This window comes from Motacilla alba, chromosome 6 (assembly GCF_015832195.1).
Source record: "Motacilla alba alba isolate MOTALB_02 chromosome 6, Motacilla_alba_V1.0_pri, whole genome shotgun sequence".
NCBI classification, from domain to species: Eukaryota; Metazoa; Chordata; class Aves; order Passeriformes; family Motacillidae; genus Motacilla; species Motacilla alba.
This window is the reverse complement of record NC_052021.1, coordinates 30416939-30703452: the sequence shown is the minus strand read 5'-3', so window position 1 is coordinate 30703452 and position 286514 is coordinate 30416939. Positions and strand designations below refer to the sequence as shown.

Genomic DNA, 286514 nt, shown 5'->3' with positions numbered 1-286514 from the left:
AAACAGCACCATGTGACACTGAGAGAATTTCACCCTCTTGGTGGAGCAGCTTGGATGGTATAAAATGTGAATAAATGATGAAGATAAATGCTTTAAGCCTCTCTGTAAAAATCTGAGGATGGATATTTAATTTTAATTAAACCAAGAAAGCATAACTTACTGTAAAGAAATAAATTTTATCAGATTTATCAAAGTACAATGCACACTCACAAATAATAAAGATGTGTCTCAATTCTACAATCCTTGCTTGATAAAAACCAAAAATTCAAGTGAGTGAGTAAAATTTGCAAACTTTTTCTGGGTGAGCACTGATGCAGGGCCTGGTTTGGCAGCTGGCAGATTCATTCTTTCCAGAAAAAAAGAAGAAAAGCCAGGCCCATCACACCAAGGCTGACCTGCTCGCTAATCTCAAAAGCAGGTGTCACTGAGAGCAAGGTATTTGAAAGCACACCTTCCCCCAGTGCTTCTTCCACTTCAATTTACCATCCTTTCCCTCAGGTAGGTTGTGTTCAGTTTCAAGCCCGCAGGAAATGAAGAGCTGCTGCTTGCATTCACTGCAGAAGAGCTGCTGGGAAAATTCTGCCTTTGTTCTTTCTGAATCTGCAGGTTTGTATTTCTTTTGAGATTGATGGATTAGGACTGTGGGTGGTTTTGAGATTTGGAATGTGGATTAGAGTTGTGGTTATGGAATAAAGAGGTGCAGAAATGAGCCAATGGCTTTTTTTAGGGGGTTTATAAACTGAAACAAACTCTAATGCCTGTGCTGGAGTAATTATGTTCATGTAGATCCCAGACTTGAAATATTGATTGGTTTTATGTGAAGATCGAGGGTGTCATGTGCAAGCAGTGTTCTACAACACCCAGCTTGGAAGCCAAATCTGAAAGCATGCCCTGTTAAAATGCTGGATATGTCAATGTTGTTTGTTAAAACTGGAACTGCAGGACCCCAAGGCCTCCAATGCACACCTGACACCTTTTATAAGCTTTGAAAAGAAACCCCAGGAATGCAGGCATCCCCCAGAGCCTGCCCACACCTCTCTGCTGGGGAGCACCCTGCCAGCACGGTGGGCACATGCACGGTGAGAAAGTTCTCCTCACTGTTACAGGAAACCATGTTCCACCACAGTCCTTCTGCTTTTCCAGCAGAATTCTGGTGCCTGGGAGGGGCAGTGGTGCTGCAGGGAGTAGCAGTGCCACGCTGGGACCCTTGTGGTGACACTCAGCTGGGTGAGGTGACATCAGCAGCATCCCTGGAGGCGAGACTGATGCCTTGGGAAGGCTGACCTAGAACAGAGGCCAAACAGAGCTAAAGAATAAAGCAGGGATTTATTAGGAGGCCTCAGTGGATCCACCTTGGGCAGCACAAGAGCCCAGCCAGGGCTGCACCCAAGATGAACCAAAATGGTCCCAAAATGCGCAACTGCTCACCAGGTCTTTCCCTTGGATCAGTTCTGCTCCATTTGCACCTTGCAGTTCATTGTCCCATTCCAGTTTTAGCCCAGGCACTCCCATCCTGCTTGTTTTTCTCTCTCCAGCCCACGCTGTTTGTGCTCCTGGGCTGAGATTTGGATCATTTATCCTTGGTGCCCAGCTGGAGCAGGAATTGTTTTGTCTCCCTGCTCTGTGCAGAGAGCTCAGCATCCCCTCATATGCAGCCCAGATCCACACACCAAAGCAGCACAGAACCTGAAAAATAGAAAAGCCAAATCCTGAGGCATCAAGACCTGCCCTGGTTCTCTCATCAGATGACATCCTGTGAGGTGCCTCAGGTTCCTGTGCCACAGCTGGATATATTGGATTCTGACTGCAATCCCAAACCAGGGCTGTGCACGCAGAGGGGCTGCTGGGCTCTCACCATGAATCCGAGGCACGGGAGGAACCAGAGCTCAGCCCTGCAGTTTCTCAGCTCTGTCAAATCCACATCCTCTAATTTCACAACCCCGTCTCTTTCTTAGCATAGTCAAGCACAAACTATTCAAGGCAGGGATTCCCTACGCAGGTAATTGTGTCATAGAACAAGAGTTACGTGTCTAATTGTTACTGAGGGGGAAAAAAGGTATAACAATAACAATTGCTGTGATTCCTGCCTTCTCCAGCAGTGTCTATTTTCCTTGAAGTAATCAGGAATTTGTTGCTAGGTAGTTAATATTAAAGGTACCTTAAATATTTTAATGTGTCTATGCCTGCTGTTTCTAGGCAGCAATATTTGTTTATGATATTGTTATCCAACCCTACCTTATATCCTTTATTCAGTGTAATCTAATCCATCCATACAGCTAAACTTCAGCCCTGATACTTTTATTTGTCACGGAGCAGCATATTAAATAACTACTCTTTAGAATGAAGACACCTCTGATGTACAAGATTTAATATTTGTCAGGGCGCTAGTTAACAATCTTAGGAACTAAATGAAACAAATAAGGCCATTTGAAATTTGGTAGTGCTTCAGTGCACTTTCAGCACCAGCAGATGCTTCCATCTGCCACAGTGCAAATTTCCAAAGTTTTAAAGCAAATTGGATGATTTCATTCTTAGGTGGAAAGAAGCCCAATTTGGATTGATTTACAGTTACCTTGATCCTTGTTTTCATGCTTCCAGGCATGTTCCATCTTAAGAGCTGGCTTTATACTGGGAATGCAGTCATGCAGAAACTGTGATAAATGTTTGAGATTATTGGCTCAAGGTCAAGATCACCTTTAATTGATGAGAGAGGTTAGAGTTGAACTCCCAGCACTTTTTTTTGACCAAACTCTCTAAATTTTTAAGAGAAATCTTCACATGCTCTATCTTGCTCTTTTTTCTAAGTGCTAATAGGTCAAGGGAAAGAAACATTTCATGGAAAGGCAGCTGGGGAGAGCAGGAATGGAGATGAGACAGGAGCTCATCATCAATTGTGACATGAGGGAAGGTCCTGGGGACCAAGTACTCACCAACACCTACTGAAATGCCCAGCTGGGAATGTGTGTTATCATTTCATCAGTCCTTTGGAAGGAAAAATCGCTGCATGTGTGGCTGCTGGGCAAAACTGCTTTAGGTTTTCCTTGCTTTCATCCCATCCTGATTTGAATAAAATAGGAAAGCTCACAGTGGGTTAAACATTATGGCTCTCACTAACAGATTTTACAATCCGAGCTGTGCACTTGGAGTGGCAAGACAGAGTGCTGACAACTCCTATTCTTTGCCACAGATCAGTATGGGCTGCAGGAAAAAGCACATTATCTGCCTGCCAGCCCTGTGGGAAACGCGCAAGGGAATTATTCCAGACACTGCTCATTTCTGCAAATGGAAGGAGCAGAGCTTTCCTGACAAGACAGAAATGGATGAGAACTCAGAGTTCACAAAATGATGAAAAGCAATAAATCAGGGCTTCAAGTAACCCATGTGGATGATTTTGCAAATCTCATCTGTTCACTGTCAGGGGCTGCAGAAATGCAGTAAAAAACAGGCTAAGTTCCATAACCCCTTTGTTGCTAAATTCAGGGTATTTCTTTTACTGTTTTAAAACTCAGGTAACCCCCCATTTTTAAAAACTATTTTTTTATTTGTGAGGTCAGATGAATCATCTACCCACTGAATAGATATTAGTAATATTTCAAAGTTTTTTACATTTTCTTGCCTGCTCACCTCATTCCTAACATAGGCACCATATTTCATTAGAAATGAAATAATTAACTAGAAATAGTTAATTATTTTCATCTCTGTTCTATCTGTAGCCTTTTTCCCAAGACTTCCAACAACATTATCTTTAGTGCAAACCCTGTCAGTGATTTCTGTGTTGTGGCACACATCAGAGAACATTGCACAGTCCTTGAATAGATGTCAAATGTAAAGAACCAGGGATGAAGAACTCCAGATTACATTTTTAATTCTGAAACAATTTTGTGTTCTTACAGATCAATGCACTTTGGAATTATTTTCTGAAATATGTGTGGCAAATGTGCTTTTCTTCTTACAGTCTGAAATTTAATGTAAGGTCTTCCACTTCTGCTTGCTCTGCAATTTGCTGATGCAGGGACATAAGGAAGCTAAAGCTTGGCTGGACCTGTTCCTTCCTTTCATGCAGATTTCCAGCTTCTGGAGTGGAAATTCCAGCAGGAACAACTGAACTAGGCTCTTTATTCTTATTAAGTTACTTATTTATAGATCCTAGAAAGGTGTTTGAGAATTGGTGTGTTCCCCTGCTTTGTAAGCAGCCTCTTGCCCATCCTAAAATAACTCTTGCTCTGGATTAGAGGGGCTGGCATTCAGTTACACGGGTCTCTAGTGTTACAGACTATCCACGGTCCCTTCGTGGTTCACGGGCACAGGGACTGATCCCCTGCACAATCCTATGGATGTGTTCTTTGGGCAGAGCTCAGGAACCCAAATTACTCAGTCTTAAAGGCCAATGGATCTCAGTGTCACCCATTTATCTTTAAGCAAAAGATTTCTCTCAAGAAAGAATAGTTTAAACACACTCGTTCATTTGGCTCTCCTGCACCATTGCACATAAATAGGTGAAAGTGCCAATAAAACCACTGCTTGCTAAATGCCAAAATGATTGTGTTCGTATTTCATTAGTGGCAGTACTATATCTACCCAGAGAAGTTTGGCTTTGGAGGTTTAATATTTACAGTAAGGCTCCAGGAAATGGTATTTCATATGGTTAACTTCTGGCTTCAATCTGTATTCCACAGCGAGTGCTGAGCTCAGACTGGTTTTTTCCTGAGGGCCTCCTTTACCCAAGTGGCCCAGAAGGGCTGGATTTGTTTCTGTCAGAAAAACTGTTTTACTGCTGGCTTTTGTAACAAACCCAAAATTTTACGATATTCAACTTTTACAGCACTAAGATTTGTTTCTAGGACATCTGCATTTTATTTTTTGGACACAACAGGATCAAAAGCACAGAAATTATTGCCCATTACTAGACCTTCAGTCTAAGCCAATTTTTCCCCATGTTTGTGTATGTTTTATTTGAGTTCATTATATAGTGCCTTCTATTTGATTGCCTGAGTATTTAAAATGATTAAGACATGCACATTGAAGGAGGGAAGCTGAAAACGTTTCAAATTAAAACCTTCTCATAAGCATACCTTGACTGACATTTGTCCTCTTCAGCAGCTGTGTGCCAGCCAGCAGAAGCTATTTTTTTTTTTAATAATTATTTTTAAGAGATACCCTCACTGAGGACACTGGATCAGGGCTTTCCTTGACTTACCTTGACCTGAGGTGCAGGGCCAGAATTTGCCTCTGCAAACTGCTGTGCTGCTTTCCTGCCTCCTGGGTGGGGTGTGATTTGTACCCCTTTCCTTCCCCACCTTGCCTGCAAACACAGCTGAGCCAACATCAAGCTGAAAGCAAAACATATCCCAGATAAAGGGTTTGTCCCTCCCTCTGGAGAGGAATTAGACACCGATTCCTGTCTCACCCTGCTCCTGGGGGCAGTGTAACTGCTGCCCCTTCCTCGGGGCATGGCATGGTTTGGCAGCCTGTAAATAAATAGTCAAAGTGCTATATTTACAGGAAACACAATGCCTTGCTGCTGTGAGGGTATAAATATAGAGAACAGGCCACTACTGGCATTTAAAATAGCACTAGCTGGACAAGATAGCGCAATCAGAAAATAGCCTAAGGTTTTACTGTGGTTCCATGTACAGGCTTTTCATATCCCTCCTGCTACTTTCACATGAGCTGAAGCAGTGCCTTTCACTGACAGGGGATCGTTTGCTTTTGAATAAATTGCATTGCTTGACATTTGTTCAATTTTTTGAAATGGCTACTGCAAATGCACCGCGTGCCTTTGAAAGCCTTGCATTCAACAGCACAGCTGCTGTTCATTGTGCACAGCTGTATTTGAGAATTAATGTAACAATTCTTACAGCTTTAAACTCCTAAGCACTTTCTACCTGAGTTTCAAAGCCAAGATTGCAGCTGTCAGCCAAGGTCAAAGCACAGAGCAGGTACCAGCATCCTGCAGAAAGGCAAGAGAAGGAGGAATCCCCTTCCTCCCCTCTGCCAGCTCCACACATCGTTGGTACCGAGTCAAGGCAGCAAAGAGGCTCTGCACAGAGTAGGTCAGGAGCTCACAGGGAACGGGTGGGAATCTTCAGCTGCTTCCTCCTTGGCCACTCCCTCCTCCCAGCCCAGGATTTGCAGCTATGCTGATGTGTCCAGACATATAAGCTGGACTGGGCGCAGTTTAGTCTTGAGCAACAGAGGAAACAAAGAGAGCCTATGACTCAGAGCACCAGTCTCCAGCTAGGCAGCTCCAGGGCAGCCAAATGTACTTTCCCTTATTAGGCCACATCATGAAACCTCACTTTGTTTTGAGTTGTACCTAACTCTGCAGTAGTAGCACCAACTTTAAGAATCAACTTCTAAAGCAGCACTTGGCAGAGTGCAGCTCTACCTCCAGCTTTGCTTCTTAAAAGAACCCCATCAGTTGGAATTCAGTTTGACTCCACCTCCTCTGCCAACACAGAATAATGTAACGTGAATCAGGCCCCAGTAGCAGCAGATGACATGGATTAGAAATATAGCACCTGTTCAGCTCCCTGTAAATACTACATTTTTAAGAATATAATCCTAATTTCCACTGTGCCACCTCAGTTAATGAGGTGGTTTGGATCTGGATTATTTCAGTGGTCTACTCAGAGAAACCATTAAAAGATAGGGCCTCATACCTCCCACAGACTTTGCTTAAGAGAGCTCAGTTCTAAAAACCCACAGCTGATTTTCCTCAATTTAAGTATTTTTGTTACATGATGTCAGATTTGTGTCCTCAGCTGAAATGTAACCCTGCATGAGCAATGTGCCACTGAAGTGAGTTCATGCAGGAATTATGCAGGCAGCTGAACTTTCACACCTCTTCTTCTAGAATGCCTCAAATGCTGCTCCCAAAGCTGGAGCAGCCAAAAGGTTACAAGACATTGTGTATTCTCACACAGCGCTGTCAACTATGAAAATGAAACAAAAAGAAGCATCAACCTTCCACCTACAACTAAGCAGATAGTTCACAGCCCAAATGCTACACATATTGCAGTATAATTCACATGCTATTATTTTACTTTAGGAACACTGACAGTTCTCAATGACCACTCTCAACCTGCCTCTTAAAAAAAGAGATTTTCAGATGGGCTTAAACCTTATTTCAAATGCACTCTCACGATTCTAAGTGTAGGTCAGTCAATGATCAATTGCCTTGAGCAGATTTGTTTTGGCATTCATAAATTTGGGGCTCTATGCTGCAAACATGCTATCAGGTGAAAGAAAATTTGCATTTATAAAATTAACAAGTGTAACTTCTGGATTTTAGTTAGGACCCCTTCCTCCCTTGCGCTGACTCTGTTGCTTTCATTTCACATGGGTGTAGCTGAAAAATGGTTTCTTGCTTTAAGTACAAATTGTTAATCTCTTTGAACAAACATTGCTTAAAACTGTTCACAAAGTGGGAGGAATCCTACTAACTCTATGATTACAAAATGTATTTCTAAATACAAAAAAGTTACTTCTGCATACAAAATTTCATAACTGTTGATAAAACAATAGTGACTTTGCAGAAGAAGTTAAGATCTGGAAATTTCTGTAAGACAGCCACAGATCTCAAGGTTATAAACATTTCTGTTAAATGGTGATTTCCAGGGCAAGAGGGCAGAAATGCTCAGCCAAATTCCTTTCTCAATCCATAGATGTGACGCAGCAACAACATCAGAAGGGAGGACACAAATAGAGAAAGGCATGCTTTTGCCTTCATGAGAAAACAGCTGTCAGACCTCAACTATAATGCTGCACTAACAAGTCTGTGTTCAGAACAGTGTATTTAAAACCAATTACTGCTTTTACAGTTCCAGCTTATAAAATCACAAGACTAAATTAGGCTTCCATATTATTTTATTTCCCTCTTAAAATATAGCATTGAAGTCCTGCACACATATAAATATCCCTACAGTTTCTTGCACACTTTCTATCCATCATTACTTAAAGTGCCCAACTGTGAACATTAAAAGTAAAAACATTACTGTTAAGAGTGGCTATACTTGTAGGAGGACTGGTATTCTGACAATGCAGGCCACTGATTTTACAAAAATCACCTGCAAAAGAATACACCTTAAACAACACGCATCAATATTAACCCTGAAGTCATTTCTCTTTTCCATTCAGCTTATCTAAAAGCAATTAATGTACAGGGTTTATTTTTGAAACATGTCTTTTACATAGTGTAAGAATAAAGGATAAATGCATCACTTTCTTTCTAGCTCCCTCCTTTCCCCACAAAGTGTTTACTGTGTCCCAAGCTGCTATGTTGATTAAAACCAGTTGAAAAGAGCTCCGGAAATGCATGCAACTTAAAATTCACTTAAACACACTTTAAGTTATAAAGTCTGAGAGATTTTGTTTTCAGCACGTGGCTATGGTTCAGTTGGGTTATTGGATGTGTTTGTCGTGGTGGCAAGATTGGTAAACACTTCTTCCTTGGTTTCAGGCTGATGTCTTTCCATTTTGGTTTCCTCTTGAGCATTTTTATTACTGGTATCTCCCTTGCTCTTGACTTCCACAGGTTCAATCTCCATGATTTCCTGTGGTGGCTTAGGCTCTGGCAAATTTGGCTGAAGTCCATCAACTTGAACAGGTTCTGGGACATCTTCTGCTTTCTGTTCAAGTTTTTCCAAAATGGTCTGGACCTTCCTTACACCATCTCTCCTGGCCTGGCGCACATCTGCACGACCCTCAGGGTCCACTGAGTCTAGGGCTAGCAACTCTTTGGTCAAATACTCTTCAATCATCAAGTACTTTTTGTCAGTTTTCTTGCCTTCAAAGGAGTTGACTGCCTGCTCAAGCATTTGTACTTTCTCCAGAATTGCTTCCACTTTCAAAACACCAGGATGCTTTTGAGGTTCTCCTGTTTCCATCGTCTTCGGCGGCGCTGCTTCTTCAGGAGGAGGCCTTTCCTGGGGGGGAGCAGCCTTAGCAGGGGGAGGAACCTTTTTATCAGCTTTCTCTGCCATGGCTGGAGGCTTCTGGGGCTGTGGTTTAGGATCTGGCTCTTGGTGGGTGACCTGGATTGGGATATATGTGGAGGGTGCCTCTGTTTCGGGTGGTGGGGCTGCCTTGTTGTCAGGCTTGACTTCAGGAGGAGGGGCTGGTCTTGGTGGCTCCTGAGCTGGGACTTGTTGCTGAGAAACCTGGTGAGCAAGGCAAGTTTTGTGTTGAGACAACGCTCCTTATTTCCCTCTAAAGAACAAGTAATCTAACTTCTAATTCTCTGTACTCCCAGCAGTGCAATTTCACACACACGAGATGCTTAATCTTCCCTGAGCGTTGTTGAATTTTACTGTTTTAAACTGAAAAATAGCACTGTGCTGAACAGTTATTATAGTCACCAATCAACTCTCTCAAACATTAAATTCCAACCCACCAAATCCTGCCCATGCCAAATAAAATCAGCCCCATAAGCAGGTTTAAAAGACAGGACCTTTGAGCAAAGCCTTCACCTAGCTTAAGTCAGTGAGACTTCTTGCTGAAGAAAGATTTCATCCCATTTCACTAATTAAGGGCTCATCTTTCTTGAAAAGCCAACTACTTTGCTGAGTTTTAACCACACTTTGGGCTATTCTCATCCTATTCCTGTTTTCAGGACATTCCTTTTTTAGTTAGTGCTTATTTTTAATCTTTAACCTATTTACATGCAGAGGTCACTGTGTCAATCTTATTACACTATAGCAATTAGAGACTATCCTTGGGATTACTCCACTTTTAAATCATCAAATCAGAAATCTCTTGAAATTGAGATTAATTTTGAAATCTTGGCAGAAAACTGAAGTTTGGGAGATCTGCATTTTCCTCCCCCTGACATCCCCTTTAGTTACCTGGGCACATAAACAGTGATTTTGAAAGATACTAAATCCAACTCTCATGGATTTAAATAGTGAAATATCTGTATTTTATTCAAATCAAGTATGTAAATAGCCTACACTACAAATCTGTTACTGCTTTACCTGTTAAACATAAAATTTGATTAGGGAGAGCAAACTTTCACCCACAAAGATAAATAAATTAGCACTGACCTAGAATATGCCATTAAATCTTGAGTCTTCCTTGTTTTGTCAGGGTTTTCAAAACCATTAACCTAATTCTGCTTCTGTCACTTTTAATGTGAAAAATCTCCAGAGAGGAAATCAAGGCTTGTTTCTGTACATAGCCCCTTCCACACACTCACAGCTGTCTAATTCCCAGTAGCCTTTTAATTGTAGTTTTAGTAAGAATTCTAACATGTTCAATGAGAAGCAGGTTCTAGGACCAAGACCGTGCTTCAAGTCACAAGAATAAAAAGCTCTGTATTTTGCTTATCCTCTTTCTTCATAGCAAAAATTACTTTGTGCATCTGATGCTATCCCCTAAATGGTTCTGAGACATCAGTGAAGTATATTTACATAGATGTCACAAATCCCACAGACCTGGTTTTCGTCTCGTAAACATAATGCAACATCAGTGACCTCAGTGTAATTACACCAAATTATACTCCGACAAGGGAAGATTAAATCGTGTGTTAAATCATATTTCAGTGATCCACCACAGTCCTGACAGGTGGAAAGGCAACTTGCTGCTTATCTCAGGATCTCCCAGTCTGTTTAAATCCAGCAGTGGAGACTGCTTTAGGTGCTTTCATGTATGTGTTAGTACAAGCTCATTTTTCAGCTCTAGCCACACTCAGGGCCCTGGCAGGTGAATCACCTCCCCATTCTACATACCTGGGGTCTGTCTACTACTGTCTGCACTCGGATGGGAGCTGGGGGCTGCACCTGGGTGCTCACTCTGGCCGGGGAACTCTCCCGACTGGAGGAACCTCTCTGAGCCACTCGGAACGGAGACTGCGCTCGCGCCGCCTTGGGCTCCCGCTCCTCCGGCTGGATCTTGTGGAACACCGGCTGGTGGGCTTGGAACTCGCTCTGCTGGGCAGGGTAGTGGGTCTTCTGTGCCTGGTGGTAAGCTTGTGCTGGCTGGCGTGGCATATTTTCATGGATCACGGGGATTGGGATATAACCGCGAGGAAGAGGATGGCTCCCCGCGTTGGGTCTGCCAGAGGTCGGAGGGGAGGCTGTTGGAGGGTCAGATGCTCCAGGAGGTTGAGGCTGCCACGAAAACAAAAATCCATTATTAAATGTTAACCACCGTGTGTTCACAATACTTTTCATTTCTAAAGAGAAAAGGGGGCAATCATCATAGAAACTGAACTCGTGTTTCCGGCATGCAAGGACTCCATTTCCCTGGTTTTTTGGCCAAGCGCCTCACTAGACAAACCACATAAGTTGTGAGAGCATCATTATAGCAAGCAGGAACCTGAGCTACAGCATTCCCAGCCCTGAAATGAGCAGGGAGTGGATGCTCAGTCACAATGTTTGCTGCTTTTGCATGGCTGTTCCTGTCTAAACCTGTTAAATTTGAGGTAAACTGAAGCTAAGCAAACAAATTATGCACTGGAGACAAACCCAAACCCCTAAGAGCACACAGCACTGACTTCTGATCCTGGCCACACAACCAGATTTTATACGTTTTGTTGGGGTTTTTTAGAGCATGTCATTAATTTGGTGATGCAGATATGGCTAACTGCCCTTTGCCCCTTCTCCTGTGAAAGGCCAGACTGAGCTGCAAGAGGAGAGAACAGGCATTGCAGGAGAGAAAGGGAACAAAACCCCTCTTCTGGTGCTGATAAACTGCTCAGCTGCCCATGGAACAGCAGGAACCTTGGATAAATACACATTCGCATTACAGCACCATCAGTGGCACTACTGGTGGCACTGCTGATGTGCAGTGCAGGGTCCCCAGCACAGGCTCTGGTCACTTGGCACCCACACGGCACTGCCTGAGCATGTAACAGCAAGTTCTGAGCCCCCCCTCCCTGCTAATCTCCATTAAGTGGCAAGGAAGACACATTCCTAAAGGCACTGCAGGGCAAAGCTGTACACAGCTGGGAGAAGGAAAAGCTGAGCTCGTTGTCTTAGACAAGCATGGTTAGTCAAAATAGCTGAGAAACCTGCCAACAGGATTTTAATTACATTCTTCAAACTCCAAATGGGTTTCAGAGAAGATGCCACCACTGTTGAATTACAGACCTGATATGTTTTCAGCTTGGTGAAGGCTGAATTTCCTGCTCATCTTACTTTGAATAAAAATGAGGCTTATATTTCCATATATTACAAGAATACCAATTTGCTAATTCTCTACAGAGAGCACGTCAAAAATCCCACCTTCTGAAACACAAAACAACCAGGGTGACATTTTTTCAAAGAAGTCCATAGTCTGAAATTTTTTTCACATGCCACCGAAGGACACAAATACTTTAAAACTCACTTCTACATCTCTATTTATGTAAATGCATTTCATACAACTGAAATTTGCAATTAGGAAGCAAAGATCTTCTGAAGTGGCCTGGGTTGTTAGCTGAATGGACACTTGTCTCTCCCACTTTGACTCACAGTGCAGAACACAAGAGGCTTGTCTGCATTCTCCACTTGTAGGGGAACCTGTACAAACCCTAAAAAAACCCCTCCCCTGCCACAGGGCCTGCTCAGCTCTGCATTTATCTCTGCAGAATCATTCCAGAACAGAAGCGGGTGACGCCAGAAAAATCCCATCCATATTCATGCTGCCATGACTGCGCACTTCCAGTACTCTGCGAGCATTGGGGAAAAAACACAATCCCTGTGGCGAGCTGGGCTTTCTAAGCTCCCCCTGTGTGACATTCAGGCCATAAACTCTGCAAAGACCACTGCAAGCAGAGCCCAGCAGCGCTGACGCTCACCTCGGGTCCGTGCGCGGCCGGCGCCGCCGCAGCTGCCGGTGTCTGTCCACATTGTTTATCGGCCGCCGCGGCCTCCGCCGGGCCCCTCGCCGGCGACTCGGGGCCACCATAGCCCCCCCTGAGGGGAGCCTGAGCCTGCCCCGGCGCTGGCACGGCCTCTGTCTTGTACCTCTGCGGGGAGGAGAAGCAGGGGTGCTGCTGCCGGCCGTCGATGCCCTCGTGGATGACGGGGATGGGGATGTAGCCCGCCCGCAGCTTGGGGTAGCCCACGTGTCCTTCTCGGGCCGCCGGCTGCTTGGGGCTGTCTCGAGATGGGCCATTTGCTGAGGACTGGCTTTCCTGCAAGGGAAAACAGCACAGAGAGCTTGTTGGTAGCTCAATAAACGTGGTAAGAGGTATATTTTCATGGATCACGGGGACTGGGATATAACCGCGAGGAAGAGGATGGCTCCCCGCGTTGGGTCTGCCAGATGTCTGAGGGGAAACTGATGGAGGGTCAGATGCTCCAGGAGGTTGAGGCTGCCATGAAAACAAAGAGTGGCATGTTTTGTTGCCACGGCCCTAAAGGTCTGCCCTAAAAGCAGCATCAGATGCGTGTGAGGGGCTCAGAGCCTCTCAGGCCTGTGCAGGTCAGCAACAGCAGGTGCCAATACTGCAGGCAAGGGGAGGAAGGTAAAAAATCTGCTTATGTGTGGGGCTTCTCATAAGCATTCACTTGTTCTTTGAAATGCCTGCCTAATTCCACCTGGATTTCTTATTTATCATGCATCACTAGCACTTAGCCACCAGCCCAGCCTCTTCAGAGAGAGCTCATCCAACTCAAACAAGTACCAATGGGACCAAATACATATCAGCACCTCTCAGAACACATCTGTGCTACATTTGAAAAGCCACTTGCAAAGAAGACTAATCCCAACAGAAGCACAGATTTGTTGGTATCGTTCTTCCCACTGGCTATTTGAAGAGATACTGACACTGCACACTGAAAGTGTATTCACTTCCAGCCAAGGAGGATCTGGTTCAGTAAATATTGACAGAGAGGGAAAGGGAAGACAGAATAGCTTAACAAAGAGGAAAACACTGAAAAGCAAGATCCAAAAATCTGTGTGTTGTCTGAGTAAACTCACTGGACAATGTCAAAGCTCTGGCAAGGGTGGAAGTGGTTTGTGCTAAGAGCCCTCACAAGTCCTCTAGTAAGTTCTTCCTGCACCGGTCATTCTATTTTGAGACCCCGCGAGGGCTAAGTTCCAGATGTATCTCTAAGTCAGATCATGTAACAAGCACCTCTGTCATTCAGAGGGTAATGTCATTATTCAGTAAGAGGAGAATTTAATAAGGGGACATATGGTGCAAGTGTTGGAAACCCTATTTTTAAAGGGGTGTTTAAGCTGCAAAAATATTTCATGTTGCTCCTGTACACACTGACATACTAATTCATCAGGAATTCACTATTTTACCAAACAGATTATCAGTGTTCTTACTACATGATAGCATAATCTTAAAAAGTGATTTCTGAGAATTCCTCTGAGCAATAAAACCACAGAGAATTGAGGCTGTTATTTGTGTAAACCAATGAAGACAAAAAACACTGAAGGGAAAAAGTTCAAAGTCTGAGCCCCACTGTTCCATTTCCTTTTACTCATTAAAAAAAAAAAAAAAATCCTCCACAAAGGAAGAATTCTAGAAGAGGCACAGAGGAGAGCCAGGCCTAGAAAGTTCGCCGAGAGAAGCAATCTGAAGTTGGCTTTCCCAGCTGCAGAACGAGGATGATCTCATGCCAACGTCTGCACCGGGATCCACGGATGAGTCATTTTAACTTCACCCTAGCAGGAAACCACATTCCTCTGCTCACACAGGCTCTCAGGGGCTTTCAGAACCCCCCACACCAACACACGCTCCCTCTTCCACCTTCCACCAGCGCAGCCCTGGCCCCGCAGCTCTGCCGGGACGCGCCTTTACGTCAGCAAAGCGCATCTGCCGGAAAATAAAAAGCAATAAACCTGAGGTGTGCTCAGCTGACAACAATGCGAGGCCGTGCTGGAGCCAAGCGTGTGTCAGAGCCCGGGCTGGGAGGGAAGCAGCACCTTGGTGCTGCGCTGACTGCGGGCATTCTGCGAGCTCCAGCTGCTCCGGTGTCCCCGCTGCGGAAACCCGAGCGGCCACCCCACCTACAGCCACCGCTATAAAAAGGAGATTCCCTCACTTCCAGCGGCTCTGCGGGAAGGGGTTAGGAGCTGGGTGGGACAGCAGCAGCTACAGGTGCTCCGGCATGAGAAGGTGGTGTCAGCCAAAGCTGCTCTGCCCCACCTGGGGGGGAGAACAGAACTGCAACGGAACTGCCCAAAGGGAGCAGCTGTTCTGGGGTCTGCGTTGTCTTTGATGGCTCCATTTGGAGACATCCAGTTTTCTGGAGTGCCCCACAATGATAAATCATTCCACATGGACAGTGACACTCCCCCCACCCTCCATGAACCCCCCCAAAGAGCCCGGCCATGGCCTTCCCCTCCCTTGTCTTCACGCTCAGACCCGTGGGGCTGCCCTTGTTTTGAACCTTCTCAGCAATCTGAGAAATCTGCCACTGCAACTTAAGCCCTGCCAGGAAATACAAAAGAGGCAGCCCAAAACCAAAGCAAAAATCAGGTTGGACTGCTTTTTCAAAGCATCCAGTATATAAATTAAGTAAAGCTTCTGTCAATACTTAAGGTGGTTTTGTTTTGTTGTTCTCTATTTATTTTTAATAGACTATACTCCCATGATTTCTCACATATTCTTACAGCTTCAGACAACCTGTGCTGCTCCTGTGGAAAGTTAGTATTTCAAGCTGGTCCTTTGTTGAAAGCTTTTTTCCCCTGAAGTCAGGTCTAACCACAGAGGCCTCAACTGTGCAGTCATACTGGAACAGCCCTTGGTAAAAGAGCAAATGCAGCGTCCTTGTTTTTCCCAGCATCAGTGGCTCCGAGGCACAGATCAGGTTTAGGAAAGGTGCTCTCATCACAACGCACTTCCTGATCTACACTGTGCCCTTCAACACTTAATTAACACTTAACTCTGCAAACACTTGCCTACATTAGCCAGTTTGTATCACCACATCTTTAACATTCTTTCTTCCCTGTTTCTTGTGGTAGAATCACAAACACGGACAATTCAGGTGTTCTGAAACTCCCATCTCTGGGCAATGACTCCACTGAGGAAGCCCTGGGGTCTGCTCTGTATTTAGGGAGACTCTGACACAGCAGTGAGTGCGTGCAGATCCCAATGTCCCTGTCTCCAAACTTCTGGCCAAAGCAGTTCTGTTCTGTGCAGGAGAGCCTGTGCTTCCAGCCTGGGCAAACAGGTTCTGGAAGGCTTCAGGAAAAGCTCAGGTGTGCCTGGGGACACTGTGACAATGGGGAGGAATGGAATCAAGCTATGGAAAACTCATCTTCACGCTACATTAAAGAAATTCACAGATTCCCTCCTAATGCTTTAATTCCACAGAACAGCCAGCACAACAAGAAGTAGCCATTTTTTGGTTTTATTTGCCTTCTATCACATACAGTTCTTGCTTGTTACATTAACAAACCTGTTACCTAGAAAAAGTCCAGAGCTCACATTTAATTCAAATCTGCACAAAGAGAAATGACCAACAAATGAATGGCAAGTCTTAGACCATCATCTTTCCTGGTTTAAGTACTAAAAAAACAGGAACCCAACTCAGGTTTCTGCATTAAAACCAATTGAAGCAAATTTCTCCTGCCCTCATCTAAGGAAACAAGAAGTTCCTTAAAATTGAGAGTATCAACTAATTTTTAGTAAGTACAAGGACTGACTATCAGCAATCCCAGCTGTGATCACACACTTAATTTATCTTGAAGAGAGAGAATCCCTCAAAAGGAGGGAGCACAAAAATGCAAGAACTGCTTTGAGCAGCTCAGAAATGTTCCCAACAGTTTTAGCTGACATTTCAGGTAGCCTGAAATACCCACGGGAACTCAAACCTGATCCAGCACTTCAGGAGGTGCTGAGGTAAGCCATCACATCCAGGCAAATGAGAGGTTTGGCCCAGGAGGCTGCAGGAGGGACAGTGGAGCTGTGCCTGAAGAGCTGCTCAGGAGCAGGGACAGCGCTCACAGCTCTCAGGACGAGCGTTTCTGTTGTGAGGCCATCACCAGGATAAATAAAGGTGCAGCCAGCACGAGTTGAGCAACTGGAAAAAACACTTCATACCCCCACATCCTACTGCTGGCTTCCCGTGGGAAGGGCACTGTCAGGACTGACACTAAAATCCTCTAACTTGCCCCCATTTTTAAGTGACTTTAAGCCATGAGCCGCTGGAATAAAAAAAGTGAGAGCAAGAGCAAAAGCACAGCCTTGCACCAGGGTTCCCAGTACAGCTGGACTATCTGGAGTGGATAATGGATAACTCCTAGTGTGCCCCAAGTCTGCTCAAGTGTTATTCCAGACCCAAACACAGAAACCTGCAAATTCAGTCACTGCTGATGCCAGCAAATTGCCACTGGAGTTTTCCAAGACAGCTCTACTGTTTGAAATAAATTTGTCAAAATATTCTGTATTCATGTTAAATTACTTGAATAGCTGTGTCAAATTCAGAATCTCCCTTTTGAGACTCCTTACATAATACATTTGTCATTCCTCCAATACTGAAATGGTCTACAGAATAAAGTCTAAAACCTCCTTTGCTGCCACTGCACTCCTGCATTTTTCTTAACCTGTATGGATGTTATTTGCAGTACAGTCAATTCAGTCTCTAAAGCAGATGTTATTCACACATGTAGCACCCCTGCAGCTCTTGCAGAGCAGCAGTGCAAGTATTTAAATTGTACCTGCTTTGTAAATGTTATCTAGCAAGGGGAAAACAAAATTTACCAACACTGCCAAGATATTAAACAACTTCTCTGTATGCAAACAGATGGACCATGACTCGTGTCATTCTGAACTTGCAAGCTGCTGCTATAGAGTACCACACAAACAATTATTCTAGTTGCTCAATTGACTGAGAAAATACAAGTACTTGACAAAATCTTACTTGACAACACACCTTTCCTAACTTTAAGCCCAAATGCTATCTATTTAGGAAGAAGGGAATGGCATGATTTTATTCTTTCACAATCAAATGCAGCAATATAACCAAAATGAGCGACATAACAACCAACTTTCGTTCACACACCTGCTCAAACCTGTATTTTATCAGAAATTGCCATGAATAACAAAAAATGCCAGTGGTACCCATTATTCAAATTAAGAATGAAGTAACTATTTATTAAAGAAAACACAATTTTTGTCATAGAAAGGCAAAATTTTAACAATTGGAATTAGATTCCATACCCACTTTACTTCTGGCCAGACCTTCCTTCCTTCTCTGTTCCATGAACTACAGAAGTACTAACTACCTTTGCTACCAATAGAAATCAACATCTCCGGAGTATTTCTGAGAAGTTCCTCGTGTCTGCTGAGTGTTTGAACATATAAATAGCACAACATCAGCATGAGCTGGGTTTTACCAACACTTCCCAGAGAGCTACACGGGTTCCAAGGTACCCAGTGATTTACTCTCAGTGCTGACTCCAAACTTCTTACAGCCCTGCCTCAGCTGCTGCAGACATTTGCATTCTCACCCTTTTACTCACAATTTGTGCTTAAATATATAGAGTGAGCACACAGGCATTTGAGCAAGATATCATTAGCTAATGACTGAAGGAAACCATGAATAAGCTTAGCTGCATGAGCTGTCTCAGTGGGACTTCGTGTCAGTCGCATCATGTAACCCAATTACAGGCCAAGCTGCTTTTGATGTTCTACTTGCTGAATGCTGAGTTTTATTTCCCAACATACACATGTGTAGGCAAACAGGCCTTTTGTTCTCTCTTGTAATTATCAAGTTGTATTATACAAGCATTACATTAGCATTCACTCCAACCGATGCCATTAGAAATAAATAAACAACATTAAAAACTGAAGGAGAAAACTAATCCTAAGCTTTTCAGAACACAGAGCCTTACTGGAGCAAATGTGTTGGCTATCTCACAGATCAACCTTGTACCAGGAACAAAACCTGTCCTGTTTTAATCACTAGGAGGATTCTTTCTTCAGCTAAAATGCCTTGGCACGGACATGACAACACCTGCCCTGCGTGCCCATGAGTGGAAGCTGGCACTGAAAGCACCCCATGGGCCAAACTGAACATGCCTGAGACAGAAACAAGGACTGCTTGCAGGAGCAGAGTGCTCTTGGAGAGCTGGGATCACCACCCACCCCGCCAGCTTTAGTGGATGGAGTTAGAGAAAAGCCCTTCAGAGTGCTAACAAATATCCCTGCCAAGGGGGATGAGAATGACACTTTATTCAGTTATCTCTGTTCACTGCCTCATTACCTAAGCAGCAGGTGGTCAAACTGTTGCTTTCCTATTAGTTATGACCCAGGAATCTGAAATACATCAGAAAGCACAAGCCTCAAAAATTAGCAGAAAAAACGAGAATAAGCAGATAATGGTTGAGGAGCAGGCCATGAACTTCGGTTTATAGCCAGGCTTCAAATTCTCATCTAAAATTTCATTTTGTACACAGCAGTTTTATGACTTCACTTCTTTAAAGAGCAATTTTCCAACACTATAAAAGCACTTGCTACATTGCACCCCTTTTATTAATTATAAGGCTTTGCCATCAGCCATAAAAAACACACTTTAGCGCTAACCAGTCTACTGGGCAATGTCAGACAAGTCTCTTCCCCATCCCATGCCTGATTTTCCTGTCTGTAAAATCAAAAAGGAAAAATAAAAATAATCAAACCAACAGCTTCTCCAACATATTTAAGACACAGCATTTTTCTTTTTCCTGTAATTAAGTAATGTGATCTGTGTGAACAAGCCATTTATTCTAATTTACATTTACCTTTACCTGGCATGAAGAGCGACCACAGCTCACCTACAGAGTGATACTGTCAGCACTCCCCAAAGTATAGTGGATTGTTACCTGCCTTATCATGGCTCAAGTGGGAACAATTCTATTTTTGCCACGTAGTCATGGAAAAGTTCTGCCTGCGCATACAAGTGTTAAAAATACAGTTCCTAGGTAAGAATGCTGCCACCTGGCACAAGTATTCCTCCTTTGTCCTTTAGATAAGGGGCACACGGTGCCAGGAGTTACACAGAACCCTGCAACACCTTCTCTGCTTTTCCTCTTGCATTATCTCCAGTATCATTTCCTCTTATTCCTGTCTCTTATTTCCGATTAGCCCCACCCCTTGTTTTCAGGTTAACTGATACACCCATGAGTTAACTCCCTGCTCACCATGTTCTGTCAGGGGGGCTTTAAATAACTACACCAAGCAGCTGCAGGGAATCTGGGCAAAGCCAGGACACAACCCTCCAAAAAAATCCCCTACTGATAATTTTACCACTCCTACCTACTGAGCCTTTTCTGTGCAGTACCTTTTTAATCCAGTAACTAACTTATTAGCCTGACAGAATTACATCAGCATTAGGAATGTAAAAACACTGCAGGTGGAAGAGACCTAAGCTGACCTCACATTCCCTTCCCCTGAGGAGAACCACTGTGAGAGGTACAGCTTCAGAGAGGCTGTTCTGACCTCTCCATGCAATTTCTAATTTGGTCTACCAAGGATTTTTCAGTCAACTTGACCACGAGAAGTCAGTGCTCAAAAATAAGCCCACTGCTAAAGAGATGCGAATTGAGTGACTTCAGACTTATTTGGGGAAGCAGAGAGAAAAGAGATGCAACAGCCATGAAGGGAGAGGATGGAAACTTAGGTGTAGTCAGTTGTTCCCCAGTGAAGCATCAGCAGCAGGGTGAGATGGCTCCTTCTTCCTTTGTTTAGGAAGTGCAGTCATTGCTGCAGCCTGTGCAGTCATTGCTGCAGCCAATACTTATCATAGATCACTTTTATGGCTGCTCCCTGACTCGTGCCTGGCTGCTGCTGCAGCTTTTATCTCAAACTCAAGGCACCACTGAGCTATTGATCACTCCAACATCCATTAGTGAAGCTCAGCACAGTCAATTCCTTTGGTTTATTTTTAGCTCCATTATTTCCCAGGGGGTTTACTGCATGTGGAAACAACACAGAGCAGGGGTATTGATAAATACCTACACAAACCTTTGTTTTCTTCTTTAAGTGCAATCTATTTTTATCCACACTTCGGGGAACACCAAGTTGACAATTTAATGTCGCAAGACAATCCTGCAGGAAGTATGCAGAGCTGTGATACCCTAAGTTAGCACAGAAAGTAACTACAACAAATAAGCATAGGAAATGAGTAATTCTATCAAATAAAAAAAAAAGGAAGAGTGGCATCGCTAGTAAACACATTTTTTACTAGATGTATATACATCTTCACAGTATTAATTGAACCTTACTCCTTAAATGTCTTACTGTTAGCTAATCAGATCCTTGAAAGAAAATCATCAGTCTACCAAGAAGCTTCATTAATAAATATTTTTCTGTCATTTGCAAGTCATTCCTTATTTTTCACTGAAACAACATGAGATTTTTCCCTCTTTCTCATTAAGGGCTCCCTAATCCATCCTTATGCTGCAGTGATTTCTTACACATAACAGAAACAAACATGCAGAAGAAGAACACTCATCCTTCATATCAGTAAAAGAATAAAAAAAGGCCAGAATGAATGAGGAAATAACAGAGCCTGAATTCACACATGCACCTAAAATACAGAGCTAAATGCAAAAACAAGGTCCGGTTTTGTTGCTTTAAAATGCTTTTGTCATGGGTTAAAATTTCAGAAGAGCCACTTCAACTTTTACCCGGTTATGTATCTGGCAGAGATTACTGCAGTCAGCATGGCTACACTGATGTTAAGCCTAGGGTAAGTGAGAAGACCAAGATCAAGCACTTGGGAACAACAGGACTTTGTTACGACACTGCCTCAGCTATATTCTTACCCAGCCAGAAAAGCTCAGCTAGCCCTAGCTCTGTGCTCCAGTCATTGTCCACTTAGAGTGTAATACCTCATTTCATTGCCTAACCTCTTCAGAAAGGGAACATTCAGACAGGATATTGGTGGATACAGTGCAACACCACCTCAAAGGTGGTAAAAAAATTGCAAATTTCACTGTCAGATTTCAGTGAAAGCAATGCAGCAATGGAGTCAGAACAAGTTTGAGCTTTAATCAATTAGTTAATGAAAAGGCACATGAAGTCTGACACAAGCAGTCAGCTTTTGTGATTCTCGGATCACCTCTAACAGCCCCAAGTTCTCATTTGAGCTAGGCTGAGAATGAAGGAAATCAGAAAGCTCTCCCCATCACATCTGGTTTTTCGCTTTCATCTGTGGTTATGTCTTTCCCACTTGTTTAGGTATTAACAGAAGTCTGGTGTCTTCAAAAATCCTTGCTGGATTTGAAATTCAATGTCAGTGGGTAATTTGCCTTCCTTGGCATTATCCAGCTAAGAGAATATTTAGAAAAAGACATTTTCCTTGGGCCTGACTCTGAGATTCTTTTGCTAACTAGTCCCTGTCCTTGTGAAATACACTGGTACTCAACAAACTGATGATTTCAGCAGCTGCCCACGAATTCCTGCAGACACATTTAACTCGAATCTGATAAATGGCTGTGTGAGAGCAGTTACACACAACTTCGACCACCATAAACTGGAGGACTTTTATTAGCTAGGAGCTCCCAAAAATCAACAGCTCATCTCTAGAAACATTTCTCTGTCTCCCAGTGAACAAACCCAAAGCACACGTTCCTGCTTACAGCCAGGACTAACAGATTTTCCTGTTTGGAAAAGGGTGTCCCACAAAAGCTGCTGAAAAGCAGGTACAGCTTTTTGTACCTGTGACTGCCCTCGCAATTGGCAGAAGAGACACAGAGGCACTTCTCATCACCACAGATTTCACACGAGATAGGGGTGAAAATTTGGTTTGTTCCAGGCACCCACTCAAGCTGAGGGCTGATCCATCAGACAGCTTCCAACTCTCTTCACACAATTATTGAAAGCAGCTTGAGTCTGACTATTCTGTTAAATGGGTTAGGCTCAAGTGGTATTCCTGGAACAAAACCCTTTCAGTAAACAGCACACTTTTCTTCTCAAGTACATTCTATGGTTATAAAAACCACATTACTTTTATTTTTACTACCATAACAGTGAATGTTAGCAGGTGCCTCCAAAATGGAGAGAAAACACTTTCTCCTATGCTAGTCTCAATAGTCTTATTTTCAAATTACATTTTTCCAAGACCTCTGTGTATTATTACTAGAATTTATTTATAGATCAAACGAACTAGCACCTAGAGAGCTGCAAAGGGGGGGTTAATTTGCGATAGAGAAGTACGTCCCTTCCTTTCCAAGGCCAGCTGCTCTCACACCGAGCTTTCAGTCACGGTCTGCTCTCGCAAACCGGGCAATTACTATTTTAAGAAACGGTAAGTTCATAAAATAATTAACACTTCTCGAGCGCGTCGCTCCTCAAGTTGAACGGAAGGCAAGGGGGGAAAAACTTTCAACAGAGCTCCGGTGCAGCCGCATCCCCTTCCCCGCTGCTGCGCGGCCCCGGACCCCGCTGTCCCCCGGGGCTCCCGCGGCCCCGGACCCCGCTGTCCCCCGGGGCTCCCGCGGCAGCCCCCGCTCCCCGGCGCGGCCCCTCCCCGGCGGCCGCCGGCCCCGGGCTCCCGTCCAGCCCCGCGGATCTCCGTGCCCGGGACGTTCCCGAGACCCAGACCCCGAGAGCCCGGCGCGCCCGGGGTTACGCGATGCTCCGCGCAGAGAAGCGCGCCGAGACCCCCGGGAATCGCTTTCCCACCAGGCAAATCCTACTTGGCTCAAGTTTCCAGCACTTTCTGCCCACAGCCGCCGCGCTGCTGGGTCAGAGGGCTGCACTCCCCCAAGGAACGGGCTGTATTCCCCAAAAGCCGCGGAGCCCGACCCGAAAGGGTCACTCGGCAGGGCCCCGGCCGCTCTCCCCTCCGCGCCGCTCCTTCCATGGACATATTTGGGCTGAGATGCGGCTTTTCCCCGAGCGCGCTTCCAACAAAACCGGAGCGGCAGCTGCCGGCACAGTTTGGGACCAGCAAAAAAGAAAACGGGGAAAGAAAAAACAAGTTGGACTCCGAGCCGGATCGCTCCGCTTTTAAAGGCATCCAGCGTTCGGGCAGTTCACAGCTGAAAAATAAATCAGGTTCGCCTCTCCCCTGGCAGGCCGGGCGGACTTAACCAACTTTAAATAAACACTACAGGGCCGAAGTATCAAATGATGGAATGCACAAAAAAGGGACCGCAGTGCGTCAGCGACAAAAGGCAGCTCCTGCCCTCACCGCATCGCCACGCACGGGGGGAGCGCGGCCCCCGACCCCCCTGGCCCCGCCGGGACGCCCGGCCCGGGCCCCGCCGCCCGCCCTACCTGCGGCGCTGCCCGCAGGCGCGGGTCGCTCCAGGTCGTGGTGCGGCTGTTGTGATCCACGAAGAAGGGCCAGCCGGTCTGCGGGTCGATCTTGATCTCCCAGCCGGGGGGCAGCGGCTCGGCGCTGCCCTCCATCTGCGGCGGCGGCGGGCTCTGCGCGGCGGCGCTCATGGCGGGGCAGTGCCCGGGGGCCGCGCCGGCCGCTTTATCCGCCGCGGGCCGGGGGGCGGGGGGCGCGGGGCTGGAACTGTCTGGAAACGGCGGCGCGGGAGGCGGCGGCGGGGGAGGGCCGAGGGGCGGGACGCGGAGGAGGAGGGCGGGGGACGGCGGAGGAGTCGCCGGCTGGAAACTTCTGGCTGTGTCCAGCGCGGCTCGGCGGACCCCCGGGGTACCGGGAAGGGCTGGCGGGGAACGCCCCGGGAGCCGCGGGCGGCTCGGTGCGCGGCGAGGGCAGCGCTGCTCGCCGCCGGCACCGCGGGGGAATGCACCAGCCGCGGCCGCCCGCGCCCCCGAGCCCGTCCTTGGGCAGCCCGCAGCCCCCCGGCACTCTCGCAAGGCAGCTCCGAGCTACTGCCCCGTGCCCCGAGCGAAAGATCAAAGCTCCTCCCCAAAACGCCCTGCCCCGTGACTGATAATTCGAGGTTATGGCAGATAAGCAACAAAAATAATGCTTCTCAAGTGAGGGTGTGGGCAGGCGTTGTTCTTCGGATCCAGCCGGCTTGAACTTTCTCAGCGCTTTGCAAATGCGTGTCTCAATTCTCGGTTTCACTTAGAAATACACCTGAAGGCAAAGAGTGTGTCTGTGAGGTTTAGAACAGTGGCTTTCTCAGGCGCTCAGTGGGTTTGGTTGGAGGTAACTGTGCTTCTCAACTACAGCACTTGCAGTCATCTGACAGTCACAGGAGCAGCCACAGATGCCTGTCGATAGTCACTCTAAGTAGAGGAGTGAATGCACGGTGTCCCTCAAACGCAGAAGTTACCCTCTGCAAAGCTATTTGCTTAGAGGAATTCCAAGTATGAATCCCTCGGAGGCAGATGCTTATTACTGAAATATCTCTTATTTCAAAAAGACCCCTGCCTCTTCACAGCCCTGAGCACAGCCAGGATCTCCTCCTGCTCGAGGCAGGATCAAAGATCTCCTGATACTGCTTCCCACTGATGGTCATTCATCTTTTGAGAGGAGGCTTTGTTTATCACACGGACAAACCAAATAATTGCTGACACTTGCTCCTTTACTCCTGCAGCCCTTCCGTCCTGCATGTCCCTTGCTGTCAGAACCACACTGCTCCATCACAGACCCATTTTTCTGTCCCCACTCTTGTGTGCCTTTGACTCCCAAGTATTATAAATGGATCATTTTTTCCTGGAGCATTTACTTGCAGATGTCTGTATTGCCATCACCTTTTCTGACTCACCTATTTTCTAAGCAGCAAATCCCAAACTTTGCTCATCTCACAGCTCATCTGAACTGTGGTGCCTGTCCCTGGCCATGTTTCCTACCTCTGCTGCCTCTCATGATCTCTGGTATAAAACCTCTGCTCAGCCTCACCAATGTCAGCAGTAGCCTCAAAAGGAGTAATATCAGTGATTTATTCTGCTTCCAATCTGCAGAGGAATTTCACTCTCAGTTTTGCAACAGAAAGGCACACTTAGACCATATGTTCCCTGTAGCATATGCCAGAGTCTCTTCCAAATCAACAAAAGCAGCTGATTCAGACACAGGGGACACAGATGTTTAAAAAGTCCTGCAGGAAAATTACTTTTGTAAGTTGAGGAAGTGATACAGATGGGGTTTGTAGCTGAGGGAATGTAAACAAAGGCACGAAGAATGGGGGGGGGGTCTTTTATTTTGCTGCAGCTGGCAGCCAACCATAAACTCAGCAGAGCTAATGAATAAGGTCACAAGTAGGTGAAAAATTAATGAAAGGAAATTTCAGAGGGATATCTAACTTAAGTTAGACATTTTTGTGGGGGCATACCCTGCTAAGAAATAGAGGGGGCTGCATTTCACAGAAATTATGGGCTGGTGATTCAAGATTCATTTGAGCTGCTGCAGGGTCGACAAGCATTCAGCTGGAAAGAGAACAGTCTGGGCTGACAGGGAAAAGCCTTTCAGTGATTGAATTTAGTTGGCAAGACATCGTGCTTTTTCTGTTAATGAAATTGTCTTTCCTGACAGGTAGGATTTAGCCTGGTTTCCTGTGCAGGTGAAAGCACTGCCAGTGAGGCAGGTTACACAGGATATCTGTACAGGGACACACTGTTTGCTCTCTGGTGCTGGGGTGTTGCTGGGCCATAGCTGTGACCCTGAGGCAATGTGGTTTCTAGTTCCTATTGTCATTAGCCATCCTTCAGATCAGAATGATTTATGAAAATGTCCATGTAGGGAATACTGCCAAGCAAAAATCTTGGCTTCAGGAAAATCTGTTATTAAGATAAGTGAGTCTATGTAGTGTCTGGCTAATCTCAGATGAGACTCCAGGCTCAAGGTCTATATGCTCTGTTTCAGAAGGGAAAACACTCAAGAAGCATTTTCTACTTTTTGTGTTCTTTGTGTAAGTGCAAACACAGCACTCCTGACTTGTCCAGGTTCCTGTCTGCACAGTGCTTCACACACCCGGGAGTACCAAACTAAACATTTGCTCCGGAGTGTTCCACTACAACTGGAAACCATGTAATTGTAGTTACCCAGAGTTGATTTACTCTACAGGGTCTTCCATGTTTGTTTGACTTGAACATGGGCTGCAGAGAGCTCCCTCCCAGCTGCACAGCAGCTCTAGCCCAGGCTGCACAGCACAGCACTGCTGTAATAGAATTGTTATTCACTGCAGCATGTATCTATTATCAACCAGATATCTCTGGTGTGTCAGGAAACAACACATCTTGCAGTGAGATCTAAATCAGCTTTCTACCTCCCGAGTACCTGCAGCACTTTCCCAGGTCACCTGAGCAGGAAAGGCTCTGCTAACCAGAACTGGGAGTTCAGAGGTTTGTTCTGGATGAGCATTGCAGAGAGCTGTCACTGATGAACCCGGGTGAGTGACGTGCCTGGCACGTGTCGAGTGCTGTGCTCCAAAGCAGGCTCCAGTCCAACTCCTCATTTGAGTCATATAAACACTCCTAATAAATGCAAAAAACACAGACTTTCTCAATCATCAGACTCAAGAGACATGATGAATTTGACCTGCATGATTTCTGTCACTTGGTGTTTCATCCAGAGTATCACTGAATAGCCCAGGTCTTCATTGATTGTACTTTGAATATCCTGCTCCAGGTGTATGAACCATTTCAGCTAAAAGAAAAAAGGTCCCACCTACGAATTACTGTGAGCAGAGCTGTACAGATGTTTGCCTTCATGGTTTGTTCAGAATCATGGAGCTGTTTTTTGGGCCCACTGTTAAAATTGGGGCTTGCCTTTAATAAAATTTAAGATGCAAAGTGATTGCTAGTCTTGTACTAATCTGCCACGTCTGCTACAGACCACTTCAGACTTGATTTCCAGTGTTTGGTACACAACTCAGTGTAACTGGTGGTGGAGTGGAGAGCAGAGGTAGGTGGATGAAGCCATCCACAAATGTCTGATCTCACTCTGGCTGCTGCATGCTGCAGACATTGCTTGGCTCTTAGAGCTTGATCATGCCATCTGCTTGTTGGAGTCACAGCAACTGGCAAGCCATTTGATAGATAAATATATTTCCTATGAACTTTAATAGAAAATTCAAAATATTAATAAGAAATTAGAGTGCTAATTGTACTGTTTAAATGGAGAAAGGCTTTTTAAATGTACATGTTGCAATCACACTGCAACTGCACTAAAGCTGGGCATTCACAAAGCACCTACTCCAATTTCAAAATTTCAGATTTTTCGATAAAGGTTGAGGGGCTAATTCCATCACAATTTTTATTTTATTTTCCCTTTTTATTTCCACCTGAAATGAAATTTGTCCTAAATCAGGGAGCAAATCTGGCTGTGAATGCTGCAAAAACAGCTTTCATTTCTGTGACCTGTATGCAGCAAAAGCCAAATTCAATTCCAAGCATAGGCAGCAGAAGACAACTTGAATTTAGAGCTACTCGCTCTCTTAATATGTCATGATGTTGCACATGTAAGGTAAATTAATGTTTCTGGAATAGGCATTATTGGCTGCTCATTCCCTGTTCTGCCAGTGTCAGTCAGACAGAAGCCTGAGGAGGCAGCTCTTTGGTTTAGGAGTGTCTGGGTCTAACCAGGGAGCAGAACTTCGTCTCCCTTAGACATCAGGAGGCTGAAGGAGAGTCGGTCTGAGCCGTGCTTTAATTGCCACAGTGGCCAGCACCCATTAGAATTGAGAGGCTCCCACCTAGTGGATAATCTGCCCTGCTGTACTCCGGGCTGCCACGCTCCAAATGTGCTTGGGAACATCTGAGTCATTTTTCCAGTTTACCGGCAAATCTTGCTCCAAACCAGAATCATTTCCAGACCTGAGGGTGCCCAATAGCACACACAGTACGGAGTCTGGAAAAAACAACTGAAAAGGGAGTTTTAAAAGCCTCTTCCATGAGCAAATCGATCCTTTTATGAGCACAATGTTGCACATGTAAAGGCAGAAGTATTTCTCCAGTTTCTGTGGGTAGTGCAGCTGATTTAATTATATTTGTGCTCTGTCCCTAATCTTCCCTTCCAAATATTTTTATTCCCTTGAATTGAAGAAGCAGATGCAGAGCTGATAGCATCTCTTGCTCTCTCGCTGGCACAGCGGAGTCTCAAAGGAGGCAACAGACTGAAAAGAAAGAAACAAATGCATGTCCTTTAGTCTCTGCTCCTTCTGGCTCTCCGTGGATCAGCCTCTGCCTGGGTATTCAGCTTTGGAAGTGTTAGCGTTTCCTAGCCATACAAAGAGCTCTTTGGTCCATGCCAGGAATGCAACCCCTCCACTTCTTAGGAGTGTGGCTGGCTGCTCAAGGCTGGCTGGCTGATAAGAGCAGTGACAAGGGCTGGAGGGGGCATTAGTGCCTCCCCTCCTTTCTCCTGGAGCTGTTTCCTGCTGAGCTCTCACCCCAGGCCCCCTCCAAAGATATCCCACAGCTGCAGTGCCATAATTGCTGTTTGCCTGCCTAGGAAATCCATCACACAGGACAGCTGGATCAGCAGGATGGACAGAGGTGAGGGGAGGGTTTCTGGACACTGTTATTCTTCACTGGATCAGCTGTCTTATCCATGGAGGCATTTACACATCCACTCAATGCTGCAAGCCAGTCAGAAAAACTAAAAAAAAAAAACCTGAAAACTTAAACCCTTTGGTGGCACAGAACCCACACATTCCTTTAATGGGGAATATCACTGTGCCTCTGCTGAAATTTGAACCAGCCAAGAAGTCAGCACAAATTTTCATTGGCACAATAACCTTCAAGAGATGGAGTTATAAACAAAACCATGCTTGCAGGTATCCTCATGCAAAAGTGAGTTTTGCCATGGTGAATTTTAATACAGTCTTCAGCAGTAAAGAAATCCAAGTGGAAAATCCTAGTCTGCATACTCCTGATAAAAACAAAACAACAGCCAGAGGAGGCATTTATAAAAGACTCCTTATTATAATAATTTTCCTCTAATTTCCTTGCTAGGAGAGTTGAGTAAAAATCCCATCTCTAGCAGTGGCTCTGTCTGGTGTTCAGGGCATGGTTGATGTTGGATTGGATGGCCCAGGGGTCCTGCAGCAGGGCCACAGAGGGAAAACCTGCAGGTCAAATTGAGCTGCCACTAAGTCCCTTCTTAAATTGGAACTGAAAACTGTCATCTGCAGCTCCTGATCACATTTTATTTTCTGCCATCCTTGCTGCAGGGTCACCTGATAGGGCAGAGGGGCAGGAAACTGGGGGCTCCACTTCTGCTCCAGGGGCTGAGTCACAACTGCATCTCCACAGATTCAGAGAAAGACAAACCTGGCTAATGCATAAAACCTGGAGTTCAGAGCAGCTGCAGGGAAATACTTTCCAAATTTAATCAATTTTCTGAAACAGAAGATTAGGTGATGCTTATCTGCATTTACAGAACTGCACTTTTGGTCAGCAGTACCTAAAAGGATTTTTTTCACTCTTTGGCTGATTTTCCCCAGAACAAAGCTGTTTTCCTTTCCCATTGTTTATGTCCAGGGCACTGGAAAACTAGATTTTTGTTTCTAAGGGCATATTGCAAATTTTCTCCTATCTTTCTAAAGTCTCATTTTTTTTTTCTGTTATTTTTTTGGGGTTTTACTTTTTTGGTTTTTGTTTTGGTTTGGTTTGGTTTGGGGTGGTTTTTTTGGTGGTTTTTTTTTTTTTTTGGCTGAACATCATCTATGCTGTGGTTTAAATATCAACTCTATTAAAAAAAAATACAGATGGTGCAAAACACCAAAACAGTGGATCTGATTTCTAGAGGTTTATACTGGCATGGAAAGATCCTTGCTAAGCTTTGGGACAGCACAGCCCTCCTTGTGTTCCCTGGTGCTGGGAATGTGGCCTGGCAGTTAAATGGAGCAGATCACTTCCACTCTTCAGCACATCCTGAGTTGCCAGAATAGTCTGCCTTGGCAAGGTGAGAGAGCCAGAGCAGTTTGAGAAGCAGCAGAGTGCTGCCCTGGTTTCTTCTTCCCTCCAAAGAAAATCTTTGGAGATTTCTTAATTGTCGGTGATCAGGACTGAGAAGGAAAAATCTTTACTTTTTTTTGCCATTGTGTAGAAAAATTTAAATATCATCCCAGAATAATCCCATGCTTAGGGCAGGCACTGGACTGTGGTTCAAGTCTTGTGGCTCTTACCCAGATCAGAGCCTTTAACCTTTATTTCTTGCAGCCCAGTTCAGCTCTATACCACAAGATCACTGCCTGTGGGTTTTTTGTCATTTGTCTGAGAATTTTACTGGCTCCATGTCTGTGTTTCCTGAAGCCCATCCTGCATTAGGTGCAAATTTTTGCCTTGAGAATTCTGTTTTAAGCCTTTACCCTCTGCTGCTTTAATCAACAGGAACAGAACCCAGTTCTGGGATGGAAGTTCTCTGTGTTTCACCATGGGTTTTTAGCTCCACATCTTCACTGGGAGCAATGCCAAGCCTGAACATCCAGGAAGAACTTGCAAGAGAGGGAGCTGAGCAGTCTGCAGCAATATCAAGCAGGCAGCAAGACCCAGCAGAGCAATAAACAGATTAAAAGAAAGAATCTTGCATGACTGAGCCCTTGTACTGAGCACACAGTGTGGGATGCTGTGATCTAATAATGTCTAGACATAAATATCCCACATAACTTTATTTCCTCTCTAACATGAATACAGCCAGGAGTTTCCCAAAAGAAAATACATGAAGAGAATTTCAGGTTTACAACCTCACTAGTCAAAGAATTCCAGGTGCCTTTTGCACGGAATCCCCACCATGCTTTTACAACACAGATTTATCTGTGTGCATGGATCCCCCTTTTGCTTGTTCCAGGGCTAAGGTCTCAGAGACAAAATCTTTGTGAGAGGTGGTGCAAAGGTTGTGCATTGGTGATATGGTGCATTTATGTCTCAGTGAATTATGTTTAATGTACAATCAATGAGAATGTTCTTGTTCACCATTATTTAGCATAATTAAACACAATGCTGAGTGATTATGAAGTATGCATAATGCACAGAAACACATTTTAAAAACAAATAGGTTTGGGATAACATCTCTTTTGTTTCTGAGCAGTCAAATAAAGACATGTCTAATACAGCTCTGCTTCATGGTTTTGGTGTAACAAACTCTTGAGCTGCAAGAATTAAAGTTTGGGGTAATTGTGATAAGCAGATGTCTCCTGTTAACATGTCCAGGGAGTCATGTTCTCTTGGAATATTTTTCTTCAGTCTCACATAAAGACACTGTGAAGCTTCTGGCTTTTTGAAGCAGCTCCAGTTAAGACAGAGGTGGTTCAGCCTTCAAAGTTTCTTTTTGTGAACCTCAGGAAAGCAACACTGCATCAGTTTGTCTGTGTATTTAACTCCCTGATTTTGCCAGGCACATTTTCTGCTCTTGGCTCTCTGGGATCCCATCCAAAGCTCTTTCAGAGTTTAGACTCTGATCAAATAGGAGCAGTGTGACAAAACAGAAAGTTTTCTTGTATTTTAGAATACATGTGTCTTTTCTTGCTGCAAACAAGGAAGCTGACAGATGACAAATTCTGGATGGCATTTGAACTAAACTTCCAGTAGACTGGCAGCCTCTTTATGTTTATTTTTGGTGGAATGACCTTTGCATGTGTAAAGGCTCGAGATGCTTCCTGATTAAGTTATACTTCCACATGAGAAACTTTCAGCTCAGAGGAATTAGGTGAAATTTTAAGAGAAAGGGTGTTCCCTTGAAATATAAAGCCTTGAAACATAAAGTAATAAAATTTGCATTTTCTTGGGTTTTATATTTTGGATGCTTTCAGTTATTACCACCAAATTATTTGAAGAGTTGATGGGCTTCATGAACTATGAAAAAAGAGAAATGACTCTTCTGATTTTGACCTACAGGTAAGATTTCTTCCTCTTAGTAAAAAGTAACTGATATCAGAATAAAATAGTATTTTGATGCAGGAAACTGATCCTTATTCAGGTTTTCTCATTTTTAGAAGTTTTAGTTATTTGACAATTAATTTTCCGTTCACTCATGAATTATTATTTAATTAGTTTACTTTGCTCAGCTGCCATCCTGACCTAGGTCTGGTTTCCTACTTGTTTTCTGTGAGGGAAGAGCTTTGGCTGTGTCTGTATTGCAAAATTCAAACAGCTCAGACTATTAGCCCTGTCTCCTTGTATATGTCAACCTCCCAGCCAAGTCAGGTAAAACGAAGTACATTCCATTTAGATGAAGGATTAGGTTTTGGAGGGAGAATAAATTATAAAATAAATAAAAGAAATCAAGGTCAGGAGCAGACAGCATGTTTTCAGGACATGGTTTAAGTTCAGGCTCCTTTCCTGGTTGTATTCCATAATTCTGTGCTGCTTCCCAGTTAGCTCACAGGAATCTGACCAGTCTGACCAAGGGCTGGGGAGCAGTTGTGAAGAGACCTCCAGATTTTGCCCCAGGTATTTCTGTTACACATCTGAAATCATCCGTATTTGAAGAGTTATTTTAAGTCTCCCTGCACCTCCTGTTCTTCAGAAGGATAATTAGATCTGTAAAGAAAGAAAAAAAATCAAAGTAATTAGATTTAAAGAGGCTGGATATCAAGACTAACCCTCTTGCTATTGAAGTAAAGGTGATGAAGAGCAAGAAAAAGTATTTAAGTCTAGTTTCCTTCTGCCTGCTTCCCATCAGGGCTCTGACCTCACTGTCCCACATCCTGCGGTGTCTCTGCTGGGTGAGAACAGCTCCTCAAAGATTCTCTCAGATCCCAGATCCTTCCTCTCCTGCCCCATCCCCTCCTCCTCCCTTCTGGGGAAGCAGCAGTGCCAGAGCAGCACTGGTTTCTGCCTCCCAGGACATCCCTATTCCTAATTCCACATTGCTTGTGCTACCTCCCAGGAGGACCTACAGTATGCTGAGGTAATGATTAAGAACTCAAACCTTTCCTGGGTCTTGATTTTCTTCATAAATTTGTAAAATGTGGGTTCTGTAGGTAAAAAAATAAATTAAAAGTGCTTTGATTTTAGAGCTGAGGTGAACAGCAGTCAGCAAACCATCTCTGCAAGATTCCACAGCCACAGCAGAGCTGCCAGACTTGGAATTAAGAAAAAGCTATGCAGGCTAACAATTCCCAGTAGATTAGCTGCTCTGACAGAGATAAATCAAGAGGCAAGTCCCAAACAATTCCTTTGCTGGAGTCAATACTCAGTATAAACTGTGATGTTGTAGCATCTGGGCAACTCTCTGGGCTATGCAGACAGGTTTTTACCCATCAGAGCCCCTGGGCAAGCCATGGACAGCTGGTTTCTCCAGGAGGATGCTGTGGGAAATGGTGTTAAACCCTTTCCTAAAGTCCAGACAGACACATCCACAGCCTTTCCTCATCCACCACGAGGGTCTCCCTCTCACAGAAGGAGGAGCAGGCTTTGCCTTTTCCTAAACTCATGTTGGCTGGCTCTGATCCCCCCATTAACAAATCTCAAAAGAGCTACCTGTTAATGGAAAACACAGTTGCACAGTGGAGTTTTTTTCCTCAGAGGATTTCTCCTGACATCAGTGCTATCCAACACTCTGAATACTGCAAATCCTAAACCCAGTAGAAAAACTTTACTGTCAGTCCACACTTGGAGAAGATTCAGTTGGGTGTATAATTGCTTTATAAAGATGTTGCTGTAATTAAATTTATACCAAATTTTTGCAGCGACCTTGAGTATCTCTGAAACTGAGACAAACTTTAGTTTATTTATTTTTTTTTATTGTTGCATTAGACAAAAACACATTGCCAGGGAGTTGGCAGTTCAGGCAGTGCTGCACACCCTGATTCTGGTCAGAGTGCCACGACTCCATTGTCTCACACCAATCCTGCTGCATCATCTGGAACTGCAGGCACTGGAAAATGTCTCAACACTCCAAGAATTCCTGGCATTTTCTGCCTGTAGACCAATAAAAAAAGTTGCTGGTTGTTTCTGCCTGCTGGAGATTCTTACCTGCAGATCTCTGGCTATTCAAAATCCATGCTTAGAGTACTCCACTAATTCCTTACATATCCAAACTGCTTTGATTTTAATACATTTTTAAGAGTTATTTAAGCCACCTTCCTCTGCATCCATGTGCTAGAAAAACTTCTACCAGAAATGTGTGCCTGGCAACAGTCTTGCATGTTTAAACTAAAGAGGAAAACACTACTGTGAGAGCAGGAGGCACGAAAATATCAAGTTTGATAAATATATAAGCAGTTTTCTCTGCGATATTACTGCTTTGGAAGAGAGGGGGTATTTAGCAGTACCCGAATATTCAATATGTGTACAAATGGATTTTTTTCCAGAGTGAGAGGGCTGTGATTGCTCTGCAGGAGGTGCGTGTGAGGATGCTCATCCTCGGCCTGTGCAGAGCTATCCTGATCCATTTTCCACGGACAATTCCTAACTTGGCTCTCTCGGTGGGCCCCCTAAACAACACGCATCCCTTAATCTTCCCAGGGAACTGAGGCGGTGCTCATCTACACACACACACACGTATGCGGCAAATGAAATCGGGATTATTGGGAATGACGGGATCAGAGCGCTTTGGGCTGGAAGGGACCTTAAAAAACCACCTGGTCCCAAGCCCCTGCCACACGCGGGGCAGCTGGCTCCAAGCCCTCGCAGCCGGGCCATCCTCCTGCAGCGCTGTCGCTGTGACGCGCCCCGGTGCGGGCCCCGCGCCCGCCCGCCGCAGCCACGCGGAATGGCCGGGATGAGCCTCGGGGCACAGCGGGGCGCGGCGTTTGTCCCCCGCACACGGTGACACCGCGCTCCGGCGCAGCCTTGGCAGCCCCGTCCCGCTCGGTGGGGCCGGGGCTGGAGCTGGGATTAGGGCCGGGGCCGGGATCGGGATCGGGACGAAGCGAATCTTCCCGGGCTGCCGGCGGCCAATCGCGACGGCCCGGGCGCGCCCCCGCGGCGCCGCTGCCGCCGGGCATGCCGGGAGCTGTAGTTCTCTCCCGGTGCCGCGCCGTTCTATGCGCGGCCCGGCGAACTACAACTCCCAGTAGCCTGCGGGGCCCCGCCGCGCCGTGCCCGGCCGTGCCTACGATCCCCATCGAGCCCCGCGGGGCCTGGAAGGAGAAGCGGGTCCGGGAGCGCGCGGGGCGGCGCCTGCGCAGAGCGCGGCTTCCTGAGCGTCTGGTGGCGGCCGCCATTTTGTGGTGCCGCTTCCCTCTCCCGCTCGGGATCTGCGGCCGCGGGACCTGGCGCGGGGGCGACGCGGAGCGGGGGGAGCCGGGGCCGCCCGCACCCTCCTCACCTTCCCTTCGCCTCCGTGCGCCGCCGAGCCCCTCCGGCGCTGCCCCCGGGCGCGGCTGCGGAGAGCGGCGCTCGCCCACCATCATGGAAGACGACGGGCAGCCCAGGACCCTGTGAGTGGGGAGGGGGCGGCGGGGTGGGCAGCGGGCCCGGGGCGGAGCGGGGCGGGGGCAGGGATGCGCTCCCGGGGAGCGGGGCCGGGGCCTCGAGGGGCGCCGAGCGGGACGGAGCGTGTGCGGCAGGGCCGGGAGCGGGGTCCGGGCAGGGGGAGCGGGAGGGGAGCGCGGCCCGCACGGAGACGGCGCCGCACCGATCCGAGGAAAACGCGGGCGAGCCGCCGCTGGACCCGGCGTGTAACGGGGTCCATCCCCGGAGCCTCCGGGGCCCGTCCCCGGGGGTTTGGAGGTGCAGGCGGGGGTCCCACGCCTTCCCCGCGGGGCACAGGGCGCCCCCGGGCCCCCCCTGCTCGGCGGTCCCGGCGCTGGGAAAGTTCTTTGTGCGCTGCGGGCGGAGGGTGGGATGGGGAGCGCCGGGAAAGCGGGAGGGATCGCTTTTCCCTCCAGCGTGTCACGCTGTGGTTCAATAACAGGGTATCGGGCCCAGCAGAAAGAAATAACTGTGTGTTGGCCGCGTCTCTCCGCGCTGTTCAGTCACTTGGTGGCTGTCATCCGTTTTCTGTTTGAAAATCCAGATTCGAGCGTTTTGGGGTTGCGGCTGGGTTCTTTTCAGCCTTGCAGATGTGGTTTTGGTGAATTTTCTTTGTCCTGTCGAATTAAACGAGGGAGGCTCGCGCTTGTGGTCGGGCACTCGAGAGCAGGGATTTTGTGCTGCTGCTGATTTTAAGCAGTTCCCAGATTTGCAGAGCAGCTGCCAGAGGGTGTTTCGGGCTCTGTGTGCGGTGCGGCGCTCGGGCTGTCCCTGGGAGAAAGGCAGGCTCATGCTCGGGCTGCCCAGATGACAAACACAGCTCAGGACAGTGCAAATGAAATCTTTGTCTATTTAGCTTTCAGGACAGTAGCCTTCAGAAACACTCTCCAAGATAGTCTGGACTGAAAGCCACTCTAAGAAACTACTGAAACAGAGTGAAATGTCTCATGATTCTGTTCTCACTACCAAAATGATGACTTGGCATTTAAGGCTTCGCAAGGCAATTTGTTTTTTCTCCTTTCTAGGTCTGCAAAAGTTCTTTAAACTCGTTTATAGTGTAGTGTAAGTACTTAGTCCTTGCTCCCTGAGGTGTGTATTTTGAGTAAGCAGATCTGAGATGCCTTTGTGTTGATTGCACAAACGATCCGAGTTTGCTTGGCCCTCAGAACGGACCTAGGTTTGAGTGTTGTTTTAGAATAGGAGGAGAAAGAAGAGCAGAGTCACACAGTGTTTTACTCAGTTTTATTTTCAAGGCTTCTTTCTTCATGATTGGCTCTTTCTCTTTCTTTTTAAGAACTGCTATATTCCCAGTAGGTTTTAAGGTGTTCTTTTAGTGCTGACAAGTTTGGGTACCACATTGGCCATGGGTCCTTTCCAGGAACACATCCATCAAGGACCTGACTTAACCCACTCAGTTACTAACAAGAAAAAAAGAAATTTGTGCTAAGATGTCTGAACCAGCATCTCTGCAGCTGCCTCAAATGGTTTATTGCACACGTGTGACTGTTTCATTGTTAAACTAATAAACAGCATGCACATTAATTTCCTACTAGTTCTGTAGCAACCACAATCACAAAGGGTTACTTTCCTGTAATTATCTGTAGGCTTTTTGCTTGGAAGACAAAAATTTTGCTGTAGCATTTTTTTCATTTTACCTTCTTGTCCCTACTTTCTATCTGAAATATCTTTACATTTGGAATAGCAGGACGTGTTTTAAAGATGATTATGCTGAACACTGCTTTTCATATAGAGCAGTTGTGTTCTCGTAAATAAAACTCACTGGACCCCAAGAATAACAAATAAAAATATTGTTAGTTGAACTTCTAAGTTTTCATTGTTTGGTTTATTTGGGGAGGGGCAGGGGGGAGAAAGTGAAGAACAAATTGTTTCAGTAGTTATTTCACCATGAGCAAAAGCACTTGATTGATAGTAAGCAGAACTTTATCAATGTCTTAGTTTTTCACTCCTGAAGGAATAAATGGAATCCAGAATTTGTAAATTAGGGAAGAATTTTCTTTTTTTAACAGTTGCAAGCCATTTTTTTTTTTTTTTTACTTATAAAAAGCAAAACCTCCCTTACCACTGTTCACTCAGCATTTATGCCCATCTTACCCAGCTCAGAATAAGGATTGTTTCAATTTGCAGTACTTACAGGGCTGTTATGTTTATTCCAGTCATGATAGGTCAGTCATAAACCTCTAAGAATTCAGAATATTTTCTGAAGCCTAATATAGAATGCTGACTCTGTTTGCATTTTTATATCTTAATTTTATAGAAATGTGAAGAATAACCTTAGATACTTTCTGCCAAAAAACTTCCCAGGAGTGGGGGCCTTTCTGCATGATTTGCCACATGTAATTTTTTAGCTGGTCTTAAAATGAGCTGTGAGCTTCTGATTTTTTTGTTGTTGTTGTTGTTTTAATAGAACGCTTGAAAGCTCTGTTCTCTGTGAGTACTGTTAGATTTCACAGGCTGTATCAAAGTTCTGCTTCTACTTTAAAGTGAAAACTAAACTGTCAGAAAGCTGATGTGTCGCTAATGTTATCAGCTCTCGCAGGCAACCAGTAAAGTTGCAAAGTTGTATATTCTCGTGGAAGTTTTTAGGAATGTTTCGTGTGATTTGTAGGTGTTCAGGGACTGCTCTGAAGTCACTGCATGCCTACAGCTGTTATCTCATCAGCCTTGCCATGCTGTATTCCAAGTCTGGAATGTGGATAAGGAGTAAAGCTTCACCCGGATTCACTTCTCTTGAACTTCCTCTCAGTTCAGCTCTGTACAGGAATGTTGTCTCCTGGAGGAGGCTGCATAGTGGATTATTCTTGGTATCATTTTATTTCCAGTAGCCCACAAGCACTAGGCAGAGTTGCTAGAATTTCCATGGGCTCTTGAGCACATCAGTTACCTTATTGCTTATCAGAATTTCCTCTTTTAAATATGGAAACTGCCGTTTCTTGCATGCTGCCTGTTGAGAGAGAAAGCAGATTTACTATTCTTACTCAAAAAAGAGTGTAAAGGAGTTTTGTGGACCTAAAAGTAGTGGCTGTAAATGTCCCTTTCTTACTTCTCTGTCTAGCATGCAATACAAACCTGTTCACCTTCAAAAAGAGTTTTGCTGCTCAAGCCAAGGGGTTGAGTTCCAAAACTCATTGTGGACTGACACGTTCCTCTTGGGTTCCTTAGATAGTTCTACAACATCTCTGGATTTCAAGTGGTTTGTTATTCTTTGTGCTGTCAGCAGCATTCACAAGTGTAATAGATAAAAATGTGTGTCAGGACATCTACATGTCTGTGGGTGTTGGGGTTTTTTTGTAGCCGCTTATTAATTGGTATTTAAGTGCTTCAGGCAAACACTAAAAGTTGTGCAAAAAGGTACATTTGCTGCCCTGTCACATCATCCAAGACCACCTATAAGAGTTTTAGTAAATGCTTCTGCCTTGCTGGGTTTCGTAATTTTTAAAAAGTTTGCATAATACATCCTCTAGAATGTATCAGTCCAAAAAGATTGGAATACAGGACAATAGCGTGTTAGGAGTCTTCTGGTTTCTTGAGGTGTGGTTGTGATAGTTTTGATTTCATGGAGCAGAGTAGAAGCTGCTGTTGTGCTACATCACGTGTAAATGGAGCTAGGAAGGGGAAAGCTGGCCATGGGCTGGCCATGTGTAGTGGGTGATTAGCATCAACTGAGCCAAGTTTTGTGTTTCCAGAAAGGTCAAGTGTCTGCTCCTAATGTGGTGAATATATTGATTTCTTTAGTTCTGTAGCATTCAGGCATTGGCACTGAAGATGTTTGCTTGGATGTTTTTATTAAAGCTGTCTCTAACTGTACGGAAGGAGGTGATGCTGCTGCAGTCTGCCTAAAGACATGAAAGTAACCATCAAGTCTTACTTTTTAGCATATCGTTTCGAATTTGTAGAGATTTGTATTTCCATATTTTCCATTTAGTTTGAGAGATTTGGGTCTCTCTGAGTGCTGTCCTTGCTGCATGAACCTTTACTGTGCAGTATTCTCAGTGGGTGTGTTGCTGAAGTTTGAGTTTTAGCAACTTGGGAAGGGTGGGAATGCCTCTGACTAATGGAAATATTGTGCACCAAGGCAGTATTTATCAGATACATGTAGGGAGTTAATGGACCAGTAGGATTTCACATCCCATCTGAATCTAGCAGTCAGGGTGGTCCTGATTTTTATGAAAAGGCAGCTTGTTTCACAGCTAAGGTTTATGATGCAACATTCTCACAACTATCTTGCTGAAGACATGGTGGTATCAAAAAAGCACTTGGTATATCTTAAATATTCTAGCAGTTAGTGTAACTTTCCTTACTTTAGTTGACTAGATGGTTGAGGAATGGCTTTCCCTGGCCTTTTTTTCTTTTTTAAATTTTTGTCGACCAAGAGGAATTCTCCAGCTTGATTTTCAGACTTCTTGTGTTTTCCAAATACATGTTAATATTATGCAGAAGAGGATGATACTTGGTTTGTTCTTGTTAGTGTTAATTGTATTCCTTACTGTATCTGATTTGCAGTAGAAATAAAGTGTTAATTTCGTATCAGTGTTACTGTATCAGTGTGCTGCCAGGGCTCAGTATTAATGAATGCTGTTCTGCAGCATACAGAGGAAACCTGTACTAGCAATGAACTGACCCTTTATGTTGGAATTCCTACTGGAATACACACTTACCATCTGATTTTAGTAGTATCTTCAAAGGTTAATATTTCCACTAAAAGCTAGGAGTGATTTACAATTTATTCTTGGTGAATGATTAACAAAAATTTAGTTAATATTTCAAAAAGAAGGTATGGATAAATGTTTAACTACTAAGTTTTCAGGATAGAACTGAAAAGTCAGTGAGATGGACAGTTTGTCCTCTAAAGGGTCTTAGAGTTGTGCAGTTTTTACCTTCTCTACTGAAAAGCTTCATAACAATCCAGGCTTCTGTCAGTGACTTGTGTTAATCCATACGTATTTAATAAGAAACTAACGAGTACCTGAAGGATTTTAGTGGACGTTCTCTATTGAGGTGGTACTTCAGAAAGTCACTCTGGATCTTGTAGCATTGAAGTCCTGCTGAGAAAGTGCAGAATTGCCCCATAGTTGCTGAAAGAGGGACATAAACAAACATCTGTTGATAACGTTGTGTGGTGTTCTGATGGAAACAAATAGTGTCCATTTTAATTTTGCTGATCCAGATGAAAGTCCAGCTGTCAGACACAATTTGCTTTTGAAAAATTTTCAAGGGTTGCCTCTCAGAGCAATTTCAGAGCACACCTTTAGTTAATTCAAATACATCTCTCCGTGAGCACTAAGAAAGGATTGTTCACATTTATGTTTGCTGCATTAACAGGTCAGGCTGACTTGAGTTTGCAGGTTTATGATGTTCTGTAGCTGACCTGAGTAAAATGAATAAAATGTAGATTCTTTCAATTTCTAAATCACAGAAGGTTCTGCTCATCTTACTGGTTGCACTTGAATTCTTTATGCCTTGACAGGCTTGTCTGTAAAGGTGATGAATGTCCCTCTACTCATGGCTTGTGACATCTGTTACTGTGACAAGCCTTTCTCTTAACTGATCACTTTGTTTACAGTTAGATTATAAATTAGTCACATTGTTAAAAAGAATTGAGTTTTGCATTTGTGACTTTCTCAGCCATTATTGTGACCTGCTAAATCTAGGACTCAAGTATTACAAAACTTGGAATTATTTCTCCAGATTTACAAACTAACAAAAATCAAGAAGTCTGGGTGATATTAATATAACACTGCCAGAATTTTGGGGGATATTCCAGAGGTGGGAGCTGTTGAGATGGATGCTGTACAGTGCATTCCTATGGCAGAGTGCTGCATAAATTGCCTTGTCTGTTGGTGAGTGGGCTGGCTTTCCAAATGCTCAGGAAAACAGAAAAGTTGAGTTGGTTGTTTGCAAGGCAGCACAGTTTGTCCGAGAGCTGCTCCTGAGCTCATGGGAGTTAGATGTGTCTTTGTACCCAAATTCAGAAGTATTCTTGATGAGATACTCAGTGGGAAGTGAAACTTAAAATATCATTGCCCAGTTGGTTGCTTGTTCTGCACAACATTCTTGAGCAATGTTCTTTGTGCTTTTGACATCTCTGTGCCAAGGAAATGATTGGCACTAGGTCTTGGTGTCCAGCGTTGTGTGCATTGAGCTTCACCTCTCAGTTGTGTGGCCAATTCAGAAACCACATGAGTACTGCATTAAAACTATGAAATAATTAGTAAATGTTGCCTTTAAGATCCCTGAGATGTTTTAAAGGGAGATTCTTTATAGTCGTTTGAGTTTTTTAAACCATAATTATATTTTAAAAGATGACAATTTCTGGTTTAAAATCTTGGTTTTTTGTTTCCTTGTGTAGCTATGTAGGAAACCTGTCCAGAGATGTGACTGAGGTTCTCATACTTCAGTTATTCAGCCAGATTGGACCATGCAAAAGCTGTAAAATGATAACAGAGGTAAGGCCTTCCACATCTGGGGGGTAGCAAATGTAATGTAACTTTATCCTAAGTTGTCCAAAATAATGAAGTAGAGGGCTTCTTTTGACATTACTGGCAGTGGGTTTCTTTGGGCTGATTGTGTTTGGCTTTGGGGATAACTCTTTGCAGGAGAGACTTGTGTGTAATCCTGTGCTTTTGCCTGTAGCCCTGACATAGCTTTTGTCAGCTGGTGATGAGATTCCATTTTATTTAAAAGATTGTTACCCCCTCTTTGCAAATCACATTGTTCTGATGATCAGAAACCTTATTATTTCGAGTGTTATTCATGGGTATTTTGTACATTTTTCACTTTATTTGAACATGAGTCTCAGTAATTCTTGTCCCTCTTGAATAAATGGTTCTTTTCTATGGATGAAAAGTAAGAAATCCTTCAAAATGAGTTTGACTCTTCCTCAGCTTTTTCTGCACTAGTTCAAATACCTCTTGTCTGCACTAGTACAAATAGTTCTTGTCTGCACCTGTCTGTTCTTAATTTTTCCTTGAAACAAAGTGACAAAATTTCCATAGTATTCCAGATAAAGTCTTTTGCACAGAGTGTTGGTAAGTATTAATGTTTTCTTATCTCCATTGTAAATACTCTGGTACCTTTACAGTTGGCAGCCATTTCTCTGAGCTTTTTGACACATCCTACAAAACTTCTCTCTCCCTGGTATTTCTCCTTCCTTCTGCATTTGTAACTGGTAAACTTTGAGCAGGCAGGAACTAATCTGAGCTTCAGCCAGGTTCAAGCTTTGCTCCTTCATCTCTGGTTTCTGTATACTCTTGATACTTTTTACTACATCTTATGCTTCTTACTAACTTGTAATTACAGATTTCTTGAGGACAGTTGCATTAGTTTGTTGTCAGGCTTGTTAATGGAAGTATTAAAAGGCAAGTCTTGTGACCAGACTTCTTTAGGAATGCTACCAGAAACTCCCCTGTGGGCTTCTCCTTTCAGTGTGTCACACAGCTTGTTTGTTTCTTTGTTTTTAGCTTATCATCAACTTGCTGCTTGTTTAATCACTCTCATCTTTGTCTGGACTAATGATTTCTCATGTGACACTTTCCTCTGCTGGGTTTGCTTTAAGTTTACTGGAGAAAAATAACAGAAGGCTGACAGATCACAGTTGTTAGTTCTTCTCTGAAGAAACAGTTTTGATTGTCATGTGCTCTACAGACATAAGGTGCTGCTGCTCCCACCTTTGGCTGGGTGAGAGCTGTTAGCAGCAGTTTGGTTTCTTGAGGATCAGATGAGAAATTCCAGCATTTTTACCTTGGTTGAGGCTTTGTGGTTTTAAGATCTTTCCATAAGTGAGACATCTTCATGAAACAAGTAGATAAACAAAAACTGTATTCAGTGACACAGAGGTGACTGCACTGGGCTGACCCCAGCAGCTGCCAATAAGCAGTCACAGAAGTGCAGGTTGGATTCTAGACTGGCACAGGACCTGTCCATGGTGTCCATCCTTCTACAGTGTGTGGTAAACCTGTCCTAGGGACTGTGTCATGGTTAGGTGGCTCTTACCATTGTTAGTACCACCATCACCTTGTAAAAACCTGTGACGGATTTTTCCATTTTAGCCAGGTGTATCAAGTCATTCTTTTGTAGAGTATATGACATGAACACATCAAGTGCTGAAATGTTTCAGGTGTTTCTTTTGGGAGTATATAATACTCAGGCTGCTGGCACAGTAGTTGTAGATAGTTTGAACACCTAAAGATCTGAGTCTCTGCAAAAGAGATTCTTCTCATGTTCAGACAAGTTCTCAGTGCTAAAGACCTCCCTAGAATCTAAAAGTAAGGCTGCACTTCAGCTGAAGCATAAACGATACCAAATTTCCTAAAGAAGCCTTAAATGGGTTTCCCAAAGTAGTGTGGGAGGAGGGGTGAATTAAGGCTTTCTTTTTTGGGGCATCTGAGGTGAGTGTGCTTGTAGAGAACTTTGTGACTGAATCTTTTTTTTGATCTCAGGTGCATTCTCTCTCATCTGTCCATTGTGCATCAGTTAGAGGCCCCAGGTAGTGACAGTGTTCAGGAGGATGACTTCAGACTCCAAGACCATTTTAGGTGTATAAAGGCCTTGTGATCCATTCAACTGTTGCATCTTCACAGCTTCACAAGTAGACAGAACTATTTACTACAGTTTAAGCTGTACAATCCAGTTTTAGGGGGAAGGATTAGGATTGTTCATCAGTGTGTGTCAGAAATTAAATAGGAATCCTGGAAAAGGCTTCTCTTAGCTTGTGTTACAGCTGTGTTCTACCTGCACTGCGGGAGGTTGATAGTGAGAATACTGATGCCAGAACAGTTCTTCTCTGCTAGACCCTTCCCTTTCCACATGAGAAGTAACTTGTTTAGGGTAATATTAATGTTTCTCATCTTTTGATCTGTGCACGTGCTGAATAGTTAATGGAAATGTTTTGGTTAGAGTTTTTGTACTCATTACATCTTGGAGGTAGATCAAATCCAGTGTTCAAGTTGGCATTCTTGACATCCTTTCCACTTGACCAGCTTTTCAGAAAACTCTTCTGTTCTTTGCACTTTATACTCTGGCACAATTATTACTTCAGTGACCTCTGTCAGTGAGTATTTTTAAAGGTGATTTGTTAGGCCATCCTACAAAACCAGGTTTTACTCAAGGTTAACAGAGTTAACAGTCAATTGATTAATATCCTTTTCCCTCAGTCAAACTATTTTGAGTTCTTTTAAAAGGTTATTTCCCAGTCATTTGCTATGGCATTTTTCACTTGAGACTGACACTGTGCAGCTTCCAGGTTGCTGCCTGCTGGTGGTTCTTAGTCCAATAAAAGGAAAGACTTCTTAAGTAGGGCAAGAGAAAATTGGTGAAAATGTGTCTGGGGAATAAACTTTTCTAGCTTTGAGTATATGCATGAAGCAGTTTGTTCTTCTCTCCATTCTTCCCCTACTTCCCCCCCTTTCCATCCGGTTTGCAGATCACTTTTCTGATCGGTTATTTTTAGTTCAGTAAACTTCAGTCCTCATTCGAAGCAAGCTATCCTTCAGAAACTGCTAGACCTTTAGTAAAAAATCCATCTTAAGAATTCTTGCATTTAAGTGTAATGTCAAAGGCTATTTCATAAATCTGATGCAAATCATTCTGAAAGTTTCTAGCTGTAAGTAATATATTTTCCTGGATTTTCTTCTCAGCAACCCGATAGCAGAAGGGTCAACTCTTCTGTTGGATTTTCTGTTTTGCAGCATACAAGCAATGACCCTTATTGCTTTGTGGAATTTTATGAACACAGAGATGCAGCTGCTGCATTAGCTGCTATGAATGGGAGAAAAATTTTGGGAAAGGTAAGTTGCTCACATGGTAATCTTAGATTTAAAGAATATAGATTTGTGTGAAAATGTTAATAAAACCGTTGACGGTGTTTTACCAAGATTAAATATTGATAGAATAATCTTTTTAAAGTATTGATATAAAAAAGTAAGTCTTGTTTAGGAAATGTATTATTTGTGATGTGCTGTTTATTATGGTGTTTTATATTAAACGATGATTTGTAAACGTTGACAGTTGTAACCCACCCTTGAATGAACTTATAAAATGTAAGAATTTTGTGAATTTATACTAAATCTTATACTTGTTTTCAGGAGGTCAAAGTAAACTGGGCAACAACACCAAGTAGCCAGAAAAAAGATACATCCAGTAAGTAATGTACTGCCACAGTATCACTTCTGCACAAGTACTTCACAAAGTGGTAATAATTTGTCATAAATGCATTTAAACATAACTTCTCTCCTTCCCATCTAGTGTTTAATAGAATTTTGCAAACTAATTCTTCTGTTTCTTCTGGGGAAACCGGAGTGGACAGATTAAATTGCTGCTGCTCTTCACATGGAATCCTGAGCGTTCCTGGTTCCCAGAGCTGTGTGCAGAGCATCACTTTCTCAGGAGTTGAAACTTTAGATAGCAGTTAAATATTTGATTAGTAAATTATTTATTTGCAGATCACTTCCATGTGTTCGTTGGGGATTTAAGTCCAGAAATAACAACAGAAGACATCAAGTCAGCATTTGCTCCTTTTGGTAAAATATCGTAAGTATCATTATAAACATTTCCATTATCAGTCAGAAAATGTGATAGTGAAAATGTGTTTCTAAGTTGAAATGTTATTTCTTATCTATTGAGATAATTTTTCTGCTGTTCATTTCCTTGTGGTGGGTGGGTGGGTAGTAAAGAGGGGTTGTATCAGTGTGTTTCACAATGTAAATACAGTAATGTAATTGTGCTCTGGTTTGCTGAAAGCAATGTGCTTTTAACCTAATTTATATGCTAATGTCCTTCAACCTTTTATTAAAATTTAATTACTGCTCTATGTGTGATTTTTTGCTGTTGAGAATGTGTACAGAGTAGTGACTTGACAAGTGGTATATATTGTATCCTGGGTGTGTTTTATGTGCATTTTTGCTGCATTTCATAGGCAGTGTGGAAAACTGGGCAATTGAAATATAATTCTATAAAGCAGCTAGTGAATAACTTGGGAATGTTTTGAAAAAATCCTAATACTTATGAGAATGAAATCTGGTTTTTTTGGATAATAATGGGATGAATTACAATTATAGTATCTTAAATGAAAGAATGGTGGCTTTACAATATGTGCACATTTCTGCCAGTTAAGAGAATGTTTCTTTAAACATCTCTTGGACAATTCAGGTGATACTAAATCACCTGGTGTTCCAATTGAACATATTTAACATTATAAAATCCTTGAGAGTGCTTAAGTATATATGTCCTAAAGAGTACTGCTACAAAAAAAGTCTGTTATTCTTTTATCAGTTTATAAAAATCAAAGTTGCACATGAACGTTTTTGTACTACTTTACAGGAATATATTTCTAAGAACAAAATTCTTATTTTTCTCTTGTTCTGTACTCATATTTTTAAATGAATCATAAATCTTATTTCTTACCTCTGCTGTTTTGTTTACTTTGCTTTTTGTCTCTTAATGTGGTAAGTAGTACTGTTTTAAAAATCAATTTAAAAAGAATAATTCAGGTTTCTGTTTCTCAATCTATATTTATACCTGAGACCTGCAGTTTTTCTAAAGTCCAAGTCACAATTAAAAGTAATAGCATTCTGGTTATTTTGCAGAATTGCTCATAAGAATGGACAGGATCTTGAAGGCTAACTGCAAGGAACTGTGCACACTGGAACTCAGTTGTAGATTTTTTCTCATTTCTATTTATTCTTATTATACATTATTTATATATACATATTTTAGTATTTACATTTTAACATTCTATATTCAGTGCAGTTCTATATTTCCAATCATTTTAACTTACTCACTAAAATTTCTGTGTAAATTTGTTGTTTTCGTACTGGTGTGCTTAGCATTGTTGTTAGTTTTATTCTCCTTTCTTAAATTTCTGAAAATGTCAATTTTTCAAAATTTACAGCTACCCAAACTCCAAAATGATGGTAGAGAATTGACCAAGAAAAATAAAGAAATCTGTTAACAGGCCATGTATGCCTTTTAATTCCTATTTTTTCCTCTTTTTCGATTTTTTTAATATTTCATATATTTTGTATCACTAGGCAGAAGACATTTAACTATTTAGAAAATGCATGGTAAATTAGATAGAATTGTTACAGTAATTTATAGAACAGTAAACCTTAGAGGACCCTAGCCAATAGAATATTAGACAAGGAAACTTTGTTTCTCTTATACTTCAAATTTGAACATTCTAGTTATAGCCAGTATAGGTTATGTGCATAGGTTGCATGTTTATTACATGTTATTTTTTTTGTCCTACTGCTTTTTTCTAACAGGTAAAGAAGCAATAGGGAGAGTTCAGGAATGACTGTAGTTTTAGGGCTAACTGAATTTATAAGAAAAAATTATGCTCACAATACAGTGTGTGTGGTTCCTTTTAGTTTTTATTTTGCAGGTTATCAATACTACCCTCATATAGCTGTGCTTCTTTTCACAGGGATGCACGGGTAGTTAAAGATATGGCAACTGGAAAGTCAAAAGGCTATGGTTTTGTATCTTTTTATAACAAACTGGTGAGTAATCACAACGCAGGTTTAAAATAGTTCCTATTTTCCATTTTTAGTTTTGCCTGTTTATGTATTCGCTGTTTATTAGACTTCACCCAGGGAAACAAATATACATGTACAGGAGCTGGATGTTTAGGACAACGTGGGGAAACTGTGAATCATTTTTAGGAAAAACTCACAGTTTCAGGATTTTAGGCATATAAAGCGTGTTTGTGTGGTCAGAAGTCCTACAAGTCAGATTTCTTTTGATGTCCTGTAACAGTTACCTGGAGCCATCGTAATCAGAGAGAAAATTATAATTTCTTCAGATTTGCCAATGCCATAAGATGCTGCAATTGAATACCTTGATTTAGTGTGTTTTTCCAGTTGCACTTTCTTTGTTCTGTGTTACAGCTGAAAAAGAAGTAGCTGTTATTTCCTTGTACCCCTCTTCCCTTATCATACAGTTGTTTGGTTCCTGGTACCAAGGGGGAACTGTAACAGTCATGGAGTTAAAGTTACTGGGTTCTTTTTAGACTGAGCCATAAAAACTCCAATTTGAAATTAGTATGCATTCTACAAAATTAATGGATGGATTCTAAACACAGTACTAAAAAGTATTCCAAATTTCATGTTCTGATTGCTGTTCATTCCCACAGCAGCTGCACCTGTAGGGTTATGGTGTGACAGTCCTGAGCTGGTACTTTAAGGCCTGTTTTTCAGAATGTATCATTCTGCTGGATTTGTGAAGTGGGATATGCTCCCAGCCTTCAACTACGCCAGCCTGGGCTCTTAATGCATAACAGTTAAGAGAAAATGGAACTCCTGCATTGGACAGGATCAGTTATGGCCTGGGCTCTGTTCCATTTTTGTCTCAGCTGTGATCCTCAAGCAGGATAGCAGCAAGATTCATCAGAGAGTGTTTCCTTTCCTAGTCAGGGTGCTTGAATCGATTGCAGTGCTTCATTGTCTGGAGGTTTGGTTTTATCATTCAGATTTGAGTTTTTCTTTTCTTATGGGTCATCTTTTGTAATTTCTTTTTTGTATTTATGTGTTTTCAAAATGAGTACTCAATATAATTAAAACCTAGAAAGATCAAGGTCCTGAGTTTGAGAAGAGAATTCTAGCTGGGAGCAGCTCACCTTTAACTCGTCCCCATTTTCTTTGTCCCTTGTGCTTGGCAGTTTTTTCCTCAAGCTTTGTGCCCTTGGAAAAGCATTTCAAACGTGCACTAACTGCTCTACCTGTCTTCTTCCAAAGCAGTTGTTAGACAAATTGCTTCTTGCAGCTGTTAGCAAACTCACCCTTGCTTACCAGATGTTTCTGCTTACACTGTGAACTTAAAGATTGTCTTCAGTTTCATGTTCAAGATAAAAAGTGGGCCGTGGATTCTCGTGTGTGTTCATACAATGACTTTAACATGTAGGAACTTACAAAGCATCTGTTGCACACCTCCAGGAAGCAAAAGAAGCATTTAGTGATTACTTGTTTTAGTTCAGTGATTGGTTCTGGCATCTGTGTGACCTTCCCACTTTCCTGGGCAGCTTTTGAACAGTCTAATGCAGATGCTTGTGTAGTATATATGTGTATGGTATAAATGTGTGTGTGTGTGTACGTGTATGTATACAGGTAGTGTATATATACAGGTAGTGTATATATGATTGCAGTTGGCTTTTATCCTGTGTAGAAGATGGGTGGGAGAAAGTTGTTACCAAATGACTTCTGGGAGTCTTCTCTCTCTAACCAGTTGCCTTCATGTTATTTAATGTTTGTCTGCTTGCTATCATTCTTCAGAATTTTGTACTCTTCTTAGTACTGTTACTGGTTTTGTCAGTGGAATTAACTAATAACCGAGTCTTGGGAGTAGATTTGCACGTGGTTTTTGTTTGGAAGTGCTACAATCTCTGTTTCAATCTTTCAGGATGCAGAAAATGCTATTGTACACATGGGAGGCCAGTGGTTGGGAGGCCGCCAGATCAGAACTAACTGGGCAACAAGGAAACCACCAGCCCCTAAAAGTACACAAGAAAGTAAGAGCTTCATGTCATGCTGTGTTGTGTTTGCTGTCTTTTCACTGTTCAGTGGGGGGAATCAAACATAAGCCAAAATCGTGTCACTTAAGTCACATATTAGCTTGCCTTACAGATCTTGATTAGATTTTTTTTTTGTATGTCGTATCAGCATAGTCATAAAATATTTTAATGTTTGTTAATAATGTGTTTGTTAAAAGTGAAATTCATGCTTGTGTACGAGGTAAGTGTCTAGGTTACTGTCAGCCCACTGCTGAAAACCAGCCTTCTCTCTTTATAGATAATACAAAACAGTTGAGATTTGAAGATGTAGTAAATCAGTCAAGTCCAAAAAATTGTACTGTGTACTGTGGAGGAATTGCCTCGGGGCTAACAGGTATGAAATGTTCTCTTATTTTTTATTATTGAAACTTTTTGGACACCAGGATGGTTACTAATTCAAAAACATCTTATATTGTAGATCAGCTTATGAGACAGACTTTTTCACCGTTTGGACAGATTATGGAAATAAGGGTGTTTCCAGAGAAAGGTTACTCATTTGTCAGGTATGGGCAGGGAAAGCAAAATCTCTGGGTCTGTGCATGTGTTAACATTTAATTTCTCTGTAATTTCACTTGATTGAACTTGTCCTGATACACTAAAAGCTGTCACCATGTATTCATAGAATAATAGAACCTTTTAAAAGGGGCCACCAACATTTTTACCTGAGAAGATGAATGTTTGTGAAAGCAGATGTTTTTCTCTGGATTTCCTGTATGTATGGAGTCACTGCTTTTTAAGTAATCAGGTGGAAGTACTGTAAAACATAACATTGGTTTGTTTTTACTTTTTTTTAGGTTTTCAACCCATGAAAGTGCAGCACATGCTATTGTTTCAGTTAATGGAACCACAATTGAAGGACATGTTGTTAAATGTTATTGGGGTAAAGAGTCCCCTGATATGACAAAAAACTTCCAACAGGTAACTGTACCTAACCTTTTCTTTGTATTCCAAAAGCAATTGTGTTTATACCTGTAATGACTTCCCAGTTGTAATGGCTAAATTTTGTGGTGGAGTTCTTATGAAATTCCATGTTCTGTCTCAGTTATGTTCCAGTTCATCAAATTGGGCTAGTGATTTTGATGGAATATCTGTTACTGTCTTCTGGATATGATCCAAGATAGGGAGAAACTTTGAGGTAATTTTAATTCTTGATGTTTTGCTAACTGCAGATTAGGTGGCTGTCCAACCAAATAGTCTTTGGGGTTTCAAGCACACACAAATAAATTTTTCAGTACAAGGATCTAATTAAGTCATAGTGACATCTTATTTTTCAGATCTCATTATTGCTTGTTTTAGCTCTCTGAGTGATATAGCCAAAACTTTGCCTTCAGCAGCACAAATGCAATATAAACCATCTCTTGAACCTGAAGTACAGTGGATTATTCTTTCTGCAGGTGGATTACAGTCAGTGGGGACAATGGAGCCAAGTATATGGAAATCCACAACAGTATGGGCAATATATGGCTAATGGGTGGCAAGTACCATCATATGGAATGTATGGCCAAGCATGGAATCAACAGGGTTTTGGAGTAGAGTGAGTAATTATATTTAATTTTTTTAGAATATTCCAAGAATTCTGTAGCTTGAGTTTCAGGCTCATTTGGGTCAATGATTGCACAAGGTTTCAAACTTTAGGGGGACTCCTGTGTGCTTAAAGTTTATGTTCAGTGCTTGCCATGAGCAGATACTGGGGTGAGTCACTCAGACTTGGACCTGATGGCACATTTTGTGTGTGATAGAGGCACAAAGACCACCCAGTGTGGAAAAGTTTGGGGTGGTGGTCTTGTCTGGTATCTAAATCTATTCTGGGTTCTGACTTGAGGCAGTGAGTCTGAGCCAGGAGCCTGGGTATTTACCTACAGGGAGAGAAGGAACACAGACACTTCAACTTGTGCAGTTCAAAATTTGGGTGGGCTTTTAATAATGGATCTCTTGAAGATTGAAGTCTTCAAAAAGAACTCTTTGTTTTAACATAATTTTGAAATAACTTGTTTGCTTAGTTCTTCATTATCTGGTGCCAGTTAAGCATATTAAGCCCTGATAGACCTATCACTGGTGTTCATGCCCATGAGGTATTGGGTATTTCTTGCATTTCTGCATCACTGATGTTGAGTTCCAGCCACCTGTGTGTGTTCATGCCTTGGGAGGCAGGTGCCATATCCAACTGGTACCCAAGGTTTGTGAGGTTTTTTTCTCCTTTGTTCTTAAAAAGCTCATGATATTTTCAGGAGTCACATGTTGTAGAGCTTAACCTGAATTACTCATTAAAAAGAAGAATAAATTGTTCTATTTTGATGAGAGCAGTTGTGTAGGAAGTATGTTTTTATATATATATTTTTTAAGTTGCTTTTCCCCACTTTTTTAACCATGCTGTTTCTTTTTAAGCCAATCTCCATCTGCTGCCTGGATGGGTGGATTTGGTGCTCAACCTGCCCAGGGACAAGGTGCTCCTGTAATACCTAACCAAGCTGGATATGGTATGGCAAGCTACCAAACGCAGTGAGCTGGGACTCTGTTTAAAAGTGTGTATTTCATGATAGGCTGCAGTTTCCAGTGACATTCTGAAGACTGGAATGTAGACAATGAAAAAAAAGAAAATATTTATTTTAAAAATGGAAATGTTTGGAACCTTTAGCACAGCTTTGCTTTGGTGAAGGACACAAATGTCTTCTAGTTCTGCCTTTTTAAGTTTTTGTTCATGATGGATATGAACATGTTTTTCTTTGTGTACAAAAATTGAAAATAAAGTCAATAAAGACAATTCTGACTACAAATTTTGATATAGTAGGAGAAATGGCTAATGAATTTGATCTTGAGGTTACCATTCCTTTTTCTTTTTTTTTTGTTTTGTTTTGTCTTCAGTGTTTTATATCATTGTGCTTTTAAGAGAAATTACGTTGAAAAACAGGGAGTTGCTTTTAGTTGAACACACATCCTGAAATAAACTGTGGACCAATCACTACAACCTGCGAGACAGTATTGAGTTTTCAAGAAACCTATGGACATAGCTCAAAGTATATGTAGGTCTTGGAATAATTTTTTTAAAAGATCTTTAATTTTTCTACATGCTTACAGAAAACAGCTGATACAATGAACAGTTCAGTCTGAAATGAAAAACAGTACTGTCTGAGAAATTTCACATAACTTTTACTGTCCACATTCAGGCACACGTTGAAACTTTTCAGAGCTGGTTTGCTTGTTAAAACTCTAGTAGTTTACATTTAATTTTGAGAAGTAAAAGTGTTTTTACAAGTATGTTGTTTGTATTCAAATCAGACAGTCATACTTGGGCTTTTACATAAAGTTTGAAGGCTTCACATTGTAAATATTTCATAATTACAGTGTTTCAAAAGCATGCTCAAACATAGAAGTAGCAATGTAATTATTCAAAGTAATACTTAATATACCCTACTGCTTTAAATGCAGTAGATTGACAAGAATGTGCAAGACTGACATTTCCAAAGTTGGCTATTATGTAAAGTTACATAAAGAACTATAACAAAGAGCCTTAATTTTAATTTCATAAATCTTTAATGCATCACCTTTTTGTCATTAGAAATACAAATTTTTTGCTTTACATTATTTGGTATGTAAATACCTTGGTTAACAACCTTGTAAACCTATTTCAAGGTTATTATAAGTTGTATAGTATCTTGAGTGTTTTGAAAAATCTTGATGTTTTTTAAGTCTAGAAATATTTTGCCCAAGAATTTTTTAACAAGATTGTTAAAAACATCTTATTTTAGAGACTATTCAATGTGCCATTTGGTAAATGGAGATGCAGTTGAAACAGTACACTGAGTTGTGACTTATTTTTAATTAAAGTTTTTGTCTTTATGGATGGTTTGCATGTGATGAACTTGTACAGAGGCTGGGTTGTTTGTGTACTGAGTGTGTAAATGGATAAATCATGGAGATGTTTAAATGGTATACTTGGGTTATTTCTGAATTATTTTATGGATACATTGATATAAACTGCCTCAATAAATTTGAAGTTGAAAATGAATGTAAGTTAGATATAAGTAATGTGTCCTCCCTGTGACAGCTAGAGGGTGCAAATGCCTCAGCTGTCATCTGGAATGCTGAGGCAGGCACGCTTGGAAGGGAAAGAGTAGGATTTGCAGTGGTAGCTCAGCGAAGCAAACTTGCATTTTAAAAGAAACAGAAAATTTGGTTTTTAGAGATGGTAGTTCTAAGTGAGTGTCTGAGAAGCTGTGTATTTTCTCTTTTCTGTTTCTGGCCGTGCAGGTGTTGCGAGGTAGAGTAGTCTGTTTTGAAATGGAGATTTGCAGTTGTGTTAAACCCAGCCAGGTTGTGCAGATAACTACACTTGTTGCTGTAGCAAATCACATGAGGGTTTTCTTTCCTCCTCTTTTATTGATGTGTGAAGTAGTACCTTGGCTTTTAGATCAGGTTGAGAGTGAGATGTGCTGCAAGAGCAGTTTAGTCAGTTGGCTCAGCTGCACCAGAGGTACTTGTGACTCTGGGCATCTAATGCATGCAATAATGACTGAGGTTAGTGCGGAACCACGAGTGCTCGTGCTGGCAGAATTGGCCCTTTATCTCCTTTTCTCCTTTCTGGTGTATGTAGTGTCTTTCCACTCAAGATAGGAATCTTGCCTACAGGACTCTTGTTTTTCTATACGTTTTGTACATATGTGTATATCTACGCGAGGATCGGCCTATACATTGTAGTTTGGAAAAACCTCACAAGTAAGTCTGTGTTTTTGTTACACTCAGCCGGTTTAAAAAGTCACGAGTCAGTAGAGATACGAATTGTGAGTTCCTTTAGGATTTCTTAGGCTTCACTTGAAATCTGGGGTTTCTACATCCTTCTAGGTGTTTGCCATATGGCTGTTCTGGGTGCATGCTGGTGTGGAGGCAGTTTGTTCTTTAGGCGCTACTGAAGATTTAGATGATGCAAGTACATTGCCACATAAATGCCCATATAAATGGGTGTGAGATTAAGGCAGTGATCTTTCAGGTCTCAATGTGTAGATCACTTTAAATCTGATTATTTAATATTGCCTGCTGTAGAGCTGGGCCATACCTGACCTGTATTTCAGGATGAAAGATAGGATATACCTTCTGATTTAAGTCTTTTGTCATTGATTTTTATACAGCTTTTCTGTAATGGTGATATTTCTTCGCAGACTGCTCAAGGTGTGGGGGTCTCCAGTGTCCTTTAATGTTTCTCTAGCACTGCGAGGAGGAGTTGTAAATTAGATTGCTTTTTACTCAGTAGCATTCATAAATGCATCACTGACAATTTTTTGGCACCAAAGAGCCTCTTGCACCATACTGCTTTTATGAGTGACACTTACACTGTTGTAATTTCTCTAACTACAGAAATCGACCACTACCTAACCCTTACCACTAGAATTTGGGTTTCAGAAACACTGATTTATTATGGCTTAAGTTGATGCGTGCAACCTAAACCAAGGTTGTAATCTGCTTTTGCAGAAAAATGTTCAATAAAAGTGGAACATGATAAAGGGCTTATCCTGTATTTGTCATCTGTCAAAGCATTGTCCCTCTTTGCTGTTAAACTGACAACAGGCAGACAAGGCTGAACTTGTAAACTATGCACTTGCAACCATGTAAAAGATGTTTTATTTAAAAATTTTTCCTACAAAATCATTTTGTATTTTGCGGAGTTGCAGTAGTAAGGCTGTAAATCGAAGGTTACATGTAGCTTCTCATCAATCCTGCCTCCTTGTGTATATTTGCTAACAGTTTTTAGACATACTCTTCCTGCAGAACCTTCTTCTTACTAAGATAACTTCATGAGAAGCGATTCACTGTACCAGAACATTGCCTTCATTTCACTCAAAAAAGTCTCACAGTGAATAAGGCTTAGTTTTGCAGAAAAATAGTGATTTGTTTTTCTTGTGTTTGTACACAAGGAAGCAGACTTAAACTGTATGGACATGATTAGTGTCTGATACTTCTTAATTATCTGACTGTTTTTGAACAAGGGCACAAGTGTTTGTTTTAATCACGTGAAACTGTTTCCTGGTCAGCAATAAAAGATTTTGTTGCACTGTTCTTACATTGCAAGATACAGGCAATCTTTTGTTCAGTATACTTCCAAAAAATGGATGGGGTTTGTGAAGAACTGCCTTGTTCCAGCTTGAATTTTCATATGTAGATATAATCTGGGATCTGGATTGTGGCTGTAAGAGCAAAAGAAAGTTCTCTTGAAAGTTGAGTGAGAATTCATTTGTTCTGATCACATGTGGTGCCTATCCCACATTGATAAATTTAAGGGTTTCACTGTGTAATGAAATTTCTGTTCAGAAAAAGGCAACTGCAAGGCAGTAACTTCTGGGAAGATCTTTGTCGTGTTTCATTTCAGCTGACTTCTATGAATCCAGTTGATTGTTTAAAAAAAAAACCTTAAAAGTTGTTGTGTTTTTCAGTATCACATGGATAAAATCCCATCCTGCTGTACCATAATTTCAAATCAAAGAAAATGCTGAAGTGTTTACTGAATGTTTTACTTGAAAAAGAAACAGGACTTCATGTTGACAAGTGAACACTGATTGTGTTGTCCTTCTGAGGCTGTGTGCTGATGTAGATCATGGATGTGTGAATGACATGCTCTGCTCACTGACATTTCAAGGGTAATGACTCAGAACGTTAATTTGACATCAGTAATGATTATTTGAATACAAGTTATTCTTGCTTAAATACACAGCTCCCTATGCTTTGATTAAAGCTGATCTGAATCTTACTGGTTATTAAAGTATTCTTGATATGCTGTGGAAAGAAACATGGCTTTGCCTTCTATCTTAGTGTTGAAGCTGTCAATAAGACATCAGAGTTGCACAGACTGTTTTTTGTTTAGAAGAAAAACACTTAATGGATTTGTCAAGGAATTCATTGTAAACTGACTTTTCTGTACTGATGGGTGATGGTGTTTGCATGTTTCCCTTCTGAAAGAGTGGCTCAGTTACCATTCCTTGCATGAACCTGGCTCTCACAGATCCCAGACTCTCAGCAGCTGTCATTCCCAGCTGCTGGTGTGGAAGGGAGGAGGAGGAAGGGGAAAGATGGTGAGAGTCGGTGGTACAGCCCAGTGTGCCTGGTGCAGCAGTGCCAAGGCAGACTGTCAAACACATTTAAGATCTCAACAGGTTCACACAGACACTGGAGCAGTACCCCAAGGGTTGTGACCATTCAGACACAAACTTGCTTTATCTGCTTGCTTAAAATAATGTGGCTTTAAAATTACAAAAGTAGAAACCACATAACCTCTTTGGTTCCTCAGAAAATAGGTGCATATTAAACAGCCAGCCTACAACACTGAAGGTGACTAAACAAAGAAGGAAATTGTGTTAAGCATCTGAATTTGTAGACTTTTGCTTAATGTAGACCTCTTAGCTTGGCATTCTGTTGCGTGTCTATATTGACCTTTTTGTTTTTATAATTGAAGTAGTTTCAGATATCCACAGCTGCTTGTTGAACATCTTCCCATGCTTGACAGCTTCTGGAACGGGGATGGATAAGAACTGAATAAGAATTGTAGGTCTACCACATGAAACACTGGATAATGCTCCCATTTCCTGGATGGAAATTGACTTACTAGAGCCAACTCTGTAAAAGTGTAAATATCACAGGGGATGATGAAAAGCTGCTGTCCTCCATCTGAGTAGCTAGTTCTTTGACCTTAATAAATGGGGAATTATTACTGGGCTGCTGTTCCATGAAAAATGCTCTTTGTGGATTTTTTGTTCTTTCAATGGGGCAGATCTTTTACACTCCACAAATGATTTGTTTCCTTTCATGCTGGGTTGTCAAGTGTGATGGGAAAGACTAATTGATAATATTTATTGTTTATTCTAAATCTTCCAACTCAGGTACTGACTGAGGGGAAAATTACCCTCTTAGTTATTAACAGGACTGTTTAATTTAACAGGACTATTTACTTTTGCAATATACCTTTGTAGAACCATTTCTGCTTGAGTTTTCCTTGCACCAGAAAGCACAAGGAGTCTACACAAATAGACCTTGGACTCAACTGCTTCGAGCTGCACTTCCATCCTACAGCTGCTGCACCAGATCTCATTGCACAGTCAAAGGCTGGAAATATTTTTGCCTTGCTCCTTTCTTTGGTAAATTGCAAAGCTTGTGTTCTGTACAGAATAAATCTCTTCTGTATATTTGCAAATACTCAGAGAAAGCTGAGGTGCAATGTTTTCTGAACTCTTGCTATCTTGGTGTGAACTGGGGCTTCTTTCTTTTACAGGTACATGCTGTGGTTTTGCAGGAGGAATTTGTGTTTGTGACTTTAGCTAGAAACGTGACTCTTTTCAGACTTTCCGACATTAATAAAATGTGAATGATTCTAGGATTCTATTCCTAAGTGAATCTTGCCTCCTACTTGGATTTATGTATTCTGTGGAACAAGGCTATGAAGGTCCAGAAACATGTCTCAAATCACTTATAATGGATATTTTCATAAGGGAATAAATCTATATAAACTTGAAGCATGCACATAACAGGATCTTGTTCCAGAAGTGTAGCAGCTGTTCACATGTATTGCTGATACATTTTGAAGTGCTCAGTACCTCAGAGGACCAGCAGCTATTGCTGAATGTATGCTTCATTTTGAAGACTTAAGGCCATTACACAGAGTGATGCTGTGTTCACATTGCCTTCTGAAAGAGTTCCTTCCAGCACCTTTTTGTTTTGTGGGTTTTTGTGGAAGAGCACAGGAACTGTCCTACAAGATGTATGCATAGAAATGTGCCAAGGTATGTGACATTTTTCTTTGAATTCATGTTCCAAGGTCACAGTGTCTAGTGCCAAGTGTCTGACAACCTGCATGACTTAGAACTTGATGTTTCCTTGAAATGCTTTTGCAGCAAAACCTTACTGAAAGGTATTTCTGGGGTCTCTCCTGTCAGTGACTTCTGAGTAAAAGGAGGACAAGATGCAAGACACTTGCTGTAGGGATCCAGGTAGGTCTGAGTTTCCTGAGGCTGTAGAAACAGACATTCTTTGTAGTTATTTTCACTGTAGAAAATGGCTATGGATGCTGGAATTGTGAGTTCTGATTCAGTTACTGTCAGGGCCATGCTTCACTCATTTTCCACACCCCATTTTGCTGTGTTTCTCACTTTAATTATGTTTCTAGTCAACAGAGCTGTTCTTGCTTTTCATGCACCAGGAGACAAGTCTGTTGTATTTGCATCTGGTTCTTAGCAGAAACACACTGACCTCAGGTATCACTTTTAATATTCCCCTGTAATGCAAAAATCTTTGATTTCTATTGTCTATACATGTTGTAGTATTTATAGATGGTTGTTGAAAGCATGTGTTAAGTATCTTCTTTTTTTTTTTAATCTTCAGGTTCATACCAGACTGAACATTTTACAAAAGTTGGGTTTTCTTTACTGCACCCCCCAGTCGGTCCTACCTATGTGTAGTCTAGAAGGCCTTGGAATGCTTTTAAAATTTTGATAACGATTTCTTATTTAATTTCTAGTTGAATATGTAAATATTTTACCAAGTCAAGATTTTTATTGCTGTGAAATTGCTTATTGAAAATCATATTTCTTCATCTCAAGACTTAATGCATAGTGCTGCTTTATTTTCTGAAAGCTTGGTTTAAGTCCTGTAGGTAAAAAAAATGGCATTTGCCTTTGATATTTAAAGGCAATGTAAAAGGAAAATGCAATTCTTTCTTCTTTATAGAACAAAACAAGTAAGAGTGGTTTAGTAGTAAGGCTGTTATCAAACTTAAATACACATTTATTACTAATCTAATTAAACATTTTCTTCCCTGACAGATGCAAAGAGCATAAAACTGTAAAAAATCAGTCACACCTAAATTTCAAGGTTTGAAACGTGGTCTTGTTTTTTTTCTGAGTGCAATTTATGAAGAGACACAGGTGTAAGAAACGTGAGGTGGGAGCACTGCTGGAGTTACTCAGCCTGTAATTCAGTTTCTGCATGTTTGAATTCGCTGCCAGAGTTTTGCAGTCTCTGTTTTGGCACACACAAAGCTGCTGGATTGGAGGCACTGGGGAATGTTCCGCAAGATTAGGGATAAAAGTTGACCCTGTGAACCTCCTTCTACTAGAAAGTATTGCAAAGGAGTGAGTCAGAGCTTTCTGTGAGTTCAAAGTGAGGAGTGCTGGACGAATTCCTCTGATTTATTTAGGCAAGCCTGAAATAGAATATAATTCTCTACAAGAATTCTCTTCAAGGCTGCTTTATGCTGTGTACCTTGCAGGAAGGTTATGTTTAGATTTACTCTGTGTGTATCTTACTAAAAGATTAAAACCTTTTATTATCTGCTCTTTCACTCTTTTATCTGTGAATCTTCAGGCAGTAACTGCATTTAGATTAGACTTACAGATAAGACTTACAAACCTTGGCTTGAAACTAAAAATGGTTTATTGATTTAAGGTTAATAAAACTCAAAAGTGATTCTTGGCTTTGAACTGTGAAAAACCACCCCAGATCTTAGCATCCAGTCCTGTTGTTTCCTCTGAAAGGTTAACCACACTGCTGTGTTCTAGCAGGCGGTCACTCCGTGCTTTGTGGTGAAACTGAAAATGTCTGTGCTGAAGCATTTAGGTAAAACCCCATGAATGAGTCCCTGCAGGTTCATGATACCTTGTGCATTTCAGCATTGGCTGATGTGGAAGGAAAAGCTTTCAAGCTGTGTTTGCCAGCCCATCGTGAACATCAAGACGTTGAGATGAACATTGAAGAAGTTTGAAATGTGCTTTTATTGAACCTGTGATTCTCTGAACAGTGTGTGATTATTGTGCATGAATTCTTGATGAAAATGCCTCATTTCCTGGCCATTGTTTAGTTTGCAGTGCAGTATCTAGTCTTATTTTCTACTCTTAACCTTTTAAAGTCCTTTTAAAATCCAACTTTAAAGGGCTGGGTTTTTTGGGTTTTTTTTTGCAGAGAAAAGAGCGTTTCCTACTTTGAAGGCCTCCTCTCCTCATTGTTAACATTTCTAATTTTAAGTTCTTATAATCACATAAGTAAGTTCCACCTCTACTGAATTCAGTTGCATTATGTTGATGTAAATGAAATCAGGTTTAAATCTTGAGTTGGGGTTCTCATAGTCTATTGATTAATTTTGAGTCTTTCAACTGCAATTTGGTGTTGAAATGAGCTGTGCATTTTATGAATTTTCTGTGGTGTTATTCATAGCTCAGCATGTTCCAGAATAGATTTTTGCAATGGCAACAGCTAAGCACAACTCCTTTCATTTCTTTTCAAATCCAGCTATTTAAATTTAAGTAAAATTACTCTTCAGAATACAAGTCAAATTTTAAAATAGAATCTTTGTCTGAAATCACATTATCAAGCGTGTGTCTGCCTTTTTGGGTGTCTTGCACATTCTCTTTCCCCCTACACACACTCACACCTGTTCCTGACGGTGTCAGTGGGAAATTTGCTGAATTTTACCCAAATTCAAAAAGATGCCCTGCTTTGGGCTAATGAGCAGCCCAAGGCTTGCTCTCACACCGTGTGCTAACAAGTCATGCATGTGCAGAAGGGAGCAGGAGGAGGCTCACAAAAGCTTTCAGGGTCACTTTTAAGGGCACTTGACTATTTGAACAGATTTCAGTTTTAAAGGTACCCAGTTCATGAGGTGTGGTAAGTACTCGGAGCACACCATCCTCTGTATTGCCTGGCCTGCAGCCAGAGGTTATGAAACACATGTGTGGGTTCATTTGTAAGGGGAATTTCGCCTTGTGAAATTAAGGAAAAGATGGTAAAAAAAGTGATGCAAGGTCTAAAAATCAATGTAAAAATGTTGAGGTGGGGCATATGGACACTGACACAGTTTGAATTAAATCGTGATTTGCTATATATGGGTATTGCAGCTTATTTGTGGAAAAAGATGCAAAAAACACCAGCAAATGAACCATGCCTGAAAATCTCCACTGAATTCATCTGGAAGAAAATTTCCTGAAGTCATCTTGTCTGATGAAGCACTGGCTCTTGAACATGAGAGCAGAACACAGAGAGCAGCATCGGGAACACAGTGCTGAGGGCAGGCACTGGTGTGCCCACCTGGAATTCTGCCTCTACAGCAGTATTTTCAAGGAAAAGGGGCAGAAACAAATCTTGGAAACATTTGTATCAAGGTGGGGAAAGGAGGTTCTGGAGGTCAATTGGTGGCAGATCTGTAGGTCAGGTGTCCCATTATATGAATGGACAAAGAGCTGGGCTCTCTTGGTCTGTTGGAGACACCAGCACAGGCACGACGAGTACAATCTGACCTCCAAACATTCTCACAGTTCTTATGTACTCCCTCAGCCCCAAATCCTTGACGTTAAGTCTTAAAGCTAATCTGTAACTTGTCAGTACGCTGGCTCAAAGATGATGTAGTTGTCCTAGGAGTATGAGTTCCTAAGACTTAAAATAGAAACTTTGGGCTTTGTGACCTGATTCTGAAAGAAAAATAAAATCTGGCAATGTCTGTACTGCTTCAATGTAAACGTTCTGCCTGGAACACCTGGCACTAGTGGATATGACTAAAAAAAGCTTTGGGAAGTGCATGTCCAAGCTGTCTTCTCCCACCTTGCCCCCTGCTCCTTTCCCATGTGCCTCTCCACGTGCTTTCCCTCTCCCAGCTGTGCCACCCGGGCCCTGCTGCTGCCGGGGTGTTGCCCTGCTCTTCTGATGCTTGCACGGAATTTCCAGTTGTGTCCCAAATGATGTGCCTGTCTCACACGTCTGCCTGGAAACACCATGTGCAGCTGCTGAGCAGTTCCCTCAGCAGAACAGCAAACTTTCATATTTTTTTAATCCATCCCAAAAGCCAAGAAATCTTTACCAGCTAACACAGCTTTTGGCCCCGGTGCTGAAGGCAGAGGTCCAGGGGGTGCAGGCCAAATCCCTTCAGCTGGAAGGTATTGTGCTGTTGTTTATTTTGGAAGCGCAGATGCAATTGATTCTTGTGTTCTGTCTTCTGGTGTCACCAGTTCCCAGGAATGAGATCTTGGCCTTGTGCATATAAGTGGAAAATATCCATAATTTTCAGTGAGATGGGGAGCCCATCCAAGTTCCCTCTGTGAACGGAGCTTAGCAATGTGTTACTGTGCGTTCAGGATGGGATTTGGCTGAGGTGGAAATAAAACAACTGTTGACTTGTCTGCTAGCAGTGGTTTCTGTGATTTTTTTGTGTATTGGTGATATTTCCAGAGGGATTTAAGTGCTCCCATTGCCTCCCACTACTGTTTTGCTGAGGTAATTGTCTGTTTGATGGCTCGCAGCTTTGTCAGAATTACACAAACTTCTCGCATGCTGGATTTTTGATCAAATATGTTGGAAAAAACATTATTTCTGAAAGTGAAAGTACGTTTGTTAAAATTGTAATTGCGCTTTTCTATTCAGAAATAATTGTCCTTTGAAATGTTGGAAGGGCAAAGGAGTCACTCCAACACGAAAACTTTGGCGTGTCTGTTCTGGTAAGACGGGACACAATTTCATGAAGGTGCCCATCTTGGGGAAGTGTTTTTGCTTCTTGCACCTGCTCTAAGGTGGCTAAACAGGGACAGGAGGGTGGCTGGTGGCTAATGCCGGGCGGCACAGGGACACCGCTATCCCGTGTCCCCGAGCACGATGACAGGAGCGCTTTTGGCGAGGAGCAGGAGGCTCGAGCCGGGCAGAGTTGGAGGCGGGATGGATGAGCAGGGTGCGGCGATACCCGGGCTGCGGGAGCGGGGGCGGCGTGCCTCGGGCTGAGGAGGGGAAGCTGCGAGGGGGCGAAGCCCCGGCAGCGCCACGTCGCTCGGGAGCTGCCCGCGGCCCGGGCTCGGCGCTCGGCGGGGCCGGGCAGGTGCGGGGCTGGCGCTGCTGCGGGGCGGGGCGGGGCGGGGCGGGCAGCGCGGCCGCCCTCGGGCTCGGCAGCGGGGCCGAGCGGCGCCCGGGATGTTCAACCGGGCCGTGAGCCGGCTCAGCAGGAAGCGGCCGCCCTCAGGTAACGGGGACGGGGCGGCGACCCCCGGGCGAGCCCGCGGCCGCTCCCGCCGGGGAAGCGCCGGGCCGGGCTGCGCTGCCCAGGAAGCGCCGGGGGGAGCGCGGGGCTCACGGCGGTCCCTGGGCCCCGCCGGCGCTCGGGGCCGGGGCCGGGGCTGCTCGGCCGCCCCTCCGCGGGGCCGCGGGGCCGCGGGGGATGCGCGCCCGGGGCGCTTCCCGCTGAGCGCGGAAGAGGGAACTGAGCTCTGCTCGGGCTTGCGCCTCGCCGCCGAGTTCGAGTCGGAACTGCCGCTCTTACCGGGGCCGAGGCGACAGCCCAGGACGTCAGAGCGTGGTTGTTCGAGCTCCAAATTGACTTTGAGGAGTTCGCCTTTGGAGGTTTCAAGCTGGAATGGAATGGAGATTTCCGAGCAGGAATAACGTAGGACATCGCGGATCCCTCTGTAGACCGGCGCTGTAACGCGCTTGTGTGTTTTGTATCCGCGATGCTGTGAGACTGTCGGTTCCAAGGGGTGATGTCTGATATCTGTCACTGCTGGGACATTTGGGGCAACAATTGCAATCTCCAAATCCTAGAAAATAACACTGTGTTGTATGGTGTGCAGGAAGAAGTTGCAATCTTTCTAAGAAAAGCCAAATGAGATCTTTGTCTAGAGTTGTTTGGGTTTTCTGGGGTTTTTTTGGGTTGAATTGTTTTTTTTTTGGGGGGGGGGAGGCAGGGAGCGGGTATTTTAGAAGCTGTATGTCTGGTGAACACTTCCAGAGATGCTACAAAAGAGGAACGTCCCTTTAGTTTCCTTCCTTATAGTTAAAAGTGGAATCCAGTAGCCATCTGTTGCTAGAGACAGTCAAAAGAGGATGTTGAAGCTCGTGCTCTGAGCACCCCACGTGTGAGAGGACAGCTCTGCTGTAGCAGAAAGGTCTAAAATTCAGCTGCTGCTAGGAAAAAACTGTTGTGCGAGGATTCATCTGCTGATGCTTGGATACATGGAAAGTAAGGGAATTTTCCCTTTTCAGCTGCTTGCTAATGAAGTTTCCCACTGCTTCATACCTTGGATTTATTAATTCCAGACTGGTGGGTAGTTGATGGGTAGGCATTCTGGTGACTGTAGGACAAGACAAGGTACTCAGAGTGCTTTTAAAGTCATAATAAAGACTCATGGCTTGCAGATTTATGACCCAGGTGGATGAGGGGAGGACTGGTCAGAAGTTCTTCAAAAAGAGATGGAAGCTGCTTTTCCTGTTGTACATCCACGCTTAAATTTGGAGCGAGGGAAGTGCTGCTTGCATGGTGCTTTTGCCGTTGTGTTTGTGTGGCTGCTGTTTGTGGCTGCTGTTTGTTGGGGGGTGTGCAGAAGGGGTGTGCGGGAAGGAGATGGGCAGAACAGGCGGCCGGGAAGGGATGTGCTCAGCAGGATTCTGTGAAGGGCGTGAGTCTGTGCTGCTCGATATGGTGCCACAAAGGCCATGGTATCAACAGCTGGAGAGTGGCAGCAGCTTGGGAAGCGGCTGTAGTGTGCAGTGCTTTGGGTGATCAGCATGGCTAACTCAATTCGCCGTGTCTGAATCACTCCGTTTGATGGCTTCCCGCAGGTTTTTGCTCTTCGTGCTTGTCAGAAACAAGGGCCAGGACTGTGAGTTCTGACCTGCAAAGTTGTACTGATACCTCCTGGGATTTCAGTCCGAGTTCCTGTTTGGAGGATGCAAATATTTGGGATTTTTTGATAGCACTCTTCAGCTGATAATTACGGCGTTATTAGCGCTGCACTTACCGTTCTGCGCGCACAAAGAGCCTTTATCTGCAGCCTGCTGCTGCCGTGCCATTGTGTGATGGGAAGGCAGCTCCTGCAAGCTTTCCCTCTAAAATAACGCTCCAGATAATGCAACTGCCTGCTTGCTGGCTTAGCACGGAGTGCTCTGAAGAATGGTGCTGTTCAAAGAAGCACTTAATCATTTGGTAGGAGCAGCTGGCTGCTCCCCGCACGCCGTGCGAGCCCTTGTGTCTCTGAAGCAGATTTCCAACTCAGTGGAAAGTTTGCTTCAGCAGAAACTCTTACAACTGCGCTCTGCCGTGCGTGCCTTGCTGCCTTCCTCTGCCTCTTGCTCTCTAACCCATGCAAAAGGCAGCAGGCTCTGCTCTGAAATTTAATTAGCATGCGATAATGTAATAAATGAACTGTAATGTAAGAAACGTGGTTGGTTTATTTATCATCTGATGCGTATTCTGCGTGTTACTTTGGCAGAAATATTGGTGGGAGAACTGCCATTTTGTAATGCCCTTTGTGATGCACAAAATTATCTCCCAGCTTTTAGTAACAGCAAATGTCTGCCTTCCTCATTTAAATGATCATACAAATGTATGTACATTTGGGTTCTTGTTAATCAGTGGGATCAAGCTTGTTGTTCCCAAGGCTATATTACCTAACTTTGTCAGCAGATGATTTTAATAGAAAAAGTTGTCTTTTTATAAATATCAGAGATAAACAGGTGTCAGAAGGATCATTCATGTAGCTACACTGCTGTATTTCCTCCTCAAATGAATTGTTTCGGTCTCATTAATTTGCACTTCAGTGAAAGTATCATTTTTAAGGTGATTTAGTAATAGAGATGGATTTGGGGATCAGCTTCTGGAGTCATTTGTGGGGAAAACCTCTTTCCTGTCTTTTAAAAAAGTTCTGAAAATCACATATTAAATCTGCTGCATGAAAGCAGCATGTGGAGCTGGAAGTTATGATCCTGACTGAGGGGATGTCAGGTCACTTTTGTGTTAGAATAAATGCTGGTGATGGCATATTTAATGGGATATAATAAAAATACCCAGCAGTTTTAATAGCCTCATAAAATTTCAGGGTGTTTCCTACTATATTTGCAGCCTATTTATGTTTGTGCTGAAGGGGAATGTTGATGTTTTGTGGTGGTTGCAGATGAACACTGGACATGGGGATTAATGGGGCTCAGCCTGGTGTCCCCAGCCTTGGGTGGGCAGTGCTGGGATTGCACCTCTGGTGGCACCCAGAGCTGCCCAGCACCTGAGACATCCCTCAGCTTCTGCTCTGGGGACATAAATGAGGCAAGGGATGCATGGAATAAATGAGGCGAGGGGTAAATGGAAGGGTTGCAATGGACAGACAGCCCTTGTCTCTGTACCATGGTATTTTTTGGGTTTGGGGAGCTGGTCAAGTGAGGAAATAAACTGAGTGACAGTGTTCTGTACGAGGCTCAGCAGAATGGACACTAGGACACTCGTGTAGGTGTCACATTCTGGTTTTGAAGTTAAGGCTGTAGGAGAAGAATGCAGGGAAAAGGGGAGCAGAGGGGACAGGGTTTGGAGGCTGACAAGGAGGAGAGGGGGCAGAACATGAGTGGAGGGGCAGAGTTGGGCTGTGCTGGGTAGGCTGGAAGTGAGAGGAAAATGGGGAAAATATTGGTCAGGAAGGCTAGAGAATGGCCTGCAGTAAAATGGGAGATCAGTCGAAGCAGCAGAAGAGAAGCAGGTTGATGTATCCTGGGCTTCTGGAAGGATTTATTCTGGCCTTTGGCCTGGGAGTGCATTGGCTCATTGAAACACCTGCTTTTCAAAGTAATCATTAGTGTCCACTTCAGATTTGGCTGGAAAAGAAACACTGGAAATCAAATGTTCCCCCCTTCTGTTGTGTGCTAGACCGTGCTCAGTGGGGGAATGGCCTGGTTCTGCAGCCACCAGCAGCTGCACACCCAGAGCTGCCATCCCTCTCCAACAGCACACCCGAGCTCCTCAGAGGGTTTTGTGCTCTGCTGCAACACACTTGGCCATTCCCACTCAAATCTCACGGATTTTACTGATATTAGATGCCCAAATACTTTGAGTCAGGTTTCTAAAACAAATTTTTTCAAGTGCTAATCAAGAACCACATCCTTTTGCACGAAGGGGGGCAAACTGAGGCGGCGTTAGCTCGCTGTGCTCCTGTCACATGTGGAGGCTGCAGCTGTGGTTTGGAGACAATCCTTAGGCTCTGGCTCCTGACCTTTAAGCTAGCAGAGAGTTTCTAAAACAAAATCCCCTCCCTATCAAGGCAGAAGAGATGTTCATTCATTTAGAGCAGTGGGTTAAACAAACAGACTCCACAGGTCCCTACCAACCAAAGCTCAGGAGCCTCTGCTGTCATGCCAGTATTCTGCAGGGCTTTAACCTCAGCTTTATTTCCAGTCACCAGCTGGAAAGGGCATCTGCTAGTGTGTATTTAAATACAAATATATATATATATATATATATATATATATATATATATATATATAATGTATTTCTGCATCAAGAGTTTTTTGAGATACTTAGTGAGGATTAGTTTCATGGTGAAAGAAGGGTTTTTAAAAGCAGAGCTTAAGCAGAGCCAGATCCAGATTTCCAGTAAGTTGGTAGGGAGAAATGAAGCAGTTTATAAATAGAAGCTCTACTGGTTGCAGTAAGGGTTTTGTGCATCTCTCCAGTGCACAGTGACCTGAAGAGCAGCTCTTATCCTTCTGACTTCCCTCCTGTGTTCCCAGGGCATTTTGTGTGTCAGAGGAGAGGAGGCTGAGCACTTTATGTCTGTGTTTCAGATGAGCAATAGCATTCCTGGAGTTTTTCCAAGTAATAGGTTTTCTGAAGGGTTTTTTGCCATCCCCAGCCTTGAAGGAAATGCACTTGTTCCTGGGATAGAGAAAGTAGGAATTGTATTCCATCTTTCCTGTCTGTGAGAAGGCTGCCTGGCAGATCAGGTGTGGGACAGTACAGTACATCTTATAAAAGAAGAATTTCAGGGCTTGGAAACAATAAAATCACCCTCTTGTCCAAAACCAGGCTGACTCAGCTGGAGTGATGCTCTTCTGCTGGGTGTCTTTCCTCCCACTGGACTGGATTAATATCTTGGACTGGTTCTCCTGCTAAACAAACCATTATTTTTCTTTCTCTCTCAGCTTTTACTGAGCATCCAGCTTCCAGCGACGATTCCCTTCTTAAAAATAAATTTCACATGTGTGGCTGGCCAGAAGTTCCTTTAGAGAAGCCAACATTGTTGACAGTGCCAGAGCAAAACATGGACATTGGTGTGGTCATCGTGCTCCCCAGGCAGGAGGTGCTTGAACCCCTCTAAAGCAGTGACAGTGACTTCTTATATGCTCAGGAATTATGTGGCTGTAAGGAATTGTTGCCTCCTTACAGGCAAAGCAGAATTCAAGTGTCTGTGTGTGTGTGTGTGTTCATTTTCAGTTTTATGGTGCTTCCTTTCAAGAGAGCAGCTGGAATCAGGAGTGCAGGGGGAAATGGGGGAGACATCCACGTGGCTGATACTTGTCTTTTTCTAAAGAAGATGCTGTTTTTCTCATTTTATTTTTGTTTTCCAGAGATAAATGATGGTGAGGGCCACCCAAGCAGCAGCCACCAAACCCTGAAAGGAACCTCGAAATGGGCCACATCACTGGAGAACCTCCTCGAAGACCCAGAAGGAGTCAAACGGTTTAGGGTCAATACCTTAAATATGGATATTCACATAAAGCAAAATTCCGGGTTTAAGGCAGAATGAGCCTCAGCATGAAGGGTGCAGCTGTGCCAGCACTGTGAGCAGAGGCACACATCCCTCTAGATGTGTGTCCTGAGCAGAGCTGGAGCTGTGCCACTGGCAGGGCTTCTGAGGTGGCTCCTTTTGCCCCCTGCCACTGCAGCCTGTGCTCAAAAGGCACGGGCAAGGCGTTTGGCTGCACCTTCCTAACGGGATCCATCCTGTCTTGCGAGGATTAACAAGTTCCTGTTGGATAAACTGCAGTCCCTGAGCCACTGATCCCTCCTGCCAAGCATTATTTATCACCGGGATCCTGGGCTCTCACTTCTCCCTCGTTGTCCTTAAGCCATGAGTTACCAGCAGCAACCTGATGACTCTGTGGCTCTTGCTCTGTGTTTAGCAGCTCTACTGAAAATATTCCCTTTCAGTTTACTACAAAGTGTGGGCTGGAGCAGCTCAAAATGGCTTGAAGTTTAATTAGGTGAGGGTGGTGAGTTGGTGTTTCAAGGCCTTCTTGCCATGTTAGATGTAAGAATAGGAACTGCCTACTTCAAAGTGCTTTTGCCATACTGTACTGATAAAATGCACTGGGATAAAATGGTTTCCTGCCAGACTGGTTTGAAAAGTGAGGTAAACAAGAATAACAAAATGCTGATTTTAAACTCTCAAAAAACAAAAAAAGAAAAAAGTAATCTTGGTGCTGTTTAATTCCTGGCATTACTTAGTCTCTATTTTCTAACACTCGAAAGAGAAAACTGATGATCTCAGAGCTATAAAAGTTTCAGTCATTATATTTCATAAATAAATTTAATGTACATTTTTCCCCTTTGAAAGCATGCCTCACTTTTGGAGGAATGTGCTGTGTTTAAGCAGCATAGAGAGCGCAGCTACATCTTCTGCTTCAGTTTGTTTAAGTGAATTTATTGCCACTGACGATCCCATTTAGAAATACTTTTATTTGTAGAGATTTTACTCATTGCAAAAGTCAGAAATGTGCTGCACGAGAATCCCAAGTGACTTGTGACTCTCATTAAAATGGTTCATTTTACTCACCTGGGAAGGAATTAATCTCTTTTTGGATTTCCCTTTGAGCAGTGGCTGTAAAAGTGCTCGAGTTATTTAAGGGAGGCTGAAGAAGCTGTTCCTGTTAGTTACTGATATGGTCTGAGATTGGATGGAGCCCATCCTCCTCCTGGAATGTGCTTTCAAAGAGCAGAACATCAGAGTGTTCCATCCCAGCCCTGCAGATTCACAAGTGCAGTGCTTCTGTGACACTGGGCTGGGCAAACTCATGGTCAAGTTAACTGCAGGCACCTTCTGGTTCTAACAGCTGGACTGGGAAGAGGGAAAAACAGCTGAGAAACTGGATCCTAACCTTTGTGTGTTTGTTTTTCTCTTTCCTAGGAATTTTTAAAGAAAGAATTTAGTGAAGAAAACGTTTTGTTCTGGTTAGCATGTGAAGAATTTAAGAAAACACAGGGAAAAAAGCAGGTATGTTTCCTAAATAAATTCTACTTGTCAACAAAGTTTACTTAGCAGAGCTGGAGCTAAAACATCTCTGTTGCATAATGTGCTTTGTGAGAATGCAAATAAATATATTTGAAGAAATTGCACTAAAATCATCCTGGTGGAATTGTTAGGAAACAAAGCTGGGTTTATTTCAAATCAAAACAAAGTGCTGAAATTGTCAAGTTTCCCATGTTTTGAAAACTGAACTTTTTTGTAGTTTCTAGGGAGTAGCAAAAGTTTTATTAATTCAGTGATGTTGCATCATCTTGTTTGCAAATATAAAGATATTTCATTCAGAGCTTTTTTAGAGCATAGGAGCTATTAGCTGGAAATTTACACCACTGTGCTATCTTAGTGGAACATAAAAATAACACATGGCCCAAACAAAAATATTTTACAGCACCAAAATGAAACATTTTGCCTTATCAAATTACAAGTTACAAAACATAAGGGGTCTGTTTAAACTTTTTTGCTTAAATATTTATCCAAATTGGTGTATACCTGCAGAGCCTTTTCATTTTGATGACAACTCTATCTCTCTAGTAGGAAATATTCTACTGGAAAATTTTTCAAGCAGGCGCCTTCAGTAATTTTTTTCCACTGCATTTAGATCCACGAAGAACACAGGATCCACTCTCACATTTAGACTTTGAAGCCCACAGAGTCAGGCCTAAAATATGTACCATGTTTTGTTTGCTTGTTTCTCAAAATGTTTTTTGTGTCTGGTTTTTTGTTTGGTTTGTTGTTTTCTTGAGAAATTTCCAATTTATCTGCTCTGTAAGAGCTCGTTCTGTGAGTATGAAATTAAGCAGTATCAAAACTCCAAGAGAGTATCTCTGTCCTTGAGAGTCAGACTCCTAAAGCTCTTTTTTTTTTTGAAATCCCACTTTTATGCTTTTTACCTGAGTGTAGCTCTTGTTGCCAAAGGGCACATTTGGCACCATGAAGAGGTGAGAGTGGGAAAATGCCCCTTAAACCTCTTCCAGTAGAATCTCAGAATGCCCAGGTTGGAAAAGATCTTTGAGATCATCGAGTCCAGCCCAGCCCCAACACCTCAACTAAACCCTGGCACCCAGTGCCACATCCAGGCTTTGTTAAACACACCCAGGGATGGTGACTCCACCACCTCCCCGGGCAGCCATTCCAGAACTTGATCACCCTTTCTGTGAAAAACTTTTTCCTGATATCCAGCCTGTATTTCCCTTGAGGCTGTGTGCTCTGTTCTGTCAGTGCTGCCTGGAGCAAGAGCCCAGCCCCAGCTGAGCACAGGCACCTTTCAGGAGCTGTGAGAGTGATGGGGGCAGCCCTGAGTCTCCTTTTCTCCAGGCTGAGCATCCCCAGCTCCCTCAGAGGTTCCTCACAGGGTTTGTGTTCCCAGCCCCTCTCCAGCCTCGTTGTCCCCTCTGGATGTGCTCAGTGTCCCAAGGTCCTTCCCAAACTGAGGGGCCAGAGCTGGGCACAGCACTCCAGGTGTGCCCTCCCCAGTGCCCAGTACAGGGGCAGAGTGACCTCCCTGCTCCTGCTGCCACACCATTCCTGATCCAGGCCAGGAGCCACTGGCCTTGGCCCCCAGGGCACACTGCTGGCTCCTGTCCAGCCTGCTGCCCACCAGGTCCCTTTCTGCCTGGGCACTGCCAGCCACTCTGTCCCCAGCCCAGAGCACTGCAGGGGGTTATTGTGGCCAAAATGCAGGACTGGGCACTTGGACTTATTAAACTCCATCGTGTTAGACTCGGCCCATCCATCCAACTCTTCTGCAGAGCCATCCTACTTTCCAACAGATGGACACAGCTCCCGGCTTAGTGTCGTCCACAAATTTACTAATGAAATGTATTTATTTTATTTATTTATGAAATTTACTGATGAAAGCCTCAATCCCTTCATCCATGTCATCAGTAAAGATATTTAAGAGAGCTCTCCCCAGCTCAGAGCCCTGAGGGACACCCCTGGTGCCTGGCTGGATGCAGCACCCTCCCCAGCACCCTCTGGCCCGTCCAGCCAGGTGTGAGCCCAGCACAGAGTGCTCCTGTCCCAGCCCTGGGCTGCAGCTTTCCCAGGAGTGTGCTGTGGGGTTGTGTGTGCTTGGAGGAGCATCAGAAATGCCCAGGAAGAGGAATCGGGTGGGAGAGCTGGGCTAGGAGAGGTGGTATGAAGTGCAGGTGTAAGAGGGCTGTGTCCAGACTGCAGATTCCTCTCTTAAGGTCAGTCAAATATTGTCAGCTTAAACAGTTTCCCAGCAGATTTTCAACAACAAAAACTTACCCTGTCTTTCCAAACAATGTATTTTGGGTAGGGGAGTCTACTTTCTGTAAATATCCTGTGTTTTGCACTGAAAAAAATTCCCCTCAAAACAGTTTTGCTGGGTTCAGCTGTGAGTATTTTTTGGGTATTGATAAATCCATAAAAATACAACAATACTATTTTTTTTTTTGCAAGAGGAGGAAAATCTTCTGTTTGTCTGTGAACTTTGTAACATTTAGTAACTCCAGTTTTGTGTATTCAGCTGCTTCCCCCCCTCATTAAGGTCCAGGAATACAGAAAGTCTTGAGGAAAAGAACAACCAGTCAGTCGACTTCTCTGTAAAGTCCCACGCTTTCAGTGGGATAATAATCATATTTTCCCTTGCCAAATAATTTCCATATTTCCAGCTGATTTAGGATTGCTAATTTAGGATGTCAGTAGAGAAAATGTTAAAGTGATGTACAGGGATAGGAGCTTGGTGAATCCTTCAATGAATTGCCAAGTGAATGGACAGAGATTTAGCTCGGTTTTATTTAGGTTAATTATCCAGTACCAGCCATTCCAGGGTAGGGTCAGCCTGGAGTCTGGGCTTGCCCAAATTATTGTAACTGCCTGAATAAATGTGCTTTAGAATGACACAGTAAATGTGCTTTAGACTTACAGTAAATTTGTGTAGCTACTGCTTATGGGTGGCTTTGTTTAGATAATTTACAAAGCTAGGAAAAGCACTAAAAATAGAAATCTTTCCAGTGTTTATGGTAGCACGAAGCGTGGATTTTTCTTCTGAAAGTGACTCTTGCAGAAGTCCCTTTGCATCTCTCTATTGTGCACGCAGCATTCTAAAAACAGGCTTTTCCTTGTTTTGTAGTTCACTTCTCCTAAAACTGGTTTCCCACACAGATTAGCTCATAGGCACTGAGGCTCTTGGTCAGATGAAGCTGATACCAATTCAGCCCAGACTGGACGGAGTCCAGGAGATGCTCCAAGGGCTGAAGCAGCTCTGCTCTGGCTGGGATGGCTGGGGGTGTTCAGCCTGGGGAAGAGAAGGCTCCAGGGAGAGCTTCCAGTGCCTAAAGGGGCTCAAAGAGAGCTGGAAAGGGACTTTGGACACAGGAATGGAGGGACAGGACAGGGGAAAGCCTTCAAACTGACATAGGGCAAGTTTAGATTAGGTATAAGGAAGAAATTCTTTACTGTGAGGATGGTGACACACTGGAAGTAGTTTCCCAGAGAGGTGATGAATGCCCCATCCTAGGAAATTTTCAGGCTGGATGGGGCTCTGAGCAATCTGATCTAGCTGAAGATGTCCCTTGTCCCTGCAGGGGGTTGGAAGTAGCTGAGTAAGTAATTTCAAAAAGTAATTTCAAAACTTACTTTATTTCAAAATTACCTTAAAGTAATTTCAAACTCAAACCATTCCATGATTCTATGAATGGGAATTTTAAAGGATGAGGTAAACTTTTCATTACCTGAGCTGAGAGCTCTGGCATGGGGTTCTAAAGTCAGTCAGTCTAAACTTTTCCAAAGGTCAGCACATGAGCAGTGGGTTAAGCATCCCTTGTGCCAGGGATATTTATTGTTATCATTTCTCTGCCAGCCTGGGGCAGAGTTTGGGTTTGTACAGGCTGCTGTTCCATCACAGTGGATGCTTCAGGCAGCAGGCAGAGTGCATTGCAGGTCTAGGCAGGTTTTAGGTGGGTTCAGCCCACCTTCTTCTAGCAGAAAGGTACAAAGCTCCCCCTCAGCTCAAGACACATCTCTGTAGCTAAAAAAAAAACCCAACAAGAACAAAAAAAACCCCACAAAAAACCAAGAAAACAACCAAAAAACCAAAAAAAAAAAGACCCCCAAAAAGGATAGTCCTTTAAAATTGAAGTTAAAATACAGATTTAATGTTTAGTGAAGATTGAGAAAGCAATGGGGTCAAGTCTACTTATAGCAGTGAGTTCTGCTGCCACCCATATGGCACTTGTGTTAGGGCATGGATTTAATTCTGAAATGGAAGTGCTGGGGATATGGAAATAAAATTTAACTTTAAGTGTTTTGTTGGAGTTAGTCATATGTTGTTGCATTTGTGACTGTTAATGAAATAAACAACATGTCAGTCGTGCTGCTTCCCAGGGTTTAAATGTTTCTCCTCTTGCAGCCCAGCTTCAAAAATAAATTACAAATTGTAATAAATGCTTCCAACAACAGGGAATAATTCCAGCTATTGCTAAAACCCACCAAAATATGCATGCTGAAGTTTTGCAGTGAATGATTCCAGAACAAAGCCCTGTACATTCAGGGGTTTCTTCTGTTGCTTCCCATGTGGAATGTAGCAAGGGTTTAGCAGGGCTGGGTAATGCTGCACAGCTGCTGAGTGCTGCAGCCTGGTCTGGTGAGCATCTGGGGCTCCCTTTCACCTCATCTGGGAGCCACACATGCTTGGGAGCTGAGCTTGACCTCAGGAAAGGAAGTGGGGAAGAATATTGGATCCACTGGAAATAGTGAGGGGGTGCTCTAGGCAGAACTTCATACTCCAAATGGGAATCTGGCAGGGACACTGGGGAGAGCACAGATGGAACTGGGGACTGCCAGCAGTCCTTTAATAACCACCTGTGAACAAGATCCCAGTTTAAGAGCTATTTCAGTTCCAGAGTCCCCTGTGCTGAGGCTTTAGTTTCAGGTTGATGCAGAGCAGAGAGTGTCACCGAGTGAACAGGGACAATCTCTGCCTCCTCCACCTGAACCTGGCTCTGCCTGAGTGACATTTGGGGGGTGTATGAGCACACTGGCAGCTTTAACTGTTCTTTCTTTTTAAAGCAAATTATAAGCTGTAGTTAATCAGCTGCTGTGCTGCTGAAGCACAGACGTGGCAGAGCAGTTCTATTTGCAGCAGAACCTGTAACGCTCAGCTGTGCATTTCCAAATTTCCCCACTGCTATAAAGCCAGGTCCTCTGTGTCTCTGCGATGGCCTCCTCTCCCTACCACAGCTCTTTCACTTCCTTTCTGTGTTATTCTTCCTCACAAAATCCAAAGAGCCTCCCTGTTTCACCAGCCTCCCACACAGTCCTGTTGTTCCTCTCCATGCTCTTTAAACTTCCTCACGGTCACTTCTAGTTTTGTGTTCCCTCTCAAGCCTCCCTCTGCTTTTCTCTGCAGTGCCCATCTCGCTCCTGTGTCCTTGGGCAAGCAGCACCTTGTGCTGGGGCTGGTGAGGAGCTACAAATGCCTCGGTTAGCCAGCAGCAAAGAACATCCTGGCAGTTCAAGTAGAGCAGAGAACTGAGCACATACTGCAGCTTTTCCCTTGGTGTGTGTGCTGCTTTTCCTCTCCTTTTCTTCTCTCCTGCTGATTTTCCATTATCTCAGCAGGAGGGTAATTTTTTTCTCAGTCCCTTGCCCCTCTCTCAAGAGTGGTTGAAATTGGACAGCAGGTTCAAAAGTCATTCGGGTGGCACTGGCCATACAATGGCTCATGCAGTAATAGATGAAGTCCCCTTTACTGTGCCCTCATTAGGACATTAACTTTGCCACTTGTAGCAGTCACGCCTTTGATCCCTTGGATTAATTGGTCATTTAGAACAGAAGTGGCTGACCCAGTCCTCCCTGAGCTGTGAAACAAGTTGGAAATTGTTAAAAACAGTTCATTGTGACCTAATGCACTTGACACGTAATGTTCTACCCACCAGATGAATAATGAGTTTTAAAAAGGAATTCTAGAGCATGGGTGTCCCCTTCAGCAGTGGGAGAGCCCCAACTCTTTAGGCCTCCTGAATGCTCAAGCACATGCAGCTTTTCTTCTAATTACCCCCGAGAGTAAATGTAAATGACTTCCATGTAAAACATGGAAGTAATTCTGAGACTCCTTCATGGGCAGGATTTAAATGCTTCCTTCTTCAAGCCCCATTCCCATCAAAGCACAGCCCTTTAGCTGGTGTGGAGCTGTGGTTGCTCATTAGGGGCACTCTGGGGACACTGGTGAGTGCCCAGGGCTCGGGGTGGCCCAGAGCAGCTGCTGCTGGCTGCCTCTCAGCATGCAGAGTTCAGAGTGCAGCAGGGGGCTTGGCTCTCGCCTGGGTTGGTTCTCTTCTCCCTCTCTGGCTTCCTCTCATCCAGCCATCTGTTAAGGGGCCTTTCCTTGAACTTTAGGGGATTGTGGCCACTCACTGCTTTGAAGCTTGGAGATGCTGGTGGGGTCAAGATGTTATTGCTGTTACTGGTTTGACGAGGGAAGAGCTCTGAAATAGGGCAAATACCAACAAACAGCTTTATGCAGGTCAGGCTCTTATTTATCAACTCTCAGAGGCTATTGAGAGTCTCATCTTTGCCAATCAGCCAAGCTGCTGGTGTTTTTTTCACTTGATTTTCCCTCGTAGTAAGTTCCCAGTTTTTCTTCCTCTGGGTTTCTTGCCCATACTGAGGGTGTGTTAGGAAAAACATGTCTCAAAAGCAAAGACAAGGTGCATCTGATGATGCTGAGCAGTTTTACACTGGCTGCTGAGATTCAAGCACCCCAACCTGCTGAATTCTGGCAGCTTTCAGTGATACCAGCGTAGCTTTTGGCCTGCAGGGGTGTTCCTCTTCCACCACAAATGAACATACGCAAGTGAGATAAACCTGATGCAGAGAACATTCCCACAGCGAATAATTCTTTAAATAAATGTCCTTTTGCAGATGCAGGAAAAAGCTAAAGAGATTTACATGACTTTCCTGTCCAGTAAAGCTTCCTCCCAAGTCAATGTTGAAGGGCAGTCCCGTTTGAGTGAGACCATCCTGGAGACACCTCACCCTCTCATGTTCCAGAAGCTCCAGGACCAGGTAAAGTTATTTATTTCCATAACACAGTCTCATTCATTTTTGTCTGGTTTTAGTGAACTCTGCTTTCTGGCCATGATTGAACAGGTAAGCACAGAGCTGGGTTGTCCATGTTGGGGATATTAATGCAGCTGCTCTGAGATATTCCAGGTCCTTGGCCCCATCTCACTACAACCAATAATGAAGAGACTCGATACAATCACTCTAATTCCAGCTCAGGACTTTCCTGGAAAACTGGCTGGAGTTTTCTCCAGGGTTCCTGCGTGGGTAGCTTGAGAATCACCCTGACTAAGTCAGTGCCTTTGTTTTCCTGTGTATTCACTTCTTCTGAGTCATTGCTGATGTTTGTTTCTGTAGTTGCCCCTGGTTTCCTTGAGAGCTCAAATTTCTTCATTTCACTTTGCTTTGGTATTTATCTTGATATGATTATAGCAGAATTTTCTGAAAACCCTCCTCTTCTGCAACATGCAAGACTTAGAGGGGTTGGTCTCTGCTTTGCCTTTCCCTAAAGAACTTGGGAGGTCTGGTAGAAATTAGAAATTTCGCAGGCATGTCTTTAGGTGGTAAATTTTCTTGATATTCAGCTGATTTCAAAGCATAAGTTATGAAGTGAGTCATTCTTATCTGCAGCTTTCCAGCACTTGCAGTACTATTTTTAATTCCTGTACCATCCTCAGGACTACCTGTATTTTCCATTTGGCTCTTTCCTTTTGTGGAGAAACAGCACAGTGATTCAAACAGTGTTTTCAGCCCATTTCAATCAGGTATTGAATGCATTGGCTGGGGCACTTGGAGGGGTCTGAGGAGCAAAGGTTCTGCTGTTTTCCAGGCAGGTTCCAAGACATTAGCAGTGGAAATACCTGAAATCCGATTTCCATGGGAAGAAACAGAGTTTTTAATGGAGAAAGTTCTGACTTGGGGAAAGGGAAGGAACTGTTCTGGTAGATCTAAGCACTGCAGTTCAGGGTGAGTGCCTAGAAGAGTGAAACTGGAGAGAATACTGGAGTTAAAATATTTGCTGTTTTGTAAATGACATGCACAAGGAGAGCCAAGGATCAGTAATACCTGAACTGGAAACATACTGGACTGGTGGTAGAGGAATCCCTCTAGTGTGGGAAGAAAATCTGTGAGCTTTTAAAAACAAATCCAGAGCATTTATGGGTCATTGCAAGTTTCCAGGGCTTGAAGCTACTGTTTATTGCTGTTAGATAATGGCTCAGAAGAGTTATGGTCTTCTCCAGTTTTCAATCCTTATAAAGTTATGAAGAGTGGTGTAATTTGTTCTCTGAAGAGCAGTGTTAAGCACTGCTGGCACTGTGGGTCTGAAGGAGAAAAAGGCAGGGCTGGAAGGCCACAGCCTGGTGTACAGCAGTGCTGGTAACAGGAGCTTCAGCCCTCCAGAGAGCTCCTGATTTAACTGGGGACACTGGTGGGGAGTGGCTCCTGCTCATGGGGTGGCCCTGACTGCCCCCAGGCCATTTGTTTGTGCTGAAAGAAGTGGTGTGAGAGTGGTTCACAGAAATCCACGTGCTCCAGAATTCTTGTGGGGTGAATGTTCCTGCTCCACAAAGGCAGTGAGAGGAGGGAGGGAGGGAGATAAAAGAGGGTTCTGCTCTGGCACGTGATGGTGAACTCTGCTCTGTGTATTTGGCTGGCCAGACTGCAGAAGATCTTCATCTTCAATGCTCTTTCTCTCTGGGAGATGCTTTAAGTGATACCAGGAACAAGTTCTTAACACAGGCATGATGTTTTAATAGGAAATGTCTTGCATTTTTTTTTTCCCCTTGAGCTGGTTGGATAAATTTAATTATATTGTAGTTAGCCAGTGCCAGGAGGTGTAATTTGGCTTTGCTTAACTCAGGAAGAGTTCAGACCCTGAAGATCAGGCTCTACACAGAGTGGGTGTTTGGGAATTTTTTTCATATTCCAGTATGTATCTTAAACAATAATATTTCCACAGTTTTAGACAATAACTTAAATATTTAAATATTAATTAAATATTTACTGGTTAGGAAAATCCACCATGTAATTTATTTGTAAGGGAACTATTTCAGCAAATGCACAGACAAGAACAGTCAAATTTTAGGTGTTTGCCTGTATCTGTCCAGGTTCCTCGAGGATGTGAAATGAAAAAGCAGTTTGAGATTGTTCTTTTCCTCCTAGCAAAGAGCTGTGTTACTTGATTGTACTATCAGTTGTAAGTGAGGCCTGTAAAGGTAAAGCTGAGTTATCCACACATGGAGTAGCCACATCTACAGGTGAGAATCCAGGAATTTGTCTTGGAAATTCAGTTATTCTGAGTATCAAAAAAAACCCCAAAAAACTGTCCTGAAACATGACTCAGAGAGGCTCCAGCAGTGAAATAATGGGCTGAGGGTGAGGCTGGCTTTGGTTTAGCCTCAATTATAGTTTTGAAGTTTACTCTTTTTCCTTCCCCTCTGTTTCAACACCAAGCAAAATATAGTCCTGACCTTGACACCTGAACAGATTCCAGGCTCCTCTCCCAACCCTTTTGTTCTCAGAAAACTCCAAGAGTTGTAGGGTTTTTTTGTCTGCAGTGGGTATAAATAGAAGAGCAGAAGTTATGCTGAGGGATGAGCCTGAACTCAAGCCCTGGGAGAGGAAAGCTGTACTTGGGTTTGACTTCATGTTTCCATGCTGGCTGTGAGAAGCTCTTGGCCTGTGAAAAGTGTAATTACACCAATTTAATCCACCAGCAATTCAAACCCACATTTTAACTGGCAAAACACATCTGTACCAGGTCAGCTCTTTGTGGCAGGTTCCTGCAACATTTCTCATCTGGCCTGAGACCAGTCTTGGCATTTTGTCCAACAAGGGTGGGAAGATTAGTGTAGGTTTAAGGAATTTTGGCCAAACCAGTTGTGTCATTATTTGTGTAAATTACTCAGAGGCTTTCCTTAGTTATCCAGTGCTCTGCAGGAGTTACTCTGCAGCATTCAGGAGTCACTGCAGCCAGAAAGGTGCACAGAGGGCACCTCTCTTCCTTCAGAGCTCTGCTTTGTTCCTCTGAATGCCTTCAGACACCCTGCCAGGAGGGTCTGATCATCTCCTCCCTGACCCAGGCACGGCACCTCTCACCTTCAGTATCAGGAGTGCAAAGCTGGCTGTTGTGGAGACTGTAATTTGATTTTTAAACTAATGTGGATGTTACTGCCAGGCGGTGACCATGGAACCAACATTGTTTGCTACATGCTGCCCCTTGGAGAGTTGGAAGTGTATTTTTTAAAATGTAATGCTCTAGTACAGACAGAACGAAAGTACATTGGAATTAAAGCATCCTTCTCGTTGAAAACCTCATTTTGCTGGGCTCATTTGCTTTGTATTCTTTCCCCCCTCTCCCCAGATATTCAACCTCATGAAATATGACAGCTACAGCCGCTTCCTGAAGTCGGACATCTTCCTAAACCAGAAGAGTGAGGAGCAAGAGGAGAACTCACCAGAGGCTCAGACTGCAGCTAAAAGAGCATCAAGAATTTACAACACATGAGACACAAGGGATCTCTTCAGGAGAGGCCATACAATAAGGAAATTACACTCAGGAACAGTCTAGGTTTATAGCAGTTGCATTTAGGACTTGGAAAGCTCAGAACCTTTTTAGGAGATACTTACCTTCTTAATTGCTTGAATGACTAATTGTTTTTGCATGATAGCTATTAACCAAGCACCCATGGAAGGACTGTTCCCCAGCTAAAAGGCTGAGGTATTCCTCCCTAGCATGAATTGCCTTTCATACTTCACAAGTTAAAATGCTTTCAGTTCTTTTGTTTTCCTCTGTGAGGCATCTTGGTGATGAGAAATGGGAGATAGCGTGGTTGGGTTTTTATTTTTGCCTTGTAACTTTTGTTTGGGACTAGCTTTTACATCCTGAACTGCTGGGAGAAGCAGCTGAGGAGAACATTTCACATTAGTTTGTGGGTGAGTCATTCGCAGCAAATTTAATCATAAAGGGACAGCATCTTTCAGGGTTAAGCTCGGTAGAATCCAATCCCTTCCTGTGTGACTTTGTTCTTTCAGAGTGGTGTCTGTTTTGCTTTGCCTTTATTGCTGAATCAAAACACTTCCCTAGTCATGATTTTCATTTTTGTATCTCCTAAATTTCCCCCCTTTTTTTTTGCAGTAGACAATCACCTTCTTCAGAGGATGGGATAACCTCTGTTCCCTTGGGCACAAAGGCTCTCAAAGAGAGAGGATCTCTGAAGAACTCCTGACTGCCATTAGGAAATGTGACAGCAAATAAGTAAATATCCCTCTCAGGGCACACTGGTCTCAGCAAAGCTTTGCTTTGTCCCTCACACCAGTGTGACATCAGATGCTGCTATCAGGAAGCATCTGGTCTCTCCCAGTCTCCTGACCAACCCTGCTCTGTGCAGCAGCAGTGCTTTGGCAAAGGACCAACACACCAAATCTGGTTTTGTTTTACTCATTTTTTTTTCTGCTAAAATCACCCTGCAGAATGTTTTTTTTCCCCCACTCAAATATTTCAGGGTTTCCTAATTGTGATTTGGAGAGCTGCAGTGGAACAGGGAGCTGGGTTTGGGGTTCAGCCACTCTCCCATCAAGCCGAAGAGCAAGGGGAGTTTATTTCAGCCCTGTGCAATCAAAGCTTGGTTGAGAAAGACATTCCCAATGAGCATTCCATGTTGTCCTGGGAATGTCAGCACTGCAAAGCACATTTTGGCGTAGAGTTTTTCATGTGTTAATGTATTTTTTGATTAATTCACTGCAGTGTTACTAAATTGCAGTTTAAGCTGGGAAAGTGTATTAGCTACTTGCTCTATTGACAAGCTTCACAGCTGTAGTCTGGCTGTTTCCCACTCTCTCATTATTTACTCTTTCATTTTTTGCGCTGCTTGTCTTGAACTTTTGTTTATGTGATGGCTAATCTAAATGCACAGTTAGCTTTTGAACATTTTGTACTTTATTTTTTTGTCAGAAAGGCCAGATATGTTTCATACATTGCTGTCACTCTCAATGTTTAAAAAATCTAAGTCTAGTTTGTCATTTTTGAGAATGCAAATGCACTTGGTAGACTTGATTATTTCTTTTAACTCTGAGCCACTCTTGCAGGTATTGTGTAAAAAAAAATCGTTTCCATGGGCTTTTCCCTAGTTAAAAGTGGGGATGGAAGTTCTGATTCTTCCCCTAGAGGTCCATGCCCTGTTCATTTTTAGGAAATCAAAGAGAGAAGAGGTCAGTGCCTGCACTATATGCATGTTGTAAGGTGTAATTCTTATGCACTGAGTTAATGTTCTTTTTATGCTCTCAAAAGATTTAATGGTGAAGTCCTATTACTTCAGGCACTTTCAGTGGTATTTGACCTCATGCTTAAGCTGTATTTCAATGTTTTACTGAATAAGAACGAACTAAACATGTGCATGAATCCTTTTCTTTTTTTTTTTTTCCCCTCTCTGCTGGGGCCTAGGAAATGGGACCATCCACTTCTGGACTTGCCAACTATTTGTAATCTCAGGATTACCTCTTTTGAAAATCCACTATAAAAACAAAACTCTTAATGCCTGCCGCAGCAGAGGACAGAGCTTCTGATAGCATTGAAGCCCTTGGGAGGGGGCAGCTTAACCAGTTCAGGACTTGGGATTTGTATTTTCCCAGTGTTTGCTGCATTAGTCTTAGTGGTACTGAAAAATTCAGCATGGGGACATTCATGGGAGAGATGCAGAACAAGCTCTTACCACATTCATCACATGGATGCACAGTAGATTCATTTTTAATCATATTGATTTTAAAAATGCATGAGCAAGGGGGGAGAGTCTTTGGCTATCAATTTTAAAAAGGTAATAAGAGAAAACAAAACCAGGAGCCTTATGAACAAAGGTGGGGCGTTAAAGAGAGAAAATAAGTTTGTTGCTGCTCGTGAACAACCCTTTCCTTGGCAATATGTTCCCTTTCAGGTACTGTCTTTGCTTGCTCAGAGCAAATGCCCCCCATGAGTAGCACAAAGTGCTTTGCACTACCACAGGATGAAAGTTACTGAGATGGAAATGGATCTTTTAGCAGCATCTCTAATCCTATGATGTTTATTTCAATACCTGTTATGTTTCTAACCTAATGTACCTTAACCCACAAAACTCTTAATCTTTGAGTTGCTCTTTTACCTCAGAGGTAAAAAGTTGATGGCACCATTCTCTTTGTGGTGCCTGGGTTCTTTTTATTTCTCTACAACACCAACAAGTAGACTTGCAACGTGCAGAAAGCAAAGGTGTTTTTCCTGTTCATTAGATTATCTGTATTTTTCAGTAAAAGGCAATCAAATTAAACCCATGCAAGCAGATCTCTGTAATTGCAATTTGTGTATATGTGGGGAAAGTTGGTATTATCACAAACTGGCTCCTGGAAATAGGGTGACACTTGCTCCACGTGGCACAGAACAAATCACACAGACAGAAAAAGAACTGTTTCCCTAGGAGTAAATCCCTCATTCCAGGAACTGTAAACATTGCATCCAACCTCAGGCTGTAAGTGGGTGCTCAGAGTTGCTTTATGTAGAGATTAAAGATAGGATCTGCTCCCTTTCGTAGAACTTACACTGAAGGTATGAGCACACAAAACAAGCAAGAGAAGTTTCGTGCCTGATTGCATGCCTTAAACTCTACCCTATTTTGTGTTTCTCAGCTAAAAAATAAAAATATTTACAAATACACCAAATCTGTGTGCTGACAGGTGTTTTATGTTCTGAACAGAGTTTGGGTTGGGATGGCTTCATGTCCCATAATGATCCCATTTTCAGCTCCCACAGTTTACACTCTGCCCTAGTGTGTGGGGTTTTTTTCCTTGGAAGAAGGAATGGCACAGTGGGGCTCATTTCTGCCTGGGCTCTGAACAAATTGCAGTAAATCACTTGGACAGGGGAAGATGCTTCTTGTACCTGCTCCATCTCCCATTTCTATTGCTCCTGATGCATTTCTTTCATTGCACTGGTGTGGAGAAGGATGGTTTGAAAAATCAGAGGGAGAGAGAGAAAAAGATTTTAATGTTCCTGTCTGGATAACAGTTTGGAATGTGCTTGGTTTTTTACTGACAATTCAGACATTTTAAGTGGGTTGCATCTGCATCTGGGTTAAAAACTCATTAGGTCAGTGATGCAGAGAGGTCCTGTATAATTCTGTGACTGGTCCAAAGCTGAAAAGTGGTATAAACTCCCTTTTATAAATTGTTTATAACTCTTTTCATCCTAAAACAGGGCAGCAAGTCCTACAAAGTCATGCAATTTTTTTGGCCAAATGTCTCCCCTGACGAACCAGAAGCGCTGTTTACACGACAGTGATCATTCCCCCGTGCCAGAGGCAGTTCCTCTTGTTTGCATCCAGCACAGCTCATGTCCCAGGGCTTTTGGCAAAGCCACAGTGCAAAGTGAGCTGTGGGGCATCCTTTATCCCCTCCTTTATCCCGAGGATTCTGAGACTTTGCTGTGCTGCCACGCAAAGCTCAGCAGCTGCAGCCGCGATTCCGGTCGCTCCCGTTTGGCTGTAATTAAGGGAAAGCTGCTTCTCATCAGGGCTCTTCTATCCTGACTGATCCTGTGCAAATCCATGGCAGCCAGGAGTTTAAAAGTGCCCCATTCCCATTCCAAGGGGCTTGGGAAGAAGCAGGGAAAGCGGCTTGTGGCTCCTGGCAGGAGGAACGGGACCATTGCCAAAATTAGCAGCACCCTCTCCTGGCTCTCGGCTGAATAACTCGCAGGGATTTGGGGCTCGGAGTGAGAGTCCCAACAAGGAAAGGTCTCAAGCTGCTTGTTCCTCAAATGCAGCGCACTTGGTGACCTTTCTGTCAGCAGGAAACGCAGCTCAGAGACAGCAGAACTGTGCTGAAGTGGCTCTGTCTGTCAGCTGATGCTGTTCTGATCAAAACTCGGGGGGATCCCCCTGCACTAAGATTAAATTTGCTTTGAAAGTTGGCATTATAGAGCAGCTAGCGCTCTGATTACATGCTTTGTGACACAAACCTGCAGAGCAGGGCCAGCAGCTGTCCCTTCACCCCTGCTGCTCCTGCTGTGTGCCCATCTGAGGCCCCCAAAGTCAGGACATTTCCTGCAGGAAGCAGTGACCCGCATGCTGACAGCTCTTACCCTGCTCCTGCCACACTGAGGCCTTGAGAGGGCTGCCCTAGAACAGAGGCTGGGCAGAGCTAAAGAATAAAGCAGGGATTTATTCAAAGCATCTCCTCCATGGATCCACCTTGGGCAGCACAAGAGCCCAGCCAGGGCTGCACCCAAGATGAACCAAAATGGTCCCAAAATGCACGACCAGGCACGGAGTCTCTCCCTTGGCTCAGTTCTGCTCCATTTGCACCTTGCAGTTCATTGTCCCATTCCAGCTTTAGCCCAGGCACTCCCACCCTGCTTGTTTTTCTCTCTCCAGCCCACGCTGTTTGTGCTCCTGGGCCTGAGATTTGGATCATTTGTCCTTGGTGCCCAGCTGGAGCAGGAATTGTTTTGTATCCCTGCTCTGTGCAGAGCTCACCATCCCCTGATATGAAGCCCAGACCCACACACCAAAGCAGCACAGAACCTGAAAAATAGAAAAAGCCAAAACCTGAGGCATCACTCCAGCCTTTCCAGAGGTCATGTGCCCAAAATTCAACCCTTTGCCTGCCTGCACCCCCGTGTTACTGCCAGGCTCTTGTTTCAGCTGGCACGAAGCTCTGCACACCAGCAGGAAAGGCTGGCTGGGAAGAGCAGAGCTGTGGGGTCAGGGCTGGGGATGGGGATTTTGCTCTGCACTGTGTCTCAAGCAAGCACCACCACTGCTGTCAGGGGGATGTCCAGATACGGGGTTTCTGTTTTCTTTGCCATGCAAATTTCAAGCAGAATCTGTCAGTTTGTCCCCTCACTGGGGCGTGGCAGCCCCTCAGGGCACATTTTCCCCAAGGAATCCCAGGTGCTGCCTGGCCAGCCCCTCAGCCACAGGGGATCCTGGTGGTCAGTGTGTCCTGGACAGGGTGACATGTCCAAGGGTGACAAGTCCAAGGGTGACAAGTCCAAGTGCCAGGCTGCACTTCAGCTGGCAGGAGCTGAGCTCAAGCTGTATCAGCATTAGCAAATGTGGTTTTCATCAGGCCTATCTCAGCTGGTGAGCCATTTGATTAGAGAGATTTCAAGTGTTTTTCCATGTCATGACTAAGATGAGATAGGAACTTGAAATGTTTGACCAAGTCAGGCTAACAATCGCAGCACTGAAGCTCTCCCAGAGTTACCAAAAAACACACTGACCTGGCAATAAATTGAAACCTTTCAGGTTCTTTCTCAAGCTGTAGTTCAGAGGAACATCTGAACATAAATTTTTCTTACTTCCTGCTCTGTATTTACTGATTTCATCATTTTTCCATGGTTTGAATACTAGGTTTAGACATTTTTACACCTCTGCACTACACACAACATGAAGATATCCTTTGGCATAGCTGAGGTGCCACAGAGATGGATCTGACAACCAAGAGCACAGAGGGGAAGCTCATGTCCCTCTTAGTCTGTAAAGGGATACCAAACAATATGAAACCCCAAAACATGAAGGACAAAAGGCAACACTGCTACAGATATTACTGAGATATTGCAGATATTACAGACATTACTGAGACTGAGAACCTCAGCTTGTGGTGAGACCTCAGGGGCAGAGTTTTGGTGCAAGTCATGCCCTGGATGAATGGCAAACCCATCTCTGTTGCTTTTCTTGCACTGTTCAACCAGCCACTGTTAAAAGCTGTTTTCAACATCCTAACCAGGCTGCTTGGAAAACCCTCAAGCCCAGGGAAGACCTGTGGGATTAAAGTTACAATCTAACCCCATAATGAAGATAATTGGGCTCCCAGAACCCTGCCTCTGACTGCTGCTCACTCCACATCTTGGACATCATTTCTCCTTAAGGAAGTATGAAATTACCAGGGTTTTCTTTAAAGCAAATCTTTTGTCCTGGAGCCAAGAGGGTACGAGCTGTGTGTTTCATCCTTTCATTCCTTTTCCCCACCCACTTCCTTTTCTACTGTAGAGCAATAAGTGAACTCTTTGTGATCTCTGCTTTCAGGAGGTTTCATTGCCCAGGCTGCTCCGTGGATTATCAGCGACTTCCCAGCTAACAGATGGCTGGAAGTGACAGCAGTGCTGCAAGGAATTAAGGAAATTATTTCCATCTCGGGACTGGTCTCATTCCCTACGTTATGCAGCTTGCAAACATTTTCCATCCACTCAGATGAAAATTTGTGTATCATTTACGGAACACGAACAAAATCTCTCTGAAGCAAAATTTCCACCCTCGAGGCGAGTTGTTGTTTTTGGAGTCATCATTGGGCAAAGGCTTGAGGGAAATCCTATCCTCTGTAGCTGGGCCAACAGCACTGCAAACTTCAAGATGATCTGTCTTTTTCTGAGCTCAAGATTAGGCAAGGAACCAGCCTCTCACTGAGCCAGTAGCAGCAGTCAGAAAAACTACTGAGTGTGGCAATTTTTTTGGGTAATTGTTTGTGTTTTTTCATTTTGATTCTTTCTTCTGGTTGGCTAAAAATTCCCTTTTGTGTGCAGGCGTGGAATATTCTTCTGTGAGAGGAGAGCTGCCAAAACCTGAATCAGTCTTTTTTTTCTTCTTCTTTCATTTTTGAAAAAGAGAGGCTACAAGTTAGGGAAACAGAACTGGGAAGTGCTGAGCCTTTTCAGGGCTCAGCAATTTTCAAAGAGGGATGCCCAAGGATGCAACTGACCCCCAGAGGGGTGGGAGTGGATGGAAAGGGAAAGCTGCAGGGCTGGGAACTGCTAAAGGTAGATTCTGCTCAAGGTTTCAGTGCTAAGGGTCAGCTGTCCTTGTGTATGTAACTGATGTCCCAACAGGGCTCTCAAACTGCACAGAAAAAGGAGGGGGAAAATCAGCTTATATTTTTCTATTTATCAGTTTTAAAAGGTCTTCATGGTGTGCTAAATAAAATTGATAAAGGCATAGTAGTTACTAAAGTGACACAGACAAAGTCTGCATTCAGCCAAGTTCCAGTTTTGGTCCCAGGGGAGCTGTGGCTATAACCTGAAAACCATTACTTACCTCACTGTTGTTTCCTAATTTGCCTCTGGGTGGGTGCAGCTGGGAACTAAAATCTCCAGAATCATGATATGGGGATGTCCTGACAACTTTAATTTTATTTATGTGGCAGCAATCTTCTCCTGAGCAGCACTGTGCTTCAAGGCACGTCTTGCCTCCCCAGGGTGGGAGATTTATGAGCATCTGGACCACAGCAGAACGAAGCACCCACTTCCCAGAGGATGTGCAGACATCACCCCCACCCTCTCTTTGGTCTTTGTGGTCTCCACCCTGCTCCTTCACCCTTCCAGTTTGCACAGGCATAACCTACACCAGCATTATTACTTTCCCCCCCTTCATATTCTCCTTTAAAGCTTATAAATACAGCGGGCAGGAGTGGTTGTACCTCTGGACAAACTCCCCTAAATACCTTATAAAAACCACCAATTTTCAACATGGGGGAAAAAACACTGATAGGAAAGAGAAGTAATTGTTACTGAGATGAAAAAAGGAAAATCACAGCTCACAGTGTGGTGAGCATCACTGTTTTCCATGTAACCTGTTCCATGGCTTTTTTCCCAAACACTGGGCTGTACTACACGGTTCTGGTGCACCTCTGCTTTAAAAACAAAGAGAAGGGTTTTGCTTGGGGGCATTTTTTGGGTTTGTTTTTTTGCCAACGAGACTAGAAGCTAAGGTTTCAGTTTGCTGCAGCTGTGCTGGTGTAGATGGAGCTGTGGCAGAAGCACCTCTGGCTGTGCCTTGCAGCGAATCCTTTCTGGGAGCCTGGAGATGCCACAGGTTGGCACTGCCCTGGCTCCTTTGGCTCAGGAGGATTTCAAACAGATGCCCCACCAAGGCTGCAACCCCATCTTTTATTTCTACAGATAACAGCACTAATTTAAAAGTGATTTAATCAGGTGACAGCTTTTGCATCTGCTGCAGGTTCATGGAGTTAACACCATTTAACAGATTTGCTTTTTGGGGACCTGTCTCAGCTGCCTGTTTGGACTGACAGAAGCCAGAGATTCAACCTCCACCGTTACATTACTGCTGGCATTTCCCGAGGCTCAAACAGCACCTAAAACTGCAGCTGGAGCCAGAGGTGACATTTTGGTAAATGCTCTCCTTGCTGCAGGATGGAGCTCTGGTGGCCTCAGCACAGGGTGACAGGGACCTGTTGGGCCACAGGAGGCTTGAGGATGGTCGGGGCTGGCTCCCCTCTGCTGTGAGGAAAGGCTGGCAGGGTTGGGGTGTCAGTCCAGAACAGATGACGCCAGGGGGACCTCAGAGCCTCTTTGGGAACCTAAATGGGCTCCAGGAGAGCTGGAGAGGGGCTTTGGACAAGGAATAGAGGGACAGGACACAGGGAATTGCCTCCACTGCCAGAGGGCAGGGCTGGATGGGGTACAGGGAAGGATTCTTCCCTGTGAGGGTGGCAAAGCTCCATTCCCAGTGAGCTCTGTGCGAGGGGGACACGGCAGAGCCAGGACCCCAAACCCCCATGGCAGCCTCGAGACCCCCAAACCCCCATGGCAGCCTCGAGACCCCCAAACCCCCATGGCAGCCCCGGGACCCCAAACCCCCATGGCAGCCCCGGGACCCCCAAATCCCCCCGGCAGCCCCGGGACCCCCAAACCCCCATGGCAGCCCCGGGACCCCCAAACCCCCATGGCAGCCCCGGGACCCCCAAACCCCCACGGCAGTCCGGGACCCCAAACCCCCATGGCAGCCACGAGACACCCCAAACCCCCATGGTAGCCTCAGGACCCCCAAACCCCCATGGCAGCCCCGGGACCCCAAACCCCCCCGGCAGCCCCGGGACCCCCGGCCCCTGCAGAGCCCCGAAGCGCCGGCAGAGGGCGCGCTGGGGCCGCGCGGGGTGGCGGCGGAATTTGGGGGCGTTTTGGGGTCCCCGTGTGTTATTTGGGGACTTGGGGGGGTCCCTGTGTGCTATAAGGGTCTTAGGCAGTCTCAGTGTGTTATTTGGGGTTTATGGGATCTCAGTGTGTTCTTTGGGGTTTAGGGTCCCTGTGTGTTATTTGGGGTTTATGGGATCTCAGTGTTTTATCTGGGGTTTAGGGACACCTTCTTCCACTGTCCCAGGTTGCTCCAAACCCCGTCCAGCCTTGCCTTGGACACTTCCAGGGATGGGGCAGCCACAGCTTCTCTGGGCAACCTGTGCCAGAGCCTCATAACTCTCAGAGAAAGCAAACAAAACCCATTCCTTCCTTCCCCAGGAGGAGAGTTGTGATGGCCTAGACCCAGACATGACATTTTCTGTGGCCACCAAGGCAGCAGTCCCAGCAAAAATTACCTGGACTTTCTAAGTGTGCTCATCACCCTGATTCTCTGCCTGTGACATTTTTGGTAGCACTGAGAAGAGCTGATATCATGGAGGTGCAAACACTGCCCTGATTAGTGCAGATGGCCCTGTGCTAGCTCAGCCTCTTGCAGCTCAGCTGGTCCCCAGGAGGACCCCACGTACCCCAGGTACCTGGTGAGGGCAGGGGGACAGAAATGTGGGGCTCCTGAGCCTGCTGAGGTACCAGGAGAGCATAGAAAGCTCCCTTGCTGTCCCTGTGCTTCAGTGTGGCTCACCTGCCCTGAACACAGACAAAATGAACGTATCTGTGGAGTGAACCAGACCATTTCTGCACCTGACAAGCAGCCACCTTGTTGATGATATTTAATTCGACTTTTGCTGTATTTTTCCTGCACCCTGGATGCTGGGCTGTGCATTTGCTGATGCCTCCCTGTGCTTTGGAAGCTGCCATGGGATGAAGGTGGGTAGGTGAGGCACTTTGGAATAACCACACTGGTTTAATGTGTCCAGAACACGTGGCAGTGTCAGCACTGTGATTGTGTTCCCCTCTAGTTCCCAGAATGAAGAGGGAGGAGGCTGCTTTAGTACCTTACAGAGCACTTTTCTTGGAGATGGGTAATGTTGTTAAAGTGCCACAGAGCTGCCAAGCATGTCCAGGTGGATTCATTCCTGACAGGGAGCAGCTGTGAGCAGAGACAAGGACACCAGCACTGCCCTCCCAGAGGGACCAGCACGTTCCCTGTGCTTCCAGCCACCCTCCAGGAAGCTCAGAAACCTGGCCTCAAAAACAGGAAAAGAAACAAAGAAACAGGAGCCCTGAGAGCTGAGTTCTGAAGGATGCAGGAGGGAACTTCACAGCTTCCCAGCTGCTTGGTTCTGTGCCAGGACGGATCACACCTGCCTGCTCCACTGCTCACCTGGGAAAGTTTGCATGGAAGGAGGGCCGAGTGTAAATCAGAGCATTCATCACAAACAACCATGGCATTGCTCCCAAATCAGCTTCACATGTACTGAGAAGTGTGGGTCCTGTCCTGTAGCTCGACCCTTTCCCTACCATGAGCACAGCAGAGACATTTTTTATTCTTTTTCCATCTCTTCTTCAGCACCCACTTCCAATATCCTTCTTCCTGCACTCCAGGCATTTAATCCCTCTGCTGTGCTCCAATCTAAAAATCATTTTAAAAAGAATCAGAAGCAGTGAGAGATGTAACTGTGGTCAGACATGGTCAGGGAGAGTTTGCTTCATGTTTCAAGCTGGTGATTATGACTAAAATCTCACTATCTGGGTCACGAGCCTCTGGTGAAAATCCAATAGTAAACGTGCCACGTGAGGCAAGCGCTTGACATCTGCAAATGGGCGCCATCTGTCTCTCCTTGTAAGAGTATTAACTGTCTAAAAAAGGAAAAGAGATGCATGGAACTTGGCCCGAGGTCAAAAGAGTGTGAGTGAGATCAGGGGTTTCTGATTGCAAAGTAAAACGGGGGATAAATTCACCCCCACACAGACACACAGATCTTCTTGGGAACTGGGGGGAAATAGTTGCAGGTGGCATGAAGTCACACCTGCAGATTTGGGGGAACTCAGGATGCACAGGCAATCATACAGCCCAGCCTTCTTTTTAGGGCCAGACCAAGGCCTTTTCTAAGTGAGGAACTGAGTAACATCAGAACACTAATTTTTTGACTCAGCTTTTTGCAATTCTACTTCTGCTCCCACCCCCAACTCCTGGAACAGGGACCAGGGCCCTGTTCTGTGCCAGAAACAGCTCCTTGCTGCTCTTTTCATGACACACTTTGCTCCCGTGGTCAGCAGCAGTGGGGTTGGTGTGTTCACTTTCATCTTTCCTTCTTCTGGGCTGTTTCAGAGCCCTGGGCTGCCACAGGAACTTCAGCTCTGCTGGGCTCCCCTGCCTGGCTCTGGCTTATCAGGGATTTGGGACAGACTTCTCTGTCTCTGTTCTTAGGTGTTACAAGCCAGCACTTAGCCCAGTTTCACAAGAACTCCTTTTTTAAAAGGCTTTACATCACGCATAAAGGCTTTACATCACCCATAAAGTTTAAAGGCTTTACATCACCCTTGCTCCAGGATGGCTGGCTGGAGGGGAGCCTGCTCTGTAGGCACTGGGGCAGCTCAGAGAGGATTTGCTGGGCTCTGGGTGTTGTAGCAGGACTGCTGCTGGTGTCCTGGCAGGCTCTGGACTGCTTCTAGCACAGGACAGTGTGCTGGAGCAGTGGCATCCCTTGAACAGCACAGAGGAAGGGATTTGCTGTGCAATTCACTTTATTCTTGCTGTGAATGTTTGCTCTTGTTTGTTTATGCACTCAGTCTTGCAGGAGAGCATCCTTCTGGGTTTTGATGCAGGCTGTGCACATCCTGAGCGCCTCATCCGGCATCAGGGGTGTGACTGTCCCCCAGGCTATCCAAAAATTCTCTTTAAAAGAATCTACAGGTTGTTAGATGAGGTGGGTAACTAGTGGAGCCTACACAGTACTGAAAATCGTGTTTCCTTTCCCTGGAGGATCCCAGGATAACGCAAAGCCGTGCATTAAACAGGACGGAGAGTTTTGCTGAAGAGAGAACTCCGTGGCCCCACTGCATGCAGCAGTGACACGACACGGCAAGGAGCACGGGAAAGACCAAACCTGCAGTTTCAGGCTGCGGGAGTAGCCCCAGAAGCTGCCGTTAGAGCAGGACGGTGGGGCTGTGTCGGGCTCCGGGGATGTGGCCCGCAGCGTGCGGCGCTCGCTCATCCATCCCGCGCGGCGCGCAGTTACCGGCGGGAGGCTGCTGGTGGCTCACTCCAACCGGGGAAACGCTTTCGGGGCCAGCAGGGCTTGGATGATGAGAGGTTTTAGGCTGCAGGTTTCAATGGGAAGAGGGAACTCTTTCCTGTGGCAGCAGCTGTTTCGCACAGTCTCACTGGTCTGAGCCGGGTGGCAGAGTGCCTGACCTGCGGTGCAGAGCTCCCGTGGAGGCAGCCGGGCTCCTGCTCTGCTCTCGGCTCTCCCCCGGCAGGGCGAGGCAGCTCTGCAGGGCTCATCGGGCTCTGCACGCCCGAAGGCACTCACACCTGGGGACACTGACCCGCTCTGAGGACTCGCAGACAAAGCCCAGCTCCTGCTTGTCTGCAGGGACTTAGTGGTCCAGGTTTGCCTGGAACATATCCCCAAAACTGTGCCTCAAGGTGTAGCTGAAAAATTTTAGAAGGATGACTAGTAAAAAAATTATTTTTTTTCCCCCTGCCAACTGGGACAAGGAAAGCCTTTTAGGGAAAAATTCTTTTCCAGTAAATCTTTTTGATGCTTTTAAAATTTTTTCTCGGCTACTCTTAGCAGGGCCATGTTTCTGTACTGTATTATTTCATGTATTTCTGTATGAAGTACCATTCTGTACACAACAGCAACAGCGCTGCAAACCATCAGGGCTGCAGCAGGGATGACTCACGGTTCCATCACTTTGTGAGCACTGTGGCATCTCTACATGCAAGTTGTTACTGCCAGCCTCATATTTGAATTTGTGTGGCTCACGCAGAGCTGTGGACACAGACCCTGACCCATGAGGGCTGCTGGGGGTGCAGCTGCAATGGCCTCTCACACAGTTCTGTTCTGTGTCTGAGAATTGTTTTACCCTCAAATGAAAAAATGACAGAGCAGGTAAGAAAAGGAGTGTTGCAGCTTTGCAGCTGGGCAGTGAAGGGCTGGGTGGGAATGTTTCCTGTCCCACTCCTGACCTGCTGGTCCTGCAGCCAGGGGGGTGTTGAGGGTCCTGCCCTGCTGCCATCTGCCAGAGAGCCTGAAGCACCAACCTGAATCCAGCTGATGGTCTCATGGATCACATCCAAAGCTCTTTAGCTCCCAGCCAGGGCTCTGAATATGAGCATGCAAGTGTTGGTGGATGCCCTGGACTGATAAGGGCATCCAGGGCACCTGCAAATATTTGCATCAATGTGTTCAGAGTGGGCAAACATTTATGAGTACCTTGAATAAGTGAGAAGCCTCGGAGGGTGAGGGGATTGCAAACCCCCTGTGTATTCCTTCCACGAGCACCAGTGCGCACAGTAATTACTCCACAGTGTGTGATGGAGAAGACGCAATTCATCCCCCAGTGCCAAAGATCTGCATGGAAACTGCCCCCAGTGGGGCAGTGAATGGAGGTGTCCCCTGTCACTGGGGACAAAAAGGAGCCCTGAGCTGCCAGAGCTCATGCTGTGCCAGCTGTTGCAGCTACACACATTTATCTGCTTCCAGCAGATGATACACCAAGGTATCTCCAAACCCAGACTGTGGAGCTGCCTCCCTGGCTGCCCTTCCCCTGCCATGTGTGGGCTGTTCAGGGCAGCTATGGCTTCTTGCTGGGAACATTTGCTCAGCTTTGGCTGAAAGGAATCCTGCTGTTTCCGCGATCTCTTGCCAAACTTGCGCTGGTGCTGGGCTGTCTGGAGGCAGAGCATCCCTCTCCTGACACAGTGAGGCAGTTCAGGTCTCCTCAGATCTCCAGGGCCGCAGCCCATCTCCAACCACACTGAGGAAGCCAAGAGGCACAGGATTTCTTGGGAGGAATTTTTTATTGCAGCTTCCTACTGTCTTTCCTAAACTGTTTGTTCGTCGTGTTGACTTAATTCACCTTTTACCTCGCTGAGCTAAAGCCCTGAACGTTTTGGTGTCAGGAATCCCTGTCAGTCACAGGGGCAGTGATCTGCCTGCTCCAAATAGGCTGAGTGACGACTCCTGCGTGTGGCTGCTGATCTCCTCTAATTGCTGCCACGTCAGCAGCCACACCAGGCTGCCTGAGATGACGGTGGACACTCTGTAATCCCTGCAAATTCCCCTCTCACCTGAGCCCTTTGCGTTCTTGCTTCAGCTTTGCCGGCCTTCTGTGGAGAGTTTTCGGAGGATAAAAGCAGCATTAATGGTTTGAGGGTCTCAGCACAGGCATCCCCTGCTGGGAGCTGTTTGTGCTGTGTCTGCTGGCACTCAGCACCACAGGCTGTACCCTGGGACCAGGTTATGCAGTAGAGGGGAGCTGGGCAAGAGAGTCATTCTGGAATACACACTGCTTCCAACCTCTTCTGCATCCTGCTGAAATGGAGGGACCTGCCTCGACGCTGTGCCTGAGAACTTGCTACATTAAACACTGCAAAGTGCTTGGCATTGCTGAAAACCCACCTCAGCTGGGGAAAACCCCCTTCTCCAGGAGCTGCAGGTGCTCTCGTAGGATTGTGAGACAAGAGTGGTCAAACAGTGCCAGCAAGCGTGCCCTGCCCATCATCCCAGAATATCCAGGCTTCCAGGATGTCAAGGTTTGCATGCCAAAACTCTCTTTGCAATATATGGTGACTGCTACCTATTCTTCTGCTGGATGAATAGTTCCCTTATGTTCTGGGAAGCTGATGTTTGATATGATAATAAAGCCTGAGCTGTGGTTGGGTGTAGAAGAAACTTAACTTGAAAGGCTTTTATTCTGCTACATTTTGAAAGCTGATTATTATTTTTAGGTTGATTTTGTTTTTTAAACCATTTTTAAAAGTTTGAGTTAGGAAGACTGCTTTGGTCAGGTTTAAGTGTCCAATTACCCAACTTATTCCAAAAGTACAACCACTCTAGGCAGGGACATCAGATTTGCTGGGTCCCCTCCAGAATGAAGTGTGATGGAATAGTGGGAGATCAAAAACTTGATTGCTTTTCAGTTTACATGGCATGTCCAACCCTCTATTTCTCATTTGAGCTCAATGTTGCTCATTCATTACGAGCAGGCAGCATGCCAGGGGCTGATGATGGAGTGCCCCACTGAGACATTGCTGGGCTCTCAAACCAGATTTGTGGCTGGACCCTTAGTGAGGATCTAGACTTAATTAGAGATTGTCAAAAACTGCATGAGTGATGGCTTTTTTTATTTTTTTTAAATTTTTTTTATACCAAAGGCATTGTCAGGCGTAATAAACGATTGCAAAATGTTCCACGACCCTGCTGTGGCTGTCATCTACATACAGTATAGTCTTTCTTTTTATTGATTAGAAACAGTAATATAATATAAAACAGCTCTTCTCCCAAGCCAGACTGCTGAGGTTTTCAGAGAAAAAGGCCATGGTCTGGCCTGACTTGCTGTACAGAAACCAGCTGTTGCTCCTGGTAGCTTGAGACAGGCCAGGGTGTCTTGGAGTACCTGTGAGAAGGGTGGAAATGGCAGAGCAGGGACTTTGAAAACCCAGAGGACGTTAAACTGTGGAAAGGCAACCTTTTACATGGTGAGCTTCTGCCAAAATTTTATCCCCCAGTCAATAAAAGGACTTATCACATGGATGTTCCCCTGAAATCAACCTAAAGATCCCCGAGTGTATCAATGGAGGCTGGGCCACGTCTTTACTATTTAAATAATTTGAGTATGATTTGGCTGGTTGGAAAGGAGAGAGGTATCCTGCAATGGGAAAAAAGGAGAAAAAATTATGCATATTGAGGATGATGATGATGATAATAATAATAAACTTCACAGTTCTAAGATGTAGAAATATATTGAATGTGAAAATTGCAATTCTTGTGAAAATACACTGAGTTCAGCTGTTACCTGGGACTAAAGAAGGGGTGGGGGAGGAATGAATCTCTTAGAAGTAGGATCAAGTTTTGCCTTGGGAAACTGCAGCTACAAGCTAATGGGATTTGAAAAAGATAAGCCTAAAGTTCTGTTAATACAGACAAGTAAAAAATTAAAAAAGTTAGATTTTCACAGAGACAACACAAATTGTGTCACAGTCAGCTGGAGGTAAAAATGCTCAGCATTAATCTCAGCCCCCTGGACTTCTGTTCCAGAGAGGGATTGGTACCAAACTGCTTGGTCTTCAGGCAATTTGGATTAAGAATCTCAAACATTGCCCAGCAGCTGTTTATTGTATGGAACCTTATATCTTAGATCCTATTGCTATTTAAGCCAACATATTTTAATTCAGATTTCCTTCTTCCTTCTGCCCCCAACCCTGCCTCTCCCTCCCCCTCTATTTAAAATAGTTATCAAAAAGTTGTTTGGGAAATCCTGCCTTCAACCAAATTTTCCAGGACCTGGAAAGAGGGAAGAGCTCCTCACCGCAGCCCAGGAACTGCCCAAGGAGAGGCTCCTTCGCCCACTGCCTGGGGAGCCCCTCTGGAGGCTGCCACCAGCCCAGCAGCCCTGCCTTCCAGGACAAACCTTTGCAGGAGTATTTCAACGAGAGGCTGATGGAGCTGGGGAGCTACGAGAGCAAGAGGAGCAGCGGGAGAGCCGAGGGGCTTGCAGGGCAGAGCCGGGGCCCCGCGGTGGCTCTCGGGGGGTCGCGGCGCAGGGGCAGCTGCGGCGCCGTGCTGCTGCTGGGCCAGGAGGGAGAGCAGCCCTGCAGCTCAGCAAACCAGCACAGCAAGAGGGGCGTGGAGAGCCAGGCTCAAAAGGAAATCCAGAACGCCCTGAAGTTCTACACTGGTGACTTCTTGGAGCTTTTGACAATGCCCATCAGCGCTCCTCTAGAGGCGTTTGTGCAGGAGAAGTGACGCTGGAGCTGGCTGCAGATTGTCGTGCAGTCCTGCAAGAGTTGTTCCTGTTCTGCACCCCTCTGATTTCAGCTCGGTCCCCTCTGATGCTTGTTTTGGGGTTGTTCTTGATTAACATTGCATCTATTTGTTTTCAGTTATTTCCTGGAAAGAATCAGCATGACTGAGCCATAGGTGCAGTTATAGCAGTGTTCTAAACACATGCATTACTAGAATACTTAAAGTTGCCTTCAAAAAAGGTGATTAGTGTCAGAGGAGCAGCTTGTTTCCTGCTGTGCAGTTTGTGTTAATTAATCTGAGGAAAGGCTGTTGCACTCTGCCTCGTTATTTTGCTTGTTTTAAGCCCCTTGCTTTTATCATGTCACTGTGGCCCAACTGATTTGTGTTCTTACTGTGACTTATTTCTGACACAGATGCAAATAGTTGATGAGAAATGACATTTTCAGTCATTGCCACGTAATCACTGCTAGAGTCTGATGCATGAAGAAGCAAACACAGACATCAGATCTACTTTTAAATATGATCAGCCATTATGGCTTTGTTTGCAGACCCAAAACTCCTTGACTCAAAAAACACCACAGGGGCAAAGAGGGAAAAAATGCTGGATTTAAGTTAGAATGATGGAATTAAGTATGAAAGAAGGCTCCTTCCCTCTTTCCTTCTGTAAATACAAGAACCACATAGGGAATTCCTAATGTAATCTGAACTTCAAATTGTTTATTGTATTTTAATGTTTATCGTGGTCATGTAAGTATAAAATGTCAGCTGCAGCTGAATCCTTTTACCATGGGAAATGTCAATGTTTAATTCCACAGTGAGTATCAGACCCAAAATGAAGCAATGATTTCAAGCTTCCAGAAAGATCTATTACTGCCTGTGGTATCATCAGCAATAAATTCCTCATTTTAGTTGTGGTTTGAATTGATGGTTCTCTCTTTGCTTTCAGACTCGTTTTAATGTGATTTAACAAGTAAACCATGGCCCTGGCAATACCCAGCCCCTTCCAGTCTGACTCCTCCCCATCCCTTTTCCCTCCTTGTTCCTCTGTTTCTTCAGCCCTGGTGGAACTTGCCCCGAGGTGTGTCTTGTCCCTTCTGCAGGTCACAATTTCCTTCTTCCCAACACCTACCTGCAGAAATATTTCTTCTGCATTGCCTCCTCAGCTCTTGGCCTCATGTTTGTGTTTTTCAGACTTTGAAGATACCAGGAAAGGGGAGGGCAGATTAGGGAACTTCTCACATCCCTCTGCCACTTCCCTCAGGAAACAACCAAGAGTTTCCCCTCCCAAAAAAAGGGAAGGGAAACATGTAACACCCATTCCATTCCTTTTCCCCATTCTGGGATCAAGATAATCTAAGGGAAGCAAGATAGGATGCTGAGAGCTCTCAGTCCTTTGTGTGTGTGAGAGAAAACACTAAATATTTGGGCCAAATGAATTTTTCTGAATTCCCAATTGTCTTCCTGCTGCAAATGGAGGGAGCAGCCAATTAGGTGAGATTTTCCCTGCAGGAAAATATTTTTATTTTTAAAGATTTAAATGGAAGTCTGAAACTCATAATGTATTAGCAGATGCCATTGAAGGGATGCATCTGGTTTTCATTGTGAGTTTGCCAGAGGTTAGTTTCTCCTCTAGGAGTGGATGCACAATAATAACATGGTATTATGTGAGGGCATAATAATAACAGTGCATGAGGGGAAAGGAACAGTATTAATGGGCCACAGGCAACCTTAATTCTTTCATTTCTTAAACATGTGGCTTTGCACACTTGAACGTGTCCTTTTGAAGTTCGGTTTTGCAAGTCATTTCCCATCTACAAGCTTTTCAGAAAAGGGAAGCTGCCTGCCTTTTTGCTCCTGATATTTTAATGACTGGCACACTGCAATAACCCCAGATTAGCAGGTCTGGAGCATTCTGAGCCTCTCTGCAGATCTCTGCCATTTAAATTAGCAGAGGTACGTGGAGACTTGCACTGTTAGGGTGTGACTGACATTTGCTGGCAGCAAAGGAAAACAAAGCTTCCTTAAGAAAAAAAAAAAAAAAAATTAGCAGCAATAAGCTGTAATTAAAAAGAAACCAGAAAACCAGGTATTTTCTTCACTGAAAGAGTGGTGAGGCATTGGAATGGGTTGCCCAGGGAGGGTGGTGGAGTCCCTGGAAATGTTCCAGAAATGACTTAATGCTATGGTTTAGTGGACAAGGTGGTGTTTGGTCAAACGTTTGACCTGATGATCTTGGAAGTCTTTTCCAACCTTAATGATTCTATGGTTCTGTCATTTACCCAAGCATCTGTAAAGGGATTATTCATGCTGCTCAGCCTCTGGGCAGCTCCTTTTCTCCACTCATGACAATTCAGAGCATCAGTTTTTAACAGGCCATATTTAAATTTTATTTTTCACTTTTACCGAATACCAAATGTGAAAGAGAATTTCAAAACCCCCGAAAAAAGACTCTGACTTGGCAGAAACATGTAATGTTTCCTCCCTCAGAAGGACCCCATAGACCTGAAATTTCACAGTCAGGCCCATTTATGGTATTTTTCATCTGTAAAGCACCCAGAGGAATTAAAAAAAAGTTGACATGCCTTTTAAATTGGATTTCCTTTCAAAATAGTGTCATGACTTTCCTCTGAGAAGCTGCACATCCCATGTCAGAGATAGTGGAAAAGTCTAAGAAGACCAAATCTCCCTGGAGGGAACATATCTAGATGTTGCTGCACAGAAAAGACATGAAGTTACAGAGGGAAAAAAAAACCCAAAAAACAACAAAACACCAAGAGCTGTTAAGAGAAGAAATAAAATTTCATCTCACAGCCTCTCAGATTGTTAAAACCTTGTGAAAAAATGGCTTGGGTTTGTTTGGAAAGTGATAATATGCATGACCTGAATTTATATAGTCTATTACCTTGGGTTTTACTGAGTTTAGCTGTTGGATGTAGCTGCTTCTTTCATACAGATAATCTGTTTTCTCAATGTTCTCCCGTGCAACTCGATGCAGACACTGCTTGCCATTAGAAGTCTCATAAAAATATTCTTTATGCCTCTGAAAAGTTCCTCTTTCTCCTCTTAAAGGAAAAGCAGCGCACCATCCCTTTCCTGCTGGTGATTTTGCAGCCACCCTTGATCTCTGTTTTAGGTGTTCCTGTGTGGAACACTGCACAGCACCCTTGGCTGGCTGCTGTTTTCCTCCTGTAAATTTATTCTCTCTGTCTGGCTGGAGCTCGGGCAGAGTAGAGCCTCATGAATCAGGCAGTGCTCACTTCACCCAAAGCACAGCTCAAGCCTCCTGCAGCTCGTGTCCCTGCCGGGATTTTGTCACCCTCTCCCTGAACTTACCCAAAAACTGTAAAATTGTGTTGGCTGCTGGGGCAGAGGGAGGCTGGGGAGGGGAGGGAAGGGGGTCTCAGGGGAAACACAAGCTGACGAGAACAGAACCTGCACAAAGTGAGCTCCAGCCTCAGGCTGGGTCCCACAGCCTCTGCGGTGGGACAGAAAACTCAAACCACACAAAGCCACAAAGGCATCCAGGAAGAGATGGGCTGCACCCCACCCTCACCGCAACCATCTTCAGGATCCGAAGCACCTGAGGGATCTCTGCTTGATTAGGGTGCCTCATTAAAGCAAAACATATGGTCTCCATGTATTTAAATTAAGGAATTTATTAAAAAAAAAAAAGCCAAAAAACCCAATCAAAACAGTGGTTTGATCTAAATACAGCAGCACTGTGACATTACTAGGACATTATGTACGAAGAATCCAAGCAGCCATAGAACACAGAAGCCTTTATCTTCAGTAACAATCTCAAAATGAAACTAGCTTCATCAAACAATGTTAAAGATCTCCCTGGAAAGAGAAACAAAACCAAACAGACCCTCCCCACCCCTAACCCTTTGGATATTAGAATGACTTTTTTTTTTGTACAATATCAACAGCCACTAGCTCTTCTAATTGAGAACACTTGCTTTAATTTATTACAAAAATGATCTGTTGACTCAGTTATGAAAGACAACTTTTAACATTGCTTTAGAAGTGTCTGCTCCTCTTATAGACTACAGTATTAGAAGTGCTTAAAAACATTTACTCCTGGATATGCTCTTGAAATTCAATCAGAAGGATATTCTGTGTGTGTTTATATACCAAATATGATTTTTAATTTTTAAAGCAGGTGAAAAGACTAACCCTAATATGAAACTGCAATTTTACAATTTAATTATTAGTCAGATATGGGCAACCACATGATAGTTCATGAAATCTGTAGGTCTATCTACATTGCTCAGAAACACAAAATAAAGTTTTTACAGCTTTCAGCTTCAAAAGGCTAAAATGTTCAGTCTTTTAGAAGAGTGTCCAGTGTTTAAAAGAAATGCAATTAAGGGAGACCGCATTCAATACACATGAAACACCTCGTTTGAGCTTGCTAATTAACATATCTAACAGCTGCGTGTGGGGTGATAAGAAAGGAAAACACATTTGCCATCCAGCCACTACCTGAGATGTTTCTTCTCTGGGAGTGAATCTTCTCTGCAGGACCACTCCAGAAATCCTGGAGTTCCCCTCTGGAGCCCACTGACCCCAGGCACTTTTGCTCTTTTTGCCTCTTTTTGCCTCTTTTTGCTTCCAGACCCAGTCTGCCACAGATCCACGTTTGGGACTTCACACAGCACCTCACTCCCTGGGTGCCTAGGGAATCCTTTGCAGGCTTGCCAAAAAAGTTGAACCAATGAATGTTGTTTTGCTCCCTTCCTCATAACTATTTATCTCCATTTGAAAAACAGAGGAAGTGTTTCCATGTGAATGCCACAATTACTGGCCAGCTCTTCAGCAAGAAATGAATACTTAAAACATTTGCACTGTCACCTCTTTGTCTGCTGGAGATGTCTTAGAAGTGCAGTTTGTTCTGTTTCAGTATCTCTAAGGAGCTAAGACAAGCCAATAATAAAAAGAGTCCTAATTTAGGAGAGTGTCTCACTAGTCATGTAAATAAAGAGCAGCTATACTAAGCCTATTTCATTTAAATAATAATACAAGGACTTGATACTGATCTGGTTTATGCACAGACTCCGAAGTGCTTTCTATTGACAGACAGAGAGCATCCCTCCATGTTTGGGAATGGGAAAACAAAATTGCACCGAGGTTTGCCCAGGGCAGTGAAGAAAAACACAGTCAGAAGAGGAATACAAACCATCACTCCTGGCTCCAGTACATAAAGCAAGGAGAATACATATGTGCCAGCAGTAATATTCATGTTAATGAATAGGCAGCAATCTGTTTAAAATTGCTTCTTTCATAAAGCCCATTTGTCAGTACACCAGCTTAGCTGATCCAACTGCAGCAGATTGTATTTGTATTATCACAGAGACATTTGGGGGAGGTCAGCCCATAATACTGTAGCATATTGTTGGCTTTTACCTTCTTTGATGAATTTTTTTCTTTTCCCCAAAGGAAATAATTTAAAAATTCTCTGAACCAATTTCTTTATCTTTTCAGGGTTTTTTTTTTTTTTTTGCATTTAAGGAAAGACAATTATTACCAGCCAGCACTCCAATATTATTTGGTATAAAAGGAAGTGTGTCCTGCCCAGCATACAGAAGAGATGTCTTTAGCATGAGGGTGTTAGTAATTATTCTCCTTACTCTAAATCTTCAGCATTATTTCAAGGTCATATTTGTGAAAGGCTTGAGATAGACAGCTCTGGAACTTCCAGATTCCCATGGAGCCACTGAACAGACTGTTTCTTCCAGAATTCACTGCCAAATGAACCTCCCTGCAGCCTGAGACAGACTGGGACCATCCTTGGGCAGGAGAGCCTTGAAGTGTGGACTTCCAGAGCTCCTGCAGGCTTCCACATGATGGAAGATGCTCCACATGCCAAGAGACAGAAAGGATGTTCCTCCAAAGAAAAATCCAGTCTTTCCAAAGATTGTATGGGAAACGCCTGATGAATGATCTCCTCTGCAGTGAGTAACTTCAGTGAATATGACAAATATTAACAACAAAACAATGATCACAGCTAATTGTGGAGCAGGGGTGAAAACACCAACATCTTGTTCACCATGGAGCCAGTTCCTGTTCCATGGATGTTGGTGAGGAGCAGCAGCTGTGCTGCAGGGTCGTGCATTTATTGCTCTTCCACAAAAGCCTGTGCAGGGAGCTCCTGGCTGAGGCTGGGGTGCACAGACCTGGGTGATACTGTCCATGCAGGCTGGGGGGTTCCTGCTTGCCTCATCCCTCTGTCCCCTCTGACCCTCAGAGGGACAACGTTGTCTTTGAACCATGGGCCAGACCCTTGTGTGTGCAATGCCCAGGTCCCTGCAGAAACTCTGACCAACACACGATGACCCCAAGGAAGAAGGTGCAGCAGTGTGGTGCCACTGCATCCCTGCTGAAGATTCACACACCGTGGGACTTCACACCCTGTCCTCCAGAGCTCACAGCTTCTGTGTCTTCCTCACCAACCTGTGGTTTTACCACTAATGCAGGTTCATTTCATGCTGTTTTTTTTTAGTAGAGGCATGGCCACTGGAAAAGATCAACTGGATTTGAAATGTCAGCAAAGCATTCAAGCTGGATCCTGAGGTTTGGGTGAATGACCTTAAAAATCAGTGACTTCAAATCTGGTGCTTTACTGGGTCAGCCAAGTTTGATTCTTACTGCTGATAGCACTCTCAGCTGTAGTTTCTGGGGTGACTGCAAACTGAGGTGGAACCCAGCTGTGTTTATGGAGAGCTGGTTTGTCTCTGAGCTGGCAGGAACCAGGAGTGAACCAGCAGGGCCAGGTGAACGCTGAGATATTGAATTCTGCAGCTCCCTAACATTCACTTTGATCTGTACTACCTGCTTGGTTTGATTATCTTCACACTTTTCCCAGATTCACAAGCAGGTTTTTGTTAGAAACAACATCTGAGTCATGGCCATTCTTGTGAAAAATAGATAATTTTAGATACCTCTTTTTAGATAATCCAGGTCAAGAGTGCACATCTAGGAGTTTGTTATTTTTTTTTCCCTTCATTATTCATTTGTTTAAAAAAAGCCTCACATCCAACAGTGGGAAAAAATGCTACAAGACTCAAGTGAACCTTGAGACACTGTAGGAAATGAATAGCAAACACCTGACTCATGAAAATCTGTCAACTAATTAGTGTTCATCAGACTCCTCAACAAAGATTTAAAAATAAAAGGCGTGCTTGCATAATTCAGGATCAGATTGGAAACGATTTCTGATTCTTAAAAAGAGCTAAGTTTGCTCATCTGTCTATTTAAAACAAGCAACCAGATCTGAGCATATGCATTTTTTTGGAAAGAATGTGGATGGTAACTGAAGAGGAGATAAAGAAAATGCATCAGTCTGGAAAGCTATAACAGAACTACCCCTTTCTACTCCTTTGTTACGTGCAAACCCATCTCAAAATTCACCTGGAATCAAAACACTAAAAAATCTTATTGCAAATGCTCTCCAAGGTTATATGACAAAAGTAAGTTTATTTTCAAAGTTCCCAGTGGTTTTTAAATTTGGCTCCACGGAGCCAATGGCCAAATGCCTGTGGAAGCCTGGCTGTGCAGGGCACTGCCTTGACAGGGCTTCAGCCCTGAGTTCTGCGCCCGAATTGCACCTGGTCACACAATGGAAGTGCAAGGACTGTGCTCCTACTCCAGCTTTGAGTGCAAGGTAAGCTGAAAAAAAATTTAAAAAAAGAATCCCAACAAAAGTAAGAAGCGATAAATGAGAAATCCTGCAGGTGTTGTTGTTGTAGGCAAACCGTGACAAGAAGATCCCTAGGACTGGTCATCAGCACTTCTGATGGATTTTAAGCCTTCCAGGACTGGGTGCTGAAAAGTTCTGCTGCCCCAGCATGGTGATCCTGTTTGTAGTTTGTAGGACTGAGACACTGCAGGGATGAAATCTCTCTCTATTGGTGGGGTTTTGTGTCTCTCCTCTTCCTCTCTCTGCTCCAAGGAGGTGGGGTTCAGAGGGGCTCCATCCCAGGCTTGATGCCCGCACATCAGCATCCTTCTTCCATGCCATGAGAATTCAGGATACCCAGCCTTAGCCCAACACCCTGCAGGTATCCAGGGAGAATGAATGCTCTCACCCTTCCAGGACTCTGCATTCTCCCTGAGCCCCCACTGCCAGGGTCCTAGAGCTGCTGTGTGACGACTGCCCTGGCTGAAAGGAGAGCAGGACAAGGCACAAATGCTGTCCTTCACTGCTGTCCCTAAAATGTCATCCACCACAGGTTAAGGCTGGTAGCATCTAAAAGGTGTAATCAACATTTGCAATTTGTTCACCAGCTTTCAGTAAGGGATTGGCTGGCATTTCTCAATACTGGGAGATGGTGAAGAATGAAAATTTTAGTCTTCACATGCCAAATTAGCAACATCTCTAAAATCCTGCATCTTCTATAACATCTGCAATGCCACCATCTGACATGGGACAATGGCTGAAGCCTCATCTCCCCGTCTTGACTTTTCTCTGTCAGCTGCTCCTTGCAAGTCCCTGTTCTGTCTCTCTGTCTCACAACTTCAAGCTGCTTTACTATGCCATTTCTGTGTTTCTCACTCGGGGATTTGCCACCACTAACCTTCACCTTTTCCCCCTCAGCACTGGCCACACAGAACATGCACATGGCAGTCTAATGAATTTTGGCTATTAACACTGCCAGTGGAACATGGCTTCCTTGGACCCTGGGGTAGCTCCACTCCTGGCTAACAGGATTTTAGACACACCAGAGTGGCTTTCAGACGCTCCTGATGACCCAAAGGTTTAAAAAAATCAGTACAGTCTAGCCAACATTGTAAAGAGTATGGGGAACCAACACTCTACAGAACACTCTGAGCTGCAGTTGTGGGCACAAAGGTCTTCCAGTTCCTGTGGAAGGGAAGTAACCATTTTTTTTTATTGGTGTTCTTAACAAAAAGAGTGAAATACTTGAGAAGAGCCTGATTCTGATGCCTGAGGTACTGCTACTGATCCTGCCTGTTCATCCTAGTGGGAATGGAGTTTTTGTCAATGGTTAAAGGATCCTGGACAAAGAATGATGGAGCTGGAAGTGGGAGTTGTTATTTCATTCTGGCATTTCGTTCAGTTGAGGATCTAACTGAGAGGATGTGTCAGGGGGTGTTTGCATGACACACGGAAGTATTTTAAGTGCAGGCACAGCCTGTGGGTTCTGCTACTGCCCAAAAGCAGCTCAGATCCCACTCTGAACCTCCACAGCTCAGCTCCACAAATCTCATGGCTGGAACAAACCAGACTGCTGAACTTCCCTCCTGCTGCCTCTTTGAAATGGGCAACTCTGGAAAGACCTTGGGCTTTTGACTGCAGCATGGGGAACACTTTGAGTTTTGCTGTCATTTCAGCAGGTGCAGGTTTGAAGTCCTAGAAAAAGAAATGGACATTTGCTTTCCTGGTCACCTCTCCCTCAGCTTTGTTCTGCCTGTCGCTAGAAACAGCACAAACACTAGTGAAGGAAAAGAGCTTAAAACAAGGCTCCCTTTCTAACTAAAAAGCCTTTGATGGAACAACAACATAAGTGCAAATCTCAGCTGTGCTGGTCCCAAGACATCGCAAACCATCAGCATAGCAAGTAGCATTTTTGAATGCATCAAAATCTTGTCTTTTAGCATTTAATGTGAGACATTACAAACTAATGAAGAGGAGAAATGTATGCAGTGTTGCTGTAAACCAAATATACAGATGTAAAATAATTAAGAATAAACTGTTCCATAAAAATGCATGTCAATAAACCCCTGTCTGATAAAGTGATTTATGAAGAATTTTCTAGAATTGCTAAAAAGAATGATTTCTCGTTTGAGGCTCTGGAAGTCTTGAGTCACATTTTGTTTCTTTTAAAAAAATGTCTTAAAACACATGGCTTTACAGCTGCTGCTTGGAAAATATACACCTCCAAAGTCTGACTTTCATTTAAATACAAATGTACAAAATGTAAACTGAGACAATAGAGAAATTTACAAAACTTTCCTTTAAAAATAATAAAGACAAAATTCAGTTCTAGTATGATGCTATTTAAATACGTGCAAGTAGTCATGTTCATTGAATTTCTATTGCAATGTTCTAAAGAGACAAATTTGATTCACACAGTCTTGAGTGCCACCTCCAAAAACAGACCTGAGTGGAAATTTCTTCTTAAAATGTGAGGCTCCACTGGAAGGAATGGATAGAAAATCTCCATTTTGGGAGATCCAGATTTTCTTTCTTTTCACTCAACGGTGGAGGCTCTCTCATCCACAGAAGCTCCAGAGATTATAGTGGAAGGATGCAACATGTTGTTTCATAGGGCTGAGTTGGAACTAGCTGCTTCCAGTGGAGTTTGAACTTACGTGATTTGAATTTATGTGATGATTTAAACTGGCCTTTGAATTTGGAGAACTCTTTGAATTGTTCTGATGCTGTAGGAAGAGGAAGAAAATGACAATTAGGTTTCCATAAAATGCCATGGTTTTATTTTTAATCCAACATAGTTCATTTTATGGTACTGGCTGGGCTGCAATATTCTTGCTTGAAGATCTTCCGATGCAAAATATTCTGCATTTTCCTACCTGTGGTCTCTCTAGGTCAGCAGAACCTCGGCAGTTCTTGAGGAATGCAGCAAAGAAGGCTCACTCCAGCACCAGGAGCCAAATCAATTCACTGCAAAATGTCAGTATCTGCTAAATCTGACTAATACAGAGAATACCTGCCAATGCTCAGGCATGGCTTTAACCCTACAGAAATAGACCGGTCTAAGAATGTTATTGACATTTGCAAGTGGTGCCAGGGTGTCTCATGAAAGCTGCACATCATGTTTTATCCAGGTTGTTCTCTTCTTTATTATCTTGCTTTCCTGCCACCTCCCTCAAGATGTGCATTTTCCTTTTTTTTTTTTAACACGCGAATCAAGGATTTTCACAAGGAACTTCTTAAAACCATAGAACAGTTTCAAAAGGCATTTCAGCATACCGCTGAAAAACAGGTTGGGAAAGAAGTTTTCAGCTGCTGGAAACAAAACTCATGAACAACACTGGAGCTGCTGGTGGAAAAAAATCACACAAGGTAGATGAAAAACTTGAGATATGGAGGAAAATGTGAGAGCCAGCCCTCTCTAAGATGCACTGCCCTTCTCCTAGCAGAAATATCACCAGAACAGGGCTGTGAAACCTACAGGCATCTACAGAAGTTTCCTGGTCTTAGTCATAAAAGATCTCACCTGTCGCTTAAATATTCTCTGTAGCAATCCTTTCTTGGGTGGCTCTGGGGGGTAGCTTTTGTTTAGGTCTGGTGAAATAGTACCATTTGGTCCAAATACATTCAGCTCCTTGAAGCACTCTGTTTCTATCATCTAGTGGAATACAGTGAGAGAGAGGAAAAAAAAAAGGGGAATTATTCATCTGCACTAAATAAATTCCAGTAGTGCTGGGTTTTTCAAAGTCAGCAGTGTGTGAGGAGAGTTAACAGTTGGATTCCTGCTGGTGTCTGTAGAGAGCAAATAGAGTGTATGAAAACCAGAGGCTGAGTCTGCCCTGTTTGCACATCAGACTTGTCAGAAGCTGCCCCACAAGACTTTCTGTTCTTTCCTCTGGCATTGCAGAGGATACCAGGCAAAGACAGGCACACTGACAAAATCCCAGTTATCAGCACCCCTCTGCCCAAGTGGATCTGCTGTTTGATGCAGAGCTGGATTCTGAAATCCACTGTTGGCTGTGTTTTGATACCAAACAGAGACAAAGACCCAGACTTGGAAATGCTGGAGGAGCTCAGGGTCCAGAGTGAGCTGCTGCAGCTGGGCCTGACTGCAGACAGTGGGTGACAGCAGGGTCACCAGTGGAGGATCCTTCCCTTCAGGATTTCCAACCGAACCACAGAAGGTGCTGAGAGCTGTCGAAACACCTCTGTAGAAATCCAGGAGGAGGAAGTACAGTAGGATCCTTGCCAATTTACACAAATGCACAGAGCCAACAGATACAGTCACCTGAACCTGACATCTGTGGTACATTACAGATCTTGAAAGAGGCCATTTGTAACTCATGAAAGCATTAGAGTCTGGCAAGTTGTCCAGTAGCTATATATTACTGGAACATAGAGCTCCTCTTAAATCGTCTCTGTTACGGGGTTTATTGCAGTAATTTTGCTATGATACATCCTTACCTCATTTTGCCATGGAATAGACACCGATCCTGTGGAAAACTTGGAATAGAAATCGTCATCTGTTTGGTCCAGGTTAACTCCTTTCACTGTGGAGAACTGCTCAATGTCTAACACATCCTTGCAGTACACTGCTCTGGGCTATGTCAGCAGAAAAAAAAAAGGAGAAATGACAAGAGGAAAAATATTTCTGAGTCGGACCATGTGCTTTCATTCACAGATTCAGTCAAGTGAGAATGTCTAACAAGTGTGTGTCTGCATCCTCCTTCTCCAGGCTTGCTCTGCCTGCATGTTTATCATCAAAGGCTGACTTCACTTTAAGCACATTAAGCTTCCTATTCCCAACTCCTCAAAGCATCAGTCAAAGTGGGTTTTAGTCATCCATGTACCATCTGGTTAAGAGGTGAGAGGAAAAGGACAGAAAGATCCAGAAAAGAAAAATGGAACCCTTCAGCAGTCTTTTCATTTAGAGAGGGAACAACAGAAAAGCAGAATGTTTATGAGTGGCACACTGGAGAGAGCCCTGAAAAGAGGCCTCAGATAGAAGTGCCCTCCTGCCCAGATAGCTGTGGAGTTTGCAGCTTGGGAGTTTAAAGGAATGTCTCCTAATTGCTAAAGAAAACAGAGGGGGTTTGGCATTTTTCCATTGTTTTTATTAATAGCTCAGCTGCTGGAAGCTGCCCAGAATTACCTCTGTTAACTCTTTTAACTTGGCTGCATTTCTTCAAAGGAACAGTCAAATGGCTTTGCCTTTTTGAACTACTCAGTTTCCTGGGATGACAGAGACAAAACTCTTTGCAGTGATGGAACTTTCAGCTCGTACCCCAGCAGTCAGCCCCAGGGAGCAGAAAGAGCCATCAGTGGCTGCCTGTCACAGGCAGTGTGTGCCCAGAGATTTCTCACCCCCAGCACAGCCACCCTTTGCTGTGCAGGGATAATTGAGGGGTGGCTTGTGGGACCAGCCTGAACCCCAGACCATGTGGAGTCCTGCTGTCTGTCCGTGGTACCAGGACTGTACAGCCCAGGGGTCCAACAGTGCAGCACTTCATTGATCTGAATCTGAGCACTGTGACCAAACAAATTGACCTAATTCCTGACAGAAGTCCTGTTTGCTGAAGGCTGTATCCCTCTGGACTCCTGATAGCTGCAATCCACAACATTTTTGTAGAAGAGGATGCAGAGACATGGTTTGGATAACAACTTCTGCCACTGGCTATATAGCTTTGGGTGATTCAGCTGACTTCAGTAAAGACTGGGAGATCTACGGATGAAGTGCCAAATAAATTCAATTAGGGGCAGCTCTTGAGCTCCCAATAAAGAGCCATAAAAATTTATGTGCCCTTGCTTTTGCAAATATGTGTCTAAGAGGTACCTTCTAGGCCTTATGTGCCACAGTTTTTTGCACTCCGGCAGATCCCAAATTTGAGCCCAGAATTGTATAATTTTCTACATCAGAAAGAAATAGTAGCTTGTCTCTCATTTCTTCCCACTAAAGCAGGTCGTAACACCACGGGCTAATTGGCAGGAATAACTAGGCTGCATAGTAAAATGTAAAGCAAAACCAGAGCAACTAAAGTAAACTTTTGTAGCGTTCAAACCACTTTGGTTTGGTTGAGCCTGCAGCAACGGGAATGGGAGCTGCCAAGATGTTACTTTCTTTAATATGTTAAAATGGCAGTGTTTACTTAGAACCATATGGGGAATTTAAGGATAGAAGCTCCAGCCAGAGAGAGAGCCCTGCAGGAGGGAAATAATCAGATAACTCTGCGCACTGGGATAGAAACTGATACCACAAAAGGGTGGAAGAAGTTTTGTTGTTGCCAATGCAACAAAGCCTTTCAGTGTGTGTGAGCCTGGTGTGTAAATCTGAGCAAGGACTCAGTGTTGGGTTCCGTGCCCCAAAAAGCTCCAAATGCTCTCTAAGGTCTAAGTCACCTTCTCTGCTTGAGGTGACACTTGATAGCTGAGCCTGGCTCGGACTCTCTGTAGCAAACTACTGTTCTCATGATGATCCAGTTCCACAGAGCCCTGGACTTTGCATTTCTGGTTTCCCCTCTATAAACCTGCATGCACACATTTGGCTTTCACTGCTGATTGTCCCAAACACCCCCTGCTTCTGAGCACACTTATTTTCCCAGTAATGCCATGGATAAGGGTTCCCAGTGCCTCCACTGTCATACAGGAATGCTGTGGTAAAAGCAGTGGGAATGGATCAAGCCCCACGTTCCCAGCCTGCATCCACATGCCCACAGAGCCCTCTCTCCTCTTCCTCCCAGCCTCCCCACTCCAGCCCCACCACTTATCACACCTTCCTGGGGTAGCTACCCGTGCAGAGAGCAATGACAGCCCTGAGAGAGAGAAGCTATTTTAGAAACAAACCTCTTAAAAGAGGCCACTGGGGGTTCTTGCAGTCGTACTTACATCAGGCACGAAGGGAGGTTCCAGCATTCCTGCTTCTAACCGCTTGAAATTCATGCTCTTGAAAAAGGGGTGTCTCTTCACTTCTGCTGCCCCTTCCCCTTGGCATCCCAGCCGCTGCTTCACGTCTTTGGTGAGGAGCTGCAACGTGCCAGCAGGAATGGTGAGGGTGTCAGAAAAGCAAGAGCTCCACGAAGATATTTTTATCTCCACTTGTTTTTGAATGTGCCCAGAGGGACGTACAGAGGGGAGTTGCAACTGCTGTTGCTTAAAAGCTGAAGTTAAATGGATTAGGACTACACTGTTCTACATGCTGGTGAAATCCTTGGAAAATCACCTGCTGTAAAGTATTTACAGTCAAAATAGAGGCCATTTCTTTTGCCTGCTTTCAGTGAACAATTTCAAGGGGAGATCTGACATACCCTAGTAACATATAAATATGTTACTTTCTTATATGTTACTTACATATAAAGATGCACATTCATAAGTTCCATGTGCTTTGTCTCAGTTCTTTTGGCTTTGTTTTTTACGTTTGTAAGGATAATTTCCCCTCAGAAGAACAGGTGCTTAGGAAAAACCAAAAATACCAAACTGCATTTCCCTCATCCATTGCACTACATTCCAGTGCATCACATGACACAGTGAACCAACCCTTTGCAGTCATGAGCTCTGCTGAACTCAAGGGGAGTTCCATCCACGGAGCCAGTGCCCAGTAATTATCCTCAGTCCTGCCTTGCTTGTTTTCAGAGAAGGGCAGTGCACAGCCTCTACCTGCTCCAGCAAGTCCTGCCTGTTTCCTGGGTACCCATCATGGAGCAATGCCCACCAAGTGAACCCAGCATCTTTGGTCTATCAGATAAGCAAGTCCATGAACAGAAACACCGTGATATTTAGAGGAGACACTCAACAGGGGAGGCTCAACAGCACCTTCCAGTGCAAGAGAGATGGAGAGGGACCTTGGATAAGGGCAAGTCACAAACAGACAAGGAGGAATGGCTTTAAACTGAAGGAGGGCAGGTTTAGATAGGATTTTAGGAAGAAATTTTTCCCTGAGGGTGATGAGGTCCTAGCACAGGTTTCCCAGGGAAGCTGTGGCTGCCCATGGATCCCGGGAGGTGCCCAGCTCCAGGCTGGACAGGGCTTGGAGCAAGCTGCTCCAGTGGAAGGTGTCCCTGCCCATGGCAGAGGGTTAGACTGGGCGGTGTTGAGGCTCGCTCCAAGACAACCCTTCCCGCGTTCCCTGGGCGATGCTGAGCCGCTCGGGCGGTGCCGCCGGGAGGCAGCAGAGGAAAGGGCAGCGCGGCGGGGCGGCAGCGCTGCCCGGGGACGGGGCTGCTCCGGGGCACGGCATGGGAGCGCTCCCGCCGCTCCTCCGCCCCCGGCCCCGGCTTCGCTGGCCCGTGGTCGGGACAGAAGCAGCGCTCAGCCCTGCCCGGGTGGGCTGTGCACGGGAATGGCAGCGAAAGCATCAGCAAAGCATCAGCAAAGCATCCGCAAAACCCACCGGGGCTCGGCGGCCGGCGGGGCAGGGGCTGGGCTGGGCTCTCTGAGCCGGGGCAGGCACCGGGAGATCCCCGGGACCGTCCCAGCTGCGGGTGATAGGATGCAAACACCTTTGGGAAGGCTGGGGAGGAGTCCCGCGTTCTCGGGTGCATCCCTGCAGGAGCAGGACCGGGAGCCAGGCGGGTTTCCCGCTGGGGCAAGGCTGCCTGGGGATGCTGACTGTGTGCCCAGCTCAGGGCTTGTGTGCCCCGGCACCTTCTGCCTCAGCCACCGAGGCAGCAGCCCAGCTCAGCTGCCTCATCTCACCACCGGGGAACTCGGGAATTGTTTGTTGCTAATGTCATGTTGTGCTCTTTTCCTCTGGTGCCCGGCTGGAGCTGGGGTTTCTTGTCCCTATCAGGGGTTTACAGCGTCACAGCTCTTCAGGCTTCTCTGCTACCACTGGGCATTTCTACCACCTGGGCGTTGGTGGTTTTCTGATCTGACTTCCAACAGCCACCTTGGTTCTGCTTCTGTGCTGCTGGGGGCCTCATTTCCAGCCTGGGATGGCAAGTGGCTTTGGCAATCCGTGTGCCCCGCAGTGCAGAGGCCACCCTCCAGCCCGGCCTGAGCAAGCCACAGCGGCAGCAGCCAAGCCAGAAATGGTGGTGAAGGGATTTGTAGACATAAGAGCTTTCTGCTCAGGTCTTTCTGCCTCAGCAGCAGGAGCAGCAGCAATAGCAGGAGACTGAATGGTTGGAGGAATGGGTTTAAAGCCACTGGTCCTGGCCACGGTAGCAATGTTCAGCTTCCAAATGGCAACAGCCCTTTCTTCCCCACACTTTCCTCTGCCTCTGATGCTGCCAAGCTGGTGACATCTGGGCTGACAGATCACAAGTGGCTGATCCATAAATGTAAAAAGACTTGAGGAAACATCTGTATGCCTTGCCATTCTCTGAGCAGAGAGATTCACATGATACTGTACCACATCCATCTGACTCACTGAAAAAGATCTGTCTCAGAGCACTTCTCTGGACTTTGTTTTCCCTGCTAGAAGGAAAGAGGGATCCTTTGCTTTCAAATAATTGCATTAGACTTTGAGTTCTCATGGTCCTGAGACTAAGATTTTTGTTGTGAGGAGGTTTTTTTGGGGTTGTATTTGTTTTGTTTTGGTTTGGTTTTGGGTTGTTCCAGTTTTTTTAAATCTCAACAGTTTTATCCTCTAGCCTATTTGAAGATGGTCACTTTGGAATTTCCAGTCAGAATCACGCTTACTCTATTCTGGTTGGGCAAAGAAATCAAAAGTTCTTTTGATCTTTTATTCTCATGTCAATGGGACTTTCCTGACAGTTGGAAAGAAGAATCTGAAAGCAGAAAGACCCTTTTTAGTACCCTTGGCTCTGGTATACTTTTGGAAATGATGCCTTGGACCTTTGAGGAACAGCTGAGGAGCAAGGGGTGGTAGGAAGGGATAGATTTGGACTTGCTTGGAGATGATACAGGAGACCTCTGCAGTCTCTGCCCTCAAGTCAGCTCTGAAGGGATGAAAAGGGGGTTATTTCCCATCTCTGCAGTCTGGATTCTGGGCTTAGTGGGGAGACCAAGCTGATCTGTGAATTTGCCCTTGTCAGGCTGTAAGATGTTTGGAGTGTGCGGTCAGAGAAAAGGGTAGCTGAGGACAGAAAAAGGCTGCCTGGGGATTCCTGGGTTCCTCCATGACAAACAAGGGAGTATTCAGTAACTTCAGATGCAAGAAGGAAGTTTCTGGAGCATGAATGCAGTTGGTTGTGGGTGGCTGGCCCCTGCTGGCTGAAAGACACAAAAGGGAACAGGCCACTGGGAATAGGCTGGGACTGAAAGACCAGGGAAAGGAGAGGATTCTCCTGCAAAACCCTGCTGCATGGCAGCAGCTGCAGTCTCCTGAGAGTCCCAGGAGAGTCACAATGGAGAAAAATGCTAGAAACAAATGGAATTTGAAAAGCTGTAGATGTAGAGCTCACCAGCTCTAGAGATGGAAACAGGTGAAACCAGACATTCTTCCTGGCTTCTGTTGTGGGTATCAAGACATAGCATGGGCTAGAATATTTTCCAGAAGGGAAATTATTCTTTTCACCAAGGAATAATTAGTCTTTCACCATTTTCTGCAGCCCCAGAAGCTTTCTGCAATAGCAAACTCATGCAAGACCCTGAAATATGCATCCCATTTGGGAATCTGACATGGAAAAGAAAATGGAGATAACAACAGTATGTTATAAGTCATCTATGCACTTTTGTTTAATTCAGCTTCAAAGGGTTTATTTAATATGAATAGAGAGCAGAACAAAAGCAACTCCATCAGGCTGATGACAAGCCCTCCTGGGACAGCAGTGCAAGGGACCCCATCAAATGTAATTTAAATGTAATTCTACAGTAGAGCCTGCAGACAATTCACAGTTTCAAATGTGGAGATGGCCTGGGCCACCCAACCATGCATGAAGCTAATGCCAAACAGCAGAGCTGTGTGTTCTGGTAAAAAAGGCTCCAGTTGACACTGGACATTTAGGGTTTAGTTGACAGAGTTCATGGGCAGAGCATGACTAGAACAGGACTTTCAAAGAGAGTCTTGAGTAGCAGCAGTAAAGTTCCATCAGGATCTTGATACAAAGAGCTCTCTGATACTTTCATGTCACTCATTTGATCCCCACTGGGGATTGAAACTCTGCAATGTCTGAGACTTTTTTCCATGACTTTGTTTTGCTTCCTTTACAAAAAGAAACAAGTGTTGTGAGGATGCTAAAAAAAGCCAGAAGTCCCCAAAGCACTGTTTTATCTTCATGTGATCAGTCAGTTCATCTCCAGATCATACCATGTAATAAATAATTCCAAGTTCTAAGATGTTAGTCCTAAAATTATAAGAGTAAGGAAAACAAAAAATTGCTACTCATGAAAGGAGACAAGGGGAAGGCTAAACCCATTTCCATTTACCCAGCTGATCAAGCAGTTTAAGGAATCACCTAGCTAAAGTTCAGCTCTGACTCTGAAGTAAACATATTATTTTAAGGAATTTTTAGAGAACAGAAAAGCAATACTATGGTCAATTACTAAATGAGAGCAGAGTGATGTAAGAGCAGTTATCCTTGGGCACTGATAAACTTTGAGGAGTCATAATGCTGATTTCCTTGGGATGATAGCAGAAAGGAGGGATGGCAGCAGGCAGGAGTAGCTGTACGATGACAGAGCTTCTGATGGTGAACAACAGGAAAAAATTGCTTTTAAGGAGAAGTTTTAGTTGGTTGGGGTGACACCTTGAAAAGGGAATGGAGATCAGAAACATGGAACAGCTGAGGCTGGAAGCCACATCTGGACATGGTCTACTCCAATCCCTCTAGTCCCTATCCTAGTTCAAAGCAGAGGTTCCAAGAGCAGGTCGTTCCAGACCTTGTCTGGTTGGGCTTTGGCTATCTCCAAGTGTGGAGACTGCACAGCCTCTCTGGGCAACCTGTTCCACTGTCTGGCTAGCCTCACCATGGAAAAATGTTTCCTAATGTTCAGAGGGAACAGAACAGCTCCTGTGCCTCAGTTTTTTCCCCTTGCTTCCTGTCCTGTTACAGGACACCAAACCAAGAGTTTGGCTGCGTCTCCTTTACACCATCTCATCAGAGACCCCTTGTGTAGGGTAAAATGGGAGCTGCAGGGATAAAAGGCATCAGGGAAGACAAGTCTGTGGGAAATGCAGACAAGCAGGGCACTGACAGAGTGACAGAGGAGCACAGCAATGAGGGCCCATCCAACACTGCTGACTTGAATGCACTTCAAGTCACATCTTTGGATGCATGACTGCACTTGTCAGGGAAAACACACATGTACATCAGTGGAGTATGAGGCATAACCACAACAAACACAGAGCATTTCCTAGAAAGACTGGATTTTTTCACAGAAAAAACACACCAGGAGCAGCTATGTTATATGGGAACTATGGGCTGGGGAGCTTCCCAGAAAGCCGGCTGCCCCTGTTCCTAATTATTTGTTATTCATCTCTGTTTCAGTCCAAAATGAGGTCTGATTTATGGGAAATTACTTACAAAATGAAACATGGAAATATGGGATGGATGATGATTAATGGGAGCTATGATATGTGCCTACAAAAATGCAAAAGGGCACAAACATCCAGGAGGGGAAGGCTGACGTGGGGTGACACCAGAGGCTTTTCCTATGAGTAAATGAACAAAGACAATGTATTTCCTGGTGGTGATGCTATTAGCTCATGAAGAAAGCTCAGAAGAGAAGGTTGGGCAACATGGTGGGAAACATTTCCTCACTCCTGCCCTGAAGAGTCCACTATGGGAAAGCCTTTTGTGTTGGATCTTCAAGAAGGCTCAAGTTTCAGTTATGTACTGCAACTTTTTGCTTCATTTTGCAGATATGATGGGTACTTTATGACTCTTTTGTTTCCTTGTTAAGATGTTGTTGCAAAGCAACAAAGTTCTGGCGTTCAATATAAAAAGCAAAAAGAAATCGAGAAAATGTGTTTGAATAATGGATTTAAAAATAAAAAACATGACTTGATAAAATAAATTACTTTGGGATGGGAAACCACAAAGGCCATCACACTCAGTATGAGGACTCAGACTCTTCCTGCCTCGAGATACTAATGCTCAGAAAAGGAAAGGTTATCTTTGGACCCATTAATAGTTTGCACAAACCACCTCAATAAACATGCCACATGATTGGACAGGAAAGAAGCAGTGATCAAGTTTTCAGGAAAAATTTATATATAGTCCAAGCTTCCCTGAGGGAAGAGAAAGAACTAGATGATCTCCTGAGGTCCCGACTTCCTGAAACCAGAGTCTCCATGGCTGGAAGATGAAAATGACCACTACAGTGTCATGACTGTCTGCTGCCCCGGGAGTGTGGTAGGTCATCTACAGCCCTATCCCATCAATGCTACATTTAATTCTTCTCAGCTTAAAGTTCTCATGGTTATTTTCAAAGTATATGTTCATTCTGTTATGTAAGGGAAATAAAGAGTAGCAAGAAGGGCTTCCACAGGTATGTCAGCCAGAAAAGGGGGGTTGGACTATGTGATCTTTAAAGGTCCCTTTCAACACACACTATCCTGATTCTGTGCCTCAAGCAGCAAGGTAAAATTTTTGCCTCACATCTCCATTTCAGATTAACAGCAGGACAAGCACAAATTCCCTGCCCCTCCAGCAGACCCTGCTCCTCACCTGGTGAGAGCTGAGATGCTGCCTGAGGAGAAAAGGCAGCCTGCTGGGGCACATGGAATGGTCTGTGAGAGCCCATGGCTGCCCCAGGTCCTCCCATGTCAGCTTCACTGGGGGCTCTGCATTACCAGTTAAGGGCAGTGAACGGCCCAGAGCATCTCTCAAGAGTGATGTCAGCTAAATACCACCCCGAGGATTCAGGAATGACTCGGTGCACTGCGAGTTAATGACTTCCAGGCATGACTCTTGGCAGTGCTACCATTATTATTTTGCAAGGAGACTTCAGTGTCTCTTCATGCAGCCAGCCAACCAGAGTGTTGTGGATCTGCTCTTTGCTTGCCTGTTGCACAAGACACTGGTGAAACCCTCCCTACCTATTTGTTGACCTTTCCTCCCCTTCTCCAGCAGCAAACACAGATAGATCATTGTCTCCAAAGGAGACTTCACTCGTTAGCAAACAACACCCAGAAAAAGGCCACATCCTTTTCCAAATTACAATTCAGCCTTCTAAAGATGGATGTCAACAAGACATTGATGAATTCAGATGAAGCTTTGAGATTTCTCAGAGGGATTGAGGATTTCCATTGTCAGACATGGCTATTGTGCTACGAAAATGACTCCCAGCTGAAGGAGTGAGAAAACATTTTGAAGAACAGCTCAACAGTATTAAGAAAAGCTGGAAACCCTGACACCCCGGGGGAAAAGCTGCTAACAAAGTTAGTGAGATGGGCTGGGACAACATTTGAGTGTCACAATAATTTCATTGCATAATCTTTGTCCCGCTTACCCCCAGCTCTCACCAAAGACAATGGAAGCGTGGGGTTTGCAGTTCCTTGCAGGAGACAATCAGATTCTTGCATCATTGAGTCCTTTTTCTTTTTTTCTACAAGGTTATAAAAGACAGAAATGCATTCCTGACTGCAAACTAACATTCAAAGTCTCATGAGAATAGATACCGCTCCCTTGGCCATAAAACTTTGGAGAGGGCTCGGGATGACCGTGATGAATCTCATGGAGAAACAAGCCCAAATAAACAGAGTTTGCATGAATAGAGAGTGCAGTCATGCCATCCCCAGATGAGCTTGGTTAGTCCTTGTTTCTGCAGCCCCTCCATGGCACCCTGTTACTGCTCAGACACAGCTCGCTAGTGAAGCTGCCCCACTGAGCCTTCCAGCCCCTTACCATTTTACAGATGGACTTGGCCTCCTCAGAGAACTTATGGGAGTACACCTCCTCTGTCTCCAGCACTCTTCTGTCCACTTCTTCCCTCTTCACCTTCTCTTTCCTTCCACGGAATGGCGATTGCCCAGCAATCATTTCATAAATGAGACAGCCTAACCCCCAGTAGTCAGGGCTGAGCGTGTATCTCTGGTTGTTCAGCACCTCTGGAGCTGTGGAGGAGAGTGAGATGCCTTGTGGAAATGCTTGGTATTTACACAGGCAGAGCACTTAAATGCCTTGAAGCTTCATTTTGGGGACTGAATACACATGCACAGAGAATGGTGGGTAAAATACAGAAATACCTCCTGATTGCAGTTGAGGGCATTACAGGAAATGCAGCATGCTACATGCCATGGTGCTCTCTCTACATGCTACATGCCTTGTGCATGCTGTCTTCTGACTTCTCTATCAACTCAGTCCAATTAAAAAAAAAAATCACGAAATAAGTTGGGTCTAAATATTAAGCAGAGACCTAATTTTAAGAGTTCCTTCAGATTTCTCCACTTAGGGAAGAAAGGAAACGCAAACACACATCCTGTAAACAGCCGTGACATTTCTTCAAAAGCAAATTCTGTCTCTTTGGTCAATTCATAGCTTTTCTTTTTCCCCTTTAAAGAAACTGCAATCCATTAATTTTGTGTTGCAACCACAGACAATGCTTTTGGGCAGAGAGTCACTGTCTTGCAGGCACCCTCACCTCCATGCAGGGGTACAAACACACATCCCCACGTGCTCACAAGCACAGAGCCTTAGTGCGCACGCAAACTTACACTGAGATAACAAAATTTAGACATGACAACTGATTTGCTTGCTTTCATTAAAGTCTCCATATGGTGTAACAGTGGCTCACATCAGCTAGTTTCTATTCAGTCAAATAAGCATAAGCAATTTTTACTCCAAGAAATATGCCCACCCAGAGAATGCATGAAAATAATTACATTGAATTTAGAAAACAGATCTAGTTAAATAAGGGAGGGTAGTTTTTTGGGTTTTTTTTTTTTTTTTTACCAATGTACAAATCTCTACTTGTCTTTTGTGCAGATCCTCCCCTGCACATTGCACATACAGGAAAGCTCAAGATGACCCTGGTCAAGATGACCATAGAGGTGGACTTACCCATTTTATCATAACCATGCAAACACACTGTAACTCCTATACAAAGCAGCAACTAGAAAGAAACTTTTATTTTGGCACATAACCCTCCTAAGATAAATCTACACTAAAATCACAAGAATCCCAATTGCTGTCTCCCCTTTCAATTTGCTTTGTTGATTTAAGGTTATAGACCAGCCTCACTGAGAGCTGTAGAGGTCCAGCCTTTCATCCTCTTCTGATTTTCACTATCAGGATTTCTGTAGGAGCTGCTGCATGAAACTGGACCCAGCTGAATGTGAATAGTTTTTATTTTTTTCTCAAGCTTTCTTGGCAGAAATATCTCTAAAACTCAAGTAACCTTGGTAAATTTTTAAAAAGATGAGCTGTGGAAGACTTACCCATATACCCTACTGTTCCTACTCTTCCACGGATTGATTCACCCTCGGGGATTTTAACAGCTAGACCCAAATCAGATATTCTAATATGGCCTGGAAGGAAAAAAAAAACAAAACAACACAAAGCAGATATAATAACCTGACCCAAATTAGTCCACAACCCACAACTGTGGTCATTGCTGAACTACTACTGCAATTTACTGCTCAGACATTTTAAGAAAAGAGTGTTCTGAATCTCTGAATTGGAGCATTTTCATTGATTTGGAAAAGAGGAATTATTAAGGGCACTACAATGCAGTGAAAGAAATGTTAACAGTAAGGCTGTGGACTGAAGTGGATTGTATCAGGTATTTTAAAACCTGATGAAAAAAGGCAGAGAGAAGCATGCTGTGGTGAAGTATCTTGAACTGATCACAGAGGATGGATGGGCTGACACAATTCTGTAACTCTGTGATGGCTGAAGAAGCTACATCTGGTCTGCAAGTCAGCACGAGATTTGATTATCGCTGCCTCCAGCAACGAACGGGTACCTGGGTTTGCATGAAACCAGACTTGGCTCAGCAGAGGATGAAAGTACTTTCAGAAATGGGAAGGGAAGCACAGATTTAGAAATTAGAACTCCCTTTGTGTTGCACCAGCCTCGCAACAAGGATGGAAAAACAACAAGGAAAGGCAGAGAGCCCCAGCAATGCCGAGCTCTCGAGAACAGCCCCTGCTGAGGGCACGGCTGCTTCCTTCCATCTGTGCAGCGAGCTCCAGCAGCTCACCCACCCCTAGACAGGAATATTAGTGTATGCTGAGCCTCTTAATCACTTCAGAGCATTATTTGTCTTTGTGCAATATATATCCTGAAACTAACTTAATCTACTTTACTGTGAAAGCATCTCTGTAAACCTCCGAGACTTACCATAATCATCCAGCAGGATATTTTCTGGCTTCAGATCTCTGGAAATGAAAGATAGCAGTTATGGGTATGAAGCTGGTTTTGATAACATAAGCATACAACTGTGTGAGGGCATTTATTACTTGTAATAAACCAACTGAGTGTCAACTCAAACAGCAAGGAGCTCCTGAAACCAATACAACCTTTTACAACTCACTTCACAGATAGACTGAAACCATATGTCTTTTTCTAAACTGGAGTTACAATTTTTCACTAAGCCAAGCTTTTAGTTCCTAATCTACCCTATAATAGACTCATCCATCTAGTCCTGTAAGCCTTGTAAATGAACCCCTATAGTCCTGTGTGTTGTAAAATCTCTCTAACATTTTCTGTTATAAAATATTATGTTAAAAATAAAAGGTTTTAAAATACTTTATTCACATGTGAAAATGGAAATAACAATCTGCTGGGCTCCAATTTTCTATGTCAGACCAAATATGTGAATGTGTGTTCATGAACTTGCACACATGTGCAATAATTTTGTTGAGTTTGGAAAATGCGGGGTGGAGGGGGGAATGCTGTGCCCAGATTAAGATTCTCCTTACAAGCATTCGTGAAAATCTAGTGCCTGTGTGGTTTGGAGCTATGCTATGAAAATGGGCAAGGTGGTCAATCTGATGTCAAAGATGTGCCTTTTACTGTTCCTGAAAAAAAGAAAACAAAAAATCCCCAGATCTGGGCAAGGTACAAACTTCTGAAGTAAATAATCTCAGTTTTCATATATTTAGCAGAGCCTTGGCAGGTCATTCTTCTGAAAGGTTTGTCTGCTCAAAACCTCCTCCATCAGCTGCTGCTTTGAGATGCTTCCCAGCCCAGCCACGCTGTCCCCTCCTTGACCAAGGCTGCTTTCCAAACCTTTCCAAGCCCAGCACACCCCTGCAGCTGCTGCCATTCTTGGGCTGCTGCTGAGGTGGGAGCCAGGCAGGCTCCTTCCCATCCTGCTCATGCAGAGGGGGAATGAATCCAGCCCAGAGGTGTCAGAGGAGGGAGATGGACATGATGGGCAGGGAGTGTCCCAGAAGTGCCCCAGGGCTGTGCTGGCCTCAGCCTGAATGAGGCACCAGCAGCTGGGTGAGGCAGGGAAAACAGCACTGCTTCAATTCACCACATCATGCCCTGGCTTTTATCTAAAGACAGTGCTCAGCCTGGTGCAAATCCAAGCCCCGCTTGGCCTCTTCTTTTTGTAAGGCCTCCTTGCATCTGTGAACCAGCTTGGTTCTGCTAACTTCCCAGCAAGAGGCATTTCTGTGCAAAGAGAGGGCGTGCACAAGAGAAAGCCTTGCACCAGGGCACAGGGCTGAGCACAGAGCCCACCCCACCTCTCAAGCTGCACCACTCCAGCATCATGAACTTTCCTGTGTATGAAGAGGGGTATTTTATAGTTTTGACAATGCCAAAGTGGGAATTTTGAAACTTGCCCTGTTTTTATTTATGATTTCAAGCAAGAACACAGAGCGCTGTGAGTAATCTCCTCTTCTTGCTTGCTTCAGACCTTCCTGACCTCCAAGATAAACCTCACCCCGTGCCCAGCGGTACCAAGCCTGCTTTTCAAACAAACAATGCTGAAATATGTGAAGGGCAGCTGAATACTGAGGAGAAGCTGTGATTTTGTTTAACATACCACTGTGGGCCTTCCCTGCCAATCAGCAGAAGGTTTCCAATGCTGGAGAAGCATGGTCAAGGGTATCATCTGTTTATTTTTGAAAATAGGTTCTGAATCCTGTAAGAACCATTCCCTTGAAGAATTCAGCCTTCAACAGTTATTTCATCTTCTGCTCAGCAGTTATTAGTCCCACTTAAAACTGTAACTGGGGGCCAGTGATAGGAATCTTATGTGCAACTTGGGAAATTGTTGTCTTTGAATGAGAAAATGGGAGACTCCACAAGGACTCTGAGAACACCAGTTCAGTTCTTAGGGTTGCCTGTGATTCAAGGCAATTACAGGAAGCTTTCCTCCCCTCCCAGGCATCAGCTGTCATTCCTGTTTTCAGGCTTCTGGTTCCTCAAGATCAAGGCTGGCTTCCTTTGCATGGCCAGCACTTCCAAGGGCTCATAAGTGAAATGTCCAGGAGGAATAAAACTCCCTGGTTGGACACACTGACACATAAAGCTACTTCCCAAAGGCTCAGCTTCCCATCTGTAAACTAGCCTTGCCCAAACACACTGAAACATAAACTGCTGGCACTGTGCCCATGCTCAAAAGGCAATTGTTTGGCTGTGCAGGACAGCCTAAACAACTCAATCACTTTGGACAAGGCTTTACCATGTATTTGTGCAATGCCTGGGACAACGTGAATTTGATGCTGACTGGAGCTTCCAGGCATGGCTATAGTATAAATTAAAAAAAAAAAAATTACATACATAAAAAATTAATATAATCCAAAAAGTATATATATATATATATATATATATATATATATATATATATATATATATGAAATTATAAAAAGAAAAAATAATAGAAATGAATAATATATCTATATATAAATAATTTGAGGAGAACCAGCAGCTTTTTAAATTTGCTTTCCACGAACAACCAGCCCGTTGACCTTTACTAACATGATGCAGTTGAGAAATGTAGCACAAGTGCCATGTTTGACAAGGGAATTCTGGATGAGATAAATCTGACTCTGAGCCTGGTTGTTCTCCCGGGTCACGTCTGCAGCGTGCGTCAGCAGCGGCCCAGGAGATGGGGATGCATTTTCCAACGCTGTGATTTACTCAGGAGCATTTTGTTTAAAGAAAATGAAATTAAGTCTGAAGAATAAGTGTTTTGTGATGAATTATTCGCCTTGAGAAGGCGGCAGCCTTTAGCTGCTATTTTTTATTGACCTATATAGCACTTCTCACGGGTCCCACAACACGCTGCGCTGTTACAAATGAGGGGTCTCTGCAGATGCTCCTGACATACTGCTAGAAAATGTCACCTACAAGGATGTAGTATCATTCATCACCAAAATGAATGTGCCATCTGAGGTGTAAAGTAGCAGCTCTTTTAAGAGTAGCATGAAAACTCCTGCTTAAGGAAGTAGGTGCCATTTCTCTCAGAGGCACGCACTATTTTATGTGGCCAGATCTGATTTGTTCTATTAGAAAATGGTATTAGCGTGGCATTTTACCAGCCACGTTATGAATGCACCAGTCATTTTTTTCAATAAAATATGATTGTGAAACACTACACCAGCTCCTAAAATGTTTGAAAATGTGGTAGGAGGTTTTCTAAGGGAAAAGGAAGCCAGACACTTCACTTACGATTTGATTTTTCAATTGAAGTTAGACACTTAGTATAATTTTGTTTCCTGGGGAAAGAAAAAACTTCCTTCTTGGGTGAGCACCAACTAAATCAGCATGTTATCTGTCTGCCCTCTGTGCACCAGCTAGGAAGATGCAAGGCAACCAAGTGTCACTTTGTTAAGAGATCTCCAAGGAACAACAATACTGCATTTTCTATGCATACAAGCACATGCATCACATGTATTACACACAGGCATATAAAATGATTTAAAGTGTGGCTTGGCTTTTAAAAATAGCATCTCATTGTCTATTAATCATTGTCCTTGGAAGTTCTTTCATCAATTTACAGTCCCTCTTCTGCTGTGAATGCCAGCAACGATGATTTCACAAGCGGGGATGATGAAGACAAACAAGAACCGTTGTTTACAACTACAGTGGCTGTTGATTAAAAAAAATAAATCCTCGTGGAGTCACAAGAACTCTGTCTGCAATCTGCTTGCTTATCCAGCCTGCCCTGGAAAAGTGCTTGTGTAGAGCTGGAAGCCAAACTGGAAGCTGAGAACTTGGGATCTGCCCTCCTGGAAGCGGCAGCGGCGGCACCGGGCAGCGCTGTGCCCGCTGGCTGCACCCATGGATGGTGGGATGCTGCCAGCAGGATGCCTCTGTGGTGTGGCTGGGAATGGGCCCCCTTCCATGGCTGGCGTGCCAGGATCACCATGATCCCATCCAGCTAATCACACTCACACCGGTGGAAATCCATGCCCTCTTGGGATTGCACGCCCTCTGCAATAGAAGTCTTCCCACACCTGACCTGCTGCAGCCCCTCATGCAAAATAATCTAGCTAATTAAAATAGAGGCTTGGATGGAATGATCTCCATTTCATCCCAACTAGGAACTCAATTCCTTATGAGATCCCTTTAAAGGAACTTCCATAATTTTCTTCTGTTGTCCAGTGCACGCTGAGGTAGGGTTTGGGGAGCTTTGTGCTAGTTCTGGATAATTCAGACAGGATGTATTTAGGGAAGCAACTGCTTCCTTCCATGATTACTGTATCATGCTGTATTTATACAGGGCTCTCTAAAACTTCAGCCAAAATACTCAGGCATCTCAGCTGTGCAGCACCACAATAAGAAGGGAGGAAGCAGACAATTCTTTCCTACCCAGAAAAGACATCCTGAGACTCTAGAGAGTGCTTACCTGTACACAGTATTTTCTCTGTGAAGGTCTTCCAAGCCACAAAGAATCTCTGCTGCATAAAACAAAGCTCTTTCCTCCTCGAAGCCTGGGTTTCCCATGTTGTAGATATGAAACTTCAGGTCACCTCCGTTCATTATGGTCAGAACTAAACACAGTGCGTCCTTTGTTTCATAGGCATAAGCTAAATTGACCTAGAAAAACATTTGCAGCACAGTTGTGACAGTTCAGATGGCTGCTAAGAAGGAAGTGCTAGCTCTTCATTAAAGATTTTCTCCAGAAAATGAAAAAAAATACAATGACTGAATTTGGTATGGGCTTTCTTACAATGGCAAACGTATTTAAAAGGACTGAAAGATCAGATGTTAGGATTCTACAGATTAATTTGTGGAATCCAGCCTATGTATCACCAGAAACCCTCAAGGCTCAGATGGCTTCAGAGGCTGGGCAAATAGTATACTAATTCCAGGCATATTTTCTCATGTATGAGAAATCTTAGTAATCAAGGGAATTTACACCTCCTGCTGCACTGTTTTGCATCTCAGTGAGGTCCCTGGAAGGCCCAAATATCCCAGTCCTGGGGTGATCAAATGGGCCATCACAGAGATGTGAAGGTCAGCATCATCCCTGGAGGCTCTGGTGAGTGCCAGAAAAGGAAAAATCAGACAAATCAAAATCTATCCATCACTTTTAAATACATGCCATCCTCTGGCAGAGGCAAGTAAACATGTAAGCAAACACCTTGCATCTGTTGTACACACAGTGTTTCCTGAAATAAGTATAAAGAACATGACAGATGCTGGGATAACACCTTTTTTTCTTTTTCTAAATCTAAGGCAAGTTTTAAAGGAGGCAAAAGAGGTGGTGTGACTCAGGAGAGCCCTGCATCAGGCCAACCAGCTCCGCCTCACTGCTTAGATGCTTCTGCAAGCCAGTCTCTTTTGATCTGTTTGGGTTGAATCTCCTTCAGTCTCCTGCAAGCACCTGTCTCCCAGAGCCTGGGAATTCAGGTGATCACAGTGGATAAGAATAGCTCATGCTGATGCAGCTGTGATGCAAGCCAAGGCTGTGAACCACATCATGGTCCCATGGCAGGCACAGGCCCCTTGACTGCCACACTTCTCACGGACCAGAGACTAAAATGAGACTGCAAAGGAACACAGAGCAGGGCTAAGGTGCAAAGCAAAGAGATTCAGCTCCTGGCACCTTTCCAGGGGCCGGAGATGGAGGAGGCACTGGATTCAACCAGAGCAGGTGAGCAGGGAACCACAGAGCTCAATACTCACTACGAACTGACTATTGACTTTTTCCAAAATCTGCTTCTCATTGAGCGCCATGGATTCGCCTTTCCTCTTCTTGATCCTCTTCTTCTCTAATCTCTTGCAGGCGTACATCTTCCCCGTGGCTCGCACTTGGCAGGCGCAGACCTGCGAACGGAGCACAACAATTGCCGGGTAATTCGAAGCAAACCCAGCTGTGTCTGGGCTGCGCTCTCCTCCTCACCATCTCCTCTGCTTTAGTCCTTTTAAGGCGAGAGACGGCGGCTTAGCGAGCCAGGCCTAGGCGGGGGCAGCTGGGGGACCGACTACTGTTTCCAAACCTGCTGCGGAATATTGGTTTAATTATTTCACTTCCCTCTGCCTGCTTTCTCTCCCACCTCCTTTTGTCTGTGCAGATTTTAATCTCTCAGTCTGCACCTCCCCTGCCTCTGCTGCCACCTCCAGACACCGGGAAAATACAAATTAGGGTGTGACCCCAATTCCGCTGTGAATGCAACACAAAATGACTCTCAAAAGTGTCCTTTTGGGACTACGGTGTCATGAGGGGTTAAGTAGAACTGTCAGCAATTAATGTAAATCAGCCTCTGTCACATCAGGCTCCTGTACCTGCAGTGTCTAAAAAGTAAGAAACACTCTTAACAGAAAATTTCAGAATTACTCACCTCCCCAAAGCCGCCTTTCCCCAGTACCCTGTACTGCCTAAACGTGTTTTTTGTTACTGGTTGCCTGGAAGAAAAATAAATAAATAAATAACCCCCCCACCACACTATGTTTAATGCACTCCCTGTGATTTATTTATTTCAGAGCATACTTTTGAAAAGCAAAATAGATAAATATTATATAATCCCATTATTTCAAGGTAATCATATTATATAATATAATGTATAATTACGTAATTACATTACTTCAATACTATGTATGGCTTGAACTTTTCAATTCCAACATATTAAGCTGTAATAAAATACAACACATTAGTGAGTCATCAGTATAATTTCTGCTAGCATCTTAGGACCAAGGAGGGTTCTGAATCTCCATTATACAGCTTTGGCCTTTGTTAAGCAATGAGGAAGCCTGAGATCTTCCAGTAAGATATTAATTCCATGACATATATGGTGGGCTAATACATTGCTTTGCTTGGCCAGCAAGATGAGAAAAAGAGATCCAAAATTCAAACCACCAGAAAATACTTCTGTTGTGTTAAACAAAACATGAAACTCATATGATTCAAAGGCAGAAATAATCCTGGGAGAGGTGGATTTATGTGACATCTGCAGGCTGGGAGAGCAGGAAGACAAGATCCAAGCCAGTCCATTCCCTCTGGGCTACCTGCTTCCTGGGGGAGCATCATGGGCAAGAAGGGAGCAAGAGCTAAATTAAGGTTAAATAAGTCTGTCCTTGAGGGCAGAGTGCTCCCTAACACTTGACATGGTCCCTACACAACCTCCCAGGCTTCCCACAAAATCTGCTCCACCAGAACGGCTCCAACTCTACACCAAACTTTCACTTTGCTACTGTAAAAGTTTTATAACACGACAGAAGAAGAATTGCAGGTTCAGCGAGATCCCATTTTTTTTCCAGCACCGAGGTTTTTACAGGGATCCCAGCAGTGGATATGAACATTCCTGCTCTCCTTGCTCCCCTCTGGCAGGCAGCCAGCCGGCAGAGGGAGCACAGTAACGTGGCTGTTCCCACCACAGGGATGATGAGGTTGATGACAATGAAGAATAACTGCTGAAGTGAATCCTTTCATTAATGCCCTTTATTGTTTGCCAAAGTTGGGGAAGAATAGTATGCAGACAGTAAAAAACTAGAAAAGATGTTATTTGCAGTGTTCTGTGAGGCTGTTGCAAATGCTTTTGGGGTTAAAAGCACCAATTAGTAGTGATAACTACATGTTCAGCAATGTCCCTGGAATAAATGGACTCTGTGACTGCTCCTTTGGAGCTGTTGATCACTCCATGCTACTAACATCTCTTTGCTAATCCTAAAAACAATTCTCCCAGCTTCTTAAGCCAGGCATATCCAATAGCTTGTCACACTTGTTTGGGGAACGGAAAAAAAAAATCCTCAAAGCATTGCAAAAAATTCCTTATCCCTAATGTGAAAACAGATAGGAAATAGCCTGGCTAGAGATGAATCACCCGATGTTTTTTTAATTGAAATGGAAGAGTAAATGCTGGGCTCAGTAAAGATGGCATGTGGAGCATGTCTTGGCATGAAATGGCTCTTCCCTCTGCCCACCCCTCCTGAGCAGCAGCTTTGTAGCTTTCCAGGGAGAGGAACTGGCACAGCTCCTTTGATCTGGAGGCGTCCTGCTGACACACAGCGCTCACGGATCCGGCCCTGGCTCATCCGCCGTAATTAATGCCATTTGTGGAAAATGGGGCTTCTCCCAGCTCAAGGTCACTGTCACCCAGCAGTGACCGTCTGCTTCAGCACTCCCTGACAAGGGAAAGGCACAAGCCCTTTCCTTGCAAATTAATACCCACTAAGGCTGCCTGGTTGTTAAATGTGCTCAGGAATTTCCAGCCAATAAATACAGTGAGAGGACCCATACGCCATTTCTCCTCTCTTTAGAGTGATTTAGTAACAGTGACAACTGGTCCAGACAAAAAGTCACCACATCCAGAGGGCAGCTAGACAGAAAGACAGCTGAAGTTGCTGAATGTACATTAATCATACCTAGTATGTTTAATGTACCTAAGCCCATTAAATGGTCCAACACTTGAGCTGTAGAAGCAAACATTATCTCAACTGTGAGAAATTGAGCATATTTGACAGACTTTGCATGGAAAGTAAAAAATAAACATTTTTATTTATTTTTATTGAAAAAAGTTAAAGTCTTGTGACACTTACCTTTCCAACCACTTCCATTGGAGAAACCTGTCGAAGTACATGCTGTTCAGATACTCTTGGAATGGTTCCCCACTGAGGTGGTCAAGGACAGATCTATCTCAGATGAAAAGGATATATAAGCATTTTATAATCCTGAACTTTGAGCAAAAGAGAAATAAAACAAGAGGAGAAAAGTCCAGAGCTCTTTTACGGTAGGATTATGTTATTTCTACTTTATTTTGCACTTTATTTTGCTCTCTGTTTCAATACAGAAACAAAGTGATGTGCTTGATGTATTTCATAACAGGAAGCCTCATACAAGCTGAATACTGGTGATGCTTGCTGGAAATTATTAGGGCAACTTCCACTGGCTTTAATGGACTTTTACAGAGGTTATTAGCCATCATACAGCGAATGTCTTTGCTTCTGTTAGTAAACTGAAACAACATCCTCAGGAACTGAGCTCCTAAACTTTGAGGGATGTTTACATCTGGATAGAAAATTTCTGGCTGAAGCCCATTTCTATCAAAAAGAGACCATCTGAGGCATCATTTTGAGCAAAAAGATCAGTTTCAATTCCTGCTATATAGAAGAATTATACACGTGACTAAAGTCAAAGGGGATTTCCTAACAGCTATATACTTTGTGGAGTAAAACAGAGGAAAGAAAAGTCTGAACTTTTCTTTCTTTCTCTGAAAGGGATGTGGATTTGCTTCTGGATCAAGAAAAGAATTTTGGGGCTCACGCAGTGGATGGAGCCTTTTGCACAATGGAAGGAATAAAGGACTAAAAGACTGACCTTTTTATGGTCAGTCTGCAAATGTGAGAAGAAAGTCTGTTGCTTGTGGCAGGCAGCAAACAGCCAGAGAGCATCAGGCATCCCATCAGAAAAGCCAAAGGCTTGGAGCTAAGAAAACATGGGCTGAGCTAGGAGCTGCCTAAAATGAAGGTGGTCATGTTGTTTAACAACTGCTGGTGCTGGTTCTTGCTTTGCTTGCTGGGGCTCCTGCATCCACCTCTGCTGGCAGCATTGGCAGGACACAAGTTGGGTTTGGGTGAAAAGTGCCCAAAGAAATGAGCATTTCTGTCTGGGTGTATACAGACATATTTGTGTCTGTGTCTAAGGGCATTCAGACACATTTCCAGATCTTGCTGGAAGGAGGAAATCCTCTCTGAATGACTGCTCTAGTCTGGGGATGGATGGTCTGTGTCTTACCCTGGGGCAGTTCTCTGAGCAAACAAGTCACCCTGAGTAATGTGTCTCCTCAGTTCAGTTCCTCCCCGTTCATGAGCTAGTATTTTTAGAATTTCTCAGCTGTTACAATATTGTTATTTTTTGTAACTCTTGTGCCATCAATTTGGAGAAGGCAGGTAATTGCACATGTTCAGCATGCACAAGTCAAATTGTTGCTGTCTTCATTAGCTTTGACTGGACACAAATCATAACAGTTTCCCTTAATGCATTAAAGATTACAAAATAAAATAAAAAGTAAGGCTTAATTTGCTTTAACAAATGTCCAAATTCAACATCAGAATTCTAGGTGATGTTGGAGGAGGGCAGGAGCAGACAGTCAAAATATTAAAGCTAAAAGCAGAAGTTACATACATGTACTTTTCTTGCAGACTGATTTTTATCTATGAATTTGTGAATGGAACTCATTCCATCCCTGCTCCTCCAGGACAGCAGGCTTCATATTTGTATGTATGCCTCCCTTTTCTGGTCTGACTGTGAACCCTTCCAAAATTAACATCATTCAGCACCAGTAAATACCAACAGCAATTTTTTAATACTTCCTTTTGACCTCATTTTAGTCCGTGTGAGATGATCAGCATATTTATTAACAAGGTCCCAAACCTGGCTCGTTCCTGGGTTTCAGCTGGGATGAAGGAAGGAGCCTGCATTAAGTGGTGCCCAATGCTCGCCCTTTCCATTCAGTTAATTAAAAGCTGCACGTATTTTAAAAGAACAATAGCTGCCTTTCAGCAGTTGTTTGCTTTTTAGTTCCCCTCTTTGGCAACAACAAAATGCATTTTGGAGGGAACTGTCAGCTTTCAAACCGATTTGAGAGCTGGAAACAGGCACCAGGGGGGTTTGTGTGGAGCACAGCTCTGCCTTTGTCACTGGGACTGGCACCCACAATTGGTGAGAGTCACAGAGCATCTCTACGGGACACCAGGCCAATGCAAGGAAACTGCCCGTGCTATAGGGGAAGGCCAGAAATAACCCACAGCTCCTACCAACGCAAAGAATAACTGGAACCAGAAAAGGTCAATGAAATGAGTCAAAACAATGAATGACAGCGGAGCAAATTTTACAAATCCCCATTACATCACCCAGGGAAAACAAACCGCGCTCAGCCAGAAACCGCACGGGCCCGCGTGCCATGATCCCTCCTGTTCATATTTTTATTGGTTTATGATCTACTGGCGTGGATGCACTCCGGGCAGGGTTTGCAAAGGCAGATTGCATACCTGGAGCTTTAGCACATAATGGCACAAATCGCTGCAGAAACTGATAAGCCCTTTCCCAGACAAAGGGGGAAATAATGCACGTTGGTTTGAGTGCCACAGGCAGACAGAAAGCATTAAAAAAGCCCCGTTCTCCTGGTGAAGATTTTCTGGAAAAGCCATGCAGAGCAAGTTTGCACATTCCTCTGTCTAAATGGACTGTATAGCCACTTAATTTTTATTCACTTTGAAACAGAGATGTTTTCTTTGGATACATTATCATTGTAGCTCTTTTCACACAGCATGAAATCCACGGCTGGCTTACTTGGCTGGAACACTCTGTCAAATACCTGAAACAGTAAGTGCCTGTGTGCATGGTATATAATGGCATGGAAATATTTATTATATTTTCTTCAGATGAAATGACTTCACCGCTTGTCAGCTCTGCCTCTAGGATTGTGAGCAAAGATACCTGCCTCAGGTTCAGGCTGAAATGTCTCTACCTCTCTGTCACATTGCTCACAAGCTGCTGGCGCAGCCCTGGCATCTTCGGGTGTCGTGTGATACTTACTTTGTGCAGGGAGAGAACAGCTCTTTGCAGGGGCTGTTTTCGAGTTTCTCCTCTGTCTGCTGGATAAGTTCTTGACTGACTTCGGGAACATAGGCTGGAGACTGGGGAGAGAAGAGAGGGGCACATTAACTCTCCGACGAGGTGCAGATTCTGCTCTCTTAACGTGTGAGAGGCACATTCATTATTTATGCCCCTGAGCTGCTTCCATTCAATTCCAGCGGTTGTGTAAAAGCAAAGGAGCTTTACGTCAAAGAGCAGTAAAATAGGATACCGTGGCAACTCGCTCCACATTCCACTCTATCCTCACACTGCTTTTCTGCCTTCTCCGGTACTTTCACCTCCTTGCCCAGCCTCATGAATATGCAGGACCCGCTCCTTGCCAATTCTTTGAACTGCTCCCTTGCATCCCATGAAAAATGTGCTGGCCTGAACTGTGTACAGCCCATTCTATTAAACAAAAGAGAATTTGCCCAGTATTTTCACTTCTTGGGTGATTCATTGTGCTCTCTGAAAAATCCATGTTTTCTTTTTGCTTTTTTTACCAGCAAAGCAAAACAAGAGCAGAGCATCAGTACTTACTGATAAAAATCTACATCTATCTATATATAAAAAAGATGTTTGCAAAAGTATCTGGACACCTTAATTCATCCTTAGACAAAAATAATGCAGCAGCTTTAAAATAATAATTTCAAAAAGGAACTTTGCCAACAAACCACATATACTCTTTTCATCCTCTCCTCCCTTTGGAGAGAATGTATATTCAACCCTGCAAACCTTACTAAAGACAGGTCTCTTGCAATATGCCTTGATGGCTAACCAGTTTAGGACTTTTGGGACTAATTATCTAAAAAGACAGGTTTTTTAGGCAGTCCACATTCTTACACATTGACTATATACTGCAATTTTCTTACAAAGTGTGTATTTGTGCGTGTGTGTGCACCTATTTATAGGCATTTCTCCCATGTACATGAAAGTCCCTTTATATAACCAATTGGATTTGGGTATTTTCAATAAACTCAGCCATAGATGGCAAAATCCTCTTTCCTTGCAGAAGCCTTAATGCTCAGTAAGGTCCCTCAGTAAGTCCATGCCCACAACCACCAGATGTGCTGAGTGGGTGTGGCACAGAGCATCATCCCTCATTCCTGGCCAGATGTTCTCATTAACTCACCCCTAGTCAGAGATGTCTTGGCAAGCACTGAAATGCACTGCAGGCAGAGTTCAAAAACACTGGGAATGAGGACAGAGCAAGGGGCAGAGGTGGAGCCACAGAAAATCTCCAGCATGTTGAAAGCTGAATTAAGTCTTTTATCTTTTCCTTCCCACTGCTGAAATGTGAATATGATCCTGGTTGTGACATGAAAAAGTAAGTTTGTTCCACATGAATGTTTTTAAATAGGAACATGGTTTACAGAACTGTCTGTGCAGGCTGCGCAAGGCACTCTCACTGCTCAGCCTTGACAGACAATCTGCAGAACGTGCTGGGGACACCTCTGACCTCACTGAAATGTTTCATCATTTCCTCAATATATTCCTCCATTTCCTCAGCAAAAGACATCTAGGGAACACCCACTTTTAATCACAGACAGAGTAGATTACTAATAATTAAGAAGTCTAACGCTTTGAGAGGTGGATCAGCCCCTCATGTTAACATCTCAGAGGTAGAGACTGAGACAAAGCCAGATTTTCTCAGCTTGATTGACAACTGAGGTAACGATACATGCCCACAATGAAATCTAAGTCCCAGTTTTGGTTTAAGAGAGTAAGTAAAGGCAAGAGGGAAGCAATGAAAGGACTACAAAAAACCCTCCTGTTTTCCAGTCTTACAACACTGAAACTACTGAGGGAAAAGACAGGAAAGCAGATTAAAGCAAAGGCTTTCAAAGCAATATTCAGATATGAACAAAAGCCTAATGATTAGCAGTATTTCAGTTGATTTTGGCTAGAAACCAGATGAATGAATACCTTTAATTTACAATTTATGCACTCAGTGGATCACATTTGCACACACATGCTCACTGGTAGCCCAAAGTTGGTAGGTGGCTGTGTGAATCCAGTGGTCCAAGCCTGGTTCAAGATGATTATCTCTCTGACTTACAGGGAACAGAAACACCCCTGAACTCCACAGTTTTGGGGCTGCTGTGGACCAGGAGTGGTTTTGATGTGAATGGAGCAGCACTTCAGTAAAATCCACACTGGGGCCTCTAACTGAAGTTACTACTGACTACATCTGGAACTTGTTCTGCTTTTAGAGGTCAAAACAGGAATCCAAAAGCTAAGTACTAAACTGCATAATTAGTCATTTAGACCAAGTGACCTGATTCTTACTCATGCCAGGCAACTTCATCTCCCATTGGGAATTCATTTCCCAGTGGAAGGTAAACTGCCTTGAGGTTAGTGTTAAAGATCATGGCCATGACACATTACTAGAGTACTAATTCCATCAAACTTTGTCTGAGATCAAAGTACATTTAAAAAAATAAATTATAAGCATCAGCTAACTCTTATTCATAAAGAGGAAATTAAATTCTTGTAGTGAAAGGGGGGGAAGAATGAGCAAAAGAAATAGTAAGACAATGTGGGAAGTATTTAGAAATGACACAAACTGTGATTCCTCTCTCCAAGTGTGTGGGACATCCAGTCACCACTTGGTTTTTCAAAACCACTCATTGCTGACCTCTGAGTCTTTACTTCCTCTGCACAAACTGGGAGCAAGGTAACAACATCAAGGTATGCAAAGACATGAACTCACTGAAATCCTGTGCATGGACTAAAGCCTTCGAGTGCATGCAAACACTTCCCTAGACCACTCTATTTTCTATAACAAGGAATAGAGGTTTGGTTTTTTTTAACAAAGGCTGATCATTTCCAAAGCTTCTGTAGACCCAGCAAAACATTTTGTGCTGTTCTACAGCCCTCCACAGAGGCCAGGGCACCACATGCCTGGGAAGAACATACCCAACCCTTCCCAACTCTGCCTGCAGCTCCAGAGGGCCTTTGTAGGATCCCTCCTGAGAATCTCCTTGAGACTTCCCAGTTCCCACTGCTCCCATTTAACAGCCATGGCTGCCACTTTCCCTGTGTGAATACTGTGCATCCCCACAGCCTTCAGAAGTTCAAACAAAGCCAGAAACAATTAAAACCCAAAACCCAACCCACCAACCTACTTTTGCTCCCCTGGAGAACCATTAGGTAGCACAGGTTATGCGTGCAAGGAAGCCTTTGGATCCCAAGAGTGAAAGCTTCCAAAGGTAACACTTCGGCCATTTACAGATGAAAAAGTTGCTTCTTCCCTGGAGAGGTGCAGAAGATTTCTGCAGCCACAATGAAATGGTTATTAACACCATTCTCCTGCTGCATTATGGGCAATGGCTGTAAAAGCAAACTTGGCTTTTACAAGGGAACAGAGACACCTTTTCCAACATATTAAATGTCCTGTGGCAGCTAGGAGACCATACACCATGATTAAGACCATTACATCTGAGCTTGTGACAAAGAATATTCTGCTAACTCTTCAGAAACACCTGCAGAAACCAGTTACACGTTCTTGCATTCAAAACAAAACACTGGGGAGTTACAAGTACAGTTCCATATTTCCCCTCATGGCTATTCTGTTTCCTGAAGGCAAAGAAAGAGATTCTTGATCTCACTTACAATAATGTAATCAGAAATTTTGCCAGTCAAACCAACTGATTAACACTAGGATAAAGCTGATGGAACTGAAACCAGATTCATGGCAGCACAAGATGTTTCTGCAATGAAAATTTCTCTTATCACATTATCCTTATTGATCAGACATTTTAATAATAGTCCAAAAGTCCACAGTACTTTTACCAGGTTTTAACCAAAATTTCCTACCTCCGGTACCTTCTCTTTTACGGCCAGAAACTGAAAACCTCTCTAAAAATATTTTGCTGGCATAGCAATAGCTCAGTTTTATGATACTCTTCCATTTAATTTTTTAAAAAAGAATGCAACTAGGAATTGTGTTAGTGGTTATTTGAGAAACAAGAAATGGATATTCAGTTACTTCTGAGTGCCATTAGCCCACCCTGAGAAAAGTCTTCTCTTCTAAATTTTATTTTTTTCTGTCTTTATAAAAGAGTTCCTCTCAGATGCTCTTCCCTTTCCATTAATGGCATGAGAACAGCTGATATGTCTCACACTTACTCAGGGTTAGCTGTGTTCATGCCCACAAAAGGTCTTGATGCCAGCAGAGCCCTGTCCAGCAGCAGTGTCTGGTGCTGCCCATGGCCTGGCATCCCACTGAAATACTGAAGAGTAGCAAAGTCTGTTTCAGATCAGGTGAAAGCTTCCAGGCTCTGTGACTCCCCATCATCTGTTATTTTGAATGTCATGTTGCATTGCTACTCTTTAAAACGTGGCCTCTCCTTTTCTGACAGCTCTGTAAGTTTTGCTACAGGCTATTTCACCCAGACCTCCAAGACCCAGTCTTTGCTGAGTTCACTGAACAGGACAGTCATTAAAAAAACCTCTCTAAAGTCACCTCTGTGTGTTTGCCATGCGACTCTCAGCAACTCTCAGTGCTTCCCCTGCGACTGTGTGGGGGACATCAGACCTTTTGTTGATCTATCAGCAAATCAAACTCTTTATCAAACAAGCTGAAGCGCTGGCAGTACCAAGGGAGGCATTCAGAAGACCTTCTCTTTTACTTTTTCAACAGATGTGTTATTTGTTCTACCTTTTCTTATGAGATAAGAAACATTTCCAAACATTTACTGCGCACGACCTCGGTCAAGACGTGGTGCGCTACAGGCGTCGCCTCCACGCCTGTGGGAGTGAGAGCAGACAGCCAGCAAGCAGAGGCTGGCACTTTCAGAAGCATTTTTCTGGCAGCCCAGCAGCTGGGGTTCACACCTGTGGGCCTGGGGTGAGGTGGGAAGCAGGTGTCCCCAGTTTTTCCCAGAGCTCAGAGCACACGCACACAGAAGGCAAACCTGCGTGGGCAGAGGTGGCTCATCGTGTGTAACGCTGCTGGTTCCGTGGGACAGGTGCCCAAATGACAATGTGGACTGAGAGGGTGTCTTGAGGATCCAGCTAAAGACATATATCCAGCTGGGGTCATCACCATTTGAGAAACCTACAGAGAGCTGACAAGAGCACCGAGTGCCTGGAGTGTTGGGAAACAAGCTTAGGAAAAAAAAGCCCAGAGGAAAGCATTGAGGAATTTTAGAATCTGTTTAGGCTGGAAAAGCAAGGGTGAAACTAGATAAAGGTCTTTTAATATAGATATGTTTTTAATAAAAAGGGCAGGGATCAATTATTCTGCATATTCTGCTCTGCTCTGGGGGAATGATGTGAAGAAATCCACTTAATTGGATATGAAGGCTTTTTATTCTAATTTTTCACACAGGGAAGCAGAAGAACAGGCCTATGAATATTGTGGAATCTGTTCTCAGAGGTCTGAAAGACCTCCAAGGGCACTCAGACATCTGTTGATCATCTAAGTGTATTTGATCTCTGTTCAATGCAAGAGGCTCTTGAGCCCTTTCCCAGTCCTTCGTACCAATGATTTTGCAAAACACTGGCCTTCATAAAGCACAGGCACATGGCATGGCCATGAGAACAGATGAGGAAGGGAGTTTGTTTGCTGAGTGCTCACCAAAGGAAACCTGTAGCTCTGAGTAAAGGAAGAAGAATCTTCTCTGCAAATTAACAGTCCTGCTTCAAAGACTTGTCTCAATCATCACTGTCTCCTAAAAAAATAAATGACATGGCTTGCAGATCCCTGAAGTTCAGACCAGAAAAAGGGAAAGCATTGAGTTTGGCCAGACTGACTTTGTAAGAAACAGAGCAGGTCCATAGTTCAGAGGTAATTCTTCACCCTTACACAGTGACTTTCATCTAAGAACCTCAAAACATTAAATCTTTATTGCAGGATTAAGTCTTCATGAGCTAGGTGGCAATCTCACAATATTTTACAGAACAGTGCACAGGAGGTTGAGAGAGATGTTTTGCAGAAGATTTGATCATCACCTGTGACTGAAATCAAAGAAGTCGCGCTGAGATAAATGAAAGCTAGAGATGCTCAGATTCCTCAAATCAGTCCAATTGTCCCTTGCAATTAGTGAATAAAGAATGGAAACCTAGAAGTACAGGCTTTCATTTCATACCAGCTCCTGCCAGTGGATGTGAGTCATCAGGGTGTCTTACAGCACAACTGTTCATCACTACAGAAGCTATATGAACCAGAAAGATTCCACACTCTTTAGATTGAATAGACCTCATGCAAACTTCTGTCACAAACACAACTGCTTTCCTGGCAAGTTTCAGGCATGCAGCTGATACTGAAACATGATGAGTTATTTTAAAAGTCACTTGCGTAAAATAAATAACGTGCAGCATATGTTATGTTTCAGGTTATGAAAACATTCCACGACAAACTGGCTTAAAACAATTAAAAACGTTTCAGTCAATGGACAAAAGTTCAAGCTGTAACTTTTCTTGAGCTGCCTCTCAAATTGCCTTCCAAGCATTTGTCTTCATGATATGTGCGTTTTCAGATGTTGACAGCAATGTTCCACATCTAATCTGTTTGAAAATCTCCACACACTCTTGCTACTAGTAGAGACCTCAAAACTATGACAGAAACAGGCTAAAATGAACTTTTGTGTGAGATGATGCATGATCAGACAAGAAGAGTTTGTACACGAAAACCTGGAAATTCTGGCTTTATCCAGCAGTCTAAGCTCCAGCCAGGGAAGTTCCAACCATGCAGCCAGAGACTGACTGAGGGAAAGTGGGAAGGGACTGACGGGGAATCCAAAGTTCTTTTAGGTTGGGAAAGACCTTTAGGATCACTGAGTCCTGTCAAGAAATTCAGAGAGCAGCAGATGAGGAAATGGAATGTCTTAGTTGTATTTACATTTTGGGAAATCAAGGCTGGGCATTCCTGGTGAGGGAAAGGATCCCAGCACTGCCACAGCACACACAGCCTCCTGATGCCTTTTGGTGTTACACAAAGAAATCCTGGAACATTCTTTTGCCTTCCCCTGTGTCTGATCTTATCTATTCAGTTTGAGCTGCATGTGTAGTAAACAGCCAATTCTACATCAGGAACAGCTGCAACACTTTAACTAATCAACTTCTGCATTTTCTTTTTACTTTTTTTTTTCCTTGCCACAGTCATTTGGGTCTGCATGAGGAGAACCAGTAAAGCAAAAGGCTTCATAATTCCAGGATATTTGCTTTGAGAGGACAGATGTAGGAATTGGCAGTGAGGTGGATGGTGGAAGGCAGCTGTGTTATTAGCAGCAATTTATCTATTACAAGTGTGCAGACATGACACCTAAGAATGGGGGCCCGTAGTGCCAGGCACTACAGACACGTCATGGGAACCAGAGCTTCCAAAGCAAACCAATCTCACCAGCCCTGGGAGCGGGAGCAGGGGCCAAAGACATGAAATACCTCATCAGGATTGCAGAGAGGGTCCATGGCAGAGAAAATATTGAGCCCAATCCCATTACCCAGGGCAGGATCACTTGCTGTATCTGAATGAAGCAAATCATCAGTGCCTGTCAGCTGTGGGGTTTGTTTTGTAGCTGCAAACTGATCTGGAGTCATGACAAATCTGTTTTCCCTCATATGCTGCTAAACTATCAAAACACATGTTGACACACAGAGAAATACAATGACTGGAGACAGCAGAGCCCTCAGCAAGAAGCTGAGCATGTTCTAGCCTGGAGGGGCTGTACCAACACTGCACAAAGGGCCATGCTACCACCTCCGTTCTGCTAGTAGATCTGGAGTAGCTTCAGGCTCCCTCACTTGCCCTGGACTCCTTGGGTTGCCTCTTGTGCCTCAGCAAGCCCAGCAGCAGAAAAAGGAGAAGTTTGCTGCCTGGGTTCCCAGCATCCTTCCTCTTTGGAGCTGGGACACAAGCTGTAGTCTAGAACAGTGCCCTTCCTTGGGAAAACAGCAGCCTCTGAGGTTTCCCTTCTGACAAGTGCATAGGAAGTATATGAATTATTTTTTGGCTCTCCTGTTAGTCAGCAACAGGGCCTGCTCTCTGGCTATACCTTGTTTTTCCTCTTCTCAGCAGACATATTTGTAGCTGCTCCTTTCTAGAAACCGCACTTCTGCTCCTGATAGTGGCAAACAAGCAACTGCCATGCAAATGGTGTGAGTCAACACGCTTCCTACATACAGCTTTTCTGTCCAAACTGTGGTTTCCTTGGAATGTTGACTTATTTGATTCAGAGAAATCTGGGGGCATAACCACAACAGGAGTTTCGGAGCAACAAAGGAAAAGACTGCCTGGGCTCAAGGAGGAGAAAATTCTTCCTGGCTCCTATTGGTGACCAGAGCTTAAACACCCAAAGCCCCATAGAAAGTAATTTTGAAATAACAAATTGTCCCATGAGACAAAATTTAGTTGCTTCATCATCTCCTTTTGCAAGTTCAGTGAATCAGCTGCAGACTTCATACTCTTCAATTAAACAGAAACACTCACCGCAATCCCAACCAGCTACAGGGCTTTTGGTACAGCCTATTTTAAGACTCTAAACTGGTCAGAACAGAAGATATGCTTTCGACTTCAATCAGTGAGAAATTTGGCCTCACAAGAAGTGCTTGGCAGCATATTCTCCTGGATCTTCAAACCCTAGTCCTTTCCTACCCATACTTTTAAAATAATTCTTTAGAAACATGCTCATAGAGGTTTCTTCACCAAAGAACACATTTTTCCTCCTTTCTGTAGACATGCTCATAGAGGTTTCTTCACCAAAGAACACATTTTTCCTCCTTTCTGTAGACATGCTCATAGAGGTTTCTTCACCAAAGAAACACATTTTTCCTCTTTTCTGTAGACAATAGGTTTATTGGTGGAGGGGTGCTCATAAACCAGCCAGCTGAAATAGTTTTAAATAAATTTGCTTTCAAAGCAGGGGAAGGGAAAGTTTTGTTTTGCTTGTTGTTGCCCTTTCTCTGCCTTAAAAGCATTTTCCACCCAGATTAAAGGATGGAAACAGATGAAATAACTTGTCAGCAGGATGAGGAGGGCAGCTTAAGGAACAGAGAAGACAAGGTTTATATCAAGCAGGATTTTCTGTCCACCCCACAGTGAGGCTGCTCACAATCCTTTGGAGTGTCGCAGAATCACTTTTATTAGCAGCCCAACAGAGCCATGGCTACAAGCAGGCAGATATTTGATAAAGCTTTTTGGGAGAACAGTGTATTCCAACTATTACTAGCAGCAAACATGACAGGACAATTCTGAAAGCTTCTCTTCTCAGGAAGTTTTTTTCTCTTGTCACATGGGCTTAATAGGTTTGGATAACATCCAGTGTCCAGCCTCTTATCAGGACCTTCCTACCTTTTAACATCCTCCTGAGCTGATGGATGGCCTAAACATTAGCAAGCAACCTTATGTTGCAATAGTCATAGCTTGGCTTCCTCTGGTAAACCAAATGTCATTTGTTTCATTAAAAAAAAAAAACAAAAAACAAAACAAAAATCAAAAAACAACAACTCCTAAACAGATAAACACTCACTTACAACCTCAACATTACTGAATGGCTTTCTTGCAGGAAAACAAACAGATCCCTGCTTGAATTCACTCCTGAGACACAAGGCTGTAAACAGGAGTAACCCTTCCCTTGCAGGCTGAAGCCTGATCCACACCGAGGTGATGTTTTGCCACCACTTGCAGGGGGGGATTCTATAGAATTTGCCCTCATCTTTTTCCATTAGCAGGTCAAAATCCCGAGAAGTTTGAATGAAAAAATGAAAGTCCAAAAGAGAATCTGGGAAGGTCTTGAAAAGAATTAGGAAACAAATTACACAAACATCAGGCAGGAGCCAGTGGCCCACTCATAGAAAGACTGGAAACACCCAGGAAGGCAAACAAAATCACTGCTGGAAACAGGGCATTCCCACATCACCTGGATCACACAATCCATTAGCAATCATATGGTAAGAGCCATCTGCAAGGAAGTGGGAGGGAAGACATTTATTGTAGGGAATGACATGCTGTTTGCAGTGGCATATTCCACTCTTCCTCACTTTTGCTTGTTGGACAAACAACATCAGTGCAAGGACAATAAATGTGCTATATGCTTGATTTTTGACTCAGGTCAGAGTGTGACTTGGTTAAAAAATAAATTAGCATACAAGCTAAAGCTTGGCAAGCTTAAATTACTTTTTTTCAGTGTTGTTAGATTACTGGGAAAAATATTAAACATGAATAGCTTGAAGTGTCACATATCCACAATTAAAATATGCTGGTTATTTCTAAATCAATTTGTAAAAATACTTTTAAAAATTCTCCCTTTTTACACTTATCAAGCAATATTCTAAGGAAATGAAATATATGGGGTTTTTTTCTGTGAAATTTAAAACCCTGTGATTCCTGTTTCCAAGTTAAAATAGCACAGTCTACCAGCTTACTGATTCTTCTAGGTGCATCATCCCAACCAAAGGTGTCAGCCTCAGGCACCTCACTGGAATTTGCCTGACCTGTTCATGTGAGGTTACTCAGATGCTGAAGTCTCCAGATGTTTTTCCAGAATCCTGATTTCCTATTACAAGGGAATCAGGTGAAAAATACGGTGTGATTAACTTCCCTTCTCACCATGTGCCTCTCCATTCTCTTTGTTGGGATCCAGCATGGGGTTCCCTGTTACTGCTTCTGAGTTTAGCACAAGGAATCCTGAGCTCAGGGAGACATTACTTGATCCATTATACTTTTAGTTTCAGAAATCTGAAACTGAACCAACCAGCAAAGTTGCAGCAAGAGGGGGAATGGATGGACTGTGTAGGTCAGGTCTTCAAAGGACTCCTGAACTATTGAGAAATTGTGCCCAGAAATCTGGGTGGATACGCCATGCAAGGTAATTCAATGTATTCTGCATGACACCTAGCATGGAATTCACCTCATCACACTTTAATCATCTAAAAGCTGAGACACTCAGAGTCTCCCCAGGCTCCCTGTAGCCAGTGGGCAGAAAGAGTCATCTCATCTCTCCAATCCAGATGCCTCCAAGGCTGAGTGCTGGGAATGCAAGAGGCTGGACTCACCAGAGGTCTATTTTAATGTCATCCTGTGCAAACACACAAAAGCCATCTCCTGCAGATTTCTGGATGTTTTACAAGTCAGTGTTCCAGACAGCTGGAAAAGGCTGATTCCTTTTTTCCCATGTGAGCAAAATTTTTCAGGCAGAAGAGGCTGTTTCTGGGAAAGCTGAATGGACCTGAAAGTCTTTCAGAATTAACTTCCCTGGCTACTGGATAATCCATACAAACCAAATATAACTCATGAGGGGCATGCAGAGGGGATAGGGAAAAGATGACCCCAGAAACAGGGAGGAGGAAACTTTAATTAGCATATTCATTAGCCAAGGGCAGGCAAATAGAGCCTTCCTGTTGCCAGATAATCCTGAGCAGATCTGCTCTTTGTTTGCAGAGTCCTTTTGGATGGGCTGGCTGCTCTCTGAGAGGAGCTGGAGCAGGCTGGGGGCCTGCCCTGCCTCACAGGCAGATGTAAGCCAGGTTTACATGTGTGCTTGACATCCATTAGCGGAATCGAGTTTCCATTTTCCAAAGGGTCAAGTCAGAGTAATTCCAGCAAGCACAGGGAAGCCAGAAGGCTTCTTCTCAATGACCAAAACTTCCCAATGCTTTTCCTGACCAAAAATGACAAACAGTTGGGAGGCATGTGCACTGGGGGGTGTAACCTCTCCAGAAGAACAGTGAAAGAGAAGCAGAGCTTCAATAGCTCTGATGAGCACAGAACCAGAGGAGTTAATGACTCCAGCCCAGACCTTCTACCAGCCTGAGCAAAGGCATTGCAAATGCAGCCCTTCCTGAGCCTAAAGGACGGGACACAGGACCACCCAAGGACCTATTCTGGGGCAGCATCATCAGGACAGGGCAGGCTCCAAGTTGTTTCCACAGGCTCTCCTGCAAGTTTGGCACCACTGCAAGAGACAGAAGCCCTCAGTAAGTGTTTAGTTAACTAACATTTGTATTATAAACAGTGGGTAAAGGATGAGGAAATAGGACTCGAGCAAACCGTGAGAAAAAAGCCTTTTTGCCTGAGACCACAGCAAAGGGACTCCTAATCAAGGCAGCACTGTGATTTTTCAGATTCCCTACCACACTACATTACAGCCTGGCCTCAGTGACAGACAAATGTTTATTAAAATAAATTCTGACTAGAAAGCATTAATTTGAGTAACACAGTTGCCATTCTGCCACCCAGATATTTTCCCAGAACTGAACTTGGGGAAGATGAGCTTTTTCAGAGAGCCCACTGAGAAGGTACTTTCCTGGACTCAGACACAGTGATCAGCAGAGGTATTGATCGTGCTGTCTCTGCAACAACAGGAATTATCCATTGATTTCTCTGGAGACTGGATTATGTATTGATTATGTGAGCTGCAAAGCAGAAGCCTAAGTAATGCTATCATGTCTGGCTAAAATGGTGCTCGTAGAGTAGTGAAGTCAATAGAAAGGGGAGATGAGAAATCCATTGAGGCAAAGGGCAAAGTCCCAGGGTAATTAATTAAATGGCAAAATTCTCCTGGCTCAAGTGAAGCCAGGATTTCTACTTAAGCATTTTGCATCCTGAAAAGTCTCCTAATAGGAGCCCAAAGGATGCAGTGAATAACGCTTTGAGCGAGTAAATAATTCTAGCCCATCCTGAGTCCATGTAACACACTGTGGACAGACAGGCACCTCATTCATTGCTTACTTCAATTGGGTCATTAATGAAATGCACAGGGTTTAGAAAAATTTGAAAACTAGCTGTGGAGATAACTCCTGGACCAAGCCTGAAGGGGCCATCCACTGCAGCCAGTGAAAAGAGATACTGTGTTGGCCTTTTATCAGCAAGATAATAAGCTTACAGGGGGACAGAGATGACTTGCTGGATATAAGTGACATAAGCTGAATTTGTTGGAGAGAGATAACAATGTAGAAAACAGCCCCTGAAGGCTCACCTTTCAAAACACAGAGCCTCTGTCTTGCATTAAACTCTACAGATTGCTTTACAGAAGCTTAATGTTTCTATCTTCCACTGCTTCCCTTAGAGTGGCATTCAGCTTTTGTTCTGGCCATCCCAAAAACTAATTATAACATGTTCCCTAGGAGGCATTTAGGAAAACTAAACAGGTAGAGGAAGAAGTCTCAGGACTTGAATCCAATTCTTGGTATGGTGTGACCTGCAGGATTCAGGCAGAATCATTAAGAAGTGACAGATGAAACTTCACTGATCAGCAAAGATGACTCACCCAGAAGCACAAGTGCTGAAGTTTGCATTTATTTTGGGGGTGGAAATAGGAAGGAGGGGAAGAAATCTCAAGGAGGTAGGCAAAGGTCCTTGTTGTCAAGATCAAAGCAATGGCCAAAAGGAAACTACTCTGGTGGTGCACAGAGATGGGAGAGGCGTCTGTGAGCAGCAGCCTGGCTCAGCCTTGTGGCCTGGCCCAGCAGAAAGCCTCATGTGTAATTTTACTTTCATCTCACCCATCTTATGGAGATGTTTTCTTCTCCATAAACAACTGGTTTGAGAGAAGGGCACATTTTACCCAGTAGACAAGTGGAAGGCCAGGCACTGCTGATCAGCCAGAGGCCCTTTCAAGGGACTTTTCCCTCCCTTCCTTATCCTTTAATTGTTCATAAAAACAAAGACATCGTTTTGTTTACCAAAATCCCCACTGATAGCCTTAGACTGGTGTAAGGAGGTTATTGCTGTGCCCAGCTAACCTCTTGCAGCAAAGAAAGTGCAAACATGGCCTTTATTCTGTGCATTTCCTGGAGGAAAGGGTACTGGACAGGAATTCAGATAAGAAAATTCATGTTGTTGCTGTTCTTCATATTCTGTGAAGTATTTTAATGGGGATAACAATACACATTAGACATCCTGTTCAGTAACATTTTTAGTACCCAGCTGAGTCCAAATATAAACTATAATGGCATATGGAGACTGTCTTAAGAGCCATTTCAAATCAATTTAGTTTTATATAGCGTCTCTTCAAGTCTCTCAAGGTGATTTACAGTGAAAAAGCAAATAGTGGGATAGTGATTTAGTAGAGTAAGGCCTGGCAGCTGTCAGGCAGGAAGGAAAAAATGCTGCATGGAGACGTAAAACTCTAATTTAAAAGCAGTACAAAGGTAAATATATCTCTTTGCTCTTCCAGTACAAGAAGCAGTCAGGTAATGAAGCCAGGTTGGGTTTAGTTTAATTCAACAGTTCAATGGAGCCATTTACAGATGGAACTGGACCTAAAACTGAACCTTTTCCACTCAACTGCTGAGATTAGGAAAAAACCAGGGAAGAAATATTTGTGACCAATTCATTTTACCATCATATTTCACAACCTCAGAAATTTCAGACTTCCTGTGGCTTGGACTTCTGCCCTAGGGGCTTATGAAGTCAAGAAGGCAGCTTTAAGTGTCTTTTTCATGGAAATTGTTAAAACCTTTTTTAAAGAAGCAAGATTCTAGTCAAGAAACCTTGACCTGGCTGGTGTGACAACCATTGTGCAGCTCCTGTGCACGGAGGAGGAATAATTCTTCAGAGAATGTTTCCCTCAGCTACAGGACACCCTTCCTGTGGGTTTTTTGCCCTTCTACTCACCTCTCAAGTGAAGCTGCTACAGAAGCTATGAAAACATTTGTATTTTGGTGTTCCTAGTGTGGAGATCACATGTGCTCCCACCAAAGAGCTCAGAACAGGCTGTTGGATGTGGCTGTTTCAGTGAACTTCAGGCAAGAGAGAGGGAATGCTACTGACTTCCTAGGGCTGAGTACACAGGATCCTGGGACAGCTCAGCATGGTAGGAAGATGATCTGGTCCAACCCTTCATGGGAAAGGGAGCCTAGATGAGATGATCCAGTGCCCAACAGCATCGTGAAAACCTCCAGTGATGAGGACCCTTAGAGAGGTTGTTCCCATGTACCTCTTCTTTGAGAGGCCTAAACCACCCACATTTCCTTCCACCTAAACCCCCATGTTTCCTTCCACCTAAACCACCCACGTTTCCTTCCAGGTGCCAGCATTTGTCAGGATTTGTCACTCCTGTTGCCTGTAGGTAAGGGACACGGTGGAAGCCTGACCTGCTCGTCCACCAGGACTAAGATTTCAATTTTCCAACAAGCAGGTAAGGGCTGTTCAGGATGCCAAAGCTGTGGAGAGCCTGAATTGTGATCACTTGAGAAAGTACCTCCTTGCTCTACCATCCTGGCAAGTGCAGGGTTTGTCTAGTGGCCTCAGGGCAGACGTCTCACAGGCAGTGACTTTGTGAGTCACACGGGGCTGGGAGTCCTGCTGGGATGTCTGTTCATCTGGGAAAGTGCCTTCTCTTCCTTTCTGCTGTGCAAGAAGTGTATGCTTTATTAAATAAAGTGCATGTTCCCTATGCAAATGAATGCCCTTTGGAATGGTGATACACTGACACGTTTTATGTTAAATATGTATGCCCTTTAAAAGCTGAGGCAAGAACTGAAAATCATTTATAAATATTAAAGAGCAAGAAGTCTACTTTTTGTTTTCACTGTGTTTCTGATCCTGTACTCTGGGAAAAAACACTCCTCACATTACAAGACTGAATTATCTGTCCAAGAACTAAACCTGTAATTTTATTCTATCAGTCAAGCTGTATGTCACGCTTTTTTTGTATCAAGACAATCAGGTTCTTTGAAGCACAGACACACACCTACTTAAAAGGAGCTTTCAGCTGAAAGCAGAAGACTCCAGAAACAGCAGCAATTTGTACCTTTCAAGGGACTGATAATTAAATAGAGAAATGCTGATTCCAATGAAAAGAAGGTTTCTTTGCTGGCCGGGATGATGTTCCATTAGGACATTTGGGTCCAGATTCATCTGCTTGGACTGCAGACATCAGTCCTTTCAATCATTGACTTCTAATAGCTTCCAATGTGTCCTTTGGAGATACTTATTTCTCTTTCTTGACAAGGAAGGACAGTAGGCCATCTGCACTCCTAACCTGACTACCTTAGTTAGGTATCTAAAATGAAATTAAATCAACCCAGGCCTTGCTCTAGTTTTTTAAGTATTTGTTTCATGGGACACCTATTAGAAAGTCTAGCATTCAACCCACTGTTACAGCACAGTCAGCCTTGCCTCCAGGAAGTATTTTCTGCTACACAGGGTTTCCCATCCCTCTGGGAAGAAGCAGAAGTTTCTCATTAAGGAACAAAAGTGCAGCAAGAGCAATGCAGACATTAAAGCACCACCAGCAGGGAGGCAGTTTTAGATTACAAGTGAAGGAGAGTAGCTCTGTGTTTCACAGGATCACAAAACGGGTGATGTTGGAAGGGACCACTGGAGGTCATCCAGTTTCCTTCTGCTCAGAGTTGTTAAGGTAACTTCCAAACACCAGAAGAGTCTCAGGACAGACTGTAAATATGCTGTGCCAATTTTACATACTGAGAAACCAGGTACACAGGTCAAATAAGAAGTCCAGGGCACAGCAGAGAATGGAAACTCCAGCTCTGGAGTCCCAGTATTTTTCCTTCCTGTAACACCACCGTTCTTTGTTGATGAAGAAGCAGCAGTTTTCAGCTTGGTCTTCACTGCACATTCACTAAATTATTCCATGTGCTTCTGGCTGCACCATGGCCTGCAGGAGAGCCAATGGACAGCAGTGAAGGGCTTTTGGAAACCTGCAGCAAGACTGGCTGAAGTGAAGCAATGCTATCCTCCCCTCACTTTACTAGCTCTGCTATCAGCAAAATGCCTTTCTCCCTTTCCAGATGGGAGCTGGAGCAGTGGGAAATATTTTCCCTCAGAGTTTGTTGCTCTGTTGATAGGAATTTTAAGACAAAAGGTCACTTTGGGGGATTTAAAAGCAGTGGAACTTCATGCCCCTAATGAATGGGCAGCAGGAACTCATACTGGCAGTGCTCAATGGCTGCACATGAAACTAGCCAGGCTCAGTAAATGAAACCAGATCCCAAAATGCAGCCTGAGATAACTGAAAGTATGCATCAAAGTTTATTGTAGGAAAATGACTGAGTGGAAAAAGAGTGGTCTGCTCTGCCCCTGCACCTCCAAAACATATTGTACCATTTAAGCACTCTAGAAAGACATCTGCCAAAAATGTGATTAATTCTCCTGAAGGTCAAATGTATTACTTTTGTAAAATAATTGAAGCAGCAATTGTACGTCTTTGATTACTCTTACGAAAGCAACTTAGGAAAATTCCTAGGATTGCTCTTGTGTTTGAAGCTGCTCTTGTGTTTGAAGCTGGATGTTTACTGCTTACTGGCAGTGACTTGTGTAGCAAAGGTGAAATGTGGTCAGGAAATGATTGTAACCCCCCCAAAAGGGTTAGTCCCAGAGCAGCCCGTCCCAAATTCCAGCAGCACATCCTGTGTCTCTGTTTGGAGTGCCACCCTGTGGACTGCTGCTCCCAGGAGCTCCTCTCCTTCCTACAGCCACGAGAGGCAACACTCAGGACCCACCTTGGACACAAGGATGGGTGACAGCACCTCTGAGCTCCCAACCCCTCTGTCCCCTGTCAGTCCTGCGTGTCCCTGCCCAGCCTGGGGAAAATGGGGCTGTGGGAGGAGTGGAGAAATTTCTGTACCAAAATACAGTGTCTGTTATGAAAGACCATTTTTGCCTGTGCTTTTGACACAACAGAATATGAAATGCCACCACCACTTCTGAGCTGGATAGGAAACAATTGGGGCATCTGTTGGTAACAGGTCTCTTGTATTACACCTCAATGCAGAGCTTTGTACACTGAGAAGAGACTAGAGAAGCCCTCTGCTCATCCACAGATGAATTAAGCCCCTGGTAAGTCAAGTTCATCCTTAGAAGTCCATTTCTGGATTGCATTATAATTTTTTTTCTCTCTGACTATTTGTGTAAGACTTGCAGGTTTATTCACTGGAGATTGCTACCATAAATTTTAGGAGTCTGGCTTACAAAGCCTGTAACAACCTTGTTTAGTAAAGGTGTGCCTTGCAGCGTTCCTTCAGTAATGCCACTTTGGCTGCCCCTTACCTCTGGGGTGAGGTATTTCATCATGATTTCCTTTCCTTTCTCTCCCAGCTTTTCATCTGGAGCAATTTCATATTCTGCCTGGAACAGATATATAAAAAATAAAAGTCAATATTTGCACTCATATTTCACCATTATAACTTCATTTTGGATGTGGCCTTAACAGAACACTCTGTATGAAAAATCTGAAGGACAAATATCATTTTCTGGTGGAAGTAAAGCCTGAACACACTATCTTATTAAAAACCTTCCATTACATTTTGACCAGACCCTAGCGGTGCATCTTCTGAGGCTTTGTCTCTTAATTAACACCAATACCATTTAATTAATTTATATTTTATAACCTTGCAAAGCCAGCTTTCAGAAAGCATTCAGTGACAAGAGACATCAGCTTCATTTGGTTTTGCTCAGAAGAAAGCTGAACACAGAAGGTAAAATTATTTCTCTGACTGGTAGAGAAAGTGAATGTTTGTTAATCCTTGCCACAGTGCTGTTTCAAGTGCCAGGTGAAAAAAATACATATCTATATCTATATATATATATATATAGATATATAGATAGATATTATTCCATGTATTGTATTTTTTGTTTAAATGCTTGTTTAAATTTGTCTTTTCTATGCATTTATGCCTTGACCTTGGTCTAACAATACCTGTGCAAAGCAGAGAGACCTGCCCACCACTATTAGAGGCCCTTGGCTCAGTCCCTCCTGATTTCTTAGGCCAAGAGGAAACAAGAGAGACCACTTAGAGCAATAGGTACCATGAGCAAAATTCTCTTTGGCTTCCCTAGTGCATTAAAAAAGGGAGCATCCCATCCCCACACACAAAGTCTATCTCCATTTTAAAATTGTGACTGCTCTAGGTATTGAGGCATTACTGACTTTGATGAGCTTTGTTTACATTAGAAACAGAAGAAGCACAATGTGTGTACCATGAAGATATTAATCACTTCAGCTACAGTTTTGGATCCATGGCAGGCATTTGAAGGAAACGTGCTGCAGGGGACCCCAGTGGCTAAATGACAACAAGTTCTTAGGGACATTCCTGCTTGGCACTGCTTGGGATGTGAAGCTTTAGCCTTCAGGTCAAAATATTTTCCAGAGTTAAATAAAAAAAAAAATTTAAAAAAGAAGATGACAGCCGAACAGCTTTCATGACTGTATTAAAAAAAAGATCCCAGAAAATCCTGCCAAGCCAATTAAATAACCTGGTCCAATACAAGCTGTCTGTGATGATAAATGAGGAGGAAGCTAAAAAAAAAAAATAAAAAAGGTAAATCAGACTGAACTGGCAAACACTTGGAAGAAGAAATTTCAGAACTATTGCCCGCTGGAAGATGTATGTACTGCTCCAGGCTGGATGCAATAAATCTGCAGGCTGGCTGTAATGGATACCCCAGCTAAGCAAACCTAGGAATGACATGGAAACCACAATGTAGTAATAATGCTATTCCCCTTCTATCTGGCCAGTGCTCATTTAGCTATTGCAGCTCAAGTCTGGAGCTGCATATCTACACACAGGCATGGCAGGTTGCTTGAACAGTCTGGAATTATGATCTGATTTGGTTTGGGAAATGATAATGGCCACAAATAAAAATGATGAAAAAAACAACAAAAAACTAAAACCCACAAGTACAGTACTTCTTTTTAAGTGACAGTTTTGGGGATGAAACTGATTAGGTTCTCATAAAACTTAATACAAGGGTTTAAAAAATCTTTTATCTAATTTCCTGTCCTTTTAGATGGTATCTGAGTATGGGTCATTTCAGCTCTTAAAGTACAGAAACTCTGAAATGCTTAGAGCATCTTAGCAGCATTTTTCTCCATGATTTCTCTCTCCTTCATTTGCTTTCAAACTCTGATAATATATTGTCTCCCAACCAAGTAAAACCTGATTATAAGTCATCATCTCCTATTCGAAGTGCACCAGGAGAGCTGCTGAAAAATTTGTTGTCGTTTTTGCCACACATAACCTCTACCAGTTACATCCCATCTGAACTTTCTGTACAACAGGAAACAAATCAGGACGGACCAGGAGACAGAAACTCAGCAAGAACTGGATGCCTTGAAATGCAGTTCCCGATGGGATCCAACATATGCAGAGCTAAATGCACACCTATACATATACAGAGGATCTCATTCTGCCTCAAGACAGGCTGCAAAGAATGAAAGGAAAGTTTAATTACACTAGCATTTGACATTCCCAGGAAATGTGACATGGTGGCGGCGAAGGTGGGAAGTGATAGACAAGTGAGGATGTGAGAAGGAACCATAAGCTCCAACTGTGCACAGTGTTGATTTCACTGTAGGTCTGCACTAGAAGCCTGTTCCATTTTGTTCCTAAGCTCATTATTATTTCTCCCTTCAGTGCCATTTTTGAGCTATTCAGCAACAGACCCTGGTGCATTTCCAGCCATGACCTGTTATTACAGCAGACAGACAGGGATGTCCCCATGCTCTCTCTGCCACCTGCCTGGGAAGCCACCAAGGTCCTCAACTCCTGGTCTTGTGCTTAAATCACAAGACACCTCCCCTTCTTTCCCAATACTCAAAAGCACTGCTAGTTTGCAAATCCCTAATTGCTAGAAATAACATCATTTCTTAAAATCCGTGTGGAACAAAATATTTTCCATTATTCCTTTGATGAATCCAGGCATGTGTTTCAAGGCTCCTGCTCTGAAGTCTAATAGCTTCTCCATGCCCTAGTTAGGTCAGACAGGGCCCTATTCATAGCCCAGCAATGAGGGGAGGATTTACGATCACCCTGACTCCGTGGGACAAGCTGCAGGGAAGGCTCTTTCTGTGGGCAGGCACAGATCCTCCAGCCCAAATGGCGAGAGGATGTGGGCTGGCCACTGTCTGCTGCTAACTTTTCTTCTGGCTGCTCTCTTGGAGGTAGTAGTTATGTTGGTGGCTCCTTCTTCCATAGAAGCAGCCGTGGCTGGATGGAGGAATGGGAGTGCAAAGTGTCCTTCCCTTTGGAGCAGCTGCCCTCAGGATGGGCTGAGAGAGATCAGATGGAAAAATGCTCTTCAGCTGGGAAAGGGAGCAACATCTAGCCTGTGGCTGGCTGTGGGATGGGACTCAGGCTCAGGGACAGCTCAGGTTTGGGGGCTGGAGGCTGCCTGTGATGGATGCAGAGCTACAGGGCAATGCCACAGGGACCCCACAGGGGCTCCCATTGATTCTGACACAGCGATTTATGGAGTATCTGATTTTCACCTTAACATTATTTGAGCTCCTGAAACTGCACGGCTAAAAATAAGTGAAAATGGAAAAGCATATCCAAAGAAATCTCTCTGCAGATGTCAGAGGATGCTCTCCCACAGCAGGTTGCCTGTGGCAGCATGGCATGGCTGAGGGAATCATCACCCCTTGTACACACCAGGAGATGGAGATGGGAACAGACACTCCCACCAGAGCAGTTTTGGCTTCTTGGTAAAAGTCAGGAACACTGGAATCACCTTTTGAGCATCTGTAGGAGGTTAATGGCATTTCAGTCCCAATTTTTCACCTCCACTTTTTTAGCTCCCTCCTCTGTTATCTGAGAATATCTCTCTGCTCAGTCCTTTCTCAGACTCCAGGCTCTGCCCTGTTATAGCTCTGTCCTCAGTGCCTGTCCTTGCACTTGCCTCTGCTGGAGATTTAAAATCTGTGACTGAGAATTGGAAGGAAAACCCCAAACAGCTGGGATTCATAATAACTCACATTTCTAAATGAAAAGTGAACTTGAAACCATATTTTTCAAATTTAAAGGCAGGGCAAAGAGAGCCCTTTCAACTGTTTGAAAACACGTTTTGAGTTAATGAGTTTGTTGATACCAACAAACTGGCATTTCTGATGGGAAAGGCCTTGAACAGCTTTAAGACACACATACACAGATGGTTTATATACCACAAAAGGGACTTAACCAAATGAAATCTCCCTAACAGCAAGGCAGGGTTTTTACAAATGGCATTAAATGGATGCTCACTCATCCTTTCACCCCAGGTGAGTGCCATGTCTGGTGAAGCATTCAGCTGAAAGTCCACCCAAGGAGATGGGGCCCCTGAGACCCTGAGCCCAGATATCACAAGCAGAAAAAACCTGGAGAGGCAGCAGGACTATTTTCCTCCAGAGGATGTATTTTTGTGTGACTCCAGTGCAAAAAAAAAAGTAACCATGTTCACATTAGAGAGAAAATAATGACCAAAATTGTCCACATTCTCCTCCAGTCAACCTAAATCTGGTCCACATTAAATTGCTAAAAGCCCTCCCTTGGAAAAAAAAAAAAAAAACCACATTATGAATGTGAGTAGATGAAGCAGGAAAGGGAGTCCAGAAGTGAAAGCCTTCATTTTAATGACACATAAAAATCACAGGAGAGGAGAAGCAAATGCCAGGTGCTGGCACCCTGGGAATGTGCTGATGAGAAGGGGACAGGAGCAAGAGGTCCTTGCTGAACTGAACTGCCACCTTCTTGTGCTGGAGGCACATCTTGCTAGCCCCTTGCCTGCTCACTGATCTGCCTTTTAGCACAGGAAACATTTCCCCTCACACTTTATGGCCCTCTTTCAACAGCCCCAAAGTTTAATGATGTTGCTAAAATATTTGTAAGCAGAACAAAGTGTGCTTCAGGGCTGTGCGTGATTCCTTGGGCAAGGGCTTCTAGAGAAGCCCATTTAATCACAAACCCTCTCCATCTAATGATAACAGTTTGTGATCACACAGTTCCACCATCTGAGTGGCTCCACCAGGCTTTGCTGAGCCATTCAGGGGAGATCTCTGTGGTTCCAAGCACCCAGAGAAGCACGCGATGCCTCCAGAGCCTCACGGGAGCTCGGGGGATATTTTATCTCAGCCATCAGGACCTCTGTCATGAGTTTGTTTGCACAATATCTGCAGCAAGAGATGGCTGGCTGTCCTTACAGCCCTCCTGCCAGCTGGGAGAAGGGGTTGCTGTTGCTCCATTTCCCAGACAGACAGACAGACACACTGACAGGCACTCAGTGGTCCCTCAGCAGCAGTGGGAACCAAACAGCCACAGCTCCACCAGTGCTGTGCTGCACAGCTCTGCATCTCTCTGCTCTTATCGCTGTTATCATCTAATGTTGGGGCCTGTTGCTTACAAACCACAAGTCGTGTTAGTCTGGGCTACAATCGATTGTGACTAATTACCCAAACACTGCTCTCACAAAACACGTAGAGACTTTATGCCTCCGAGCACTTTCGTCTCAATTACTGGTTGAAATTGGCCAAAGTATTCACAGGTCTCAGAGGGAGCTGACAGCTACACACCTACATGCATGCAGAATTCAGTGATACAAATCCTTTTTCTTCAGAAGGCAGCTTAACAACTGTTTAACAGAAAAAAAATCCCCCAATGCTGCCATAATTGCATTTGCAGGAGACTACATCAGACCGGGTTAGTTATTTCATATAACAGCTGACATAAATGTCCAGTCAGGAGAGGATTTTTTTTTGTCTCTTTACATATTCTGGTCTGCAAGGTCCGGATGATTCCACCAGCCTTTGGAAGCAAAGGTGTGAGAGCTTAGTCTCTCACAAGGATGTTGATAGGTTGTTAAATGTGTGACTCAGCTTCTGGTTTTCTCCCAGAAGCCACAGTCACTTCTTTCCTTGCAGACAGTTGAGTGCATGAGTTGAAGAACTGTATAAAATATTGGGAGGTATCAAGTACTGGCTTCTGCCAGTGACTTACTGTGTCACCTGGTAAAGTCACTTTGATGGGCACTGAAAAAGAGAGGTGGCCCTCCCTTCCAATGTGCAAAAAGCTCTGTGAGTCCCTCAAGGACACCTAAATATTATCCTCTTTTATCTTTTCCCTTTATTTGACGTTACACAAAAGATATTTTTTGCATCTCATGTTAGAAAAATAACCAAGACAAAAGAAAATGAAGGCTCTTGGCTTTTCCTGCTTGTTACAGCAAGGTGGTCTAGAAAAGGTTTCCCATTCCTGGTGGTCTCAGATTAGGGCTGTAAAGTCAGACTCCTGGTCTCATTATAGGGCTTTTTTTTGCCTAACATAGGGCTTGGCTTGAATCCTACTACTCACTAAACACAGTGTGACCCCGCTGGGCAAATTCCAGTAGCAATCATCCAATTTAATGGCAAAGGGCTGTGTTGCTTGACCTTAATATTTCCTAATGCAGGGATTTTCATGGGCTGGGAGCAAGCTTATACAGAATTTGAAATCAATGAACGAATGAGATTGCTGTTAATTAGTGTTAAAAAGAAGAGAGAAAGATAAGGATTCAGACCTCCACCCAGACTGACATTTCCAGCTTCTGCCTGAGATTAAAGCACCTAAAAGCCATCTTCTGTGGCTGCCTTCCCAGGGATTTCTGCAGAAATTGCTATCTCCTCAGGGCTGCAGGTGGCACAGCCGGTGTGCCTCCCCCCAGAGGGGTGTGTGGTGTTTCATCAGTGGCAAACACCTCACTGGACAATGCTGGTCCAGCACAGGACAAACACATTCAGGGTCCCCAAAGGGTCCTGCTGCCTGCTGGCCTGAGCACAGCAGCACAGAGTGTTTGTCAGATGTCTCACGTACCTTGCTGGCTACACCCTTCACCAGAGAAAATCACAAACCGTGCTAGGAATAACAGGTGGAAGCCATGAGCAGCTAAAACTGATTTAGATATGACTTTATCCAACATTTTTTGTGATGCTGTAGATTTGCTGTTGTTACTGCAGGAGTAACATAAACCTCAAGAGACCAAATGTCCTCTCCAGACTGTTACTTTTACAGCTTCATTGCAATCCTCACATTTCCCTATACTTCAGAGTAGCTTCACCATGGTGCAAACAAAACAATTTTATTCCTCTTGGTATGCATTGTTTTGCTTCTGCCAGTGTTAGCCAGGGAGTGAGACCCTGTGGGCCCTCACAAGTGACAAGTTCATCTTGCTCTTTGGTACCATTTCACCTCTTGACTGATCAACACCCTCTCCTTCCACAGGTTCCCAGCAAAAGAAGTCACTGAGAGGCTTTTCCACTGTGAACAGCTGGCAGGACACATGGCCCAGTGCTGCCAGACTGGGAAAGAGCATCAGGTCCCCCAGGGCTTGGGGGTGATGCTGAGTGGCTGGGTTAACTGATGGCTCACTGGGGTGGAAAATGGAGCAGATTTGTTTCCCAGTGACCTCAATCAAGTTATTTCTGCACCTTGTGTCTCTGTTCTCCTATTTGAAAAAAGCAGGGTGATTATCAGGATGTCCTTTGTAAACCATCCTGAACTCTGTGGATGAAAAGCCTTGGTAAGGGATATTAGGATTATTACATCCCCCATTCTCTCTTGTCAGTCCATTCTCAACTTCCCTTTCCTCCCAGTGCCTCCCAGCAGGGCAGGCTTCACCCCCATCAGCAGACATTGCCCACAGCAGCTCAGCTGCTCAGGTGTTGACATGAAGGGAGGCCCCAGCAGCACTGTGGGGGCGACTGTCCTCACCCCTCTCTGGTGGCTCATGTCCCTGAGTGTCCCTGCGCCGCCAGTGGTGCCAGGCTGCTGCTGGGGCCAGCCCCGTCCTGCTCCAGCACTTCAGACACCAAATCCCACAAAACAGTGATTTATTGGTGTCAGAGGACTCTCCTCTGTCAGGGGAACATTGCAAAGCACCCCAAAATACCACAAGAATTGACTTACCACCGAGTCAAGGAACCTAATGCAGCACTCGAGCTCGGGCCGAGTTTCACAGAACTGCCGAAAGAGGAGCCTTCCAATGGGCTGCTTTTCACATATGCTGCAGTAATCTCTCTCTAGAGGCAATAAAGAGAAGAACAGAAGCATGAAAATGAGAACAACTCTGCCTTTTGGGTTGTTCTTGAGTTTAAAGCATTGTAAGTGAGTGCAGAACTACAACCCCAAATCACAACAACCTCCTTCTCCCTGCCACCAGATTTCAGGTATCCAAATACAAATATAATTAATGGCTTTAGGACTCAATTAAGAGAGGCTGAGTTTTGTAGGGCTGATGTTGGTAAAGGTCAAGCAAAAGCCATTCAGCTATTATGAAAAAATAATTTCATATTTTTCTGTGGTGGAAAATGTATGCAAAGGTACAGCTCAGACTGGTGGTATTGGTGGGAATGTGGGGAGCAAATTACAAGTCCTTGGAATATGAGTCATACATTAAGGGCAGAAAAAGCTGGAATTTGTGGAATCCTTCCTGGATGCTTCCTAGATATGCACTAAAGTGCCCCATATCTCTGGAAATGCTCAGCCTACTTTCTATTAAACAATTATAGTAAACTATGCATTTTCAAAGGTTTCAAAATTTCTGCTATTTAATTGCTGAGCATTAATGAATGGATAGAGCATATGGAATCTGGCTCATTTCAGTTTAACACAGCACTCCTTACAGAACTGTATTTCCCTTTAAAAGCCATGTTTAAATGCCATTCTCCTGTGCTGGTGCATCCACAACCATCACTCACAGTAAAGCAAAAGGTCCTTTGCCCATCACAAGGACTATCAGCAGGAGACTATGGATGAAGGCAGGCATCATTAACTGGCATGCCACCAGCACAAATGCCAAGGGCTCTGGATATTTTTCTGATGAGAGCAGAAAATCCCCCAGCCTGCTTGGAGCAGCAATACTTGCTTGAGATATGTTATTCCTCTACAAGTACACACATGTCAAACAACATACTGTGTTTCCTCAGGCATTCTTCTCACCACCCTCCTCGCTGCCATATGGCACTTGCTGTTATTATGGAAACAACCAGCTTCTAAACACATAACACAGCACTGCAAACAGACATACCAAACCCACACAAGTTGTCAGTGCCTTGGCTATTTCTCTCTTGGGCCTGTAGTTGCTTCTGTAATGTCTTTGATTCCCCCTCTGCTTTGGCCCCCCACGCCCTTCAGCTCCTCCCACTCCATGGATGCAGGCACATGTGTGTGATGGAGCTCCCCTTTGCCATTGAAGCACCCAGCTGAAGGACCTGCTCGCCTCAGCTTGGGCCCTGGGGACCATGTTCTGCAGAACCAGGACTGCAGAGAATTGTCATAGAATCATGGAACGGTTTGGGTTGGAAGGGATCCTAGAGATCACCTAATTTCATATCCCCTGCCATGGGCAGAGACACCTTCCACTATCCCAGGTTGCTCCAAGCCTCATCCAACCTGGCCCTGGACACTTCCAGTGATGAACCATCCACAGCTTCTCTGGGCAGCCCGTGCCAGGGCCTCCCCACCCTCTGGGTACATTTGTTCTGAACAGAAAATGCTGTGTGAGGTGCTGGACTTCTGCCCTGTAGCCAGGTGAGGAGCAGCCAAGGCTGCCTCTCGTACAAGGAAGGAGGAAGCCTGCTGCACCTGGCTGTGCTTCAGGAATTGATTCCTGAAGCACTTCCAGGGTGGTCACTGGAGGCATGGGTTGGGGATAGCTGAAATGTGCTTTTAATTCAGTGTGGTCCTGCTCTGGTCTGGTCTTATGAAGCAGCTGGGAACAACATGCCAGCAGCATTTCTTTGCTGGCACTGCTGTTCCATTTTGGATCAGGATATCACTCAATCTACTGAGAAAACTGCAATGTTTTGATGCTCTCTCACAAGCAAAACTGGATCAAAATCATTGTGTAAATCCTAACCTGACCTCCAGTCAATCTAATTATCAGCATCCACCCCCTGGCACTGGTTTGTTTGCCTGAGCTGGAGCCTTCAGCATGGAACATCATGGCACTGATAGGTGTGGTGGGAAAAGCAGCGGGATCCCTGGGACACGGAGCAGCCTTGGGGCATCCTTGAGGGTGCTACCAGCTTGTGCTGCTTGACCAAGTGGCATTTTTAGTAACTGCTGAAGGGATGTGCAGACATGTACAGCACTAAGGGAAGTGAAGGAGTCAGGAGAGTGGATCAGAACAGCCACTCACAATATCCCAGAGACCGGCACGAAGCCAGAGGCTCAGCAGCCCAGGTGAGCTCTCCTGGGAGGTGTGAAGGTTGAACTACATCTGCCTGATGCTGGTTTCTGCTACCTTGACTAACTAACTCTTGTGAGGGTATGAATAAAACACACACACCCTGAATTCCAGTAGCACACAGCCTGCCTGGTGGCAGGACTCAATCCCTCCAGCAGCTCAGACCCACAGCAACCTTCCCCATGCCAAAAAAAAGAATGAGACTGTTTGGATTCATAAAATAGTAAACAAGAAAGGGACAAACAAAATAATCAGCTGGTTTGCCCCATATTTTCTCTTGGACAGCATCATTTGATGGACAGTGATAACTGTTGTACAAAATGCAGTTAGTTTATCAAAGTTGTTATGACACGGTGACACCCAATGTAGCAGAGGATGATCTTCTACCAAAAGGGCCAGTGAGACCAGGTAAATTAGTGTGCAAATTGCACATCTATAACTTCCCAGAACAGCAGGGAAAGAAAACAAGCAGCCAAACACTACGACATATGTGGACAAACACAACATAAATAAGACATGAGTATGGACTTCCTCCTACTCTACAGAACTTGGCCAGCCCGTGAGAAGGGTGACCCACTGGTAACGAGGAAAAAGGAAATACCAGAAATAATCTCTGAAAATGCAACAGCCAGAGCAGCTCCCTGGAGCCATCCACGCCTCTGCCATGTGCGTTGAACTGCTGGATGTACCAATACAGACACTAAATGCACGACAAAAATGCCTCCATTCCTTGTAGGTGACACAAACTATTTTCTTAGGCCCTGATCTTGCTGTTGGCCTCACTAAGTCAGCTAAAGGAATCTGCACTCGACTAATTCTTGGGATGCATGGGCCCGGAGCGGACTAAGAAAGAAAAACACATCTCAGCTAAAGCTGAAAAAGGAGTGGATGGTTTTATTATAGCAAGAAGTGTTTTAGCAGCGTGCTGCACCCCAGAGATGGGGCTGGAGCACCCCGAGCCGTGCTCAGGAGCTGCTGCAGGAGGGAAGGGATGGGGAGGCAGGCGGGCACCACAGCCAGGGGCTCTCCTGGGCTGGGGCTGAGCCTTGTGTCGCTCTCGTCCTGCCTGCCAGTAAAAACATCCATCCAGTTTCAAAAGTTTAAAAAATAGAAGGAATGATTTCCTGAGGAAATGGAAATGTTAAACACTTGGAAGTGAAACCATATGCTTATGATGATGAAGTGTAACTAAAACAGCTCTGAGAGTGATATCTTTGGTAGTCAGACCCTCCTGCCTCAGCGCCATCCTGTTTAACACCTGCAAAGTCACCCAAAATGGGGGTGAAAAGCTGGGTGGGTCAAAGTCTTGGGAAAGCAGACACTTCTCACTGACGCCAAACTCTTTATTTAGAAAATATCACTGGCAAACAACGCACACATGCAAGTGAATTCTCCATCTTCCCAACAGAGCAACAACACAGATTATTATATAAAAAAGGCATTATATAAAATGCCATAATTAACATTCATAAGATAAATAAAGATAAATAATCTTTATTCATAATTCTACTGACTCATTTTTCCCTTTACTTCATAGCTTATGTATTGAAATACTAATTTCAGGAGCAGCCAGCACAAAGAACATACTGAAATAGTTGCACCTGCACACGTCATGCTGTCACCATTCAAAGCCTATGGCCAAATTTGTTCCCAAACAGATATTTTGGTAAGGTTCTGAAAAATATCTGAGCCCATACCTAAGAAAAATAGTCCTATTAACAAAATTTCATACCAGTCAAAACCTACCATTGATGAAGTGAAAAGCTCAGCACAAGGTAATAGAGTTGCTGATGTCAAATCCCCAACTTGCAATTAAAAGGGGAGAAAATCTAACATTTTAATGACATAGAAACCTTCCTGTGCTTTGTGAAGACTTTTTGTCCTAATTTCTCTTCATTTTTTTTTGGCTGTCTCAAAGTATCACCTTTAGGAGAGAAACAGTGGTCTGCAAAGAGACCAGGTCCCCCCTTCTCTTTCACATTTGCAATATACCTGTGGGTTCTGACGGGTTAGTGATGAACTAAAAAACTGTGTGATAACTCCTGGCTGAAAATCAGTCTTTTATGGTATTCAGTGTAAACTGCAGGTGTCTAAGTAAGCCTGCTATAAAAGTTGCATTTCTGCAACTCGTTCTGCAGAGCTGCAAACCCAAGCCTTGCAATCAGCTGGTGAGGCTTCCTCCTGTAGATGTCTGTGGGAGGGATGAGCTCAGTTTAAACCTCACTTTCAAAGTCTGCAAAAGCCAGGAACATCTTTTCAGCCTTTTGGTAATTTATTGGTGTGGCTAAGGATTGTATTTATGTACTATCTGTTAAGTAACATTTTATTTTCCAACATACTGGAATCCCAAGAGCACATTTTCTGGAGGAATGCATGGAGATTTGCCAAGAAGACATGCACCATGCTGCTGCATGGGAACATTTGGACTTGACCTCTGGATCCCTGCTATCCTTGGCATTAAATCAGATGAAAAATTAGTAAGATCCAAATGCTAAGTAATTATGCTGCCTAAAAAAGCCCCCCACAAAACAAAACAACCAACAAACAAACACCCGGAACCCCCAAAGAGGATGCAGGAAGACTTAATTGTTCATGTCCTGCTCATGCTCAGTGATCCAAGATCAGAATTCATATTCCCTTCCTGATTTTTCTTCAAGGTGAACCAAAACCACTCAGATGCTGTTCCAGGTCTATTATTTGTCTGCTGCTCTCCTCCTCTCACCTGCTTTGTCCCAGAATAACAAAAAGCACCCCAAAACTAATGGCAGAAAGCACTTGAATGCCTCAGTCCCTACACCCAAGCTGGGCAGCAGGAGCAGCATCAGAGCCCGAGGGAGCAGCAGTCAGCTCCTAAGACGCCAGCACACCAAAAGTAAAACTTCTTCCAAGGGGCTGGGGCCCATCAAAGTGATCCCCAAAATCTGTGAGATGGATGGAAATTTCTGCTAAAAATGTCCCAAAATTGCACGCTTCCTTCATCAATCAAACTCAGGGAGATGCTGCTAAAAGAAATCCTACCCTGCCCAGCCGAAATACAAAACCCCTTCTGGTTTTTTTGCCCATCTTTGCTTTCTTTATGTAAGTTTTCTTACAGGGACATACAATGAAAAGGAGGACAAAGGCAGGAACTAAGAGCAAGATTAAAGAATATGCAGCACAACTGAACTAAACAGACTTTCACAGCCCATCATACACTGTGCACTTGTAGCAATTTCCTTCTTTTTGTCAAAAAAAAAAAGACTAAATCCTTTAAGGTTCACAGAATTATTTTGTGTCCATTCAGAGTACTAATGGAAAACAAATTGCATCTTTAAGCACTGAATAACCCCATTTAGAGCTACATTAATATAAATACATTTTTCATTTTAAACCAGCAAGTCTAACACTGGTACTTATAAAGATGTCTTATAATTTACTGCTGCTCTTCTCCAGCCAAAAGTGGAATTACCACTGTCTATGTATAAACTTAATAAACAGCACACACTAAACTGCCTAGTCTTTCAGGCTGATGAAAGTTGCTCCTTATCAAAGGATTTTTTGTGGATGTTTTAAAAGGATTTAAATTGCTTTGATTGCATTATTAACAGTGTCTGTGTTGCTCTTGTATTTCAGAATGATCTGGAAAGCTGGAACATTAGCTCTTGCATTCTACAAAAGGCAGTATTCCATCTCTAATAAAAATGCTTCAATACAAAAGATAATCCTTGTGTTCAAGAGCAAAACCCCAAGATGGGCCATGTTAGCACATCTGAAGACCCTCTTACTACCTTTTTTACTCTTACTTTTAATTTTCAATGGTCTTCAGTCCTGGAGATGCCATGGCCAGTCATGAACCTTGCTGAGAACCAGGTACTTGTAGTGGAAAACATACCAGATTTTTTTTCTTTGAGAAACTGAAAATAGGACATAATTTCTGATGAAGAAACATGGATATTGCTGTTTAAACTGCAGAGCCTGATCAAAAACCTGGACAGTAACATAGAGAGGGAGCTCTTTTTCGTGGTGCCTATTTGGGAATATTGCAGGAATTGGAGGAAGAAACAGGAGGGAAGTTCCTTGTCTTTCTTGTGTGTTATTTTCTGGGGTTTGGGGTTTGTTGATTTTGGGGTTTTTTTTGCTGTTTGGGGAGTGAGAGGGCCTGTTTTACAATGGAAACCTGTGATTAAGATGCTGAGGACTCTCCACGCACCCTGTCTCCAGCAATGCATTTTAAAAGTGAGGCAAGCCAGATGGTTAGAGAGCACAACACAGGAATAAAAACGTCACATTTCAGTTCATTCAAAAATTCCTATAAACTGTGGCAGTAAGTCATGTTATAAAAGCCTAATACAAGCATCCAGGCTCCCGTGGGAATTCAGTTACCAGCACAACTAATATTCTGTGCCCTGCAGACCTCAGTGGCATGCTGTATTTATAAAATGGGGCTAATGGCACTGCCTGCCTCCGAGCAGCATGGCCAGAAAAAGTCCATTAAAGTGTGGGAGCCCGAGTGCTGCTGGATGGCCCCGTGGCTCCTGGCTATTTACGCGCAGCGCAAACTCCCGCCGCGGAAATTTAGTCCAGGAGAGCACAGCAGAGTCTTTTTATACATGAACCACTCTACTGCTCCAGAACTTCACCTGGCACTTCAGAGAGATTAAAAACGACGACGCAGCCTCTGTCTCAGGGAGTGTTTGTCTTGGCAGCTCCAGAGCCCTGCAGGTGCCGGACAGCAGCTCTGAAGCCAAGGGCTGCGATGAAGTTCTCCTGCTGGTGGCAAAAGCACACTCTCTCTAACCATAAATATTTCATCTGCTTTCTTTTTTTTTTTTTTTTTAATAAAACATGGAAATTGTTACAACCTATGACAAGATAATGGCTTGATAGATTCCTTATTCTAAATAGCAGCTTGTCCTGCTCTGCAGTTCAAACCAGCCCTTCATTGCTGAGGAAAGCTCTAGACCTAACATATGAAGTACTGAGGGAGAGCATTTTTTTGGCCTTCCTTTATTTTTTTCCATCTGAATTTAGGATTTTCTACAAGAGACTTGGAGACCCTCATCTATGCTGTTACAGCAAGAGTTGTTCTGGCACTGACTATCTAAGTTTAATTAATTAAAAATAAGAATGCAATCAAGCTTACTTGAGACAATGGAATTACCCCAAACTGGTTTTAAGTCCTGCCAACTTAATTTTCTCTGCTTGTCAGCTGTCTTTTTTAAAACAAACAAAATTTAATCTCCTGATCATCGAACATCTAATGTAATTATTCTGATGCAGACAGTGTTTGCTTTGTATAACTTCCCTTATTTCCACTCTTTTCATGGCATTAGGCTACAAGGATAAACTCCACACATCACAGCAGCATTACACTGGAGATGGAAACAGTCCAGTTGGACTGATACAGAAAATATGCTTGGAGAATATTGGAACAAACTCGCAGTTAAATACACTTCAGTGATACATATGGAATTTCTCATTTGTTTTTTGAAAGCAGCTGCATTGAAGCTTTGCTCATGGAATTCTATTTGAAAGTCAAATCCTACAAGCAGTTGCATAAATATGTTTGCACGAGCACTTGAACCAGAACGAGTTTGTGGCTTTGTTGATTTTGGACAAAGATTTTGACAGGAGGGATAACAACCCACCCACCCTTTTTTTGTAGCAGCAGTAGGAGGATGATCAAACAAGACCTGTGAGCTCAATATAATCACTGCACAGGAAAACAGGAGTGGGGTCCAGAGGCTGGGGAGGGACCCTCAGCTCTCACAGGGGAAACATTTGGTCATCCAGCCTTGTGCCAGGAGCACAGTCAGATGGCAAAGTGAAAATGCTCTGCCCTGAGACCAGGCTGCTTGCCAGTGGAAGACAAATTCTCATCCTAACAAAATCTGAGCTACTCTGCTGAGTTATTCCAGCCCTCCCTCAACACTTCTCATATCTTGTAAAAGTTACTTGCTCAGGCAACTGCATCCCTTCCATGTGGGTCACTGAGCAAGCCCCGTGCTCAAAAGCAGGAACTGCAAGGTCAAGGTTCATCTGAAGATGGAGTTTGCCATTAATGCCTGAGCCTCTCAATCAGTGAAGCAAAAATATGGCTGTGTGAATTATGGGGTGCAGGGAAAAACAACAAATAATTGCTGCCAGTAATGAAGACATTCGTTAAACCTGCTGAAACCACAGAATGTTCTGAGTTGGAAGGGACCCAACCATCGAGTCCAGCTTTTAAGTGAATGGCCCATATGGGGATGGAATCCCCAACCTTGGTGTTATCAGCACCATGCTCTGACCAACTGAGATGGAAAGAATGACTCCCACCAATTCCAGTAGCTCCTTGATCAAGCCCAACTTAGTTTACTCACCTCTGCTCTGTCAAGCACAATTTACATGAATAAACCACTCATTCTCTCTCAGTTCCACAGTCAACACCAGCAGGACAGTGGAAATGCGTGCACCAGGATTAATCACCAGGAAATCTGGACTGCAAATGTGCAATGGGAATATTTTAAAGTAATTTTTTCTTTTAGCTTAAATTATTAGGTACCATGTTCTTAAACATATCCTTTCTTGTACATTTGGCTGCCAGTTAAAATAACAGTGCATAGAAAGGGAACAAAAAGCAAGAAAGAGCAGGGAGACAGAATGACTGGCTGACAGACAGATGGGCAGGTGTGTTACACTTCTAGTCAAAAAATTACCACTACTAGTAGTAAGCTGCTTTCCATTCCCATAAATTACACTTGAAAAGCACATGGCCCTGGATCAATGCCTTTGGTGAAGTTTCCCATGCACAGTGTTTGAATAGTTGCCTCTGTGGCCAGTCACAAAGGTATTCAGGGCAGGATGGGCTTCCAAACTACTTCACACTGATCACAAAAGATGCCCCACCAACATTTCCCAGCACTTTCATGTGGTTCTTGTGCAGCCCCAGGGGAAGGGCTGCCCACACCAAAACCCTGACCACCACCCTGGCTAGAAAATGAGTTTGCCTTTATCTTCTTAAATGAACAGAGACAACAATGTCTCTGCCGCAAGCCCAGAGGACTGGAAAAATATCCCTCAAAGAAATATGAAAGCTCACCTCAGAAACGCCCTGTGAAATTCGGGGAACAAACACTTAGTTGTTCTCATTTTGTTCTGCCTTGGAAGGGAATGACAGAACTGGATGAGTTGTTCTCAAAGACCGTAGCTACTGAGATTTTTTTCTTTTTATTTGGGACTTTTATGCCCAGTCTGAAGGTTTTTAACTGAAATACCAAACTTATTTTCTGTCTAGTGCTGTTATTTAGACTCCTGCCTGGTGACATTCTGGGTAACACATGCTGAAAGAAAATTTCAGTAGAAGTTGCAATTTGAATGTTTAATGTTATGAAATCTACAGAACTGTTGCTGTTGTACATAGCACAAAATAAACATCTCGATTCCAGGAAACTAATGCAGACATCTTGTGAATCACTTTCTTAAGACGAAAAGACTTCTGCAAAACTACTCTTTGACTTCTAAACCAGCCTAGGTAGAAAGCAAAGCAGCTTCGCTTTCTCAAGACGAAACTTTTACCAGGTCAGCAAGCAGCAGAGTGCACAGAGCCACCAGCACAGTCACTCTGTGAGTGCATATTTCAGCAGCACACGTTACTGACAGGCACATAATAAAACTATTCACAGGGATTACTTGCTCTGCATGCTGTTCAATAGTCACTGCAAGTCCTAAGCATCCCAGCCATTTTTTTTTTTGTGAATCCTTTAACAGAAGAGTAGATGCTGTTAGTTGTTACTTCACTGCTAAATTTTCTTGGGTATTTTTCTTTCCATTTTTTCTCCTGATGTTTTGAAACCCCAAGCTTCGAGTACAACAAAACCCCACACTGGTAAAACTCCACTTTTTTGATAAGTGTTTGTCAATCCCAGTCTTTAAAAAAATTGCACAATAAGCTCAACTACCAACCTAAGTAATCAGAGACAATAATATACTGAAAAATATAATCAATCCTCAATGATTTTTAAGGGGTACCATTGACCTGTGACAACACTGCTAAATTACCACTTAACTGGATCTTTTGCTCAACTACAAGTGGCTCATTTGTATTAATGCAGACACTGACTTAGCCTTGGTTTATATTGACAGGCTGATTTGACTGCCTGCTGAGAGACAGCCCCCTCTGAGTGGGTGTGAAGGAGCTGAGCTGCTGAGTAAAATTGATAGGAGGAGTGGAAAGGAGGTTTTAAAGTCATTTAGAAACTCCAAATGTACTGAAAGTAACTTGTGCAAGAGGGGGATTGCCAGTAGCAAGCATTTTTTTCCTCCTTTTTGACAGAAGTCTGCTGTACCAAGGATCCCTTCATACCTAATTACTGGGATGGATGCAGAGGGTGTGGCAGCTTGTGTCCAGACACAAAAGCCATGAACAGTCTTACTTAGGTCTACAAAAAAAGAAAAAACAATTTTAGAGAGAACTTCCACTTCAATCTTATGAAAACTGGGTTGTCATGGGGAAAATATGTGAAATCTTCTGCAGTTTTAAAAGTTATTCTAGTATTTGATTTTTTTCAGTTGATCTCTTTTTTTTTTTTTTTCCTGGTCATTTCTCGGTCTCTTTTTACACTGTCATAGGAAAAACATCTTACCCTTATGAAGTGCTTTCCCCCCATTTTGTTTCCTAAATTTCAACATATAAATATCCAGCAACACAAAATAATGGTGTTCAGATCTGCAAAACAAGAAGCCCAGACTATCACCTCCAAAGTTACTGAAAAGATTTCAGTGAACAGAAGGCAAAATTAATAGGAACTTCAAGTAGGGTTGCATGCCTCATAAGCAGTGATAGGGTATTTAGATGCTGAAAATGTATTTAGACATTTTTCTTCTCACTTGGAAGAGGATACTTCAGCATGTTGGATCTGAAGAAATAAATTAATAACTGAGATCCTAATGCTTGCCTTCTTCAGCATCCTTCCAGCCAGGTGCTGACCCACTAAGACATTGCTTTGCTCAAATATATAAACTGGATACACTGAAATCTAATCTGGTTATCTCATAAACTTTTACACCAGAGTGACACACGGCAAGGAGTAACTCTGGTGTGGTAAAGCAGCCTCACAACTACATGAGAAAACCATTCCCAAGTTATTCTGGTCAAGAACATACGAGGAAGTGATGTGGATGAAGTCAGAAATAAGAACTGTGCAAGTGCTCACGCTGCCTTTTCTCAGCTGGGTGACACCACCTTCCCTGTGTGTGAAGCATCACCTCTGAGTCTGTAAACATGAAGAGATGCCCAGACATGGGGAAAAGGACCACTTTTATGGGGCAGCCACTTAGATTTGGGTTTCCCCTTCAATTCTACCAAGCAGAGCAGCCTCTTGTGCTTGTACTTTCATGCTGACCTCCAGAATGGATAGGGCAGATGCTGTATATGGCTTTTTGGTGCACAGATGTTTGGAGCAAGCTGTGGCTTCACCAGCAATATTCTGTGTCCCATGTGCATGGATAGACTGCCCCTGTCACCTCATCAGTCAGTGCAACAGTTGCTGGGAGTTCTCTAAAAATGGAATTCAGTGTGTAATTATCACTTTAGAGATGGGTAGGTTCTCCTGTGAGAGTGGGATATGGGAACACTCAGCACAAGGCTGGAAGAGAAGCATCAGCCAAGGCTTAGCAGCTCCATTCCCAGGACTGAGGTGCACTGTCTTCTGGGTCCTCAGCCCAGGATCTCTACAGAAGACAGGGATTTCCTCTTCAGCAGACACATAAAATGTACTTCTCTGAAAGGAAAAGGGGGAAAGGGATGGAAAAGAAGAGCCACATGGCTGATCTGAAAGGAAAGCATGCTTGCATTGACACTGAAACATTAGAGACATTGTTCGAGTGCAGTTCATCCTTGCAAAAATATTATCCTCGTCTCGATGCCAAGGTTGGTGAAAGTATGGGCTACTTGCCATGGAAGTGCTGGGTATTTAGCCTAGACCTGTCATGGGGCTTATTTACTCTCTGCGCCCAACGTTTCAGACACACTCAACTGTAGTGTTCATGTCTTGGCAGGAACTTCTCATTCATGCATTTTCTCCTGGTCCCCTTTGAGGAGTCTTCCTCCTCCGACATTGCAGTGGTTAAAATTTCACTGCTTGCTGAGAAAACCAACACTGATTAATTTCATCCTACTTGCATGGAAGAGGTAAAGTATGCAGGTCTCCAGCCAGGGACAAGGAAATCCCTGCTGCTTACATGCCACATTGAATAAGCAGCCCATGGTTGAGGCCATTGGACTTCAACAGTCTTCATTCCACCCGCAGGAAAAAGGCAATTATCCATAGCAGCATGGGGAGCAAACAGGAAGTAATGCAAGACATTCACTTTTGATTACAGAATATCTTTTTTTAGAGGACATAATATTCCACAAGGAAGAATTCAGCTGCAGCGTTACATCGACGCACCCCAAATTATTAAAGGAACGTGACTGAGGTCGCAAAGCTTAGCCTCAAAACCTAGGAAAAACCTAAATTAAAGTTGCTGGTGCAGCCTGAATGCCACTGCTCACTGTGTGTGCGTTCTGGTACAGTCTTTAATTACATCACTGCAAACTGCTTTTCCCACAGGGCCTTCGCCTCATTCAGAGCACAGGACAGACAGTGCTTAATAATGAGCAGCTATTCAGTGTTTGGGGCTCTCCTCTGGTTCAGTGTGTGGCCCTGGACTGTGTTTACTGCACACCAGTCAGGCCTGCCCTGGAGAAACAGTGATTCATTGCATTTCACCTTTCTGTGACATTCTCCAACACAGCCTTTAAATATTTCAGGTGTATTCATGGATCTATCTGCACCCCACCTTTGGGAGACAGAGACTCCAATTTTGCAGATGGGGACCTGATACCTATGAAGATTAAGGTAAAAAGTGTCCACTGATCAGTGCAACTTGATTTTCTGTGTATTTAACTTTAAATGCGGTTCTCTCTGTCCAAAGCCAACCTTCCATTAGCTTCAGTTGGACACGTTTGTAACCAAGACCCAAAAATCTCAAGGCAACTACTCAGAAAATGGAAAAAGCACAATTAGAGGCCAACTGTGAAAAACTAATTCTAAGTGACTTGCCTGTCATCACATAAGATCTATCCCTGTCCAGTTCCTTAGTATGCCATTCAATTGCTTTGGCTATGAGACCATTTCCTTTGATGCTGCAAATCCCCATTTAAATTTATCACACACCTTCTGCCTCATGCAGTAAATGAGTCAGCCATTCTATGCTCCTTTATTAGACAACCCAATTCCAGCCCCAGCCTAACTCAGGCTTTTGAACTGACTGCATTAGGGCTCGTGGGGAAGAAAATTATTTATTTGATATATATACTGAAAGATGAATTTAAGCTGCATAGGCAGCCTTAATTCAAAATTTATTTTAGGTGCTCATTGTTGTAACACATATTTTTTTTATGCTTAATTTCCTAAGCTTTTAATGAACTGAAGAAAAACTGAAGAACAAAACCTGCTATGGACCAGTGAAGAAAATCCTGCTCATTTGGACGAGTTTACACAAAAGGCTGGGAACTTCTGACTTGGCAACTTGAAGAATGTTCTTTTAACACAGCTTTTCTTGAGCTCTTTCCGAGGTTTTCTCTGAAACAGAAACTCCATCATGTTGACACTCATTGTGATACCCATACCAGCAGAGCTGACTCAGGGGTGTCAGTGTATCTGCTTGTGCTGCTGGGAGCTAGGAAAGAAGCTGCAAATTGTGTTGGCTGATCACCCTAGGTTCTCTGGACTCTGTGGACCATGACTGCCCTATTTTTCCTTTCACCTTCCCTTCCTAATTTTGCCATCTTCTCCAGCAGTACTGCTCCTCCATTCTACTTCCTCTAAGATGATTTCTTCCATTTCTACACTCAATCTCAATCTCTTTAGACAGTGGGTCCCAGTTTCTCCCCCCATCTGATCCCAGCACTTGTCCTACGCTGACAGTGTGCAGCAGTACAGGTGGGATATGGATTTGCTGCACACCAGCAACTCTGCAACAGCTCTCCAAGTGCCACCCTTTGGGAGACATCTGCAAGGCTTTGAGGCTCAGTCTGAAAGGCTGCTTTCTTTCACTGGGGGGAAAAGCATGGAGAGATCCTCAAGGTGGGATCCTTCCTTGAAATCTCTAAATGGTCTCCTCAATTTTTGACTGAGAGGATGAACAGCATCGCTGAGTTGCAGCAAAATACTGTTAAACTTTGTCAGCTCCCTCAGCAATGTGCAATGCAAATAGCATCCTCTGAAAGTGCAACAGATCTCGAACTTAGCCTGGATATTTAAGGAATAGCTATAATGGTGTTAATTCACCAATGCTCATTCCCTCACCAGACTGATGACACTTCTTTGTCTTTCAGATCAATCTTGGCTTCCAACTTCAGACTGTTAGTTTTAAAACAAAATTAAAAAGAAGGGAAAAAAGAAAAAAGAAAAAATGTAGCACAGAAAATATCCAGCATGGAAAATTTCAGTCTACATAACTCTGGCAAGATCTGAATGTTATAATGCCCAATATTAGACAAATTCAATAATGGATGGTGCTACCCAGCCCACCAGTGACAGCAATCCTTATTCAGAAGGTTTGGCGTTGGGACAAGTGTTGTTACTATTTATCATGTGTTACAGGGCCACTTCTGTCCTGCCTGCTGGTGTTTGGGAAGGAACCTTGACTTGGGAGCCTCACTGGATGCTGACTACAAAACTCTCAGAGGATGCTATCTTTGAGGGTCATATGGGAACCAAAACACAAGCAGCTTCTTTTCCCAGAGTTTAGCCTAAATAGATAAACATAAAACAGCAGAAGATGAGGAAAAATAAGAGTGACTGCATAAGACTCACACAACGTTTTGTATAATTTTATGATTTGTAATAATTAAGCATCTCTGTCAGTTTATTGGGGATAAATATTACCTTACTTTCCTTAAATTCCATTCAGTTCTTACATTATACATATTCCACATGAGCATTCTCTTCCCCAATACTTCTGGCACAAATCTGAGCCTCTTTGGTAAGGACTCATAAGGTTATGAATGTCTGGACAGCCTGAGTAATGAAAGGCCATTTGGGGCCGAACCATTGACCACAGCTTTAACTTGCCAGGAAGCATAAAACATAAAATGTAAATTAGGTACTAATAACCCATTTTTCTTCTAAATCCTTGGTACAGATGCGCAGCATGAAGTACAGATTATGTTTTGAGAGAGATTTTGGAATAATTTGCAGTTAAAAATACTGCATGGGACCTTGTGTTGTGGGCTCAGAAGAGACTGAATTGTGAGTTGTTACTGCTGCCCTTGAACCCACTTCAGTCGATGGAAAGTTTCATTGGCACCTGGATTTGTTGCTTTGGGTAGCTGCCTAGCTACCAGCAAAACCCAGCACAAAATACTGTCATCAGGGAAAGTGGAATGTGCAGTCCAGCAAGCAAGACATGCATGGAAAAGTACATTTCTCCCAGCATGTTTTGCAATCTCCATGCTATTCCCTCCCCATCTTCCTTTCCACTGATCTCATCTGTGGAGATGAAGTCAAGAAGAAAACTTAGGAAGCAGCACTTGCAGGGCAAGATCATTTTACTGCCTGTGCATGACCAGCATCATCCTTAACACAGCTTTGACCCTCTGGATGGGGCCAACCCCGTGTGAAAAAACAGAAAATCAGAAAAAAACAGCTCCACTGTTCCTCAGTCAAGGGATCTGAAGGCAGCTTGAGGTTGGCTGGGCACGTTTATTTCCCATGTGGATTTGCCATTGTTGTGGTCTTGGATTCTGCCAGCAACAGTGTGCATGAAACTGTTGGGAAATGGAGCTACGCGTTATGCAAGTCACAGCACAACATTTCTGTCATGCTGCTTTCAGAACACATTCAAAGACATGTCCTTCATGTGTGAATTCCAACCTCCAGCTGCTTTATGGAAGAAGGCTGGAGCTATCAGTCCCCCCTCAGAAACCATTTCTCTTGTTCTGTTCATTGCAGCCCAGCTATGAGGAAATGACCAGCTTTTATCTTTTTCATCTCGGCCCAGGAGTATCTAAAAATATAACCTGTGGAACTCACTTCTTGAAATAATTATGCTTCAGGTAAAAATAAAATAAATGTACTTGGCCTTAATGAGATCTGCAACTGCTTCTCCATCTCATGGCACACATCCTTTTTAAGCAAAACCTGGATTCTTGTTATGTTTCAATAGGTCAGTGCACCTGATGTGGCTGAGTCAAACCATTGCTCTGCAGCTCAACAATTTCCACCATTCCTTGCAGCTAGAAATTGAGATAATTCAATCAATACTTTCAAAAATTAAATAAATACCTGGGTTTTGGCATGCAAAGAGGGGAAACATGTGACTATGCCACTGATGTAAGATTTAAAGACAAGACAGGAGTAGATCTCTACTGTATCCCTGCAGAATTGCCTTGCTGGAATAGATACCTTCTCCCAAAGAAGCAGTGCAGGGGAAAGCAGACTTGTATCTCCTCTTTCACTCTTCTTGGTAATAATTTGTAGCATTATTACTAATAAAGATTATTTTACTGTGCTAATGGCTAATCGTGGCACAGGAGCAAGAACATATGGAGGGGAGCATGGTGCTAGGCACTGAATAAACACAGAAAAACAGAGCAGTCCTACCCTGATGAGTGGAAAGGTTTAGATAATACAAATAAATATTCATTGCTTTTGGACGCCTGTCAGAGACACCTTCCAAGCCTTCTCAGGTTTGACGACTACTATTGATGTAGAGAAAGAGAATCATGACTTAAACAGGGAAAGGAGGAGACTCCTAAAAACACAAAACAGAAACAGACTAAACAAGCCTCTTGAAGAAATATGCATTTGAGAAACTACCCTGATCTAAAAGATCTGGCTTTTTGTCCTTCTCCCAGTGCGTGGACCCGTGGTACAGCAGCACACTGGAGATACATCATGTGATAACTCAGGGACACTAACACAGCAGGAAAAGCAACAATACTGCAAGAGCAAGAAAATAAACCTTGAGATTACAAAGAAAAAAACAAGAAAAAAGAATCCACAAGGTCTGGTCTAGTGCACACTATCGTTATTGATGTGAATCATGACTTTGTGATCCTCAGAGGAGGGTTGATGTGCCTCTCCACAAATCAGGTCTTAAGGCTATATACATTACTAGCAAAGGACAAGCACCACAGTTTGTTTTCACATAATGATCCAGCAATGGCATTTAATTGAGCAGAATATAAACACCCAGGCTGGAATTCAGCCAGGACACTACATTTAACATCCTACTCTAAATAAGAAATTCCATATAGGCTGCAGTGTCCAAGCAGAGCAGAGACAAGCTAAAGTAAAAGATCTCCTCTGATAATCCCTCTCACAACAAACTGCACAGACCAGAATTTATAGCCCTGGGCAACATCAAGAGTTGAGTCGACCCTGGCTGCAGCTGCCAAATGTGGTGGAGCACTTGGAGAACATTTGCTGTGGATGACAGCAAGCGTCTTTTGTCTTGGAGTGTCCTAGCTATGTCCCCTGGGGGAAAAAAAACAAACAACCATCTGCAAGAGGTCTCTCTTCCACCCTGTCCTGCTGGCCTTCTTCCCTTGACTGATCACTGTGCTCTCAAATGAACTCACTCATAAATGTGACGACAGCCTCCCCATTTTTTGGATGTCGGACTTTAAGCGAAAGGAAATCAGGGTGTTTGGAAAGTTGTCACCTTATCCTCTGCCAAGGACCAGGAGAATTTTCTTTCTTCATTTTTTAGGAGTGGCCAAACCACTTTTGAATCACACAGTCAACATGGTGAGCATGGCTGACTTGCCTTACTTTCCCCAGAACCAATCTACCCTGTTCAACGACAACGGCTTGTGCAAATACTGGCAGGAAGTCAGCAAAAATATGACAGAAGGAAGATGTAAAATTTCCAGCACAATTAAGAAAACTGGTTTTGGTTACTCTCATCAGTTGAGACTAATTAGATTAGTAAGAGTGGCCAGACCTGGCTCTAGTGTGGAATAATCTGCTTGCGTCTCTCACAAATGGTATTTCCACTGAACAGCCCCAAGACAACACTCCCTTTGCCTTAGGTGTCTGTGTTGACCAGCCTGATTTCATCCATCCTGTCACCTGGTGCTGCCCTTGGCACAGCCTCACTGAAAGTACTGTAGCACATTATTCAGATAATTCCCCTCTTCATCCATCATTGTGAGAAGTCTTACAAATGTTGCAAGATGGTCTAGGAATTCATACAAAGTGCCTTGATTTCAATGGGAACTGTTTTACTGTGGAGATCTCCAAATCAGATAATCCATATAATTGAAATGGTCTGCTTCTCTTTTTTCCCCAATTCAGCATTCTTGTGAGACAACATTTTAATTTGTTATCTTCCTAAGTTTTTTATCAGATCTTCCTGTCTTCTTCACTCCAGCCTTCACATAATTTTCTGATTAAATAACTGAAAACACCTGGTATAGACCATGTCTTTCAGCATGTACACAGAGGAGCCCAACAACTGTGAAAAGCTCAGCAAGCAAGGCCAGAGCTTTAGAATTTCCATGTGGTATTCACATTTCAGTTGGAATATATTTGGGTTTGACAAAAAAAAATAAACAGGGAAGGTAAGAAATCACTGATTAACAAACTCTATTACTGCCCACAGTTAAGGCAGAGACCACCTTTTGCTCTGGGATCACATCACATCTCACAGCTCTACATCAGTCCAGCTATATGGCATTGACTTCATTTCTGGATCTCACAAGCCTCACTGTCCATGAGCAGTTGGTTATTGAGACCTGGGTAAGAGAAATTTCAGAGAACTACAGTAGGTCATTAATAATAAGAATAAATGCCTGAGAGAATGCCTTAAAATAACCTTTCTCTAAAATTAATAGGAGCATAAATTTCACTTGCTGCAAATTAGAGACCAGGAGGTCCAAGCACGATCCATTTTCTAAGCATTCTATTTTCAAGTAGCATAGATCAACACCATGAAATGACAGTGCATGTACACTTTGAAATAAATGCCTGCTAGTCTGTGCCAGCTGCAAAAGGCAACAGCATGAAACACCCTGGCATGTTCCTCTTCAGGCTGGGGGAAGCCTCTCAGAAACATTAGCTGCTCCTGCTACCTCTTCACAAGCCAGTGCTGCCACTCTTTTCAGGCTGCTCCCGTGCCCACTGCATTAACCACGTGCAATCACACCTGTAATTCACGGGCTGCTCAGCAAGGGCCCTGGACAAACAGCTTCTGTTAACTCAGTCAAAAGATCACAAGGACCTCCACCAGCCCAAAACCAGAGTGCCTGTTGTGGTGCTGGTTTTGCTTTTCTCCATTTGATCTTGCCTTTTCATCATGGCTTTTTTAGGGTGGCAATAATGTTTTCCTGCTCATCTCATGCTGCCTGAGACCTTAGCTTTTGTATTCACTTTTGTATTTTGTATTCACTTTTGTATTCACTTTTCCTTGCCCTGGATTAGAGCACAATCTTTTACCATGGCCATAGCTCTGTCGTTCTCAGATGTTTAACCCTGAACTGTTTGATTCCAGGGCTGAAAACGACCCAGAGTCCACATTCCTTGTGCTGACTGATAACCTCCTCCAGGCCACAAAGAACTATTTCCCCACAGCAGTCCTCTCAGATAGGTCAACTATATTTATTACAGCACACTGACCACAAGGCCTTCCCCTTCTCCAACAACAGAAGCTGCAGAGCAATGCCAAGCTCTGATTCTCTGACCCCAAGGATTCCATGGGAGATCCACACCATGCCTAGCTTTATTTCACATGCAGAGCTCTGACAGGACATCACATCTGAATATCACTGGATGTCCTCTTGGGCAGCAGAGTGACAGCCCAATCCAATAGGATGCAGAGACATTAACTGGAGCTTTCAAGCCTGAGGTGAGCAATAAAACTGATTTACTAAAACACAATGAAAAAGTCAACACTTGTGAGAAGCCAGATTGAAGGAGGCTGTTCTGCCACTTAGGTTCAGGGCCGGGCTGGATTTGCCAAGTGCTTTTCTCCTTATGGTTGATGAGGAAACTGTGGGCTTGACATTTGGCTATGGACCTCTCTGCAGTGACTCTGCCTCTGGCTTCCCACATGCCACCTCCGCTTTCAGATGGCTGAGAGCAGCAGGATGCTTTGCAATAGATTTTTCCTGCTGGGTGCCCTGCTCAGCCCTGCACTGCACAGGGTTCCCATGGCTGTCATTAGCTGGGAGCTGAGTTCCAGCTCGAGTGGAAAACCTCACACCATAACAGCTTAAATAGCAGACATCTGCCGTCCCCTGCCCCGGGCCATGTCACTGCAGTGGCTTGCAGAGCTCGAGGTCTGCTCGGCTGTGTGGGCTGGAGCTCTGCAAACACTCCTGGTGCAAGGGTTGTCTCCTCTGGAATGTGCTTCCCCATTTCAGCTCCAACAGCCTGGATTTCATGACCACTCCCCAGGTCATCCAATAGGGTCCATCTGCTTTCCCAGGCTCTGAAGGGGAGGAGAAATGTGGAGATTTGTAAGGCTGCTGTGGAAAAGTAACTGCTGTACTGCTGTAACACAGCAGGAAGAGTTTGTGCCTAGAGACATTGGCTTGGTGGGTAGAAATTGCAGCGATGTTGAGTAAATCTGCCCAGAAAGCAGAATGGGGAACTGTTACTGAGCTGAAGAAGCAGACACTTATTGACTTTCTGGGACAGGAAATAAAGGATTTTTACAACCTGATAAGTAAAACTGTCCTGATTAAGGCTTAAAGTCTATAAATAAAAAAAGAGAACTAGCAGGAAACACAGAACTTATGGTCCTAAGAAGATAGAGGGATGGGGAAATCCATTATGGGATTGTTCCAAGAGCCTACTTAAAATATTCAATGCTGATCCCTCTGCCTTCTAGCTCCTCAAAAGAAATCACCTCTTACATCATGCCATTCAAAATGAATTATGCTTTCAATTTTCCTTGTTTCCTGCTATATTCGTATTAAACTATTACATTGTATGCAGGAAAGAATCCAGCAAAAGCAACTCGTTGCATGCTAGGAATGGTTTTCTTCAGATGGCTTTAATGCTGAAGACAAAGGTCAGCAATTTACCCCAAACAAAGCACTGGAATTTAATCTTTCCTCTGCTTGGGAGCAGCATGATTCCACAGCCTTCACTGCGTTCTTCAAATACATTCCTACTGGAAAGCAGGCCTTTAAAAAACCTTTTATAAAGCTGGGGTTTTTTTTCTCCCTGAGAGACTTGAAGCCATGAATACTGTATTAGGGAGCTGCCAAGTTATCTGCAGAGGACCTCTACCACTTTACCTCTTCCAGAGATTCTTGTTTAATTAACGCATTCCACAAGCTGTAGGACTCCTCGCAGCTGAGGATTTCTTCTGATCCATGCTGGAGGATGAGGGCATGGACAGTTCACATGAAATCCTGCAGCCCCCTGATCAGCTTTTTGCATGCCAACTGCATAGCTTGGAAATGCATCCCAGAGCAACGCATGAAACCAGCAAACTGCGCTCTGGAATTGGGAAGGAAGGGGAAGACAGCTGGAAATGTGCATTATTTAAAATGCTGTAGGATGAGAAACAGATGCTGGCATGGCATTTGTGGAGTTGAAAGTCACCCAACTCACGCTGCCAGTTGGCAAGCTAGCCTGGTATCAAACCCACAGCTATGCAAAACCCACCACCACAGCTGGCACCCAGGCTGGCAGAGCTGGCCAGGGGCCAGTGATCACGGCCACTGAATGTTCCCTCTCCTGCCATTTACCTCCACCCTGCACCAGAGCACAGACAGGGAAGTCAGACTGCACCTGCCTGGGAGATACACACAATGTCTCCCTTTCAAGGGCTGTCTATACATCACCAGGACCTAAATTTGCTTAAATGAAGGGTAAAAAAGGCAGGAAGAAAAGCAAAGGGGTGTGTTTGCTCTCTAATTTGTGTTGATGACCCACATCTCACAGGCAGAGCCTCCAGCTGAACTCCCAGTGCCTTCTCTCTCTGAGGCAGTCAAAGAAAAGGCTTTCTGATCCCTTCCCAATGCATGCTGTAAGTGGGTGAATTGGCAGCAAGATGAGATTCCCTTCCTTATTGCTGCCTACCAAAAAGGGAAACCCTGGAAAACTGCCAGATCTGAGGACTTGTTAGGGAAATACGAGTTTGTTGATGGGAGGCAAAAAAACAGATGAGGCAGAATTCCACAAAATTCTGCCAGCTAAAGCATTGTTTTGACTTGCATCAGTAGAAGGAAGCTATCAGCTAATTTACACAAAGAATAAAGGCTTTTGGGGAGATGTGACTTAGCATCATCAGCCTCCAGCAACCAGTGAGACACAAGACTAAAATCATAGAATCACAGAATAGTTTGGGTTGGAAGGGATCTTTGAAGGTCATCTAGTCCAATCCCCTGCAATGAACACGGGGGTTTAGGGAAAAATTATAATCAGTCCTTGGGGATGGAGAAGGACAAGTTTTCTTATATGATACAAACAAGGAGAAAATAAAGGAATATCCTACCTATTCTAAGAGTCACAGGGAGCACTAATGGAGCACTCTGTAGATTTCAGTCTATAGGTGCTTTACTAGGAATTGGTTGTGAGTGATGGTTACTTTCCACTTAACTCAATGGTGCTGTTGGGAACAAAATCTTATCCCTTCTTTTTTTTTGAACGGGGATGGCAGCTCTCCATCAGAGCTCCTTCAGGATTTGGAACAGAGGCCAGTGAGTGCCAGAAAACTTGCGAAAACCACATGGCTACAGGGTGGATCCGTGTCTTCCCAGTCCCTGTGCTGGCCCTGTTGTAATCCCGGTCTGTGCTGGTGCACAGAGCCCTTTGCAGAGCACACTGGGAGTAACCACAACCTTGTGTGACCTCTGCGTTGGCAGCTCCTCCACCGAGTTTGAAACTTTGCGTTGCCTCCTTTCGCTCCTTAAGCTCTCACCTAAAGAAGCTGATTTTTAACTCATAAGAAAGGTCCCTGCACCCGGAGGAGACTTTGATGTAGATTCTAAAAAAGACATTAGTGCCAGTCATAGGACTTGGGGCTGTCCATGGCAAAGAACAGGCAGAAAAGGCTGTAATTCTCCCTCGCAGCTCTGACCACTGATTCATAGTCACACTGGCATAGACAATACTGACACAGACAATATTTTTAGAAGTTGGTTGGGGCTCTTTTTCCGTAGAAGATAATGAGGTTATAGTGCCCCATGGACACCCACAGTCTCCTGGGCAGGGATGAAAGCAGTCTTAGAAGGAAAGAGTTTCTACCTTGGAGGAAGAAAGCCTCCATGGAGCTAAGGACAGTCATGAGGTCCACTCCCAGCACTGGGGCTGCTTAACAGCTGGTCTTTTCATGTTGGCTCTTCTCCCACAGGCAGAAGAAGCCTTGGGAATACTCCCAGTGATGACACAATGGGGATGTAACTTTATTTACCTACAGCTTTCCCACTCTCCATTCTCCATCCTCCTCAGGCACAGACCTGGGCACACAGAGGCCCCCAGGAGCCAAGAGTGCTGTTGTTCCCTCCCCTGTGGGGCCCACGCTGTCACCAGCACAGAGGTCTTTTCCAATGATTTCCCACCTAGTTACTCATGGTCAGGCTTAGCAGGTTCAGCTGAAGAGACCTGAAAAGGAAATCTGAAAAACATCTTTCTGGAAGTGGCAGGGCTGCCAGTTGGCTTTGGCTTGCTGGAGAGCTGATCAGCATAAACATGTCAAACTTTGCTACATTAAATCAAATATTCTCTGTTATGCAGTAAGTTCCCCACCATGTGTTTCTCTAGTTTGCATTATAGAGTCAGTATTGTACCTTTGAGTGTGTCCCTGCTTCCTTTTCAGACCTCTCTTGAAGCTCAGTGTGCTGAAGTCACTGCTCATGAAACAAACTATACCCACACCAAAAGGTCAAATGCGACGGACCTGGTGCTCAAGTGCTGAATGTTGTTTGTTTGGACTGATCAGAATAGTTCTGAAGTGACTTACACCAAATTCTTCCTGCGCTCAAAACCATGTTTCTCCATAAGCCATGTTTACAAATGCCAAAAATATTTTGAACCAGGAGTTATGAAAGCCTGAAAGCACTTACTTATAGAGAGCTTTCAACATTGCAAATACTTGTATGTAGTTGAGCCAGGTCCTGCTGCTCATGAGAACAGCCTTCACCAATCTGTCAACACCGACCTAACTTGTCCAAGAGAGAGCTCAAAAAAATCAATGTGACATGGAGAGACCTTCAAAGTGCCACTGTACAAATATAAAGCTGGTGCGGGGCTGGAGGATGGTGAAATCTGGCAGGTAAAGAAGTTTATAACCATCTCCAAAGATTATATTTTTGTGGGTCATTTAATACTACAGAGACTCCCCATCTTTTGAAATCCATAATAATTCTGGACACTTCATGTTTTTCTTAATATACTACATTGAATAATAACTTAAATGTCTTGGTCCATAACCTATTTTTAAGGATTATAAGAGTTCAGAATATTTTTTGAACCATTTTTCACTGGCTTTACCAATGCTAGGACAACAGGGAGTTCTCCAACAAAATCAAGTATCAGTCTACCATCCTACCCAAACTTAGGAGTTTTTTTCATAGTTTGCATTATAGTATCCTGCTCTATAATTTCATTTCCTTTCCCAAAATTGGACTTTCACTCATCCTTTCCATTAGTTCAGCTAAGGGACAGCAGTTGAGGGCAAGGGAGTATATTATTTTACTTGTCTTAGAATTCCCTGGAATCAGTTTAGCATGGTAAAAATGCGATTAATAAGTAAATAACAGTACTGGCACAACCAGAGGCTCTGTTCAAAAATGGCCTCATACTCCTGCTTTGATCCTGCCGAGTGGAGGTTCTATTTTAACAGCAATATGTAGCAGAATTCATGGCCATGCCCTGATTTCTGACCTACAGAGCACAGAGAAATATTTCAAATTATCACCTCCAAGTGTTTTCAAAGCAGCACAGAGTGATTACCTGAAAAATAAATGGAATCTCTCAACGACTTCAGGGTCTCAGCCAAACCACTGAAAAATCAGGCTTGTAACATTCTACATGTGAATTCCCTCATGCTGTCTTGAAATCAGAATTAAAAGATAGGTATTGGGACTACCTTAAAAACACTCAACCTCTCTTTTCCCTGACAGCTGGAAGCCGTAAGTGCATGGACAACAACAGGCCATATTTCCACTAAGGAACTTTCCCTGGTGCATGACTGTCCCCAGAAAACCCTACAACAAAGCTCAGCCACAATCCGAGAGGCCTCTGTAGTAACCAGCAGAAGCCAAGACAAAGTAACACTTCCTCTACCAGCCACTCCAAATGAGCTCTTTTCCTCAAGAAGCATTAACTTTGGCTAATCCCATTCCTTCCTGAAAGCCTGAGTGCATCCCCAAAGGTGAGGATGTCAGGCTGCTCACTTCACAGCATCCCTATTAAGTAGGTCTGGCAGATCTTTTCTCTCCCTTTTCCCTCCTTGCATTTCCTTCCTTCCATTATAAGAGGGCTCCTGCACAGTTTAATTTAAGGGAAACTTTCTCTCTGACTCCAGAAGAGCTGAGCAGAGCCAGCCAAGCTTTGTCCTGCCACCACCTTCCCATCACTACCAGGAGCAAAGCCACAAGAGAGTCCTGCAGGGGTAAGAGCAAGGTTTTACTATAAATGCAGCCCTACCTCTCATTCCCCACACCCAGCAAATGCTGAATTGGTTTTAAAATAAATTTCCTTAACAACCAAGTACTACTATTTAACAGGACCCGTGAGCACTTCTATAGCATTTTACAAATCACTGCATAAGTATTAATTAGACTTAATGACTCATATTACCTAATGAGATAATGAAAAACCCTGCAGCTCACAATATCTACTTCTATTTTCAGCAAGAGATGAAATAGATCTTGTAAAAGGATATTCTCTTCTAATTCCCTTCCTGCATATCCCTGTAATAACATTGGGAAGTAATTCAAAGTGTGCAAGTCGTGGCATTTTTTCCCTTCTCAGTTTGCAAAGGCTAATACAGTCTTTGCCACAAAACACAAATGCAGAAGTTCAGTGATAATATTTGCTCCTTAGGAGGCTTTCTATTGAAGGATGACTGGTGGGGGCTCACTTTTTGGTCAGGAGGTGTGGATTTGCTGCCTGTTCTTTATGGGGAATAGCAACGTCTTTCTTGCTTTCTTTCTGGGCTGCCCCTGCCAAGGTAATACTCAATGGATTAAGTCTTGTGAAATAAATTCTGTAAATAGAACGTGGGCTGAGATCATTTCAACTCATTTCCCCTGCGTCCCCTTCCCGTCCTGGAAGCTGTCAAGCACAAGCAGCCTGCAAGCAGCCTGCTCTCCCAGTGTTAGTCTTGAGTCTCACTAGATGCATAAAACAGCTTGTTTTTCACATATTTTCTGTGATGGCATTAAAAAAAAATTACAAGGAGGGGGAAAAAAAAAACCCAACCCTTCTCAATTCCACCCATAGCTATAAACTGGATACAGCTAATCTTGCAAGGGCACCAAACATTGCTCTGTTTGTCCACATCTGAGCACTAGAAACCTATGTTTATGATGGAATTACACTTGAATCTGAAGGATTTTAAAGAAAGGAACTGAACCAACTGTGGGTTTGTAAACAAACACTATGGTTTTGACGTCAGCCATATCATTTCATGTGCTGGAACTGTTTCTATCATGTGGCCAGTTCCTGCCCCTGAAGAGTGTCTAATTTAATTTAGATGTATTCACGATATGGGACAGCACATCAAGTCCAAGAAACTACAGGGCAACTCTGCAGGAAGGTCTGTGCTGGAAAGATTGCATAAGCTTTGAAGGGGCAACAGAGACCTTTTGGCTCAAGGGAGAGAGGGGAAAGTGATGTCTGCTGCAGAAAAAGGGAAAAAAAGTGAGGGGAAGGGAAGTGTATGGAATGGGCACCGTCAAGGGGAAAGATTTTCTTTCTCCTTTAGAAATGATTTAGTTTGATGTATTTTTCTGCATTAACGTAATCCAAAATACTCTGCATAACTTTTTCCAGAGCAATAAATCCTATCCAGAGCTTTCAGGAGTCCTTCCAACTTTGTTTTCAGTCCTTCTTGGGCTCTTCTCTCTGGCCTTTCTGTACTGGCCCTGCAGACAACCACCACGGAGGATAATTCATCCAGAGATCTTCTGTCAGGAACCACTCCAGCATCCATGGGATCACCCACAAGAAGCCCTCAGGACCTGGTGACCCCAGGGGTGATGCAGAGCCCCACTCCCTCCCCTGAGCACCTGGGCTGAGAACAAACATCCAGGTGAGGGGCTGGCACATGGGTGACGGGAGAACAGCAGCACCTTTGCTGCTGCTAATAGTGACTGAAATATGTCTTATGTTGCAGGTATCTAAGGGAACCAGTGTGGGAAAATTGCTTTTCACACAGGGCATGATTCTGATTGCTAACAACCCCCCAACTTGGCATCAACTGAATTTAAAGGGATGCCCTGTGTGATTAAAAAATTCTTTTTGAGCCTACATGTTTGCCAGCTTGGGCCTTAAATTATATGAATTCTCTAGAAATATCTTTCAATTAAGACTATAACAACAATATTGTCTGATTTATTCATTTAAATATTTTTACTAGACAGCATTTCCTACTCCAGTAGTTTTAATTCCTCACGTTTCCAGAAAAGCCAGTTCCTCCCAGAAGTGGTGTAGAGCTCTGTGCTGGGTACTCAGCTCTGGCTGTACACACACGCTCCCCACCAGCATCCTCCCAACACAGCTACCCTGATTCCTACACTTTTGGAAAGAAAGGTGGAGATGGTTCCTCTTGTGGTTATTTCATGCCATGGAATCCTGACTGCTTGTTGAAAAGATATTTCCAATAAAAATGTAAGGGGTTTTTTTCCAAGGAAAGCTAATGCTTTCTACCAAAAAATATTTCTCAAAAATTTAAACTCTAGTTTTAGCCAAAAACACGAGACCAGCCTCAGGTGTAGGATTCAGACCAATACTACAAGACAATCACAGAAGTTATAACCAGCAGAGCTTGGTTATTTACTGTGGAAGGCAAGCTGCAATTCCTTCCTTTGATCTGTTTGTTGGCTTCAGGATTACATTTCCCAACCATGCTTTTTAATCACTGTAAACATCAGAGGTGAAGAATTTGGTGGAGAGAAAACTGGCTGCTTCTTTGTGTTTTTGATCAGACTGGGCTTTGATGCCTTCTCTTTCCCTGTTCCAGCGCCCGAGCTTTATTTGTGACACCACCACGTGGCCTCAGGCTCTGGGATCTGCACATGGAGTGCATTCCTTGCCCACATCTCCATCCCCTGAAGGATACAGCCCCAGGGGTGATGCCCTTCCCAGTGAAGAGGGGCAGGGTGCCACACAGCCACCCCACAATGAACTCTGGCAGCCCATGCTATCACTCAGTCTCTCAGGGACACCTCCCCAGCAAGCCTGGAAATTCACACTTTGCTTTTGCAACACCCCTCACCCATGAGTTTCTCTCTGCAGGGCTGGGAAACCCGTGGAGTCAAGAAACCTGAGAAAGGCTGGTGGGAATTCATGAAAGATGTGCCAGCACCGTGCAGCAGAGAGGGAGGTCCAAGCTACCTCTGAACGAGACACCAGGGGTACAGCAGGAGGCTTTCTGCCACAGGATGGAGCTCAGTGCAGGCTGCAAAGCATTTCTTGGAAGCTCCACAAATACTCAAAGCATCTGAAGCTCATTGCAGAGCCCGAACTGCCAGTTGTGCCTCCAGGCAGACAAACTGCAAAGTGACTGGAAAAAAAAATCGTGCAGGTGAAGGTCTTGATCGTGTCTGAAAAAGTACAATACCCAAGAGAGTGATGGGGGGAGAAAAGAGCCAGCTTTTGTAAAAAGTGAGCATGTGAACTCTGTGGCTTCAATTTTGTCCCACTTACTCTGTTCACCAGCTCTACAAAGTGTTATCTCACACAGAGGTGTATTTTTAACAACACGGAAAAGAATGTGCCAAAATTGGAAGCTCAAGCTACTTTTACCCCAGGTATATGGGAGGCAAATGCCGTGTAAGAGGTTAAATGGCAAAGGTTAAAAGGAAGGATTTTTAATTTTTTTTAAAACCAAGAATGGCCAAATTAGTATTAATGGGGCTGATCTTTCTGACTGAAATCTCACTGAATAAAAATATTTAACAAGAGGAATCCTCAGCATTCTCTTCCACCTGAGCATCATGCACAACCAGAAACTGCTTTACCAAAGGAGTTAAAAGTTTTCTGCCATAATGCAGCAAATCACTCTATGCAACCAACACAAGACACATTCTGTGGCAGTTTCCCCACAAGGTTCAACCTATGGGGTAAAAAAGTCTTGATTTATTATATAGCATTTGGACAGTTGTGAATGAAAATTTGCCAAAGATCAGAATAATCAACTCTTTCACCCAGGCAGGTTTTTTTTTTTTATGCAAGAAAAAAGCACAGAATGGGTCTGAGCAAAATAAATAAAAATTCCACACTTTTAACCAACAGAACCTTTTGCATCACTCAGAAATATTTACAGACATCCAGAATCTTTTATCATCAAAAAGACACTCTGGCCTTTCAAATTGCAACTTTTTCTTATATTTTTGTTTACTGATGGCCTTTTAACCGCTGGATATCTCTAACTTTTGGCATCTCTTCATGTCATGTCAAATGCAGGAACTTTTAAAGCTGTTCCTTGGTATTTTTTTCCTCTTCCCTTGAAACATCTCTCTTTTGCTACGCTGTCATCTGTGAGTTTTAAAGATAGCAGAACCCCATCTACAGCACCATCCATCACATGAGTCATGGTAGCTATGCCTCAAAAATCAGTTTTTATCGATTGACTGGGCCTCTGGTGCCAATATGGAAATCTTCCAACCTGGAAAGGGCTGGCTGTATTAATACAATTAAATACAGCCAGGAAGAGGGCTGCAAATGGAAACATGCATTAGCCATTCATAGTATACAAGCCTCTCTCAGAGCCCAGTAAAGTGCAGCATCCCTGCTTCCCTTGCTTATTTAATTAGCACACAATGAAGGCCACTGAATTTCCCTGCAAAAGGTGTTGCGTACTTTGGACAAAAAAGAAAGGAGAAAAGAAGTTGCTTTTAAGTCCAGTCCAAAAAAATAGCTCCTAGGCTAAATGGCACTTTTAATAAAGACGTTTCCAGTGTTTGTTTATTTATCAAAAAGCAGTGTTTCTCTCGGGTGTTTTGATTTTTATTTCTGTGCACAAGAAGGAGGGGAAAAAAAGGGCTTTACTAAGCAAGTCTTTCAGTGAGACACCAGATGATGGATAGTCAAACACAGAGTCTCCTGTAAACACAGAGGTAACCAAAAGGTATGAACTGACTCATAATTGTGTCAACACAGGTCGCAGACCCTTGGTTTATTTCAGCCTTCCTGTTTTTCACAGATTTCTTTTCACACTACACTATTTTTTTTAAGACACAGACTCTTTTCAGTACATCTTAGCGGGGTGCAAAAGCACACACGTTTTTACACCAAAATGTGGGCATCTACACACACATGTAGGCTGTACTGCCACAATTTCAACAGCAGCATTTTCCATCTGTTGCTTATGGCTGCATTAAACTAAGCTGTGCAGTCCATGACTGCTCTAAATCAAAGTCCATGCCATTCCGGCCTCCAGCCTTTCCCTGGAGGCTCTTGGGAAGCATCCAGAAGAGAGGAATACAACAAAACCTCAACAGCCTGGTGCTCCAGCTCATCCAACCCTCCAAGGCTTGATGTGATTTTTTTTTTTTAACCTAAGTGGCAAGACTCTGTCTGATGGAAAATGCTGGGAGGAGGACAGGCAGCAAAGAGGACTGTGACGAGCACAACCTGCCTGTATTTGTCCTGATCTCTAAACAAATTGAATTAGGCTGCAGCTTTTTCCTTGTATAAAGTTTAGAACCATGGTTTGGAAGGTTGGAAAGACCATCTAGTTCCAATCCCCCTAAAAAATCTTCCACTAAAAGCCCCACCCAACCTGGCCTTGGAGGAAAAAGCCTTTCTGGGTTTTCTATTTCATTATTAGCACTGACTAGAAGGTTAGGAAATTGTCAGGGTGGGGGCTGGTGTGCAGACACCCCAAGACACTGAATCTCCTGCCAGTCCCAGAGCAGCTGAAGGGCCAGGAGAGATCTTTCAGTACATTCCCTGTACCTGTGCAAACACTAGTCTGAAATCCTGAGATCCTTTTAAAGGACTTGCAGAAAACAACAAATGAAGAAGGGTTAAAGCCAGGGAAATTGTTCCTCCTCAGCAGAGGCAGGAAAAGAAGCCGTTTAAGGCCAGACTGCAGTGACCAGGACTTGTTCCGGGGTGTTCAGGGGACACAGAGCCCAGCGCAAGGGATCTGCTGCAGATCCAGCCTGAGCACACACATGAAAAGGACTTAATGCTATAGACCCACCCACCCAAGATGTGTCAGACACCCTGTATGAGCCAGGAGAAGTTCAGACAATCTGGGATGCTTCAACTTCAGAGATTCGCTGAAAATGGCAGAGCCAGCAAGGACAGATAACGTTACTCAGGCTGAGCAGTGCCTTATTCCTTGTGTAATCACATCCAGCTCAACTCAACAAAAATCAGAGTTACAGAACCAGGATTTGGACCTTATTTCCACTGTGGAAAAGGCAGTTGCTAAAATTCTCACTTAACAGGTAATCACTGCGGTGACTGAAACCAAATCTGCCCAGAGATCCCACAATGGCTCTTGCCCGGTTACATCACCAAATCATTCACCAAAAAAATGCAAAACAAACTCCACTAGGGTGAAGCTGACACACACAAAACCCACCAGAAATAGCATTTCAGAAACAGAAATAATTGGCAGGCCTAATTTTTAAAAGACTACTCATTTTAGGATAGTACACCTTTGTAAAGAGAGAGCATTTTATCTGGAGCCATTTTCCCCTTTGGAAACCAAGGCTGACAGAATAATGGGGAGAATTCCCTTTGCAAATTACAATAGATTAAGTCAGGTTTGCTTCCAGCAGGTTCTGTACCTTCAGAAACTGGCGAGGCTTTGTATGTTTGTCAACAGGGGAAAACCTACACTCTATTCTCCTGCTTCCCCTCCTTTCTTTAACTCCTTTTAGCTCCAACAGAAGGCGAAGGAAGGAAATTTTACTGAAGCAGACCATGAACAGAGTCTTCAAAACATTCCACATATTTTCTCTGTGTAAACATGCTGTGGATTTCTAATGTAAATAGTGCCAGGGCACTGTCACTCAGACCCCAGCAGTTCACCCAAGTTAGACAAATTATGCTGCCCGTTATCTCAGTTGTTACAGATTCTTGCCTTTCATTCATTTCTTGCCAGTGGCTGGATTTTATGTGTAGGGGTGAAAAGAAGCCTCGAATGCTGAAGTTAACCTCTTGTGGTGAGACCAGTAATCCTGGGCTTTCCAGGGGAGAATGCAGAAGGAGATAGCTACTAGCCTTGTCTGCCAAGGCAGCAGTCAAAAGAATGCTGAAATTTGGCATGTATGAGCAGGAGAAATGCAGTGCTATGAAAATGGACACTGCAAGCTCCCTGCCAAATCTGCAGCATTTGGCCCACATGAATAAAACAAATGAAGTTAAAATAAGTTTTTTTACATGTCCTGTAAAAAACCTCCATGAAGTTGAATAGGGGATGGAGCTGCTGAGCAAACCTGCCTGGCAGAAGCCTGGCTGCTGCTTCAAACATCATATCCACACTATAATTAATACCAACTCACAGTCAGCAAGGCTCATTTCCTCCCAGATAAGGAGATACTTACTAGAAGGGAATGCAGGATGTGAAGAGGGGATTCCTTTCTGAATGTGTTTTTACAGCCACACTGGTAGGGACAGAGAGAAAGCCCCTGTCCCACACACCAGGTATTGTCCAGCTGTGAAACCCCTTTGGGTCCTGGAGCCTGTATGGAGAACAAGGGGCCTGGATGCTGCCAGCCCCATGCCCTGCCCTGCAAGTGCAGCATTCCAGCCTCTCCTGCCTGGTCCACAACCCCTTTTAGGAACAGAAAATGCTGAGTTTGCATGGCAGCACCACGGGAGGAATGCGCTTTGCATGCCCACCTGTAAACTGACTCCCTGTAATGTTGAGTACCTTTGATGCCATTCTAATGAGCCAGTTCTGATAGAATGATTTATTCATGCTGTGCTTGCAAAGAAGGGAAAAGCTCTTACCTATTGTTCTTCGGAGATCTTCACACTGGCTAATGTGAGGGAATTTCAGGATTTCCTTCCACTTTTTGCTTTTGCCTTTGCGTTTCCCTCCACCCCCTGCAGAGAGAGAAATATCAGGATTAGATTGCTTTGGGGACATAGTTCCACCTAGAGTTTACCTGCCCAGTCACAGTTCTTATGGATACCATTAATAATTAAAGCTGGGACTCTGTGGGTTGACGTACAAGCAGATCCCTGGAAGTGTTCAAGGAAAGGCTGAATGGGGCTCTGAGCAATCTGGTCTAGCAAAAGATATCCCTGCCCATGGCAGGGGGTTACAACTGGATGACATTTAAGGTCCCTTCTAAGCCAAACCATTCTATGATTCTATGATACAGATCAAATCTCAACTTGTTTGAACTCAAAACAGACCAAGGAGGTGGCATCGGCCAGAAGATCAGCTCACTAAACGTTAGTGGACTCGTTGCCCACCAGGTCCAGTTCAGATGACAGCATCAGCTCTTCCCCAGCCAAGAGCCACTTCACACAAGTCAAACAATCTGTAAAATTACAGATCACACCTTCTCAACACAAATATACCCCTTCTGGTTTTGGGACAAGCCCTGATTCTATCCCAAAAAAAGTGCTGAAAACTGAAGATCGGAATTCAATTCCTGCCATCCCCTCCCACCCTCACATTACATATCCTGCCAACATGGCACTACTGCTGCTCCTACACACTCTGGTCACTGCTGCTTCCACTGGACAACTGAAGGAGAATATTAATGGTTTCAAGAGGAAAAAATCACTTATTGGTTCTTCTTTCAGTTCTGCTTGGAGAGGCTGTGCAGCCAATGGAGGAGGAGTATCCCTGTGGACATGAGAGCCCAGATGCAGACTGGGATTCTCCGAGTCCCTGTATTTACTGCAATTCAGTCCCTGCAGACAAAATCTGATTCACTTGAGTCTATTTTGCATGCACTGGCATGCCGAATGACTAATTCTGAGCTGAGTTAATTCTGTAGAGGGGTTGGTAGAGTCACAATTGCAGACTAAGAGTGTCTTGGGTCCTGCATGACATTACAGGCTAAATTAGGAGAGCACTGACTCAAGAAGTAGCAGACCACCAGAGAGAAAACAGGAGCCTTGGAAAAAAATCACAAGTATCGCTCTCTGTGGGGCATTTCTGATCACACAATATCACCTTTGGCACAGGAAAGCTTCTTTTGAATCTCACCTTTTATTCCTTTGCTTCTGATGGCCAATGGTTTTGCCATCATAGAGTCTGCCTTGAATAATTTTAAACTTCTAACTGACAGGCACTGATTGTAATTCTGCAGTATGCAATCTAAAGCTGAGGTATCTGCACTGGCCCTGCAGGAACCAGCTTGTCTGGACTTTCAGGAGCACTTTCCCTGCTATCCTTTCCAGGAATCAGACTGCAGCAAAGCACAGAGAGCTGTGACTGCCTCCCCACCACACAGCATTCTGCAACACAGACCCTTGGGTCTGCAATGAATTCTGCAATGAAACCCCCCCTCTTCAGTGCATCCCAACCACTGCTGCTGAAGTCATTTCCTCCCCCATCCCTCTGCCCACAGCATCAGAGGGCTTGTCTTGCTCTCTTGGTCTGCCATGCTGAGGGCCTTAGGTGAACTACAAAGTGCTGTTAAGCATTTTGTGGGCTGGGGTAGCACTGTGATCATCTGTTCACCATCTTCTGGAGCACATCTGTTCCCAGATGGCTCTGCTCTGGCTGCCAGTGGCCACAAGGGGTTGGATTCAGCAACCTTAAGGGTCTTCACTGGTTTTCATGTCCCCAAAAGCCCATTCCTGCCATCCTGCACAGTGGCTCCTGCATGCCAGGCCTCCACTTCCACTTGCTCCTCTTTTCCTTCTCTTCCAGGGGCATTTTCCTCTGTGCTCCTGCCCCTATGCCTCATCACACTGTACTTACACTTCTCTCCCTGCACCCTCCCTTCATGTACTCCTCTGGGAAAATGATCATTCCACCAAGAATTCCTGCTTCCTTCTCTCTTCCAGTCATTCTCTACAGCTGCATTTTCTTCTCTGAACCATTTCCCCCTGAACTTTTCTTCTCTTTGTGTTTTTCCTCACACTCATTTATCTTAGAATCACAGAATCCTACAATACATTGAGTTGGAAAGGACCCATCAAGACCCATCAAGACCAGGAGTCCAACTCCTGGCCCTGCACAGGACACCTCAAGCAACACACCTGTGCCTGAGAGTGCTGTCCAAATGTTTTTGGAACTCAGACAGGTTTGGTGCCGTGAGCCCTTCCCTGGGGAGCCTGTTCTAGTGCTCTGCCATCTTCTGGGTGAAAAACCTTTTCCTGATACCAAACCTAAACCCCATGTGCCTCTCATTTCTGGCTGCTGCCACTGCAGCACCTCTGCCCTTGCCAAGGGTCAGACAGAGATGCTGCTTGGGGCAAGCACGACACAGGAGGCAGTGAGGACACAGGAGGCAGTGAGGTCAGCCACATGAAACTATCCTTTAGGCTGAATCTGCTCAACACTGGTACATCTTCACCCACTGAAGGTCTGCCCTGTAGGCACTAGAGATTCCAGAGCACACCTGCTTCTCCAGCCCCCTTTACAGAAGTCCTCCCAAAAAGGCTGCACCTTTAGCAGCATCAAGCAACACAGAATACTGCAGAATACCCCTTTGCTCCAAATGACAGCTCTGAGATTGGTGCAGAGGTGATACGATCCTGCTAAGCTGGGCCAGAACATCTTTAAAATCCATTCAATGTAAAATATGTATTGATGTATTTACATGGGATGATGTATTCCTGACATTAAATTTCCATCAAAAAGAGGGAAGGGCTCTGCGGTCCCCCGTTACAACCGTGATCGATACAGCCAGCATGTTCCCTTCTCTTTTGTGGCTATCCTCCAAAAATAAGCAGCCTTGCCTGATGAATCATTTGCTCTTAGCTGAGCGTGGAGCAGCGTTCCTGCTTTGCTTGTGACGTCTTTATGTTAAAGATTCTGATCAAGGGCTTTAATCGACCTGACCTTTCCGCTCCCAGCTCTTCTCGTGGAGCCAGCAGTGTTTGCTGGCTCCAAACGTTAATTCTGGGGGGGTTTGAAGGACATCATGCCGTGAGACAGCTGAGACACAGTAAATTGTCTAGCAGAGCTAAAAGCTAAAAGGGGAGGTTTCTCTGGATAGGTCACGGTGCAGGTTGCAGAGGGAAGCTTTTCACACGTTGCCTCGATCGCTGCCTTTGCACCCTCTATTCCATACAGGAGGATTTGCATTCTTCAGGGCAGGACTTGACAGACGTGCCATGTTTTAAATGTAAGTTCCACCATGCACTGTTGGAGGGTCTGACTGCTTTAAAATTTTGCTTTGCTGCTGACAATCAAAGGTGAACTGCCAGCAGCAGCACGAAAGCTCAGCCCTGCTGCCTTGCCTGCACTCAACAACTCAGCATTTGCAAACTGAGGGTTGAAGCTAATTCTCCAACATGTCAACCAGTCCTGCAGGAAACAAAAGCATTTGCTCTACATCCTACCTACTGAAAAATACATGGCATTTTTCACATCCTCTTGTGATGCTGCATGGCAAATGTAACTCTGATCTCTGCCTGTGAGGAGAGAGACATAACCAGAGGTACACATGTAAAACATCTGCCAGCTGAAGTTACCCTTAGCTTAAAGTGCCTACCTTTTTTTCCCCTCCATTATTCAGGATATTACTCTCCTATTAGTAACTATTAGTTACTCTCCTAACACCAAAAGGAGACAGGAAAACACCTGCATATTATTAAGCCAGTGAGATATTAAGTGGCTTGTCCAATATTAAATGAGAAATCAGAGACAGGACAGAGCTGAAGATGAAGCTGAAGAAGCCAAGGCTTTGAGCCTGTTAATTCTGCTAAAGACAGCATCAAGCCATGCTCCTGATCAGATAACTGAAGATTATTTAGAACACAGAGTAAAACATATTGTTGGATGAATTTATTCTAGCACCACGCTCGTAGCATATTCCATTTGTGCCTCATGGCACCATGCAAGGTGGATTTTAAGGATGGATAATCTGGCTTCCTACTTCTGCTCTGTTCTTGCCCAGGTTGATAAGACAGCAACACATCCCCTGCTGCCAGGCCTGGCTAATCCAAGACAGCCAAGTTTTTCATGGAACTGTATGAACTGCAATCTAGTTAATCCACAGATCACTGGAGGATGACTACAGCTTCTATCTTCCACTTCACAACCGTACCTGGGTTGTCACCCAGGGCCTTCCCAACAACAGTAGAGAGCTCTGTAGCCTCAGAATGCAAGGCTTGATTACACAGTGAAAGCAGTGAAACAAACTCCAATAATATTGAAAGCCAGAAAAGCCATGGTTAGTGTCCTATTTCCACTCACAAGGTGTTTATGTTTCTTCTCTTCTTCCTCTTGCCACCCTTTCTCTCCTCTGTCCCAGGGAGGTGTTTGAAGCTATGTTTTCTATATGAATTGCCATATTAGAGTAAGGTCTGGCCAGTACAGGATGGACTGCAGGCAGCTTCAGAGGAAGATCTTGGAAAGCTCTTTCTGCAGTATTTGAAAAACATTAAATTTGTTCCATATTCTGTTACTTAGATATGGCTAACAAAACATGAAGGTGTATGGCTTCCAAACAATTTCTTCTCCTTTTTAGCATCTGTGCTACTTAGAATCAGGCTGTTCTTATGATCCTGGTAAACGCCCTGCACTGTTGAATGCCCTCATGTCTCATGTGGGTGTGAATACCAAAGATTAGCTGTGTATTTGTGAAGGAAAAGAATACTAATTTTAATCTTGTTTTCCTAGAGCGCCTTGTCCTAATGAGACAGCATGAATAAAACTTACCAGCCCATCATTTTCCCCTAGGAATTTTTCATGTCTAATACATTCAGCCTCTAAGGCAAACAGTTTCACCCCTATTAGACCTGTTTCATGTGGAAGTTCTCCCAGGTTCACTATTCTTCTTTCCTATTAGTTCCACCTATGCTCAGCTGTACTAGCAAATAAAACCGACTTGTTTTTAAAGAATAAAAGGCTGCTTGCTCTCTGCCCTTCATCCTGCCTCTCTCCTCTGGGAAAGCAGATAAAAACCCCAGGAACCCTGGTTTATTCCAAAAAGATCTTAGATGATACTCTTATTTAACCTGTGCTTAAAATAAGCACTTACAAGACCATCAGGAACCTCCTTATGACTCCCCTCCCATCGGCCCGAGGAAAACGCGATGAGTACGAGGGCTGGATTCCCAAGAGCAGGTGGGTGTCCACCACGGGGTGCAGTGCCTCTGCAAACCCGTTTCCAGAGGCTCTCTTTTGTCAGATACAATAAAAAGTCCACTGCAAGCCCTCAGAAGAGAATCATGTCACACAGCTGCTCTTATCAACGCTCATCTGGCTTTATCTCCCGCAGCCTCTTCTGATGAGCGCGGCTCCGGAGAGTCACGGACCATGATGAGGGTTTTGTGCTCATCTCCCCTGCTGCCACAGCACATTTGCTCATCATGCTGCTACAAATACCTCAGCCTGACAACCACTGTGTAAAACACCTCACTGCTCTTTGGGAATGAAGAGCAGATGTGCTTCATGTGGTAAGCCTCCAGAACCACATGGATGGGAATTTCACAAGCAAAAGCACAAGCAGAGTCAGGCTGGCTTTGCAATCTGAGGGCAAAATATTTTGTATACAACTGGCATCTAAAGTACCATTAACCTTGGCTTGCAGAAGTCAGTGTTGATAAACACTTACTGCAGGAATATCTGCCTATGATTTAAAGAAGAGGTCAGGTAATACTGCAAATACTGATAAGAGGCTGAAACATGACTTTAACAACACATTTTTTATGATAATAATAATAATAATTAATAATAATAATAATAGTAATAATAATATGCTTTCGTAACATCTACTGCCCTGAAGGGACAGAGAAAGCTAAGGGATTAGTCTTTGAAGACTGATCCTCAGGGCTTAACTATCATATGTCAAGGCCATTTTGTTACTACCCCAGGAACATAAAGGAGTCTTTGCACAAGCTACCTTCCTGCCTGGTCAGAGCACATTGAAAGGACTTAACTAAACTTAAAAATCAAGCCTTTAATTTCTTCTCTAAGTCTTAAGTAGGCATCCCAGTTTGTGGCATCCTCCACACAACTCTGCTTACATCCTCCACTGGATATTTTTAATGCATCTTTTGAGATTATTTGAACAAGTTTTCTTTGGGTTTTGTGGGTCAGTTCACATATACTGGGTTTACATTTCACTGCTATGCTAACAGAGAGTTGCTTGGTCACAAATTTCCCTGGATGCAGTTTAATTTCCCTCAACATAAACACCTATAGTTTGTCTAATATGGTGTCTCTCTCTCTCTTTTATACCTTGTATTTAACTGCATTGTGTTTATCTGCAGCTGATAAATGAGCAAAAAGAGATTGTTGGCTTTTATGCCACAAACAAAAATCATCCAAAAATCTATGAAAGATTTACAATATATTAAAAAACAAACAAACAGTAAATTTAACAAAAATAAAGCCAGCTATAATCTAAAACAGTAAAATTGAGAAGAGCCCAAAATTTCAATTTCCTATTCTTGACCTCAAAGTAAACAAGGCTACTGGCACAAACCCAGGCATTTTTGTTGGGTTTGGAATGCACTACCATGTTCTGGCTGATTCAATATATCTGGGGGACTGTCTGGGGACTATTGAGAGGTTTTCTTCATCAATAGTGTGGATAACAGAAAAAAAAAAATTGTAACACCTCCATATCAGTGATTACTATGGGAGACCAAGCTATTGAGCAGAGTTGTTGAGATTCAAGGTTATCACCCTGCTGAAAATATTGAATCTCTCAGTGGACCTTTCCTCCAAACTGCAGCTGAGATAGTATCTCAAAGTTCTACAAAATTCTAATGTAAAGACATGGAACCATTTCCCTGTGATAACATTTGAGTCATCTCAGTTCTCTAACGTCAAAACATTATCATAGAACACATCAAATAGAGTGCTAAGATATCACTGGAACAAAATTGGTATGGTAAATTGACATTCTTTACTTTGCTAAGATGATGTTTCTATATTGTCAATAAGCAGGTAGAAAAAGCAAATCATCTTTTCTTTTAAGCAGACACTTTCCTGCAAACCCTTTAATTTTTGACAAAACTTCATTCTCTGAAAGGAAGATTCTTTTGTCAGAAATGTTCTCAGCTGTCACATGCTCTGAAGTACACAAGAATTAAACAAGGAACGTGGTCTCCCCATAGCTGAACGTTTGAGTGACTCTAAATTCCCACATTTCTTACCAATTCCCTTGAGTTAATTTGCACAGCTGTGAGTTACACTGGCTGTAAGAGACCTGCTTCCCATTCTTCCAGAGGAAGAATGCAAATCCCTGCTCCAGAAATCCCGCTTGAATAGGGCTTGATAACATCTCTCCAGGAAGGAACTCCTCTTCAAGCCATGGCTTTTACACTTATGACCTGTTCTATATATTTATTACCCTGTTTAGCAACATGCATGCAAGCTAGTAATCAATGCCTCCAAACCCAAACTTGCAAATGCAATGTGGGGTGGTCCTGTGCATGGTCAGGATGATGGTCTTTGTGGGTGCCTTGTAATTCAGCATATTCTATGAGTCTGTGAACTCATCACCCACACAGAGTCCATGCACTGCCCACAGAGACTGCCCAGGGAGTGTGTGGTGCTCCTGGATACAGCTGTGATCCTCCAACAGCCCAAAAGTTCTCAGGGGTGGCCCCTAAACCCAAAATACCTTACAGGGACTCCTGGATCCTAGTCAGACTCTGAGACAAAAGAGTAGAAACCTCAAAGGCTCTGCTGATTTGCTGATCCATAACGTGCAGTTCTGATGTTTAGCAACACAACAGCACAATGTGCAGCACAAGACAGGCAGGAGGATTGCAAGGAAACCTGACCCTGGTACAGGCAAATACATGGGGCTCAGCTCTCCTGAAAAAGATGATGCCAGTTCCAGAGGGAGAACGTGCAAAAACCCAGCCCTGAGCAGGAAACGATGTGGGTTCTGTCTGTCCCTGTCAAAGAGCTGTGTGGGCTTCTTCTCCTGCAAATAGTTCTGCAGTATCTAAAAAAAATAACTTAGCCTCTGTGTTCCTGACATTTGAGTCTTAGAAGGAGTATTTCTGAACTGTGGGGAGGAGATCCAACTGGAGGGGAGGTGAGAATTCAAGTGTTCCCATCAGCAGCCTATAGCCAAGCTCTGAGAATTATGTTCTATTCTGGTTCTTTACCCTCACCTAAATAAACGTACAAGATTAATGAAAAGAATTTTTGTAAACATCTTGAAAAATTAATAGCTTGAGACTAAAACAATAGCTTGTTTTATTAGGCCTGGCTGATTTATTAGTTCCACCAAATTGGTGGAATTGGTAAAGCTTTGAGATGTTCTGACAAGAACCCAGAAATCCATGTTAAAAATGGTGAAAATTAGGCTGGGAACCTCCTCAGTACATGTGTATGGGCTATACTGCCAGGTTTTTTTCAGGGGAATTTCCCTTCTGTGACACCTTTGGTTCCAGAGTCAGCCAGGAAGGAAAGGGCAGCATCACAAAAAGTCTCACACTAGGTCATGTTCTACTTGGGATCAGGATCAGACACGTTTTTCTTCTCCACAAAAGCAGACAACTACCATCTTCCTTGCTCCCCGTGGTCAAGTAGCAGACTAATTTCTCACATGAATTAAACCCTAGATATGTGAGGAGCCTTCAAACACACCACAGGGGCAATGTGGAGAGGGGGTGAGACCCCCCTGAATTTCCTGGTTGCAACAAGCATTTGCCAGTTGTAGTGCCTGACTGGCAGAGGGGAAGAGGTGTGGGCACAAGCATTGATTTGGAGGAAGGAGATTCTATGTGGATACCAGGGAAAGCTGTAAGAGGGTGCACAGGACGGATGCAAAAGGAAATGGCCAGCTTTAGGGGAGACTTTTCCCCCTCACTTAGCTACAAGGCTGGCTTTGGCCCCATCATCTTGTCCAGCAGCAAGGTACCAGCAGCTGCTTTCTGTGGATGGTGCTGCTAGATCCCCCCTGAAACCACAGAAAACATCCTCTTTAAAAACCTGACAGCCCAAGACGTGATGGTAACAGTATTGTATGCGTCAGCTTTTGGGATCATTATTGTAAAAGGTTACAGAAGGGATTTGGGTTAATGGAGGTAATCTGTGATTATCTGATGCAACAGATTGCTCTGCCAGTGACTCATTCCTTCTGCCACAATACACTGTGGGCTGCAGCTGCAAATAGAGAGCAGGATGGAGCTGGCTCCCAAGCTAAGACTGTCCCTGTTGTCTGGAGAAAAGCCTGCAAGAGGGGGTGCCAAGGCTTTGCAGGTGTGTGACAGCGTGGCACAGCTTTCCTGAGGGGAGTGGGCTGCAGAAGTGTACTACAGTCACTCATTCAGGGGTGTTACTATAGCTACCAGTTGAAGGACTCAACACGAAAAGCAGAACTAAAAAAAAAAAAAAATTAGGAGGTAGAAGACAAAAAACAAGGAAACTTGCAGAGCAAAGGCAGAGGCTTCCTCTGATTAGCTAATGAAGTGCTTCAAAAGCAGTGACTGAAAAATGAGGCTTGAAGGTTGCATGGTGTAAGCGTCAGATGATGCAAGCAGCTGGCCCAGCTCGGCTGCCTCTCCCACCTACCCACCCGGCTGTCTTAATAAACACAAAACAGAGCTCTGTGCCAGCCACGGATTAACTATTTCCTCATGGCTCACACAGTCCTGCCCTTCCACTGGCTCTCACTGCAGCCCTGGGGCCAGAACTAAAACAAGGTATTGCTTTGGGCCATCAGCCCCCTGAGAGCAGGGTGGCAGCAAAGATCCTACCACCAGGGACTCCAGGAGAGAGCAAGAGCTAAGTGCTGTCATAGCCTGGAAGGTGAAGCAAGAAGAATAAACAGCACCATGCAGCAATCCCACACCTCCCAGTGGAAAGGCCTTGCCTCTGGTCTGCATGCCCAAGGTAGCCCAAAGCACCAAAAGCAGCTGCAGCCAGGGATGGGCCCTTCTAATATGTACATAAATCTAAATAAATGTATGATTCCCACTCACATGCTTTCCTGACAGCCAGCTGCTCCCTTTGCTTGCTGTTATCGTCACTGAGAGATTAATGCCACTGCCTGGGACAGCTTATTAGCAATTTTTATTACAAAACATATACATTTGGCTGGTGGTGAGCAAGAGCTAAGCCTCTGAGTAAATAAAATACCAGGACAGCTCTCAGGGAATGACAGAGAACAGATATCTGTGGGGTCTTTACCCTGGCTCTGAAAGCCAATAATGGCAGGAGGTCAGAGATCAGCGGCTTAATTGTCCAGTGAATTAATGGTGACGAACGTCTGTTTCCCCTCTTGTTAAAACTGACACCAGATATTTCAGAGAAAGCAGAAGCACACTTGGCTACAAAGGAATGTTTTGAAGGCTGAGGCTGAGATTGTTGCCAGCCCCAGCCCGTCAGAGCAGCGCAGGTCAAACGAAGTCACTGCAGGAAACTGCTGCTGACTCCAGCACAAACCAGAACCTTCTGGGCCCAGTCGAGCAGACACAGATTACCCTGCTCTCTTTGGAAAGAAACACTGTTTGCTTGTATTTAATAAAAAAGTCAGATCTAGAGCTTTGAATATACAAGCATAAGAAAGAAAAAAAAATTAAAATTAGAATGTAAATTGCACCATAAAAATCAGCCCGCGCTTGTTTCCTTTCATTTTGAAGAAAAATAGAGAGCAATGGGGAAAAAAAAACTTACCAGAATATATTAAAAAATGCAAACAAAATCTGTACATTTTCTCTCTCCAGAAAATGTCCCTCTTTCATTGTCCTGCACAACCCTGGTTCAACAATGCATCTCTTGCTAGAAATTGTCATTATGGGAGGAGTAAGGAAACTGAGAAATACATGGGGACCACTTTCACCCAGTTACTGACATTTTCTGCTATTGAAACAACTTCCACAGAGAAGAATGAAGTCTACTTATTTATTTTCCTCCAGTTGCTCAATCTCATTGCAATTCAGATTTTCATGTGTAGCTGTAGGAAGAAGGATGAAAGCTTCCCTTTGTTTTAAGGTGGTTATGTTAGCGTCGAGCTGTTGTGAAAGAGACTGTAGGGCACATCTTTCCCCTTCACCTGAATGCAGGTGAACCCCTCTGGTGTTTAATTTAAGCTTCACAAACAAGGAACAAGCCCTTTCTGAATATTAAAAAACACAGTGTCAACCTACCAGTCAGTTTTTGAGAACCATAATGTGACTTCTTACATGGCAAGCAATCCCCCTCATTAGGGGACATGCTGATACCTTTAATTAACAGTAGTAATATATAACACTGTTAGCAAGGATGCATAACCCTGAATTAGGTGACTAAAGTCTAAGTATTCTTTCAGCAGTGTTTTCTACAGGGGTCATGACGACTGCAGACAGCCACACGGGTTTTTAAGTCAATCTATGTGCTCAGTCTCTGGCTGAGCTAATTATAATGGTGCCTTTAGCATCACTGTCTTTAAGTGTCTGCCAGCATGTCCCTAACAAACCACCAGCTCCATGTTTTCCTGCCCAGACAGAAGAGTCTGATTATCAGGTCAGAGTTCATCCACCTCCAAGGCCAGGCTTCCATCCCACATGAATCCAGCTTGCTGAACTTCAATTACCAATGGAGAAATTCATGACAAGACATCATTGAACAGTGTATTTGTTTGCTTCCTGCTGCTGCCCCTAATCATTACCTGGGGTAGGAAGGCTGCTGGGTCTTCAAAGGCTAACAAGACTTAACATGGTCCTCAAGGGCTAAGGGAGGCTTCAGGCTCAGCATTTCCAGTGTGAGGATGGTCTGACCTTCACATGGGCACCAGACAGCTGTCCCTGCAGGCCCCATGGCCCTTTTCCCCCCAGCTGAGAGAGGGGCTTTTGAAAGGCCTGAGAGCTGCAGCTTTGGGAAGGAGAGTGGCCAGGGTGCAGCCCGCACAACCTGTAACAGTGCACAGAGCACAGCACTGCAATGCCAGGGCATGACTGGGTATAAAGTCAATTGCATGGAGTGTGATTCTGATGAATGAGGTCTGTGTACTGCTTGTGTGGCACTTGGAGTCACTCTAGAGCTGAACAGATCTACAAGGAAGTCACAATCTCTGCAGCAAGAAAACTTCTGTCCAGGTGTTCTATGAAATCCATTTTTTAGGGCTTGTTATCATCGTTCCTTGTCAGGTCTCAGGGCAGAGAAAAGAAATACAGCTATTGCTTTAGATAACATTCTGATTTTCAAACTCATGTGAGAAAAACCCCAAGCAGCTAGGCAGAAAATCCCAGCCTCCTTATCTCACCCAACTGCCCCAGCGACGCCACACACTGCACTGTGCTGAGCGACGCGGCAGCAAACACTGATCTTCGTGTCTAAGCATCTAAGCCCAAGTGGCACATGTGCTATTTTAGCACCTCTTGGGACCATTCTGGGAGATAATGTAATTAATATTATCTTGGTGACGGCTATTTACCACATCCCACTGGGAAACTGCAATCTGTGCTCGTGGAACTTGAGCCCAATTAATACCCACTTCCGACCAGTTTCAGGTGTCTCCTAATTTGAAGATACATTTACAGACAAAACAGGTCAGTAACTCTTCCCAGTGAGCCAAACAGCATCTTAATCACTCGTGTTTAATAGGAAACAAAGGACTGAGCACTGATAAAGTTCACCATTATGCTTTTGAGGAAAAGAAAAGTGACTACAGAACAATCTGATAACAGGAGAATTTGCTTCCTGTGTAACTCGATATTTATAAACCCTCTCAGCAAGGGGGCAAAAAGGAAATCATTTCAGCTGGCTGAAGTTAACATTCCAAAACACATTTTAAAATGACAACACAAACAGGACCCCAGCTGAAAACAGTGCTTCTGGGAAAAACATGCAGAAACAAGAGGAGGCAGGCAGGCCAGGGCTCCTGGCACAGCTCCTCCAGGTGCCTGGGGACATTCCTGCACCTCACACAGCACAGAGCCACCCTCAGCCTCCCCAACAGCAGCAGGGGACAGGTGTCAGGGCAGCAGGTGGAAGCAGGATTGTCCTGGCTGTGCTTTCCACCTTTGATGGAATGACTGGATTTAACAACACCCTTCTGTTTCCAGCAAACACAGAAGTGCCTCCACAGGTATGAACACGTGGGATTTTTTTTCAAGGTAAAGGCTAGACTTTCAGTATTACTAGGATCTTCAGTTATTTTCTGTGCTTTTCTATAATTAATCCTCTTGAAATGCAGGCTGTGATTGCCCTAAAACCTATCTCAAGAGCAGAACTAGTTCTCAACCCCAACAGCCTCAAGTCCAGCACCTACAACTACAGCTGATTTTATGGGGAACCACAAATTCCAGCAAGCCCTTCAACAAGCCCCTTGTGAGAGGGAGAGATAAGGACCTGAACTGAGGAGTGCCCTCTGCACAAAACTGCGAGTGCAGAGTATTTCTGGAGTAAGTGCTGCTTTCCAAGGCTTCCTGGTATGGAAGTTTTTCATGGGAGTGTAACATGGGAGATGTGGAAGAGTGCTTACAGTGAGAGTAAAAATAAAAATAAATTATTTGTATTTTATGCCTAAAAAGGCAATGTTCTAAATTACTAAATTATTAAAAAATAAATGTTTATCTCCCAGAGGCAGAAAAGCAAATATGGGGGGGGGGGGAACCTAGTAAAAGGTGCACCTATTTTGTTTCACATTTTCCACATTAGCAGATGACAAAGCCTTCTGCACTTTGCTGCCTTGGCTTCAGATTATCAAGTAAAAGATTTCTGAGTTGCTTTTAAAGCACATAAATAAAAATAATAAAACCAACACAGTCCCTGGCTTTTCAGCAGTGCCCTCTACTTAAAGACATAAAAGCATTTTGCAAACAAAAATAGGGAAAGCTTTTCCAGCTTAAAGATTCATTTTGCCCTCACATAAATTAGCATGACTTTTACAGTCGTGTTGAGACACTCCACATGTGCAACTGGGAAAAGAAATTATCACAGGCAGTTTAAATGCTCAGCTTTAATTAGGAGAAAGAAAACCAAAATAAAACCAGACCCATTCTTCTTGAAAAGTTTTCCAGTTGATATTGTCAGAAGACATAAGAAAACTAGGGCTGCTAGATGCTAGCAGGAAAAGCATTCTTAAATTTGTTTTAAGCTGCCCAGCTCTGGAGAGAGAACACACACAGGTGTGGATCCCCTCCATCAAATGGCTGTCCAGGGGTTGCACATCACCTTCCTGCTGCTGAGAGAACAAGCAGCTGGAGAGAGCAAAAAGACCTGCTGAGAAAAGCCTGACACTCACCCTTTACCAGACACCAAGGATCCAGTGGCACGGATCTTTAATTACTTCCACTGCTCACAGGACAACTCAGCATTTGCTTTTCTGCAATGCCTGGGGGCCAACAGATTCAGGACCTCTTTGTACGAGGCAACACATGAACAGATCCCATCTCCAAGAGTTTGCAGCTCGGTGCAGCAGCCAAAAGCACTCCCCTGACATCCTGAACCCGCTGCTGTCACTGGGGATGCTGCCTTTGCCTTCAGCAAGGGTTAGGATTTCATCCCCTGTGGCTTCAGAGGGTCACAGCTTTCCCACTCATCAACACAATTGCTTTCTGAGGAAGGCCCATTTTTCAAAATGGGGTGGTAATTACTGAAAAAACAATAAAAGTTGCCAGGAGCAATCAAGAGCTGTAAATGCACTGCTGTCCAGAGCTGACTGCATTTCAAACAGACTCAATAAGAATATGATGATGGAAAGAACATTGAAAAATTAGGATAAAGTCAGACCAGGTGTTTCCCCTCACTTTCCCCCTGACATTTCTTGTCTTTCTGTCTTCTGCCCATCTCTAACATTTCTAGCATTAACTACTTATTTTATTTTCCAATTTTGTCCTCTTCTCACCTCTTGTTGACTATCAACCTCTGAGGACACCTTCTATCTCTGACTTGTTCCAAACTGGACTGCTACCCCTCCACATCCTTCCTACACTTGAAAGCAGCCCTAGGAATGGGGGCTTGGAGCCTCTTGCTCTTCTCTTCCCTCGTTTCTGGGAAATGCCTCTAGGAATGCTCTGCAACAGGCAGGCATCAGTCTCTGAAGAATAAAACACAAGGGATTTTCCATCTGAAATCACTTGCCACAGGCCTGTTCATCCTCTTCAGGAGCTGACACAACTGAATAGAAGGAATTTATGGCAATTTGCTCACACACACTAAGAAAAATAAAAGCCAAGAATAGCACTTTGGTCTTGTCCTGAAATCCAAGAGAGATACAACAGCAGATGTCTTTCATCTATATGACCTTTTCCACTAAGACAAAGAGAGACAGGATATTAAATCACAGTTTAATATTTTTATGACTCTTGGCAAGCATTTATTTATTATGGGTTTGTTTGTTTTGGGACTTTGTTTTTAGGCAAAGTGTTATTTTTTGTACTTTTCATGGAACTCCAACTAAAATACCATAAAAACGTCTGAGACAAATTTCTTTTGGGTGATTTGCACATTTTCAAAGTCACAGGCTGACTCCCCTTCCAACTCACATTGCTCAGACCAGTGTGTTCAAACCAGAACAACCATATGACACGAAGACTGCAATTATTTTTTTCACGAAGTCATGGGAAACCTTGCTGGTATGTGCCATCATCATGTGAGGAGGACAAAAGCAAATCCTTTAACCAGCAGATCTAGATCAGGAAACATGCTCAAAAGCTGTACCACGAAAATCCCTCAGTGGCTACAGTGGGGAACACATGGTGACAGCAGGACACAGCACGAGGAATGTGAGAGAAAACACAGATTAATTGCATTTGTCTTCTTAATTTACTTCCACCTTTGGCTGGAGAGGAGCTCTCCCTACCATGCTCAGCTTACCTTACAGATGACTAAGCAGACAGGAGGATAGGGATGGCACCAGGAAAGACAATCCAGGGGAAAGGACATTAACCTCAGACCCCGGGAGGATTAGTTTTAAGTCCTTCTTCCAGCACAGATTTCTCACGTTATTTCAGGCCAAGAGCTGGGCTGTGTAAACACCCTGTGAAAGTGTGATCACAGATGGGCTCGGAGGTGGCTGAAGCAGACACAGGTCTGTTCACCCAGCCAGGGGCTGTTACCCCTGGAGAGCAGCAGGTTTACTGGGCTGTGCTCCTGATTCACAGCTGCTGAAACTCCCCTTACCCGACGGGCTCTGATCCCTGCCTGCAGGTTCATCCCACCTAAAGCTCCACAGCATCTCCATTCTGAGCCCTTCATCTTGCCCTCAGTCAGCTCCCAGCACATAACACAAACCCAGAGCATTTCCTAAGCCTTCCTTTGATATTGATGGGTGTAAATACATTAAAGACTGAGAAACCCTAAAGCCTGATAGAAATTTTCAGTGAAACGTTTTTCCCTCAGAAAATACCCATCAGCCAAAACTAAATGTTTCACAGATGTGTCACTTCTGATAACATTTTATTTTTAAATGCAGGAAATTTAAAAGGTCCTCAGTAAGATTAAAACCGTGTTTCAACTTCTGATTCCAAGCTATTTTACTCCCTTTAAAATACTACATTATATCACAAGGAATAAAATAAAGTTGTTGTTACCATTTATTCCCAAATAAAACATATAGGCTGAGTTCAAACATGTTTCTCCCCGGGATTCATTTCACAGCACATTAGAAATGTTTGTATTCCCTTTGTCTCAGAATAGAAACGTTTGCTTGAAATTTGGGAAGGAAAACAAACAAACAAGCAAAACCCCGAAACGGGACAACAGCAGAACCTTTGGCCCTCAAAACCTCCCCAAGGCCCTCAGCTCTTGCAGTCGTGAGGGCAGGTAAGGACAGGCTGGAACTCTGCGTGTTCTTTCTGAGTGACTAAAACACGACATGGGCCAAATGCAACCACATGATACTTCCAAAACGAGAACACATATGGCTGAGCATTTCTGAAAAGTCAAAATCTGCTCGCTCCGAAATCAATGGGCGTTTTACTCTTGACTTCTTGGAAGCAGGGTTAAGTCAACACCGGGTAAGACGGGAAAATCCCAATCAGAGATCAAGCACAGCATTCCCCCTCAAGATTATTCATAAAGTGTGTGTAGACGTCATGAGAAAACAGAAGGTGCTACAGTGCTGTTATTTTTAAGCTGAGGGTGAGAAAATAGGCAGTGAAGCGTAGAGCAGAACTTCGTACGTTGCTTTGTCACCAGTCTTGTTAAGGAGCTCGGGGAATTTATTTTAGGGAGAAAAAATTCGTAGTTATTTCTGCTTCTTCCATTCAGAACAGACTTAATTTTACATGAACTTTTACAGGTTTTTTTGAATACTTCTGTATTTTCTGAAAGTATTTCTTTTTGAATGCTGTCTTTCTGTGACCCACCCCATTTTCAGAACCACTGAAATTGTCCAAGAATACTTCTTTAAACTACCTAGAAGACATCAGAAGTTATGTTCAGAATTTAAATCAGGTCCTAGCTGCCTGCAAAGCTTTTGCAGAATTGTACCTTCCTTCTTTTGCAAAGAGCAATCAGTTTGGAGAAGCTGAGGCAGTCACTGAAGTGGATCACAGGGAGCATCTGTGCACAAAAAAAGGGAGACCAGTTCTAATCATCAGCATTGCAGGACTGTAATCCTTGAACTCAGGCATGAGCAATTATCAGTGTGAGAGCATAATTTATTCCTTGTAGTCAGACACAAGATGGATATCCCATTGGGCACCAGTTAGATTGTTATACTCATTTTAGAAAGCTTAGCAATACCACTCATCATGTATGAAACAGCGCTAATGGCAGGCAGCCTGAGCCATCAGATGAGTTTAATAAAGGGATTCACTAAGTTAGCCCTGCTCTCTTCATGCAGAGGGGGGGCAAAAATCCTGGCATGTAAAAGGAAGTACAGCAGCTTCTTGGACTTCCATACTGAAATCTTCCTTTGCCTGAAATCTCTCAAATGACATACACACCCTCTTTCACGCAAGCTTTTAGAGTATGCTACTCAATTCACCACAAGGAAGGAAATATAAGAAAAGTATAGGATTTCAACACCAGGACCTTAGATCCATACCTAACCTAACTGACAGCACACAGAACTAATCCTGTCTGCATTATGATTAATAACCCTTCCACCCCACCTGTCTGACAATTAACAAGAGAAAAACCCAGAGACTTCTCTCTGTGTCTCCCAGCCAGGATTACAGCCCCCATCCCAATAAATGCACTGGCAGCTCACAGGTTGTGAGCAGCAGAGCCTGATCCAGCAGCTGGGACCTTCCCTCGCCATCCGCCCGGGATGACGCTCCCCAAGAGCCATCCCTTCCTTCCCCGTAGCTGCTTTTCCCATCCCAGAGCTGACCAGCCTCAGCCACCCGGTCCATGAAGCCGGACAAAAGCAGCCACTCAGTGTGGCTTGGCCAAGGTGTAAAATATCTCAGACAGGAATTTGGGTTTGCTCAGCCCAGCAGTCCGAGGCGCAGCTGCGACACCCGCAATTAGGGCTTGCGGAGAGCACACATCGTTACAGCTTCACCCTTGGGCATTCACCAAAAGAGAGATTTGCTTTTCTAATTGGCTCAATATTTTGAGAAGGTAAATGGTGAATAATAACAGCCTCGGCAGGAACATGAGACGGGATGAAAGCAACACAAACTCCCCGTTTACGCTGCCGGCTTCGTGGCGTGAGCCACATGTTGATTGACTTCCAGCCCTGGGAGGAAACTGTCCAGCAGAAGACATCCCTCCTCCCTCCCAGGACCACGGGGAGCGCCCAGGGACACCTCTCCTGGCTTTGGTCACCTCAGCTGGCTTTTGGCCTCGGCGAACTGTGCTGTATTTCTGTGCAGCTACAAACCTCATCTGCAGAGCGATAAGTTCCCCGTGGAGTTAGGAACTCGCTTCCCTTATTGCAGAGAAGAAATAAACAGCTCTTTGAGGGGAATGGCAGTGTTTAATTTGCATGGGCTGGATACTATTCCAAAGTTTAAGCTAGGTAAAATGTTAATTTCTGCAAATCACTTCCTCAGCAAAAGCAGCTTTGATAAAAACAATAAAGCTAATTTTTTTCAGAGATTCTTAAACCCATATGCTCAGTGCTCACAAATACAAGGAAAAAAAATCAAAATAGCAACATCCATCATGAGGTTAACTACAACTGGTCACACTTAACCTCTGATAACTTAGCCATGAGGAGTACCTTTTGCTCATAAAAGCTGCAGCAAATGTAATGCAATCTATAAATATCACTGAGGCCACCGGTGGCTGAGCTGTGGAGTTTAACCTCTGGGTTGCTGATTTAAATGTGCTGGGCTATGAGCACAGCATGCTGCAGCCTGACTGCTGCCTGGGTTCAGGGCTGACAGATGTCCCTTCCCAGAGCTGGAGAGGGGGATGAATGAATGAAAATCCTGCACACCATTCATGGCTGCCAAACAGCTCATTTTTAAATGCAACCGAGAGTCGCATGCTTCCACCGCCTGCTGATACAGCTCCAAATGCTTCTTCTCCTGCACTCAGTCTACCTTCTTATTTTTCTATGCATGCCATTGTTTCAAGTCTTTTTTGCTTTTGTGCAAAAGCCTAGAGCCTTCTCGCCTCAATGCCATAATTCTCCTGTTTGCAGGGAGGAGCATGACCTCAGTCTTCTGCTCTCCCCGAAAGAGCGAATCTTCCATTGACGTCAAGGGCTCTGCACACAGAGGGAGGAAGATAAGCACATTGGAGGCAGGATCTGCTTGGTGAATGAGAATTTTGCTGTAGGAATTTACAAGCCTCTCGCAGTCTCCTCTCTTGATTAAAGCTGGTGGGATTATTTCACAAATTCGGCTGCTGAGCCCTGGCTATTGGGAATCTGTCTCACACAGGGCTCTCTGCTGTTAACCCTTTGGCAAGCCAAAAAACACCATTATCGGAAAAAAGCATGTCAGACATACAGAGGGTCATGTCAGAGGGGAGCTGCTGACGCCTCTCTGTATGGCATCTCACACCTGTGAGCTCTGAGGGGCTCTCACAAAACCTGCATCCTGCTTGTGGGGCGGATTTTAAGCAATATGGACTTGTGAGTTGAATTAGCAGCGGTTCCACCCAGCCTTGCGCATTCCTTCCCTGAAGGAGAAGATGGGGCTGTCCATGGGGCTCAGCACAGGGCTGCAGATGAGCTCTCTGTGAGTCGGTGGCCAGGGCAGGCTGGGCAGCACGGGCAGAGCAGGCACACTGGCAAGGATCCCTGGGAGCAGGGCTATACCAGCTGAGAGCCCCTGCCCACTAGCCAGGGCACGAGGCCACCCCAGCGTGGCACTGCAGTTCACATGTCTGCAGCAAACCTGGGCTGTGGGGTCAGGACCTTTGGATCATGCTCTGCTCCATGTGCAGTCGAGCCTGGGGTCAGCAAAGGGCTGGCAGCCTCCCCTGCCACCAGCTCCTCCTCTGCAGTGCAGCTTCCCAGCCTCACTTGGCTCCTGGGTCCTCTGGAAGCACTGGGAAGCAACCTTGAGCTGCCCTGTTTGCACACACCACAGCACCCTGAGAAACACCCCCAGAGAGGACAGCACTCTGCACGAAAACCAGGCTTTTGAGCAAAGCTGCTTATTGCAAATACCATTACAACAACACAAACCCACGGCACAATCTGATTACACCGTGGTGTACATTTAACCAGGATTATCTGATCCTACATTTGTGTGCAAGCTTTCCCCTGCTCTCACGCACAGGGCTCTTTCACATTTATTTTTGTGCTGTTTTGCGGTGCATTGCTTGGTTATGCTTCACCATCCCTCACCATGAGCCACCTCTGCAGGTGTTGCAGCTGTGAAGTGCTAATGGCTGCACATCAACAGCAAGCTTTGGGCACAAGCAAGAGAAAACAGAGGTTTGAACAGATGCATGAATAATAACGAGATGCCAACTTTCTGCAGCAAAACCTGAAGGGAAAGGAATGCTGTCAGTATGTCAGCAATGCAGCCAGTGATCTTCATGGCTGGACTGCTGTACCTGGTGGAACATTGCAGTAGGAACTCCTGTACATGAGGTCTAGGACACCTGAAGAAAGGGACACCCCTCTGTGCAGATGGTGTATCACTTTACAGAATTTAAGAAATATTATTGACTGTACATTTAAAGCCTGAATGAATCCTCTGTGTGACCTCTCAGGCTTTCTGCTGTTCCAGCCCAGCCCAGCTCACCCTGCCCATGCTGTCAAAGGCTGGAAGGACAGGGGAGAGGGGCTGGTGTCTGGGCTTATGGGTGAATCATGTTTCACAAAGCAAAAAAAAAAAAACCTCAACAAAACCTCCTCATTTAAACAAAAGGTAAACAATGTGAATGAAACGTGAATGGACAGAAAATTATGAATTTCCTTACCTAGCTCAGCCTACTGCAGGGTCAAAGCTCATTCACAAATGTTTTGGTATCACAAAGGAAGAACAAGATACCCACTTACAGCCAAGACCCTCCTCCTTTCCTGTTTTCCTGCAGCCCAAACAGAGCAGGGCAGGTATGTTAGAACAATATAGGAAATGATCAGCTTTGATATACATAAGACAATGCTGATGTGGTTTGCAGATAACTCACACAGGCAGGTGCAAGTTACTGGTTAAGGTTCCCCAGCCTTGATCACAACACTGGGTCATTGTTTCTGCTTGATACTTCACACAGCAACCTTTGAAAATGCCTACTGAAGTGTTTAATATGGAGCTGGGGAAGAGACAAAGGATTGATCATATCCTGACGTACAAGATCTCATTTTCTTTTTCTTACTCTTCCTACGCAAAACCACAAACTTTATAATCGTGATAGTACCAGGGTTTTTCAAAGTCTTCCTACAAGAAATAGGACTCTCTGCCAAAAGGCTGCAGCAGTGAGTTCCCCCAGGCTGACTGCTCTTATGCCCATTTTTAATTTTTTTCAGCCATTAGGTATCACTTTATACCTTCCCAGCATATTAGGATTATAATTAGAAGTCAAAAAAAAAAAAAGGAAAAAATATGCTAAAGTTTCAGTATGATTTTCCACAGTATTTTTTCTATTCTCTAGTTATCTCTTTTTTTAAAAAATAGGGCACATGTGAACTTCCAAGATATTCCAATCAATTAAATTAAGGCATTTCCTCCAGTTCTCCTTCTTTTTCCTCTCCCCTTCGGACTTCAAATAAATTGCTGGTTGTCTAAATGCCAGGGGAAATCAAGAATTAAAATACAGAGCCATTCAAAACATCCTCAAGACCGTAGTCTGACACTGTGGTTTCTGTCAGCGACCACACTTTCATCTTATTGGGATGCCCTTGAAAAAAACTCCTGCTGTCGGAAGCAAAACCTGTGCCCAATTCATGGAATACATGAATGCAGCATAAACCCTCACAGGCCAAGAAATTCCAGAGACACCACATGGATTAGCTGTGATAACATCTTTTCCCATAATATTGAGCGGCGATAGAAATAAAAGACGAATGTTTTTAACATTTCAAAACCTGGGGCCAGCCCCTGAAGCAGGGCAGTGTGTGCACCACTGCAGGGGAAGAAGCTGCCCCAAAGCTGGCTTGTCTCAGAGTGGAAAAGTCTGCCTCCCGTATGGAGATCTCAGGAGGGCACGGAGCCTTCACAGCAGCACAGCATCGTCACTTTGACACTTGCCCCTCTTGCACCCCAGCCATCAGACCTGTGCTTCAGCAGGTCTGGCACAGCAGCCCTTGGGATACTTAGTTCCTCAGGAAGGGATCAGCACAGCACAGATCCAGGGAGGGGGAGCTTTGAATCCATGTTGTAACCACCTCTACATTTTCTTTCTGCTTTAAAAACACCTCAGTCATAGGTGAGATCCTGTTTATGCAGATGGTGACAGCTGGAGGGACAGGGTGTCAAATGGGTTCCTTGTGGATTTAAAGAAATCCCATAAGTAGCTTGATTGGTTACTTTTTGTATTTCAACCACAACTCTTGGCAGGGTTTCCCCCAGCTTCTCTCCTCACACCTTGGCCAGTGCCATGAGATGTGCCCACTGAGGAGTGAAGGCCACGTTTGAACAGCCACTACAGAGAATAAAAAGCTTCGGAAGGCAGAGCTGCCCCCCTGGTCCTGCTCAGGAGCTAGCAGGTATTGATCATGAACATCCTCTCTGTGAATCACAGGAGTTTCTCAGGCCTCCAAAAGCCAGATGTTGAAAGTAAGATTCATTCTCTCATGTTGCCATAAAGCAAAGCCCTGTGCAACCAAGAAATAAGTGCCTCAGGAAACAGGAGTTACAGCACTTCAGGATGGACCTGTGTACAGAATCATGCTCATATTGGGTACTTCCAAGGATTCTCTTAACTAGGATTCTCAACAGGATTCTCTTGACTAGGACACCCTGAGAAGGATGACCCTTCAAGTGCCACCAAGAAGCTGAGACACAGCCATTGGGATGGCCTACAAAGCACCAGCGTGTCTGGGAATGTGATGGTCAAAAGGACAAAATAATATCTTTGGGGTGGTGACTTTTCTGGCAAGCACAACTCAAAGCAGCAGATGGTCAATCCCTTGCCCCTTGCCCAAGGGCTCGTGTTCCAGGTGGCAGTGCCCCTTCCACATCCCTCCTGGCTTGCTCCAGGAGCCATTCCTGAGGGACCAGTGCAGAGGTGTAAATCCAGAAACCCTCTGAGATACCTGACACACCAGCACCCTTCTTTATGTGAAACCCAGCAGGCCAACATAACTGCAGGCCTGTTACTTTCCTGTCCATCCTTGATTAGCCATCTTCTGGCGTCCTGTAGAGAGCTCTTGTTATCCTGCAGGCAGGATGTTGGCCATCCAACATCCTGGAAGTGAGGAAGCTTCCAGGCTGCCATAGTCTGTCCCTGGCTGCCATTCTCCTGGACACCCTGATGCAAACCCAAGGAGGGCTATTTTGAGAACTTTTGTGGTTTTATTTCTTACTGAATGTGGAGATGACACTGTGCATCATGTCCATCTCTGGTGCTGCTCTTCCCTCAGCCAACGATGGTCAGAGAGGATTCGTCCCCAGCCTGTCTTCTGAGATATGGGCACCACATACAGACAAGAGAGAAGCTGGAAGCTCTGTGGGGCTCTAGTCACACATTATGTTAAGCAGTGGTGTACCATCCCCTCCCAGAAGCTCTCAGTAGTTTTCCACCCTCTGTTGATCTCCACACCACACTCACTGCAGCCAGATACAAGGGAGACTTCCCACAGCAAGCTCAAAGAGCCCAGTGAAGAATTTAAGACAGTTTTGCCCTGCAGCCCAGATAAAACAGGAGGGAGAAGAAGCGACTGGCACAGGCACTGCTGGACAGCAGAGAGTCCAGACAGACATGTGATGGGCCCTGGCCACAAAAGACTGGGAAGGAGAGCTGTGTTTCTAGCCCCAGGTGTGAGCTCCTTCCCCAGAAAACAGATTTCACACTCCTCAGTGGTTTTTTGGCAGCCTGTGCTGAGGCCTGCTGTCAAGAACAGTGAGGTGTCTGGTCAGGAGCTGGCTCCAGGCCTTTCCCTGGCCAGGCATGCCAAGGCTGCTCCTCTCAGACAGCTCCTCACCCACAGCACGGCACACTCACGGCTCATCCTCCACACACGTGCAACAAACACGTGTCACCCCACGGAGAGATGTGTCTCCAGACCTCCCAGGTGGTTTGCAAATATGGAACATAAAAACATAACTCTCAACAGCCATCTTCTGCCAGTTTGGCAAGCCTAAGGAACAAAGCAGGGCTCCCACATGAAAAGTTCAAGTGTGGCAGGCTGCTCCTGGTGCCCCAGCTCTGTTTCCATCCCTGGAACTGAGGGGCAAATGGAAGCTTTGTGCTGTGTTGAGACAGCTCAGCCTCTGCTGATGGATTCAGCACACCAAGGAGATCATTTGGCTCCTCATTTTACTGCATGGCAGCAGGAACAGGACCCAGGCAAAGGCTGGCTGCCTCCAACAGCTGCTGAGATTTCAGCATGGCACTCCTGCCCAAAAGGCACAGGTTTTAGGAGAGCCCTCACACCACAACAAACCTGAAGGGAAAGGGCAATGAGCACTCCACACACCTCACGTGTGGAATGGCCACTGTTTGTGGTGACTCTGGCACTCTGAAGCTCAAACCTTGATGACAAGGAGGGCATGTGGGATCCCTGACTATTAAGGTGCTTTGAAAATTTTGCCCAAAGCCTCAAAGTTTATTCTCAAGAGGACTGGCTGAGTCAGGGCCATCCCTGCTGACACACAAGATCTTCACCAGTGCAGAGCCAGCTGAGACTGGCAAACCACTGTTTTATCACTGAGCTGCCTCAGCCTAATTTAGAAAATCCTGGTGCCAGCTTCAGCCTTCACAGGTCTCTTTCAATGGCCAAAGATGTTCTTTTGAAATAAGCAGGTGACATCCTGAAGATTCTCCATGAAAAACAGCACAAACAGGTTTTAAGAATAGGATCACCAGCTGAAAGGGGTTAGATGGCACTTGTGGTGCTCCTGTTCTGTCACTCCTGGCCCTGCCCTGGTCCCACCATGAAGCAGAATGGTGCAGGTGAGGTTTCACCATTAAGCACCTAGTGAAGACTTACAAAGAATGCCTGAAATAAAGAGAAAATTCACACTCACCAACTGATCAAGCATTAAAAGGCAATAAACTGTGATGTGGCAGTGGTGGGAATTCAAGGTGGCTGAAGAAAAAAAACATGTAAAAGGCAGGGAACAGTGCTAGGGGAAGGGGACAGATCCTCTACAAAGACAGTGGCAGGCAAATTAGAGAAAGAACACAGAGGCGGATGTTAGAAAAATATAATGTTCCTGTGGGTGTATCACTTATCAGCCATTCTTGCACATAAAACACATTTTTTCAACATTTAGCAAAGAAAAAGAATGACTGATCTGTAATTAGCAGAAATAAAGGCCTGGCCCAGATCCTAGGATAGAATAACATTCCTGCAAAAGGGAATTTTGCTGAAATATTGGTATTAGACAGGGCAGGGCTGTTGCAGGAAAAGGGCAAATCCAGAATAATTGGAACAGTCTGCCCACTAAGAGCCACCCAGCTGGGGACCCCATCTAATAAGCTATTTAAATCCTATTTAACAATCCATTTAACAACAATATGACCCCACTGAAGGGAAATCCTGGGGGAACAATTTTGCATATTTGATACGGGCACCTTTTGCACATCGTGCTGCCAAAGTTTCCCTCTACCTCCTCCTTGCTGGGGCTCGCTATGGAAAGAAATCCCCTGGCACAGCTGCTTGGTTTGGAGTTTCAATGCCAACTGCCTTGACAATCTCTCCTGTCCTCCTCTCTCACTGGCACAAACCCACACTCCTTAGGCAGAAGATGTCTGATTTTACAGCTCCTCTGCCTCTCTCAGCAGCCTGCAGCCTCACAGGCCTACTTGTTTTGATGGTCATCAGCTCATGTCAAGCCCTGAAAGTATCTTTCCTACCACCAATCCTGCCCAAATTCACCCTATCACTCACAGCTCTGGACAACACCATCACTGGAGCAGCACCCTGTCCCCAGCATGTCATTAACCCCTGTTCCAGCTTCACCTCTGCTGCATGGTCTGCAACCTCCTGTCTCAGTCTCCTGTTTTCCTCCCCAACCTGTGCCAGCTGATGGAAAGCCAGGAATGAGGGCAAAGCTACCACCCCCTTGAGTGGGTTGATTCTTTAAAGCAGCTAGAACAACAAAGGGCAGCAATTTATCAGGGAAATATCAGCTGTCAAGAAAAGCAAATGCAAATAATGTCTCTGCTGGCTGTTCTTTTCACAACTGCCACACAATTGTCTTGTTGATTCCCACAGCTGGATGCTGTAGTTTTCTCCTTGGCATATGTAATTGAAAGTGATGCTAGAACAACTTGAGTAAATTGAAATTGATTTCATCAACTGTGTATGTGTGTGTCAGTGACATGTGTCTTTTTTTCCTACCCTCCCATTGTCCACTAGCATGTTCTCCAGCCCAGCAGCTGTTGACATTTTGTTTAATGGCACATTTTCCCACTGGGAAATGATGCTTCCATTAAACTCAAGTGTTCCATGAGAAGATACACAATTTGTCAACATTTTCACTAAAAATGGTAATTTAGACTTGACTGGTCTGGAATACTACTATGTGATAAGGTCAAAATGCATCATCTTAGCTTCATGATTTAGATTTCTACATTATTATAGAATCACGTAACTTGACACCAGCTGATAGAAGTGGAAAGCTAAATATTTCAGTCTCAGTAAAATATTTCACCAAAATACTAATAAGTGAGAGAGGAGAAACCCTTTCTAAAAGGAAATTGCACATGGGAAATTTCAGAGCTTTCTATGCTTGTCCTAATTGGGATCTTGTTTGCTTCAATGCTGCCCATGGAATTAGATTTCCAAGTTCCAGCCAGACAACAGCAGCCTGGAGTCCTGAGTGTGGGATTACCAGCCAGGGACGTTTGCAGAATGGATTGATGAAGAAATTCCTCTCTTGTTGCCCTCACAAACAAACACAAATCTTCATTGCCTCATGGCTAAAAGAAGAATTGACAGACTTATCAGTGTTTCTGGGCTTTGCTGCAGCCAGCTTTCCTGGTGCATGGTGTCATCCTTCTTTTGTCCCCTGTGTCTCCTCCTGCATCCTTCCCTTGCCTGTCCTAGAAGCATCTCTGTAGCTGTGGGTTCTCAAATGGCAGTGTCCAGAGTCTAATTACCTGGGAGGTCCTCCCAGAAATTCGTCAGGTATGAAAATTTTCCTTGCAACTGATGTTTTACAGGTAATAGCTGTTTTTAAAACAGCAAGTAAACAAAACACCAATTGCTTTGGTGCATCTGAGCAAAGGATTGAAGTGTAACCTAGATAAAAATTTTTTAATTACAGTATTAAAAAAAAAGGCATTATCAACTAAATACAGCAACTGGAGAAATTACTCATGAATATGCAAATTACCTGACAAAACCTTTCTGTAAATGCTTCAGTAATTTTTAGAGATAAACCTTGAACCAGCTGCCTCTTTATTTGCAGTTTTATTTGTTGATAAATATCCAATGCTCTCTACCTTATTTTGAGGAAATATTTTTAATGCTGTCATCCTCTAAAAGCACTTCTTGTAGATGAAATGCATTAAATGTACCTGAGGTTCTCTTCCTGCATTAAAGGACATTTTAAAACCTGGAGTACAATAATTTTTATTGCCTTTTATCATTCAATATAGTAAGTGAACAAAAGTAACTGTGGACCTCAATGTCTGGCAGTGCCTAATGTAGCAAAAGTCCAAAAACCAAACACAAAATCAAACATCAAAATTTTATGGCCATCTAGGACAAGACTTGAGCCAAATGAAGACCTCAGGGAATTTTAAGGAGCTGCACTGACGTTGCTCCATGGACTACAGCAGGAGTTTCACTCTTCTGCTCAGCTGGAAGTGCAAGAGAAGTGGAAGAGAGGGAATATCCACTGTTCAAAGTTTGCTTGAGTGCTTTGCTAAGGCACTTCAGACTGCCCCGGAGGGGAGCATCAGGCTGCCCTCAGGGAGGAGGCCGGCTCAGAAGTGTGGCTACGGAAGCCAAGGAGAACCCTCCACTTGCTTTGGAAGGAGCCTGGTTCCAGCCTGACCTGTGCTCCCAGCACCATGGCCAGTGCCAGCTGTCCTATCCTGCTGCCTAAGGGGATGCAGACAGTCTTCCCAAGCTCAGATGTGTGAGATGCCACCTCCACCTGTCACCCATGACTGTCATCATCTCCACTACCACCACAAGATTCCTTAGAGAAGGAATTATGAAGAGTGACCAGCTCATTCGTGTTCCAAAGCGAGCTGCTCTGCAGTCACACTCTGTGCTTGAAGGAGCCCCTGGGCAGATCCCCACCTGCCAGCAGCATGGAAACCCAGCACTGCTGGAGCAGAACCACTTCTGGCCTCTCAGCCTGCGCCACTTTCTGTTCAGCTGTGGGAGACTGGGTGGGAAAGTGAGAACAGCCAGTGTCTGACACACAGCAGCAGCCTCAGCCACGAGTGTGGATGGATCTCCATTCCCAACAGGATTTCCATGGCTCTGCCTGCTCCCACAGCACTGGCCAAGCTCCCTCTGCTCCTGTGCTGCCTGCCCTTGTGCAAACCAGCCCTTAGGGTGGGGGGTATTGAACCCATCTGGTATGAAAGCACAAGCAGATTGCCTAGCTCACACCCACAGCAGAGCACACTGGGGTTTGTTCTGAGCACTCACTGAAGCAGGGAAACGAACACATCACCTGGAAATGAACACATCACCTGGAAATGAACACATCACCTGGATCTCACCTGGGGGAAAGCACCTCTAGGAGAGCTGGTCTGCCTTAGCACAGAGACATCCCTAGCATGGTCCCAGGGCCTCCCTGGAAGCCACTCAAGGCTGTTTGGTTTCCACACATCCCCCCTGCCCCCAAGCAGCCGTCACACACATAATTATCCAGCCTGAGACCCAACATGTGCATTCACATCCAGGGGTCCTGAGGGCAGCCAAGGCCAGCCTGAAGGGCGTGTGAATAATTTAGGTGGGATGTGTGTGACAGTAAGCTGTGGACCTTTATCATCTCTAGGCTGTAATCCTACAGCCCAAACCTTCATTTGAAAGGTGATGTCACATGATTAATTATTCTGTTATCTTGTTTTATCAGTAAAGAGGAAGCACACTAGATATATATATCTATATATATATACACATACATGTGTATATATTCATATGTATACAAAAGACCAAGTATTTATTGCTAGAATAACTGAGATCTTAAGACCCTAATCAGTATTAGGCAAGATTTATTTTTTCAATTTTTTTAACTACAGAAAAAAAGAAATATTAGCATAGTGAGAACCGATACACACACAGACTTAGATTCTACCCTGTTTCCTGGTGCTATCCTCTCCCTTTCCCACTCTCTCTGGGTCCCAAGGCCACAGGTTTCATTCTGGCATTCAGTGAACCCCCATCACCCACATCTCTCTCCCAGCAGGAATATACTGCTCTTGCTGATGTTTTTTTCTTCCTCACACTCAGATCCCCTTGGGGTCATTTTTATATGTTTGCTGACATGCTTTTACACCTTTGCTCTTTCTTCACTGGCCTGCAGCTCCATCTGCATTTGCTATATGTTATGGTTTTTATGTGTGCTAGACACCATTTCATTGTTTCCAATAAAACAGTTCTGAACATCCCCAGCTCTGCCTTTCTCTAACTTCCCACAGGGAATTTGTTTTCAGGGGATTAGGCTGCTGTGGACTTGAGCTTCATAGGAAAAGATCCCAGGTAAATCACCCTGAATTTTGGAAATCTGTGTCTTCCTTAGCTGTGCTTCTATGGGCAACTATTGTGCACATCAGAAACTTCAAACACGTTTGTTCAAGCTGTTGTTTTACAGTTTGACCACAGCCTCACTCTTTACAAGAGGAAGTGAAGCTTTAGGAGGTGGCAATTAGCTCTGCAGCCCCCAGACACACATGGGTCTGTTAATTCTGTGGGAGCAATCCAGGATCTGGAAGTGCCTGTAGCCTGAACTGGGGGGATGCAATTCAATCCCCTGTTTGGGGGTAGGGAGTAAGGAAGTGGTCTGAAACAAGAATGGTAAGGCTTTGGGATTTGAAGAGGGAACAGTGTCACACCTTGCTTTGCCATGGTTTCGAGCCATTGGATGATGACAACATTAGAAAATAAATAACAAACAGCAAAAGATGATATTTCCAGTGCCTCTGTGCAAACAAAGCATGTCCATATGCACATAAAGCACACACACAGGGATGCTTGAACAGACCCTATCCCTCTCCTCTACCTGTTATTTTTTAATTGTGTCAGACTTCAAAGTACTTGGTCATAAACAGTTTATTCCTGTGTTGCCACAGCAGCAGCATGGCAAGGCTCCAGTTTTGTTTAGGTCTTGGAGTGACAGCGATGATGAACACAGCACACACACAAAAAAACCCTCCATAACTGACTACCACAGCACTTATATAAACATACACAAGAGATCTGGAGGAGACTCGGGCAGAGCCTGTGATGCTCCTGCCACTGGAAACCAGGAACACCCTGACTATGGGCTGTTTCTCCAGAAAAGAATGTGGGTGTGACTGTCATGCTGCCCTGTAGAGTTATTTATTCCTTTTCTATCTCTGCAGTAGGATGTGCATTTCCCACCTCACAGAGATGGAAAAATCTCAATTGACTTTCTTTTCCTGCTCTGACTGCCAGGCGACTGTGAAATCAAGGGATTAAGATACATTTTCCTCAAAATCCAGCCAATCTCATCTGGCTTCGCAGACAGTCATTTGTAATTACTTCTCTTTTCCCTTAAAGCCAATGTAATTGTCCTCTGGACTTCAGAGCCAGCTGTACTTTTTAATGTAGAAAGTAAATGCTTTTTAACATACAGAGTTCATTCTGCTCTTAAAAGTAATTAATTTTTAGCTCTGAAGAGAGAAGATTACTTCATATCAGAGCAATATCATAACAAAAATGAAGAAATGAAGAAAAGATCCTGAGCAACAAATAAAACAGGAGTTGATTTTTTTCCATTCAATTTTAATATTTAGCATCCATATCAATTTTAATATTTAGCATCTTGAGGCAGCACTTGGTATACACAGTTTAAGAGGTGTGTTAAACTGAATAGGACTTAAATATCTGGCTGGAAGCAGAATATCCTGAGCACTCCCTGTCTCCCAGGGAAGAGAAATTACCTTTTAGCCAACTTTCCCGTAAAGCCATGCCAGCCTGGCCCACACACGTGACTTTCTATCAGTGCCGTGAGTGTGTGACAGCTGAAATGCAGAGATATTGATGGGTAATTTCGTGAGTGCTTCTGCCAACAGATGCCTCTGTGATGTACTTGAGGGAGTGCTGAGCAATGCTGACCGTCTGTGACACCCCCTCCATTTACTGGGATGAAAAAGCACTCAGGACCTCTCAGGACGTCTGCTCGCTGACAGAGAGTGAAATGTCCTTTTCAGTGTGCTGGGAAGAAGAACAATAAAAGGCCAAAGCCACACCTGAGAGAGGCTGAGGTTCAGAGCAGGCTGTAAGACTGTGCAGTTTAAAGTCATCTTTAGCAGACAAGTCCTTGGCATCCACAAGCTCTGACTGCCTCTGATTGGAGACAGTGTTGTCACTTACTCGTGACTCATTCCCTAATAGGGAAAAGTAAACAACATCGGAATCCCCAAACACCTATTTTCAGCCCTCTGATTAAACTGAGGATGTGGGAGAAGAAATATCTCCTGTCTTGAAATAAAGCAACAAAGGAATGACATGCTAAAACATCTCATAAAGATAAGTTCTTAAAAAAAAAAAAAAGGGAAAGCTGAACATTAAAGAGGTCCAGTTGGCCCTGTCCCAAGCATGGGGAATATATCCAGACTAGCATGAAGATCTATATCTCCAAGCAGAGGATTATTCTTTTTACAGCTTTCCCATAAAAACCAAAACCACTCCTGGATGGAAAAGAGATTGTAAGTGCTGCTAACGTAACTGTGCTTGTGGGGATGGAGGGGGAAAATACCAACAGAGAGCCCTGGGGGAGCTGGGGGTCTGAGCACACCAGTTTGTAGAAGGGGTGTCTGCCCCAGCTACTGCACCGTGGTTCCTCCACAAAGGAACAGAGAACACAGCCAGCTAATGTTGATGTAGGAAATGGCAGATCTCTCCCTATACAAACACCCCAGTTTTGGGGGACACAAGGAGGAGAGGTGTTGGGAAGAGTTAGGGTAAGTTTCTTCATAGACTTGGCAAGCTGAGATTCTCCAAGCACCATCTGGATTCTGATTCTGAGCACAGCATTTCAGCACTAACCTCAATGAAAGTCACCCAAGCCCTTAAATTCACCCACTGCTGGATGCAACGTTGCCTCCGGGTCTTTTAAGAAAGGTACTGCCACAAAGCAGGGAAATGGAAAAAACTAAAAAAAAAAAAAAAAGTCATAATAAAAAGTCTGCAGATGTTCTAAATTACTAGTTACCAACACCCACAACCCTCCCCACTCAATCTGTGGGCAGCACAATTTTCATCCTCCTTCTCCCCTCGGGTTATGTAACGTTTTGCGTATTTACTTTCGCCAAAGTCTGGTGGCAATAGAATTAACCCTGGCCCAGATGACCTTTACATAACGTGGGGCTGGTGGTGGCCAAGCCACTCACACCCAGCAGCTAAACCACAGCAGAGCCACCACAGCAGGGCCACCACAGCAGGGCCAGGCCGTGCCTGTCCCTCGAGCCGCCGCTGCACAGAGGCGGTGCCGCTGAACAACGCTGCGCTCTCCTCCACCCTCACATTCTCATTTTCCAGTGCTAACGCACAAGAAAGCACAAATAAGCATTTCAAACTGTCAGTGAGGCCTCGCTGCAGAACTTGAGTGTTTTACTCCCACACTGGTTTTTTTTTTTTCCAAGTAATACTGAAATGTCCCTAGCAGCCACAGCTGGAAGGGCGAGTCCATGAAGCGCTACCAAACCCAGTGCAGCAGCAGAAATCAGGCAAGTGGCTCAAAAAACCAGGAGTTGGGAATTCTGCTTCCAGTCTGGAGAAAGAATATGAGCCTGGACTGCCGGGCAGCTTTGTGTAAGGGAGCTCTGGCTACTGAGACCTGGGCACAGAGATGGAAAAACAGCGATGAACCTCGGTTCTTGAAATGTACAAATGCATAAAGCACTTCTTTCTGTAGGTACAGCCTGGATCCCACTGGCAATGCTGGCCACAGAATAAACATGACAACTAGGACGTGACAGTACACACAAGCAGACATTTCTACTGTCATAAAGCAGTATCAGAGAGCAGAGTGCCAGGCTCAACCAGCAACATACCACAAAGTACACACACACACACACCATGCACACTCTGGGTACAGCACAGCCTGCACCTCTAACAGGCACCATTCAGCTGAAAGGAGGGTTTTGAGGGGCTGCAGGTAGGGAGAGAGGAGTTTAAGGGGACAGAGGGTAATTTGGGCCCCTGAATAGCTGTAAGTGACAAGATACCCCCCTTGGATGCTAGTGGGGATCAGCTGGAAGTTACAGGGATGGGAACACAGCCCCATGTGAAGGGTTAGGAAGGGCATGTGGAAAAGCAACTCAGGACCACCAATGGAGAGATGGAGCAGCAGAGGAGCTGGTGGCTGGGAAGGTGAGCTGGCTGGGACTGCTGCAAGCAAGGTGAATCAACAGCTTTAAAATGCCAAGCTCTCCATTACAGGAGTGGTGAGGGGGGAGGATTTATTGCAGCTGGCATTTTCCAGAGGAAAATAATTTACCTTAGCCTTTTAATGTATGATAAATGCATACAGATCTTGCTAGGGAAAAAAAAAAAACAAACCCAAAATGGCGTGAAATATCACGGTATTATCTTTAGGAGAAGATTAGTTGAGTAAGCCTTCACTGTTTTGCTCAGGCTGCAAGGTCTGGATGATGCATTAGGAAGCACAGTTTTACAATAATTTTCTCCTCAGGCATGACATATAAATGTATGTCTAGAATGTATGCCTATGGATATCTACCACACTCACATTATCAACACAATGTACCAAACTCTGGGTTCAGCTAATTTTTCCTTTTTTTTCTTTTTTATTTCAGCACTGATAATGTCAAGAAGTTGGAGCACCTGGATTCAGCATCACAAGAAGCACCAACCACACTCTTTTCAAGCTGATCTGCCCTCCTGCTGACAGCCCTCTGAAGTTAATACAAATACAAACCTCACAAACACTGCAATAAAAAATACAGAGATGCTCCTAAGCCCCAGATTGAGCAGCGAAACCTCTCCAGGCACAGGAATGTTTTGTGTTCCTTCCAGTTACCCAGGCCAGGTCTTCAGCTGCTGCAAATGAGCAGCAGTGGGGCTGCTGTGCCTGTTCCCCATCCCCTCCAAGGAGCAGGCTCTGAGCCAGGCCACGCTGCGGGTCAGCTCCAACCCACAGGCCACCAGCTGCAGCCCCAGGGTCTCTGCCAGCCACGGAGCACCCACAAGACTCTGTTCAGCAGAGGGAAGGGGAACCATGAGCAGACCCAGCAGGAGAAAGGAGAACCACCTCCCCATTCATCTCCTTGTTGTGCCAGCCTCGCACATCCCTGAGGTGTGTTGAGCACACATCACCTCCCCATCGGGCAGATCCAGCCTCTGAGTTCCTTAAAGGATTTAAACATCAACTTCCCAGGGAGGTCTCCTTAATCTTTGTTTATAAAGGGAGTAAACAGAAAGGTTAAGAGAAATGCCTGCCATCTGACTTTTCGGGAAGGCAGGAGTGAGTCGCTGAGAGGAGCACTGAAAACGCTCGTGTTCTTCCTGAAAATAAACAGTCAGGAAAATCAGGCTGTCATCTGTCAAGTAAGAAACCAGTGTCAAAACAAAAAAAAGTTCAGCCCAGGGTCCTCGAGTCCTTCTCTAAGAGATCTGGTAGCATTCAAAGCTTTCCTTAAGTATTACATGTAATCCAAGGATTTCTCTGTAACATTCAGAGTTTGGCACTCAGTGGACTTTGTGCATCAAAGATTCATTAGCACACAAGTCTCCAAAGGGAAAGCATTAGATGGACAATTAAGATGTTTGGCTTCAGATGTCAGACCAAGTTCAAATTAAAACCATATCACCAGTAAGTTTTCCAAGTATGGCATGTAAAAGTGTACATTTATCTACACAGCATCAAAAAAAAAAGCTTGAAGCCTAAAAACTTCAAGGCTACAACTGTTAATTCTTCCTCTCTTGACAGAGATGAAAACACAGGCAAAAATCAAGGGGAAATAATATTAGAAGTCTATGAAAATAATCCACAAATATGAAAGGATTTGGGGGTGAAAAAAAAGCTGTAGAGAAACTTGACTTGCCTTTGCAAAGTATTAAGAAACTCTTCAAACAACAGAGATCAAACTCTTTCAAAATAAAGTAAGGCTTCTGACTCTAAAGGAGTTTAAAAATCCTAGGGATGTTTGGTTTAATTTCATTCAGAATTTGTGCCAAGCCACAAAATTTGGGTCTGACCATTTCCCGAAGTTTAGAGCATTTAGAATCCAAAGATTTTGGTTTGGACTCACCACTAATGCCATTATTGTATGGGTCAAATATCTTATTATAATGATAGTAAACAGCAAGGGAAAGCTGCGAGGCCAGCCAGGGCTCCCTCTGCCAGCTAATCACCGAAAATGTTCACACACTGGAATGAGGGATGATGCTGTGGATACCAGAGCTGGCCACAAACACTGCAGCTCTTACACAGCAGATCAGGCAAGCGGTCTCTGCACCCTAGGTTGTGCAAATTCAAAGGCTGGAGCAAAAATGCCTATTAACTACTGCTACTGAGGTGTCACAAAGAACCTTCAAGCCATAGCTGTATCCAGACCAGCTCCTGACCCTGTCATTTTTGGCCACCTGCTTTCAGAAGTTTCCATTCATAATCTATGCAGACGAAAACATCTCCCATTCATCTCCCACTGCCTTACTTCCTGAGTGGAAGGGAGCAAAGGTCATGCACAGTTGAACTGAATTGGAATTAAACTGTATATAAGGGTGAAGGGAATGACTTTCAAATGTGGAATGGCCCTGTTTCCTGCAAGGACATAAACAGGAGAAACACCAGCCAGCAGGGATTGCTAGAAAAAGTACAAGAGAGGTAGACAAAGCTGCAGAATGCATCACAGCAACAACCACATGCAGAAATAAGTACATTTTATTCCTCTGTAGAACAAAGCTTGACTATGAAGATCTTAGAGCACTTCTTAAATGCCTGATGATGCATTCATCCTGGTGAGAAACTGGGTTCATTGTCATTTATCAACAGAAAGAGAGGCTCAGGTGACAAGAGGCTTTGCTACAGGCTCAGCAGGAAACTGATGGAGTTTGGGAATGAAACAGAGCCAGGCCTTTCCCCAGCCCCTTCCCTACACACCAATATTACTGCCCTAGATGAGACCCCACCACAACAAAAGTAAACCACAAAACTGCCACCTGCCCGAAAACTTCTCTTCAATAAGCACAAACTTGACTCGTGCAGCCTAATCACTGGGCATTACATTCCATTTTGGGGCATTAGCAGGAGTGCAGTTTTTAAACTCTGCTTTAACTTGGGAAGCTCCCCCTGCAATAAGCTGATTCAGTGGGGGGTCTCTGCCCTCGTGCAAGAAAAGAGCTCGACCTGGCAAGTACAAATGAGTACCAGGCTTTGTGCGCAGGAACAAGTTGTTATGGCTCATTTTAAAACCCTGAAGGAGGCACAGGATGTCTAAGGAAAACAGGCTGTAGGACTGAATGAATGGGACATCAATTTCCTTGACAGAGATGTCCTGCCTGGATGCTTTGCTCTTCTTGTATTTTTGATACACAGTTTGGTGCCTTCATTCTGTAATAGTGGGACCTCTGCCAGGTGTTGCTACAGGCATTCGTAGTGAATGGCTTCAACTGTGAAATCAACCCAGTTTTCTCTCTTTACAGAGTAGGGAACTCTCTTTGTGATCCAAATAAACCTTGAAGAAGGCTTCAAGCCAACTTCGTCACTGTTTGCTCTTACGTAACTGGACTAGGAACACTCAGTACCCAGAGGTAACAACAATTCTCCTATATACCTAAAAACTACATTTACTTTGAACTTATCAGCAGCAAAAGCATGTCATCTTTGGACATCATCCACTAGAACTGCCCAAGACAACTTATCTGTTATTTTTGGGTGCCAGGAACAATGGACTTGATATCGTCTGCATTTATCAGAACGGATTTGTTACCCAAGATGCAGATAATAAAAAAAACAATTCCTTGCCTCATGGACAATATTTTTTCTGCTGAACTGAAGTGACTTTTAATATTATATTCACACAGACATCCATGGCTTTAGGAATTCAAAGCAATTTATTCTTCAGGGCACAGATGAGCACAGCTGAAACCTGTCCACAGGGATCAGCTTCCACCTCTGCTTGTGGTTGGAGCAAACAGTGCAGAAGCCACAGTCCCTTCTTGTCTGTACACTGATGTTCTCTCAGAGGGCACCACAACCTAAATAGCTGTGTCACCCTCAGAATCCCAACCAGTCTGCAGCAGGAGCACCTGAAGATTTCCAGCTCAAGCACTGAGGTCCTGCAGGAGCAGATCCTGCCAGGGTCAGCCCCAGACAGTGCTGAGGGACTCCCCAGAGCCAAATCCTCTCCAGTGCCCACCAAAGTCATCCTGACCACGACAGCCTTAGCCTAAACCCTGCCTGGCATTCACTGCTAAAAGACATAGGAGAAAAAGGATTCCTGCCATGGAGCTATCACTGGAGAGCTCTCTCCCCCAGAGAAGCAGGGGAGCAGAGGGGGCTCTGGCACCCAGACAGAGGGAGGTGGGCTCAGGCACCTCAGGGCAGGCTTCCTGATTTAGGTACCTGTCTTTGGGGTGGTTGAAAGCACAGGAAGCAAACAAGATTTCCCATCAGGGATCTCTGGTGCAGCACCCAGCAGCGTGGGGTCGGTGCCTGTGGCAGACTGAATGCCCTCATTTCAGACAACAGAGAGCAGCTGTTTGCCAGCCCTGCGACTGCTCTGGAGCCGCTGGTTTGTTTTTGATCCTTTGGTGGCTTCCAACGATCTGATGGGCATCTGTAAGCACAGGCACTGCAGGGAGACCCCCAAGGCCAGGCTGCTTCTGGGCAGGCAGGCTGTGCTGCTGGAGCTGGGAACAAACGTGTAAGGGCTGCAGAGCAGGCACAGAGGGAGGACTGTAACACGTACTCACCGCCGGGCCACGCACACGCAGCCCAGACTGCTGGGTGACACTCAAGCACAAGTCCCAGAATGTTTAACCTGCATAAAGGGCTTTAAGTTTAAAATGAAACTAAATAAAAACAGCATTTAGCTGTGCATACAGCTTGCTGCCACCTCTGGTGGCCAAGCCAAAAGTATTAGGTAGAGTTAACTTTGGCTGACACCGCAGCATTTACTGTTTAATTTCCTGATACTTAAAAAATAATTTTTAAAAATATCTGTATCTTGAATATATCTGTGTTGGTGGGAACAGCTTCTCATTTTCTTTAACAGCAGCTGTGTTTTTGAGTTCACATTTCACAGATTTTTCTCCTCCTAAACTCAACTCCATTCAGCAGCACCCACAGCATCTTGGCACAGGCCTCCTTCCCTTGGACAAACATGTCACCAGACATTTCTGGCAGGCTGTCCTCCTACAGATAACCAGCATGCCGAGCTAAGAATAGGATTAGCTGCTTCTCCAGCTACTTTGTCCAGGTGCCTGCAGAAGATCACTTGGTGTGGCTGTTCAGCTTCTCAGAGGGGTAATGCAGGACTGGGCTGGGACTCCAGCAAGTTATTAGGAAGCCTGTGGAAGCATGCGTGGGTGCTTGGATCAAAACACATCAAAAATCAGTGCTAAGCACCAGATTTCAGCTGTCCAGTGATCCCGGGCTAGCAACAAAAAAAGCCTTTCCCAAATATTTTATTATGGGACAGTCAAAGCATTACGCCTTCCTCAGTCATCTGGCTCTAGTTACTGTCACAGAAAAAAAATCCAGATTACAGAGGCCAGTAGCACAGTCCAAGATGTGACTCTGGTTTAGGCAGAATTGCCTACAATTCTTAAGTGCCTAATATAAAATACAAACAGTCCAAATTATGTATGTAATTAAAAAGTAAAATAACTCAGGAAAACAAGTTTAGCCTTCACTGGAGAGCCAGATGTAGTGCAGGTGTGCTCAAAGGACTGCTGAACAATATTTATCACAAAACAGTTACAAGAGGTCCTAAAGATTTCCAGCCTTTTGTTGCTGTAGCATTCTGCAAGAAATCTTTTTTTTTTTAATTGTGAATGTGTTAAGTGGCAGAGGATTAAAAAATACACCCTGAAGAGACTCCTGTGGGAAAATAAGGAAAGAGGGGTTTTGCATGGGAATTGAGTGCTACAAATGGCATAAAACAAGGATGATGGTCATGTCCATGTCAGACTTGTGCCATGAGGCAGACGTGGGGTGATGGCACTGGAAGGAGAGCTTGTGGACCTTGAGATAAAAATGTAAGAACCAGAGTTTATCAAAGCAAAGCCAGCTGAGAGCCCCAAGAAAGGCTGCAGCAAAGGGAGAGCAATCACAGCCAGGAAGAAAGTGTTGGCATCTCCTGCACTAATTCTTAGTGCAAAAGGACTAATTCTCTGGAACTGTCACTCAGCTGACTGCATGCTCCCGTGCCTGTATGTGAGCAGAACCTGTATCATACCAAGACAGGATGGAAATGCAGCTATTCAGCCATTGCCCATTTTGATCTTTTTCTGTACCTTCACTTCCTCTGACTGCTGTGAGAGAGATCTGAAGCCTCTTTGCCAGCGAGCAGCGGCGAAACTGGGGAAAATAACTGCAGTTAAAATATCCACTCTGTCAAGTGGAGGCTTCCTCCCTCTGTGTGCGTGCGAGGACGTAGTTCCCCTCCCATTGTGTTCCTGGGGACACCGATTGTCCCCCTGAACAGTGCCTGGCCAGTCTCTGATTAGGTTCAGCACCTTATCAGCTTGCCAAGCACGCACAATCCAGATCTCATCACCAGCCTACGTCTCTTCTTATCCCCGCTCCAGCATTTCCCTGATGTTTTTTTCTTACGTGACTGCCCGCTGCACTTGAGGGCCGCAGTTTTGGTGGGGACAGGAGCCCTGTGAGGAGAGAAAACAAAGCCAGAGCTCGGCGCAGCCTGGCCCAGGTCCTGGCCTGATAAGGCTCCGTGAGCCGTGCAGGGACAGACTCACCCACAATCTGCTGCGGCCAGCGAGGCTCCCCTGGCCGCTGCTCACCAGGGCTGCTCATGGCTCCACGATAAAGATGTGGCAACAGCTGTTTCCACACACACACAGGAGCCAAGGGCCGTGATAAGAGACCGAAACTCTCCGCACCAAAAGGGAGGTGCGGGCAGAAAAGCTTGAGGGGGCACCACTTCACATGGCCAAACACACACAGTTAAATAACTCTTTTCAGCAGGTAGGAGGAAGGGATAGAAAAGTGACCTTTCCCATTAAGAATGACATATTTGTTTTGTTTCCCTACAAGCCGATTTTTCTGGCATTGTGACATGTAAAACATTTTGAACTTTCTAAGGAAACTGTTATTAAAGCACTGAACATTACTGCGAGGGTGCGTTCGAAAAACAGAACAATTAGGCATTTCAAAGTTTATCTAACTTAGTCACTGGTACCTTTCAAATTTGTCACCATGAAACACAAACAGTTGTGGGGGGAGGGAGTTAAATTATTCCTGTGTACAATGCCTCTGCCTATAGGAAGAACAAACTCCTTGAAAATATATCATTGTCTATAAGCCACCCTCCACCTTCCTGCTGCAGTCTACTAGTGCACATGCTGGAAAAGGAAGATTTTCTGAGACAAAGGTGGGGGGGTTAAGACTCAAGAGCCCTTAGGGAGTCACTGAGAGCAGCTCTGTGGAGCTGAGGGTCCAGCAGCCCCAGGTTTGCACACAGAGCCACAAGGCTGGCAAAGTGAGAGCAGAACCTGAGTCTCCTGGGGAATTACGTGATCCTATCTTCTTTACTCTCGTTATAATTCACCATTCCAGCTCAGCTTCTAACAAGCTCCCCAGAAAAAATTCGCAGAGCCACTGCCAGTGTTTAAGGCTCTCCAAAAATTCAGGCAGACAGAAGAGGAAATTCCACACAACGTGCAGAAAGTCTGAATGAGGGGATTCTGCAAGATAACAGGAAAGGTGGGGCTGAACTTGGGCTAGCACCTCCCTAACCAACTGCAGGTACTTCTCAAAGAAGAGGTTTAAGGTGTTCAGAGGAGGTTTTCTAGTGATGTCGAGGGACTGCCTGAACAGAAAAGTAATTGTTAAAAAAAGCACAGAATTTGAAAGGAAATGTGTTTCACTAAAGGAGTAAACTATCTACTTCTGAGATGCTCTAAGAGAACAGTAATGGGGAATTCATTGGCTTGTTCCTGCTGGGAGGGTTTTGAAGGGTAGATCCTGCCACCTTTCATGAAGTCTGTGTAAGTGAATCCAACCTGTCTTATTTGAAGCCAGATCCCCTCTCCCCCTTTTCAAATAAAACCTAGAAGGTCTCTTTGAATTTTATTCAAGGTCTTGAAGAGCACAGAGTACCATGGTGCAGACCCTACTATTCCTGGAACGTGAGGCATCTCTGACCAGAAATGTAAGGGAGGCCTGGAAATAGATGCCATGACTTCATTACATTGCTGCTGAGCTTCTCAAAACAATCATCTTGAGAGGAGCTGTAGGTGAGGAAAAGACAGAGGACGTGATGGAATTTTGCTCAGAGAAGCAGGAGAGGACAGAACAGATGTGACAGCCAGTGGCTGAGACCTGGTGTTCAGCCAGGTCTGCAAGTGGGGCTATTTTAGCTTGGGGAGAGAGAGAGGTGCAGGGGCAACAGCTTGGTGTGAACAGCCCTGCTCAGAGCTGCCAAACCTCCTGCACAGCACTGCTTTTAGGAACTGAGGCAAGAAGTTAAAATGGGGGCAGAACACAGTAAAAGAAGCTGGGAGCTGGCTGTTGTTTTTGGGGTGAATGTCCCTGAACACAGCTGGAGGCTCCATGGCTGGTGCAAAGAAGAGGAGCTTTGATTCTGGAAGAGGGGGTCGCTGCTGGAAACAGCAAATAATGTGGTTACAGAAATCCAGAGAAAGGAGCCCATCTCCCAACAGGTTTAAACAAACACATAAAGCAAAAAAAAAACCCAGGAAACCCAGGAAGACTTCATACCACGTATGGAACCACAGAGGGCTTTAGAGCCTAACACCCAAACTGGGAACCCAAATAACTGGGATTTCCAAAGAACCTCATTGCTTTCATTCCCTTTCAATGCTAAAAGTCTTTTCCATACAGGAAAAGGATCTATTTATGTTTCATTAGTGCCAGTTTTGTGTATACCAATAAACTGTGTGTATATAGGAGAGAGGGGAGTGTGCTATGCAGCTGTGAGCTTTCTTGGCTAATTACTTGTTTTCTCTTTCTGAGCAAAATAAATACAACAACAAAATTCAACAGGGCATACCAGCACATCTATTAAGGCTGTGCATTTTCCACCAGATTTGACTGGTATTTGTCTTAGGCTGAGGAGCCCAGTCTATGGTATTCTTCATAAACAGGAGCTGCACAAACACATTTCCTAAACCAAATAAAATAATACCCCGACTTGACACAGCAATGTAAGGCAGTGATGCCAAAATGCCAGTTACACGGATGTTAAAGTACTTAAGAAAGAATTCCCTCTGCAGCATCAGCAGCATCAAAACATTTTGTCCTAAGCCTGGGACCCTGTTCCTTACATATACACTCCATCCCCCAAGTTGAAAGGTTTTATGGGACACTGCAGACTGAGCTGGGTTACTCACTTTAAAAAAAAAAAAAAAAAGTTTATTTCAGCATCAGTTCTGGTAATGAGAAATGTTCCGTGTTCTGAGAATGCTTTTGGAGTTTGAAACTCCTACAATGCATTAAAACTGTGATTTTAAAACAGAAACATTGCAACACTTCATACCCTCAAGCTTAACAACACCCTGGGCAGCAGCTGAATTATAAAATTTTACAAGAGGAAACAAAAGAAAGTTTTCATAAATTATTTGCAAACACCAGCCTTCTAAATCACAGTCTGCAGCATGGTGTACTTCCACTAAGTACTAACAGATATTTCAGGTCCCAGGCTGCCAACTGGCAAAACCTACTGGTGTTCATATACTTTGGAAACAGGTCCCAGACCAGACCTTAAGGCAGACTGACTTGGGGATGGCTGCCTAATGACACAAAGATTTAAGAAGAATTTTTGAAATTCTTACAGGTTTTCTTCTAAGTCACCTTCCAGAGGTGGACTCTGAAGCCAGATGTGTTCTCCTTTGAAGCAAGATGAACTACTCACACGTACACATTTCCCCACACATAAGGGTTTGGGGAATAAAGTCATATTCAAAAGTGAAAATCAAATATCTTTAATAACCTGTCCATACACCAGTGATTTTCCTTTGCAGGAAAGAACATTGTCCCAAAGTGTTTAAAGTAAGTTATAAATCAGAAAACAGAAATGGAAATATTTTTCCATATGCTTAATTTCACACTGTAATTATTCATTAACAAAGTCTACAGCTACACGTTGTTACACTTATGGGAGTTCAAACACTATTCTTACTATTTAGAATATGTTATTCAGTTTGCTGCTAACTGCAGGCATTTATTAGCTCCATATTTCACTGGCAGCAATTATTGCTGGGAGCCATTCCCTCACAACCTCAGCAGCTCACAGGGAGGCACCTGTGTGGATGTAAAGCTTAGCCAAGCCCCAAACTGCCTGAAAACCTTCACTCCCTTCAAAAGAGCAGGCTGCAAATAAAACTTGCTATCACCACTCTTTTTTTGATGCATGCTGGTATTTGAGCCAGCCTCAGGGAAGGCAGTGTGGCAGTGACACAGGTGGCACACACCAAGCTGCAGCTGATTTAGCCAGAGGGAGCCCCACTCACTGCTCTGAGCACTGGCACCGTGCACCTGGCACCACTGAGCCTCCCCCAGGGAGCACGTGGAGTCCTGGGTTTTATCATTTGGGAGCAAAGGCCTCAGGATTTTCTCTTCCTTCTTTCCACTCCTTCCCCCGAGAAGCTGCGGGCTCCCACACAACACTTATTTCTTTAGCGCTTCCCAGAGCAGCTCTTTTGTTTTTATTGTAAATGAGTTTGCTGATGCAAACCAAGACTTGAATCCCACTGCTGTCAGATGGGGTGGGCAGCATGTGCTGCCTCAATTCCCTTGTGACTTCAGTAGGTAGCCACAGCATTGCAGGAGCTCTTGTTTTCCCCTGTATTTTATTGCACTTGTACTTTGGAAAATCTCAGATCTTAATCTGCTTGGGTAAATTGTTTGGAGGAAACCAGCAGCCCTACAACCAACACACACTTTCCCCTCGTGGCAGCTATGGCAAAATGCCCACTCAGCTGCAGAATTGCCTGCAGTTTCAAATTCTTATTCTTGCAATTCTTCAAATTCAAATTCTTGCAAGAATTTGAAGCTGCCTGAGAGGACAACTTTCTCAACTGGTTATAACCAAGAGGTGAGGTGAAACAAGGTGAATTAACCTCATGGGCTGCAAATGGCTGCTGCAGTGGGGAGCTGGGATTTGTGAGTGCAGTGATCAACAAGCTCCAGGGCCCTTCTGCTGCCTTCCCCTGCTCAGAAGCTCTGTGGGACCATAAGCAAGGGGCTGCTCCTCACTCTGCACTCTGCCCACCTGGGCCCAAGGACAAAAGTAAAAGTAAAGTAAAGCTTTGAGCTGCTCAGGGAAGAGGCTGCATCCTCTTCCCTTGTGCTTGCCAGTACTGAGCAGCACTAAAGGATTCTGCATCTGGACTGCTACTATCATCAGAGGTAAACACTGAATATTTTTGAAGTTCATAAGGAGGGCAGGAAACACTAATGGTCACTTCTGTAAAATTACTGAGCTGTCGACATAGCCTCTAGCAGCCAGCTTTGTGAGGAAAGGTTAAGTGCCTGCAGAAGGCTTTCCATACCTTTATGCTTTTAACTGTTGAATTCAATATATGTGAGCTTACTGTAACCTTATAAACTTTTCAGGAGTGATGCTATCACCCTTAAGGTATGTGCATATTCCCTTTCACGTGTCAGCACAGAGCTGCGCAAAACTGAGAAAGCAAACCAGGATTTTCAAAAGCTTTTAGAAAACTTCCAAGAATTTCATTCAGCCATTCCTATAAAGAAAAATTACAAATTTTGGAAATTACAAATTTTGGTGGTCAAATACAGATACTTAAGAAAATGTGAGGTACGCTTGGCTTCAGTGTCTCAGGAAGAACAGGATATGCAGTCATCTCAAAAAAAATACCGTGAAGAAGCAGAAAGAATTCACCTGCTTTAACTTGAGAAGAATGACCAACCTGGACATAGTCCTGAGGTTTTCCATTAGGCCAAAGTCTACAGTGACTTCAAAGGGAAAGTTCCCAGGGTGTCAGCTACAGGAATGTTCCTTGATCTGCTCAGACATCAGAGTGGCAGTACTCACGGCTCCTCTATAAGATAATTAATGATGACATGCATTTTTTAAAATTTGCTTACATGGCACAGCTAATGAAAGAACCAGGCTGAAAAATTAGTCCTAACAATTAAACAGTGGATCATTTCTGAATAATTAGTGTAAATTCCTGTAGAATACACTGATCCATGCATTACAAATTACTACAAAATAAATAAAATATGCTGATTTATACACAGAAAATAAAAACCACATGCTGCTCCACAGCAGAAGGGGATGTCATTGCATACTCTGTTTTCCATGTAGCAGAGACACCTGCATTAATAATCCTTTATTAGATCCTTAAGTTCAGCTGCTTTACAGAACACAGGTCCATTGCAGAAGAGATTCTGACCATGAAAGATTAAACAGTTCACTCAGATGCACCAAGTTAACTGGTGGTAGAGACCATTCTCCTGTCCTCCAGCCTCATCTATCACAACTTAAAAGGCAGGAAAAAAAAATCTTCTATGCCAGTGCTGGGATACACAACTGTGAATGGTGTTTGGTGGCCTGCTCCACTCCAGTTTCAGTCTCCTGAGTGCTTTCCTCTTTCCAGGTGCAGGATTTACTCACAGTTAGAAAAATTGCTCACTTTCTAACTGATCCCAGACCCCTCTTAAACAGCTGTGAGTCCCTGATATGTCTCCTGGGACTGGAAGTTTCTTGCTCGCAGGGGCTGGATGAAGGGGCCATACCCTGAGCCTGTCCCCCTGCCCCTTCCCAGGCAGACAGGGAAGGGGGCTGAGCCCCATGGCACTGCACAGCTAGGATAAAGCAGAGGGAAAGTAATTCCCACCACTCAAAAGGCCAGCTACAGCATCCCCTAAGGGATGTGCACTTTACCCAAAAAGTACTGTTATTTCTTCATGAAAAGCATGTACAGTGAGAGAACAGGCAGAGGCAGATAGCCACAGACAGGAACATTTACAAATGAGTGTTCACCACCACAGGTCACATCCCATCACTTCCCACCACGTTGTAGTGGTTGGTGTGTGGGTTACCCTGGCCAGAAAAGGAGCTGCTTGTCAAATAACACTCCTCCACTGCTAAAAACAAGGTGGAGTCAGAGCACAAATTCCACTTAGGTCTGTGCCAGTTGTTACAGATTGACATGAAAACCTAAGCATTTGATTATGTTTGAAATATCCAGATAGCAGTCTGGTCAACTGGACTGATTCTTCCTATTGGCAGGTTACTATGTTATGGAGATGAATTACTGGATTCTTGCTTTTAGTCTAAAAATACAGGCTCAGGACCCTGCAAGAATGGTAATAACAGTACCACTGAGAAGAAAATTTAAAAAAACCTACAGAATCCACAGAGTTCAGTAAATATTATTTGGGATCTGTGTGCTTACCCCATTGATATAAGGTGATTATTAATATTCCTGCATATGCAGGAAGCTGAGCCTTTGGCTTATTTCTCAGGAGTTAAAGGAACTGGCACCAAATATGCTTTCTTGTGCTTTTTAGCTTAGAAGAAAAATAAAAGACACTCATAGCCAGTGGGTTCAATGGAAAATTATGGTGACTTTGCCACGTTCCATTAAAAAGAGAAATAACATCATTGAGCTTGAATTGAGCCTTTGCCTCCTGCCCAAATTTTGAGGCTTCCTTCTTTTGAAAGAAAACAAATATACACCTCATGTAGAAGATCAAGACAGTGGCATAAGACAGGAGCTGTTGGAAAGATCAACACAAAGGTGTGCCAAGCTAAAGAAAGCTTCTCTCTCATACTGAAAATAATTAATAAAAATTACAAGACTTGAGGAAGAGAAGGGGGAAGAGATTCCCCTTCCCTCAAATCAATGCCATGAGTTATGGCATCAAACTAAGCATTAAGCACAATCAAAAATGGGGAGGACTTAGTGGCTCACACCAAGGAGCACTTTCTAGACTGCTAAATCCTGGAATAGCAGGTAGAAAAGTAGGGACATGTCAGTTGTGGCTCCTTTTGCATTGTCATTACTGTCTGCAGCAAGTGTATCAAGCAGGATTTGTGGTGTGGGTGATGGCTTAAGAGGGAAGAGATTAATATTTTATACAGCAGAAGTATCATGAAGCTGTTCCAAAGCATGGACAAAGCATGCAAACAAAAATGCAACTGTGGCCACTGTCAGAATCTATTTAAAAATCTATTTAAGAGCTGAATTTGTACTCACTGAATAGTGTCAGGGAAGGCAGTGGCATTATTCTCAGACTAAGACTAAGAGTGTAAGATTCTAGTCATAAAATTAATAGCTGTGTTTACAAGGTCTTTAAGATGCTGCCTATTTTTACTCAGTGAATCATTGCCCTTCTTTACAAAGTATATTTCATTAATCTTAGCAATGCACTCAAATCTCAGTGGAGTTGCTCTGCTTACATACCAGATCTGATGTTCTAAGTCTAAACTATTTGTCACAGTATTCAGCTTTAATAAAATCTGTATTTATTGGAAGATACCGTTTCCTCACATTATCTAAAATCAAAACAACTGATTCCTGTCAAGCTATTTCTCTCCCTCTTCCCCCTCCCTAGAGGAAAACAGTAAGATTTATAAAAAGCAAAATTCACGCCTGTGCAAAACTTTGCAATCCTAAAACTTAGCTTTATCCTCCAGCTGGACATCATCTACTAAGGACAAATGAAACTCCATCTGCAATGAGATATTAGAGGAGTTAATACATCACTTGTTTGTGGTTTTTTAAACACAGCCATTGTGATTTGCAACCAGTCCAGAAGAAAAGATAACAGTAAAAGTGCACATCTATGTTAGCAAAGCACCTGCTGCAAATCTCATCACCTTTTTAATGAAACTAGCAAAACCTCCTTAAAAACCAGTCTTCCCGCAATTATCTGCTGGAATTAGGCATCAGGCCCTCTAACTACTTACACAAAATGTGATTTATTTTTTTTTTATACAAGAAGGCAAGAGCCAGGAATGTGAAGAATTTCACTGATGAGCAACTGCTCAAATTGCCTCTGTCAACAAATTGTTCACCTTATGGAACTATTCACAACTGAAACTTATTACCTGCTTCAGTGTTTATAAAATGGCATCTTCAGCTGGCACCTGCACTGGCAGGTTCTCCCAGGCAGCATTTCTACATTCCCCCTTTAAGATGTATGCTGCATCCCAGGATCTGAGTGATAACAGGGAGCACAGAGATGAACAAAGGGCAGAGGTCAAAGCTTTGCTGCCTGCCCTCCTTGGTATCTGGCCCTAGAAACATGCCAGACCTCTCACATTTACCTCTTCCCTGCACAGAATGCACATTTTAACAGAGTTTAATATCCAGTAGTTAATTCCCTATTTTAATTTCTTCTCAGCTCATTGTATCTAAAAGCTGAATTTTTTTTTCTTTTAAATCCCTAAGTATTTTTTAAAATTTAGGCCAGGGACTCTGAACAAAAGCATGCTCTGTCCTCACCTTGTAAAATATTTCTGGGCTTCTAAACAAGCTTCATGCCTTCACACAGCTGGTAAACGTTTGCTTTAAAATATATTCCAAGCATCCCTTTGAAAAAGATTTGTAACATATAGACTTGAGCTTCATCTTGGAAGCATCATTTCCACAGCACACCCATAAGTTTTTAAAAGCTGCCTTCTGCTTATTTCACTCTTTGCAATTACCAGTTTGCTTATATCAACCACATGAAGGTCTTGGAGAGGTCACTCAATAAATAATAAATTTCCCTATCTGCTTTCCCAGCTACGCTGATGGAGGCAGAGTTTACTTCCTTCACTTGCCTCCACGAACAATCCCAGCGTCGTGGTATTATTCAAGCCATAAGCTGCTAATAAGCAAGGATAAATTATTAGCAACCTGAAATGCTGGCAAGGTTAAACATTAACTTGTTGTGCAGTCAGATTACAGCAGTGCTTTTAGGCAAGCTCTGTGCAGCGCAGGCTCCTACCTGTGCCACCTCCACAGCCCTTCGTGGCCTCTGGTATTTATGATACACAGAAAAGAGAGATGTGTTCCCCAGGAGAGCTGGAGGCAAACAGCATCCCAAAAAAGGAAGAGAAAACAATATGCTGAATCCATCAAAGATTGTTACTTCATAGACTTTTCACAGCCAAATAAACATTCTGCAGCTGGAGGTCTGCATGAGCCAGAATAACAAATGTCCTGAGACCTGCTGGAGATTGTGGATTAGGCTGTCTGATGGAAGAGGCTGATCCTGTGCATGCATGCATGGGCAGAGGCAAGCATTTAGTGTACAGGTCCTAAAGATTAATTACCTGAAAACACCTTTCATTTTCTTTTTATTTTTGCTCCCATGATTGGCAGGGTTGGGGACGGGAGTGGGGGTTCATTTTTCAGTGCGTTGTGGCCAGTGGCCCACTGGCAGGTATCACACTCCTCTGGGGCATTAGGGGTGACCACTGACCCTACAACAGCCTCAGAGATTTGATGGGTACATTTTACAGTGCCCATTTTAGGAGTGCTCACCTGGGACCTTGTCCCTCAGCCCTTGGTGCAACCCTCATTTCTTTGCCAATCTTCAGTTGTCTCAGGAATGGCTCCTTCAAACACTGCCATCAGCTGGCAAATTCCTACATTTCTCATTCCCTTTTCCTCCCCACCTCTGGAAGAAGTTGGCTGTACTCGCAGCTGCCTGGGCAGGTGGATTTTGACACTTTTGAACAGTGATTTTCTTGGCAGGGACCTTCCCCAACAATTCTTAAGAAACGAAACTGTTTCTGGAGAGGGGACCCTGCTGTGAGTCAGTAGCAGTTGACAAGATGGAAAATCAGGGATAAGAATTTGACAGTGGAGCAGAGCTGCTCACAGGGTGCCACAGAGATCTGCAACAAGACTCAGACTATTCAGTGCATTTATAAATGGTCTGGAAAAGAGATAAATAACAAGATGGCACCTGCTGCCAAGATGAATTTCTTCAGGACAGTTGTAACAAAAACAGCCTGCAAAGAGTTGCGGGAGCATTTTGCACTAGATTTTGCAGGAGATTTTGTACTAAATCACTTAAAAATTAGGAGGAAAAAAAGCTATATTCTGTGTCAGCACAGTGTTGCTCATGAAAGAAAACAACTCTTGCTATATCCACCACATACTGGGCTCCAAATTAAACACTGCAGCTCAGGAGACAAATTTCTGAGGTCACCATCAATAGGCCTAGTAAAGAATACTTGTGGCAGTGGGGAAAAAAACACAAACAAACATCAAGTTAAAATGATGACAAGAAGAAAGTGCAAAGTGGTCAGCACCACTGTGCCACTGCCCACAGTGCACACCAGTGCCAGGTAGTTTTGGTCACCCAATTCAAAAAAGGACACAGAATTAGAAGATGCAGAGGGGCAGAGATGACAGACTTGGACCTTTCAGCATGGAGATACACTGTTTATAAGAGGACATGATAAAAGGTTATAAAATCATGGATGGTCTAATATAAATCACAGAAACAATGAAATCAACATGTTAAAAAAAAAAAAAGTTAAAACCAAACCAACACAGCAAAAACCCAGAAATATTTGATTGATTTGTGGATAATTCCCTTTCTTCCCCCTCCAAGACACTTCCACGTCTTCACAATGACTGCTTTCTGAGGCTGCCAAAACATAAGTCATACATTGACCAAGTGCCTCACGAAGGACACATGTGGGGAGGCTTGCATGCTTTTCTTACATGATGGAACTCATCACCACAGAAAGCTGCTCAGGCCAAAAGCAGAAATGCGATCCAAAGAAATGGATTAAATAAATTCACAAAGGACAGATCCCTCTGTTAAGTCCCACAGGGTCCCTTCTGCTCAGTAAGTCCCTTGGATGGGAGGCTGAAAAAATCAGCCTGAGGAGGGATTGTGCTATCCAAGCCTTTCCACAGGCACCTGCTGCTGTTCAGTGTCCATCAGTGACATGTGACAAGAAGAAGATTTACTTCAAATGCTTTTCTGTTCTGTCACCAGCTCTCCAAAGCAGAGTGCTAAAGTTTTGTGGGTTTTTTAAATTCCTGAACCATTCCTGTCTCTCACCCAGCAAAGAGTGAAAGGAGATGCACACTAAACACACAAAGCTTCCAGGACAGGTGTATGGCAACCCTGAGAGAACCGTACATCATATGTAAATCATCTGGGTAGTTCTTCCCAAAACTCTGCTGCTGCTGAAATAAACAAAGCACAAACTTCCCCAGATGTGTGCTTCAGGAGGAATTCTCACTCAGTGTATGATTTATAATTTGGCATCCTCAGAAAACACAAAACCATGATGCAAAGATGGAATGTAGATGTGGAATTGCTAAGGACGGAGATAGAAAGGGTTTATTCATAGATTTGTCCAAACTCCTGTATTTGTAAGCTTTTTCACAGCTTCCAAATGTTGCACTGGGCAACTATCCCTCCTCTCATAGTAAGATTAAGGATGAGGGTCCAGATTCCCTTAATTTTCCATAACTGATAGCCAAGTAAAATCTCCTCTGCAAAACTTGCATGGTGAGCAGCTGCATTTCTGTGCAACAAAAGAGGAAAAGTAGGTTGTTCCACTGATTGCTGCAGGAGAAAGGTTTGCTGTGCAAGTGGCAAGATCACCCCTCCAAAAAGCAACCCTACTGATTTCCAGAGCTCTTTTCACTAAAACCTCTCCTACTTCATAGAGACCCAGAGCACTGGGAAAATAAAGAAACCACGTCTATAACAACCAAAACTGAAGAAGATGGAAGAGAGAACGTTGGCTGAAAGAGATTAACAATACAGCCTTCATCCCCAGGAAGAAACAAGACCTAACCTAAGAGGGAAGAGGAAGATGAAATCAGCAGAGGGCTAAGCACAAGCATTAAACAACACCAACATGAATGAATATGTATCTACACATATCTATATCTTCCACAGAGATTCTGGCAACCTTGGCTAAATGATGATTTAGCCTGGCATCCATTCTTTCCAACTCATCAGCTTGTTAAAGGTGTCAGTTCCCTTGCACTGCCTGCAGGAATATTTTGACGGAAGTGTCACGGAGGACTCACTGGTGTTGTTTTCACTTGGCATCGTTGACATCGTCCCTTTGTTTCTGAATCTCCTCTTCTTCCAGCTGCATTTCTCTCCTTTAGTAACCATTTTTTCTCCCCACAAGAGGAGATCTTCCATCAGTGCCTTCTGCAGATGCTGCTGAGTGAACAGCACTGTAATGTTACGGAATTTCTTCATTCTCCTGGCAGGCAGTCCCTTTCCTGGGACACACAAGATAAAATTGAGGGAGAACTCTGAGGCAGGCAGAGTCTAAAGCTTTCACTGTAAATAAAGACTTCCTATAGAGCCATGAAGGCCTCTCCTAACACATGCATGGAGAGGAAAAAAAGAACAGTTTCAGTAATTTTAGACAGGAGCCTTGTCACACAGACTAAACACTGACGAAAGAGCAACCAAGGATAATAGGAGTGTGTAAATACATAAAGCCTTACATGTGGCCAGGAAAATGACATTTAATCCAAACTAATTAAATGTGTTTTAAACAGCACATCAAAGACTTCTCAAATTCAAAGGTGGTGTCAGAAACAGAAGACGGGGAAAATAAACTAGACAGAGAAGTGGGAAGAACAAAATATGGGAATTTTGGTCTAGAAAAGTTTAGACTACTCCAACAGGCAGAGGAAATAAAATCATCCCAATTTATTCACTGGGAGAATGATGCTAGGAAAAAGGGACGGGTTCAGGAGCACTGGGAACCAGCAAACAGCATCCAAAAAGTCATCATTCTCCACACCCACACAAGGCAAAGATTGTCTCTTTGAGCAGTAAAGCAAAAGAGGTATTGTATGAAAAATACGGTAACTTCTAGAACTTGCAACATAACCTCAGCCTACCAGGAAAGGCAGGCTCATAGTGAAATCATGCACTCAACGAGACCCAAGAGAATACTCAACCTAGGCAAAAAATAGCTGCTCCAGCTTATTCACCGCCTCTCCGGCATCCTGGGGACAACAGGGAGCTCCACCAGCAACCCCAGCAGGAGAAACTGCTCAGAAATACCCTGATAAAACACCCTGGGGTTCTTGCCCCTTCCCCAGGGCCTGCCCCACCACAGAAGCTGTTCTGGCTGGTTTTGAGGTGGGGCAGGGTGAGGAGCAGGTTCAGCCTCCCTGCATGGCCAAGGAACCCACCACCAGGAGGGAACCCCAACGCTAAATGCACAAAATCTGAGCTGGGCCATCCAAGCTGACAGGCTGGAAGAAGGAAAGAACAAATCCTGCTCAACTTGGCAAGACTATAACTGGTGAGGAACAGAAAGTACCTGGAAAAATGAAAACTGTACAAAAAGGGATTGCAGGAGTAAAGGAGATGGGAGTAAGAATAAAATATAACCAAGATTTCTTGGGCTCATTAAAAAAAATCTAGAGAGAGACAAACCCATAAATGGAGTCATTTTTATACCAAAATGTTTCATACCTTAAAAAGTACACGGCAGGCCAGGGACAAGATGACGTAGTAGGCCTTTCCCAGTGGCTTCCAGTAGTTTCCCCTTAGCTCTATCCATGTGGTTTTACTGCCTGGAACAGCTCTGCTGCATTGAGAGCTGGCTGATCCCTGAGCACAAACAAGCTGCATTTCCAACCAGCAAGCAGAGCCCATGAAGTCCATGGGACTACTCATGCATAGCAAACACATCCCTAGGTGCTGGAAATGATGGATATAGAGATTTTTTCAGCCTTGGCTGTACCACCAGAAACTTCTCTGTGAATAACTATTCTCATCCTGGAACACAGACAATCTTCACTATTTGCATTATTTGCTCCCAGGTCTGAATTGAGGCTTGAGTGTACCTGTGTGTAACTCTGCTCCTTTCAGCCTGCCCTTCCTCCCTAAGCAACTGCTTTTGACAGTTTTTTAAGAAAGTCTGAAAGGACATTATATGAGCTAGAAGCAGCTGAGCCAGTGGAACAGCCTCATCCATCTTCCTCCTCACCTGTGTTTTGTTCCATCCTTTCATTTTTAACAGGCAACTTGGTGCATTTTTTTAAATTAAGTAAAACACCCATCATCTTTGCAATATTTTCTTTAGATTGTTTACTTTAATTTTGGTTTCCCTACTTAATCTTTTTCACAAAGCCGTACGCATTTTTAAATCTTCCAAGGAAAATAATTACAAAGATAATCCAGCTGAGTGTAATCAAACTGCAGGGTTCTTTATTTTCCTGGCCTTTTAATTTAATTTCACATCCTGTGGTCTTAAAGAAATACTAGGATTATATCATCTTGTTATTGTTTAGATTACATGCCAGTAAAAATAGGGGGTAACCAATTATTTTCTTCCCCACTGCCACACAAAAACTCACAGAGCACACAGAATATTTTCAAAATAAAGATGCAGGGGAAGAGCTCAGATGAGCATGAGTTAAACCCCTAACTCCCAATTTTCTGTCCTGCGTTTATTTGGTTGGATTTTTACATAAGCACAGTAACTGCTTTGATAAACCAGTCTGCTTTTAAAGTTTTTCAGTGCAACAATATGGATCCTGATGTGATGTAGCTTTCCCTGGATCAATAAAACCAGAAGTCATCCACAGAGTAACAGTGGCAGAAAACCAGTGTGGGAGAAGACTCAGTCAGCTGAACAACAAAACCACAACTGGTGCCTCTACCCATGCAGGAGGACCCTGCCCCATCCTAGCAGTCAGTTTTGAGGTTTCTGGGGACCAGAACACATCTGCAGTAAGTCTGACTACACAGCTGGGGCTTCAGACCCTTCCCTGCAAACATCCAAGTCCTCAGCACACAGGTCTTCATCCTCTGAGCTGGGAAGAGATCACTGGCAGCTCTCAGCTAGCACAGCAGTACCTGGAAGGGAGCTCATCTTCCAAGAATCAGCCAGGATGCGATTGTGGAGTCTTGTGTATTTTTTCCAGGAGTAACACATTGTGCTGTCCACAGGTATAAAGCAAAAAGGAAGCAGTATCAGCCTCCAAGCAGGTGTAACATACCCACAGGGCCTAAAGCAGCAAAGTCAGAGCTGCTGAATTCCTCTTAAGCAATTTCTCCTTCAAATTGGGGCAGCTCATGCCCTTGGGACAAAGGCATGGACAGGTAGGGCTCATCTTGGGGCATGACTGTGTTTAAAAGTTTCATTCTGGAGCTGTTTATCACAAAGACACATGGGCTGGTTTGGTCCACGTGCTGCTGCTCTGGCAACACTCAGCAGAGCATCACAAAAACCACCTCTTTTGGGTATTTTTGACTAAGTTCTCAGAGTATTCTTTACTCAGACAAAAAAAAAAGAGTCGAAGTTATGTCAATGTCTTGTATAAGTACTGAAAATTCTTTTCTGAGGGGATAATTTCAGCAACACTAAGTTAAAACCTTCTCAGAGAAAGAACATACTGATAACAGAGACAGGCAGTCTCTTCTTAGATTTATTATTTTGCACTTGAGGAAAGCAATCCCATGAGATTAATGGAGCAGATGTAAGTAGTTCTACTCAAACCTCCACAGTTAACATTTGTACTAAAAGTTTTACTACATAATAGGTTCTCTGTGTTAATAACCTGGCTCGCTACTAAATATTTTTTAAATGCCTACAAACCCAACAAGACAGACAGCAATCAGGCCATAACAGTTCCACACAACAACACAGGAAGAAGCATGGTCCTCTCTCCAGTGAAAAAGTTTGGATGGAAGAGCTCTTGATTTCTCCAGCACTGCCACATCCCCAGCCCTGCTGCCCATGTCTGCAGATTGGAGAACCCCAGAGTGTCCACCAAGAGCATAGCTACAACTTGCTCTGCATCAGCCCTGCTATCAAAAAATGTTAAAAAAACCAACATGGGAAGTATATTCCAAGCCAGTTCTACATGCACACACATTTGCCCTAAGCCAGGTGTGGCGACAGAACTAATTACCTTCTCTAAAAAGAATCTTTGACGTGATTCAGACTCACACATTCTTTTCAGAAAGGCCTGAAAAATCATCTTTTCTGAGCTTCCTTGACTAAAATATAATGAGATAGTCTTGACTCTTCTGAGTACCTTTTTCTCCCCAGGACGAAATGGTTCAAGGACACAAATTTTTTTAAACTACTGCTTGAAAGCACCCTGTTGCATCTGAAGCAATGGCTGACTCCATTCTTGAATTACTTTTTTTTGAAAGCTATTACAGTGGTGAGTTTCTCTTGAACTCTAAAAAGAAAACTAAACTGAGACCCCACACGAAAGCTTCCTCTGCTCACAATGCTTTTCATACAAGGCATTTTGGGTTTACTTCAAGGGGTGGAGGACAGCACCTTAGATCCTGCATTCAGTGCACTGGTTAATGAAGTTGCAATAACCATATTCTCCATAGAGTTTTGGCTGCCACTACAGCCACCTTCTTTCCTTCAAAATATGCTTTTCATTGTTCTCCTGCCCTTTTTCCAACTGCTCCTCAGCCAAGTTCTTGGAAAGCAACCACGCTTCATGTTTAGGATTTATTGCTAGTCTTCTGCCAGTACGGACACACACAAATCTCTCCTGTGATCATCCTGCAAAAGAACGCTAAAAATACAGCAATTTGTGAACATTTTGCATGTTATATGGCATCAGTGTGCATGCATCAAAAAATTCTGAGCATATAAAAGGTCGCCCCTTTCATCTAGGCCAATAGAAGGCTCTGCTTGGGTGCCATAAATAAGCTTATTTTAGAATTCCAGCCTACCTAAAAAGGGAAAAAATCATTTGCATTGTGTTTCAGTGTTTGAAGATTTTTTTTTTCCCCTTTTACGTGGTAAACTTTGAGCTTCAGAAACTTTAGGTTTGACAAAAAACATAGTTCATCAGTTCATCTTTCAAAGTGGCTGCTTTTAAACTAATGACCAAATTAGACATCAGAGTTATCATTAAAACTTCAAAGTGGTGAGAATTGTCTGTTTGCACAAATCTTTGAAGGATTTTGCAATTTCAGAGTCAAGTTGTATTTCTGTTTTGGAATGTGTTTCGGGTTGTCTGAGGAAGCTCATGCCCACAGAAGCAGCAGGAAACATCAGGGAAGGCTGATCTTATGGCTGGGAAGGAACAGTTCATGAGGAAGAGTATTCACGTAATCACCATGCCTTGGTCATGCTTTTCAGACCATATTGCTTATTCTTATTACAAACACTGTGGTTTAATTATCAGCCTCTTCGAAAGACTTGTCTTTTATCAGCTTATTGCTTTGACAGGCAAGGGTACACTCAAGACTCTGTATATACAATTGAAATTCTGGATTAGGATTGCTAAAGTTCTTCTGAGACCTTGGGAGACCCAGTTCTTGGTCTCTCCTGGCTCCTTGTTCCTGATGATGCCCTCTGTCAAACAAGCACAAATTTGGAAGGTGACCTGGGACTCCCTGCCCAGCCTGGCCTGGCTGCTGGCAGCTGGAGCACCTCCAGTGCCCATGGCTGGTTCTGTGCCTCAGCCACCACTGCTGACATTCCGGAACATGAAGGCTGATGAAAAGAAAGGTCAGTGAAATGGCTTTAGACTGCCAGAGGGCAGGGTTAGATGGGATTTGGGAAGGAATTGTTCCCTGGCAGGGTGGTGAGGCCTTAGCGCAGGGTGCCCAGAGAAGCTGTGGATCCCAATCCCTGGCAGTGCCCAAGGCCAGGTTGGACAGGGCTTAGAGCACTCTGGGATAGTGGAAGGTGTCCCTGACCACGGCAGGGGGTGGCAGTGGATGGGATTTAAGGTCCCTTCCAACCCAACCATTCTATCATGCCATGAAGATCCAGATAAATGTTTCATCACCTCATAATCTGGGGTTCTTACTCAACCCAAAATGACTGCAATTGTTACTGTTTTGATTTTCTTTTTATGACTCTCATCTTTCTTGCCTTCCCTTCTTAGCTTATTCTTCTCCCCAGGCAATACTAGATAGTTCCCAAATACCTATTTGGTTCCTATAATTAAACCAGATGTATTTTCTGTTCAGTCTGAAAAGGGATTAGCGATTTGTGAAATGGGACTTTGCATTCAAGAAATGAGAAATTACAGTTGAGGAAAAAGCATAAATTTGCTCCTAATAAATAATGAATGGACTTTCAAATGCAATAAATCTCCATTCTTACGTGTTCAAACTGACAGACTTCTGAGTATAACAAGTAACTTACGTGTAATTTTGTGTCAAAACCTTCATATTCTGCAAAAATATTAAAATGTCCTGAAATTTATTCTCTGCTCAAAATTATTCACTGAAATGCATTTTTGTATGTGAACCACATTTACTCTTTTTGTTGCTCTAATAAGATTACTCATGTACCACATGGCATCAGTTAATTCTGGGTGTGCTTCTCATTGTGATCATCAGGATTTAAGTGCAAGTATTTGTGTAGCAGTTATAAAATTTGCCCCCTGGTATTTCAGCTAAAAAGCTCACTTTACATCAGGGGTGAAGGAATTTAGACAAGGGACTACAGGGGGAAAAAAAAAAAAAAAAAAAAAAAAAAAAAAAAAGCCTACCAAGGCCAGAGCAAAAGAGTTGCAAAATTTAAACCAATATTTGCTATAAAACATTTGTGGTGGCCACTGACTCCCTCAAATGTCCTCACTGCTGGATTTCACACTGCAGCTCTGCCTAAACCTCACTTTGACATTCCCTCTGCTACTGAGAGTAGGTTTGTGCTCCCTTGCAATTCTGACAAAATTTCTGCCTTTACTAACATTTGCAGAGAGGTTCCATGATTTTTCTTCTCCTAAGGACCACACTGCAGGCACCAACCAGCATGTGACTGAGCTAATACAGCTTTTGATTTTGACTTCACAAGTGGAAACACACAGGCACATACTTGGCTTTGGCTACACATTCACCCAGCTAAATCTGTTGATGGAGTCTGCAGAACCTGGAACAAACTTATTTTTAGATACCATGATCTTCAATATATTAACTTGCTTTTACTCTTGGTCTTACATATGTTGTCTGCCTTCTTCATCTGCAATGAAAGCCACCTACATTACTCGCTGCAAATTTTAAAACAACTTTACTCACAGCAGTCTGTAACAGTAACTAAAGTGTGGCAACCTATCTCATCCAGCAGTAATAATTGTGGCTCTAGTCAGGTACATCATTTGCCCTTGTTCTTCCTTTAAAAAAAATTCATATCCCCTCCAAAAAAAAAAAAAAAAAAAAAAAGTGCTTTGAAATAAATTAGCACCAGGCCTCCAAAAATGTTGTTGGAGGTTCATACATGGTTTAAAAAACACTTGGAATGTAGTTTGGAGGAAATCTTGATAAATTTCTGCCATTTGGATTATAGCTAACAGCTTCTTTAATGCAATTCTAACACAATAAAGCAACATGACTGTAACCATCTTCCTGAGAATGGTAGAAAAGGACCATAAAACTGAGCGGCACATTGAAAATTAGTTGCAAAATATCAGCTCTCTGTAAACAACACAACACACAATAACTGTAATTAATACCAGTCCTTTAAAGTGTTCCTAAAGTCTACTGAAATCTAAACCGCCATTGTATGACTGGTAGCAACAACTGCATCCTAAACAACATTAAAAATGACAACAGAAAAGAAAATATCTCCATCAGAAGTCAAAAAGTTATAATTCACTGATCTGAACACCTTTGCCCTTATTATTTGTAGAGCTTTTTTGGGAGGATCTCAGGACTTTACTCTTTAGCTAAACCTCAAAAGTTCAACAGCCTGCGAGTTATATAAACACTATTTTACAATTTGAGTTATTTTCCCAGCAAAAGGATCGCTCCAGGGGCGGACTATTTGAATGATCTCTCTTAGAAAATGAACGCTGCTTTACTCGTCGTTCCACGGCTGCAGAGGGGCCGGAGCTGAAGCCCACCCAAGCGCTGCCCAGCCTCGCTCGCAGGCAGCTCCAGCGCTCCGGTAGTGGAGAGCAGGCTGCAGGTTGTACCGCACCTAAAAACGCCTGGTCCAGCAAGTGCTTGCAGGGAAGAAACTCTGACCAAGGGCTTGGAAAAATGCCTTATTTTAAGCAGCAAGCAAGTAAATAAACACAAACATAAAAATGGCTTGGAGCAGACGGAAGGCGATCGCGTCTTGGCAGCGGTGCCGCAGCCGTAAGACGTGTTGCTTGTGCGTGGCGCTCCCGCTCCAGCCGGAGGGATGCTCCCGGGCGGACGGGGCTCCGCGGGCAGCCCCGAGCCCCGAGCCCCGGCCCCGCCGTGCCCAGCGCCCGGCTCCGCGTCCCGCGGCCGCGGGAGGATTTCCGCCCGCGCGGGGAGAGGAAACCGCGTCCGCTCCCGACGGGGGGAAAGAAAGCCCCGGGAGCCCGATCCACCGGTGGTTGTCGAGGTTCGGTTCTGCGAGCCCTCGGGGTCGGGACGGGGATGCAGCCGGCAGCCGAGCGTCTTTGCAGGGCGCCCCGCGCCGAGCGCCGGCGGCTCCGCGCCGGCGGCTCCGGCATCGCCCGGAGCATCCCCGGTGCCGCGGGGGACAGCCCCCGCTCGGAGACCCCCGCGCCACCCGCGGGCGGGGAACGAGCCCCCAGCCCCTCCGTCCGGCTCCGGCCGGGGATAAACACGCTCTCAACAATGGGCATGTTTGCAGCAACATGATCTCACCTAATAACGCCGAATAAGGCAATGACTGCACGGGGAAGCGATACGATCCTGCCGGTCTCACCACACGGCGCGGAAAGCTATTTGCAGATTTGCTAAGCCCTTTTGAATGAATGCATCTGCAGCTGACCTTTAACAATAGACGCTGAAATAGCACAATCTGTGGGACCAGATTTGAGGGGGGGCGGCGGGAAGGGGGAAGGAAGAGATGGGTGAATATTGTAATCTCTGCAATCTCATTCACTTCCTTTCCCAAACCCCCGCGCACAGGGAAAAACAGCGGTATTTTCCTTTTCACCGTGGCTCTGTCTCAAACAAGCCGTTTCCAACGCCGGCACAGCCACATGGCACCCCGACAGCCGCCGCCGGCGGGACCGGCGCGCATCCCCACCGGGTGCCCGCCCGCATCCCGCGGGCATCGCTCCGCGGAGGGGCGACTGCGACAAGGATGCTCCAGCCCCCTCTCCCCTCCCGCCGCTCTCTCACCTTCCCTGGCTTTCAGCAAAACGGTGTTGGCAACGATGTTTTCCAGCTCCATTGACGAGCTCGGGCAGCGCAGGCAGCGGCACTGCAGCAGGACGTCACTCCGAGGTGCGGAGTCTCCGGGCGACCACCCGCCTCCTGCCCCTAGCGCGCTGTCCCCCCGCGCATCATCCCCGCCTGCCCGCCCGCTCCCCCGCGCTCCCCGGGCGGAGGCGGCGCTCCCCGCACTGCCTGCTCCGCCGCGCCCCGCTACTCCATCCTCCGCCCCGCCGGCTCCCCCGGTGGTTTGAGGGCTCGGGCGCTCCTGCCTCCCTCCCCCGGGGGTGTGGCACCGCGGAGCGGCCCCGCAGCCCCGCGCAGGCGCCGGCTCCGCCGGGCCGGGCACGCCGGGACGTGTAGTCCTGGGGCGCCCCGCCGCACCTGGCGCCGGTTCCGCAGCCGCGCAGGGTCCCCAGGGAGGGACGGTCACTGTTGGCCTCGGGGAGGGGGAGAGCACGGGCAGGGGCACGGACAGGGGCCGGCCAGAGCGTTCCGGGCGGTGGGGGTGGGTGTTCGCCGCCGGGGATGCTCGGGGCTCCCGCGGTGCTGGCCCCGGCGCAGCCCTGGTGCCGCTTGTCCATCCCGCGGCGGCGGCCCGGGGCTCCGCTTGTCCTGCCCGCGGTCCCCAGGGCTCCCCGGCCCGGCTCTTCGTGCTTGTCACGCCCCCGCAGGTGGCCACACTCGTGGGAAGGGGTCGCCTACGCTCGACAGATGTCTTCCACTTCCCGCCCTTCTCCTCGGGCCGGGGCTTCTCGCTTTTCTCGGGATCTCAAAAGCCCCTACAGAAGAACCCGAGGGAACCTCATCTCTTTCGCCACACCATTGTTTTCCCCCTTGTAAGGAACTGTGTGAAGCACCAGCCACTTGTGGAAAGTTTGTGAATTTTAAGCGCTAGATTACAGCATAAACTCTCTCCTGTCTACATAGGACAGATGCTCATGTCAGCATGATTCTGATTTTCCTAGCAACGGGGTAGATCGATTCATCAGGTCAAGCAATGAAAGAGAAATAAAAACGACCCATTACTCCCACTGACACTCTTCCTCCATCTATATTTGCATTGATTAAATCCACATGAAGCAAATCAAATTAACATGCACCTTCTTGTAAGTGGAGCATAGACACTACTCTTTTCTTCTTTTTTTATAGTACCAATTTATTTCTTTCCACAGCCACACAGAAAAGGCCTGCAATAGCAGAGCTTGCAGACTGCCTAGAATGCATTTCCTGAACATAGGAAATAGATGAGAAATGCATTTAATGAATAATACCTTGGGGGTAAAATTGCTACAATAAATGCCTTTTGTACCTGATTAAGTGTCAAAGGTTTGACCTTTGAAAGTTATTTTGCATAGCAGGTGGCACTGCTATGTACAATCTTCCACAGCCTTTCTCCTGTAGCTTCAGAAAAACATTCAGCCTTCAGAGCCATTCCATGTTGTGGTTCCTTTCTTTGTAATACAAGTTCTATACAGCAGCAGTTGTGTCAGTAAGTACCGGAAGATTTTTCTCTGATTAAATAATTCTTGAGGGAGAAATTGCTTCCTGGAAACCAGAGCCTTAGCAGAGAGATGAGGCTCCTAAGGAGCATCTGCCCTGCTTGTTGTTTGAACTCTTCTGTGCAAGCACTGATGTAAACAGACCAGATTATGCTCAGTTCTAAGTGCACTTCACATCCCTGCCCAGCCTCCCACTAATGATCATCATAAGGACAACGCAAACATCACAACAAGGCTGATGGTCGGTGGAAGGCAGAACTTTTATGATACAGAACGTTTTTAATGCCAACAGCAACTCCTCTCTCCCGAGGACAAATGAAGGCATCTGTCTAAGTGCCCACTTTGTGAAGCACCACTCACTGCAGCAGCACTGGGATAGTGCTGTTTCTGCTGTGCCTCAGGATGAGACTGATCAGCGGGATTTACCTTCATGGGAGACTCCACAGGGAGCACGGACTGTGTTTGGTGAGTTATTTTTATAGAGGTGCCTGAATGAAGAGGGCAGATCTTGAAGAGCTCAAGTACGAGTTGCACTGGAAATCAGCACGTGCACCCAACAGCTCCACTGCTCCTCTTATCTCATATCTGTATGTACCTCGAGATATGTGGAGTCACCCACAGTGTTGCCCTGTGGGACAAAAGTATGACTCCAGCATGCTGATGTTGCCCTGTATGGTTTCAAATATTTAATTCTTGAAAGGGCAAAGCTATTGATCAAAAGAGTTACGACAGATCTGTCTGGAGTTTGGAAATCCCACGGAGCTACCTAGTGTTCATGAGCAGCTCCCGCAGGCTCCACGATCCTGGCAACGGGAGGCACGCTCAGCCAGCTCCTGCAGGAGCAGGGGCAGCCAGGCAGCAGCGTGTGTGCTGGGACACAGGGGTTGTTCCAGCTCGGCTGCATGGCTGTGCGTTGAAGTGGACCAGAGGCAGCCACAGAAATGTGGCTGAGTGCAGGGAGTGGGGATAGCTGAGCTCTGCTCTGAGGGTCTGCAATAATGTGTGTGTCTGAATTACACATCTACACGGAGAGCAGCGATTCTGACTCCATGCCTATTGGGAAGACCAATGGAGGGTGGTTTTTTTCAATATTCTTATGTTAAATAACACGCCCCCCCTTGTTTCTAATAAATCTGACTCACTGTGGTGCACTAGGACGTGGAAGGAGGTGTGTTCACTAGCACTCACTAGCACTGCTTTGAAAAACATGATCAAGGTGATTAGTCCTCACTGCATCTCTCTTTTCTACTGCATTTTTAAAGCCTGATTAAACCCCTGGTATATGATACAGGCCTGAGATGGATGGCCCTTTCATGAATGTGGCCCCCATGTGTTTCCACTGCACAGAAAGTCCATCAGTTGGCTTTTGCAAAACCCATTGCAGCATCTGGACTCTTACCTCATGACTGCTTCACAGCTGTCAGTGTCTTCATTCTCATGTCACCTGGAACAACTGGTTCACAAAACCAACAAAGAAAATTAGGAAGAGGTAGATTTATTTATATCCATTTTCTCTTGTGGTGACACAAGTCCTTTAATTTCAAGCTATGTCTGCACTTGATTTAATGGAAGAGTCTGTGAGTGAGGGAGAAGGAAACAGGAGACCTGTAAATCTGTTCCACTGCTTATCTGACTCTATTCACTCTTGTAAAATGGTGCTGAAATACGTGGACTCAAAGACAGTGGCAGGGAAGGAATACGGGTCTCTTTTGCTGGCCTAAATATCTTGATTCAACACTTGAAGGAGAAAAAGGAAAATTTAGTCTGAATCATATGCAGCAGCAACCAGTATTGGAAGGAAAAAAATAAAAAAGGAGAGGCTACCTAAAAAAAATGTCATATTCTGAAAAATGTGCTTTCTAAGGGGCTTTAAAAATGTGCTTTAAAATTTCTATCTGAAGTCATTCAGGAGAGGCTCCTAAAAACCTAAAAGTGCTGAACATCAGGGTACAGCAGGGCTGGCAGCCATCTTTCCTTTATGGGAAAAGCGAGGTTTGTAAATGAAACGCCAACACCGAGCGAGACCCAAATGCATCAGTGTAATAGGAACAGGGAAGCAGCGAGGCACAGTGTGATATTCTGAGCCACTCAAGGATGAGTCATCGGCAGGGTGGGCTCGCACAGCTCCAGCCAAACACAGCAGCAACACACGCAGTTTTATCCTGGCTCCAGAGAAAAACCGCTCGGCCTCAGCACGGCCGCCTCCACGGTGAAGGGTAAGAACCCCCGTGGACCAGATGTCAGAAATTGCCTACACTTATCAATTGGAAACATACCCTAAGAGCAGCTATCTCCTAAATCCATGCTCTAACACTTCATTCATGCAGCAAAGCCCGTTCATGTTTAGCCCTAAGCTGGATTGTGCTTGGGATTGCCTCTGAAACTTATTGCTACGAACGGGCAAATTCTTTCTCCTCCTGCTGAGCTTGGGTATCAGCAGGTGGGAGCACACAGGCCTGTGAGAGCATTTGCAGGCAGCTGGAATATTTTCCAGCGCCCCTGTGTGCAAGGACAGAGGCTGCCATCTACCAACAGTCACGGGGTGATGCATCGTGTTGCCTAAGCCAAACTTTTTGCTTTGTTTTAGATACAAATGTTTACGCCTCTGTTGTTTTTTCCCATTTCCCAGCTTCTTTTTCAGTTATCTATTTCCTCAAGGTAGAGGACAAATGATTGTTACAGCATTTGAGCATGTAGAATAACATAACCTTCTAGAAATTGAGCAGATTTTATTTTTAAACCAGCAGACATATGTATCCCATACTCTGCACAGAATTTGCCACTCAGTGATCCACAGCAGCAGTTCTGATTTGGGATTTGCTTATCCCTTTCATCAAGTTTAAAGAGAAACAGCTACTTTTAAAATTTTGTTGTGTGAACAATGATCTTTCAAAGAGCTTTTCAAAATCTAACAATTACAAAACAATAATGGAAACAACACACAAGCATTATCTGTATTTTTTATCAACCAATCTTGTAGTTTTTCACCAGAAAGAAGTAGTTAACTATTCCCAGATAGGAAAAGAGAGGCACAAAGTGGGAGCAGGCAGATAAGTATCCTAACCAAAAAGAACATTCACATCTCCCATTATCTATTCAAGTGCCTTATGGACTACTCTGCACCTTTTATACCAACTTCTCCTTCAAGCCTGCTGAAATCCCTGGAGAGTCTTTCACCAACTTCACATGTCAATTTGAATCACACTTAAAGACGGCAAAGGAGACAACCAACAAGATTTGGAAAAAGATGTGCATATGGTATATCACTCGGTAGATTGACTTCGAGCTTTGGATGTCAATAAGAACCAGGTTTAGCAGCTGCTTGAGCCTGTGCCAGAGCCAAAGCTGAGGAAAAAGGAACAAGTTTTATCAGGTGCACTTTGGCAGTGACAAGGTCCATCTTCATATTGCAGGGATGCTCATTTTGCAAAAGCAAAATGGAAAATACTCCCCATTAAATGGCAGTAGTTCAAGCTTTTGCACAGAAGTCTGAGAAGCTGAATTACGCCGCCTCCATAACAAAGCATGAGCAATATTTCCCCACCTGCAAGCCAAGAGTTTAAACAAAGAGTTTTAAACAAATATAACTTTCCGGGGATGGGGGGAAGGGCATTGGTTTAGAATACATCAACTTAGAAGTTTTGTGAATAATCATCTGTGGATGAGACAGCCATCCTCAGGAAATCCGAGCAACAGCCCTTTTCTGGCTGCCACAATGCAGCTCCCACACCTGAGGGAAAGGAACCCGGCCACCCCTGGGCTCACAATTTGCTGCCCAGCCCCAGGGCACTCATCTGGGCATGCACATCTCTGTGTCTGAGGGCATGTGCCAGGTTTCAGACACGAACGCAGTCATGCCATCCTGCACTGCTCTGAAAAGCATCAGCCCAGGTAATGGCTGATGGGTTTGCTGCTTTCCACCTACAGCCACCTCTTCACAGGTGTCCCAGGCTCAGCCTCACTGCTCACTGCTCTGCTTGCAGCCCTCAGCAGCAGCATAAAGACCTCCCACACCTCTACCCTGGTGACAATCTCCACAATCGCTCCTTCCCTCTCCTAATCCAAGGCTGTAGGCTAGGGCACGGTTCACCCACACTCTACCTGACATACTTTCTAATGTACAAATTGGTTACTCACTTCCACTTTCATGTTCTGAGTAGATAACCTTATTCTGGCTGCTCTGCTAGGAATTACTTTCTTTTTGAGAAGATTTTCAGGGCCTCATTTCCAGCTGTCATTGGCTACATCTAGATTAATAAATTCAAGGTGCCAATGACTGAAATTTGCCATGATGTTAAATGCCCAGAAAGGTCTCAGCACTTTTGGACAACACCAACTAATATCACCCCAAACAATTCCTAGACGTAGTAGGGAGTTAATACCAGCTAGTTATCAACCCAAACAGGCAGGTTGAAGGCAATCCTCCCTCTTTTGAAGGCTCAGAGGTTCACTGTTACAGAGGTGACTGGACCATGCAGATGGATGGTTAAGGAATAAGTTCAGAAGTGTAGATTTAGCATTCATTGAGTTCATCCCAGGGGTAGCTGACATTTCTCTGGCTGCCTTTGGCTTTGTCCCCCGATGCTGATGGCTGAGCTTGTCCTGCTAGCAGAGCCTGACCTTCCTCCAGTCCACAAGGTCTGCCCTTTCTAAAATGTTTTGGATATTTATAAATACATGAAACTAGAAGTTACTAAAACCCAGAAGGGAAGCTGGGTTCAGCTTGGTTTAAGTGTTTAGATGAAGGAACACAAAGAAAAGCTAGGAGCTGTGAAGATGGTGAAGGGCCTTGAGGGGATGCTGCATGAGGAGCAGCTGAGGGCACCTGGTCTGTTCAGCCTGGAGAGGCTGAGGGGACAACACATTGCAGTCTACAGCTTCTTTGTGAGAGGAAGAGGAGGGGCAGACACTGATCTCTGCTCTGTGGTGATCAGTGACAGGACCCGAGGGAACAGCCTGAAGTTGAGTCAGGAGAGGTTTAGGTTGTACATTAAAAAAACCACCAGGTTTTAGAAAAAACAGAGGGTGATTGGGCACTGGAACAAGCTCCCAAGGGAAGTGGGCACAGCACCAAGCCTGACAGAGTTCAAGAAGTGTTTAGACAACACTCTCAGGCACATGGTGTGACTCTGGGGGTGTCCTGGGCAGGACCAGGAGATGGACATTGATGACCCTTGTGTATTCCTTCCAACTGAGAATATTCTGTGATTCTGTAATATGAGTGAGTCCAACAAAGTCAGAGCCAGTTGTAAGCGTGCACGTGGAAGGTTTCTGAGCACAAAGGAAGTGTGTATGTGGAAGGTTTCTGAGCACAAAAGAAGCGTGTATGTGGAAGGTTTCTGTCTGTATCAGCACAGCAAACACCCCCAGCCCTGCCAGGCCGGTGCCGATGGGCTCAGCCGGGCACAGTGCAGGGACATGGCACTGGTGAGGCTGCACCTCGAGTGCTGTGCCCAGTTCTGGAAGGACACTGAGCTGCTGGAGCAGGTCTAGAGAAGGGAACGGAGTTGGGGAAGGGTCTGGAGCACAAGTCCTGTGAGGAGCAGGTGAGGGAGCCGGGGTTGTTTAGCCTGGAAGAGGCTCAGGGCGAACCTTACCACTCTCCACAACTCCCTGACAGGGGTCGGGCTCTGCTCCCGAGTAATAAATGGCAAGACAAGAGGACACGGCCTCAAGCTGTGCGTGGGGAGGTTTAGGTTGGACATTAGATAGAATTGCTTCACAGAAAGGGTGATTAGACACTGGAATGGGCTGCCCAGGGAGGTGTTGGAGTCACGGTCCCTGAAGGTCTTCAAGGACAGACTGAACGCGGCCCTCCGTGCCACGGTCTGGCTGACCCGGTGGCGTTCGACCATAGGTTTGACTCCATGATGCACCAAGCCCTTCCCAACCCGCTCGGTTCCGTGCTTCCGTGCCGGCGCGTCCCTCAGCGCCCCTCGGGGGTTCCCGCCCCCGGCGGCCGCTCCGCCCCGCTCCGCCCGCCGCTCGACATGGCCGCCGCGCTGGGGAGGCTGCTCCGCGCCGCGGTGAGTGCGGGCCCGCCCGCGGCGCTGCCCGCCCGCCCGGCCCCGCAGCCGCCCTGACCCTGCCTGTCCCCGCAGGTGCCCGTGGCTGCCGCCGCCGGGAGGAGAGGGACGGCACGGCCCCCGGCCTGCGCCCGCCGCCCCTTCAGCCTCGGTAAGTGCGGGAGGGCGGCCGGGGAACGCGCCCCCGGAGCGCCCCCGGGCCCGGCCCGCAGCTCTGCGTTCTCCCCTCCGCAGGCTCCTCGCGGCTCGCCGCGGCGGTGACACAGCACGCCCCGTCCTTCAAGGGAACGGCCGTCGTTAACGGAGAGTTCAAGGAGCTGAGCCTAGATGATTTCAAGGGGAAATACCTGGTTCTCTTCTTCTACCCCCTGGACTTGTGAGTGTGGTTTTCTCCACTTCCCGATGGGCCTTCTGTCCTGCTGAAGGTCATCACAAGCACACAAGCCCTGCAGGTCGTTCTGCTTTTGCCTGATTTGGGCCAGTCTTGCAGGGCAGATGTGCCTGTTTTTAGAGCGTGAGTGATAAGATTGGGGGCACACGGTCACTGTGTGTTAAAGCAGTGGATAGGGTGGCCGGGGAGCATCTTCTAGCTGCAGGGCCTGCGTCAGGAGCTGGCTGTGGTTCCTGTTACACTCAGATCCCAGGGGTGAGGGCATTGCCTTGCAGTTTGGGACTGCCTTGGAGACTCTGTCCTTGAAGAAACAAGGCCAGCAGAACTGCAACTGTATGGCTCCAAGGCAAAATATGACAGGATGAGGATCAGTCTGTTCAGAAGACTTGAATCACCAGGAGTGTCTTGGTGCATGTGGGCACATGGAGAAGGGTTTAACCTGCAGATCTTTCTGCTATAGTTTCCCAAAAACTCTCTGTCCAGAGAGTCCCTAGCAGAGACAGTTTCTCCATCTTTGTGGGGAATCTGTCTAGAACTCAGAGATGGTAACTGGTATGCCAGCTGTGTAGCTGTGACTGTTGATTTTGAGCAGGAAACATGGTAAAAATTATCAGTCTAAAGAAAATCCTGTGCTTCATTAGTGCCTAGAAACAGACATGAGAGTCTTCTCTAGAGAAGATGGCAGAATTATTACAGCCTGATCTGTCTTCCCACCAGCACCTTTGTCTGCCCCACGGAAATTGTGGCCTTCAGCAACAAAGCAAAAGAATTTCGTGACGTGAACTGTGAAGTGGTGGCAGTTTCAGTGGACTCTCATTTTACTCATTTGGCCTGGATAAACACACCACGAAAGGTAGGAATTTAGTATCTTTTTGGGGCTCTGTTGGTTTGGTTTCTTTTCACAAGAACTCCAGAGAAGAGGAGTTGAATAAATAATTGTGCCAAGGCTGATTTTTAATAGATTTCCTAAAGTCGTATGCAATCAACTTCTACCTTTGATGACATAATTCTGATATCTGTCTTTTGTTTTCTTTTTCGCAATTATCTGGCTTGAGTTTTTAACATGTTTTGCTGTAATGATAGCCTTGTTGATAACATTGTATCCTTCTACATTTATCTCAAAAGACAAATGCTCAGTTTACATGCCACTGTCCCAAAGTGCCTGTGATAGCTGATAATGCTCAAAAACTATCACAGAAAAGGAGCAGCAGCTGTTCAGTCCTTACTGTTAACAATTACCCAACAGTGGTGGCTTCAGGTTGGAAGCAGAGGAACCACCAGTTTATTGGAGCACTTGTATCATTAATTCTCACTTGCTGAAAGGGCTCCACTCTTGCAGCACAAATGGAGGTTTTTGGCTTTTTTTTTAGGGAAAGAAGGTCATAAAGACAGCCTTTTACTGGAGAGGAGCCTCTTTCAGATACATATAAAAATACCTGCTTTTGATGACATAAAGCATCTCCCTGGTTTAGGTAGTTGTAGAGAACCACAGGTGTCCCAGGAAGGTGCAGAAGTGCCTGTGTATCAGTCCCAGCCTGTGTGGACAGCAGTGTGCAGTAGTGCTGCAGGCTGGATGCCTTCTGGCACCAGTGGAACATGCAGGGGAGGGAGGAGGGTTTGCTGCATTTAATACTCCTTGCCTGAGCCTGTCAATTTCTTCTCTGCTTGCTTTGTTCAAAGCTCAGCAGTGTGACTGTGGCCTGACTGCCCAGCTTTATCCCAAAGGTGTTCAGAATGTGTCAGTTGTGCACATAGTGCCTTACAGATGCACATTCTGTGTTGGAAGGGACCCACAAGGATCATCAGGCCCAGCTCAAAACACCCTGCACGGAGTGGAAAGAATTCCATGGTAGCAAGGCAGGAAACTGACACTCAGAGAAGCTGAAGCCTTGGTTTGTCTGACATCTGTGCTCAAAGCTCTGTGTAGGGAACTCTGTTGCAGACAAGTGTTTGCAGGATCAGGGTCTGTGGCTGAGATTACACAGTGATTCACTGATGATGCCAAGAATAGCAAAGCTAACAAACTCCAGCCTTGTTTCAAGGTTAGAGAGAGCTTATCTCTCTTGCAGTCTCAGTCTGTGTCAAAACTGAAAGAAATCTTGTTTTACCCTTCAAATAATATTTAAATTGATTTGTGGGAGGCAAAACAAAAAAAAATACATGCACTGAAACAGCAGCAGAACTCTCACATACTTAGTGTGTTGGTAGGAGCATTGTGTTTGGAATCATAGAATTGTTAAGGTTGGAAAAGACCTCAAGGATCATGAAGTCTCATGATGATGAACTCACTGCCACCATCATCGTGTTCACCACTAACCATGTCCTCGAGTGCCACATTCACGTGTTTTTTTCCCCATGTCCTGGGAAGCCTGTTCCAATGTCTGACAGTCCTTTCTGTGAAGACATTTTTGACAATATTCGATATAAACCTCTCCTGGTGCAATTTGACATCATTTCCTTTTGTCCTGCCCCTTGTTACCTGGGAGAAGAGGCTTACCCCCACCTGGCTACACTCACTTTTAAGTAGTTGTAGAGGTCACTCCTGACTCTCCTTTTCTCCAGGCTAAATATCCTCCGCTGTTCCTCATCAGATGAGTGCTCCAAAGTTTGTTTGTTCACAGGTTTGTTTCCCTTCCCTCCCCACCATGTTAATCCTATTTAATTCTGAATACCTAAATATGCAGTAGAAACTTTTCTATTCAAAGCTCCTGAATAGGATACAAAGGAAAATTTTCTGGAAATGTATGGCTTTTGCCATTGGTAGCCTCTTACCACTGAAATCAGCAATTCTAAAATGCTCAGTGCAGAAGAAATTTTCACTTTCTAAAGAAACAAACTGTTCTTGACTACTTTGAAACAAACAAACAAAGCAAACCCAAGCAACACCACACACACTTGGTTCCTTTCATGGAGCAGATGCCTTGGCTGTGTTTTGTTGTTGCTGTGCCCTCAAGAACGTGGACTCCAGCAGCTCAGGAAGGATGATCCTATGGAGCTTTTTGTAACCAAGTGAAATCTTTCTCTGTTCTCTAGAGCGGCGGTTTGGGCAAAATGAATATTCCAGTTCTGTCAGACCTCACAAAGGAGATCTCCCGTTCTTACGGGGTGCTGCTGGAAGGACCTGGCATAGCACTGAGGTGAGGCTGGGCTGCTGTGCTGTGACACAACCCGGTGTAACCAACATAAGGCACACTGTCCCCTCCGCAGGGAAATGGCATCACGTGAAGACTCTGAGATGTCTTCTGCTGCAGGATGGCTGGATCCCACCCTAGGAAAAGCACCTCACTTTGGCCATGAAGCTGAGAATGGCTCCAGGCCTCTCTGGAAATGTGTGAGGGAAAAGCTCTTCTGCTCTGAGAGAGGCCGAGAGCTCCATGTCCCTAAGGAAAAGGAGCAGCATAGAAGGGCAATGTCTGATAATTTTTTTCCATAGTAGTCCCTGAGAAACAGTGGATTGGGTAGGAGTCTTCTGGAGACCTTCAGTTCCTGATCTCTTTGGATGAGGAACTTTTGACATTTGTTTACTGAGAGATTAAGTTAATTAGTATGGTAAGATTGGGACTTTGGTTTTCACAAAACTTGTATGCAACGAGGTTTAATTTAGTAGCATAATGCACAAGCAGCTCTTCACTCAGCACCTACAGATTTGACCAAAAAGACTTGGGCAGGATGCCAGCTTTCAGTTTTGAAGTACAGGTGGAACAATGAGTTCTCCCTTTGCTCTCTCTGCCTGGATTGGATAGTCTCCATACATACTGTGGTGGTGTTCCCCAGGATGAGGGAAGAGATGAGAATCTTGACTCCATGTTTCAGAAGGCTGATTTGTATATATGGCTTTGATTTATATATTCTATTAAAAATGCTATACTAGAATGATACTAAAGAATAGAGAGAAAAGATACATCAGAAGGCTGGAAAGGAATAGAATGGAATGAATAACAAAATCTTGTGCCTGCTCAGAGCCAGACCAACGATTGGTCATCAAGTAGAAACAACTCACATGGACCAATCAAAGATGCACCTGTTGGTAAACCATCTCCAGACCACATTCCACAGCCATCAGATAGTTACTGTTTACATTTCTTTCCTGAGGCCTCTCAGCTTCTCAGGAGAAAATCCTGTCAAAAGGATTTTCATGAAATGTCATGGTGGCACATACTTTGCAGTTTCACAGTACCACAGCAGCGGATCACTTTGCTAACCAACGAGATACCAAATGCTGCAGTTCCCCTCCTAACTGATGCATGCCACTAGGAGTAACTACCTTGCTGAAATTGTGCACCCAGTTCCTTGTGTTTGGCCTTGGAAATTGATTTGCCTTGCCTGAAGTGCTGCTCCTTTGCAGAGGTCTGTTCATCATTGACCCAAACGGGGTCATCAAGCACCTGAGTGTCAACGACCTGCCCGTGGGGCGCAGCGTGGACGAGACGCTGCGCCTGGTCAAGGCCTTCCAGTTCGTGGAGACACACGGCGAGGTGTGCCCGGCCAACTGGACTCCAGACTCCCCAACGGTGAGCGCCTGCTCAGGGCTAAACATAATCCTGCTCAAGACAGCCACTCGTGCTTGTCTGGAGGGCTGGGATCCACTCGGGTGTGAGGGGCTGCGCTGGGGCTGTGCCTGTTGTCTAAGCACAAAGCTGTAATCAGTTGGGCCAGTTTAGTCTGTTTGTCTGATAATAATTGGGGATTTCTGTGAAGAAACTTAGTGGTGTCCTTTTAGGAGATGCAAATTGTGTTCAAAACTCCAATTTTGACTTGGACTCTCCATTAACTGAGTTCAGGTTTAATGCATTGTAATTTAACAGGAAAAATGCAGTTTATATGTTAACTGAATTCAGGTTTTTTACTTACTTAATGCATTGTAATTTAACAGAAAAAATGTAGTTTATATGTTAACTGAATTCAGGTTTTTTACTTGCTTAATGCAGCTTATATGTAACTTTCAACAGGAAAACAGGAAAAATGCGTGGAATTCAGGTATACTTAAATTGTAATTTTGCAAGTACAAGTTTTTTACACATGATTTAGGCTTTTCAACCAACTTTCAACCAATCAATAAACAGATCACTGTTTTATAAAGTATGCATGGATTTTCTTGGATAAAGTATCAAATCTGTAATTTTTTTATCATACCTATTCCAAGTAATAACTTAACTTTCTTTTCTTGACAGATCAAACCAAGCCCAGAAGGTTCCAAAGAATATTTTGAAAAAGTGCATAAATAAACACTGAAATATGTGGACAAAACTCTTCATTGAAGACATTAGGAAAAGAGCTGTGATTGTAAAAATAATAAAAATAAAAGCTGTCATTTTCTCATGTTTAAGAAGAAATTAAATGCTGAAATATTTACTGACTCCCTTGTCTTGCTTTAAAAAGGGTAAAACTAAGGCTTTTCCTCTTCTGCAACTTCAGTTTCACGGATTTCTGTGACCAATAATCATCTTCCTGAATGTGATGAGTACACAGTGGCTTTTCCCTTTATCTAGTTTTGCACCAGAAAATGTCCTGCATTTTGTTTTCTTGCACAACATAAAAGTCTGAAAAAAAAAAGAAAAAATACAAGGATAGAATTTTGATAGATGGTTTGTTTTTAATGAGTTTTGCAGAGGAAGAGATGAATGTAACAAGTAAAAACAATTTTAAAATAATTGGTTTTGTGTGTAAATGCACTAAAACATGGAATGAATGTAAATATGTGCCATTAAAAAAAAAAAAAGTGCAGCTACTCAGGAGCACTAACAAGCATGAACTTTAATTTTGTTGGGGAGATGGTAAAAACTTGAACCCCCACAGTGCACTTACTGGAGTTTATGATACGCTTTCTTTCACTTGAATTTGCTTGACTCTTGCACTGCTTGAAACTGATGTAGCATCTCTCTAGCTGTAATAAAATAATCTTAACGTGGCCTAGCAGCAGGTGTGGTGCTTTGCTTTTCTTTCTCTTTTCCCCAAGCCCTGTTTCTCTGTCTGGGAGGAACTGGATGTGTTCATTGCAGCTCTGTCCTGCCCCTTTGCTCTCAGCAGCTCACAGCTGCCTGGGGAGCAGCCCAAGGATACAATGTCCTGGGGGGCTGCACAGATCAGTATAGCACTCTGTGTGTCTCTGTTTCTCATCTCCTGTCCCTCTGAGCAAAGAAGCACAAGGTGGCTGAGCCCTGAATTAGCTTTATAATGGGGTCAATGCTGTAACAAAGGATGAAAAAATGCGACCGAAGCGGTGCCGGTGCGGATGCTCCGGGTTCCACTAGCTGCAAATCTTTTCCGTCCGGTGTTTGGTTGTTTTGTGAAATGTATCCGTGGGTTTTTCCCGGTATTTGCCGCACCAAAGCGGCCGGGTTGTGCCTGCGGGGCCGCGACACCCCGACCTTCACCGGGCCTGGCCTTGTCCTCCCGCCGCCATCCCGCGGAGGGCGCGGGGGATTCTCCGCAGCCCGGCTCCTCGGCTCTGCCTTCCCGGGGCACGCCGCTGGCAGGGAAAAGGCTGGGCCTTGCCTTGCCTTCCCGGGGCACGCCGCTGGCAGGGAAAAGGCCGGGCCTTGCCTTGCCTTCCCGGGGCACGCCGCTGGCAGGGAAAAGGCCGGGCCTTGCCTTGCCTTCCCGGGGCAAGCCGCTGGCAGGGAAAAGGCCGGGCCTTGCCTTGCCTTCCCGGGGCACGCCGCTGGCAGGGAGCAGCCCGCGGGGCCTCTCCCCGGCGCAGGGCGCTGCCGGCAGCGGGGCCCCGGCGCGGCGGCTCCGCGGGCGGGCGGAGCGTGCGGCACCGGACCGGGCCCGGGGCGCTTCCGGCGCCGCGGCTCCATGGACGCCAACCTGCGCTTCTGGAGGGCGGAGGGGCAGGTGGGCGCTGCGGGCCGGGAGGGGGGCACGGCTCCTGCTTAGGGCAGGTCCGAAATAACGCCTCCAACGTGTCTCCCTCAGTCTTTCTTCCAGAGGTTTCTCCTCTGGGCGGACGCCTTGGACCCGCTGCTGCTCCTCAAGTCCTCCGTGAGTAGCGCGGGGAAGGTCGGGATGAGCCAGCGGCCTGAGGGGCTGGGGCTGTGCCGGGCTCACGAATGGGGTCACCGCAGGGGAAGGAGGAGAAGGAAATTCCTGAGGAATGTGCCGGTGGATGCCACGTTCCCCTGCCTAAAGGGGCTGCAAAGAGCCGGGCAGGGGCTTTGGACAAGGGCACGGAGTGCTGGGACAAGGGAATGGCTTTAAACTGACAGAGCAGGTTTAGATGGTATAGCTGAAAGAAATTCCTCCCTGTGAGGGTGGCAGGCCCTGGCACAGAGTGCCCAGAGCAGCCGTGGCTGCCCCTGGATCCCTGGCAGTGCCCAAGGCCAGGACGGGGCTTGGAGCAGCCTGGGACAGTGGAAGGTGTCCCTGCCACGGCAGGGGTGGCACTGGGTGGCTTTGAGCATCCCAACGGGAAGCATTGCACAGTCCTACGATAAACAGAAAGCCACATGTATGCACTTCTGATTACATAAACCAAGAGACGTTTCCAGGCACGGCCATCTCAGCAGCCGTGCTCAGACCGTGGCTGCTGTGCCAGCAGTTGAATTATCCCACTAGTTTAAAAGTTTCTGTGATTGTGAATTCATTGTGTCTAGGAGTGTTCTTGCTTTCACTGCAAGGAACAGATACATCATCAGCTTTTAGGTTTGTTTTATACTGATATATTGCACTTAAAATATTGAAACAGAGGGGTTTTTTTTTTTTATTTTTTTTTTCTCTCAAATACAGAATGAAATAAAAAGAACCAGGTTATCAATACTAATCAATGAGAAGACCCTAAGTGAGCCCATACAGAATAATCAGGTATTTTGGACTGCAGTTAAAGTCTTAACATAAGTGTTTATCCCTATTCAATTGTTGTTTTATGGTTTAAAGTGCCTGCTAGTTTTAGCTTTTTAAAATTAAGCTTCTGTTCTGCCCTAGTGTGTGCTTTGGTGCTGTTACACAGCTCATGGGATGTGAATGCTTTATATTCAACAGGGAGTATATGGAGAGAAATTTCAGGGGAAGAATATAATTAAAGGGATATATAAATGGATACACTTTGTATAAAAGGAAAGTGATTAGAAAAAGAATAAATTTAGAAAGAAGATTTTACCCAGCCTCTTCTGAAATTTAATTATTAACCTGATTTTCCAATTGTTGTAGACCAAAAAAGCCTTCTTGCTAAGCCTGGTAAGTTTACAAAATATTTAGATTATTTTTTTTTCCTTATTCAAGTATGGCAAATATGTTCTAATTTGCTTTTTTTTTCCTTTTTAAGTCCAGCGTACATCCTGATACAGACAAGATAATTCCTGTTTTATTTAGACCTCCAGGTGGGTTCCCTTAAGTGAAATTTTATGTGTGTGGCTGAAGCATCAGGAAGAAATAGCTCATGGTGAACAGCTGCTATGATACCACAGTGACACTCTTCTCCACCCAGAAAAGCAAGCAGACTCTTCTCTTAGTTGCATTGTTATATGTGTTGAAGATTGATTTATTTATTCCTCTGGTCCTGCTGAGGAATTTCTCCCTGGGATAATCCGCTCATCTAGATGGAAACGCTCTGATCAGTCTCTGCTTCTTGTTGCTGCAGAATGAGTTCCCAAATCCCTCCACCTTTAACTGTCTGCTGTAATTTAAGTTTTTCCCTGGATGGCTGTGGCTGCTGGATGAATTTACACTCTGGTGACAGATCAGGTGTGCTTGGGCTTTGTTTAGGCAGCGCAGGTTGTTAATCAGAGAGAACCACACTGAGGCTGTGTACTCCTTCTCTCCTGTGACCACTCACAACTGTGGCAGCTTTTGTTTCACCTCTCTTTTTGAACAGAGAGCTGAACTTGTCTTCAGTTATTTCATTTCCAAGCAGCCCTGGGGAGGGGAGTTCATGAGGGCTCCTTTTGGCTGTGAAATCTGAGCAGGGGTTGTGGCTTCTTGAGCCAGGAGTGAGAGATAAAGCTTAGGGCTGACGTTAATGGTGATGTTGGGGTTTGTGGGCAGTGTTTTACTTGGAGATGGAAATAGACAGGGCAAGTCAAAGGGATTTTCTGCTCAAGACCATCCATCTGCACTCACAGATGTTATTTTTACTGAAATAAAGTTTTCTTTCTTTTTAGCTTTCATGCCCATAACTCTTCCCTTGGTGAGTAATTGTGACAGATGCCAGTGTGCATCCAGCAAGGCTTCCATTTTCCATAGCCAGGGGTTGGAGGGAGGGAATGGAAGTTTTGGGGCTTTATTGTAGCTTCAGCACAAGCTGTTTGAAAGACATCTGTTTTATGGGAAGTAACCTGGAAATTGAGCTCTTAAAGAATCTCCCTGGAAGTCCAAAGCTGTTAGTTACCCTTCTCCAGCAGCATTCCAAGAGATTGTCCATGTGTGAAGCACAGCTTTCTGATGCAAGGTGAGATCACTCAGCAATGAGAGCAGGGCCTGGGTTTGGTCTGTTCACCCTCAGAAATCTTCAACTGCACTGGGAAGGGATTGGAGCCTTGTGTTCCGTGTCTCACACCCAGAATATGATTTTTTTTCTTATGCTGATGTGCATTTGCAAGTAGGAAATGGTGTTGTCAGTAAATTACCAAAGATATAAAAATAAACTCTTGTTACTGTGCTCAAAAATGGCACCATTTTGTTTCATAAAATTTGTAGCTGTAATCATGTGCTTATTTATTAATTTAGATTATTTGGGTTTGGGCTTGGCCCATGAGTGTACATCCTGAGATATATCATTCCATACAGACATTACAGCATGAACTTACATGGCACTGCTAGAAAGTACAATGAAAGTCTTGATGGCTGTTAAATTCATCAATTACAGTAATCAAATTAATAGAAATACTTATTTTTGATATTTACAGCTTAATGTGCTCTCATAGATGTGGTTAGAGTCAGTGCTGGCATTAATAATGAAGATGGATGATCCACTAATATTACACAAATTACTGATCCTTCTCTGAGGCTTTGGAGATTCTCAGCCTTCCTCTTATTCAATATTTTGTATTCTTATCTTGATTGACTCTGTTTTTTGAGTGTTCCACACCTTAAGCTTGAAACCTCAAGAAAGGTTGTGGTTTATTAAAGCTGAAGTTCTTATTCACTGTCTGAATTTCAGAAGAATCTAGGAATTAACTCCTAAAACCTTTGATCTTAGGTCAGTTAGATCTAAGTTAGTGTTCATATCCCCAGCAAAACCAATCAGATCCTCTCTCAATCATTTCTTTAATTAGACTTTTGTTACCTTAGTTATTTTATTTGCATCTATTTAAGCTTTAAAGGCACAAATGCATTTTTCTTCTGGGTAAGAAAGCATCTTCCTGCAGTATTCTTGCACACGATGTTTTACCGCTATGTGTCTGTGTTTTATCCATGTCTGTGCTTTCTGTTGGACAGAACAATGAGCATGTCACCTCTGTAACAAGAGAATGTGGTGGCCTGGAACCAGGGCTGATGGCCTTGGGCACTGGCTGGAGCCTTTGGCATTGCTGCCAGTGGAACCTCAGCAGTTCTCCTGGTGCTGCTCCTGCACCAAAAACCTCCACACTCTTCACACCTCATTTTTTTGTGCATTTTCCTCTTAGGTCATCATTTCATCTGTTCAGCGCCAGGCAAGGCATTCTTTTTTTTGGCAGGTAATTGCCTCTTTCTTTCTACTTTTACAGATCTTCTAGTCTCAGTCCTGAGTTCAATTTTTCTTACAATCTCTTGTTTCTGCAGTTTGTGTTTCACACGTACACCACAGCATTCACTCTGGTAAATGGAAATGGCACCCCAAAGGCTGAAGTGAGTGTTGATTTTTATTTTTGTAATCATCTTCATTGTGCAGATGCCATTTTGAACTTGATTTGCAAGTGTTTAACAATGTATTTATGCAGTGTGTTTTTTCTGTCCTTAGAAATACTCACTTCAGCAAAAGCAGCTCTTCCTTGGCTTGGGAGCCATTTCCTATTCAGCCTGTGTTGGTGTAAGTATTTGCTCAATGACTGCTTTCCTAACAAGCTCTCCTGAGAAGGAGTAGGCACTGAGTGCCAGATATCCTTCAGGATATCCACAGTGCCAGATATCCTTCAGGACTGTGCTCTGGTGCTCTGCTCTGATGTCTTGCCACAGAACTGTTCAGAATAAGAATACTTTCTGATCATCTGTCAGCCATTATTTTGCTTGGCTTCCCCGCTGCTTCCTCTTGTGTCAATTTCTTGGTTGTTTTGCAAGCTTAGCAAACAGGTGGTGAGTGGAACTGGCCAGTGTTTACAAACACAGGGTGAGCCACTGTTGTAGCTGATTTTTGAATTGGTGCTGTGGAAGAGATCTAACTCCAAACAAGTGGTGAGGTCTGCAAGCAGCAGTACTGGACAGTGTTTGCTCAAATCCCAGGAACAGCACAGCCATGAAAATACTGCCCTGGATACAGGGAAATTAGTCTTCCAGAAGGCAGTTGACCCCGTGCTCTCTGCTGGGATAGGAGTTTGTGGTTTCTGGAGTTTGCTACACCAGAATGAGCTCAGGTATCATCATGGCACTCATCACACGTGTAGATGTCTCTGTAATGCCTCTCCTCACCCCCCACACAAAGCAGTGATTTTCATAGGCTTCTGGCAGAAAAATGGGATTGTTCTTACTTCTGTTAGAGGGAGTTTCACCTGTGCCCTCTGCAGGGCGAAACAGCTGGCCAGGATTGCTCAGGCCTTACAGAAATCTGGGGAGACAGCCCTGCCTGTGGGTCATCATGGGAGGGCTTCCCTTTGTCCTTCAAGGGAGTCTCTGAGAGCCAGCTGGTGTGCTGGCCCTTTATTCCTAAATGAAACTTCCTGCAAGTGTATAATGGGAATATAGAATTGGGCTGAAACTGCAGAGAAGCAGGAAAAATACAGAAGTAAACCAGATTTCCTGTTTAGGGGAGAGAGGAATGTGTGACACAATGCAGTTGGACGAATGTCCAAGGAATATTAGTCAGAGGTAATTATTTTCTTTTTTCTGTCTTTGTATTCACATTGCTGCTGTCCTCTACATAATAATGTTGAATGTTTCTTTTATCACAATGTTTTGCATTCTTATCTAAAAGAGTGACTATAAGGACCTTCATTAATTAGAGAAAGCATATATTTTGTTGGAATGTTAAACCAAGGCATTTGTTTATTTTCATAGATGGTAACTAAGTCACAGATTGATTTTCCTAACCTGTTACACTGAAATGGTGCACATTTTTTCAGTGGCCTGTTTCCTCTCCATGCCTTAGGCTCTCCCTCTTGCCTTCATGAATCGTTACGCGTTGAAGAGCTCATTAATGCAACTTGTTGTCAGAAAACTGCTGCCTGCTCCTCTGCTTGGTGAGTAGGAACAAACTGTGCATTGTGCAGCTGGCCTGAGGGACATTTGCCTGTCTGACTGTAGAGTTTTCTTGCTTTTGCACAGGTCTCTGTTTCTTCTCTGGCTGCCTTTGCTGGCCCCCTCCTTTCTGTGGGAGACAGCTCTCACTGGGCAGTGTCCCAGCCTCAGTGGATTCTTGCTGGTTTTAGCTTCAGAGCTGCAGAGCACTCTTGTGAGCTTTGTACACATACCTGAAAGCACCTGGACACGTCAGGAGGGCAGTAGCAGTGGCACTGACGTGACCTGGTGTGGCACATCTGTGACACCAGAGTGCGACATCGCTCTGGGAGTGCAGAAAGGGAGACTTGTTCCAGCAGGGGATTACTAATCCTACAAGGAAGGAGCTGTTCATTACTGCAACAGCTCTACTGCCATGATTGAGTTGTACCAGGACAAGTTCAACTATTTAATGTCATTAATTGTGTTTCTATTGCCATTATAGAAATTTTTGTCCTTTCTCAGGGAAAAAAAGGTAAAATTAAAATGCATCATCTCTGTTGCAGGTTATGTGAGATGCCCACTCAGATCTTTCTGAAGTACATTAGAGGTTTCTGACTTGTTTCCTTGAAGCAGGTGTTAAATGTGCTTCCATTTTCTTAAATGAAGAGAAAAGCCTGAGGGTAACTGATTAATGTTAGTCCAGCCATTTGCAAAGTGTCCTCTGGTACTCTAATGTCTTTATTGGATAGCCCTTCCAAGAACTAATAAAAAGAGCAATCTCTTCTTTCAAGCAAGGTCACATTGACAGTCTATGCCCTTCCTTTCACTGCAGGATGCAACCTTTTCTGAAACCCTGTTCCCTTCAGGACTTTGTCTTCTGTGCTGGATTTTATGCTGAGCAGGACAAAACCTAACCACAACAGAAATCCCTCCACTTTCTCTTAAGACAAAACACTCATGGTTTGAGCTGAATGGAAATCATTTTAAAGCTCTGAATCCACAATGACAAAACACATTTTAGGCCTGAAGCCTTGCAGTCTCTCTCAAGCTTCTGAAACAAAGATTCAGATCCCGAGTAGATTTTCATGGGGGTTTGTTTTTTTAAGCTGTCATGTTATTCAGATTTGAACTGTTGAACTGGAATTGTAAAATGCACATCATTTTGGATGTTGCTATTGAGGCAGTCCTTTGGGATCTATTAAAGCAAAATCCCCTTTAACCCTGCAGGTTTGACGAGTGCATTTAATGTGGCGATGGTGAGAAGCCCAGAATTTGATAATGGGATAGAAGTGATGGACAGGAATGGCAATGTTATAGGAGTGTCTAAGAAGGCTGGTGAAAAGGTAGGTGAGGGGGTGGAGAACTTTTTTGACTTGCCTTTCATTCCCTGCTAAGAGCAGAATGCGATGCTGAGGGTAGCTAGGGTTGGATATATTGATTAAGGAGTCCCACACCAGGTGCTGAATCTTTGGGCAGGCCTGGATTAGGTCTTTGGAACCAGGTTCCACAACTTCAGGGTCATCAAGGGTTGGCTGCCCCCCAGACCAGTATACTGAAGATCAGAGACACTGGCACAGGCATTTCTGTTTTCTCTGTCACCTCCAGAAGGAGATAAGACTCTTGGATCTTCTGAAGGGACACCTCAGAGAAAAGCCCTGTATTGTGGAAAGAACTGCGTGAGCATAAGAATTTGGTGACAGCTGGAGAGAGAACTTCAGATTTAACACAGGCTAGTTAGGATGCCCAGAAGGTATAACCAATGGTATGTAGTTCAGCACAACTTTAAAAAGCAAGTTTTAGCAAAATTATTATCATGGCAGGAAATCTCATCAGTAGTTTCACCTTCCTTTTGAAGAATTTCTCAGTCATAAGCAGAGTATTTTCCTCTTAGTTTGCATTTAAGAAAGAATTCCTCTAATAGGTGTTATCCCTCATTAACCTGTTGCTTTAAACTCCAGAGTGTAAGACAAAAAAGCACTCAGGGAAGCAGGCAGTGTTTGAAGCTGCCCAGAGCACTCTTTTGACAACACTTGTTTTGCTCTCTCCCTGAAGGCTGTTATGGAAACAGCATTGTCCAGAGCCGTCTTGTTTGGGACAACGTTCTTCCTGCCAGAAGTGCTGATGTACTGTGTGCAGAGGTGAGAGGCACTGCAGGGGCTGGGGGTGCCTGGGCAGCGGTACTCTGCTTTTCAGTCTGGCATTTGCCAGGTTTTTCCTGGGTTTGCAGTATTGCTTGCCTTGGTGGAAGTGAGGATGTGGGAAGTTGCTGTTCAGCTGCTGTGATTCTTTGAGATCATTAAGTGAATCTGGTTATGTCTGAACCCATGCTCCAAGGTTTGTAGAATGAGGTTTTCCTCTCTGCTCCCATGCAGGAAACACGTTTGTGCTCTCCTGACAGGCTGTTTTCCAGCACCTACCCACCTCCAGTTCCCTAATTTAAGATTTGAGTTTCAATGTCTGTATCAGGGTTGTTCACAGCACTTAGCTTAGGTTTGTATTTTTGAAGAGGTAATGTGGCACTTGAATTTGCAATTAAAGCTGGATCCCAACTTCCAAATAGTTTTCCGCCTGTTGTAAAACATCATCTTGCTTTTCAACATTTTAAATCCCTGTATCCTAAGAAGAATACATTGTATGCTTCATGGGAGGGTTCTTAGCCTGCCCTGAGCTTTTGGTCATGATCTTTTGTCATGTAAATAGTACAGGTTGAGATTATCTCTTTCAGGTAATTTGGTATTGCCTAAATTGATTCCCTATCAGCTTAAGGGACTCCTGTTACCAGAAGACAAATGCAGATGTAAAATAAAATTTTATATATATATGTCAAGTAATAAATTTTTGCACAAGGTAAAATAGAGCTGCCCACAGGAACTAAATGTGTAGGAAAGAGGTTAAGCAAGAAAAATCTTAATGAAGGAACTGAGACACTTTAAAACACTAATGTACTTTCTCTCCTTTTGTCACTTTGATCTTGCTGCTTGTTTTCTGAATCTTGACAGTCTGAGCTTGAAAAATGCTGCAGGCAAGCACAAAACAAAGGGAAAGCACAGGAAGTTAAGAGTAAGAGCATAGGAAATGAAGTGAGGAAACATCTTTAGGAACCATAAGCCTAGATTATTTCTAATTTCAGTAGAATAGTAGCTAATGCTCTTGGTGTCACTGTCAGGTTATTTGTCAATATACTGACCTACTTTTTTTAATGTCTTGGACAGAGCAAGATTTGTTAAAAATCCTCGTGCTTTGGGTCCTGTGCGGATGTTTGTGATTATGTCAGTCCTAGCAGGGATGCTGCCAGTCTCCTTTAGTATGTTCCCACAGTGTGGGGAGGTAAGTCCTTTCACAGGAATTGATTTAAAATTATTGTGACATTAAATCAGCCTTTCAGGACTATGGCCAGCAGTCTGAAGGCCACATATAAAAAATTCAACAGGATAAATGTGGTGCATCTAAATTGGGGCAGCAGAAAGGCTGCTTGTGAAGGCCCATGTACGAGGCAGAGGCTCACAGGACTTTTGAGGTCTGAGTTGCACTGTGTGTTACTTATATTTACACTTTTCAATGTAGATTTATCAGACTTTCACAGCAGTCTGAAGCGAGCAAGGTCAGGAGAACTAACTCTTGGAATTTTCAGTGGTTTCTTTTATTTTTCTACACTTTCTAGCATTTTTGTTTTTTGTTTTTGTTTTTTTTTTTAAGATTTCTTAATCTCTTATGACAAAAAAGCAAACTGAACATAAATGAGGGGACTTTTGAGGAATTATGTACTGAGATTGATGCCCTTTGGGCTTCCCAATGGCTCAGCCCACAGCAGAAGTTCTCCTATGTCACCCAAATATATTTTCAGCTGAATTTGGTGATCTTAAAGGTCTCTTCACACCTAAATGATTCTGTGATTCTATAGTGAATAGATACAATGTCACTATTTAAAAAAAAAAAAGTATTTTTTCCAATATGTGTGCACATGTAGAAAATGTTGGAGGAGGAAAAAAAATCCCCAAAACAAGAACAAAAAAAGAAATCCCTCAAATCCTAAATAAAGAAAGGGCCTCAAGTCCCTGCAGTACTTGAATTTGTGCAAAGTGCAAAGGAGTAACAAGGACTTTACATCCACTTACCAGGCCCTGGTGGTGCTGATTCCCTTTTCTCCTACGTTGCAGATAAAGCGAGCAGACCTTGAACCAGAAATTCTGTCATCTACAGAAGAAACAGAGTTCTTCTACAACAGGGGAATTTAGAGCCTGGCCTTTAAAGAGAAATGTGTGCCCTGATCCAAGTGAATCCTGAATGCACCACTGGCATTTGTGACTGAATTGTGGTTCTGTGGTGGCAAAGGTGCCAGATCCGGTGAACGATGGTGAGCCTGAAAGAGGCAGAACTGGCAACGTGGCTTTGCCAGCCCCAGCCTGGAGGCACATAAACACACCTCACCTGCTGCTGAGAAGTGCTAGAAAAGCACTGTAACACAGCCTTTGTCACAACCTGTGTTCTGTGCTTCTCAGATGATTGATTTCTTAATTAAATGACTGTTGAGTACATAAGTTTGTTCTGCTGCTGCAACTTTTGGTGTGCTTCTTTCCAGGAACCCAGCTGGTGAAGGCTTTGACATCAGCACTCCTGTGGGTAAAGTCCAGCTGGTTCTTCTCAGAACACTTTGATGTTTTCAGTGATCTAACAATGCTCCTTTTGAGGATGAAATGTGAGTGAGGCAGCCCTTGAAGTGATATTAGACAAGGCAACCCTGATGGCAGTAGAATACTGGTTTAATTTAGTTGTTTAAAAAGTGTTCAGGAAATGGGTGACAAACTTGACTACCAGTTAAGTCCTGTTTTTCTAAACATCCTTGAAGGAGTTGTGAAGCTTGATGGCTCTTGAGCTTTAAAACTTGTTTTTTACACTGAAGCCATGAGGAGATCCCATATCTTTCTGACCTTGTGGTGGACAGTGAGGAACTCCACTTTTTCAGGTTGGCTGTGTTTATCCAGAGAAAGAAAGCTCTTTTGATATGTGCCATCATTTTTGTATGTGGATCAGTGAGGTGATACATTTTGGTGATCCTATGAAATTATCCTCAACTGTCTGTGAAGAGCTGCAGAAGGAGGTTACAGGAGAGTCTGTGATGGTGACATCTTCAGTGATTTTTGAGCCACCTCTGCTACCTTCCCTGCCTATAGTTATGTGCTGTGCTGCTAAGGCTGTGTGACAAAGATGGAAATGCACTAAATAATATAAAATTATTTATGTGAAGGTGATTATCACAAGTGCAGCCTTCAAAGTGTGCCACAATTTAACTTAGGGCACAATACATAGGTCACTGCTCTGCTGTTGCTGGAGGATTGGATTTCTTTTCACAGTGTGAGGAAAACAATGGTTGCCCAATCCAATCCAATCCATCCTACAGGAAGAGAGCAGCATAGAGCAAAGCAAGGAAAAATAGCAGGCCTGGGCTTTTGCAAAAAGGGACTCCTGCTGTGCTTTTGGCACTGAACAAAAGCAGGAAGTTGGGGGTTGAGTTTAATTTCTTTTTGAGTCTTCCTCTAACAACTTACTGGGGGGGAAGGTCAAACAAGGGAAGAGGAGAGAGGAGCAGCAGCACATCCTAAGCACCTGGAACTGGAGGGGAGCATGCTGTAAAGCTCTTCCAGGAAGACCATATGGATACTGTCTGTAATTGGCAGAGTTTGCACTACTCCACTGGAGAACTGTAGTGAATTTTTAAAGGTAAAGGATTGTTTACACCTACTAAACTTAGTAAGCTCACTCAGCCTCTGGGGGTGATGTTCTTCAGTACATGGTAAAATCTCACGAGGGTCAAGATGATCATTGTGTTGTGTCGTGTCAGACCAAAGGGTCTGCTGAGCCAAACATCATCTGCTCATGGCAGGAGGTCAGAACTAGATGATCTTTAGGGTCACTTCCAACCCAAACCATTCCATGGTTCTACCACAGGGTCAGATGGAACAGGCTTAAGCCTCAGCCTGCGTCTCTGGGTGAAGTGTTTGTCTCCTTCCAAAGCTGTAATAGCAGAGGCACAGATAATATCCTGCAGTTAAATTATCTAAACCATATTTCTCTATTCCTGTTTCAGTCACATACCTAAGGCAAATACAGGAGGGGTTTGATTCCACTCTCAGTAAACAGTAACTGGCACTACAGTGAAGACCTGCACCTCTCCCCACTCCCTTTTTAAACATAATTGAAGAATGACTAAAGTAAATGCTAATTACATGAACCACAGTGCGAACAAGCAAAAAACCCCAAACCCTAAGAGCAGAGCAAAGCCAACAAACAGAATAGAATACATTGGTGAACTTTGGATCGTCATGGTAACTAGACAAGCTATAAATTCACTGGCAACACACTTGGATGTTTGAAGCAAATTGATGTCATTACAACTCCATGAGTAAGGCTTCTGGAATAGGTCTGGTAATAGTGTCTGTTATTACAGCTGCCCCTTCTCAAACTCCACCAGCTCCTTCCTGAACACTTGAGCTGAAATTTGCCATATTAAACCCAGCTCCCTCAGGGTTATTAAATACCCCTTTCCCCCACTCTCATAAATGTTCCCATTGCCCTAACCAGAATTTTCCAGAAGAGGAGGGCAGGTGCCTGCCATTTAAATTGTCAGCCTGGCTGATTCAGCTGCTTCCCAATCAGGGCAGGGAAATTACATTGCTAAAAAGGCCCTGGCATCCTCAGCCTTGAACCAGTCCCTGAGATGAGAACTGCCAGGAGCAGACACCTGGTAGTCCAGAGGTACAAGTCAGGGAACAAGACTGGGACAAGCAGGAAAGCAGCATGTTTGAGGGACCTGGGAAGAGGAAACCTTCCCCTTTGTAATGTGGAATAAATTAACAACATACCAGCCCAAGGCAGGTCTGAATCCTGCCTTAGCTGGCCCTGGTGTTAAGTGACAGTGCATTAGTGGTGGAACCAGTTTAAGTTGTGGTGAATGACAACAGATGGAAGCTTTCAGCTTCAAGGAAAACAGAAGCCTTAGTACAGCACAAGATGCTGTGCCTCACCCACTCGGCTTGACATCTTGAAATGTAGGAAAATCCAGTGAGGCTTCCAGGCCCCTTTAATGTAGCTTAAAAAAAACCCAGCCACTCCCATGTTAAGAAATACTGAGATCAAAGCCTTTCTCAGCTGGAGCTGTGTCCCTGCTTTACCCCCAGGCCTGTAACACAGCCATGCTGCTTTTCCCTTTTCCCCGCATGCTGGGGGTGGAGGAAGGAGGGAAGGATGAAGGGAGGGAGGGAGGGAGGGAGTCCTGCACTGCAGCTCCTTCCCCGTCAGACAGCAAACACCACGTGCTGCACAGTGTCACTCAGGAAGGAGCTGATGCCCAGGCTTTGGAGTCTCCTCCTATCCCACATCACTCAGCAGCTCCAAGGAATGACTTCACCTGACCAGAGATGCTCTGACTCAGGCTCCAGCCAGCTGCCTAGGGAACTCCCTACACTGAGCTTTATGGCTTGTTTTTTGTCAAGAAATGGAGCTGCTTCAACTGACATCTCACACCACACAATAAACAAACCTTCAGTAGCCATTTCAGGACCAGAGGCTAAAGGCAGAAGCAGCCAGGATGTTTAAGATGGATTCTGTAACATGTCCCACGTCAAGTTTTTCCAGGTTGAACAGCATTACACGGCTCTCCATTGAACATTCCCCCTTCACACATTTGCCTGCAGGGAAACAGGGCAGGGCAGCTCCTACCAGGAACTCAAACCCCAGGGATGAAAGCAGTGAAGCAAGTAACCCAATTTACTCAGCAAAATCTCAACTGCAGGGACTGTTTATCCTGCTCCCCCTTCCAAGCCTCTGCCCTGCTTCCTCTTTGCTTTCCAATTTCTGCAAATGTAGTGGAGATGTTATGATGCAGGAACCATTCACCCTTTTGTACTTCTCCAAGAACAGAAAGGTAGTAAGATGAAAAGGTATGAATAAAAATTCCATTTGAAATGGCCTTTGCCTCTAGGAGGAAGAAAGGATGGCATCTGACAGTAAAAGAGCAACTGCACCCACAGTCTGCTTGTGTGCGTCCTGGGGAAAGGGAAGCAAAAAATAAGCAGAAATATTTTCCTGTCCTGACCTTGCAAATTTTTCTATTTTATTTTAAACATTTTTGAAAGAAACAGTGTCAAAAGTCAGTAAGAAAATGCAAGAACATTAAGACAATCCTTTGAACTCACTGAAGCTGAGGGAGGCCAATAAATCTTGTACAGTGCTGATGATAAAATCAGCAAGGACAGAAGTGTTTGAACATTTCCAACCTAAAGCCCAAACCATAGCTCAATCCCAATATTGCAAAAGTAAGAGCTAAGGCCTGTGACTCCATGGTTACAACTATTCAAGAATAAATCTACATAAATTAAAGGACAGACTGTTCAGGAATTTTTTAATAGGCATAAGCATGCTATGAGTCCAGTTCCTTAAGTGCAAAATCATATTTCATCTGTGTTGCACAAACGTCAGGAGCTCTAATACAACACTGAGATTTTCAACTGAAACACCTCCAGAACAGAAATCAAAACAGGCATTCAAGGTTTAGTTTGCAATTGAGCTCCTCTGCTTTGTGTGGTTGTCTCTAGATATGCCTTAAGGCAGTTTGTTAATAAGAAAAAATGAGAATTTCATCTCAGTTACACTGAGGTGTTAAGACAGCTGGCTGAAGCTGGTTCAGATTTTCCTTGGTGAAAGAATTCCATTTCAGTGGACTTTAAAGGAGGTCCTGAATAGAATTTTCAGCATAGTTTTGCAGTTCTTCTAATCTGACTGTTTTATAGGTCCCAAAACAGCAATATTAAAGCAGCATCAATATTAAAGAACCATTAACAAAAACCATGAGTGGGCAAATGGGGAAAAAAGCTGTAGAACACTTACAGGTAGACAAAGGCAATTGGAGTATTTTTCTCAGAAGTTAAAATTACATGCTACTGTGTTCAGTATTTAAACCTCAGACTAAGTGTTTAAAGCAGAATTTTACACCCCTGAAAATAGGGGACTGTTCTGAAGCACTTTCATTTCCTGACTGTAATAACCACTCATTGTATACACAGATGCCACATTCCTTAATCACATTCTAAAACAGATTTCCTTAAGGTATCCTTAAGGTATAGCAGAAGGACAACTCTTTCTCCAACCAATGTTGCTTGCAAATAGTTATTGATGAGCTCTACCAGTTTCAGAATAGCAAACATCCAGTTATTTAACAATATAAATATTGGTTACTAAAGTTTTAATCATAAGTATAAAATCTCTA

The 286514-nt window shown here is 44.3% G+C and overlaps 7 protein-coding genes across 12 annotated transcripts; 5 read left to right on the top strand and 2 right to left on the bottom strand.

Annotated features, from left to right (window-relative positions):
- Positions 1 to 7851: 7851 nt before the first annotated feature.
- BAG3 (BAG cochaperone 3) lies at positions 7852 to 24447 on the bottom strand. Its single transcript, XM_038140878.1, has 4 exons — positions 24149 to 24447; positions 12779 to 13117; positions 10728 to 11108; positions 7852 to 9161 (listed from the first exon to the last, which is right to left on the bottom strand). Exons 1-4 carry the CDS (start codon positions 24317 to 24319, stop codon positions 8388 to 8390), a joined length of 1665 nt encoding a protein of 554 aa, XP_037996806.1. The 5' UTR covers positions 24320 to 24447; the 3' UTR covers positions 7852 to 8387.
- An 11412-nt stretch (positions 24448 to 35859) lies between these two features.
- Positions 35860 to 58902, top strand: TIAL1 (TIA1 cytotoxic granule associated RNA binding protein like 1). 4 transcript variants are annotated; one of them, XM_038140387.1, is made up of 13 exons: positions 35862 to 36123; positions 42525 to 42621; positions 45862 to 45960; positions 46258 to 46312; positions 46615 to 46702; positions 47758 to 48130; positions 48597 to 48672; positions 50567 to 50675; positions 50956 to 51051; positions 51136 to 51220; positions 51512 to 51635; positions 52112 to 52251; positions 53103 to 58902. In XM_038140387.1, coding segments are annotated over exons 6-13 (750 nt in total). In that variant the 5' UTR covers positions 35862 to 36123; positions 42525 to 42621; positions 45862 to 45960; positions 46258 to 46312; positions 46615 to 46702; positions 47758 to 48128; the 3' UTR covers positions 53221 to 58902. The 4 variants fall into 4 exon arrangements, with proteins under 4 accessions (XP_037996314.1, XP_037996312.1, XP_037996315.1 ...); XM_038140386.1 differs by lacking the exons at positions 47758 to 48130; positions 53103 to 58902 and adding an exon at positions 51760 to 51852 and having other exon boundaries at positions 35860 to 36123; positions 45811 to 45960; XM_038140384.1 differs by lacking the exon at positions 47758 to 48130 and having other exon boundaries at positions 35861 to 36123; positions 45811 to 45960.
- A 5679-nt stretch (positions 58903 to 64581) lies between these two features.
- Positions 64582 to 85429, top strand: RGS10 (regulator of G protein signaling 10). 2 transcript variants are annotated; one of them, XM_038140388.1, is made up of 5 exons: positions 64582 to 64683; positions 70041 to 70159; positions 71600 to 71686; positions 78605 to 78748; positions 82110 to 85429. In XM_038140388.1, the coding sequence occupies exons 1-5, from the start codon at positions 64635 to 64637 to the stop codon at positions 82251 to 82253; spliced, it is 543 nt and encodes a 180-aa protein (XP_037996316.1). In that variant the 5' UTR covers positions 64582 to 64634; the 3' UTR covers positions 82254 to 85429. The 2 variants fall into 2 exon arrangements, with proteins under 2 accessions (XP_037996316.1, XP_037996317.1); XM_038140389.1 differs by lacking the exon at positions 64582 to 64683 and adding an exon at positions 65434 to 65676.
- An 11474-nt stretch (positions 85430 to 96903) lies between these two features.
- On the top strand, positions 96904 to 100671 carry LOC119702588. The gene is made up of 2 exons (XM_038140879.1): positions 96904 to 97401; positions 99101 to 100671. Exons 1-2 carry the CDS (start codon positions 97186 to 97188, stop codon positions 99611 to 99613), a joined length of 729 nt encoding a protein of 242 aa, XP_037996807.1. The 5' UTR covers positions 96904 to 97185; the 3' UTR covers positions 99614 to 100671.
- Positions 100672 to 106558: 5887 nt separating this feature from the next.
- Positions 106559 to 257289, bottom strand: GRK5 (G protein-coupled receptor kinase 5). 2 transcript variants are annotated; one of them, XM_038139935.1, is made up of 16 exons: positions 257013 to 257289; positions 195096 to 195191; positions 161709 to 161821; positions 154066 to 154143; positions 136071 to 136171; positions 133073 to 133165; positions 130879 to 130942; positions 130223 to 130363; positions 128940 to 129130; positions 124472 to 124509; positions 123568 to 123657; positions 122036 to 122244; positions 114171 to 114308; positions 111753 to 111890; positions 110815 to 110946; positions 106559 to 110017 (listed from the first exon to the last, which is right to left on the bottom strand). In XM_038139935.1, exons 1-16 carry the CDS (start codon positions 257062 to 257064, stop codon positions 109919 to 109921), a joined length of 1773 nt encoding a protein of 590 aa, XP_037995863.1. In that variant the 5' UTR covers positions 257065 to 257289; the 3' UTR covers positions 106559 to 109918. The 2 variants fall into 2 exon arrangements, with proteins under 2 accessions (XP_037995863.1, XP_037995864.1); XM_038139936.1 differs by lacking the exons at positions 195096 to 195191; positions 257013 to 257289 and having other exon boundaries at positions 133073 to 133169; positions 161709 to 161769.
- A 7202-nt stretch (positions 257290 to 264491) lies between these two features.
- Positions 264492 to 270877, top strand: PRDX3 (peroxiredoxin 3). Its single transcript, XM_038140814.1, has 7 exons — positions 264492 to 264573; positions 264649 to 264724; positions 264808 to 264949; positions 265682 to 265817; positions 267998 to 268101; positions 269310 to 269475; positions 270136 to 270877. The coding sequence occupies exons 1-7, from the start codon at positions 264538 to 264540 to the stop codon at positions 270187 to 270189; spliced, it is 714 nt and encodes a 237-aa protein (XP_037996742.1). The 5' UTR covers positions 264492 to 264537; the 3' UTR covers positions 270190 to 270877.
- Positions 270878 to 271534: 657 nt separating this feature from the next.
- On the top strand, positions 271535 to 281790 carry SFXN4 (sideroflexin 4). Its single transcript, XM_038140813.1, has 14 exons — positions 271535 to 271801; positions 271883 to 271948; positions 272693 to 272767; positions 273113 to 273139; positions 273228 to 273282; positions 274063 to 274088; positions 275527 to 275577; positions 275663 to 275728; positions 275841 to 275909; positions 277182 to 277272; positions 278480 to 278595; positions 279305 to 279390; positions 280465 to 280579; positions 281410 to 281790. Exons 1-14 carry the CDS (start codon positions 271763 to 271765, stop codon positions 281485 to 281487), a joined length of 960 nt encoding a protein of 319 aa, XP_037996741.1. The 5' UTR covers positions 271535 to 271762; the 3' UTR covers positions 281488 to 281790.
- Positions 281791 to 286514: the final 4724 nt, after the last annotated feature.

Coding starts and splice junctions, on each gene's coding strand:
- BAG3 (XM_038140878.1), bottom strand. CDS start 24,319: ATGAGCGCCGCCGCGCAGAGCCCGCCGCCGCCGCAGATGGAGGGCAGC. Junction 13,118..24,148: donor GCCTGCGGGCAGCGCCGCAG/GTAGGGCGGGCG, acceptor TTTCCCTTGCAG/GAAAGCCAGTCCTCAGCAAA. Junction 11,109..12,778: donor CGGCCGCGCACGGACCCGAG/GTGAGCGTCAGC, acceptor TTTTCGTGGCAG/CCTCAACCTCCTGGAGCATC.
- TIAL1 (XM_038140384.1), top strand. CDS start 36,095: ATGGAAGACGACGGGCAGCCCAGGACCCT. Junction 51,636..52,111: donor TGACAAAAAACTTCCAACAG/GTAACTGTACCT, acceptor TTCTTTCTGCAG/GTGGATTACAGTCAGTGGGG. Junction 52,252..53,102: donor CAACAGGGTTTTGGAGTAGA/GTGAGTAATTAT, acceptor TTTCTTTTTAAG/CCAATCTCCATCTGCTGCCT.
- RGS10 (XM_038140388.1), top strand. CDS start 64,635: ATGTTCAACCGGGCCGTGAGCCGGCTCAGCAGGAAGCGGCCGCCCTCA. Junction 70,160..71,599: donor AAGGAGTCAAACGGTTTAGG/GTCAATACCTTA, acceptor TCTCTTTCCTAG/GAATTTTTAAAGAAAGAATT. Junction 71,687..78,604: donor AAACACAGGGAAAAAAGCAG/GTATGTTTCCTA, acceptor GTCCTTTTGCAG/ATGCAGGAAAAAGCTAAAGA.
- LOC119702588 (XM_038140879.1), top strand. CDS start 97,186: ATGGAGGGACCTGCCTCGACGCTGTGCCTGAGAACTTGCTACATTAAA. Junction 97,402..99,100: donor CAGGCTTCCAGGATGTCAAG/GTTTGCATGCCA, acceptor TATTTAAAATAG/TTATCAAAAAGTTGTTTGGG.
- GRK5 (XM_038139935.1), bottom strand. CDS start 257,064: ATGGAGCTGGAAAACATCGTTGCCAACACCGTTTTGCTGAAAGCCAGG. Junction 130,364..130,878: donor GGAAAGGCGGCTTTGGGGAG/GTGAGTAATTCT, acceptor CTCCGTTCGCAG/GTCTGCGCCTGCCAAGTGCG. Junction 129,131..130,222: donor AAGTCAATAGTCAGTTCGTA/GTGAGTATTGAG, acceptor ATGTTTTTCTAG/GTCAATTTAGCTTATGCCTA.
- PRDX3 (XM_038140814.1), top strand. CDS start 264,538: ATGGCCGCCGCGCTGGGGAGGCTGCTCCGCGCCGCG. Junction 264,725..264,807: donor CCGCCGCCCCTTCAGCCTCG/GTAAGTGCGGGA, acceptor TCCCCTCCGCAG/GCTCCTCGCGGCTCGCCGCG. Junction 269,476..270,135: donor GGACTCCAGACTCCCCAACG/GTGAGCGCCTGC, acceptor TTTTCTTGACAG/ATCAAACCAAGCCCAGAAGG.
- SFXN4 (XM_038140813.1), top strand. CDS start 271,763: ATGGACGCCAACCTGCGCTTCTGGAGGGCGGAGGGGCAG. Junction 271,802..271,882: donor TCTGGAGGGCGGAGGGGCAG/GTGGGCGCTGCG, acceptor TGTCTCCCTCAG/TCTTTCTTCCAGAGGTTTCT. Junction 275,578..275,662: donor GGCATTCTTTTTTTTGGCAG/GTAATTGCCTCT, acceptor TTGTTTCTGCAG/TTTGTGTTTCACACGTACAC.